General features: G+C 50.2%; 7 protein-coding genes and 1 long non-coding RNA gene across 12 annotated transcripts; 4 read left to right on the top strand and 4 right to left on the bottom strand.

The window, feature by feature from the left end:
* The first annotated feature begins 4,540 nt into the window (after positions 1-4,540).
* GJC1 (gap junction protein gamma 1) lies at positions 4,541-33,696 on the top strand. Of its 4 annotated transcripts, none has more exons than XM_071450694.1 (4): positions 4,541-4,621; positions 29,801-29,914; positions 31,869-31,938; positions 32,051-33,696. In XM_071450694.1, exon 4 carries the CDS (start codon positions 32,070-32,072, stop codon positions 33,249-33,251), a length of 1,182 nt encoding a protein of 393 aa, XP_071306795.1. In that variant the 5' UTR covers positions 4,541-4,621; positions 29,801-29,914; positions 31,869-31,938; positions 32,051-32,069; the 3' UTR covers positions 33,252-33,696. The 4 variants fall into 4 exon arrangements, with proteins under 4 accessions (XP_071306795.1, XP_071306796.1, XP_071306797.1 ...); XM_071450695.1 differs by having other exon boundaries at positions 31,866-31,938; XM_071450696.1 differs by lacking the exon at positions 4,541-4,621 and adding an exon at positions 6,660-6,796.
* Positions 33,697-52,194: 18,498 nt separating this feature from the next.
* On the bottom strand, positions 52,195-64,857 carry ADAM11 (ADAM metallopeptidase domain 11). The gene is made up of 26 exons (XM_071450691.1): positions 64,615-64,857; positions 63,180-63,379; positions 61,923-61,999; positions 61,522-61,588; positions 60,964-61,049; positions 60,821-60,887; positions 60,651-60,699; positions 60,496-60,563; positions 59,970-60,044; positions 59,809-59,880; positions 59,171-59,337; positions 59,011-59,095; positions 58,838-58,928; positions 58,689-58,740; positions 57,827-57,926; positions 57,491-57,562; positions 57,315-57,407; positions 57,129-57,209; positions 56,998-57,048; positions 55,972-56,035; positions 55,803-55,902; positions 54,993-55,112; positions 54,727-54,895; positions 53,426-53,540; positions 52,903-52,993; positions 52,195-52,512 (listed from the first exon to the last, which is right to left on the bottom strand). Exons 1-26 carry the CDS (start codon positions 64,670-64,672, stop codon positions 52,467-52,469), a joined length of 2,316 nt encoding a protein of 771 aa, XP_071306792.1. The 5' UTR covers positions 64,673-64,857; the 3' UTR covers positions 52,195-52,466.
* A 2,587-nt stretch (positions 64,858-67,444) lies between these two features.
* Positions 67,445-78,686, bottom strand: DBF4B (DBF4B-CDC7 kinase regulatory subunit). The gene is made up of 10 exons (XM_071450692.1): positions 77,651-78,686; positions 75,823-75,873; positions 75,171-75,240; positions 74,289-74,359; positions 73,562-73,598; positions 71,665-71,707; positions 70,686-70,802; positions 70,409-70,535; positions 69,673-69,782; positions 67,445-69,203 (listed from the first exon to the last, which is right to left on the bottom strand). Exons 2-10 carry the CDS (start codon positions 75,832-75,834, stop codon positions 67,913-67,915), a joined length of 1,878 nt encoding a protein of 625 aa, XP_071306793.1. The 5' UTR covers positions 75,835-75,873; positions 77,651-78,686; the 3' UTR covers positions 67,445-67,912.
* An 896-nt stretch (positions 78,687-79,582) lies between these two features.
* Positions 79,583-90,405, top strand: CCDC43 (coiled-coil domain containing 43). The gene is made up of 5 exons (XM_071450699.1): positions 79,583-79,998; positions 84,945-85,032; positions 87,133-87,268; positions 87,820-87,875; positions 89,105-90,405. The coding sequence occupies exons 1-5, from the start codon at positions 79,768-79,770 to the stop codon at positions 89,290-89,292; spliced, it is 699 nt and encodes a 232-aa protein (XP_071306800.1). The 5' UTR covers positions 79,583-79,767; the 3' UTR covers positions 89,293-90,405.
* A 2,521-nt stretch (positions 90,406-92,926) lies between these two features.
* On the bottom strand, positions 92,927-112,290 carry MEIOC (meiosis specific with coiled-coil domain). The gene is made up of 8 exons (XM_071450654.1): positions 112,162-112,290; positions 110,138-110,263; positions 105,552-105,709; positions 105,318-105,422; positions 102,102-103,941; positions 100,135-100,269; positions 97,470-97,650; positions 92,927-93,432 (listed from the first exon to the last, which is right to left on the bottom strand). The coding sequence occupies exons 1-8, from the start codon at positions 112,288-112,290 to the stop codon at positions 93,134-93,136; spliced, it is 2,973 nt and encodes a 990-aa protein (XP_071306755.1). The 3' UTR covers positions 92,927-93,133.
* A 5,756-nt stretch (positions 112,291-118,046) lies between these two features.
* NSF (N-ethylmaleimide sensitive factor, vesicle fusing ATPase) lies at positions 118,047-202,243 on the top strand. Of its 2 annotated transcripts, none has more exons than XM_071450689.1 (21): positions 118,047-118,172; positions 132,643-132,728; positions 140,702-140,801; positions 144,841-144,880; positions 149,898-150,064; positions 151,764-151,871; positions 153,043-153,118; positions 159,797-159,952; positions 173,916-174,115; positions 176,073-176,238; positions 176,704-176,778; positions 178,046-178,233; positions 181,546-181,641; positions 182,363-182,519; positions 184,152-184,285; positions 185,690-185,756; positions 185,946-186,025; positions 194,614-194,748; positions 195,576-195,689; positions 200,255-200,310; positions 200,872-202,243. In XM_071450689.1, the coding sequence occupies exons 1-21, from the start codon at positions 118,161-118,163 to the stop codon at positions 200,888-200,890; spliced, it is 2,232 nt and encodes a 743-aa protein (XP_071306790.1). In that variant the 5' UTR covers positions 118,047-118,160; the 3' UTR covers positions 200,891-202,243. The 2 variants fall into 2 exon arrangements, with proteins under 2 accessions (XP_071306790.1, XP_071306791.1); XM_071450690.1 differs by having other exon boundaries at positions 200,671-202,243.
* A 4,004-nt stretch (positions 202,244-206,247) lies between these two features.
* On the bottom strand, positions 206,248-240,303 carry WNT3 (Wnt family member 3). The gene is made up of 4 exons (XM_071450693.1): positions 239,970-240,303; positions 218,631-218,872; positions 207,550-207,815; positions 206,248-206,727 (listed from the first exon to the last, which is right to left on the bottom strand). Exons 1-4 carry the CDS (start codon positions 240,275-240,277, stop codon positions 206,248-206,250), a joined length of 1,296 nt encoding a protein of 431 aa, XP_071306794.1. The 5' UTR covers positions 240,278-240,303.
* A 152-nt stretch (positions 240,304-240,455) lies between these two features.
* LOC139601571 (uncharacterized) lies at positions 240,456-255,121 on the top strand. The gene is made up of 4 exons (XR_011682928.1): positions 240,456-240,584; positions 243,875-244,747; positions 250,767-250,835; positions 254,278-255,121. It is a non-coding gene; the product is annotated as an uncharacterized lncRNA (long non-coding RNA).
* Positions 255,122-255,323: the final 202 nt, after the last annotated feature.

Genomic DNA, 255,323 nt, shown 5'->3' with positions numbered 1-255,323 from the left:
ACTGGGAGGCACTGGGCTGCCATAAACACAGGATAGGAAACATCCATGGGACAGCACATCCAGCCATCCCAGCAGGTGCTGGCTCTCTGTGGAAACTGCATGTTGTGGGGGATAATTCAGGCCAGAGGAGCATCAAAAGCAGGGAGGGGAAGGATTTCCTGTCAGCCACATGGGCATCACCCCCCAGGCCGTGCTGCTGCCCCACCCCATGGCCAGCAGGAGGGCTCTGGCCTTATCAGCAGGCTCAGCCTTGCCAGGGATGCAATCCTGCTCCAGCCCTAGCACCAGGCTCAGCCTTTCCAGGGATGCAATCCTGCTTCTCCAGCCCTGGCACCAGGCTCAGCCTTTCCAGGGATGCAATCCTGCTTCTCCAGCCCTGGCACCAGGCTCAGCCTTTCCAGGGATGCAATCCTGCTTCTCCAGCCCTGGCACCAGGCTCAGCCTTTCCAGGGATGCAATCCTGCTTCTCCAGCCCTGGCACCAGGCTCAGCCTTTCCTGCTGGCAGTGCCCCTCACCTCCCACATCTGCCCTGGCACCGTGGCCTCACTGATGGCGTGTCCCCCCTCTGTCCTGGGGTAAAGTGAGGCTAAATTGTGGCTTGGTGCAAGCAGAATTCAACCCTGGCACCCCCATTCCTGTGACCGTGTTCACAGGGGTCTGAGGATGAGGGAAGAGATGAGGATCTGACTCCATGTTTCAGAAGGCTGATTTATTATTTTATGATATATATTATATTTAAAACTATACTAAAAGAATAGAAGAAAGGATTTCATCAGAAGGCTGGCTAAGAATAGAAGAAGAAGGAATGATAACAAAGGCTTGTGTCTCAGACAGAGTCTGAGCCAGCTGACTGTGATTGGCCATTAATTAGAAACAACCACATGAGCCCAATCCCAGATGCACCTGTTGCATTCCACAGCAGCAGATAACCATTGGTTACATTTTGTTCCTGAGGCCTCTCAGCTTCTCAGGAGACAAAAATTCCAAGGAAAGGATTTTTCATAAAATGTGTCTGTGACACATGGCCACGCTGGGGGTGCTTGTCACCTCCCAGTACAGCCCAGCACCAAACTGGGCCCCCAGAGATCAGACCAGGCATCTCCTGGAGCAAACCCTGGGATGCTGCAGCAGGATCAGCCTCCGGGGCTTGGTGGTGCTGCCCTGCCTGTCCCAGGGCTCGGGGCTGGCTCTGCCTCTGGAGCTCTGGTCCTGGGGTGTCGGAGCATTGGGGGTAGGATGGTCAGGATGGACAGAGATGAGAGATCTCTGCAGCCAGGGCTGGAACTTGGGGTTCATTGCAAAGGGCCTGGGGGCAGGGCCCTGCTGGGAGCTGCCAGGCACAGCTCAGAGCAGGACTGAGAGAAGAGAGGGGCAGAGAGGATGAGAGAGTAAAAGGGGTAAGTGAGCGAGGTTCCCGTTCCAATACAATAAATCTTCTTCTGTGTTGAATATTCTCATTCTCACTAACCAATCTAGTACAATACACAAATCCTATAGCATTTCCATACAGCCTATAAGAATCATTACATTTCCATACTGGGTTACATTTTAAACCCTAAAAACTCCTCTTTGGGCCCCTTCTGCCAAGCTGGCAGGGTCTGCTCTGCCCCTTGGGCCTGTCTGCAAGCAGAGGGTGTTGTTCCATCAAAAGGGGATCACCTTCAGCTGGCCACACCATTGTTTTCCAGTTGTTCAGTAACTGAGGGATCTCAAAGCTTGCCTTCATTTCAATCTCACTTACAGTTTCCATATTCTCAAAATCTTTTGCCAGACAATCATATTTCTAAGGCTTTCCTGTTTCATCTTCTCCAACACCGGGGCTCGGGGCTGGCTCTGCCTCCGGAGCCGGGTGCTGCTCAGGGTGGGTTTATAGGAAGAACACATCCCTCATCCCAGCCTCGGGCTCTCCAGGGCTGGATAAGGGACGGGACAGAGCCCTGGAGCCACCCGTGGATGGGCATCGGTGCCAGTCCCGCCTGCCCCGGGAGAGCAGAGCCCCGAGGCTGCGGTGCCCGTGGGTCCCCGCGGGTGCGGGCATCGCTGGGGGCGGCGGGACGCGGCCGTGGGAAGGAGCCGGTTCTCACGCAGGCTTTTCCCAGCAGCTGGAAAACGCTGACCCTGCGCCGGGGAGCTGGGGATTTTCCGCGGAAACTGCTCTGCCCTGACCCCAGCTCCTGCCGTGCGGCTGGAATTTCCCCACACAAAGGATCTGTGCGGGTGCAGGATGCCCCAGGGGATGTGCCTGGGATGTGCCTGCCCTGGCATGGTGCAGGGAAACTGAGGCACGTGGAATCATTCCCTTGGAAACCGGGGGCTCCATCTATGGCACGAGTTGAGCTCAGCTTTGGGACGTGCCCCCACCCTCAGCAGGGTCATCAACAATGAGTGACCCTGTGCTGACCCCCTCAGTTGTTCCTGTTCGTCCCCATCCCCAGGGATTTGGGAGGTCCCCACAGGATCTGGCACCTTGAGCATCCTTGTGGGATGAGCCCCCACCCTGTGCCGTGTCCCTGTCTCCATCCTGCTCCTGGAAACCCTGGCTGCAGTCCTGCTTCTACTCTCCTCATGCCTGTCTTGTCCCCAGTGCCTCCACCCTGGTCCTGGTGTCCCTGTCCACAGCCCCATTCCCACTGTCCACTGCTCCCTGTGTCCTTGTCCTGCTCCTGATTCCCAACTCTGCTTTGGTGTCCCTGTCTCCATCCCAGCCCAGTCCCTGTTCTGCTTCTCAGTGTCCCTGTCCCCACCCTGCTCCTGCTCTCTCCATTCCCATCTTGCTCCCATTGTCCCCACCACCCATTCTGCTTCCAGTGCTTCCATAATTTTCCTACTCCCCATGTCCCAGTGTCCTTGTCCTTTTCTTGATCCTATTGCCCCATCCTGCCCCTGTTGTTGATCCTGTTTACACTGTCCCCATTATTGTCCTGCTCCCTGTGTCCTTGACCTCATCCTCCTTGCAGTGCCTGTGGCCCTGTCCTGCTTCTGATTTCTCAATCCCACCCTCCTTCTGTCCCTTTACTGCTCCCAATGTCCTTGGTTTCCTCCCTGCTCCTGATGTCCCCATCCCCACCCTGCTCCTGGTGTGCCTGTCCTGTTCCCATCCTGCTCCCAGTGTCCTGGTCCCTGTCCCAGACCTCCACCCTGCTCTTGGTGTCCCTTGTCCCCATCCTGTCCCTTTTCTGGGCTCCATGTCCCTGTCCCCACCCTGTTCCTGATGCCCCCATCCCCACACCTGTCCCAGTGTCCCCATCCTGCTCCTGCTGTCCCCGTCCCCAGCCCTGCTCCCACTGTCCCCATTCTCATCCTGCTCTCCATGTCCCTGTCCCAATCCTGCTTCCTGTGTTCCCCTTCAGCTCCTGATGTCCCAGTCCCTGTCCTCATCCTGCTGCTCTCCCCATCCCCATCTTGCTCCCAGTGTCCCCATCACCCATTTTGCTGCCAGTGCCCCCATATTTGTCCCACTCTCTATGTCCCCATGTCCCTCCCAACATCTTTGTCCCCTTCTTGCTTCCACTGCCTCCATCCTGCTCCTGTCCCCATCACTGTCCTGCTCCCTGTGTCCTTGTCCCTGTTCTGCTCCCAATGATCCCATCCCACCCTGTTTTGGTCTCCACATCCCCTCCCTGCCCCTGTCCCTGTCCAGCTCCCTGTGTCCCTGTCCTCATCCTAGTCTTGCTTTCCCCATCCCCATCTTGCTCTCAGTGTCCCCATTCCACTCTGCTCCTGTCCCTATTCTGCTCCCAATGTCCCTGTCCCCACCTTGTTGATGGTGTCCTTCTCCACAGCCCTGATTCAGCGTTCTCCCTATTCCTGTCCTGCTCCCCATGTTCTGTCCTGCTCTGTGTCCTTGTCCCTGTCCCGTGTCCTTGTCCCTATACCCCCTGCTGACCCCAGTCCCATGTCCTTGTCCCTGTCCCCTGCCGCGTCCCCCTGGTGACCCAAGTCCTGTGTCCTTGTCCCTATCCCCCTGCTGTGTCCCCATCCTGACCCCACTCCGTGTCCTTGTCCCTATACCCCATCCTGACCCCAGTCCCATGTCATTGTCCCTGTTCCCTGCTGTGTCCCTGTCCCGTGTGTCCTTGTCTGTTTTCTGCTGTGTCTCTTTTCCCCACTGTGTCCCATGTCCCTGTCCCCTCTCCTGACCTCAGTCTCGTGTCCTTGTCCCTGAACCCTATCCTGGCCCCAGTGTCCTTGTCCCCAGTCCCCTGTCCCGTGTCCCTGTGCCCTGTGCCTGGTCCCTATCCCCCGTGGTTCCCAGTCCCGTGTCCCTGTCCCCAGTCCCGTGTCCCTGTCCCTATCCCTGTCCCTGTGTCCCTGTCCCTGTCCTATCCCTGTCCCTATCCCTATCCCTGTGTCCCTATCCCTATCCCTGTGTCCCTATCCCTATCCGTATCCCTATCCCTGTGTCCCTATCCCTGTGTCCCTATCCCTGTGTCCCTATCCCTGTCCCTGTGTCCCTGTCTCTTTCCCTATCCCTGTGTCCCTGTCCCCGTCCCTGTCCCGCTCCCCCCGTCCCCGCCCGCCCCGGCCCGCGCGCTCTGAGGGGGCTCCGCGCATGCGCCCCGCGCCCCCCGCCCGGGCTCGGCGGCCGAGGGGCCCCGGCGCCGCCACGGGCCGGACCCGGTGAGTGGGGGCTGAGGGCGGGCGGGACCGGGCCGGGCTGGCGGGGGCCTGAGGGCTCCAAGCGGCGCCCCCCGAGGGGCCGGAGCCACGGGGTGGGGCGGCGGGGGGCTCCGGGGACCGAGCGGCCGTTCCGGGGGCACCGGGAGGCGGGAGTGCAGCCGCGGGCCCCGAGGGGACGGAGCCGCGGCGGGCTGAGGGAGGCGGGAGCCCCGAGGGACCGAGCCGGGCGCTCCGGGGGAATCCCTGAGCATCCCGGGATGAGCCGGGCGCGCTCCGCCAACGGTGCCGCCGCGAGGGGCCGGTGTCACCCCCGGGTCCCCGCGTCCTCCCCGTTCCCCGCTGCCTTCCCCGCTCCGGACGGGCCTCCCGGGGTGTTTATCCCGAAGGGCTTTCCCGGGGTAGCGCCCGGTGCCCGCCCGCGGCTGCACGTGTCGGGCCCCTCCGTGATGAACGGAGCGCGGGAACCGGGAGACGCCGCCTGTGTCACCCCTGTGTCAACCCCCGTGTCCACCTCCCCTCCAGTGTCACCCCGTGCCCACCTCCATTGTCACCCTGTGCCCATTTCTCGTGTCACCCCGTGCCCACCTCCGGTGTCACCCCCGTGCCCACCTCCCATACGGTGTCACCCCGTGCCCACTTCCATTGTCACCCCGTGCCCACCTCCCCTTCGGTGTCACCCCGTGCCCACCGCTCCTCTGGTGTCACCCCTGTGCCCACCTCCCCTCTGGTGTCACCCTGTGCCCACCTCCATTGTCACCCCGTTCCCACCTCTCCTCCCTTGTCACCCCCGTGCCCACCTCCCCTCCAGTGTCACCCCGTGCCCACCTCTCCTCCTGTGTCACCCCATGTCCACCTCTCCTCCGGTGTCTCCCTGTCCCCCTCCCGGCTCCGGGCAGGACGGGGCTCCCAGTGGGTCCCCAGCGCGGTCCCTGAAGCAGCAGCAGCAGCTCCTGCTCTCCATGCCCTGCCCGGTTAAGCCTCCCCAGCGCCGCTGGCAGCCGGAGCCAGCCCTGCCTGGAGCTGAGGGGCCGCAGCCCTGCGGTTTGGCATTGCTTGAGGAAATTCTTCTGCAGCTCCAGGAGTGTTTGCACAAAGCTCTGAGACACGTGGGGGGACTGCTGGGGGTGTTCTGTGCAGGGCCATCAGTGTGGCTTGGTGTCCTTGTGTGTCCCTTCTCACCGAGGACATTCTGTGATTCTCTGAGCACCATCAGAGGAATCCTGCTCTTGTGTCAGATGGTTTGGCCTCCGTTGGGCCCAACTTTCACCCAGCGTCATAAAATTTCACAGGAGTGACATTTGTACAGCTATTTTTACTGGCCTTTTAAAGGCAATTCTCATTTCTGTTGGTAGGAATTAGTCCTGACACTTTCTGGTCAGTGTGACCTTGCTTCCCAGTGAATTGCTGATTTTGTTGCACCGTCAAATTAATTACAAATAGGAGATGGTTCATAGGGATTAATTAGGGCATGGATGTACCATATGGATTCTGGAGCAACAGTTGGTACCACCAGGTTCTGATTTTTCTTTGGGTGTTTGATTGGTATTTGGAAATGAGAGGGAGAACAAAACCCTTCTATCTGACAGACAGACCGTTGATTGCTGTTATTATTTCCATGTCTCCTGCCTGCTCTAAGTCAGGATAATTGGTTAAAAAAAGCCCCAAACTGTCCCTTCCTGTTAGAAATCTGTGTCCTGGGGATGTTCAATGAACCAGCTGTCAGTGCAGTTACCAAACCCTCCGTTCTTCAGGTCATTTAAGGGAAAATGTTGCTTTCTGTCAAGACTCGTGTCTAGGCAAACGCAAGGTGCCTTTCTCTGTATTTTTGATACTTTCCAATTCTGTTCCAAAGTTCTGCTTGTGCTTTCTTGAGGGAACAGATCAGCTCACTGGAAAGCAGGATGGGTAAGGAGTTTGAAAATGGAATTTGAGCCTTATTGTGCTGTTTGACTCGGAGGGCAAGTCCTGCATTTCCAGCAGGGACGGAGCTCTGTGGTCACTGGTGGCTCCTGGGGGTGGGCTGAGCTGTCACACTCTGTGCCTGGCGAATGCACAGAGAGCTCCAGCGAGGGGCTGGCCCTGGGTGACACGGAGGTGGCAGCAGTGGAGCGCTGGCTGTCCCCGTGGCGCCGGGGCTGGGGCTCTGGGCATGTCTGCGGGCACCGAGGCTGCCAGGTAAGAGCTGAGGGGCTGGGGCTGGGCTGGCCCGGGGGTCTCTGAGCCTTTCTCTGCTGAGGAGAGCCCTTTGCAGGGTGTTTCTCCAGAACCAGGAGCTTGTCTGACATTTCCAAATTGAAATTCAATTCAATTTCAATTGGCAGATGGAAATGCCAGCAGGAGCACGGTGACAGGTGCCTTCGGAGGTGTCACATCACATGGAACTTGTTTTACAGGAGGGGCTCTGGGTTTTGGACTGTGTTGGAAACACAGCTGCTCCTTGGAGTTTGTCACCCAGCACCTTTTGTCTTTTTTATCAAGGTTTAGATCAGTTGGAGTGATGAAAAGTTGTTTAAAATGTTTTTCTGACCCCTTACCAAAGGGTCTGCCTGCCTTTAGTGCTTTCAGACTAGAGTTTGTGAGTTTGTCCTTCCATTGATGGAGGAGACTATTGAGATATTGCTAATAGAAGCATTTCCATTTACAGATCTAAGTGTTTTCTTAATTTATAGAACAATATTACAGTTTTTTTGGGATTTTTAAAGCAACTTGTTTTACAGGAGGATCTCTGGTTTTTGGGCTGTGTTGGAAACACAGCTGCTCCTTGGAGTTTGTCACCCAGTGCCTTTTGTCTTTTTTATCAAGGTTTAGATCAGTTGGAGTGATGAAAAGTTATTTAAAATGTTTTGCTGTTAGGCTGTTCCCTTACCAAAGGGTCTGACTGCCTTTTGTGCTTTAGAGGAGACTATTGAGTATTGCTAATAGAAGCATTTCCATTTACAGATCTAAGTGTTTTCTTAATTTATAGAACAATATTACAATTTTTTGGGTTTTTTTTAAAACAATTCATAAGTCTGAATGCAGGATTCTAGACAAGGAATTGTCATAGAATATCTCTTTTCTAGGTTTCTACCATCCTCAGCCCTTCATTAAGGGATTCTTTTTGCCCCTCACTTCAAAGCAAACACCCAGCTCATGACAGATAATGTGCAAGTGATGCAAATACTGGTAAATAACTGGAAAATTTGGGTCAAGGACTGAGAGCACAGGGCTTGCTTTGAACAAGGCACGGAGGGTTGGGAATGTGAGGAATTCCTGGGGTCCCAGCTCTTGGTAGGGGGAAAGTTAAAACTCAGAGGTTGGGGAAATTGAGATCAACTTTAAGAATTTAGCAAATATTATGGTACACCCTGGAGAGTTTTAATTATAGGCACAGTTTTTCTAAAGAATTCTGTGGTTCTAAAGGTTGTTGGTGTGGAAATTATACTGCTTAGGTGAAACTTCATCTTAAAAACTCTTTTCTGGGCTTGGATAGTTCTAGAGTTTACAAGAACAAATTTCTTTAAAGCTCTGAAATTTAATCACTGATGGAGAGTTTGTGATGAATTTTAACACCTCCATTTGTTGATTTAGTAATTTGCTGACTGCCAGCAACTTCTGTGAGTCAAAAACAATCCCCAAACTTTCCTCATCCACCACTTTTGCCAAGGAAAGGATGAGATCCAGTGCCTGAGGTTGCACCTAGGGATAATCCAGAGGATCAACAGAGCAGTTCAGGAACACCCAGTGAGGAGCTGGATAATCCAGAAGGTTCCTTCTTTGGGATTGGGTCACTGAAAATCCAATGCTTTGGGGAGCTGGAGCATCCAGAGGTGTCGGGAACGGCGGAAGAATTGCAGCACACAATATGTGTGAACAACAAATCCCAAAGTTTATTGATAGCTCACACACATTTATATTGGTGTTAATGAAGCTTGTACATATTGCAAAGCTGAGCTCATTATTGGTTAAAACACACATGAATCAGCCACACCTACTTCTATGCTCTAATGATTATTTTGTTTCTGTGTTTACATTCTTGTGGCTATTCTACCTAGGCTATCTTCATTTTTCTGGCAAAAGATTTTCTCCTCCATCTTCCTGTTGCAGCAAAGGTCACCATGACCCTTGGCAGTGATTGGACACTGACTACTTAATCCCCAGTTTATTTCCCTTAACCTTATCCAACGGTATCACATCAAAGTGGCCTTTCTCAGCCAGCCAATTATCCACAAAGCTCTCCACACAGAGCCACAAGGGCTTGGTGGGGATGCTGATGCTTCATTCCTGACCCAGCTGTGATGCTGGAGAATGAGCTGTGGAATGGAGACTTTTCCATGGAGAGTGAGCAGTTCCTTATGGAATCTATGGAGCCCCACAGAGTGTGTGAGCCCAGGCAGCCCCTGCTCACACAGGAGTGAATTTTGGGGATTTGTGGTCATTGGCACCTGCAAGGGGCTGCTGGTTGAGTAAAGAAGTGATGGAATCAGGAGTTGGATGATTTCTGTGGCTCTTTTGCAGCTCAGGATATTCTGTGAGTCTCAGGAATCAGGCTGCAGCCTCACCATCAGAGGGGGCTGATCTTGGGGCTCTTTCCTTTCACCACTTCACATTTTCAGCCCCTTTTTTAAAGGTGGAAACCCCAGTGAACGTTGCCTTGTTCAATGCACCTCTCTTGTGCCTCTCCCTTCTTGCTGGGACAGGATTCCCTGAATCCCAGCAGGAACTGGGACAAGGGTGGTGATCGTTAAACACTTGGAGTGAAACCCTAGTGGATAATGGATAAACAACAACCCTTTGTTGTCCCTCCGGGAATGGGCACTGCTGCCTCATTAGGGGGAAGGTGATCCTTTGTTCCCATCCTGTTTCCACATTTGGTGTTCTGTGCTGCCACGGAGCTGACCTGTGCTCCACATTTAGGGATTTTTCATCTGCTTCATAGGAAGGAAATTATTGCTGTTGAAAAAGTTCCACTGCAATTCCCTGATTTTTATGGTGCCTCTGCTGTGTCCCTGCTGAGCTGGATTATCCAGCTCCTCACTGGGTGTTCCTGAACCGCTCTGTTGATCCTCTGGATTATCCCTAGGTGCAACCTCAGGCACTGGATCTCATCCTTTCCTTGGCAAAAGTGGTGGATGAGGAAAGTTTGGGGAGTTTGTTTTGACTCACAGAAGTTGCTGGCAGTCAGCAAATTACTAAATCAACAAATGGAGGTGTTAAAATTCATCACAAACTCTCCATCAGTGATTAAATTTCAGAGCTTTAAAGAAATTTGTTCTTGTAAACTCTAGAACTATCCAAACCCAGAAAAGAGTTTTTAAGATGAAGTTTCACCTAAGCAGTATAATTTCCACACCAACAACCTTTAGAACCACAGAATTCTTTAGAAAAACTGTGCCTATAATTAAAAATCTCCAGGGTGTACCATAATATTTGCTAAATTCTTAAAGTTGATCTCAATTTCCCCAACCTCTGAGTTTTAACTTTCCCCCTACCAAGAGCTGGGACCCCAGGAATTCCTCACGTTCCCAACCCTCTGTGCCTTGTTCAAAGCAAGCCCTGTGCTCTCAGTCCTTGACCCAAATTTCCATTATTGACCAGTATTTGCATCACTTGCACGTTATCTGTCAGAGGAAGCCCATCCCTGGCCAGCCAGCAGGGAGACTCCCTGAGTTGCAGATGGCTCCTGGGCGCTGCTGCCAGCCTCTCACGGGTGGCTGCACGGCCACCTCTGTGTCCCCTGCTCTGGAAGGGAGTGAAGGTTTGATTCTGCAGCATTTATCCGTGGTTGCAGCTGCTCTCGGGCACTTCCTGCGAGCAGCAGGAGTGCAATTCCACTGTCCCGTGCTTGTGCCATGCAATAACAGGCTGTGCTTTGAATTGACTGAAATTGTGGTTAATAAAGGTCAGAATTAGTAAATCACGTTTCGCTTGCTGTGTTCAGTGTTGCTCAGTACAAAATTCCGCTCTTGGAATAAACCCATGTTTTTAAAATGTCGATATCATCAAATTTCCCATTCACTGCCCATTCTTGGTCCTGGTTTTGGGAAGCTCGTTGCTTTCCATTAAAAGCTACAAAAAAAGAATTTATCTCCAAAATGCTTCTTGGAGGGGAAAGGGCAATGTTAGCATTTCCTTTTCTGACCTCCTCGTACCATAAATATGAATTGTTATTGCTGCTTGGTTAGTGACACACAGTTCTTCCCAAATTCAGGACTCTCTGGAAGATCTGGCTGGGATTTTTAAAAACTTGACCTTATTTTGGTGTAAAATGAAGATTTCAGGTGAAAGTTCCTGCATGTGATGTGGGATAATTGACATACTCAACGTGTGGCTGGGCAGTTGTGATCTTCCTGGTGATTCCTGGTGAAGGAAATACTGAGAATGGCAAAAAGAAATCCCTTTTCTTTCTGCAAACACAGAGAGCTTGGTTTCATAGCTCAGTACTGGCCACTAATTCCTCAGTGATTCTGTTTTAAGGAAGAATGTGATTCTATTTCAAAGCAGAACCCAGGCACAACCCAGGCACAACCCAAGCAATAACACAAGTTACAAGGTTTTCTAGCTATAAATAAAAAATCTATATTTGGAAAAAAACAAATAGCGTATTTATGGACAAAACTGTATTAAAGGAAATGTGATGGAAAAATTGAGTCAGATGAGCTGATGTATGAAGCATTTCCCTCTGGAGTCATTGGGCTGAAAAATGTTTTATATGCCTAAACTTGAACAGATGCTTCAGCACACACACACACACACACAGTCCTCCCCCGGTTCATATTAGCACTTCTGCTCATACCACTGTGATTAATTCCCAGACCAGCCTGGTTTAGGCTCTTTTCAGGGGGCTCCGGGGGATTTCCAGATCATCCAGGTACTTAAACCGTGCCTAGCTTTAAATAAGCACCCCAGATCATCCAGGTACTTAAGCCGTGCCTAGTTTTAAATAAGCACCCCAGATCATCCAGGTACTTAAGCCGTGCCTAGTTTTAAATAAGCACCCCAGATCATCCAGGTACTTAAGCCCTGCCTAGCTTTAAATAAGCACCCCAGATCATCCAGGCACTTAAACCGTGCCTAGCTGTAAATAAGCACCCCAGATCATCCAGGCACTTAAGCCGTGCCTAGCTGTAAATAAGCACTTAAGCCCTGCCTAGCTGTAAATAAGTGAGCATCCCGGATTATTAGCAGGATTTGTTTCAAGCTTTGCATTAGGCATGCGTTTAAATGACTCACTGAGCTGGGATTTACATTTTTACACGGGAATGAAGGATTTCTCTCTATTACCTTGCCTAGATGGAAATTGGTGGAGTCAGGCAGCTTTTTTTTGCCTAAACAAGTCCATGAAACCAGCTTTGGGCTCTTACAGTTATTAGTTCCAGCTTTTTAGTTACAAATTTGTCAGAACACAAGTCTCAGTGTGCGTGCCTGACCTCGATTGAGATACTCAGGAGGTCTGAGGAGGGAGGGAAGGAGGGAGGGAGGGAACATCCATATGGATGACCAGCAGATTGTGCCTCGTGTCCTTTCCAGTCCCAATGTCGAATTCACAGGCGGTGGCGCTTGAGGAGGCTGCAGCTGCATTGGATTATTCTCCTGCTCTGGTGTTCCTCTGAGCCATTCATTGCTGTCCTGGGGAGCAGGGTTTGCCTTGTGCACAGCATTTCCTTTACTCTGAACATCCCCAAAGTCTTCCTCAAAAGTGCCACATCTTAGGAATGCTGTCCCCTTTGCTTTTCTGGTGAAGGAAAAGTGCCACATCTTAGGAATGCTGTCCCCTTTGCTTTTCTGGTGAAGGAAAAGTGCCACATCTTAGGAATGCTGTCCCCTTTGCTTTTCTGGTGAAGGAAAAGTGCCACATCTTGGGAATGCTGTCCCCTTTGCTTTTCTGGTGAAGGAAAAGTGCCACATCTTAGGAATGCTGTCCACTTTGCTTTTCTGAGGAAGGAATGTAGAAAAATGAGTTGTGGGTCAGGCTGGGGAGTGCAGCTCCTGCAGGATGAGGGATGATGCTGGTGGCAGCAGGGTTTGCATTGTAGGTGGCTGTGCACAGCATTCCCTCTCCTCTGAACATCCCCAAAGTCTTTCCCAAAAGTGCCACATCTTGGGAATGCTTCTGTCCACTTTGCTTTTCTGATGAAGGAATGTAGAAAAATGACTTGTGGGTCTGAACGTGGGTCTGGCTGGGGAATGCAGCTCCTGCAGGATGAGGGATGATGCTGGTGGCAGCAGGATTTGCATTGGAGGTGGCTGTGCACAGCATTCCCTCTCCTCTGAACATCCCCAAAGTCTTCCCCAGAAGTGCCATATCTTAGGAATGCTGTCCACTGATGAAGGAATGTAGAAAAATGAGTTGTGGGTCTGAACATGGGTCTGGCTGTGGTGTGTCTGGGGAATGCAGCAGAATGAGGGATGATGCTGGTGGCAGCAGGGTTTGCCTTGTAGGTGGCTGTGCACAGCATTCCCTCTCCTCTGAACATCCCCAAAATCTTCCCCAAAAGTGCCACGTCTTAGGAATGCTGTCCCCTTTGTTTTGAAGGGGAAGGAATGTAGAAAAATGACTTGTGGGTCATGACTTCTGGTGTGCCTGGGTAATGCAGCTCTTGCAGGATGAGGGATGATGCTGGTGGCAGCAGGGTTTGCATTGGAGGTGGCTGTGCACAGCATTCTCTCTCCTCTGAACATCCCCAAAATCTTCCTGAAAAGTGCCACATCTTGGGAATGCTGTCCACTGATGAAGGAATGTAGAAAAATGAGTTGTGGGTCTGGCTGGGGAGTGCAGCTCCTGCAGGATGGGGCTGATGCTGGTGGCAGCAGGGGATGGAGCTCCTGCCTGCAGTGACATCCTGGCATGAGTGGTGCAGCCCTGCCAGACTCAGAACAAGCCATTGCCTGTGAAGTTCTGTATCTCTCTCTCATGCTTAAAATAGTCAAGAGCCTGGAAGGGTGATTGTATGTCTTGTGTGTGCCCATGTTCCCTTGAGGGGGAGTTTTGACTCCTTGTTAACTCCTGGAAGCCTGGCTCTGCTGTGGATGCAGGGACAGGGCTGACACCCAGCACTGTAATCCTGAGGTTAGAGATGTGTCTGTAGGCAGGCAAGGGGGTGGGTGGAGCCCACGTGGGGCTGCCCTTGGTGGCAGTACATTTTTTAATGGCATAAAATTAAAAATAGTTGAAGTTCCTAATGTGTCTTGCAGCTGTGCTGCCCTGCATGCAGCATGTCCTCCTAAAAATCTAAAAATCTCCTGATTCTCAGGGTAAACATTGAAGTAGTTGAGAAATGACTGAATTTTACTTGCAGCACATTCATTCGCAGGAGTTACTCAGCTTGTGCTCAGATATGGAGTTAAACTATTTTGAAATGAGAAGAATTTTCATGGTGGAAACTGTGATTCCTGAGATATTATAAAGCAAAATAAAATCGAAGTGTTTGGGAGGAAGCACATGGCGATCTTCCACAGAGCCATATGGAATTTATCTTTATTCCATGGTTCTTGTGAAGTCTTTGCTCCTTCTGGAGCTGACTTGGAGCCTCCTCCTCAGTGCTGTCCCCAGCTTGGTTTGTATTCCTCGCCTGCTCTTGCTCTCTTTGCAATCTGTGACCAAAGCCCATCGATCCGGGTGGAGTCTGATTCCCTGGAGGGCTGTGCTGGACAGAAATAAATCATGGCTGTCCTTCAGGTGTTCCCATTGCCCAGGCTTGTCTGGCACATGCAGAGTTCCAGGGGGCTGGAATTGAGCAGTGATTACCAGCCCCTGAGCCAGTTCTGTTCTCTCTGGTGTCTGCTGGTTCACGGAGGGGCTTTTCCCCAGCACCTGGAGCCACTCCCTCCTGGCTCCTTTGGAGCAGCCACGTGGATCAGATGGAATCTTGCCTGTTCCAGGCTCCTGTTCCTGACCTGCCCCACGTGGGGCTGCAGCAGAGCAGGAGAGAAGTTCTGGACTCTCAACATGCTCTGCTTTGTGCCTACAGACTTACCCTTGTCTCAGGTGCTGCTCTGGCTTTTTTTGAGGGGTTTTCCTTCTCCAGGCTGCTCCAGGTGTCACAGATCCCTGCCTGTTTCCCCCCTCAGCCTTCTGGCTTTTTTCCACTGTCCTTCCCCCACCAGCCACTTCATATCTCTTCTCCAAGCTCCTTCTGTTCTCCTCTGTTCCCATGATAGGAGCTGGCAGAGTGACCAGAGCCACACCATGGGTGAGCTGTGGGCACTCAGGGGGACATGGCAGTGACCAGAGCCACACCATGGGTGAGCCATGGGCACTCAGGGGATGTGACAGAGTGACCAGAGCCACACCATGGGTGAGCCATGGGCACTTGGGGACACAGCAGAGTGACCAGAGCCACACCATGGGTGAGCCATGGGCACTTGGGGACACAGCAGAGTGACCAGAGCCACACCATGGGTGAGCCATGGGCACTCAGTGGGGACACAGCAGAGTGACCAGAGCCACACCATGGGTGAGCCATGGGCACTCAGGGGGACATGGCAGTGACCAGAGCCACACACCATGGGTGAGCCATGGGCACTCAGGGGGATGTGACAGAGTGACCAGAGCCACACCATGGGTGAGCCATGGGCACTCAGTGGGGACATGGCAGTGACCAGAGCCACACTGTGGGTGAGCCATGGGCACTCAGTGGGGACATGGCAGTGACCAGAGCCACACCATGGGTGAGCCATGGCAGCTCAGGGGGATGTGACAGAGTGACCAGAGCCACACCATGGGTGAGCCATGGGCACTCAGGGACACAGCAGAGTGACTAGAGCCACACCATGGGTGAGCTGTGGGCACTCAGGGGGATGTGACAGAGTGACCACAGCCACACTGTGGGTGAGCCATGGACACTTGGGGACATGGCAGTGACCAGAGCCACACCATGGGTGAGCCATGGGCACTCAGGGGGATGTGACAGAGTGACCAGAGCCACGTGCCATGGGTGCATGTCACAGGCACATGGTGGCACAGCAGCGTGTGCTGGGTGTGTTGTCCTCTGACACTGGTGAAACACTGTTTTGGGGCTGTGCTGAGCAGTGCCAGAGCATTCACAGAGCAGCCTGACAGCCCCAAGACCTCCTGCTTGCTGAGGCCATCTCAGGGCACATCTATTTTTAGGTGAAATTGAGATTTATTCTTTTTATTCGATGTATGCATCACTTTATCCATGTGGAATTCCATCTGCCATTTTATTTCCAGGTTGCATAGACTCATATGGTCCCTGTGCTGCTCTTCATGGTTCTTTATCCACACCCCTTGAATATTTCCTTCAGGATGCTGGGTCACATCCAGACAGTGTCCTAGGGTGGCACAGCCAGCCCCTCCCTGTGACCCTTGCCCTGACTTCCCTCCCTTGCAGGAAATGATTCTTTACTCCTGCTCCCTTGCCTCCCACCCAGCCGTCTCCATACAGGGACAATCCCTTTTCCAGGGGCCTTTTGGGGTCCCTACAGGAAGCCTCAGATGAGGGAGACTCACAGAGGTTAAAACCCAGAAGATCTGGAGCCCTCGTGGGGCTGGAGGTGCCTTTCCAGAATCCATGCTGACTTTTCCCCTGGTTTATTGTATTTATACAGACAATCAATGCCCACTAATTCTGCTGTGTAATTAGTCCTGTGTGAATGTTGGGTTTGGACAGCTGCATTTTGCCAGGATTTTCTCCACAACCTCTGTCTCGCAGAGTTGACACAACATTTGCTTCCCTGTCCCAAGGTAATTTTAGGAATGGCTGTACTCCATGCTCCATTAACCCCTTGGTGGATCCATCCAGCCCTTCCTGCTGTGACTCCTCAGTTTGGCTCTTTGTAAGCTCCTCTCCAGTCCCTCCAGCAGTGGGAACCAGTTTCCCAGTGAATCCCAGGGGAAAGGGCTGACAGAGAGGCTGGAACTGCTCCTGGTGCTGTGAGTTGTGTGTAAAGGAGTCACATCATTTTCCCTGGATGGGTTTGTCATCTCTTTCAGTGACATTAAATCTGAGCGTGTTCTGATGGTGGCTTTCTGCAGGGAGACTCTGTCAAGGTGCAGGTGGGAGCCTGAAGTGGGGGTGGTCTGAGGGCTGGAACAGCTCTGGAGATGGGCTGGGAGAGCTGGGGGGTTCAGCTGGAGAACACTGTGGCCTTCCAGCTTACAAAGGGGCTTAGAATAAAAATGGGCACTTTCTGCTGTCTCCTGTAGTGACAGGACAAGGGACAACACTTTTAAACTGAGAGAGGACAGGGTTAGATGGGCCATTAAAATGAAATATTTACCATGAGGGTGGGCAGGCCTGGCACAGGGTGCCCAGAGCAGCTGGGGCTGCCCCTGGATCCCTGGCAGTGCCCAAGGCCAGGCTGGACAGGGCTTGGAGCCCCCTGGGACAGTGGGAGGTGTCCCTGCCATGGCAGGAGGAGGAGCAAGAGCTCTCAAGGCCCTTCCCAACCCAGTCTGTGCTTGTGTTTGGCAGAGTGGGTGCCATGGCCTTAATGAGACAATCCACCAAACAGGCAGCGGCTCCTTATCAGGAACGATCTTATCTGCAGCTGATTCCCCTTTGTGAGGGTGAACGAGCTGTGACACGGCAGATGCTCCATTACCCTTTGTTTTTCGGGTGTTTTTGCGAGCAGACCTGCTGGGCTGTGTGTTAGGAAGTCACCCGATAGAGGTGATCTGCTGGCTCCTGGTTGGAGCATGAAGTTCACTCCGTGATTAACAAGATGTCACCAGCCTCCTAAACTCTTGGAAATGAGCAGCCGGGGGAAGCTTGGCACTGCTGCCCTGACCGTAGCTGTGGCTGCAGTGTCTCGGTGGCTTTTTCCTCCTCCAGCAGCCCCACAGCTCAGTGCACAGCATCCCCTGGTCCCTCGGTGCTCCCCTGTCGAGTCTCACGGCTGACTCAAGCACAGGGAGGCTGATCTGCTGCTGATTGTCCCAAGCTGTGTCGATAATAAGTCAGATAAAATCCTTGGCCAAGGGAGAGCAGTCGGGTGGAAAAACTGACCCGTCTGCCACTGTGTGCTTGGTGCAGAGTGCCTGTCACTGGGAAAAGGGCTTCTGGCCTCCTCTGATAAAAGAGGAGTTATTTCCAGCTGTTCTCAGGGGGAAAAGCCCCAGTTGGTGTGTGTGTTTCCCAGCTGGAGTGATGGAGCACAGGGAGTTCATCAGTGCTTCAGGTCTCTTCCCAAGGGAGTCTCAAACTATTCAAGTCTTTCAGAAATGGACAGTTTTATGTTTCTTATTTCATTACAGGGATATTTTTTTTTTTCAACAAATAAGTCACTTAGTGAATCTATGCATATTTATATTCTAAATTTTATCTTTGGCAAAATAAAGCTGTTAAGACTCCTGTTGAACTCAAGCTGGAGTAACATTTTAATGCCAATATGGCAATCTGCTGCCTTACTCTGCTCCTTGTCTCAGAATAAACTGTGTGTAAAACCAACTTTATCGAAACAAAACTCTTCAGCTGTTTCTGTGCTTTAGCAGCAACTTGGGAGAAGTTGAAGCAGCTGTAAAATGAGTGAGGTGCTGGCTTGTTTTGGTTCTCTGGTAAGGTGCTGTCCTTGGCTGTCTGTCCCAAGACCATTGTTAGGGAAATTAATCCACAAACAGCAGAGGTTTCTGTCCAAAAAGGAGACAGAGGAGTCCTTTGACTTTATTGGAATAAATAAAGGGAGAGGCCATGGGGCATTCCCCTGGCATCTCTCAAATTTTTGGAGGGTGCAGCCTCCTTTTTATCCCAATTTCCCACATTTCCCTCTCTCTTTCCCCATTTCTGAGGTACTTGAGAGGTTCAGACTTCCCAGAGCACCTGATACCAAAGATTTCCCTCTAATGTACAACCCTCCTGTTAGGAAAATTAATCCACAAACACCAGAGGTTTCTGTCCAAAAAGGAGACAGAGGAGTCCTTTCTGGCTTTATTGGAATAAAGGGAGAGATCCCAGTGGAATGTGCCATGGCCTCTCCCTTTATTCCAATAAAGCCAGAAAGGACTCCTCTGTCTCCTTTTTGGACAGAAACCTCTGGTGTTTGTGGATTAATTTTCCTAACACTCCCTTTCAATTTTTAATTCTTATTGAATTTAGGGGTTTTTCTTCCCCATTGTTTCTTTCATATTTCAATGTCTAATTTCTTTTATCGGCAAACCTAAAGTTTATTTGTAAAAGCAAATCTCTTTTTCCATTCATCAATCAGTGGAATCCTTCCATTGTTTCTTTTGTCTCTCAGTGCTAGTTTTATCTACCAGCAGCCCCACAGCTTGTTTGTAAGGACAAATCCACCATTCCTCTCACCATCCTCATGGATTGTTGTTCTGGCTGCTGCTCTGCTCAGTTTAGTGCTCTCCACCTGGGGACATGCACAGTTTGGTGAAGTCCCAAGGGGCTGCAGGGCTCTCTGCTCCTCCCTGTCACAGAATGGGAGCAATCCAGGCCCAGTTTAGCAGAGCCTGGGTGCCCTGACAGGCCCAGCAGGGCAGGGAGGGTTTGCAGTGGTGATGTTTGGTTTGCAGTGTCCTCCTCTGCCTCTGAACATCCTTCCCTCTCTGCAGAGCTGCTCCTGTAGAAAATGTGATGTGGATTAGGTGGAGTTGCAGGCTGAGGCGGTGGCTCCCACTAGACCAGACAGAGCTGGGGAATAAAACTCTTTTTTTTTTGAATGTGGGTCACAGAGCAGCAGCTGCCATGGTGCAGGATGGGTGACTGGGGAGGTTGTGGAGGACTGTGTCGGGCTCTGTGGTATCTGTTTCATTTGCAAGCTGTTCATGGGAGGTTTTGAGGCTTATCTATGAAGCAAACACTGTCATGGTTTCTCTTGACTGCCATAAGATGGTGGTGGGAGCATTAGGTGTTCATCCCCATCCCGCTCAGCCAAGTGAGAGCCTTGGATTTTGATGTACAGGAGCCGACAGAATTGCTCTCTTTTGGCTTCTCTCTCCTTCCCTGAAATGGCCATGAGAGTGATATTTGGGTCAGCTGCCTCCAGTGTGTCATTTTCTTTTGACACTCATCCCTGTGAGCACAGAGGAGGAGCCCTGGGGAAACGCTGTGGAGCTGTTGGCTGCACTGGAATCGGGTGTAGTTACAGGGGTGTTGTGGTTATTGAGTCTCTGATCACATCCAGGGAGGGAGGTGTCCAGGATGCCTGACTGCAAGGGTCTGGCAGTGAGGATGGCCAGAGAGCTGCAGGGATCCAGGTAAGCACATGGATGTGCAGCCTGTCCAAAGGCTCCTGTCCCTCAGTGCTCCCCAGGGATGCAGCCCCCAGAGTTCTGTGTTCTGTGCCTCCTTCCCTTTGCCCCTTTGTGGGTCCTCCTGGGGAAGCAGATTGTTCCTCCTTGCCTCACTGCAGCCTCAGGGTTGTGCTGTGAGGCCTGGGGTGGGCCCAGGGGCTGCCATTCCCTGGGTGTCACAGGTGGGTGTGCATTGTCCAGGCTCTGCTCACCCCTGTGTGTCCCCAAGTGCAGCCCTGAGTGACAGAGCTGGTGCTGGGCCTGCCTACACAGGCAGAGTTTGCAGCAGGACCTTCCTTCCTTCCTTCCTTCCTTCCTTCCTTCCTTCCTTCCTTCCTTCCTTCCTTCCTTCCTTCCTTCCTTCCTTCCTTCCTTCCTTCCTTCCTTCCTTCCTTCCTTCCTTCCTTCCTTCCTTCCTTCCTTCCTTCCTTCCTTCCTTCCTTCCTTCCTTCCTTCCTTCCTTCCTTCTCCCCTCTCTGTTATGTTCATTCTTACAGGAAATTTTGCTAAATTGCTTTGTTGCTGTTCCCAGACTGTTCTCCATGGTGCCCAGGGAACTGATACACAGAAAATTCCACTTAAACATAAGAAAACCTTTTTTTTCCTGTGAGCATGGTCAGATGTAGGATCAAACTGCCCAATCTGACTTTTCAATTCTTCTGTCTTTGGAGGAGTTTAATAGGATCAGGCTGCCCAGAGAGCTTGTGTGGAGTTATTTAAACCCTGGCTGGACCTGAGCCTTCCAACCTGCTCTGGGATGTAAAATATGTTACCAGTTATCAGAACATTGCACATTTCTGAAAGGGAAGCATTTGGCACAAGGGAACTTTGGGGTTAAGCACCTTCAGAAGTGACTGAAATAAAGCTCTGTCACTGCAAGGGGCTGTCAGAGCCTCAGAGCAGTCAGTGTTGTGGTGTTTGGTCTCATGTTTTGTAGAGGTAGCACAATGTGTGTCTGAGCCAGGGTTTAGTGGCCCTGACTGAGGGGCACGTGGTGCCTCAGCAGATGTTTGCCTGGTCCAGGAGCTGCTCCTGGGAAGGAGAACTCTGGTGTTTGGGAGATGGTGCTGACTGGGTGTGATCATGGAAAAGCCTGCAGGATGCCTGTGCTGTGGGAGAATGGGAATTGCCAGCTCACACTCTGGAGTTCTGTGCACCTGAGGCCACTCTCACCCAGTCTGATGGTCACTTCAGCTGGTGGGAGCAGTGTTTCTCAAGGATGCCCTCTGGATCTTTGGATTGTAAGGGTATCAGTCCCCAGCCCTGTTGTTTGCTGCCATTTGGTTAAACACTGATTTCAGAACAGCAGTGTTGGGTGTTTTCCCTAGTGTGGCTTGAACTTCAGATTCAAATTCTTTAAAAAAAAATTAAAATTGTCTTTTACCTACCCTGTCATTCCTTGTTTTCAACATCCAGCTGAATTACATGGGAAAAGCTTCCCTGTGCTTTACTGAATTCCCAGAATTCACAGAATCACTGGGTTGGAAGAGACCTTCAAGATCATCGAGTCCAACCCAGCCCCAACACCTCAACCAAACCCTGGCACCCAGTGCCACATCCAGGCTTTGTTAAACACCCCCAGGGATGGGGACTCCACCACTTCCATTCCAGAACTTTCTCACCCTTTCTGTAAAAAACTTTTCCCTGCTATCCAATCTGTATTTTCCTTGGCACAGCTCCAGGCTGTGTGCTCTGGTTGTGTCAGTGCTGCTGGGGAAAGAGCCCAGCCCCAGCTGAGCACAGGCACCTTTCAGGAGCTGTGGGAGTGATGGGGGCAGCCCTGAGTCTCCTTTTCTCCAGGCTGCACCTGGCAGTTCCAGCCTGACCCAGGGCTGCAGGAGCCCAGTTCCTCCAGGAGCTGCTCAAACCCCCTGAGCTCAGTGGGGTCAAACTGTGGTGGGGAAGAGCTGTGAGATGTGTGAGGCTGGAGCAGCGCTGGGAAACACTGGGTTGGTTCTGAGCTCTTCCTTGGATTATTCCTCATTGCCAGCAGGTTGTGGAGGAGAGGGCTGGTTCCTGCTGCAGGCTGCAGTGGCAGCACTGTGCTGATGCCCAGGTTTGCTGTTGGAGTAGCCCAGGCTGCCTGTGGAGCCAGGTTTCAGTGCAGGCTGAAGCAGCACGCAGGTCTCTGATCACTTTGTTTCCTCCTCCATCACATTTCACATCACCACAGTGCTGCCATCACCTGGGGCTCCTTCTGCCTCCTGACCCCTGGCATCTGCAGGATGGGGTGAGGAGCAGCCTCAGGCTGGTGTTAGGCTCCAAGATGTGCCAAAACTGGGAGCTCATTCTCTCAGCCTCTGAGCTGGAACACCTCATTCCCATCCTTTGGAGGGATGCTGATTGCTGAGCCTGTGTGGAGGGATTCAGGCTGACACAGACCCCACCATGGGCCTCCAGAAATCTCATGAGGTGACAGAGACTGTGGAGCCCAGTGTCCATTTCCTGTGGTGTTGGGAAGGATGAAAGTTTGACAAGAAAGTCTCACAGATATGGATGCTTAGCAGAAAGATTTTGAATGTAGAATATGAAGAAGGAATAGAGATGGAGGCAAGTTTTGCTAGAGAAGAAAAGAATTGCTGAGCCAGTCTCACTGGATAACCAAGGAGGCAAAGGATCTGTAAGTTAGAAGGGGTTTTTATGGCATAGAGTAAAGGATAAACCCACCCCAAACAAGAAGATGTTTTTATCAGCACAAAGGCAAACAAGCAAGTAGAAAAAAGGTCTCAGAATTTTCCACTGCAAGAAAACTGAAAAACAACTTCTGGCTTAAACTGTGATGTACTGACTTTGAGTGATTGGAGAACAGTAACATGAATATGGGAATTACAGTAGTTATGATAGGCTATAGATAATAGTTAAGGTATAGATTGGTTCTACTGTATGAAGATGCTCAGCAAAGAAAAGTATAGAGTGCATTGTGACCAAAAGAAAAGTATAGAATGCATTGTAACCAAAAGAAAAGTATAGAATGCATTGTAACCAAAGCCAAAGGGTCTCCAGGCCTGCCTGCAGCTGGAGCTGACAGCTGTGGGCACAGCTCTGTCACCCACGACCCTGCACTGCTGTAACCTCTTGGATGGAATAAACTGCATTTTGTATACAATAAACTGCATTTTGAAGAGCCACCTGGAGTCCTGCATCCCTCATTCAGGCTCTTACACCCTGGGGCCTGTTGGCACTGCAGGCTCCTGCTCTCAGATGAACTCGAGTCAGGCTCAGCTCGTCCTGTCCTGGTGCTGCTGGGGTGGTCCTGCTGTCCCTGCCAGTCTCAGGGGTTTCTGTGGTCAGGATGACCCCAAAAGGTGTTGAAAAGTCTCTTTTCCCAGCCTGGCAGCTGCAGGAGGAGTCAGGATTCTTCTGTTCTCATTCTCAAAGTTGTTTATTATTTCTTATCTAGAACATTCTTCCTCTGACCTGCTGAGGTCTGTCTGGCAGGTTGGGTTGAGGCACATTGGTGTTGTCTTTTATACTAAAAACTACATGTACTTGATTTACAATAATTTCCCAATGCCTATCACCAATTTCACCTAGAACAGAAACACACTAGACAGTGAGTTTCTGCTCTAAACCAATCCCAAAGTGCCACCATCACCCAGAAGATGGAGGCCAAGAAGAAGAAGAAGAAGGAAGAAGGACAAGCATGCCCAAATCCCTCCATTTTGGCTTCTAAACCCCCATCCTAAAAACTCAAAATCCTACTTTTCTATCTTGGAACAAACTATCATTCTACTTAAACTTTTTAAATGGCTTGTGCATCTTCATACAAGGTTGGTAATTGTTTTTTCCAAGGGCACAGGTGTCTTTGACTCTGAGCCCCCTGTCAGGGTGTCGAGCCCTGCAGGGCAGCCAGAGGAATGTCCTGGGCTCTGAGATTTCCTGGGTTCTGCCCTGCCCTGCACACGCTGCCTCCTGCAGCAGCACTCTTCTTGCTGGAGGTGCACTAAGAGCTGGTTTGGGCCAGCACAAAACACGTCGTGATTTCATCTGAATTCTGTCACTGCGGGGGAGTGTTGCTAAAATTGTCACTTGGCTTCCCATGTTAGCAGTACCTAGAGGGCACGCCGGGGCGGCCGGAGCTTCGTGTCTTAGCTGCAAATTCCAGTTTATCTGCGAGCTGCATGCTGCACTGGGTATATGTTGATTTTCAAAGAGATACGTACTTGACATCTTTATTTTTTTGACAGCGCAAGAATCTTATTTATATCCCTACCTCTTCCCCATATTTTGCTGTTCTATTTATATCCCACATAGGAGCTGTGGTCTCATCATTCAGCGTGGGGTTTGTAGACTCGGGGGATTGGTCTGGGAATCAGCAGAGCCTTGTTAGCATGCCTGGGATTGGGAGGCACCATTCAGAAATGGTTTCCAAATTGACATTGACATTGTGGCTTTTTCCAAACCGTTCTCTGCTGTTGCCACGTGAGCCCTGCCAGATGACAGAGGATTTATTTGAAAGAGCACTGTGTGCTCTCCAAAAAGTCCCAGCCTTTTCCTTCCCAAGTATTTTTAAGATTAAAACTAAAATTCAGTGCACTCTTCTTATTCCTTTTCATCTTTACTGCTGAAAATAGGAGTAAAATTGGTGGTGATTGAACCATTTCCTTCACAGAGGATAGAAGGGTGGTGGCTGTGAGTTCTGTTATCCCAGGGATGTCCCCACATCCTTGCTCTTGTGTCACTCAGGACAATGGACACTGGAATTGCTGCTCAGGGAATGCAGGTGGCACCAGCACAGCACTCACCAGGATTCAGGATGTGTTGGCACCATTCCAGTGCCAGGTCTGGCCATGGCTCTCTGCTTCCTTGTAAAGTCTTACTCGTTTTGCAAGTTAAAAAAAAAAAAAAAGGAACCCCTCTGCTTCCTCAAAAGTACTTGTAAATCATGTAATTTCTTACTTTTCAATGTAAATGAGATCTGAATGAATAATGCTAATTATTCATTCATCCTAATTCAAATACTATTTTAATTAGCCTGTAGGCCCAATTTCACTTTCATGCAGCATGAAACCTCTTTTGATTAACAACAGAATTGCCATGCATTTCTTCTTATTTTCCCTGCTCAGCACATGTCTTTTTAAACTGCTTAAAAACAAAACAAAACAAAACAAATAAATCATTAATAAATTAATCAAATTTCATTAGCATGACCTGGGAAGACATAATTTAGGGAGGAAAAAAGTCTTCTGTAGATACATTCATTCTCCTTAACAACTGCCTGGAGGCTATGAAGCCTTCAGAGAAGCCTTGTCTGAGGAGCTGCTGGTGAAATATGAAAATTTAGGGACCCTCCACCACTGCCTGCCATCAAAGGGCAGGGACACCTTCCTCCAGTTTGTACTGGGCTGGCACCAAGGGGCTCCAGTTTGTACTGGGCTGGGGCTAAGGGGCTCCAGTTTGTACTGGGCTGGAGTCAAGGGGCTCCAGTTTGTACTGGGCTGGAGTCAAGGGGCTCCAGTTTGTGCTGGGCTGGAGTCAGGGAGCCCCAGTTTGTGCTGGGCTGGGGCTAAGGGGCTCCAGTTTGTGCTGGGCTGGGGCTAAGGGGCTCCAGTTTGTACTGGGCTGGGGCTAAGGGGCTCCAGTTTGTACTGGGCTGGAGTCAAGGGGCTCCAGTTTGTGCTGGGCTGGGGCTAAGGGGCTCCAGTTTGTGCTGGGCTGGAGTCAAGGGGCTCCAGTTTGTACTGGGCTGGGGCTAAGGGGCTCCAGTTTGTGCTGGGCTGGGGCTAAGGGGCTCCAGTTTGTACTGGGCTGGGACCAAGGGGCTCCAGTTTGTACTGGGCTGGAGTAAAGGGGCTCCAGTTTGTACTGGGCTGGAGTAAAGGGGCTCCAGTTTGCACTGGTCTGGGACCAAGGGGCTCCAGTTTGTGCTGGGCTGGGGCTAAGGGGCTCCAGTTTGTACTGGGCTGGGACCAAGGGGCTCCAGTTTGTACTGGGCTGGGGCTAAGGGGCTCCAGTTTGTACTGGGCTGGGACCAAGGGGCTCCAGTTTGTACTGGGCTGGAGTCAAGGGGCTCCAGTTTGTGCTGGGCTGGGGCTAAGGGGCTCCAGTTTGTGCTGGGCTGGGACCAAGGGGCTCCAGTTTGTGCTGGGCTGGAGTCAAGGGGCTCCAGTTTGTACTGGGCTGGAGTAAAGGGGCTCCAGTTTGCACTGGTCTGGGACCAAGGGGCTCCAGTTTGTGCTGGGCTGGGACCATGGGGCTCCAGTTTGTACTGGGCTGGGACCAAGGGGTTCCAGTTTGTACTGGGCTGGAGTCAGGGAGCCCCAGTTTGTGCTGGGCTGGGACCAAGGGGTTCCAGTTTGTGCTGGGCTGGGCCCAGTCTGTGCCAAGACAAGGTCAGATGGTTCTGAAGGTGTTGAGGCTGCCTTGGCACCCACCTGGTGCTGGCTGTCCTGCCCTCCAGGTGCCCTCCATCTCAGGGGAATGGGGGCACTGCTGGAGCAGCTTTAGTTTCCTCCTGCCCCACTGCTGTCCCTGCCACACCTGAGCTGTCCCATCCAAGGGCTGGATTTGGAGCATTTTACAATAACTGCTGCTCCACACTGCAGTTCTTCCCACCATGAGTGGCAGGAGGTCATCTCTGTTTGAGAAGAAAGCTGAAAGGAGGTGAAAATTTGAATGTTAAAATGTTTAAATTCATAGCCAGCCCCCCATGGGCTGGGTAGAGGAGGGGGCACACCTGAGGGGCCATTCCCTGGCTGTGTTAACTGCAGAAATTCTTCACCTGAAGCTGATTTCTTTTTTCCCATGTACCTGCTCCAAATTTTTCTTCATTCTCTCTGGATGTCAATGCCTGCAAAGCTTTAATTCAGGAGCCAGCCCACTGTCAGAGATAAGCCTCCTGATATTTCATCATGGATCTGCCTGCTCCAAGGACCCTCCTCAGCTGGAAGTGCTGAAATGAACCTATGACAAATACAAGAAATGAAAGTCTCTCTCAAATGCACTTTCTGGCATGACTTAAATTAGCTGAAATTGCTGACATTCTGCCTTTCTCAGATGCGTGTCAGTGTCCATAGACTTTCCTTTCAAACATTGGAAAATTATTGAGTTAAATGTTGCCAGAAACAGCAGCTGCAGGAGCGTGGGTGTACATTGGGTGAAGGTGACTGTGATGTGTCTGGGTGCTGCAGCACACAGGGGAGGAGAGGCACAATGTGCCCCTCAAACCTTGGCTGATCCCAAGGACAGGAGGATCAGAGGAGAGGCACAAGGTGCCCCTCTAACCTTGGCTGATCCCAGGACAGGAGGATCAGACAGGCACAATGTGCCCCTCTAACCTTGGCTGATCAGGACAGGAGGATCAGACAGGCACAATGTGCCCCTCTAACCTTGGCTGATCAGGACAGGAGGATCTGACAGGCACAATGTGCCCCTCTAACCTTGGCTGATCCCAAGGACAGGAGGATCAGACAGGCACAATGTGCCCCTCTAACCTTGGCTGATCCAAGGACAGGAGGATCAGACAGAGGAGAGGGACAGTGTGCCCCTCTAACCTTGGCTGATCCAAGGACAGGAGGATCAGACAGAGGAGAGGGACAGTGTGCCCCTCTAACCTTGGCTGATCCAAGGACAGGAGGATCTGACAGGCACAATGTGCCCCTCTAACCTTGGCTGATCCCAAGGACAGGAGGATCTGACAGGCACAATGTGCCCCTCTAACCTTGGCTGATCCAAGGACAGGAGGATCTGACAGGCACAGTGTGCCCCTCTAACCTTGGCTGATCAGGACAGGAGGATCAGAGGAGAGGCACAGTGTGCCCCTCTAACCTTGGCTGATCCAAGGACTGGAGGATCAGAGGAGAGGCATAATGTGCCCCTCTAACCTTGGCTGATCCATGGACAGGAGGATCAGACAGGCACAATGTGCCCCTCTAACCTTGGCTGATCCATGGACAGGAGGATCTGACAGGCACAATGTGCCCCTCTAACCTTGGCTGATCCATGGACAGGAGGATCAGACAGGCACAGTGTGCCCCTCTAACCTTGGCTGATCAGGACAGGAGGATCAGACAGGCACAATGTGCCCCTCTAACCTTGGCTGATCCCACAGGACAGGAGGATCAGAGGAGAGGCACAATGTGCCCCTCTAACCTTGGCTGATCCCACAGGACAGGAGGATCAGAGGAGAGGCACAGTGTGCCCCTCTAACCTTGGCTGATCCAAGGACAGGAGGATCAGACAGGCACAGTGTGCCCCTCTAACCTTGGCTGATCCCACAGGACAGGAGGATCTGACAGGCACAATGTGCCCCTCTAACCTTGTCTGATCAGGACAGGAGGATCTGACAGGCACAGTGTGCCCCTCTAACCTTGGCTGATCCAAGGACAGGAGGATCAGACAGAGGAGAGGCACAATGTGCCCCTCTAACCTTGTCTGATCAGGACAGGAGGATCTGACAGGCACAGTGTGCCCCTCAAACCTTGGCTGATCCAAGGACAGGAGGATCTGACAGGCACAGTGTGCCCCTCTAACCTTGGCTGATCCCACAGGACAGGAGGATCAGACAGAGGAGAGGCACAGTGTGCCCCTCTAACCTTGGCTGATCCCACAGGACGGAAGGACACCACCGGAATTCCACTTGGAAGTTCTTGGGTTTGTACTGCATTGAATTTGGATGGGCTGAGCCTTTCCAAGACTTAATGACTGTCATTTTGCTTGAACCAAAACATTTCCTTAAAGACCAGGAAGTTCTTTGCCTGCTCATGGGTCCTCCTGTGTTTGTCCCAGCAGCTCTGCTCAGGATTAGGACTAAATGGACACAGTGACACTTTCTTGGCAAAGACAATCAGCTCTTGGGCAGCCTCAGAGCTCCACTGCCAGGACCCACTAATTGGCAGCTGCTGGTTGTTAAGACACGTTGGGTAAATCCTCCTGCATCCCAGAGCTGTGGCAGCCCCAGCATATGTCTGCACATAGATCTGGCACCCTGTGCATTGATACAACTGCTGGAATTCAGGTTGGGAATCACAGGAATGATTCCTGTGGTGTTTTTGGTACCTGTCTGCAGGTAGAAAATGCACTGTGAAAAGCTGGCACGTACCTTGAAGAAATTTCTTAGATGGGAGGCAGCAGCTTGTCTAAAAGTAAAGATTCTCTTACTGAAATCTGCACTCATTTCAAACTTCCCTGTCCTTAACTCCTGAGGAATGTGACAATATATGAAAATTTAAAGGCTGGTTCCTGCTGTTACTCCAAATTTACATTGGCAACAGTGTTTAATTAATTTCAAATTTATTTAGTAGTTTACTTTCAGTGAAAAGTGTGGCCCTGACATTTTCAGAGAATAAGAATTAACCTCTAAAACTCCTTTGGGTTTTGTGTCTTTTTTGGTTGATGAATCAAGAGGTGCCAGTGCCTGTCCAGTCAGTGCCCAGGGTGATGAGATAGGGTGGGAGAGGGGTTTTGGGGTTCCTCCCCTCTGTTAACCTCCTGTTCCAGATGTGGGGTTCACCTGCCTTTGCTGGCCATTGCCCTTCTCAGACACGTGCAGGACCCCAATACTTACGTGCCCCTCATCTGGACCCCAAATCCGAGTGGGAAATGCTGACTGTGGGGTGTCTGAAGCACTGTCTCATCCCACTAACACAGAGCTCAGGTGCTCTTGGGTGCCTTTCTGAAATGGGGGTGCCAAGCCCTGGCTGCAGGAAGGGGCTGCAATGGGACTGGAACCTGGGGTCCCTTTGCCTGTTAAAAATGTGTAATTTCAGCCGGTGCTCTATGGAATGGTGGCAGCAGGGAGAGCTTGGATGGAAGCCTTGGGAGGATTGCATGCAGCTCTAATAGCTGTTATCTATGGAACACATCTGATTCTTCATGTCCTTCTTCAGGGCTGAGTGCAGGTGGCCTGAACACCTGAGGGAGGGCTGGGGATTTTTGTCCTAATTGGTAATTTTAATGACACATCATCATCCTGACTCGTTGCTGTTGGGATTCGCTTTCATCTTCCTCCTATGCTTCCCAACTAAACAAATTGATCTTTGTAAATCACTCACTTTTAGGCATCTTCCCTGTCCCTCAGCTGGTTTTGAGCCTCCTGTCCCCACTCTCTGATGCTGGAGCAAGTGCTGAAGGATGCAGCCGCAGGCGCCCGGGGCTGTCTCGCTAACAAGGAGGTAAGATCACCCCCCTGGCTGCTGATTGCAGGTGACACAGCCAGGGTCCATCCATCCCCTGCCCTCTATCAACAGCCCTCCCTGAGACCCTGATCCTTCAGGGGCCTCATTCCCTTCCCTGTTCACAGAACACCCACAGCAGCCTCTCCCCCTGTTACAAAACCCTGCTCTGCTGGTCCTGGGCTGCCCCGAGTGTGCTTCAGGCAGTGGGGCTGTTCCAGCCTCCCCAGAAATCTGTGTTTTCCTGTACTGGTAACTCTCATCTCCAGTTCTTAGCCTGCACACTCGTGTCCCATGAGCCCATTTCCCAGCTGAGCTTGGGAAGATCAGCCTGGCTGCCAGGGATTTTCAGAACTGCTGTAATTATGGAACTGATCTTGGACCTAATATGGGAATCATTTGTCAAGACTTGTGTTACTTCTGATCACTTAATATGGCCTTTTTTAATACTCTCCCGTGCTATTTTTTTTCTCCCACTGTCATGAAGTGATAAATCAAATGTCCTGCACAACCCATCCACACCATATCCCTGCTCTTGGCTTTTCAGTGGAACACTGAATTCCACCAGAGGGAGATCACATTGATATCCTTTACTTCTGCATTGCTTGCATCTCCTCACATTTCATTATTTTGCCTATAAACAACTCTGTAATTACATGGAAGAAGTTGAATAGTTCCAAGAATTAGTTTTCCTCCAGTCTCCTGGAAGTTCTTCAGGTTAAGAATTAGAATTCTTAATTTTTATTCTAAGAATAAGAATTTCTTCAGGTTAAGATCAGAGTGCTAGAGATTTGTCCAGTTCTGGGTTCAAGATCTGTCACCAAATGTTTTTCTGATGTAATAATTTCTTGTAATAATCTTTATGTCAAACTGATACTTGACATCATCCAAAGTCTGAAAGATGCCTCATTCCCTGTTGCTCTAACAGTGTCCAACAGTGTTTTATCAGTTTCACTCCTTGGAGCTCCAGGAGGGCCTATAGTGTTCCTGGGGTTGCCAGACTGGAGTTTCCAAGGATGGGATTTTACTGTTAGGATTGCAGATTTATCCTGGAGTCCTGGAATGATTGGGGTTGGAAGGGACCTTGCAGCCCATCCAGTGCCACCCCCTGCCATGGCAGGGACGCTTTCCACTGCCCCAGCTTGCTCCAAGCTCGCTCCAACCTTGAACACTTGAACACTTCCAGGGATCCAGGGGCAGCCACAGCTTCTCTGGGCAACCTGGGCTCTGCAGGCATTGGAATTTGGCAGGGCTGCCCCTGGCAGGCTGTGCCAGCCCCGCTCGGGAGCGTGGCCAGGCCCGGCAGTTCCGGCGCTCGCTCAGCTCCTGCCAGCGCCCTCCCTTCTCCCCTCGCCCCCCACCACTCACTGCTCTTCTAAAAGTTTTGACAGGTAACTCTTTCTAACCAGATTTTCACTACAAAGTCCACACTGAAACCTTTTCTGACCCTGGGAGGAAGGTGTTGAGCCTCCCAGAGGGGCTGGACCCAAATCCATCCACAGGATGGTTTGAGCATAGTGAGGAGCTCCTTGGCCCAGCCCTGTCCTTAGGCTGGCCCTGCAGGGTGGTGACACTGCTCAGGCCACCAGGTTGTCCTGCCTTTGCATCACAGGTGGGCTGAGCCATCCCTTCCTGAATTAGGACAGCTGGTACTGCCCTTGGACACTGCAGTGTGTCCCATGGGTTGTGGCTGAGACCGTGATCACCAGCCCAGGCTTTAACAAATTAATATAAATGCTCTTGTCAGTGGTGGAATGTAGCCAACAGTACCCAAAAATCTCATGGCCACTTGTCTTCCCATCCATTGTGCTTTGGAGTCTTCAGCTTCCACTTAAAATGTTTTTATCAACCTGTGACATACAGAGCAGCTTTGTCTCTCTCTTGGGCTGGGGAGTAGCTTTGGGAGCACTTTTTAGATGAAATGATACTGAACTGCTACTTTTTCTTCCAGCAGATTCCTCAAAAGCCTGCGGAGGAGACGTAGGATCTTCAAGCAAATTCTGGCAGCTGGATCCCGATAGCAGGTGGTGGTCACAAACGTGGAGGGGTGTTGGTGTAAAAGTCAAGTTGAGTTTGAACCATTGAGGCTTGAGCTGATAAACTCATAAATATGTGGGGGTTTTGTTTGTTTTTTAGATAAACTCATTTGACCACCATGAGTTGGAGTTTCCTGACCCGCCTGTTAGAGGAGATCCAGAACCACTCAACCTTTGTTGGCAAAATCTGGCTGACAGTGTTGATTGTGTTTCGGATCGTCCTGATTGCCGTGGGAGGAGAATCCATTTATTACGACGAACAGAGCAAGTTTGTGTGCAACACGGAGCAGCCCGGCTGCGAGAACGTCTGCTACGACTCCTTCGCGCCGCTCTCGCACGTCAGGTTCTGGGTGTTCCAGATCATCCTCGTGGCCACTCCCTCGGTGCTCTACTTAGGCTATGCCATCCATAAAATCGCCAGGATGGTGGAGCACAGCGAGGCCAGCAGGAGAGCCAGGAGGAGGAGCTTGCCCATCCGCTGGAAGCAGCACCGGGGCTTGGAGGAAGCCGAGGGTGACCACGAGGAAGATCCCATGATGTACCCGGAGATCGAGGTGGAGAGCATCAGGGAGAGCAAAGAGAAGCAGAGCCCGGCCAAAGCCAAGCACGACGGCCGGCGGCAGATCCGGGAGGACGGGCTCATGAGGATTTACGTCCTGCAGCTCCTGGCCAGGGCCCTGTTTGAGGTTGGCTTCCTGGTGGGGCAGTATTTCCTCTACGGCTTCCAGGTGAGCCCCGTGTTCGTGTGCAGCAGGAAGCCCTGCCCGCACAACGTCGATTGTTTCATTTCCAGGCCGACGGAAAAAACCATTTTCCTGCTGATAATGTACGGGGTGAGCTGCATGTGCCTGCTCCTGAACGTCTGGGAGATGCTGCACTTGGGCTTTGGCACCATCCGGGACACCTTGAATGCCAAGAAGAAGGAGCTGGTTGACTCTGGGACCTTTAACTACCCCTTCACCTGGAACACGCCCTCGGCTCCCCCGGGCTACAACATCGCGCTGAAGCCGGAGCAGATGCAGTGCACGGAGCTGTCCAACGCCAAGATGGCCTACAGGCAGAACAAAGCCAACATAGCTCAGGAACAGCAGTATGGCAGCAACGAGGGGAACATTCCCAGCGACCTGGAGATCCTGCAGAGGGAAATCAAAGTGGCTCAGGACCGCCTGGACCTTGCCATCCAGGCTTACAACAACCAAAACAACCCCAGCAGTTCCAGAGGGAAGAAATCCAAAGCGGGCTCCAACAAAAGCAGTGCCAGTAGCAAGTCAGGAGATGGGAAGAACTCGGTCTGGATTTAAAGTTGACTCAGTTGATAGGCTGTGGTTTTTTTCCCCCTAGTTTATCATAACCAGCAGTCCCATGAATAATGGCTTCCATTAAGGGAATATTTGACTCTGCTGATTTTCAGGGATACCGTTGGCTCGTGATTCAGCCCCAGAAAGGGTTTATACACTGACTCTAGGACTTTAGAACTTTATTCTTTTGTCTTCCAAGTCAGGAGACAAATAGCTATATTTAATTCATTCTCATTGAACGGTTTATGCTGTATGTACAGTATTATAGTACATTTATTATGCACAATTTTTTTTGTATTTGTACACTGGATCTGATGTTACACTTTTTATATCAACAAGGACAAAGCAATGGATAGCCATTAGCATTTTGTTAATTTTATTATTGTTGTCTGCAGTTATGTCATTGTTCTTCCTTGTTTTCCAAGTAAAACTTTTTATAAAACTTTTCTATGCTGCGTTTCCAAAGTGCCTTGAACGTGCAGAACTGGAGTCTCTGGGCAGCTCATGGATGGGGAAAGATTTGGGAAAACTCTGTCAGTGGTGCTTCTTTACTAAATTCACGTGCTGCTTGCAACCTGGAAGTGTCATCCCAGAAGCTCCTGTGTCCTACAGGCTCTTTCCTTTATGGAAAATAACTTAGAGGAAAAATGTGTGTGTGTGTGTTTGTGTGTGTAGGGAGCAGGAGTGCCAGTTGTGGGGCAGAGAGGGCTCGGGGTTCCTCACACACCTTGTGCAGCAGGAGGGAGGAGACACTTCAAATTCCTACAAAACATCCAGGAAAAAACTGAATAGAAATGACTGGATTCAGTAACTCAGCGTGTTTCTGTGAGAGTGATGGGAAGAGAAATTTGTGAGGCCTCCTGTTGTGTAACACCCTGTGCCCAAGGGCAGGCTGTGGTACCTTCTGGGGAGGTTTCCTGTGCTTTCCAAACTAATGGGGTCAGATGGAGCCCTGGTAGCTCTGTCTGGCTGGAATCCCCTCCCTCTCCTGCAGCAGCACACACGAGCTGGCTGGGGACTCTCAGCCCTCTCAGAATATCAATGATTCTGCCTTATTCCAGACCCCTCTTCCTTCCCTTCTGTCCAAGTTTTGTTCAGACAGAGCAATATGTATAATTTAGCTTTCTGCTTGACAGACCAGTCCGAGCTGGCATTCTGTGGGTTTGGCATTAAACTTGAATTTACAATTAGCAGAAGGGGAGTGAGGGACTGATGCCTTTGGCTCTGTCTTTCTGGCAGGGAGCCGGCTCTTCTGGGAGAGACACTGATAAATGTCTCTGCTTTCTGCTGCTATTTATAAGGGATTCAGGACCTTGCTCTGCTCCCTTTCTTTTTTTCAGGTTTCCATGCATTTAAATATCTTTTGGGGGCCTGTTTCAAGCAGGATTGTTCTCTTTCAAGGCTACCTCTGTCCCTCATCAGATCTGGGTCAGGAGCAGAATTGATCCCAGAAGGATTGGGGTGGGAAGGGACCTTAAAGAGCATCTTATTCCACCCCCTGCCATGGGCAAGGACCCCTTCCATTATCCCAGGGTGCTCCAAGAAATGTCCAGCCTGGCTTTGGACACTCCAGGGATGCAGGAGCAGCCACAGCTGCTCTGGGCAGCCTGGGAGCAGTGAGGGATGAGGACACAGAAAAATCCCTGCCCTCTTCCTGTCCCTCAGAACATCCAGGGGCAGTCCCCACATTAAATTCATTCCAAGGGGACATCAGCATGTCCTTGCTGTTCCCCTCTGCCTGAACACCTCCTGTAAATGGGTGTTGTGCTGAGTTGTTTTGCTCTGTTTTCCCTCTGGGACACCAGGCAGGCCAGGCATGGATCCAGACTGTCCCTGAGCAACCCTGCTGTGCCCAGAGCCAGCACAGCCCCCGTGGGAGCCCCTCTGGAGCTGGGGGGACTCTGGGAAGGGAATTGCCCCCCTGGCCTTTGGCACTGCCCCCTGGCTGCTCCGGGGGTGGAGGAGTGCCAGGGTGGTGGCTCCAAGGAAGTGTGAGTGGCCCAGGACGTGTGTGGCAAATGGATGTGGGCAGGGGTGGCCCGCTGAGCTGTGTGGTCCAGGGCAGCTCAGCTGTTGTGTTTTGTGCTCCTCTGATTGAACTGGCCTGAAGAAAGTCACAGTGATGGGCAGGGGCTCTGCCAGGGTGAGCTGAGCGTGGCTGGGGAGCTGGGTGGAAACCAGGTCTGAAAATATGAGGGGGAGACTTGGAGCCTGGAGAGAAGCAGGGCTGGGGCCACAGGGCACTCATCACCCCCAGCATTCCAGTTCCTCTGTTCAGTGTCCTGAACTCTGTTCAGGGTCCCAAAAAGGTGACATTTAACCCCATGTGGTGCTTTGGGAGCAGCCTTTCCCCAGTGAGAGCAGGGAAATCTCACTGCTCTCTTCCCAGTCTATAGCAAATTCCTGTTAAGGACTGAAAGGAGGCTCCCACCTGTTGCTCCCTAGTTTTGTGATATTTTGTGTGAAGCTGCTGCCTCAGGGCAATCCTGTGGGCTTCTGCCCACCCAGCAAATCCCTGTTAATGAGCAGAGTGTCCACAATATTCCAATCCCAGTGCTGGATTCATTCTGAAAATCCCAAGTAATGGAGTTGTTTCTGTTGCTGCTTTTTATTTTCACTTTGATTGTGTACAAAGTGCACATTTGGGTTGGAGCTGAGCGTGTGTTGCTGGTTGTGGGGTCTGTCCCAGCTGTGTTCTGGCTGTGGCTGGTTTTGGAATATCAGACTTTGCTTTTCCTTTTGAAGAAACAATAATTTGCTTTAAAATGCTCTTAAAATGCTCTTGGCTTAATTTAGACCATTTTGAAATAAACATCCAGGAGAGACTTTGGGACAAAAAATGCTGGATGGAATTTGGATTTGTGGTGACATTTTCTGGGTTTGAAAAAAAAAATTGTATTAAATCCAGTGGATTACTCCAGTCTGAGTGAGATGACTTCTTTTTTCCAGCAATAGAATATGGGGGGAGGGAGAGGGGTATTTAACAATTTGTCTTAAAGTCACAATTTGGAATTTTTATAGATGTGATCTTGTTTAGCTCAGAACGAGATGAGAATGGGATGAGAACAACCACATTAGAAAAGGGAAAAACCCACCAAGCTGGGAAGCCAGACCTTGGAAAGGGTGGCAGAGAGGGAAATGTGCATTTCTGCATATGGATGAGAGGCGGGCCGGGCAGGATTTGCTGCCCCGGTTGTGGCTGTCACAGGGTGGCTCCGCTCGGTGTCCCCGCTGTCCCCTCGCTGCCAGCCTGACCCGGGCTGCGGAAGGAGGCACGGGGTGTTTGTCCTGCCTGCAGCTGGCAGGGAGCTGGGAGGGAGCTGGGCTTTATTCCGGAGGTTGGAACAAGGGCTGTTTGTCCGGAGGGAGGAAAGGGCAGCGGGGCTGTCCCTGCCCTGCTCCCGGCCTGCTGGGCAGGAGGGGTGGCGGCCACCCGGGCCAGCTCCAGCAATGACAAATTCCCTTTTCTCCACTGCTGGGGCAGCCCACAGAGTGCACAGCCTGGGAGAGGGGCTACTGGGGCTCTACCCACATTTTCAGCTGTGGTTAAAATCATTTCAGAGCTTCTTACTGTGAGTTTGCTGTTCAACAGAGGCTTCTGACCCTAAAACCAAGAGGCTTCTGACCTTAAAACCAAGAGGTTTCTGACCCTAAAACAAGAGGCTTCTGTACCTAAAACCAAGAGGATTCTGTACCTAAAACCAAGAGGATTCTGTACCTAAAACAAAAAGGCTTCTGACCCTAAAACCAAGAGGATTCTGTACCTAAAACCAAGAGGATTCTGTACCTAAAACGAAAAGGCTTCTGACCCTGAAACCAAGAGGTTTCTGTACCTGAAACCAAGAGGTTTCTGTACCTGAAACCAAGAGGCTTCTGTACCTGAAACCAAGAGGATTCTGACCCTAAAACCAAGAGGGTCAGGGAATGCCTTTGCCAGCTCCATGCCTGGGAAGGGCAGCACCAACCTGAGCCATGGTTCCAGTGCAGGGATAACTGGGGCCAGGGCTGCTGCTGGAACAGTGCAGGGACCACCAGGATTTGGGCTCCTGACTCCCCTTTACACTCATGGTTATCCCTGGGTGAGTCCCTGCAGGCAGCCACAGCCCCCAGCTCAGCCTTGCCCTGGTGAGATTTACGTACAGAAGCCTCTTGGTTTTAGGGTCAGAAGCCTCTTGGTTTTAGGTACAGAAACCTCTTAGTTTTAGGTACAGAAGCCTCTTGGTTTTAGGGTCAGAAGCCTCTTGGTTTCAGGGTCAGAAGCCTCTTGGTTTTAGGTACAGAAGCCTCTTGGTTTTAGGGTCTCTTGGTTTTAGGTACAGAATCCTCTTGGTTTTAGGGTCAGAAGCCTCTGTGGAACAGCAAATTCACAGTGAGCAGGACTGAAATGATTTTAACCACAGCTGAAATGTGGGTACAGCCCCAGCCCCCTGCCCTGGTGAGACATTTGGGGGACAATGGTTGGGTAGGAGCCCATCCTGTGGTGGTTGTGTTTGATCCTGTGTCAGGAGGAGAAGCAGAGGTCAAAGCTGGGATCACACCCAGCACTGCAGATGTGGGCAGATGTGCAGAGCTGCTGGAGGTGCCCCTGGGTGTTTGTGTGGCCTCCAGCTGCAGCTCCAGGAGGGAGCAAAGCAGCTCCCAGGGGTCCCTGTCACATCTGCCAGCCCTGGGAGGATGCCTGGGGTGCCTGAGGAGCTCTCCCAGCACCACACGTCTAGACGTGGTCCCAGAGGAGCCTTTGTGGTGCCTGCTGACAGCTCCACGTGCTTTTCCTCTGCTGGGAAGTGAGGATGAGGGTATTGCCAGTACAAGATTCTCTCTGCAGAGTGATTTTCCCTTTGGAGGCATAGGTTGGGTGATAAATATTGCTAACATTAAATGTTCCTGCCTGTAGTTCAGCTACGCTTGTGTGGAAGTGTGTTACATTCTTGTAGCTTGATTTGTTAATAATTCAGGAATTCCTGCTCCCAGGAACACAATTTGCTGCTGTGAGGCTCCATCCAAAGGAGCTGTTCATTGAGATGTGCTCAGAGCCTGATCCCTGTGAATGGGACAGCGTGGAGCAGTTCCTGAAGGGCAGAGCCGTTTGCATGAGTTAAAGGATGCTCTGTTAATCCATAACTCGCTGTAATCCACCCTCCAAAGCAGCAGGGGAAGGAGCCTGAGGGCTTCTGCTCCCAGGGAAATTGTCATTCATTTTCTGTGTATCAGAGGAGGCTCCAAATACCAGCTCATCATTGCTGGGGAAATGACATTTTGTTTTCTGCAGCGTGACATTATCACTGTTGTGTAAATTCCATGTTGATAGCTGGGCAAAATGCCTTGGAAGGAGGATTTAAAGACATCTGATCAGTGCTTTTTGGGACTTGGGAGCCATTTCTGTGCAGGCCAGGATTTGCTGTCCTCCTCCCTGTTGTTTTTATTGCACAGGATTTTCTGGTGACTCTGGGGCAGAGGACCCAAGGAGTGGAGCTGTGGCATTTTCTGGGGTGCCCATTGTTGGAAGGAAATGATGAATCTGACTCCATGTTCTTAGAAGGCTGATTTATTATTGTATATATTATATTATATTATATTATATTATATTATATTATATTATATTAATAGAATACTATATAATATATAATTTATATATTATAGAATATATTAAATATTTTATATAAAATATATTAAATATATAATATATGTTCTATATTTTATATAGAATATATAAAATATATATTATATAGTATTCTATATATTCTATATATAGAATACTATATATTATATATATACACTATAGATATATAATATATAGTATTCTATAGTTATATATTTTATATATATACTATAAAACTATGCTAAAGAATAGAGAAAGGATACAGGCAGAAGGCTACAATGAATGATAATGAAAACTTGTGACTCTCTCCGGAGTCTGACACAGCTTGATTGGTCATTGAGTCAAAACAATTCACATGAAACCAATCAACAACCTCCTGTTGGTAAAGAATGTCCAAAGCACATTCCAGAGCAGCAAAACACAGGAGAAGCAATCAGATAATTATTTTTTTCATTTTTCTCTGAGGCTTCTCATCTTCCCAGGAGAAGAAATCCTGGCAAATGGATTTTTTAGAAAATGTGACAGAGACAGTGGAACGCCTGTGGCTGCTTCCACGTGGACCCTGGGAAGATGACACTGAGCCCTTCTGCTGCTGTGCCTGAGCTGTGACTGTGGCTGCCCCAGGCCTGGGTTCCCTCTGTGGGGTGAAGCATGGCTGAGCAGGAGCAGGAGCAGAACAGGGAGCCCACTTTTCTCCTGGAGCCCTCCTGGGTTTAGTGTTGAGATGACCCCTGAGGTGTTAAAGTCTCTTTTTTCCCAGCCCCACAACCAAAGAAGAAGTCGAGATTCATCAGTTCTGCTTTTCAAGGTTGTTTATTTTCTCTTATCTATTCCATTCTTTCTCTGACCTGCTGAGATCTGTCCAGCCACGTTGGGTTGTGGCACAGTCCCTGCCCTTGGGGTGGTGTTAACTTTTTATTCTTAGAACTACCAGTACTTTATTTACCATAATTTTCCAATACCCATCCCCTATGTTAGACAGTCTGTCTCTACTCTAAACCAATCCAGAAGTGTCACCATCACAGCAGAACATGGAGGACAAGAAGACGAAGATGAAGAAGAAGAAGATGAAGAAGAGGAAGAAGAAGAAGATGAAGAAGAAGAAGAAAAAGGAGGAGGGGGAGGAGGAGGAGGAGGAGGAGGAGACACTCCCAGATCCCTCCATCTTGCTTCTTAAACCCCCATTCTAAATTCCCAAAATTCTACATTTTCACCCTGTGATAAATTCTCTCTCATTCTACTCAAACTCTTGTGGCTTGTAACTCCTCACACAAAGCTGGTAATTGTTTCCATGGGTTAAAATCGAAGGCACAGGTGTCTGTGACTCCGTGCCAAGGTCTCTGAGCCCCCTGCCAGGGTCTTGAGTCCTCCAGGGCAGCCAGAGCAATGTCCTGGCTTCCCCTGGAGCCCCAGCAGAGGTGGGTGAGGTTGGGGTGAAGCCCTCCTGGGATCTGTTTCTATAAAACCATAGAAATCAGACTGGTTTCTGTTGAAAATCCTTTTTGAGGATCCAGTGCCACCCCTGCCATGGCAGGGACACCTTCCCCTGTCCCAGGCTGCTCCAAGCCCCAATGTCCAGCCTGGCCCTGGGCACTGCCAGGGATCCAGAGGCAGCCCCAGCTATTGTTAGGATAGTGACAAATCCCTTTGCCCAGGGTGTTTCTCCTGGGAAGCTTGGAGAAAAATGAAACCAATAATTATCTCATTTGCTTCTCCTGTGTTTTGCTGCTCTGGAATGTAGTTTGGACATTTTTCACCAACAGGAGGTTGTTTGATTGGTTTCATGTGAATTGTTTTGACTCAATCTAATAGTGGGGCTGCTGGTTAGACTGGTCTGGGTGTGCTCAGCCTGGAGGTTCCTCTGGGGGTTCCCATGGCACTGAGGGTCCCAGCCCTGCTGAGGAGTGGGATTCCTTCAGCCACCAAACAAACCCTGCTGTGCTTCAGGAGCGCCAGGGTGGCTCCTCAGCTCTTGTCTTGCTCTCATTTAAAGGTGTGTAATGACTGAAGGGAGTTATTTATTTTTTCTCCCCCCGAGTGTTTTTTATCCTAGAAAATTGATGTTCCCATTTATGAATGTTTGTCAGACTTTTCATAACATTTAAATTGAAATCACCTGAAAAAGTGTGATCAACAAACTTTTTAAAAAGCCTGTTCTGTACTGAAAACAGCTTTGGGAACACAGCAGGGCCCTTGTGAGTGGCAGGGCAAGGGGGAATGGCTTCCCACTGCCAGAAGGCAGGGATGGATGGGATATTGGGATGGAATTCTTCCCTGTGAGGGTGGCACAGGGTGCCCAGAGCAGCTGGGGCTGCCCCTGGATCCCTGGCAGTGCCCAAGGCCAGGATGGACAGGGCTTGGAGCAGCCTGGGACAGTGGAAAGTGTCCCTACCATGGGTGGGGTGGCACTGCGTGGGCTTTAAAAAGGCCTTTTCAACACAAACCAGTCTGATTTTGATGGTTTTATATATCTATATAATATACATCATATTATATATATATTGGTGGTTATATAATATTATATTGATCTATAATATAATATACATATATAATATACATGCTATATGTATATTGATGGGTTTATATTATCTATATATTATACATAATATAATAATCTCCAGCTCTCCTGCAGGGGCTGCTGCCTTCAAAGAGAGTTAATGGGAAGTTTGGGACCCTCCCAGTGCCAGGAAAAGTGGGGGTGACCAGAGCTGCTGCTGCAGACAGGTAAGAACAGAGTGAGGAAATTGGGAGTGGGGCTGGGCAGTGCTGAGAACAAACCCAGATGCATTCTCTGTATCTCAGAAAAAGTGATTTTATTGAGTGAAAGGCAGGGAGAAAGGTACAGAGAGGGGAGCAGAGGATGAGCCCATGTGGGGATGCTGAGCAGTGAACCCCACCTGGTGCTGCCAGGGGCTCATGGATGCTGCTGGGCAGGCTGGGAACAGGAATAAATCAACCACCTCACCCTAAAGGATGGAGATTTGTGGTGAGAGATATCCCCTGGCTCACCCAGAACCCGGGATTGCCCCAGAGTTCCCTTTGGCAGCGTCTCCAAGAGGCCTCACTGCCCCTGGGGCTTGTCCCTGTGCACAGAGGAGGGGGACAGCCCATGGCTCAGCAGGGTGGGATTAATGTCACTCAGGGCCACCCTGTGGGACTCTGGGTCCAAGGCTGATGCTCTCAGAGGTCTTTTCTAGCCTCAGTGATTCTGTGATTCTGTGAAATGAAATCCTGGTTTAATTGTTGCCTCTGAAATCTGCTTTCTTTTCCCCTCTTGCCTCCCCTTGCTGGATGGAGCAGCATAAGGAGCCTGCTGGCTTTTTAACAAAACAGTGCATTAGGATGCTCTGCAGTGCCCAAATTTAGCCATTTTGGGTTTTTGGCTATCCAGGGAAGGAAGGGGAGGATCCCTGTGAAGAAAGGAGAGTCAGAGCAGGGTGAGGAGAGAGTTACATAAAATTCTCTGACCTGGAGGCTGAGGCACCACCAACATCCCAGAGAGGAGAGCCAGGACCTCAGGAGACCTGATTGAACAAACTGCTCATTCTAAATCCCCAAAGACCAGGAAGAAAAGCCAGGAAATGGGGAAAACAAACCCTCCCTTTGGGTTAAAGCGAGCTGGGATAGCAGGGACTGGGAGCTGGGAAAGAGCTCCAAGGGATGCCTGGCTGTAAGAGCCTAAATGAGAGATGTGGAACTCCAGGTGGCTCTTCAAAATGCAGTTTATTGTATTCAAAATGCAGTTTATTACGTCCAAAATGCAACTTATTGTATCCAAAATACAGTTTATTGTGTACAAAATGCAGTTTATTCCATCCAAAATGCAGTTTATTGTATCCAAAATGCAGTTTATTCCGTCCAAGAGGTTACAGCAGACCAGGGTCGTGGGTGCAGAGCTGTGCCCACAGCTGTCAGCTCCAGAGACCCTTAGTTTAGGTTACACTGCATTATTTACTTTTCTTTTGGTCACAATGCATTCTATACTTTTCTTTGCTGAGCATCTCCATACAGGAGAACCAATCTATACCTTAACTATTATCTATAGCCTATCATAACTACTGTAATTACCATATTCCTGTTACTGTTCTCCAATCACTCAAAGTCAGTACATTACAGTTTAAGCCAGAAGTTGTTTTTCAGTTTTCTTGCAGTGGAAAATTCTGAGACCATTTTTCTACTTGCTTGTTTGCCTGTGCTTTCTGCTTGGTAAAAACATCTTCTTGTTTGGGGTGGGTTTATCCTTTGCTCTATGCCATAAAACCCCTTCTAACTTACAGATCCTTTGCCTCCTTGGTTATCCAGTGAGACTGGCTCAGCAATTCTTTTCTTCTCTATCAAAACTTGCTTCCATCTCTATTCCTTCTTCATATTCTTTATTCCAAAATCTTTCTGCTAAGCATCCATATCTGTGAGACTTTCGTGTCAAACTTTCATCCTTCCCAACACCCGGCAGCGCAGGGGTTAAAGCGAGCTGGGATGTCACGGGCTGTGAGCTGGAAAAGAGCTGGAAAAGAGCTCCAAGGGACGCCTGGCAGCAGGACAGCGCTCCTTAAAGGGCATTTGGGAGATGCTGCCGCTCGCTCCAGCCAGGGAATTGGGTTTCCCCCGTTTTCCCCGGGAATTCTGCGCCCTCCCTCCGGAGCTGGCGAAGTTAAAGGACACCAAAGCCTTCAGTGCTGTTTCCGGGCCATTGCCTGGTGAAAATCCTTCCCTTCCCCGATCGTCTGGGCTGGAACAGCGCTGGTGTGACTGAGCTTTGACCCCCGAGCTCCCTCCCCATTGTCCCGTGGGATCCCCGGTGCCCTGGGGCTGCTCCTCCTCCTCTGTCCCTGAGCTGGCCCCGGGGCTCTGCTCCTCTTTCCTGGTGGGGAAGAGGAAACAGGAGAGGCTTATAAATATGATTGTCTGGCAAAAGATTGTGAGAATATAGAAACTATAAGCGAGATTGGAATGAAAGCAAGCTTTGAGATCCCTCAGTTACTGAACAACTGGAAAACAATGGTGTGGCCAGCTGAAGGTGATCCCCTTTTGATGGAACAACACCCTCTGCTTGCAGACAGGCCCAAGGGGCAGAGCAGACCCTGCCAGCTTGGCAGAAGGGGCCCAAAGAGGAGTTTTTAGGGTTTAAAATGTAACACAGGATGGTAATGTAGTGATTCTTATAGGCTGTATGGAAATGCTATAGGATTTGTGTATTGTACTAGATTGGTGAGTGAGAATCAGAATATTCAACACAGAAGAAGATTTACTGTATTGGAACAAGAACTTAGCACTTACTTTTCTATGCTCTTACCCCTTTTACTCTCTTACCCTCTCATCCTCTCTCCCCCTCTCTTCTCTCAGCCCTGCTCTGAGCTGTGCCTGGCAGCTCCCAGCAGGGCCCTGCACCCAGGCCCTTTGCAATAAACCCCAAGTTCCAGCCCTGGCTGCAGAGATCTCTCATCTCTGTCCATCCCCACCGTGCACCCCCTTCAATCCTACACTTTCCTTTTCCCTTTCCCCCCACGTTCAGTGCTCTGGGAGGGGGATGCTCCATTCCCAGTGCTCCTGCCTGGTCCCTCCCCTGAGCTCCTCAAGCCTCTAAAAATCCTTCCAAGGGATTTGGGGCTGGACCTGGGTCTGTTTTGTGGGAAACCCGAATTTCTGCTCATGTCCTTATTCTCTGCTGTTGTGGGGTCCCCTCTGCTGATAGAAATCGAGTCAGGGGTCAGCAAAGGTTTCAGCTCAGGGATCTTTACCTAAAAGCTGAACAATCCCCCTGCACATTCCTTGAGCACTGGGGAACTCTGGGTTATCCCAGGATTTTCAGCATTTAAGGGGATAAGAGGATGGGGACCAACTCTTCAGTGGTGCCTGTTGTGACAGGATGAGGGGGGACGAGGAATATAAAAATCTTCTTTCTTAAATTTAATCTAAATCGATCCTCCTCCCTATATTGGAGGAGGATGGATTCGGATTAAATTTAAGAAAGAAGAATTTTATTACTATACTATTTATTATTATAATATTTTATTATATTTTATATATATTTGTGGATATTATATATAATAATAGATCTTATATATTATTATATATTATAATTGTAATATAATTATACTATTATAAGAAATATAATAATTATATTCATTATAATAATTATAATAAAATTATAATTTTATTTTATATAATTTACATTATCTATATAATAGAAATTATATATAATAAAATATATAATTGTATATATAATTATATATAATATATAATATATAATTATAATATATATAATATATAATTATAATATATATAATTATATATTATAATTACAATTTTTTTAATTATTATTATTATTATTATTATTATTATTATTATTATTATTACTACTACTACTACTACTACTACTACTACTACTACTACTACTACTACTATATTTTTATTACTGAGGCATAGCACAGCTTGTCCAGAGAAGCTGTGGCTGCCCCATCCCTGGAAGTGGATGGAGCTCTGAGCAGCCTGGAAGGTGCTCCTGCCCCTGGCAGGGGGCTGGAGTGAGATGGGTTTGATTTTAATCTCCTGTGATTCTCTGGTCAGCCCCAATGGCTCAGCAGGGAGAGCCTGGCAGGTCCCTGCAGCCACCAGGACCTGCTGGGTTTGCCCCTCCTAAAGCTCCTGTGACCCTTCCTCATTCCAGTCCAGCCTTCCTGGCTCCTCCTGGTGCACCCAGAGGTGGAGCCCCGGCCCCTGGGGATGTGCAGGGCCTTGGCAGTGGGTGCTGGCTCTGTCCTTGCCCCCGTGGCTGTTTGTTCTGCAGTGCTCTGGGCAGTGCCAGCTCTTTCTCCAAATGGCCTCTTCCCCATGCCTGGCTTTGTGTCTTGTTTCCATCTGGAGCCTAAAAAGCAAAATTCCCATCGTGGGCGAGGCAGAGCTGGGATCTGCTTCCACCTGAGGTGTGCAAACTCCTCCTGCTGAGCTTCTCCATGGTGACAAACCCATCCATTTCCCTGAATCTGCCATGTGTCAGAGAAAGGCCTCAACTGAGAGAGGCTCAGTGAAGATTCCCCATCACAGGGCACACTGTGCTGGGACTCTGGGAGAGATCAGAGTGTCCTGTCCTGTCCTGTCCTGACATCTCCTCTCCTGTTTTTCACCTGGAGCACAGCTGGCACAGCTGGATGAAGCCCTGCTGTGTTCCAGGATCCCTCCTGGAGCAGGGAGCTCTCATTACTCCAGGTGTGAGTGCTGTGGCAGCTCTGTGCCAGGCAGGTGCCAGCCCTGGGAGGGTTTCTCAGCTGCAATCAACCCCTTTGTCCTGCTCTGTGCTCAGAATTTCCTTTGATTTGCATGGCTGTGGAATCTTTTTGGGGTGCTCTTTCCCTCACCTGACAGGTAACCCCAAGGATCCGTGGATGTCCCCCATGGCTCACATTTCCCCATCACACTGCAGAGGTGCTTCCCAACCATCTGATGCTCCTGGGGTGCCCCAAATCTCCCAGCTCCGAGATGGGGGAGCAACCTGAGCCTCCCTCTGCTCATCTGAGCCCCCTCAGCACCCCCAGCCTGGCCCCCCACACCTTCCTGGGGACTCCTTGGGGCCTTTTGTCCTCGAGCTCACCCCAAAAGCAGCTCCTGCCTCCTGCCAGATGGTCAATCATGAGCTCCAAGCACCAGAGGAGCTGGGATATTTTAGGTTTGAGGGTTTCCCATTATGCAATGGCACAGACACAGCGTGGGGGAGGCGTTGGCTCCTTCTTGCTTGGGGTTTACTAATAATGAGGGATGTGCTTGGATTTTTGATTCTCAAGTTCAGGGTCTTGAGCAGGAGTCTGATGAGGAAAAGCTGAGGAGAAAAGGAGGTTCGGGGGGCCCTTGTGGCTCTGCACAGCTCCTGACAGGAGGGGACAGCTGGGAGGGTCAGGCTCTGCTCCCAGCAACAGGGACAGGGCAAGGGAAATGACCTCAAGTTGTGCCAGGGGAAGTTTAGGCTGGATCTTGGGAAAATTGCTGTGTGGAAAGGTGTCAGGCATTGTCACACCTTCCCAGGGCAGTGCTGGAGTCGCTGTGTTTAAAAGCCATGTGGATGTGGCACTTGGGGACAGGGGTGAGTGGTGGCCCTGGCAGTGCTGGGAATGGCTCAACTCAATGATCTTAGAGGGAATTTCCAGCTGCACAATTCCCTGATTTCAGCACAGGAACAGGAGACTGTGGCTTCCCCCATGGCTGCTGTGGTTGACCTTTGGCAGGTGCAGTGAGAGCAGAGGGTGAGGAGCGAGATCAGAGCTGAGCACGGGGACAATCCCTGACAGCAGCAGTGAGTGAGGAGGATGAAGGAGCTTGAGGACGGGCAGGAATGCTCTGTGCCTGGGGGGAGCTGGAAAGGAAAGTTTGTGATGCAGAGAAAGGGCAGCCTGGGGTGTTGGGTGTCTCTGGACACCAGACCTGCTGCCTCCTGCAGCCTCTGTGGCCCTGGGCAGTTGCCAAGGACCATCTCCCTTCTGCCAGGCACATCCAACACCTTGTGGTGTCCTTGTGTCCCAGCCCCTGGCAGAGGAGCCCTGCCCTGATCAAGAGCTGTGGGTGTTGTGTGACCCTGCAGGGCAGCAGCCTCAGCTGGGCCCACTTGAATTCCTTGATTTTTGCCCTCCTGACCCCGAAGATTTTGAGTAACTCAAGATTCAGAAGCAGCCAGTGCATCTGGAACGTTTCTGACTCACTCATCGCGCTGGTATCTCGACACCAGCCCAAAATAACTCAGTGCTGTGGCACAGCTCTGCTGTGGATGGAGCAAAACTGCACCAAACCCCTTCTGGGGTGCAGACCCACCCCTGCAGCCCCTCCAGGGGGGAATAGAGGGGACACAGGGGGACACAGGGGGACACAGAGGGACACAGGGGTCAGCAGGTCCTGGTGCAGACCCCCCTCACCCCCTGGTCACTGTCACCAGAGGGTGACACCTCACCCTGTCCTGCCACGGGGGCAGAGGAAGAGGCTGAGGGTGATGGCTTTAATAAGGTGGGCAGGAGCCAGAGAGAGGCCCCTGCCTGGGGCTGGGTGTCCTCTGGAGGGAGCAGCACCCAGAGATGCTCAGATACCCCCAGCACCCAGAGATGCTCAGACAGCCCCAGCATCACCCGAGGGGCTCAGGCACCCCCAGCATCACCCGAGGGGCTCAGGCACCCCCAGCAGCACCCAGAGATTCTCGGACACCCCCAGCCCCCGAGGGGCTCAGACCGCCAGCACCCCCAGCACCCAGAGATGCTCAGGCACGCCCAGAAGCACCACAAATGCTCGGGTACCCCCAGCATCCCGAGATGCTCGGGCACCCCCAGCAGCCCTGGAGCTCAGCTCATCCCCGCCAGGAGCTGGGCCCGGTGCGTTCTCCTGCCACCACCGGGGACACCGAGGGACCCGCAGGGAGAGGGGCACCGCCAGCCCCACTCTGGGGGCTCCGGGGGAGGTGGCACAGCAGGAATTGTCCTGAATGCTGCCCCTTGTGCCCGGCGGGCAGAGACGCTCCTGTGGTGCCCTCTGAGCAGCGCAGGACCCCGAGCAGGGATGTGCGGGGATGGCACCGCGGGGACACGCGTGTCCCTGCAGCGTCCTGGGGACCTGGAGCGGCTCCTGCGCGTCCCTGGGCCGTGCTGGGAGAGCCCTCTCCTGGTCGGAGTGCGAGGAGAGCGGAGTGACGGGGAGAGATCAGCCCGGTGTGCACGGAAATCAGCCCGGTACCGGGAGAGATCAGCCCGGTGTGAGGGGAGAGATCAGCCCGGTGTGCTCAGAGATCAGCCCGGTGTGAGGGGAGAGATCAGCCCGGTGTGCTCGGAGAGATCAGCCCGGTGTGAAGGGAGAGTTCAGCCCGGTGTGAGGGGAGAGATCAGCCCGGTACCGGGAGAGATCCGCCCGGTGTGCCCGGAGATCAGCCCGGTGTGAAGGGAGAGATCAGCCCGGTGTGCTCAGAGTTCAGCCCGGTGTGCCCGAGCCTGGCCGTGCCGGTGACCGCGCTGCCCCGGGCTGGTTCCGTGGTCCGTCCCCGTGGGTCCCTCTGGGGGCTGGGGACCTGTCCCCAATCCCCTCCTGCCAGGACCTGCAGGGTGCTCGCTCAGCTGACGGTGCTGTTCCTGGGATGGAGCCGTGTCCCCAAGCTGGGACAGGGATGGAGCGGCGTCCCCAAGCTGGGACAGGGATGGAGCAGTGTCCCCATAGTGGGACAGGGATGCAGAAGTGTCCCCATGCTCGGACAGGGATGGAGCTGTGTCCCCATGCTGGGACAGGAGTGGCAGCGTCCCCGTGCTCAGGCAGATGGAGAAATGTCCCCATGACAGGGGTGCAGCAGTGTCCCCACGCTGAGACAGGGATGGAGCCGTGTCCCCGTGCTGGGACAGGGGTGGAGCAGTGTCCCCATGGTGGGACAGGGATGGAGAAATGTCTCTGTGCTGGGACAGCAATGGAGAAATGTCCCCATGCTGGGACAGGGGTGGCAGTGTCCCTGTGCTTGGACAGGAGTGCAGCAGTGTCCCCATGCTGGGACAGCGATGGAGCAGTGTCCCTGTGTTGGGACAGGTGGACCTGTGTCTCCACGCTGGGACAGGGATGGAGCCGTGTCAGTGTCCCCGTGTTGGGACAGGGGTGGCAGTGTCCCCATGCTGGGACAAGGATGGAACTGTGTCCCTGTGCTGGGACAGGGGTTCAGCAGTGTCCCCATGCTGGGACAGATGGATCCGTGTCCTTGCACAGGTTCTGAGCATCCCTGTGCTGGGACGAGGAGCAGCCACGTGTCCCCACGGTGGGACAGGGTGCCCAGCCAGGCAGGAAGGAGGGAGCTGGGTGACACTCACCATGTGCCATCTTCTCCATGCCGGGAGGATACTTGGATAACCTGTGACCACTCTTTAGGCCATTATAAAGTTAATTTGGGTTCCTGTATGACCGTGGGGGCTGGCACAGGATTTACCAACCCCACATTTGCTATGGCTAAGTCGAGTTTACACGCTCCACGCTCCTGACTCAGCGTGGCAATGGTGGGGGACAGGCCAGGCTGGAATGTGGGACACTGGGGACATCACTGGGATGAGCTGGAGGGACCCAAGGGCCGCAGCATCCTCATGGATGAAATCCAGGCACCCTCCCGCCCCCCTGGCCGCGTCCCCCCCTCCCCACTCGGGTGAGCAGCACAGCCCCATCCTTTTCCAAATCTTTATTGTAAATAAATTCTGCGACATTGCAGGAGTTGGCCGAGGCCGGAGCCAGGGCCGAGCGGCTCCGGCGGCTCCGGTGGCGGCTCCCAGCGCGTGCAAAGCGGGGCTCGGGGCCGGGGACGGAGCGGGCGGTGCGGGGGTGGCGGCGGCGCCGGGGCCGGGCCGGGCCCGTGGCAGCAGCGGGGGCCGGGGGGGGCTTCGCTCTCTTGGCTCTGGAAGCACCGGGTGCCCCCCCTGCCCTTCCCCCGCCACCCTGAGAGCGTTAAAATCATTAAGAAAAATCCCAGTATTTATATTTTTATATATATATATATGTATATATATATATTTATGTCCCCAAACCCAGTGACAACGGTGGCTTCTTGCTCTGAACCGGGGGTGTCCCCTCGCCGCAGGGAGCGCCCCGGGGCTGTGGCTGTGGCAGCTGTGGGGACACTCTGGTGACAGTGATAGAGATGGGGGTTGATCCCAGACCCTGATGCCCACCGTGGTCCCAGGCCCCCAGGTGGCCCAGCCCAGACAAGATCCCAGCCAGGGGATGTCCAGCCCCCCCTGTCCTGCTGTCACCTGCCACCCTGTCCCCTGGGGTGCCACCACAGCCACAGCACCCGTGGGTGTCCAGTGGGTGTCACACCAGCCTGGGTGCCACCACACGGCCATGGCTGGGCTTGGGGACACCTTTGGTCACTCTCCATGGCAAAGGGACCTGGTGGTGGGCAGGGAGGGGACACAGAGGGGACACCCCACACTGCTGTGGACAGCGGGTATCATCCCCCATTGTCCCCGTGCTGGGTGTCCCCAGGAGCGTCCCCACACACACTGGGTTGTGTCACCAAGTGTCACCGGGGATGTCCCCTCCATGCTGAGTGTCACCAGTGGTTACAGGGACCAGTGTGGCCCCCAGTGCTCCATGGTGCTGTGCTTTGGGTGGCCCTGCAGAGCCACCCCATGCAGGGTGACAAGTGCCACGTGCCATGGGGGGTGTGATGCCTCCCCCCGACCTGCCACAGGGGTGGGGGACAGCCAGCCTGGGGTGCCACCAGCCTGTCCTGGGGCTGGGGTGACGAGTGCCACCCAGCAAGCTGCCCTGTGTCCCCAGGCCAGGGCTCACCTGTACCCTTCTGTCCCCCCCATCCCCAGTGCCACCAGTTTGGGTTTCACCTGCCTGAGCTGGGGAAGTGGGGGAAGCCTCGGGGGACACCCCTGGGTGCCTGTCCCACCATTGGGGACTTCAGAGTCCCATGGCTTGGGGGATGGGGGGACAATTTGAGGGGACAAACCCAACGTGGGGGTGCTGAACTGCTTTGGGGGGCGGGGAGGCACATTTGGGGTGCAGGACCCCATGGGACCCAGCCTGGGCACTGGGCAGGGGGGGCACAACTCCAGGCCTGAACTGGGGATGGGCACTGGCCTGGTCCTGGGGACATTGGCCCCATTCTGGGGATGCTGACGTTGTCCTGGGGACACTGGCCCCATCCTGGGGACACTGGCCCCATTCTGGGGATGCTGGCCCCATTCTGGGGATGCTGACATTGTCCTGGGGACACTGGCCTGGTCCTGGGGACACTGGCATTGTCCTGGGGACACTGGCCCCATCCTGGGGACACTGGCCTTGTCCTGGGGACACTGGCCTGGTCCTGGGGACACTGGCCCCATTCTGGGGATGCTGGCCCCATTCTGGGGACACTGGCCTGGTCCTGGGGACACTGGCCCCGATCTGGGGACACTGGCCTTGTCCTGGGGGCACTGGCCCCATTCTGGGGATGCTGACCTTGTCCTGGGGACACTGGCCTGGTCCTGGGGACACTGGCATTGTCCTGGGGACCCTGGCCCCATCCTGGGGACACTGGCCCCATCCTGGGGACACTGCCCTGCCTTTTGGGGTGCCAGGGCCCAGCTGGAAGATGCTGCTGGAGGGCAGGGGGATGTGGGGATGTGGCCGGGGGTCCCCTGGCCCCGCGGGTACATTCATGGCTCCCGTGCCGCCTGCCGGGGGGGCCGGGGGGTCCCCGTACATTCGTGGCCGTGCTGGGGGGGCCGGGGGGTGCTCCCGGGTGCCCCCCCCGCGCTCTCCTCCTCGGCCGGAGCCTCGGCAGCGCCGCCCCGTTTAATTGGTGTTAATGAGGCGCTGGGGGGGTGGGGCAGAGCGGCCCCGCTCAGGCCCCCCCGGACCTGCAACACAGAAGTGGGGAGCGTTTAGTGGGGGGCTGTGACACGGGAGGGACACACGGGGGGACACTGAGCTGAAATGAGCCAGCACCGGGGGGGGGGGGGGATGCTGTCAGGCCCCCTCCCCTGGGGGCTGCTCCCCTTCAGCCGAGGGGGCACAGAGATGGAGACAGCACGGCCGGACACACAGCACACGGACAGACAGGCTCCCACGCCGTCGGGCTGCCGGACGGTGACGGTGACGGTGACAGGGACGGTGACGGGACGATGGGGGGGACACGGTTACACTCCCTGCTGCGCCGGGTCGTACCTTCCTCGGCGGATGTTCCTTGGGGGGGTGGCAGGGGGAGAGGAGAGCAGCGTTAGTGCCACCACCCCCGTGTCCCCGCTGTGTCCCCACCCCGGTGTCCCCGGTCCCCCCACAGGCAGCAGCAGTGTCCCGGGGGGGCCCCGACCCAGCACCCCATGCTTGGGGACACAGCCACGGGCTCGGGGTGACAGTGGCACCCCGATGGCACATGCAGGCAGGGCAGGCAGGGCTGGGGGCAGGCAGGGGATGGGACAAGGGACCAGGCAGGGCCAGGGGACCAGGCAGGGCCAGGGGAGCCGAGGCCACACCGCGGGGGGACTGGCAGTGTCCCGGCAGTGACGCTGTGCGGAGGGGACGTGGCCGGTGACAGCAGCAGCAGAGGGGACGAGCCATGCGGTGGCTGCTTACTTAAATCCCCAGCCTGTCCCCCCTAGGACGATGGCAGCCACCAGCACGGCCCCCGCGATGGAGCCGATAATGATATTGGTGCCACTGGGACCTGTGACAGACGGGACAGGGAGGAGGGGACAGGGTCACACGTCAGTGGCAAGGGGACATGGGGACATAGGGACATGGGGATATGGGGACATAGCCCTGGGGAGTCGGGAAAGGGACAAACCCAGCCACAGGGAACAGATCAGTGGGGAGGGGACATGGGGACACCAGGACACAGCCCCAGCGCTGGGGGGAGCCGGGAGGGAGGCAAACCCAGCACAGGGACCCACCTCAGAGGGGACAGGATGCGGGGACACGGGGACACAGCCCCAGGCATGGCCCAGAGCTGTGGGCACCTGGGAGAGGGGACAAACGCAGCCCTGCCCGGCTGAGCTGCGGCACCAGGGCGGGTGGGGGACACTCTGGCTGGGGACAAAGCGGGACAGCCTGTGTGGCCTGGGACAGCAGGGAGCCCTGTCCCCGCGGGCACACGGACCCTTGTATCGCTCCGTCTCCCCCGTGGGCTTCGGCTCCGGGATGGGGTCATAGACGCTGCAGTCCTTGCCCGTCCACTCCGCCCGGCAGATGCACTTCCCCTCGTTGCTGCAAACCTGTGACAGGACAGTGCCACCCCCTGTCAGAGTCTGTCCGAATGTTCCCTCATCTGCCTCATTTGGGGATCACTGAAGAGAAAACCCCCTGTCTAAAATCTCTGGCTCTGAAGGACAAAGTCACATGCCAGCAAGGCCCAGAGACCTGAGAGCACAGTACTAAGTTACTGTTTTCACAGGTGTTGTTTGCTGTATGAGCCCAGAGAAGGGGGCACTGTGCCCTTTTTTCAACAACAGCCCTGGGAGCTCTCCCACCTCTCAGCCTGGCTGGACTTCTCCTGAGTTCTGGGTGGTCTCCCACAGAAGACCCTCACCTGTTTTACAACCACCGTGACAGACAGACTGAGATGTAAGGAGCCTCTCCATCAAGGACTGAGACATGAAACCCCCATGTGAAAAGGCTCCTCTGCTCCTCCCAAGGACTGGGACTGAACCCCCCAGCCCGGGGCAGGTGTGTGGGGGACCAAAGCTGACCACAGCGAGATGTTTGCCTGCAGGTTGTGACCACTGGACCAAGAAGACAATGGCTCTGGTTTACTGCTGAGAACATGGACTACCTGTTACACCTATTTCTTATTGTATCTGTTTCCCCTCCCTCAGAATTTGCAATAGACTTATCATAATAAAAACCTCTGAGTTAGCCAGAGATTTTGAGATCTCCCTGACATAACAGGTGGATCCTTGACTGGACTGGACCAAAGGTCTGTTCCTCTACATTTCTATCTACTGATGAGGATCTTACTCTTCTAGAATATTAATTACAATTGACTTCCAATCCTTAGAATCTGGTTTAAATTCAGAGAAGAATAATAAACATAACCTTATTCATACTAACCCTAAGTATCCTCCTGACTGCACTAAACTTTTCACTCGCCCAAATAAACCCCGACTCAGAAAAACTATCCCCACATGAGTGTGGGGATATTGCTACGTTTGGTAGCTATATCCCCCTCTCTCTCTCTCTTTTCTCTCTTCTTCTCTATCTTTTTCTCTCCCTTAATCCCTCTATTGCATTTTGCTCTGGTCATTCAATCAAGGTGCATTTGTTTTGATTATCACTGCAAACCCCCTTGTGCCGTGTTGGTTTTTTGCACCCTGACATGCTCCAGGAACCATCACGAATCCCGTTCGTAGGGACGGACTGTGCCACCCCCAGGGTGTCCCCTGTCCCCAGCGCGCCCCTCACCCCGTGATCGAAGCAGATCTTCCCGTCCCAGCTGCCGGGGCAGGAGCTGAAGTTAAAGGCGGTGGCTGGAAGGCATTTGCGGTCGAGACAGAGCATTCCGGGCCCGCAGGGCGTCCCGTCCTCCACGTAGCTCAGGTCCGAGCCATCCACCAGCTGCACGTGGCCGCCCCTGTGGGAGGACAGCCCCCGGGTGACACCGGGTGACACCGGGTGACACCGGCGCCCCGAGGGGCCGCGGGCGGTGCCGGTGCCAGCGCTGCCGGTACCTGCAGTCCACGTAGCGGTTCTGGTGGTAGAAGGTGGTGGTGGCGATCTCCCCGCTGAGCTCCCCCAGCCGCGGCGAGCCCGAGATGTTGGCACACAGGAGGAAGCCGCACAGGACATCCCTTCAAGGGGGACAGCGGTGGTGTCACCAGGTGTTGCAGTGTGATGTAATTGCCTGTTTCAGCTATCCCAGCTCTTCTCCCAGGTGTGCCAATACCCTCTCCCTTCCCCTCCCATTGCCTCCTGCTGAGAGCTGTCCATCAGTCTCGGTATGGCAGCAAGGGCAGTTGTGTGATTGGTGAAGTTCAAAAGATGCCTCTCAGCCCTGGGGACATTGGGCTATTCAGGTGTCATTTGTCCCTTGAGACTTCCCCTCCTTTACCTGGTTGGTGGTATCCCTACCCATTCCCTCCCCCTCTCCCTGGGGTTAAAAGACACAGCAACCACGCGGTTTGGCCGTTCTGTTGGAGCTGTTGCTGCATTCAGAGGCCTGTGTGCCAGGAATAAAGCTCTGGATCGAAATCCTCCAGCAGGACCCATCTCCCTTTTCCTTCCCCATGGCCTAAAGCCTTTCCTCCAGAGGTAAACCTGAGCTCCTGCAGGCCTGGACTTGTCCCAGGTGCCAGCTGCAGCATCCAGCCAGCCAAAGGTGTCTCTGAGGTGAAACCACCACAGCTGCCGCCCTTGGCCAAGCAGCAAGGGCCAGACAAGCCCAGGCACGTTCCATCCGGCAATATTGGGATTGTATTCCAATAACCAGGGCGGGCAGGTGGCAGCGGGAGGGGCGGTGTGAGGGGACAGGGGACACTCACTGCTTGTTGCACTGCAGCCAGCCCAGCCCCTCGCGGCCGCAGTTCCCCCGCTCCGTCCCCTCCACGTTCAGCTTCTCGTAGCAGAAGCGCTCGGCCGAGCCTGGCAGAGAGGAGCGAGTGTCACCCGCTCGTCACCCCCGCGTCCCCTCCCGGCCCCGCCCGCACTCACTGCGGCCCCAGAGCGCGTTGCACTGACGGTCCCGGGTCTTGCAGCGCCCGCCGTAGCATCGGCCCTGCGGGAGGAGACAGGGTCAGGGTGGGGGAGATTCGGGGCTGGAGAGGGGACAGGGTGGGGGAGACTCAGGGGACAGAAGAGCAGTCAGGGCTGGGGGAGGTTTAGGGGCTGGAGAGGGGTCAGGGGACTGGAGGAGGTTTAGGGGCTGGAGAGGGGTCAGGGCTGGGGGAAACTCAGAGGCTGGAGAGGGATCAGGGAACTGGAAGGGGCTCAGGGGCTGGAGAGGGGTCAGGGCTGGGGGAGACTCAGGGGACAGGAGAGGGGACAGGGGTCCTGAAGGGGACTCAGGGGCTGGAGAGGGGTCAAGACTGGGGGAAGTTCAGGGGCTGGAGAGGGCTCAGGGGTTGGAGAGCAGTCAGGGGTCCTGGAAGGGGCTCAGGGGACAGGACAGCAATCAGGGGTCCTGGAGGAGGATCAGGGGCTGGACAGGGCTCAGGGGACTGGGGAGAGGTGTCGAGGCTGCAGAGGGGCTCACCCATGTGCCCTGCAGGGACAATGAGCCCCCACACACATCCCCCCATGCCTGGTCCCAGGAGCACTGCCCCAGCTCGTGTGGTGTAGGGATCAAAAGCCAGATGTGTACACAGCCAGGGGACAGCAGGACCCCCAAACCCACACCCAGGGGCTCAGGACCCCCAAAACCCCCAAACCCACACCCAGGGGCTCAGGACCCCCAAAACCCCCAAACCCACACCCAGGGGCTCAGGACCCCCAAAACCCTCAAACCCACACCCAGGTGTGCGTGCATGGCTCAGCTGTGGCTGCGGTTGCTGACAAAAAGTCACAAACTGGTTTGGGTTGGAAGGGACCTTAAAGCCCATCCAGTTCCATCCCCTGCCATGGCAGGGACAGCTCCCACCAGGCCAGGCTGCTCCAAGCCTTGGACAGTCCCAAATGCACTTTTAACATGCACAAGGAGCCTGTGGGGATGTGCTCAGCCCAGCCCTGGGCTGAACTCACCTGCTCGTTCTCACAGAAGTACCCATCCAGCTTGTGGAGGTTGGGGGGACACTGTGGGGACATGGAGAAGAGGTTGGGTGATGCCACAAGGCCTCACAACGTGTCCCACGGTGTCCCCTGGCCCCACTGACCTGGCTGGAGTCCCCGGTGCAGGTCTCAGGGATGTCGCACTCGTTCACAGCCTCCCGGCAGGACACTCCACGTGGCTCGTACTGCCCGGGGCACAAACCCCGCTCAGCAGGAGGGGACGGGACCCCAGCGGATCCACATCCGGATCCTGCCCCCCCCGAGCCCCCCGGGTGCCCCCATGCCCTCACCTTGCAGCCCTTGCAGCAGAGCCCATCGCTGCACATGGCGTCGTGGGTCAGGGTGCATTTCTTGCAGCAGCTTCCACCGCTCCTCGCGCACTCCTGCCGGGACAGCGGCTGCAATCAGCCCCTGGGCAGCCCTGCAGCCCCCCCGGGCGGGGGGAGCAGCCCCTGGCCCCGCTCACCGCCAGCGAGCCGCAGTCGCACTCCTCGCCCGCCTCCACGAAGCCATTGCCGCACTCCGGGGGATCCAGGAGCTGCCGGCACCGAGGGGGGACAGGACAGGACACACACACACACACACGGGAGCTGCTGGGGACCCCGAGCCATCCCCTGCCGTGAGCCCCCCAAAGGGCATCACATCCCCGGGAATGGCAGCACCCCCAAACTGCTGCCAGGCACGAGGCTCCCCCGCTCCGCGAGTTCAGCCGGGGCTGGGGACACCTCGAGGGACCCTGGGAGGCGCCCCCAGAGCATCGGTCCCCGCTGTGACCCCAGAGGGGCCGGGAGGGCCGCTTTACCTTCAGGGGTTTGTTGAAGAGGCAGCTGCCGCCGCCGTCCTGCAGGAACTGGTTGTACTCATCGATGCTGCAGCGGGAGAACTTCCGCGGGAGGTAATACCTGAGGGGTGGGGTCATTGTCACTGTCATTGTCACTGTCACTGTCACTGTCACACCGCCACACCCTGCCCGGGGGCACTGCCGGACACAGCAACCCGGGCAGGAGCTCGGCAGCGGTGACACGAGGTGTGGCAGGGATGTGGCAGGGGTGTGGCACGGATGTGACAGGGATGTGGCAGAGATGTGGCAGGGATGTGGCAGATGTGGCAGGGATGTGGCAGGGATGTAGCAGAGGATGTGGCAGGGATGTGGCAGATGTGGCAGGGATGTGGCAGGGATGTGGCAGGGATGTGACAGGGATGTGACAGATGTGGCAGAGGATGTGGCAGGGATGTGGCACGGATGTGACAGGGATGTGGCAGGGATGTGGCTGGGCTGTGACAGATGTGGCTGGGATGTGGCAGGGGTGTGGCAGGGGTGTGGCAGGGATGTGACAGATGTGGCAGGGATGTGGCAGATGTGGCTGGGATGTGGGAGATGTGGCACGGATGTGACAGGGATGTGGCAGGGATGTGGCTGGGCTGTGACAGATGTGGCACGGATGTGGCAGATGTGGCTGGGATGTGGCAGAGGATGTGGCAGAGATGTGGCTGGGCTGTGACAGATGTGGCTGGGATGTGGCAGGGATGTGGCAGGGATATGGCAGAGGATGTGGCACGGATGTGACAGATGTGGCAGAGATGTGACAGATGTGGCAGGGATGTGGCAGGGATGTGGCAGATGTGGCAGGGATGTGGCAGCGCCACCCCGAGCGGGCACCCACCCTGTGTCCTCCATGATACAGCCCAGCCAGGGGTCCGGACAGCGACAGTCCCCTGCGAGGAGAGGAGAGGGCTGAGGCTGCACAATGTCCCGCTGCCAGCCCGGTGGCACCGTGGCGTGTCCCCATTGTCGCCACTGTCCCCGCGGTACCTGCGGCCGTGCGGTGCTTGTTCCACATCATGCCCACGTTCTGCCCCAGGGTCTGTGCCAGTGTCACCGCCATGGAAGCCACGTTCCCGTACTGCTCGGGAGGGACGCGGTGTCACCTCGGGGACCCCCGTCCCTGTCCCCAGCGCCCCTCGGGGGGGTCCCACCGCACCCACCTCGTTGACGCCGCAGGCGCGGGCAGCGGAGCAGATGCCCCCGACAAAGGCGGTGCCGCTGCGGCTGCTCTGAAACGTCCGACCCCTGCGAGGAAGAGGATGGTGGGGACGGGGGACGCTGTCCCCGGCCCCGGGGGGGACGCGTGGGCGCAGCGCTCACGAGAAGAGGTGGACGGCGTCGCTGTGCTCTGCCAGCCCCTCCCGCCGGTACTTCACAAACTCGTTCAGGGTCTCCAGGGAGTCTTTTCCCACGCGGATCCGGTCCTCGGCCGCCCACGTTTCCATGGCCACCAGCACGATGCGGGTGTTGAGCTGCTCCTTGTAGATCTGTGGGGACAAAGGGACGGTGCGGGGGACGCCACCCCTCCCAGGGACAAACCCGTGTGGACAACTCCAGGAGCTGGGCACACACATCGGTCACCAGGGACAATTCCCCAGGGACAAACCCAGCAAGTGCCAAAGGAAAAACAACAGCGGGACAAATTCCCTGGGGCCAAACTCTGAAGGGACCAACGCAGCAGGTGCTGAGGACCAAACCCCGGGATAAACCAGCAGGAATTAGGGAAAAACTCCCTGGGAACAGATCCACCAGCTGCTGGGAACAGTCCCCTCAGGGATAACCCCAGCAGGGACAAACCCACCAGGGTGGGGATAAAACCAGGAATTGCCCACTGGGGATAAATCCCTTGGGAATGAAGGGTAATGAAGCCCCCAAGGGACAAATCCTTCAGATGCCGGGGATTATCCTCCCAGGGACAACCCCCCCAGGGACAAATTCCTCCCTGAGTCCCCCCTCACCATGTCAGCCAGGTTGACCACGGACTTGGCGAAGTTGCTGGTGAGAACTACGGACCTGCGGAGCTGCAGGAACTGGGGGCACAGCAGGCCCAGGTGGGGTTGGGAGGGGGGCCAGGCCGACCCCTCACCGCCCCCGGCAGCCCCGGAACGCCCCCGCTCACCAGCTCATGGTCGTTCACCACGGCCAGCTCGATGTACTTGGTCTCGCTGTGCACCGTGTGCTGGGCTCGGCGGACCTGCAGGGGGAACCCGCGGCTGAGCCGGGATGGAGCTCCCGAGCCCTCCGGGGATGTTTGGGATGCAGGGAGCGGGCAGAGCCACGGGGAGGTTGGGATGCGGCCCCATCAGCGTTCCCGGCAGGAACAGCACTCTGCAAACACCCACGGAGGAGCGTGAGGAAGGCTACTGCAATTAACATTGGGAGGGCACAGGAGAGGGCTGTGATGAGGTTGGTTAAGAGAGGGTAGTTAGTCATGGGAGATGATTTGAGTTAAGCTAGGGAGAGGGTTTGAACTCTGAGTTAAAGGACTTAAGCCTTTTGCATTTTCCGAGCTCTGCCACGCTAGCTGGTCCTTTTCTTGGACGTGGTGGAGGCACCTGGCTGTACCCTCAGCCACCGAGCAGAGATCAGCCACGGTCCCCTGCCCGTGTCCTCTGTCCCCTGTGCACCCCGCTGTCCCCACTGACCTGCCGCCGCCGCCGCAGCTTTGGAATCCCAGCCGGGACACGCTGGCTCAGCGCAGGGAAGAGGCAGCCTGAAGGGAAGGGACAGAGCTGGTGGCACAGCAGGACACAGGGCCACCGAGGTGACCGCCAGGGGACAGCTTTGTGAGGACGCTCACCCAGTCGGGGGCAGCTGGGGATGCGCTGCACGATGTGCGGTCGAAGACCCTGCCGCGGGGAGAGGCGTGTCACGGCCATGCGTGCCACAGGAGGACTGCCACGTCCCCGTGTCCCCATGGCTGTCCCCAAGCGACAGGCAGAGCCACCTTGGGGCGGTGGCAGCGCTCACCTGCCCGCGCTCGGCGCCCGCCTGGGGCTCGATCAGGTACGTGGCTCGGCCGTCCGAGAAGACCCCGCTGCAAACAGAGGCGGCCGTGTCGGGGTGCAGAGGGGTGCAGCCCCGGCCCCCCCGCCGGCCCGGGGGATACTCACCGCAGGCCCTGGCAGCTGGAGAGGGCGGCGAAGGAGCGGGGCTGCCCCCGGATCCGGCCCTGGTAGTAGCAGTGCTCCCCTGCGCCCTGCGGAGCGGGGACGGCGCTGAGCCTCGGGGGTGCCGCCCTGCCCCACACCGGGCTCAGGGCTCTGGGGTTCAGGGCCAGGCACCCTCAGGATGCCCTGCTCCAGGAGCATCCCCCAGCACCGTGGCAGCACCCTGCCAGGCAGGGCTGGGCACCCAGGGGCACCCAGGGGTGGGTGGGGGGATAATGAGCCGCTGGGGACCATTCCTGGGCTTTTGTGGGATTTATGAATTGGCCACCACAACCCCTGCACTGGCACAGCACATTTTACACAGCATGGTGTAGTTTGGCACAGCACAGCACAGCGTGGTTTGGCACGGCGTGGTTTGGCACGGCACGGTTTGGCATGGCACGGTTTGGCACGGCACGGTTTGGCACGGCACGGTTTGGCACGGCGTGGTTTGGCACGGCGTGGTTTGGCACGGCACGGTTTGGCACGGCACGGTTTGGCACGGCGGGGCACACATCTTACCGTGCTGTGGCTGCCGTTGCTGCCCGCGCCGAGGTGCCGCTCCACGTAGTGGGAGGCGAGGAGGTGGCTGCCGGGAGAGGGTGGGGGGTAAGAGGCCGTGGGGTGGGGAGGAAGAGGAAGGAGAGGAGGAAGAGGGAGACGACAGCAGCGATCCACGTGCAGGGCACCATCCCGGTGTGGAAGACCACCCACCACCCACACACAAGGAACCACCCCAGCACGGGACCCCCCCGGTTTGGGGTCCCTGTCCCCTATGCTCCACCCGCACTGCTGGGATGGCTCAGCACAGCTCCCCCCTCCCCGGGCACCCCCAGCTCCTCCCCTCCGCCCGGGGGGCAGCAGCAGCCCCCTGGTTCCCTCGCTGGTGCCGGCTCCCCTGCCAGGAGCCCCGGGTCACTCACTGGTTCAGCCGGAGATCGAGGGTGAAGGCTGAGCCGAAGGCACGCACCATGAAGCTCACCTGTGCCAGGTGCAGCCCCTGCAGGGGGCAGAGCAGTCAACCCCAAAAACATTCATAACTCAAATAATCATTAAAACCCCAACCCAAATACGCAGCCTGTGAAGATGCATTTTTTTAACCGAAAAATTCAGCATAAATAAAACCTTTTTTTTTTTTTTTTTTTTTTTTTTGTTTGTTTAAAGCCATCACCCCTGGAGCCCTGGGATGGCACCTGCGTCCCGGTTGCCGTGTTGGGGGTGCCGGAGGGTCCCCCCTGCTCTGGGCCCAGCCCGGCCGCGGCAGCGGAGCCGCCGCTCCTCCCGCCCTGCGGCGCCGCCGCTCCTGACCTAATTCCCAATTCCTAATTCCCGATTCCTGCCGCCGGCAGCGGGAGCCGAGCGCTGCAGCGCGGCCTCACACCCGGCAAACTCGGCGCGCACCGGGGAAACGGCAGAAAAGCCAAACTCATCGCGGCGTGCCCCGTGCCCTTGCTGGGAAGCCGGCGCAGCTCGGGACGAGGAGCTGTCTGTCATCACAGGGAAGGGATGTCCCGGGCCCCGTTCGCATCCCAGCACTGCCGGAGAGGGCTCTGACACCGGAGCCAGCCCCGAGCTCCTCCCGCCGGGACACCCCGGGTTAACACGGCCCTGGCCCCTCGCCAGCGCGGCGGCTGCCGGCGCTTCCCGGCGGTTTCACTCCAGCCCGGTGTAAATCACCTCTGCGGCCGGAGCAGCTCCTCCTCTCGCCTTTCTCCGGCGCGCACGGGGATCGATAGGCGCCGGCCTCCGCGGCTGCCAGCGCCGCAACTCCCCCGGGCCGGATGGGGCGCGTGTGATGCTCCCCGAAACAAATCCCGAAACGCGGGGATGGGTGGGGGGCACTGCCCGAGCCTGGGCTGCGCTGGGGAGCGGCACCGGCTGGGATCTGGGAGCCTGAGCCCGTCCTTGCCGGACCCACGAGTCTGTTCCTGGCTTCGTCTCTCCCAACACCCGCGCGCCGCCCGTTCCCAGATTTAATGGGATTTTGCGGCACAAGTCCGTGTCCCCACGGGGAGCACGGCAGCGCGACGGTCCCTGGGGGGATCAGGGCTCTGGTTCGGGGTGCTGGTACACGCTGGGGTGTGGCTGGGCCAGCGACGGCGCTGCCTGGGGACCTGGAGGTGCCACCTCCTGCCAGGGACCCTGAAAAGGGAGCGGGTTGGGGGCTCTCATTCACTTACGGGTCCTCCTCCTCCTCCTCCTCCTCCTCCTCCTCCGGGCTCATGCCTGACCCTGGTGTCCAACTGATGCTTTGGGACTTCTCCTCCCGAGCTCTGCCCCACCAGCCGGCTGGGGTGGGTGATTTGGGAGAGCACCCGCCCTTCCTGCCATGCGGCCCGCGGGAGCCTCCGCGGCAGCGCTCCGGCCTGCGAGGCAGGACCTGCGGGACAGGGACAGGGACAGGGTCACGGCCCCCTGGGAGGGCTGGGGGACACGGACCTGGGGAGGAGGAGGGACAGAGACACAGGGGCCTGGGGACAAGGGGATGAGGAGGGACAGGGAGATGGGAACACGCAGGGGTGGGAGCATGAGGGGACAGAGTTGGTGAAGGTGCTCAGGAGGTGGCCCAAGAAGGGGACACTCGTGTCCTGGATGGGATGGCCAGGGAACATGGAGGATGGGTACAGGGATTGTCCCAGGATGCACAGCTGGGGAACATCCAGGTGTGCCCAGGAGGGGACAGCCAGGCAGCACGGGCTGGGAGGGGTGCCCAGGGCATGGGAGTGACCAGGAGGGGAACACAGCGGGGTGGGGAAGCTCAGGAGGTCTCAGATCCAGTGGCATGTCCTGAAGGGGACACACAGGGGACATGGGTGGCTGATAAAGTGATGCATCCCGGAAGGGGGCATGCAGGGGAGAGGGGGCTCAGAAATGCCAGCACACCTGGAGGAAAGGTTGGGGTGGGATCAGCATATCCTGGAGAGAGCATGCAGGGAAAAGAGGGGGCTGGAATGAGGACACATCTCAGAGGGGACACCCAGGGGACAGAGAGGGCCGGGATGGGCCCACCGAATGGGAGATGGAAGACTGGTATGGGGACATCCCCCTAGAGAGGACAAGGAGAGGACAGCAGGAATGGTGCAGGGACACCTTTGGAGGTGACAGCCAGGGGACACGGTGCGTGGCCGCTATGGGGACACATCCCAAGGGGACGTGGAGGGCTGCTCCGAGGACATCTATGGGGCATGCAGGGAACGGGGGATGCGAGATGGGGACGCATCCCGGAGGGGACACGGGGGGCTGCGATGCGGCCACCTCCGGAGAGGGAGCGCGGCGGGGCCGCTGCGGGGACAGCGCGGTGGAGGGCGCGGGGCCGGGGCCGGGGGGGGAACGCGGGGCTGCGGGGCCGCTGCGGGGCCGGGGCAGGTGCGGAGCTGGGGCTGCGGGGCCGGGGCCGGGCAGGTGCGGGGGGATCGCGGGCCCGGCCCCTCCCGGGGCTCTGCGGGGCGGCGCTGCGGAAAAATGTGTCGATGCAGCGAAAAAGCCGCAGCGGCGGCGGCGGGGCCGGGAGCGGAGCGGGGCGATGCGGGGCCGGGAGCGCGGCGGGAGCGATGCGCGGCCGGTACCGGAGCCGGTACCGGGGCAATGGCGGAGCGGGAGCGGGTCCGGACCTACCTGCCCGCGGGGCGAGCGAGAGCAGCGCGGCCAGCAGCCACCCCCGCAGCGGGCTCATGGCTCCCTCATGCTCCGCCAGCGGCCGCGCCGGGCCCGCCGCGCCGGGGACCGTCACCGTCCCGTCCGGCCCCCCCGCCCCGGGCCGGGCCGGCAGCGCCGCCCCCGCCCCGCCCGCACGCGGCCCCGGGCCCGCCGGACCGGACCGGCACCGGCACCGGCAGCGCCGGCAGCGGCACCGGCAGCGCCGCCCCGGGCCCGCCCCGCCCCGCCCGGCCCCGCCGCCCCCGGTACCGGCCCCTTCCACCCTCCCCGCCCCGGCTGCCGCAGCGCCGCTGGCACCCGCGGCACTGCAGCACCGGAGCCCCGCTGGCATCGCCCCCAAACCGGCAGCACCCCCGGCCGGTACCGGAGCTGCCGGTGCCATCACCCCCCGGAATGGTACCGGAGCCCCCGGGCCGGCGCTGGGCATCCCGCACCAGCAGCGACCGCCGGTGTCAGACCCCCCCCCAGCCAGACCAGACTGTGTCCCCCCACAGCCACCGGCACAGGGACACCAGGACGAGAGCTCCTCAGCCAATACTGGAACCTCAGGACAGAATCAAATCCCCCTCAGCCACTGCTGCCCCCCCAGCCAGTGCAGGATCCCCTCACCAGTACCAGCCCCTGCAGCCAGCCCCAAACCCTCCCAACACCAGTACCAGGCTCCCCAGCCAGCCCCAAACCCTCCCAACACCAGTACCAGGCTCCCCAGCCAGCCCCAAACCCTCCCAACACCAGTACCAGGCTCCCCAGCCAGTTCAGGGCCTCCAGTTGGGACTGGAAGCCCCCAGTCTGCACCGTGGCCCCCTCAGCTGGTACCGAGTCCCTGACTTGTCCCCAGCTGGTCCCCAGCCAGTCCCAGAGCCCCTGCAGATTGTCCTGGTGCTCCCAACCAGTACCAGGACCCACACCATTATTAGACCCCCCCAAATGGGACTGAAGCCCCCAACCAGCACCACCCTCCCAGCTGGAACTGAGCCCTGCCTGGTGCCAGGGCTGGTGCTGGCTGTGGCAGCCCCCTGTGCCAAGGGGATGGTGCTGGAGCCAGGGAGTGCTGGTGCCCACAGCAGTGGGCACACGGGGCTGAACTCCCAGTTCACATCCCTCACCCTCCTCCAGGGCAACTTTTTTGGATCTTTTTGGCCCATTTTGTGTTCTGGTTCCAAGCCCTTCTGAGCTCGGCCTGTTATCCCAGTGCTGGCAGAGCCATCAGGAACTGGAACCTGAGAGGCAGCTGCACAAGAGGGGCTCCAGCACCTTCCCAGCCACACTCAGGGGGTTTCTGGCTGGCAAATGGTCCTTTCCAGGCAGATCAGCATGGGGCAGGCAGGGCTCCCACAGTGGGACCTGCTGCCCTTGGACCTTCCTCTTCCCCCCATGCAGCAAGGAGAGGAGCTGCAGCATCAGGTGCAGCAGAGATGATCCAGCACCTGCTTGGCTCCTCAGGAGCTCTGAGGCTGCCAGCCCGAGGGGGACAGTCCCTCCCAGTGCCCCTCTGGTGCTCTTCAGCACCACAGGGACAATGAGGTGCTCAGCAGGGTGCACCTACACCTGGTAGCAGGGAACAGCTGTTCCAGTGGAAGGTGTCCCTGCCCCGGGCAGGGGGATGGATGTTCTTTAAGTCTCTTCCAAGATTCTCCATCTCCAGCCTGAACATCTCATCCAAGGCCTACAGGGTGCCCAAGGGGCCATGAAGCAGCTGCTTCAGTCCCTCAGAGCAGGGTGTAAGTCACTGGTCAGCACGAGGAGGGGGCAGATGCCACTTGGGGTCCCTCTCCCCTCCCTGGAAGGGTCAGGCTTGGTGAAACACAAGTGCTGATCTCCCAGGCCAGCTCACTGCCATGAGGTAACCAGTGTCCACAGGGTCACTTGGAGCTCTGGACACACAGACCAAGGGCCTGGAGGGACATTCCCCTGGCCCCAGGGCACCCTCTTTGCTGTCTGAGGGCACAGAGCTGGGCACTCCCTCCAGGAGGCTGAGCCCACCAGACCAGGGGCTGCTTGGTGCTCCAAGCCCCCCTCTCCCTCTCCCCAGGGATCACCATCCTGCTGGGCCAGCCTGTGGCTGCAGGGACAGCTCCATGGCAGAACCCTGAGCCCAGTGGGGTTTGATCAGCCCTTCATGACAGGGGCTGCAGCAGGTAAAGAACTGGAGTTTGGCTGTTGCACTGGAGAAGGATTCAGCTCAGAAGGAACCTCTGGAGCCCCATGTGCCCCAAGTCCCTGCTCCCACCACATGATCCCACTTCAAGCCTTCCCTTTGAGACTGGAGTGAAGGAGGGAGTGTTGTCCTTCACTCAAGGACTGAACATCCCCAAGGACAGACAGACCCCACTCCTCTGGGTGCCTGGCCTAGGGCTGTCCCACCCTCCTGGGCCCTGAGCCTTTCCTTTTCCCAGCACACACCTGGAAGCAGCTTGACACCACAGAAGGGCTGGCTCCATTCTGCTTGGAACTGCCCTTCAAGAAGGCACAGGCTGCTTTAAACACTCCAGAACATCCTCCAGCCCAACTCTGACCTCCATCCCTCAGCTCCATGCCCAGGAGAGGTGAACAGGCTCCTACCAGCTGCTCTCCAGGTTCTCCACACCCCTCCTTGCTGGGCATCAGCCCTGCACTGGGTACAACAGCACAGATGGGGTGATGTTCTGGGGCTGGACAAACTGCTGTGCCCCCTTCAGCGTGGTGCCCATTGCCCACAAAGCTCCTCCACCCAACCCTTACTGCTCTGCTCCTGCCCCCAGCCACATTCCCACAGTAAGGCAGAGCAGAATCTCATCCCTCCATTTTATTTCAAAGTTCAAAAGTTTGTAAAAAAAATCCCAAACAAGTTAAAATCACCTGAAAATAGGCAAAACCAACCCCCAGACCACAACAAGAGCACAAATCTCATGCCCATGACCCTCCTCTCAGTCTTTGCAGCTCTGGGAACCATGTGAGAGGAGGAACAGCTCTCCCTCTGGAAGGGTAAGGAGCACACAGCTCCAGAGGCACCACTGTGTCAGTGATGAGTCTTGTAAGGAATCAGAGGAATCTGCTGGCCCTAAACGTGGCCAGCAGAGAGGAGGGAAGATCACAGCCAAGGACAGGGAAGCCACTGCATCCCCATCAATTCCCACCAGGAGAGCTGCCCAGGCTGCCAGTGCTGTCAGTGCTGTCCTTGCTCTTGGATGTCCCTCCTGGTCCTGACACAGAGGGTGCCTTGGTGAATCCCATCCCAGCTCCCACTGAGGCTCCAGAGAGCAGCCTGGAGGTGGTTTTAGCTGCCAAACAATGTTCCAAGTATGGGGAAAGAAGCTCCTGGGGTCTCCGTGCAGCAGTTGCTGCAGCTCTTGTCCAGCTCCGCCTCCCTGAGCACGGAGCAGAGCTGAGACTCGTACCCGCTGTCCCTCACCCTGCCCTGGGGCTGCTGCAGCAAGTCCCGGTCCCCTGCTGGAATCCTGCAGCCCTGGACAGCCGGGAGGCTGGGGAGCAGCTGCACATCCCAGTCTGACTGCAGGGAGCTCCTGCTGAAGCCGGGAGCAGCCTCGGGGCTCTGGGGAGCAGGCAGGAGGAGGCCGGGAGCTCCAGGGGCTGCTGCCTCTGCTGCCCTGACACAGCAGCAACATCTGGCTGCAGCCACAGGCAGCGTGGGAGAGGGCAGGCAGCCAGCAGGGCAGCTGGTCCTGCTCCTTGTGCCCTCCAGAGCAGGCCAGTTCCCATCCCTGGGTGTGCTGTCACTGTCCCCTCCGTGCTGCTTCCCCTGGGATCTGTCCCTGCTCCGGCCACGCTCGCTGGCAGTGCTGGCTCCAGCTGCCTCCCCAGCATCCCAACCTGCAGCCACTGCTCCTGGGGATCCTGTCTGGGGCACAGAGTCCCCAGGGCTCTCACGCAGGCACAGATCCAAAGCAAGGGAGCTGTGAGGTCTGCTGGAGAGCTCTGTGCCCAGGGGCAGGCTGCCAGTGCCCCCCTCAGCAGGCAGGGCTGGCTCAGACACCTGCCCTGCACCCTGTGCCCCCATCCCACCACCCACCAGCTCCATCTGCTCACCCAGGGGGGACAGGCCAGAACCCAGCTCCAGCCTGGGCCTCTTTCCCACCTGGGAGCTGTGTGTGGAGCACAGCTGGCGCTTCCTGGAGGCAGGCTGGGCTTGGGGAGGGTGGCTGACAGGTTCACATGAAGAAGCCACTGCCTCTCTGACAGGAGTAGGTGCTGCACGAGGCCCCCAGCCCAGCTCAGGAGCCAAAGCTAAACCTGAAGCCCCCAGCTCAGCCTCCCCCATGGTACCATGGGCAGCACAGACCCCTCTGCTGAGCCCTGCTCCCCTTGGCAGCTGCAGGGAGCTGTGCTTTGACAAGTCCCCTCCTCCTCTGGGATCTGTGACCCTGCCCCTGAGCAGGCAGGGGTAATGTCCCTGGGTCTTCAGGCCATGATCCAGCTCTGTGTCTGTTATCAGTTCCACAGCATCCTGCTCAGGCTGCTCCCCTTCCTTTCCCAGCTCTGCTGGCAGCAGCTTCATTCCTCCAGTGCTGTGTGCTTGAGGCACTACACGTTCATCTGCCAGGCAGGACCTGGGAGGAACCATCAGTTAATGCTCACCCAGCCCCAGCAACACTCCCCCCAGGGAGACAAGGCCTCTCCCCTGCAGTGCAGGGTGTTTGCAGCCCTTGCTCAGGAGCAGGGAAGCAGCTTTAGCCTGGTGAGGCTCAGAATGACTCTGCTGCTGGCAGAGATGGGCAGCACAAGGGATCTCAGCCCCCTCAGCCCAGTGCTCAGGCACAGGGGGGGCTACAGAGCAGCAGGGACAGAAGAGGCAGGCTCAGCTGCCCTTTCTAGTTTAGGAGGCACCAGGAGTCCATGGGGAGTTCCCTCAAGGAGAAACCCCATGGAAATGCAGGAAAATCTGCCATGGTTTGTTTAAGCTTTGCCAAGCAGGTGCTTCAGCCTCTGATCCCCAGGCACAGGGACCCCATTCCATGGATGTGCCATGTGCACCCTGCTGCCTTTGGGCTCCAGGAGTTCCCAGATCTCCAGACTTACTTGGCTGAGGCCTCCACGAAGCTGTTGGTGAGCTGGGAGATGACTCGATCCACAGGGATGTACTGGGAGCTGTCCTGGGCAAACCTCTGGTGCTGGGGGCTCTGGAGATGCTGGAAGGTGGCAGAGGCCCTTTAACAACACTCAAAGCTTTGCCAGGAGGGGAATTTGCAGTAACAGGCACTGCCCACAGCCTAACAGACCAGAGGGCAAAGGGACAGAGCCAGTGTCTGCCAGGTTTGGGAACACACAGAGTGTCCTGTTCCCTGCTCCTGCTGATGAGGAGGCTGTGTCTGGATCCAAGAGCAGCCCACAGCCTCCCCAGCAGCAGGAAATAGACTCCACCACCATTGTCTGGCAGTAACAGCTGGGCTCTGAAAGCCCCCTTGCTTGGCACCTTCCAGGAGATAAAAAACCTCCTCCCACCTTTTCAATCTGCCCGTGCCCCATGGCTGCCATGGAACAGCCTCTTCACCTTATGGATCATGTAATAGGATGGTCCTTAAAGCTCTTGCACCCCAAGAGAGGAGCATGTTGTGCTCCAGCCTTCCAACCAACCCCCTGTGCTCTGACCTGCTGCTCTGGGCACACCACGTTCCCACCTCAGAGGCAGATCCTGCTGGATGCAGCAATTCCTCCTGAAGGAGCTGATAGTGCTAACGAGCATGACACAATTAACAAAGCCTCTGAGTGCTCCCCACAACTCTTACAAGGAGCCAGCTCCCAGGGGAACCTTTACCTTCTGCAGCTCTTCAAAGGGCTCTTGGCAGCACTCACAAAACCCCCTCCTTTTCCTGGGCACGGTGACGTGTGTGGAGCAGGGGCTCTTCCCCCCAGCGCTGTGCAGGGCACAGCCCTCAGCAGCCCTGCAAGGGACAGCACAGGGTCACCCTGCCTGGCAGGGACAGCACAGGGCTCCCTGTGCCCACACCCAAAGCCTGGTGGCTCCCAGAGCCCAGGAACCAGCAGTGAGCAGGAGCAGGATGAACACTTGCACAGAAGGAGCTGCAGCCTACCTGGCTTGGCAGGAATTGGAGAGGCTTTTCGGAGGCTCAAATGGGCTGGAGCTTTTGGGTGCCAGGAAGTTGAGGGTAGGAAAGCTTTGGAATTGGTGGTGGAAGGGCCTGAATTGCCTGGAAGCAGCAGATCAGGACATCAGACTCATGGCAGTGCTGGCAAGGCTTCAGAGCTGTCCCTCCTGTAGCCTGGAGGGGCCCATGGTGCCACCTCATTCATGGTGAGATGCTGCCCAGTGCTCTCCTGTGGCTGTGCCAGAGCTCCCATTTCTGACTTCACATGAGAATGAAACTCTCATTTCATTTAACATATTTAAAGTGTTAAAACCAGTTCCCAGTAACAGCCCCAATGGGGTATGTGTTGGACAGAAGGCAAATTTGCCTGCTCAGCCCAAATTCCATTTTTTGCCCCAGCTCAGAGCAGTGCAAAATTTCCAGCTACCCCACTGCACAGGAGGGTTTTGATCCCCACATCTCTCCCCTCACACTTCATTGCATGCAGCATGTAAACCCCAATAGCTGACTCTTAATTGAGATGCCTTAAATGTTGCCTTTGGAATAATTAATTGGCCCTGTGGATGCTGGTAGAGTTACAAACTCCACAGAAACACCCCAGGGATCAGGTCCCCTGTGCCCAAGGCTGTCCTCAAGTTACAGGCCCTGACCTCCTGTGCTTCAATCTTACTCCTCTCTGCTGAGGGCTTGGGTGGATTAAGTGACCTGCTGAGGATCACACGGGGAATCTGAGCAAGGAAGGAAACTGCTGTCAAGTCTCGTTTAACACCTTTTCTCTCCCTGACACACAAGACACCTGGATTGTTCCTCTAAACTCCATCTGCCTCCCTCTAGGAGAGAATCAACTTCCCAGTGTGGAACAGGGTCTGCACAGAAGCCAGGGCAGCCTCATGGGCAGGAATGAAACCAGGGAAGGAGAGACCCTGAGGTTTTAGGTTAGGATATTTAGAAAGGTCTCATTTACCTGCTCTGGTCTTCAACTTTCAGAAAAGGGGGCTTCAATTTTCCTGCCAGAGAGAAACCTGGTTAGTTTTTCTGGTCAAATTCTCTACTTAGTCACTCATTCCCCAACAGAACTGGGCTCCAGAGCTGAGTGCATCAGAACTTCTGGCACTGGTGAATGCCAAGTGGTGGCCAAGCACAGACAAAACAGCTCTAGGTGACCCCCAGCAGCCCTGGCCCAAGTGTGCAGTGGGGTGACCAAACCCCAGGCAGCCCAACCATGGGACATTTCCACCTTTGGAAGAGGATTCAGCCATCCCCTCACATCTTTAATGCCTCCTCAGTCCTACAGCCACTGGCCTAACCCTGAGCCTTCTGACTCCAACCCCAAGAATTGTCACACAAACCCCCCCACAATGTGCCACTGAGTATGAGGAGGGAACTCAGCAACTGCAGCAGCTGCTGCACTGGCTCAGAGCTCTGCAACAACTCCCAGCATCTTTTCCTCCATTCACCCTGCCTCAAGTGCAGAGCCTGGCTCAGGCCAGGATGGGGATGTCAAAGCAGCAAGAGATGCTGGAGACAAACCAAGGTGCTGCCAGCCAAGCCTGGCACCAGGACACTGCTCGAGAGCAGGATCTGGCCTCTGCTCAGTTCCCAAGGAGGACAAACAGCAGCTTTGCTTCCTTTGGAGAGCAAGAACAGAGCAAAAGAGCCTCAGCAGTGCATTGAGGGAAAATGTTTTCAGAGCCAAGCTGGGAGGGGAGGTTCCAAGGTCCCTCCTGTCCTGCAGGTAGTTCCACTCACATTACGCTCACCTTGGAAACCTGAGTCCTGATCTGGCTAAGAAACAAAAAACACCAAGGTGTTCCCACAAGGCATCTGCCTGACCCTGAAACCAAGCCTCTCCTGCCTCCCTCATGGCCTCTGAAGGGCGAGGAGTTTTGTTTTCTTGCGATCCTGGCACTCAGTGCTATTTTTTCCAAAGATATTTCACCCTCCTTCCCCAGAAAGGCTGAGCCCACCTGTCCTCACCAGCCTCACCCTCTGCTTGCCTCAAATGTGCTGCTACGTCACTGGAGCTGCTATTTCAGTACAGGATCAAGTTTTTTCCATGCAAACACTGCCAAATGCTCAGCACTTCTGAGAGAGAGGCCACGTGCAGGCCCCAGATCCAGCTCAGATGGGTGAGTGATCCCAGCAGTGAAAATGGCTCCAAGGCCACTGCGAGACCTCAGAGCGTGCCCAGCACAGGTCTCAGAGCTTTCAGGCACAATCTGCCACATCCAACAGCTTCTTGAGCCTTTCTTCAGCACCTTCCCCTCACCCCAAACTGGGAAACAACTCCCAAGTGTGTCTCACACACCACCCAAGCTGGAGTCTGCTCCAAACTGACACAAGTCGCAGACCAGCTGACGTCAGCAGTGCCAATTTCAGCCCCACAATTGGCTCTTGTCTAATTGCAGATGAGATGAAAACCTGGCTGTTCCCCCTCCCTCCTCCCTGCCAGAGCCATCCCCAGCTCGGTGTCTCAGCAGCACATCTCAGCCCAACAGAAGTGAGTGGGCTGGGAGGAACACGCTCTCCTCTGCAGGATGCATTATTCCTCAAAACCTCCCTGGAGCTGCTGGATTCAATGAGCAGCAGCACTGTTCTCAGGTGCCTTGGGATTCTGGGAGCTGGCAGCAAAGGGTTTTTAGGATTTTTAAGCACACTGTGACATCAAAGGTCCTCAGCTGTCCTGGGAGGCTGCAGCCAGACTCCAACAAGGAGTGACAGAGCCCAATCAAGGGGAACTGCCTAAAGAGTTGGCATATTTTGGGATTGCCAAAGGTTTTGATGTATTTCAAATTCTAAATGAGGCTTCTCCAAGCAGCTCCACATCTGAGCATAAACAGCAGCACAACATCCAGGCCTACCTTTGTGAATTTTGGATCTGGAGGCAGGGCATTTCACCTAGAGAAAAAAGGGACACATTCAGCATGGGAGCAGCACGAGCAGAGCTGCAGTTACTGATCCCAGAGCAGCAGCAGCAGCCTCACCCCACTTCAGAGCTCCTGTACCACCTAGAGCACCTCCCCTCATTCTGCCTCCCAAGTTACCCAGGGTGAGTTGAAATACAACACAAAGGCTGCCATGCCCTGTCCTTACATCCCACCTTCCCTCTGACCTCCCCAATGCATTAACCAATCCTTTGGTGAGCCAGTGTACCAGCCACATCATCATCATCATCATCATCTTTGATTTGCTTGTGTGTGTGGTTTTTGCTTTCCCTACTAAATCACCTTTATCTCAATCCATGAGCTTTCTCAGTTTTTCTATCCCAGTCCTCTCCCCATCCCAGGGGGATCCCAGAGGGTGGCTGTCTAGGGTTTAACCCATCTAGGGTTAAACCATCACCCTTAGGGTCAAAGTCAGCTTCAGCTGTGCTATGAATGCTGATACTTAGCAACAGCTGCCTCATTCTCAGCTGGATTTACCCCCAACTTTACAAAACTAAAAATTCTTTGATTCTTTTCATCTTCACCACTAACACAAGCACCAGATTGGATCCAGCACCCCCCAGACTGGTCCACTGGCACTGAAGCTGCTACAAGGACTGTTCAAACCCTGAACTGCTGAAATTGGCTGCAGGTAAGATGGTACCTCTGTCTTCTGGCACTGCTTCCTTGCTCCTGAGATGGCTCGCAGCAGCTGCTGGGCATAGGACAACATTTCTGTGCAGGTGGGATGTCAAAGAGCCAAAGCTGAGCCAGGGAAGGGAGCTGTTCCCCTCAGAGTGCAGCCCACCCCCCATGGCACTGGGAAAAGCTGGAGCCTGCAGCCCCTGGCAGAGCAGGAATGGTCCAAGATGAAGCCAAGAGAACATTTTGAGGGACAGCCCCTCTGTTTGCTCTCTAGCAGAGCTGGAGGCTGCTGGGGCTCTGCAGGAAGGAGACAGTGGCAGGAGCTGTGCAGCACACAGAGCAGAGCCCAGGGACATGAACCAGACAGGCTCAGCCACAGCTGTATGTCACTGTCAGCAGACACTCAGGAACCTTTTACTCCACACCTATTTTTAGTATCAGAGTTCCACCATCTGCCTTTCCCATCACCCCCTCCCCATCCATCATGGGGACAGGAGGTGCCTTCCAGAACAGGTCCTCAAACACCAGCACTTCCTAATTAAACCCAACCAAATCCTGCCCTTTTCATGATTGTACTTCCAGGTTAATTAGTAAAACCAGTCTTTTTGGAACAAATTGATGTACTGACCAAGATATTGACATTTCCTAATGTTCCACCTTCAGTAGATGACAATGTACCCTGTGTCTGCTGTTGCAAATGTGACAGTGGCACATTCTGTACACACAAATCTGGTGTTTGAGGGCAGGATGGCATCACTCAGCCAGGCCAGGATGGCATCACTCCAGGAGATTTGCTTGCAATTTCTTCCTTCTGTTCTACTTTTCTTACATCCCTTCTGCTCCACCTGTCTCCAAAATCCCTCACTCCCAGCAGCCTCTTGCACCCCACAGTGAAGGATACCATCCACATGCAGGATCTGGACTCCCCACAGGCGAGCGTTGGCGAGGATGCTGCTGCCACTGCAGGTGTCCTGCACAGAGAGGTTTGGCAAAGCCCAGCTCAAAGCACAGCTCTAAACTGAGCTCAGAGTCCTTCCTGCTGCCCAACTGACAGAGTGTGGCTGGTACTGAAATCAGGGCACAGCAGTAAAGGATGGAGCTCACGCTTTATCCATCCCAAATTAACAGCAGCATCTTGGGCAGATGTTTAATCCCTGCTACAGCATGAGCCTCTAAGTAGGCACTGAGATTTATCTGGGGAAAGGACTGCAGGGGAGCCTTTGCCCCAGCTACATTGCTTTAGTTCTTTTTAGGCTAAAAATTCATCTAATAACAGGCCTTGTGTTAATAATTCTCCTGTGTTGAGCACCCAGATGGCTGGGACAGGCCTCAGAGGTACAACACTGGATGACATGGCTCCAGAAATAGCAGTGACCAGGAGCACTACACAACTTTCTGCAGGCCACAAGCAACTGCTTTGTGCCTTTCCCAGCCCCAGGATCTGCTCTGTCAGCAGGGCAGGGGCTCTGCAGGAAGGCTGGCACTGGTTCTGCTCTGCTCAGCAGAGCTCTGAGCACACCCAGCCCCAGCAGAGCCCATCCAAGGCTGCTCACCTGGTTCTTCATGGCCTTGTTCAGCAGCTCCTTCCCCCTGCTCAGCAGTGCCTGTGGAGAGAGGAGACATGAACAGGTCATGCAAAGAGCTGGAGAGCAACAACCCCTGGAGATCCCCAAAGAGCTGGAGAGCAACAATCCCCAAAGAGCTGGAGAGCAACAACCCCTGGGGATCCCCAAAGAGCTGGAGAGCAACAATCCCTGAGAATCCCCAAAGAGCTGGAGAGCAACAATCCCAGAGAATCCCCAAAGAGCTGGAGAGCAACAATCCCTGAGAATCCCCAAAGAGTTGGAGAGCAACAACCCCTGGGGATCCCCAAAGAGCTGGAGAGCAACAATCCCCAAAGAGCTGGAGAGCAACAACCCCTGGGGATGCCCAAAGAGCTGGAGAGCAACAACCCCTGGGGATGCCCAGACTCTGCTGGGCTCATTCTCTGCCAGGGCAGAGAGCCTTTCAGAGAATGCAAACTGCAGAGAGAACCACTCAACTGCACCAGCAGCAGCAGCCAAGGCTTGGAATTATTGACCAGCAGGGAAATGAAAGCTCCAGAGTGAGCCAGGAGGGAGCAGCAATTTAGCTTGGAAAGTGCCTGCTGCATCATGGAATTGTTCAGGCTGGAAAAGCCCTGTAAGGTCATCAAGTCCAACTCCTCTCCAGCAGAGCCAAGGTCACCACTGACCCATGTCCCCAGGTGCCACATCCACAGAGTTTTTAAATCCCTGCAGGGATGGGGACTCCACCACTGCCCTGGGCAGCTGTGCCATGAAGCACAACCCCTTCCATGAAGGAGTTTTCCCTAAAATGCAATCTAAACCTGCCCAGCACAGCTTGAGGCTGTTTCCTCTTGTCCTGTCACTTGTTACCCAGGAGAAGTGACCAAGCCCCACCTGGCTACAACCTCCTGTCAGGGAGCTGTAGACAGATCAGGTCCCCCTGAGCCCCCTGTTCTGCAGGCATCTGAACATGCTGGCCAGGGTTAGGAACATCCTGGGAACTGAGCCAACAGTCTCAGCAGATTGGTTCAGCTCTGTAAGACAAGGGACAGTGCTGGGAGCCAGGACAGGGGACAAATCTGGGAGAAACCTCTGCAGCTCAGCTTTCCCACTGCAGGTGGGTCAGCTCCAGCTGGCAGAGATTCCCCAGGCCTGGACTGGGGCAGCTGCCTTTCCCCAGTCACAGCTTCCAGCAGACACCACATTCCAGGTGGGATGTTGGAGCTTGGCCACAAGCATTTGTGAGCAGAAAGCCCAGCTCCAAGAAGCAAATGGGACCAGGAGAAAAATGGGACCAGGAGAAAAATGGGACCAGGAGAAGCCCCTTCATGCAGGAGGCCCTCATGGATCTCCTCCCAGGGTACAGGGGCCTTGCCCTGTGACTGTGAGTACCCAGAGTCTGCAATGCTTTTCCCTGTCTATATTTCTCTGGCTTTTCTCACCACACCTTTGTCTGTTCCCTCAGGAAGCCAGCCAAGGTCTCCACATCCCCTGCCATTCCAGATTTCCTTCATTACAGCCCAAAGCTGTGACATGCACAATGATGGCAGACACAAAGAACCAGAGTATGAATAAGGACAGCCAGGGAAACAGGAGCAGAGCAGGGAAAAAACCACACAGAAAATTTGCTCAGAGCAGAAACAACTCCACCTTCCAAAACTGGCCCCAGATTCTGCCCTCCAGCCCCCTTGGACAAAACCTTTGTACCTCTTACAGTGTATGGTAGCTTTGGGCAAAACCTTTGTAGCTCTTACAGTGTATGGTGGCTTTGGACAAAACCTTTGTAGCTCTTACAGTGTATGGTGGCTTTGGACAAAACCTTTGTAGCTCTTACAGTGTATGGTGGCTTCTGTTGAGCTCTGGTTTGGGTTCCTTTGGGGACAGCAGGCACTGAGCTCGTGGATTTTGTGCTTTCTGCAGTTGGGCTGTTCTGCTTCTCCTCCCGAGCCCTGGGCTGGCTCCTCTTGGCCTCTCTGTTGCTGGACACCACACAGGTGACTTCTTTGCTGAGGAAGCTTTCTGTCACCTGCAGAGAGACAGAACAGAGCAGCTCTGCAAGGGCCTGCCCCTGAGCTGACACAGCCCTGCTGAACAAAGCTGGGCTCAACCCCCACACAGCAGGGGCTGCCTGCAGCAATCACATTCCTTCTTTCATTCCACACCGACCAGGAGATCCTGTGATGCCCTAGAGAATCACTGCAAATAAACCCCAGAAATTCAGATTCAGATTTCCAGGACTCTGTCACCACCATCTACTTCTCACACAGTGCTTTCAAAAAAAAAACAAAAACAAAAAAAACAAAAAACAAAAAACAAAAACAAAAAACAAAAAAAAAAAAAAAAAAAAAAACAAACAAAAAAAAAAAAACAAAAAACAACCAAACAACACCAATATCTGAGGAAAAGAGCCTGGACATCATGGATCAGCCTGGAGGAGCTCTGTCCTCAGGAGAGCATAACCAGTTTTAGAAAAATAAAGGAGAAAGGGAACAACTGGGCAAGCAGCTCCACAGACAACAGGGCAGGAGGGAAGCAGAGAGATGAAACACATACACACAGCAGCACAGCAGTCTTTCCAGCACTGGTTGGATCTGGAACACCTGGAATGTTAGGAGGAAAAGGCCAGAAGACCTGGAACATTGGGATGGAAGGAGGCTCTGTCCCCAGGAGAAAATAACCAGTTTTAGAAAAATAAAGGAGAAAGGGAACAACAGGGCAAGCAGCTCCAGAGAGGAAGGAGGGAAGCAGAGATGAAACACATACACACACACACACACACCAGTCCTTCCAGCACTGGTTGGACCTGGAACATCTGGAATGTTAGGAGGAAAAGGCCAGAACAGCTGAAATGTTGGGAGGAAAGGGCCAGAACAGCTGAAATGTTGGGAGGAAAGGGCCAGAACAGCTGAAATGTTGGGAGGAAAGGGCCAGAACACCTAGAACATTGGGAGGGAAAGGCCAGAAGACCTGGAACGCTGGGAGGGAAGGAGGCTCTGTCCCCAGGAGAAAATAACCAGTTTTAGAAAAATAAAGGAGAAAGGGAACAACTGGGCAAGCAGCTCCACAGACAATAGGGCAGGAGGGAAGGAGAAACACATACACACAGCAGTCCTTCCAGCACTGGTTGGACCTGGAACACCTGGAATATTGGGAGGAAAGGGCCAGAACACCCGGAATGTTGGGAGGGAAAGGCCAGAACACCCGGAACGTCGGGAGAGAAAGGCCAGAACACCCGGAACGTCGGGAGAGAAAGGCCGATCCCGAGCCCAGGGACCCCTCAAGGGCCGGAGCGCGGGGACAGGGGCGACCTCCACCAGCCCCGCTGCGGGGGGAGCCGTGAAGGGAACCGGCCCAGCGGAAAAACAAGAAAATCAGGAAACATTAAAAAAATGAGCAGAGTCAGAAAAGGGGCGAGGCCACCCCAAGACACCCCCCTAGAGCCCCCCGCAGTCCCGGGTCACCCCCAGCCCCTCACGGCCCTCACAGCCCCGGCCCGCGCTCACCCCACCGAGCCGCCCGATGGCCTCTGCCAGGTCCCGGGCGCTGCGGCCGCTGGGCAGGTCCAGGTAGAAGGACTGTCCGCGGAGGGGCCGAGGGGAGGCCGTGCTGGCCATGGCCCTACCCGGAGCCCGCCGCTTGTCCGTGTTTAAATTCCGCCGCCCGCCCCGCCCCGCACGGCGGCCGCGCAGGGACGCGCCGCTCCCCGCGAAGCCGCTCTGCAGGGACGAGCCACTCTGCGACGCTCCCCGCGAAGCCGTGCCAGGGGTGCAGGTGGCGCGGGGCGCACACGGGGCACACCGAGCACACCGGAGCACACCGGGCTGCCCGCCCAGCCCCGCCGCTCCGGTCCAGGCACGGCCGCAGTGACCCCGACCGCACTCCCTCCGCTCCCGCCGGCGCCACAACTTTGTCCCTCCGCGGCCGCCGTCCCCTCCCCTCTGCAGGCCCAAGATGGCGGCGCCCGGCGGGGCAGGCGCGGCGCCGATGGCGATGGCGATGCCGATCCCGGCTCCCATCCTGCTCCCGGAGCCGCCGCCCTTCCCGGCGTGGCTCGCAGCGCGGCTGGACGCGCTGGGGCTGGACCGCGCTGTCTACGGCGCCTACATCGAAGGGCTGCTGCGGGAGGAGGAGAGCGATGAAGAGCGGCTGGAGGCGCTGCGGGCCGTGCTGGCCGCCTGCCTGGTAAGGGCGGGGGTCCCTCCGCCGCCCCGGGCCAGCGGGGTCTCGCCGTCTGTCCTGTGCTGATGAACGCGCCGTGCTCCTGCCGGGGCTCCCCTGCAGCCCACAGAGGGGCTGCGGCCTCCACAGGGCGGAGGACGGGCGGGGCAGCTCCCCACAGCCCTGGATCATCACCCCCTTCCCGGAGCGGGTCACCCCCTTAGGGGGAGGACACCCACATCAGGGGCTTTTTAACCCCCACCCGAGAGCCTTGCGGGGTTTGCGGTGCTTGTTTGGGGGTTTGTGCCGGGCTCGGGCTGGTGGGAGCTCTGTGGAAGGGGCTGTTCGTGGGGATCCCCCTGGTTTGGGGGCAGCGCTCAGCGTTCACCGCGGGCTGGGCGGTCTGGCAGTGCCAGGTGGGCATCGAGAGGTGAATTTTGATGGTAAAATCCTCTGGAGAAGGGTGTGGGGCGGTGCTGTGGTGCCTCACACCCGCCTTGTCTGTCAGGAATCGGATCCCGCTGGAGCTGGGACGGACAGGAACAGCCGTGGGTGAGCAGCGCTTGCCTCTGCTCCTGCCGGATTCCCGGGACCCTTCCCGGAGCCGGTCACCCCCTTACTGGGAGGGCACCCACATCAGGGGCTTTTTAACCCCCACCCGAGAGCCTCGTGGGGTTTTCGGTGCTTGTTTGGGGGTTTGTGCCAGGCTCGGGCTGGGGGGAGCTCTGTTCGTGGGGATCCCCCTGGTTTGGGGGCAGCGCTCAGGGTTCACCGCGGGCTGGGCGGTCTGGCAGTGCCAGGTGGGCATCGAGAGGTGAATTTAATGGTAAATCCTCTGGAGAAGGGTGTGGGGCGGTGCTGCCGTGGCTCACACCCGCCTTGTCTGTCAGGAACGGGATCCCTCTGGGGCTGGGACAGGCAGGAACAGCCCTGGGTGGGCAGGGATTGCCTCTGCTCCTGCCGGATTCCTGGAGCCAGGAGGGTGCAGGGAGGGATTTCTCTTCCATAATTCTCCCTGTATGATTTTACAGTGTCTGTGTCTCGGGGTTTTTCATAAATGGATGTTTCATAGTTGTGAAAAATTCATGTATTTTATGATTGGCTTTTTGCAAATATTAAAAGGAATATTATATGTGTTGTGTTAGAAAGTGATGCTGTATTAATTCTCTTAAGTACTGTGTTAAATCTAATTTTAGATTATAAAAAAATTGTTAAAATAGAAACTATGCTACGTAGGATACTTTTTTTAAAGAAAGGACTCACAGTGAGATAACAGCCACAGGACTTAAATCGTTCAGAGAAAAAGAATTTATTGCCCTCTTATCAGAAGAAATGAACTTCTTCCTGCCTCGAAGGCGCTGTCAGGATTTGGAGGAGGAAGCTGACGATGACCAGACAGAATCCTGTGTTTGAATGGAATTTATGCATCATGTATGAAGTGTATGAATATGTAACAGGCTGTTGTTTTTAAGGGTTAATCCTTTGTTAACAGGGGTCCTTTTTCGGGCTCGTGCTGCCCAGAAAAGGTACCCAGACTTTGTTTCTATTGTCTCACATTGTCCTACTTCAATTTGTCCAAATTATTATTACTCTAATTGTATTATTATTTTTTATTACCATTTTATTACTATTAAACTTAAAATTTTAAAAACAAATGATTGGCATTTTTCACAATAGTGTAAAACGTTAAATCATGAGTAGTGCTGGTGCTGGGAACTGTCTGCTCAGTTTTCCTCCCAAACATCAGTGTGGGAGCACAAAACCCACAGGGACTGTGTGGTGGTGTTCACAGGGGTCCCAGGACGAGGGAAGAGATGAGAATCTTGACTCCATGTTTCAGAAGGCTGATTTATTATTTTATTATATATATTATATTAAAATGATATATTAAAACTATACTAAAAGACTAGAAGAAAGGATTTCATCAGAAAGCTTGAAAGGAAAGGAAGGAATGGAATGATAATAAAATCTTGTGGCTGACCAGAGAGTCTGAGCCAGCTGACTGTGATTGGCCATTAATTAGAAACAACCACATGAGCCCAATCCCAGCTCCACCTGTTGCATCCCACAGCAGCAGATAACCATTGGTTACATTTTGTTCCTGAGGCCTCTCAGCTTCTCAGGAGGAAAAATCCTTGCAAAGAGATTTTTCAGAAAATACCATGGCTACAGGGCTGGGAGGGTGCAATCAGCTGTTTGTTATCACAGCTGTGACACCATTCCTTCTGTACCCTGACTGTGCCATCTCACTTTTAGGCTTTCCTAAAAGCCAGAGCCCCCTCCCCTGCTGTCCCTGTCCCCTCCCCACCCTGGGGCACAGCAGGGAGGGTGCTTTGGCTTTTTTCCTTCAGCTGTGGCAGCACAGCTTGGAGCCTGAAAGAGCCTGAGAAGCAAACGGTGCATGCTGAGGGATGCAGCCAGATGTCTTTGCAAAGTGCTGCTCTGCAGTAGTGGTGGTTAATTAACCTCCCTGTAATTACCAGACTTCATTCCATCCCTGTTGCTGTGCCTGGCTCTCTGCAGGCCTGGGAAGTGTGTCCTGGCTGGAATATTCCTCTTTCCTGATATTTCAGTTTTCTGCTCTTTCCCTTTTCTGCTCAGTGCTCAGTTCCCTTCTGTGCTGCTGCTGCCAGGACTGAGCAGCTGTGGGGTTCCCATGGCCCTCCCGTCCAGAGCCTCATTTGCACTTTCTGGCTCACTTTGATTCTTCTGCTATTCCTGTAAAACATTTTTGCCTCTTGAACCCTTAGACTTTGTAATTATTCTTTGTAGTCTGTTCTTTTTTTAATGTCTTTTTTGTTTATTTTTAGACTATGTGCTTATTTCTGTGCTGACTGTTCAAACAGTATTTTATTTGGTGAATTTGGGGGTTTTCTTGCCAACTCTCTTCTCCTAGTTCCACACACAAATTACAGGGGATTTTTTTTTTGTTCACTTGTTTGTATTTCACAAACACTGTTAAAATAAGGTGACATCTCAAGTGATGTCACAGACATATTTTATGAGAAATCCTTTCCTTAGGATCTTTTCTCCTGAGAAGCTGAGAGGCCTCAGGAACAAAATGTAACCAATGGTTATCTGCTGCTGTGGAATGCAACAGGTGCATCTGGGATTGGGCTCATGTGTTGTTTCTAATTAATGGCCAATCACAAGATTTTATTATCATTCCATTCCTTTCTATTCCTTGCAAGCCTTCTGATGAAACCCTTTCTTCTATTCTTTTAGTATAGTTTTACTATATCATTTTCTTTTAATATAATATATATAATAAAATAAAAAATATAATATATAAAATAATATATAATATACATTATATATATTATAGATAATATATAATATTATCTATAAAATAATAAAAATAATAATAAAATAACAATAAAATAATATTATAAATAAGATAATAAAATAATATAATAATAACATAATAAATGGAGTCAAGATTCTCATCTCTTCCCTCGTCTTGGGACCCCTGTGACACCAGCACAAAGTGACATCTGCTCTCATGCCCATGGTTCCTCAGTCCTGCTCATGTCTTGCACCAGGGATTTTCTACCATTTCTAATCAAGAAACTTAAAATCAAGTTCTATTTCTGTCCAGTTTTTGTCTTTAAACCAGACAGAATCCACCTCACCTGTATTTTCCATGGTTGATTTTTTTTCCTGTATTTACTGAATCCCAAAGTAAATAATTTCTTGTTTGTTTGGAAATATTTGGTGGTGGCCCCTGAGCTTTGTGACCCCTATCAGTGGTGTTTGCCTCTCCTGTGTTCCATGGAGAAAATGCCAATGGGCTCCAAGACATTCAGCACCTTTAGGGAACAAATTTAAGCAGGGGAAAAAGAGAAATTCTGAGGAGGAGCACAGCTGGAGAGAGAGGAGTGAGAAACTGTGAGAGCTCTGAAGGGTCAGGAGCTGCTCCAGGCACCACAGCTGGGATTGCCCTGAGATTCTGTGGTGGGACCATGGTGAGGCAGCAGTGCAGCCCCTGGAGATCCACCTGGGAGCAGGGATTCTCCTATAGATCCACCTGGGAGCAGAGATTCTCCTGTAGATCCACCTGGGAGCAGAGATTCTCCTGTAGATCCATGTTGGAGGAGAGATTCTCCTGTAGCCCTGGAGATCCATGTTGGAGCAGAGATTCTCCTGCAGATCCATGTTGGAGCAGAGATTCTCCTGCAGCCCTGGAGATCACCTGGGAGCAGAGATTCTCCTGCAGCCCCTGGAGATCACCTGGGAGCAGAGATTCTCCTGTAGATCCACATGGGAGCAGAGATTCTCCTGCAGATCCACACTGGTGCAGAGATTCTCCTGTAGATCCACACTGGAGCAGAGATTCTCCTGCAGATCCACACTGGAGCAGAGATTCTCCTGTAGATCCATATTGGAGCAGAGATTCTCCTGCAGATCCACACTGGTGCAGAGATTCTCCTGTAGATCCATGTTGGAGCAGAGATTCTCCTGCAGCCCTGGAGATCACCTGGGAGCAGAGATTCCCCTGCAGTCCTGGAGATCACCTGGGAGCAGAGATTCTCCTGGAGATCCATGTTGGAGCAGAGATTCTCCTGGAGATCCATGTTGGAGCAGAGATTCTCCTGGAGATCCACACTGGAGCAGAGATTCTCCTGCAGCCCTGGAGATCCACACTGGAGCAGAGATTCTCCTGTAGAACCATATTGGAGCAGAGATTCTCCTGGAGATCCACACTGGAGCAGATTCTCCTGCAGCCCCTGCAGATCCATATTGGAGCAGAGATTCTCCTGCACTGTGTGTCAGTGTCCATATGCACCAGACACCCCAGGCATTCCAGAGTCCTGTGTGTGTTTAACGTGCAGATTTAGGGTGAAAAGCTGTTCCTGAGCTGACTGCTGGGCCTGCAGATCCTTTGTAGCTGCTGCTTTTCTTGTCTGACTGGTGCTGTTTGAAGCAGCCAACTCTGTTCCAAGTCTGAGGAGTCTCTTTTCCCTTTCTAGGAAGAAGATCTCTTGAATGATGTGTGCAGGGAGGTTGTGGAGAGGTGGTCTGACTCCCAGGTCGTTGATTCCAAAGAGGAGAAAGAAGGTAGGGTGCTGTGCCTTGGGGTGCTGTGCCCTGCTCCTCAGAGTGGGGTCACCTCAAAGGGAATTTTGTGTTTGTCCTGGTAGGAGTTAAACCAATGCCTCTCACTCCATTGCTGCTCAGTTACTCTTTCACTGGCATGGGGATGAGCAGCTTCACTTTGGGCTGCCCCAGTGTTTGCTGCTCTTTGGGTTCATCATCCTGCAGGGGAAAAGTGGTTTTTGGGGTTTTTTTGTTTTGGTTTGGGTTTTTTGTTGTTGTTGGTTTTTTGTTTTGTTGGGGTTTCTTGTTTGTTTGTTTGTGGTGGTTGTTTGGTTATTTTTTGATTGTTTGTTTTGTTTTGGGTTTTTTTGTTGGTTTTTGTTTTCTTTGGGGTTTTTTTTTGGTGTGTGTGTGGTTTTGGTGGTTTTTTTTGTTGGGTTTTTTTTGTGTGGTTTTTTTTTCCCTACAGGATTTTTTTCCTGATGAGATGGTCATTAAGGTCCAGCCTGAACCATTCTGTGGTTTTTTCAGAAACCTTTCCCAGCACGTCCAGAGCTGTCTCTGCTCAGTGCTGGCACTGCAGCTATTATGGAATAGAAACCTGTGCTGCTCCTGTTGCTGGCACTCTGGAAAGCAGCTGCTTTGTCCAACTGCAGTGCCCCTGTGAGAGCTGGGCTGTCCCTGCTGCTGCTCACCCCACTCCCATGTCTGTATTTCCTCTGCCAATGTTTTCCCTTACAACTCTCCTATTTTTGCCATAAATGCTTGTTGGAGGAAGCTCTGTGAGGCTGCTGATGAACTGTCACTGCTCCTTCCTGTGCCTGTGTCCATCTCCTGTCCTCAGCTGGGAGCCAAGGCTGGCCCTGTCCTGTGTGGGGAGGTTTGTCCTGGTCCCTGTGCAGTGGGAGATTTGTGCTTCAAGCATGGATCAGAGACATTGCAGTGGCACAGACCTGACAGGAGATCGTGACAATGGAATGGCCCTTTGGTCTAAACTCTGCTTTTTGTTGCTTTTGCACTTTCTTGTTGCCTCTGGTTGCAAACAGCTCATTGTCAGTCCCTGGTCACTGCATCAGCCCCAGCATCCCCCTCTGCTCCACCAGCTCAGTGGCTTTCCCCAGAAATCCTGGAGTTCTGCTCTTGGCCTCACCTTGCCTTTGGCTGGGGACAGGGAGAAGTTAATGCTGTTCTATGCATGAAATAAAATAAATTCTTCTTGAGGACAAGTGACTGGGATTGCTGGAGCTGCTGCTGGGCTCCTCCTGCTCCTGACAGTGCTCACCCACAGGGATTTTTCTTGTTATAAAAAGGCAGCACAGTGTGTCTGGATTCATGGAATTCCAGGGTGAAATTATATCACTGGGGTTCCATAAAGGGATAAATCCCCACTGAAGTGTGTATCCACTCAGAATAACAGAGTCCTGAGGATAAGTGATTAACAGACTAAAAAAAAATTGGTGTCAAAACCCAGATGCCATTTTAGGAAATGGGCAGTGGAATTTCAGTGTTAAAAGGTAAATCAGCTGTTGGTCTCTCTTGGTTGGAAAGAAAGGGAGAGCATGGAACTGATCCCTCACTTCAGGTTTTCAGAATTTCTCTTTGATGGTGGTTAAGTACATATTAAATAAACTTATTAAGCTGCTTTGAAGCAGAAGAGAATGTGATTTGGAGTCAAATGGATTTTCATTAGCCAGAGACTGACTGATTCCATTTCACTGGGAAACTTCCCTTACTCCAGCAATAAATAACAGTGCCTGCACCATGAATAACAGTGTCTGGTGGTGGCTGGGTGCAGCCCAGGGAATCCCCCTCAAAGAGAGAGGCACACAGTGCCATCACCTGTCACCTCAGGGTGTCAGCCCCACCCTGGCCCTACCCAGCCCTGTGGTGGCTCCTCAGCAGCTCCATCTCTCCCTGATCCCAGCTGGAATTGCCCAGAGCAGCAGCACTGATGCCCTTGGGAAAAGCTCAGGGGTGTTTTTGGGTGAGACATCTCCCTCTGGGTGGGTGCATTTCCCCTGCAGGACATGGGCTGGCTGGAGCTGCAGAGGAAGCAGGCAGTGAGTGACACCAGGGGCTTGTCTGTGGCCTGGGCTGACACTGTCACTCTTCTGCTGCCAGATGAGGTGCAGGCCATCACCAGCATGATGGAGAAGCAGGCCAGGATAGTGGTGAAGCCCAAGGAGGTGTCCCAGGAGGAGAAGCAGAGGAAGGCCGCGCTCCTGGCCCAGTATGCCAACGTGACTGACGAGGAGGAATATCCTTTTCCTGCACTGCTGGGGGCTCTGAGGGACATCAGCTGCTCTAAACCCCCTCAAACAACGCTCTCCCAGCTCTGCAGGGTCTGCTGGGGAAGCTTTGCAGACTTTCTTCATGGTAATTGCCATGGACAAAGCATGGGAGCTCCTGGGAGGGTTTGTCCCCAGCACGTGGCTGTAACACTGCCCAGCCCAGGTGGGGCAGGAGAGCAGTGACTGCCCCTAGCCCTCAGCAGCTGGTGCTGATCTCTCTTGCTTTCCCAGAAATTTGCTAAATAATCCTTTACAGAGAGAGTGTGTGGAGTGGGAGGGTTAGAAGTTAACTCTTTGTGGTGCTGGAGAATGAGCTCTTCCCTGCCCAGCAGAGTGAACTGTAGGCAACTGCATCTGGCCCTGGAGCAGCCAGAGCTGAGGGTGGGAGCTGTGCACACCTGGTCTGTGAGAGTCCAGCTGCTTCTTCCTGGCTTTATAAAGCTGTTATTTGAGTGAAGTGTGGCTGTAAGGAGGCACAAGATCATTACTGATGTCTGTGTTTCCTTAATTCTCTCACTGGTGGGGATGAACAGGATGGAATGACAACAGCTGTAAATATTGGATCAGAAAAATGTATCCTTTGAATTCCTGGTGACTCAGGCTGCTTGTCAGGCAGGCAGCCTCCATGGTGAGTTTCCCTTTCTGGTCTCCCTGTTTCTGTAGGGCCACCTTTTAAGCTTGAGGATTGGTTTTTCTGTGTCCCCTGACCTTGCTCACAGTGACAGTGACAGTCTGTGTGCTCAGTGTGCAGTGCTCACACCAACCCTGCCATTCATTTCCTTCTCCTCCCCTCTTCCACCTTTTTGCAGCATAGATCATGCTAATTGATGAGGACAAGGCTCCCAGAACATCAGGTTAATGTTGTCTGGTGTTCAGAGAGGGAAATTGTGTCAGGAATGAAGTTTGGCAGCAGCTGAACACCCAGGGTGGGCAGGACCAAGGGCCCCATGTCTGTCTCAGAATTGGGACCATCCTTGAGCTCCCAGCTGGCACATTTAAGATGGAAGGAGGTTTTATGACATAATTAAATATGAAACCTAAATTATTCTTGTCCCTACATGGGGGCCATGTATGTACCTGTCTGTCTGCACATACACACATGTATGTACACCTATGTATGTGTTCAGACATGTCACACACAGCTGAACCCACTCGAGGCTGTGCCCTGGGTGTGTGCTTCCTTTCAGGTTTGTAGAGGTTTCACCTGTATTTTTACACATAAATCTTAAGAACCACTAGGCAACCTCATTTTTCTAGGAAAAGAACCAGAATCACTAAGGTTGGAAAAGCCCTCTGGGACTGAGTCCAACCATTCCCCCATCACTGCCAAGGCCAGCACTAACCCCTGTCCCCAAGTGCCAGTGCCTGAGCACCCTTTCCATGAAGTAGTTTTTCCAATATCCAACCTAAACCTCTCCTGGCATAACTTGAGGCTGTTTCCTCTTGCCCTGTCCCTATTCCCTGGGAGCAGAGCCTGACCCCCACCTGGCTGTCCCCTCCTCTCAGGAGTTGTGGAGAGTCACAAGGTCCTCCCTGAGCCTCCTTTTCTCCAGGCTGTTCCCCTTTCCAGCTCCCTCTGCCACTCCTCATCCAACTTGTGCTCCAGAACATTCCTTCTCTAGGAGTGGGTGTTTGTTCTGGTTGGAAAAGCAACCAGAGATTCCTTTTCCTTTGTGCTTTCCTCATTCCCCAGTTCCATAGCTGCCTGGTGAGGAAGCAGGGAGTCAGAAGGTGAGGGGGGAGACAGAAAAAGCTCCCATGTGCCCTCAGGCAGAGCATTGTCAGCCCTTAGCCCTCCCCAGCGCTGTTCAGAAACACCAACGTGGAGGATGTGCTGAATGCCAGGAAGCTGGAGCGGGAGCTGCTGCGGGATGAGTTCCAGAAGAAGAAAGAGCAGGATAAACTGCAGAGGGAGAAGGACAAGCTGGCCAAGCAGGAGAGGAAGGAGAAGGAGAAGAAACGAACACAGAAAGGCGAGCGGAAGCGGTAGCTGGCGCTTTCCAGTTGGACTCTCAAAGGATAAAATTAATTCTGAATACGGTGTGTGTTTAAAAAGCAGCAAGAATTCCAGGCACGTGGCTGGGAGCAGTTCTTGGAAAGTGGTGCCTTTTTTTTTCCCTTTTTTTGTTTTGTTTTGTTACATAGCAGAACAGAATCTCTGAGCAGCTCCTGGACTCAGCGTGCCCTGTGCTTGTGGTATCAGTGTCCCAGTAAGTGCTCGTGGCCAGTGTCTGTACCAAAGAAGGGTGAAGTGATTATGTCTGTATTGTTAAATTGATCCATTTTTACTTCTGACCACCTGGGAGCAGAGCAAGGTGTAGGAGCAGCCCCTGCATTGGATGTGGTTTGTGGTGAGCAGGACATGCTGCCCCAGGGCACACATGAATTCATTGACACAAGCCTTGAAAAATGTCTTTGCAAATCCCTGTTTGCACTGCTGAGGCCAACACTGCAGCCCTGCTCAGGCTGGGCTGGGGGAGCAGGACTGGAGCAGAGATGTGTGAAACAGAGCTGAGCTGCAGTGATGTGACTGCATCACCTGTGGCCTGTGAGTGAGGGAAGCACCACCCAAGCAGGAGCATTGGCCTCAGCAGCAGCAAACCCCACTCCTAATGCAGTTTTAGGACTCCAGAGTGCAAAATGTTGTTCCCTGATGTTCTGTGGGATGAACATGGACTGTTACTTCCCCAGCTGTTGCCAGGGTGAAGCTCTGAAGCTGGTTTGGCACAAGCAGGGTGAGCCAGGGATGGCCTGTTGGGCACAGCTGCCATCAGGAACTGCAGTGCTCCTCCTGAATGCTCCTCCTCCCCCCAAGGGCTCATCCCTGCTGCTCCAGCCTTTTTGTGACGGTGTTGGCTGCTGCAGAAGGAGAACACTAATCCTGGGAACTGAGGGGAAGGAGGGGCTGTGGGAGGAGTGGGTGGGTGTGCCTGGGCTCTGTGCTGCAGCAGGCTCCAGGTGTTTGCTGTGAGGTGAGACCTGTGCTGAGCTCCTGACTCCAGGGCCAGGCCTGCCCCTCCAGCTGCTGTGTGTGTGTGTGTGTGTGTGAGTCTCCAGCTGCTTTATCTTTGGACTTGAATAATAAAGCTTGATTGGCAAAGCAGTGGGGTCCTCTGAGTGATGTTGCCATTCGTGTGTCCTTGCTGGCCCCTTGCCCAGCAGCAGCTTTTCTCCAGGCTTGCCTTGGTGCAGATGCAGCTTCATTCATGCCTTGTTTCTCAGGGCTGTGGTGCCCTCCTTCCTGGGAGCTGCCCCAGCTGTGCTGCTCCCCAGCCTGGCCTGGTGCACTGTGCTGGTCCCTGGCTGGTATTTCAGGGTGTGGAACAGGGCAGGGGGCAGCTCTTGAGGGAGGGGGTGTCACTCAGCCCCAGCTCCACGGGCCAGCTCTGGCATCCTGGTGCCCTGGAGCCCCCTGCACCACCCTGGGCTGAGGCTGGGCGAGGCACTGGCTCTGCCTGAGGCGGCCCTGGCCACCTGCAGGGGGATCTCACCTCCTGCTGACACCCCATTTGCTCTGCCCATCCTTGTCAGCCTAAGTGGCTTTTCCCAGAGCTCTGTGACCTGGCACTGAAGTGCCCAGCCCTTGGCTTCCAAGGAAAATGCAAGCTGAGGGCTGGAGCTGCCTACCTACATAGGCACCTGAGGCTGTCATGGCCTCCTGAGCCCTTTGGTTGTGAGGGCTGAGGGAAGGGCAGTGTTCACCTCGTCAGGGGAGGAGGCCCTGAGCCTGTTCTGCCACTGCTGTGCTCCAGAGCCTGTCCAGGAACAAGAGGCTACATCCACCACTGTGTGTGTGCACATCCATGGGAGGCTGCAGGGATGCAGGAAGGGCCCAGTCACACACACAGAGGGTGGAACTGGCTCCCACAGCCCTGCAGATCCCTCTGCAGGCACCACTGGCCCCTCCACCCCAGCCAGACTAAACCAAGGCCCTGTCAGGGACGGGGATCAGGAGCAAGGGCAAGTCCAGCCCTTTGCTTTCCAGCAGCTGCCCTGGGGCAGAGTGGAACCATGGCCAGGAGCAGCACCAGTGGTGTTAGAAACCCTCAGTGGTGTTGGAAACCCAAAGTGAGCTGATGCTTCCCAGCCCACGAGGCTGCAGGGCTGCCCCCTCTGCCCATCCCATGGACTGTGGGCCCACCCCTTCCCATGCCAGCAGTTTGTGCCATGGATCAGTGCCCAGCAGGCAGCAACTCAGCTCCTGGAGCTGCAGCCACTGCTGCTGCATTCAGGACAGTCAGCAGTGCACAGCTGGCACTGACAGCACAGAGTTATTTATAGAGCAGGAATACTCTGGACTCACCCCTAAGATTCCCAGTGCAGATGACAGAATTGCTGCATCAGCCTTCCCTGGCAGTGCAGAGCTTGGAGCTGAGACTTTTGCAGGGGAGAAACACTCCCTGCTCTGGCTCCCTTGGCATGTCTGATGTTATGGTCAGAGCTGTCCCCTCTGCTTTTTCCTGAACTCAGTTCCATAACAGACTGAATGCTTCCCCCTGGTACTGGTTCAGGCTCAAGGAGCCTGGCCTGGAAACACACTTACAGAACAGAAGCTCTTCAACAAAAATGAATTTATTTCTTATAGACAACTCCAGTCAGCACAGTCAGTTTTGCTTTAACATCAACACAGCCTGGGTCAAACTGAACAAGCCCCAGTGCAGTGGCTGTTAGGGAGCTGTGCCTGTTCTGCCCCTCTCCCCGGCAGCACTCCTGGCGTTGCCGTGATCACACCCCACCTTTTGCTGAGCCTTTCTCAGTCGTTTTGCACATCATCTAATGCCAATTTATCTAATGCCATCACCCCTTCTGCACATCAGCATTCCCAGCAGCAGGAAGGACAGAGCCATGTGGGTACCAGGGTGTGCAGGCATGGTCAGCTCAGTAACTTTAACCCACTGTTAAAGGGAGTTTTTCCCAGGGCCGCTCTGTCCCGAGCACCAGCATTGGGTGCTGGTGAATCCATCACTCCTGCTCCTAAAGACTCAGAGCTGCAAGCAAACACCAGTGCTGGGAGCTGCCCAAATGCAGAAGGGAACTAAGAAGTCTAGAAGTTGACAATCAAATTTCAAACCAAACTAGTAACTTTAAGAAAATCCAAATTTCAGAACTTGGCACGACCTTTCCTGAAGTTAAATTAAAAACAACGCTCATTATTGAAGCTCCTTCACAGCTCTGCAGGACAATCCTGTCTGCCTGTCGTAGTTTGATTATGCTTAAATACTTTACAACAGTAGTTCATTTGTTCCCAAGAGCATTCCAAATACCTGAACACATTCACTAAATTCATGGTTTCACACAGCAATTATGCTCTACTGGTAATTTAGTGGCACCTGGTGCATATTGCCTTTCCCAACATAGACTTTAAAATCTCAAATTCATAAATATTTGTATTTTAAATATCTAGTTTTACATGAATATTGGGTATTTCTAGCCTTTTTCCTTTCTGTTTCCAGGTTTTAGTTCAATGAGGAAACCATTTTACATCACAATCTGATCTGACACCAACCTCACACCCCGTCACACCACAGTCTTTAAGAATCATTATTTAAAAACCTATTTCCTAAAGCAAAACTAAAAGGAGTTATGGGGAGAGTTGGACACCAGGCTTCACCCATAGGAGTTAAATAATATCTTGGCTGTTAATGAATTAGTCTGATTATTTTTTTAAGTTAACATTCACCAGTTTGGCTTTACAACATTCTGACCCTGCCCATCACGTTAACAGCTTAACCTGAGAGCCCTTAAGGCAAATCTCACTTCTCATCAAGATATAGCTTTAAATATGAACTTTAGCAGTTGAAACTTTGAAGTAACTAAAAAAGAACGAAAAATTATGAGGAATTCACATCTCCTCTCTCATACACACTGCGGAGCAGGTCCGTGCACGGCCCCGGGGCTGCCTCTGATCCCCCTTCCCTGGGCCCTCGCGGGGCCGGGGCCGCGGCCGCAGCCGGGGGGGTCTCGGCTCGTTTCTCTTCGGGCGCCGCCCCCTCCTGAGGAAGCCTCTCCCGAGCCCGTTTGCCAGCGGAGGGTTTGGGCAGGGTCATCTGGAAGGCGCACCAGAGCACGGTGCGGACCTTGCGCGTGGCCAGGCACAGGGCCCGGAGCGCCGCGGCCAGAGCCAGCACCACTGCAGGGGGAGGAAAAGAGCGCTGCCTTTAGTCCCGAGCGCTGCTGGGGCTGCCCTCACCCCACACTCCTCTGCCCCTTTACACGTTTATCAAAGCTGGGTCTCAGTTTCTCTGCCCTCACACAGCAAGGCAATGTGTGGTTTGTAGGTTCTGAGTTTGTTACAGAACCTTCCTGCTGCAGCTGCACCCCTGCACACACACACTACTGGCACCTGGGCCCTTTAATCCTGAGCACTGCTGGGGCTGCCCTCACCACACACCTCATCTGTCCCTTTACAGGTTTATAAAAGCTGCATCTGAATTTCTCTGCCCTCACACAGCAAGGCAATGTGTGGTTTGTAGGTTCTGAGTTTGTTTGAAGGTTCTGAACCTTCCTGCTGCAGCTGCACCCCAGGGTTGGGGTGCTCCAGGTACACACACACCCTAATGGCACCTGGGCCCTTTAGTCCTGAGCACTGCTGGGGCTGCCCTCACCCCACACCCTGTCTGTCCCTTTATAGGTTTATAAAAGCTGGGTCTGAATTTCTCTGCCCTCACACAGCAAGGTGTGTGGTTTTTAGGTTCTGAGTTTGTTTGAAGGTTCTGAACCTTCCTGCTGCAGCCTCACCCCGGGGTTGGGGTGCTCCATGTACACACACACACCCTAATGGCACCTGGGTCCTCCCCTTCTGGTCACAGCAGGGTCCCTCACCTGTCCTGCCAAGAAATGCTGACCATGGGTGAAGGGCTGAAGGGCCAGCTGGTTTGGGGCACTGGACTGAAGCACCCAGCTCACATTCTGTGAATGGGTGCTGAACCATGGAGCTCTAAAGGGTCACCTGGGCTGTGGTCCAGGCTGCCCAGAGCAGCTGGGGATGCCCACTCCTGGAAGTGTCCAAGGCTGGACAGGGCTTGGAGCACCCTGGGATAGTGGAAGGTGTTCCTGCCCATGGCAGAGGTGGAGCTGGATGAGCTTTAGGGACCCTTCCCACCCAAGCCATCCTGTGATTCTGTAATAAATGCTCAATATTGGATCAGATGGAATAGAAAGATGCTGTGGAAACAGGGCTGGGCAAGACCTGCTCCCAAACAAACCAGAACAGCTTCAGGCCTTTCCCTCAAGAGCAAATACAGTTACTGCATGCTATAATTTACTGTTCAAAACAATCCTCCCCAGCTGCTGCTCCAGGTTAACACCCAGGACAGCCATGGGAGGCAGAGGAGCAAGCACCACCCCTCAGGTCAGTGATCACATCCCACTGTGCAGAGCCTCCTCTCCTCTCCCAGCAGCAGCACAAGAACCTGCATCTCCAGAGCTGACAACTCCTTCCCAAACTACTCTGTTCCAAAGACAATTATTTTCATGGGCTTCAACACCCAAAAAAAAAAATCCCCTTCACCTTAACAAGTCCCATAATCTTCAGTCAAGGAAAAGAGAAACAAGAATGATGGGGAACAGGTGAAAGGAAAGAATGCTGCAGTGTATCTTCTGGGGGAAACTTGAGAATTATAGAACTGCATGAGGGACACCCCAAAGAAGTAAAATGATCCCTGTAATTCAGATGGAGGAAGAACAGCAGAAGGGATCAGAAGATTCAGAAACAGCTTCTGACACAAGGTAGGAGGTCAGAGTGTTGCAGGGAGCAGGAATTCATCCATCCATCTCAGAGACAAGGGAACCTGCCACTCTGCCTGTGCCCTGGTGAAAGATTAAACTGAGTGTTTGCCTTATTTGGGACACCATTAAGAATGAAAACATTTAGCCCATTGTATTTTTATGCATCCATCCAAAATATGATTTGTAATTATGCCAGTCTAAGACAGAAGATGCTTGAAGAGGAAATCCACTTGTAACCTAAGGCCATCTTGGTCACTTTGGGCAGATTCAGCATGGAGATACCAAGGAAGTTCTAGACAAAGAGCTGGAGGGTTCATAGGAAGAGGAATATGAGGGACAGGGAGAAGCTGTCACAGACACATTTTATGAAAAATCCTTTCCTTAGGATTTTTTCTCCTGAGAAGCTGAGAGGCCTCAGGAACAAAATGTAACCAATGGTTATCTGCTGCTGTGGAATGCAACAGGTGCAGCTGGGATTGGGCTCATGTGCTTGTTTCTAATTAATGGCCAATCACAGTCAGCTGGCTCAGACTCTGTCTCAGACACAAGCTTTTGTTATCATTCCCTCCTTTTCTATTCTTAGCCAGCCTTCTGATGAAATCCTGTCTTCTATTCTTTTAGTGTAATTTTAATATATATCATAAAATAATAAATCAGCCTTCTGAAACATGGAGTCAGATCCTCATCTCTCCCCTCATCCTCAGACCCCTGTGAACACGGTCACAAGAAGCAAGAGGCAGTAGCTTAGTAACACCTGCAGTCCCTGAACGTGTTATCAAAATAACCCACTAATTTTTATTCCTTGCTAATTTATTAATTACCACCTCCAAATTGATTTAACCTATTTATCTCTAAAACCCAGTTTTAGTGTCTCCTCAAACCTTCACCACCAAACCCCATCCAGCCTGCCTTTGACAAAGCTCTAACACTGAAAAGGAAGTTAAAATTGGAATTACAACCCCTCGTAAATTAAAATCGGAATTACAACCCCTCGTAAGTTAAAATTTGAATTACAGCCCCTCAGAAGTTAAAATTGGAATTACAACCGCTCGTAAGTAAGTTAAAATTGGAATTATAACCCCTCGTAAGTTAAAATTGGTATTACAACCCCTCGTAAGTTAAAATCTGAATTACAACCCCTCGTAAGTTAAAATCGGAATTACAACCCCTCGTAAGTTAAAATCGGAATTACAACCCCTCGTGAGTTAAAATCGGAATTACAACCCCTCGTGAGTTAAAATCTGAATTACAACCCCTCGTAAGTTAAAATCGGAATTACAACCCCTCGTAAGTTAAAATCGGAATTACAACCCCTCGTAAGTTAAAATCGGAATTACAACCCCTCAGAAGTTAAAATCTGAATTACAACCCCTCGTAAGTTAAAATCTGAATTACAACCCCTCGTAAGTTAAAATCGGAATTACAACCCCTCAGAAGTTAAAATCGGAATTACAACCCCTCAGAAGTTAAAATCTGAATTACAACCCCTCGTGAGTTAAAATCTGAATTACAACCCCTCGTAAGTTAAAATCTGAATTACAACCCCTCGTGAGTTAAAATCGGAATTACAACCCCTCGTGAGTTAAAATCGGAATTACAACCCCTCAGAAGTTAAAATCTGAATTACAACCCCTCGTGAGTTAAAATTTGAATTACAGCCCCTCGTAAGTTAAAATTTGAATTACAGCCCCTCAGAAGTTAAAATTGGAATTACAACCCCTCGTAAGTAAGTTAAAATTGGAATTACAACCGCTCGTAAGTAAGTTAAAATTGGAATTATAACCCCCTCGTAAGTTAAAATCGGAATGACAACCCCTCGTAAGTTAAAATCTGAATTACAACACCTCGTAAGTTAAAATCTGAATTACAACACCTCGTAAGTTAAAATCTGAATTACAACCCCTCGTGAGTTAAAATCTGAATTACAACCCCTCGTGAGTTAAAATCGGAATTACAACACCTCGTAAGTTAAAATCGGAATTACAACCCCTCGTAAGTTAAAATCTGAATTACAACCCCTCGTAAGTTAAAATCTGAATTACAAGCCCTCGTGAGTTAAAATCGGAATTACAACCCCTCGTGAGTTAAAATCGGAATTACAACCCCTCGTGAGTTAAAATCTGAATTACAAGCCCTCGTGAGTTAAAATCTGAATTACAAGCCCTCGTGAGTTAAAATCTGAATTACAAGCCCTCGTAAGTTAAAATTGGAATTACAACCCCTCGTAAGTAAGTTAAAATTGGAATTACAACCCCTCGTAAGTTAAAATCTGAATTACAACCCCTCGTAAGTTAAAATTGGAATTACAACCCCTCGTAAGTAAGTTAAAATTGGAATTACAACCCCTTGTAAGTTAAAATTGGAATGACAAGCCCTCTCACTTGTTTTGCAAGACGTTCAACACCCCAGCTGTCATAGGCTACACAAGCCCCGCTGTACCTCTCTCATCCTGGCACCTGGGAGGGCCGTGCCGCTGGCGGCTGGAGGCGCTGACGATCTCATCCTTCCTGCGAGCCTGCACCACGTGGATGGACTCCAGGTGCTTGTCCAGGGCCGTGGAGATGTTGGCGTGGAGCGGGGAACTGCGCAGGCGCTCCATCTTCCCCAGCAGAGTCACCACCTGGAGAGCAGGGCACATCGTGCAGGGAATCACTAACCAGGGAGAACACATTCATTGGCATCATTCCTTCTTTTGGGAGCAGCTCATGAAGTTACAGGTGAAGCAGGTTTAAGTTCTTAGCCAGGATTTGTTAGCTCCAAACCCAAAGCTGTGGTACAGCTGGGTGGGCAAAGGACAACAGCAAAGCTACAACACCCCAGTGAGGACCCCCAGGTTACTGGTTAATACCTGATTGTGCAGCTTTGAGACATCTCTGAACAACCAGGACCCCCAGGTTACTGGTTAATACCTGATCTGTGCAGCTTTGAGACATCTCTGAACAACCAGTAACTCCAGATCACTGGTTAATACCTGATCTGTGCAGCTTTGAGACATCCCTGAACAGCCACTAACTCCAGGTTACTGGTTAATACCTGATCTCTGAACAACCAGGAACCCCAGGTTACTGGTTAATACCTAATCTGTGCAGCTTTAAGTCATCTCTGAACAACCAGTAACCCCAGGTTACTGGTTAATTCCACACCTGTACAGCTTTGAGACATCTCTGAACAGCCAGTAACCTCAGATTACTGGTTAATACCTGATCTGTGCAGCTTTAAGTCATCTCTGAACAGCCAGGAACCCCAGATTACTGGTTAATTCCAGATCTGTGCAGCTTTAAGTCATCTCTGAACAACCAGTAACTCCAGGTTACTGGTTAATTCCACACCTGTACAGCTTTGACACATCCCTGAACAAAAGGTGTTTTCAGAACAATTTCTTTGTTCTGATTTTTTTTTTGTTTGCATTTTCCTGAATTCAGAGCACTGGGGTCCTCCCTTCTCACAGCACTGCTGCAATTTCTGGGTGAAAACTCAGATGGGGACCTTGGCAGCTTGGGCCAGCAGCAGTCACAGCTGCACTGGGAAAGGGAAAGCTGCTGTGGAACCATGGCTGACTTTGGGATGAACACTCAACACTAAGGGAGCTGAGAAGAAACATTCAGAAATAATTCAGGTTTGTTTAGTCCACTGAAAATGTGCATCTTTGGTGTCTTATCTTACACCAGTCACATCACTTGTGGGCTTCCCAGTGCTGAGTGACTCCTCAGCCCTGGTCACATAATGCTGAGAACTTGGTTACTGGTCTGCAGAAAAAGAGAAACTAAAAATCCCCACATTGGGATGTTCCTCAGACCATGGCTACACTTAATGTCTTAAGGAATGCATGTGACTGTCAAGAAGATTTAATTGGATGCTCCAGCTATGAGGAGTTAATCCCAGATTCAACCAACTCAGCTTCCAGTCAAACCTTTGGGTTCCTCTCTGGCCATCACCAAGATTTCTGATGTTAGAATCCAGGTTTAACAGCCCCACTCTGCTGCTGAGCATCCTTCAAAATACCTAACAAGGGTTTGAGGTGCTGTACCCTGAAGTTGGGTTCCTCAAATGGCTGGAGAGGTTTAAGCAGTGCTTTGGAGGCAGTTTTGAATTACCAGGACAAGGGCAGGCAAGCCTTCTAAACATGGAAATAATGCTGTTCTTTTGGGATTCACAGAGCAGGAGTTTTAATACCCTCAACCCATCCATGTCTTGCAGCCCCTCCCTCAGTGGATGGGCAGCACCAGGCAGGTCCTGCAGGAGGGAGCAGACACAGCTCCAGGGATTCTTTGTGCTGTGTGTGTGAGGCAGGACAGGCTGCTGCTCCCCCCTGCTGCCCAGGGGCTGGCCCAGCACTGCTGCAGCTTCAAACCCAGAATTTCCCTGAACTCTTCCCCCCACAGCCCCTGGCAGGGGCACAGGTTGGGTTTCTCTTCTCCTTGCCTGCAGCACCATGGCTCTGGTCTCTGGGCCTCAGGAGGGCCACAGCAGCCCCTGACCATTCTGATGGCAGAGTTTGTGCTGCCTCCTGCCCCAGCTGTCCCCTCCCCAAGGACCCTGGGGCTGTTTGCCCACAGAGCTCAGCAGATGCCAGGCTCCCTTGCCCTCCTGGGGTAAAGAGCAAACTGGTAACAGAAACTCAGGCTGAAGGTGCATCAAATAATCATTCTGCATTAAAATATACCAGACTCTCAAGCAAATATAGATATGTCAGTATCTTCCAAACATTAACTAAACCTGGTTTTTCCCACAAAGCCCTCCTCCATCACAGAGTTTGCAAATCCACAGTGAACATTTCCCTGCCAAGCTGCTCTGAATGCAGCACCCCTGAGAGCTGTGCACAGGCTCCAGGACTGCATGCTGCACACTCCTGCACCAGGAACAACATCCTCCAGACACATGGGGATGTAACTGTGAGCCTCAGCCCCTCTGTGGTTCCCTGGAAACAGCACCCTGGAGCTGCAGAAGCTCTAACAGGGACTGCTGAAATGCCATTCCCTGCACAGCAATGAAGAACAAAGCTATTTTGGGAAAAGCTGCTCTGATCATCTTACCTATCTCACACTGTACTCTAAGTTCTGGGGGATAAGTTCAATAGATTTTTTTTTTTAGTCCTACAACTCACTCTGGCTTGTTCCCGTAGCTGATCCACAATTAAGCGATCAACCCTTGATGGATTTGATGTCAGCCTTGGAATTGGAATGTTGTTAGTACTGGAAACCTTCTTCCCTTGGAAATTCTTAGCAAGAGCTGATTCAGTCTGCAGGAAAACAAAAGAACAACTCCCTCAGAATGTACATGCAGAGTGTGCTTCATTACAGAAACAAGAAAAAATATCAGGTTCAATTTCTTCCCATCAGGGTTTTGGAGATTTTTAAAGGAGACAATGAGGATTCAGGCATTTGGGATTTAACCCTCTGGTGAGACAATCACCTGCTTTAAGTGAACAACTGCTTTACTCAAAGCAGTTCAACTAAAGCAATCGTGCCAACACACCGTGTTCCAGCAGTGCTATGTCTGCTCACTCTGACTACAGCCTGTACTGGTTTTGCCTGGAAATAAAATGGAGGCAAGTCAGAATTACAGGGAAAAAAAATGACCAAACAGATGTGGATCTCACACATAAAATTAAAATAAAACTGTTTCAGTCAGCAATTAACCTAGTTTTTGTACAGATTAAACTACAGATTAAATTTTTGTACAGAAAGGTTTTTTCCTAAGCACCCTGGTCCAGTGGAAGGTGTTCCTGCCCCTGGCAGGTGGGTGGAGCTGGATGGTCTTTAGGGTCCCTTCCAAACCAAACCATACCAGGATTCTATATTGTATTTAGCTATCAGAAAACTATTTTGAAAACTGCTTGCAATATTCCAAGTTTCCATCTCTTTCATCCCCTTGTTATGTCACTCTAAAACAGCCATCATGACATAGAATTAGCTAAAACTGATTTAAAACTGCAGTTCTTGGATGGTTTCATAAGTGGTCCACTATCAACAAGAACCTGGAGTGCCAAGAGGCCCTGGCACAAGTTTTCCAGAGCAGCCCTGGCTGCCCCACCCCTGGAAGTGTCCAAGGCCAGGCTGGATGGAGTTTGGAGCAGCCTGGGACAGTGGAAGGGGTCCCTGCCCATGGGGTGGGACTGAGGGAGCTTTAAGGGCCCTCCCAACCCAAACCATTCTGGGATTCTGTGCTAAAGCTGAATTTCTCCCACCATGGCTCCTGGCCATGCACATGTCAGCTTTTTCTCTCTTGCACTTTCCAGACACCATCTCCTCAACCCCTCTATACACAGCAACTCCTGGCTTTTGTCAGGAAGCACCACCAAAAAAATCCCCACATTAAATCTTCTTGGAATTGGTTTCTTTGCAGGGGCTGGCACAGGAGAACTCCCCAAGGCCCCACTATTGCCAGGTGACATTAGCCCAGCTTCCCCCACAGACAACCACAGGTATTGAAATTCAAACCCCACCTCAGCTGGTGAAATGAAGACAGGTTTTCCTACAGACCAAAAAAGGCAACTGCTTTTAGCAGGGCTCCACACAGCACTACCTGAGCCTTTTACTGCAAGGGTTTTAATTAAATGACCTTTCCCTCAGCCTCTGTTTCTGGGGAAAAAACAAAGAACCCCTTCAAATATACCTTAGGTTTAAACCTTCAGGGAAACAGGAGATAGGAATTCATTATAGCTTCTAAAAAAATGGAATTGAAAGAATTAAAGTTTAGTTTCAATTCAAAACATATTTATGGGATTTTCTATCAAAGTTCCAGAGGCACTGTATTTATTGTATTAATAAAAAGGGTATAGCACATCTTTGTTCCTCATGAACACACCTTGCCCAGCCCTGGGACTGGAAAAGCCCCTGAATTCTTGCTTTTAGTGCAACATTCCATAAAACATTAGCTAGGCTTCCAGCCAGGCTACAAATCTCCACACCTTTCACTTTCTGTCCCAAACCAGAGAAACAAACGTGTAACTTTGAAGTCCCATCAAGCATTTCAACTTCTCCCAGCAGAACTACCCATAAGCTGTGACTGCACTGAGCAGGATGAGATCTACATCAAATCTGTGGTATTTTTCTAGCTTGGTTTTCTTACCTTCTTCCTTTCTTTCTCCAAAGCTCTCCACTGCTCATAACACTCTTCCAGTCTCACATGCAGCTCACTGGCAGGCCCACTGCGACTTTTAACTTGCTTTTGAAATCCAAATGCTGACACAAACCCAGAAAGGGCATTGTCACCATACATCTTCTCTGGGAAGCAGGGGTAGAGGCGTTTGAGATCATCCTGGGAGAACAAGGAGTGAGGCTCCACCAGAGGCACCACGGAGCGGCCCAAGAGGTGAGCGGATCTCACGGGGAAGGAGCTGGGGCCCAGCTGCCGGTTCCTCCTGAAGTCACCCACCACGCAGTTGGGAATGCCTGGAGCCTGCAGGCAGCTGCCAGCACCGATGGCACTGGTGTCCCCATTCCCTGCCCCGAGATGCAGCTGTCCCTGAGACTCCAGTAACTCCTGGTACATGTCCTGGAACACCCCATCCACCTGGTTCTGCCCTTCCAGATCGCAGTGCTCGCTCTGCGGCTTCAGCTGGAAACGCTGTTTGTTCAGATTGTCAATGATCCCCAGCTGCTGAGCCAAGTAACTGTCACAGAATCCATTGGGCTGCTTCAGCTTCTTCTCACTGAGGTACTCGAGGAGGTTCTCTTCCCCACCCCTAACCAGGGCTTCCATGCACGCAGCTGCCCGAGCTCGCTCTGCAGTGCTGTAGCCGAAGTCAAGGCTGGAGAGGAATGGGTTGTCTTGACAGTACTTGTGAAGTAAATTACTATTTAAAGGCAAATTTGAAGATGGCAACTGAAAAACATCATTAGAATGACGAGAGCTTTTTGGAAATGCAGGTGACTGATTATTCAGTTTCAACAAAGGACTTGGATTCTGGAAAGGGCCAGAGGTTGTGGGTTTGGTTTGGATGTTCATCCACCCTGGCCTGGCACTAGAGCCTGCTGAAGGGACTGCTGCACTGGGCAACAGTGGGAGTGATTTATAGAATTCAGGATTCTGAAGATCGGCCTTGGAAAACTGCTGCTTTTCCACACCATTATTCCCTGGACAAGCTGCAAAAGATTTTAGTCCATATTCAAATTTTTGCCCAAAATCAGTGCTGAAGGAGGATTCGCTTGCAAATTGTTTTTCTGATACAAGTCCTACAGACTTGGGAAATGTAAAGTCGTGCTGATCTGAAATTGTATCTTCAAATTTTTTCTGAGTTCCTGATTTAACTTGAAATAATTTAGCGTAGGGCTCTGCATCCAGAGATGGTGCCTCAGGGGTTCCATTTACCAGCTTTCTATTTTCTTGGAGGCTACAACTGGTGCCCTTGTTGGGCTTTGCTTTACCAGCATGAGAATATTCAGTGTATCTGGTAAAATCCGTGTTCTCATTGTATCTGTGACACTGTGGAAGGAACGTTTCTGCCCGCTTTGGGTGCACCTGTGCCTCTGCTCCTTTGGGACACACCTTCTCCCTTCCATAAGAATAAGCATCGGCTCCCAAGTCTTTGATTGCTTCTGAGTACCCAGCCTGGGCTGCAAAGGTGTTTTTCAGGTAGGGGTAGTTCTGATAGACAGGTGTTGTCTTCACACTCTCATTAGCCTGCAAGTTGCAGCCGTTGGCACGATCACTCCTGGCAGGGTACAAGCTCTGCTCCTCCAGGTCCACGCCGGCAAAGCCGCGGTAACAATCGTCTGCTTTCTGCTGTGCCACCAGGGTGGGGCTCTGCAGGAACTGCTTGTCAGCACCAGGGAGGGACTCACTGCCATAGAAACCTTGCTGGGACACTGCTCCAACAACTGCCCTCCTGCCTTCTGGAAACAGCTCGTGGTGCTCCATCCTGCTCGTGTTCACTGGCCACACCGACTTCAGGGTGGGAGGGCAACTCCTTGAGAAACAAGAAACACCTGTTAGACACTGAGCTGTGCTGCTGCTCTTCGTTCCACACACAAAACAAGGTTTAAGAAACCAATTGTTCCCAAATAATGTCTCTCAAATGATTCCAAGATGTCTGACTTCAACTTCTACCCAGTCCTGTCATCCTCAGTTTCCCATATCTAGCTGAGAAAACAGATTTTGCCTTGTCTGAACACACCACCACACCTCAGGAGCTATGGACAGGCCTTCAAGCTGTACACATCAAACCCTGGTTTGTCAGTCCTGTCCATCATCACCAAAATACTCCTGGTTCAGCACCAACTTCAGGCACCCAGACTGCCCTCAGTGTTCCAAAGCCATGTCCCAGCACTCCAGAGAAAATGCTCCTCCCTCACCTCCCTTGTGCACTGCTTCCTGCAGGTAAAGCCAGAGGCAGCATCCCAGCACCTCATTTCTTTCCACTAACCAGCATGAATGAACACAGGGCCATCAGTCCCTGAGTACCAAGGAGAGCTGTAAAAGGACTAAGTAAAGGGGAAATGTTCCTGGAAGCCATTGCAGGCCAGACCTGGGAGCACTGAACCAGCCCTGCCTGTCCATAGCAAAGGAATTCATGAGGTTTTTTGTGATATCAAGATTGACTCTGAAGTTTTCCCTGATTTCAGCCACATAACTCAGCACACACAGAGAAATCACTGGAATTGTTTGGGATAGAAAGGAAAAGCAGTGTCTGGCTTGGGAACCTGAGAACTGGGCTCCCTGTCTTGTCCCTTAGACCTGGAAAAGACAGAGAGCTCTGCAAGTATCATGGGGATGCTGGACCTGCCCCCTTCAGGTCATGTTGTTATGACTATGGAATTGTCTCTTCCTGTGCAGGAATAGAGGCAAAATAAACCTGACATTTAGAAACACAAATATTGCTTAGGTAGCACTAACAGCAAGAAACATTAATTTTGCATGGAATTTTCTCCTGTCAGTTCAGACAAATGTGAAGGAGTCTGTGCTCTGTGTATTTTTTCTGTGAATTGACATTAATTAAGAAAGAAACCTAAAGTCTGAATTCAGTCTTGATTAAAATAAAAAAAAAACAGACCAAGACATACATCCAGGGGATTCATCTGAATACAGCATGTCCACAACACTTGCTAAGATCTTATTAAAAAAATGCCAATTAACAAGTTCTGTAAATATCAGAGAGCCAGAAGCTGCCATGCAATCTAAATGCCTTGGGAAAAGCTTCCAAGTATCCCAAGGAAAATGCTGGAAGATGAGGGCAAGGGAGAGAAGGGAAGGGAGAGAAGGGGGCCTGAGCAGCAGCAGATGGAGCTGATTTAGGAGCACAGGGAGATCAGAGAGGGGAGTTTCTGTCACCTGCACCTCACTCACCCCTCAGCAAAGCACGGCTGTGGTTTGTCTTGTTCCTCCAGGATGTTTGACACGAGTCCATACAAATCAGTTTCACTGCCATAATCGTTCCTTTCGGGCTGAATCCTGAAAACCAACTGCGCATTAATAAAAAGAATTCCTTCATTCCAAGTACTTCCTATGTTAAATTAAACAGAAAAATAGAATCCATCTACTCCAACACAGCCACACTCACTCCCTGCCAAGGAGGACTACCTGGACTTCAGGTTAATCTGAGGAGCAGCAGGCTGCTTGCTGTCATCTGTACACGTAGACCAAGGGGGGTACAACAGGGAAGGGTCCATGGGTGCAGAGTACTCTGATGTTGAAAGGGAAGAACTGTAGGCCTGAGGTAACTCCACATTTTCTTCATTCTGCATTTAATGTATAATAAAAGCATTTATTTAACATGAAACACATCAAACTGTCATTTTGTCATTGTACATGGCTGTAACTGAGCTCACTCTGGGAGGAACCAGCATATGAGAAGTAAGCAAACCACACACTGGAATACAACTTATTTCAGGCCATGTTAAATACAACTTATTTCAGGCCATGTTAAATACAACTTATTTCAGGCCATGTTCATGTCTTTAAGCAGAATTCTTAAGCAGAACTCTCTGCCTCTTCCCTTGCCCTCTGCTGCAGATGGAAGCTGATGGTGTCATTGTCACCTTTCACCCCTCTTTTGAGCACAAACAGATGCTCTCAGGTGTGCTAAACTAGTGTTTCTTAAGGCTTATGGAAACTTTCATATTTTACATTCTGCCTGGCAATTGTTTAAGAAGAAGGTGCTGGAGCTGCACATCACAACTTCTGTGTTCTGCGTGTCCTGAGCTGAGCTTTGCTGGAAACTGAGTAGGGGACACCTCCCCAGCCACCCAGAGACCCCCTCAAAAAGGCCCAGGCAGGCACAGTGACAAGTATTGGTACTGCATTTGTAAGATGCTTTCTTCTATCCCACCAGACACCAAAGTCAGGAGCTGGTTGCATTTGAATGGGAGAATGCACAAATGGGGCCAAAGACTCAATTATGCTGGAAGCACAGGGATTTAAGAACAGCCCAAGGTTTTTGGAAAACAAACTGTGTACCCTTGGGACTGCAATGGGAGGCATCACAAAAAGCACAGTGAAGAAATGTGAACCTCAGTGTGCATCCACAGATCCAGCATCAGCCTCCCCCAGGACAAGCCAGAAAAGGAACACTCCAGGAAATGACTGACTTCTCTCATTGCCATGGCAGAATGGGTGTCAGTATTTATTGTAATAGTTGATACATTTCCCAGGGGCCTGAAGCCTTTCCCTGCCAAACCAACCAGGCTGAGGAGTTAGGGGAGGTGCTGCTGGAAGAGATCATTCCTAGGCACACAATACCTACAGGTGTGTCAGCAAACTGTCCTGCTTCTGGCCAGGACAGGGTTAATTTTTGCAGTAGCTGGGAAGGGGAGCCAGAAGTTATTCTGTACCACCCAATCTCATTGCCAGGGGTGGGGGAAAGGGGCTCTTTCCCAGGGAGAAGGGGGATCCTTCCAGTTGAGAAAACCTGCTGGGAGGAGCCATCCAGAATAACTGGGAACTTTTCCATGTGACTCCTTCCCTGTCCCCTCTCCATCAGTGCTGCTGCTGTTACCTTTTCCTTTACCCTTTTCCTCTCTCAGCACTGCTCCCAGTAAATTGTTCTTAGCTCAGCCTGTCATCTCTGCCTTGTGTGCCTCCAATTCTCCTCTCCATGTGCCACAGCAAGGAGGGGAAGGGGAGAGCTGTGTGTGCTTTGGAGAGCCTCAGTGGGAGAGCCCAGCTGGGAGGGGCCATTCCCAAACCAGGCACCCAACAAATCTGACACACAAGGGGTTGGGTTAACAAATCTGCCAGAGCAGGCTGGAAACAAATCTGATCCAAGCATTTGTGGTAGTGGGTATGGAGAACAGGCTCTGGGGAAGTTGAACAGTACAGTGGAGTGTTAAAAACCACACTGGAAACAGTGGGGGTGGGACCTTCAAACACTGGGATCTACATTTAGTGAAGGCCACCTGGTCAGTGAACACATAAGGCTACACCAATCCAGCTGGGCCTGCCACCAAAACCTCCCTGTATCACAGAAAGAATAAAGGACAAAACAAAGAGGCCTGGGATGCTGCCACCAGCAATACTAAGGGTCAGATAACTCCTCAATCCAGAGATAAACTCAGTCCTTTTGAAATCTGTACAGGAGACCTTACCAGGCAGCCTCCTCCAAACCACATCCTGTGAATATCTGGGTCAGGAACACTTGTGTAATTATGTTCTCTCCCCAAGGAGAGGTTTGTCCTCTATCAACAAGTACTTTAAGTACTTTCACTGCAGAAATTGGTCTGGACCTTCCTGTTCATGACATCCAGGTGGGAGATTGGGTCTAAGACCACGGAACAATGGAGCACCAAAGGAACACGGGAAAGGAGCACCCCAGGCTCATTTCACAACACACACAGCTGGGAAATTCCAAGGACTGGAGCTGTGGTAGCACCGTTCAGGACTGAACTACAGGACCAGGTAAGTGAGAAATCACCTCCTCTGGAGACCCTTGGGACTAAGAAAGTTAAAAAGTAACTTCATGAGCTGTGCCTGGGAAGAAGACCTGTCTTGCACAGAACTTGAATGCCCTCAAGGGGTAGCAGCAATTCCAACTGCAGTAATTATTTTAGACAAACACAATTGCACAGACCAGGACTGCAAAGCCAGTGCCAGATGCCAAACTTGCTATAATGTTGGTATAATTTTACACTGGTTAGGATTCTTTCTGTGACATGTTTCCCTGAATTGTGTTAACCTTTTTGAATATTAAACTTACATATGAATCCTTTTGTTTTCTCTTTTCCAGTCAAAGACAGTAACAGGAAACCAATTGTACAATTGTTTAAGGAGAATGAAAGAGAATTTAAATTATTAAGTAATGATACAACTAGATGGGAATCTGACAATACACACTCTCTAAAATCCTTTGATGCATGAGGAGGATGGAGGTAAATACCATTGCTGAGGTACAGGAGATAAAGTACCAGCAGAAGGCCACAGGATACAAGTAAAGGTAAAAGGAAACCCCTGACCATTAACACCTCCCAAAGCACCTCAAATCTGGGAAATCAGCCTGCATGTAATTAAGGAAGCAGGGAAACAACATTGACTACTTAACATTGACTGTACTTAAAACTATAGCATATAATATTCATGCCATTATTGCTCTAGACCTGATCAATAATGGAACCACAAAGCATCCACCAAGTCACAGAGCATGGACCCATTAAGAAAGAAACCACAGGTGTCAGCACCTGTGCAGCACATGGACAACAGCTGAAGGAAATACTATTGAAATTCAAGATTTCTGCCTAGATATGGAACAGAACATCTGTAATTCTGAAATTCCACCAGTGATTAATCTTAAAATGATTCTCAGATACATGAGTAAAAGGTGGGTATGTTTTAGTACTTGTTGTGAAGATATAGAAATAGATAATGAATTAAATCACACTCTAATTTTTGTGTTTGTAAATTTACCCAGCTCAGACATTCTAACTAACCCAAGAGCTTCCTTTAAACTACTAAGAAAACCCCTACATCTTAATTTCAACTGTACAACCCAGCCCTATGGGCATGAGCTTTATGCTAGTATAGAAATTGCTACAATGTAAAAATTTACAAAGGCACTTAAAAGCAGCTAAAAACAATAGCAGAAACGCTTTCTTACTATCCATCATGGCACTAAAGAACTCCAGCAGGTCATGGAATGAGCAAAAAAGATGGAGATCACCACAGGTGGGGTGTTTGATTTAAGGCTGCACAAGCTCAGTGGCTGCATCAGGCAGGAAGTGTGGATTGGACAGGCAGGTTTATGTAACTTTAGGGTCTAAATTCTCTCACTTTTCACTCTTTGGTGTGCTTGGTTTGTGGGAAACGTTCTCAACCTGACCCTTCCTCTACACTTAGAGAGTTCTTAAAACCAGCAACAATGTTAGCCTAAAACATCTGCTCCAGTTTCTGCTGGTTGGCCCCTGGCAGGAGTTAGGAGCTAGAGCCCCTTTCTCCCCACCATTACTGAAAAGAACTTACAGCCAATGGATTTCTTGAGGAAAGGCATTACATCCTGAGTAAGTGAAAAAGGACATCTTTACCTTTACCTTAGCTGGTTGGTTTAGACACTCAGTAAGTGAAACAATAAATGGTGTTTTTGCAGGGTTACATGTTAAAGAATCACAATACACTCCTTTGTGGAGCTGAGTAGTCTGACAAAATCACAAGTCCTGGATGGAAGAAGTAACAAGTCTGGTCTTGAAGGTACTGGGAATGAATTTTCATTTGAGTCTTTTACCTCAGTGAAAGTTTATGGCTATGAAAGGCAAAAATTCTAAGAGAGAGCTGACACATTTAACTGTCCTGGCACTTCCTGCTGATCAGACTAAGAACTGGTTCATACAAACTCTTGGACTACAGGAATATCTGAGGCAACAGCCAAGGTTCTCCTTCTTACCCACTTGCCAGTTTTCCTAACAGAGTTGTTTGCTCTTCACTCTGCCTACAGAAGAACAATTACAATGAACATTTCACCAGAGCAATGGTGAAATACCATTTTAACAAACAACCCCACAGCTTCATCAGTGACTGCATTAGAAAAGCCATTGTCCCCCCTGATGGAAGTTACAACAATGATGATTTACTCCAGTTACATCAAACACTGTGATTTATGTGCAACCACTTTAGAAACATTTCCTGACCATTTTGTTGACCCAAACTCTTACAGAGCTATAAAAATAATCAATAAACAAGCAAACCTGTGATTTGTAGCAGCCATAGAGCGAGGCAGAGCCCGGCAGGGCGGTGCCGAACACGTCCGTGGGCCTCCCGCCCCCTTCCGCACTGCCCCAGCAGCGGCCGCCGCCTCGGAACGCCACGTTGGGCTGTGGGGACAGGGACATCAGAACACACGGAATGGCACATGGGGCTGTGGGGACAGGGACATCAGAACACACGGAATGGCAGGAGGGGGGACAGGGACATCAGAACACACGGAATGGCACATGGGGGGACAGGGACATCAGAACACACAGAATGGTACATGGGGCTGTGGGGACAGGGACATCAGAACACACGGAATGGCAGGAGGGGGGACAGGGACATCAATACACACAGAATGCAATGAGGGGATGTGGGGACAGGGAGAGGGACATCAGAATACGCAGAATGGCATGAGGGACTGCAGGGACAGAAGGACAGGGACATCAGTACATGGAGAACAGCACGAGGGGCTGCAGGGACAGGGAAAGGACAGGGACATCAGAACACACAGAATGGCACATGGGACTGTGGGGACAGGAGAAGGACAGGGATATCAGAACACACAGAACGGCATGAGGGGCTACAGGGACATCAGGGATGGCACATGGGGCTGTGGGGACAGGGACAAGACAGGGACATCAGAACACACAGAATGCATGAGGGGCTGCAGGGACAGGGACATCAGAACACACAGAATGGCATGAGGGGGGACAGGGACATCAGAACACACAGTCCTAATTACACACACACACCCCATTATAAACATAGCTGACAGTTATGGATTTTATACCAATGTTAAGTTCTTTAACGCCTCTAATTTACTGCTGGATTCTGTTCCATCTGAGTTTTCAAGGATGTGGAACACTTTGCTATTGACTCTAAAGGAAAAACTGCACCTGCCAAAGCCGAGAAACACCAAAGGTGTTCAGAGACAGAGGAGGTGCAGACCAAGAGGAAATCTGCACTCTCACTGTTTGCACCAGCTGAGCTTCCCAACATCAGAGCCACCACAGGGGAACATCAAACACAGAAGAATGCTCACAGAATCATGGCATGGTTTGGAAGAGACCTTAAAGCTCATTCAGTTCCAGCCATGGGCAGGAAACCCTTCCTCCCACAGCAGCAGAGGAGTTATCCAGCCTTCAGACATTCCTGGACACCTCTGGCCCTTCCACCACTGCTCCCAAACACCGTTTAAGTTACAGGATGGCATGGAAGTACATTTCCAGTTGTCAGGAGCTGGAAATTTCCTACAACAGACGCTCTGAGAGCTGTGGTAGGAATCTGCTCCACCCTGTAACTATGGGAGAAACAACTCCAACCAGAGGGACACCCCTCCAAGTGCCAGAAACCACAGGATAGCAGGAGCAAGGAATGAGAACAAACAACAGCTGTGTACTCTTCTCCTCTTCTCCCAAGGGTGAGGCACACGAGGAAAAGCTAAACTGGCTAGCTAAAACCCCCTTTTAGCCAACAAATAAAAGAGTGAAGTTATTGGCATTTTACCACAGCAGCTCATTTGGGATGATGAATAAATTCAGAAGAGTCAACGTTTCCCAGGATCAGGGTTCAGAAAAAGCTCTGCTCTCTAGAAACCCATCATTCTGCAGCTCCCAAGTGATCTTCATTGGAGCTCACACCACTTTTATATCCTGGTATTATTCGGTGTTTTTCTGGCACATTTTCCAAATAAGTGAACACACTGAATTATTGTAGAGCTCGGTTCTATGTCCTGAGCTTACTGTGCCATGTTTTCTCCTCAGAGATTGCCATTCACAGGGACACCTGACACTGTGACCCCACAGAACAAGGGCAAACTTGTAGTGCCAGAAACAACCCAAAGACACCCCCATACCCACACTTCTGCCTTTTTCCACAAACAGGTGTTTTTCAGGATGCTGAGGGGTATTTTCCCCACAGGCCTGAGCTCCGTGTCTCACACCTACTCCCACACGGGAGGGCGCCACATCGCGGAGGGGGCAGCGGGGCTCGGACACCCACCGGGGTCGGGCCTCGGTACCTCCTCAGCGCCCAAGGGGTCAAGCCCAAAATAGACACAGCGACCCGCCGGGTGTGTGACGGGTGAAGGCGCACAGCGAACCCCGGTGCCCGTGTCGGTCCCTGTCCCGCTCCCGTCCCTCACCTCCATGGCTCCGGGCCGGTCTCGGCGCGGGCCCGCGCGGGGCGGCCTGAGGCGAGTTCCGGCCGTTGTCCTCGCGCCGGCCCAACGGCCGCCCCACCCCGCGCGCCCCCGCCCATTGGCCAGCGCCCGAGGCGCTCGGCCAATCAGCGGCCGCACGGCCGCCTCGCACCTCCCCGCGCAACGTGAGCGGCTCTGTTGGCCATGCGGTGACAGCCGCCCGGCGAGCACGGCGCCGCGCCGCGATTGGCCCCGCCCGCCGGCGCGCAGCCAATGGGAAAACAGCTCGCTCGTGCCTCCCGCCAATGAGCGGCCGCGGAGGCGCCGCTCGCCCGGAGACAGCGCCCCGAGCGCCCCCTCGGACCCTGTCACATCCCCGGGCCCTGTCACCGTCCCGATCCTGTCACCGAACCCTGTCACCTCCCCGACCCTGCCACCGTCCCGACCCTGTCACCGAACCCTGTCACCTCCCCGACCCTGTCACCGGACCCTGTCAGCCCCGAGCTCTGTCACCTCTGGACCCTGCCACCCACCTGATCCTGTGACCCCTGGACGCTATTACCTCCCCACCCCTGTCAGCCCCGGACCCTGTAACCCCCCCGGGCCCTGTCACCGTCCTGACCCTGTAGCCCCCCTGGGCCCTGTCACCGTCCTGACCCTGTCACCGTCCCGACCCTGTCACCCCCGAGCCCTACCCCCCTCCTCAACCCTGTCACTCCTGGGCCCTGTCACCCCTCTGCACTTTGTCACCCCCTCAGACCCCATTACTGCTCTGGGCTCAGTCACCCCTCCAGACCCTGTCACCCCCCTGACCATGTCACCCCTGGGCCCTGTCACCCCCCAACCCTGTCCCTCAGCCACCCTCAGCTGCTGGGCCTGGGGACCTGTGGCCCGTCCAGGGGACTGCCACCCAGGACACAGCAGGAGCTGGTGACCCCAGACTCTGCACACACCTGTAAAGGTACACAAGCCAAGGAGTTCCTCAGGTTGAGCTGTTATTTTGCTATTTAATTATTGCACCAAGATTAGATAACTTGGATTGAGATGGCTTGGACTCTGCTGTGAGGGCTGTATCTGCAAAGGGGCTTTGGTGCCAGCTCAGGAGGTGACAATGACTCCCAGAGTGGCTCCTGGATGGTTGGGCAGCCCTTCCATGGCAGCCCTGACTGGGTTTCCTCTCCTCAGTCCTGCTCATCTCTCACAGCAGCAAGAGGACCCTTCTGTCACTCATGGGTGACACTGCTGTCCCCAGGTGAGGTGTCCCAGAGCCCCAGGGCAGCTTGGCTGGAAGAGAAGCCACAGGGGAGCTGGGACAAGCAGGGGGTCACAGCCTGTGTTTGTTTATACTTTTCATTGTTGCTGCTGGTTTAGATACTCTGCCAGTGCACGACTGTCACTGTTCTCACAGAAAATGACTAAGAAAAGCTCTGGAGCCACACCCAGCTTGTTTTCACTTCTAAAGATACTTTGTTTTGCTCTCCTCCAGCTGTTTTTAAGGAACCTGGAGACAGCATTTTGTGACGGTGTTCACAGGGATTTTCGGATTGGGGAAGAGACGAGGATCTGACTCCACGTTTCAGAAGGCTTGATTTGTTATTTTATGATATATATTACATTAAAACTATACTAAAAGAAGAGAAGAAAAGGTTTCATCAGAAGGCTGGCTAAGAATAGAAGAACAAAGAATGATAACAAAGGCTTGTGGTTCAGGCTCTATGTCCAAGCCAGCTGACTGTGATTGGCCATTAATTAGAAACAACCACATGAGGCCAATCCCAGATGCACCTGTTGCATTCCACAGCAGCAGATAACCATTGGTTACATTTTGTTCCTGAGGCCTCTCAGCTCCTCAGGGGGAAAAATCCTAAGGAAAGGATTTTTCATAAAAGATGTCTGTGACAGCATTTTTGCTGCCACCCCTCTCTGGGCCACTCAGGGCAGTAAGTGCCCACAGAGGCAAATGCTATTTTGTGAATCTTGTTTTTTTTATGCTGCCTTACATCTCCCACTTCCTCAGTGTGTGCTGCCAGCCTGCAGGATCATGGGGAGGGCAGCCAGCTCTGCCCAGCCCTTCCTAAATCCACCCAGGGACTGCAGACACAGATGTGTCAGCTGGAAACCAGAGGATTCACTCCAGGAGATGAAGGGGTCATCAATGAAGGTCTTGGTTCCAGGGTGTGAAAAATGCATATTTTATGATTGGCTTTTGGCAAATATTAAAATGAATATTGTATGTGTTATGTTGGAAAGTGATGCTGTATTAATTTTCTTAAGTAGTGTGTTAAATGCAGTTTTAGGTTATAAAAAATGTTAAAATATAAACGATGCTATGTAAGATACTTTTTTTCTAAAGAAAGGACTCACAGTGAGATAGCAGCCACAGGACATGTAAATCTTTCAGAGAAAGAGAATTTATTGCTCCATTATCAGAAGAAATGAACTTCTTCCTGCCTTTCAGCCCTGAAGACACCTTAGGATTCAGAGTAAGAAGCTGACACTGCCCATATAGAATCCTGTATTTGAATGGAATTTATGCATCATGTATGAGGTGTATGAATATGCAACAGGCTGTTGCTTTTAAGGGTTAATCCTCTGTTAATGTGGGTCCTTTTTTGGGTTTATTTTGCCCACAAAAGGTACCCAGACTGTCCATAACTCTTTGTTTTTATTGTTTCATATTGTCCTAATCCAAATTATCCAAATTATGATGACTCTAATTACACTACTCTTTTTATAACCATTTTATTACCATTAAACATTTAAAATTTTAAAATCAAGTGATTCACAGGGTTTTTCACACAGTGTGCGCCCCAAACCCACAGAGCTGTGGGACAGGGATTTGGGGCTGGCTCAGGTGTGGGCTGTGGTCCCCCTAAGTCCCAGATCTGCAGAGGAGTCAGTGTGATCTTTGTGTTTGGTTTGAGGGAGCTTTGCTTTGTTTTTCTCCCTCTTTTGAGATGGTGAGAAGTGGGGAAGCATGGCCACAGCTATTCCCTACAAATTAATAGATTGCATTTCCTGCATTTCTTGCTGCAAGGGACTCCCTTAAGGCCACAGAGCAGAGATCTGGGAAGCTGAGAGCAGTGAGAATTCCCCAAAACTCATCCTTGAGCCAGAGCCACTGCTGAGCTGAGCCTCTCAGGCTGTGCAGGACAAAGGTGCCAGCATTGTCACCTGCTGGGGTCTGGCCACTGCCATCCTGAAGCTTGTTTGCAATATTTAACAACCACTTTCTGTGCTTTCTGTGGAGGGACAGTGCAAGTGCTCAGCTGCAGGCAGGGGCAGCAGGGTCTCAGTGCAGGAAAATGAATCCTTGCACTGCTGGCATCAGCCCACAGCAGATTTAGGCACTGACCCCATTTCTTCTTCCCTTCACTGACCACTTTGGCCACTGTGGTGAATTCTCCTTGGTGCCAGTTTTCCATGGTCCTGGCAATCCCTCTGGGTCCCAGCTGATTCAAATTATACAGCTATTTTTATTACCATTGTGTTACTATTAAACATTTAACATTTTAAAACCCACCCTGGTACCTGTTGAAGGCAGTAAGCAGCAGTTACAATCAGTATGAATATTTTATGATGCTGTCAAAGCCCACCCAGGAAGCTGCTGGGACAGGCTGCTAATGTGTTAAAGCTCCCAGGATGTTTGGGTTGGCTTTGCAGACACCACTGAGCTTTGGGGTCAGTGTTTGCCATCGCCTCCCTGAGAACACCAACCTCAGAGCACAGCTGGGATTTCATGATTTCATCTCTCTGAACATCACCCAGGGGTTTGAGCTCTGTGAAGAAGCCATTGTCACCTCTCAGCACCTCTCCTGCAGTGTGATCTGCTTCTCCAGAGCAAAGCACAATTTCCAGGGAATCCCATGGGGATCCCCATCCCAAAGCCTGGCTGGAAACTCCTGGTGCTCAGACAGGACCAGAGGAGCAGAGCTGCAGTGCTGAGCACTGGGCTGGGAATTATTGAATTTGCAGAGGGGGAGAGAGAAATGATGCATCTGACTGCATGGATATCAGCAGGCTAATTAATTACTTTATTATCCTTTATTATTCTATACTATATTACATTACATCTAAACTGAACTTGCCAAGCACTCACTCTGCACACCCTGCACAGAATCTCGGGGCTGCCAGTGACAGTCCTGACACACACACACACACCTGGCCCTGACAGGCCAAGGAAACAAACCCCCATCATTTTGGGTAAACAATCTCCACATTGGGTTCTGTCACAGACACATTTTTCAAAAAATACTTTTGCTAAGATTTTTCTCCTGAGAAGCTGAGAGACTTCAGAAATGAAATGTAACCAATGGTTATCTGCTGCTGTGGAATGCAACAGGTGGAGCTGGGATTGGTCTCATGTGGTTGTTTCTCATTAATGGCCAATCACAGTCCGGCTGTCTCAGGCTCTCTGGTCAGTCACAAGATTTTATTATCATTGCTTTCCTTTGCAAGCCTTCTGATGAAATCCTTTCTTCTCTTCTCTTAGTATAGTTTTAGTATATAATTTTTTAAAATATAATATATATCATAAAATAATAAATCAGCCTTCTGAAACATAGAATCAAGATTCTCATCTCTTCCCTCGTCCTGGGACCCCTGTGACCACCACCACACATTCTACTTTGGCACAAACACAGGCACAGCAAATGAGATAAGAATATTCTTGGGAAGAATTGTGCCTTGCTTTTCTTTGTGAAGAGAAATGTGGGGGTACAGGGGATGGGGTGGAGGAGCCCTGACCCCCGTGGGGATGAGCCAGGGCCGGCTGTGACACCTGCCAGGGGTTGGGTGGCACCTCTGAGCTCCCATTGCTGCCTCTCAGGCTCACCCACCTGGCATTGTTAGCAAATATAAACAACCTTCAGTGTCAGCCAGCTGCTGCTGAATGGGAAGTCCCATCAGGGAGAGTGAAACCATCAGATGAAGGAGACCAGCATGCCTGGTTTACAACAGCTGCTGTGCAGCCTCTTTGGAGCAGGAACAGAAAAAAAGCCAGATGAAAAACGAAATGAAAGAAATAAAAAATGAAACAGAATAAAAATTTTAAAAGTTATGTAAAAATAAAAAAAATTAAATCAGTATTATGTTTTATTGTATATATAAATATAGCATCCTATATTGTGTTCTAACTTACAATTAGATGTTAATAATATAATATGCTAATAATATAATGTAATGTAATATATTGTAATGTAATATAATATAAAATTGTATAACAAATTGTATGTTTTTATATTATATTATGTTATACATAATAATATATAATATACATATTATATACAATATACATATATGATATATATTATATTATATATTACATTATAATGTAATGTAATAAAATATAATATAGTACGTTCTAACATATATAATATAATATAATATAATAATATGTGTTACAACATACAATATGGTATACAATATGTAATGTAAATAATATCAATAATACCACAAAATTATGAATAATTATTACAAACAATATTAATAAATCAAAACCACATTAGAATAGAATGAAATAATTTAAATCATTAAAGCAGGGGTTGCTTGGCACTCGGCCTATTCCTCTTCATCCCGGGACCGGGACCGGCCGGAACCCTTAGCCCCGCCCACCCCGCTGCACCGACCAATCGCCACAACTCTTCCGATGACTGACAGCAGAACGTCCTGCCCCTCACCGCCGGGCCGATGGGCGGGGCGTTGCGTGACGCATCCATCATTGCCTTGAGCGGCGGACAGAGCGACCAATGAGAAGGTGGAATCGCGCAGGGGGCGTGGCCTTCCCGCCCTCTCGGCCCCGCCCCGGCGCGCCGCGGCGCCTGCGCTGCGCCGCCCCCTGGCGGCCGCGGGCAGGGCCTGTCGGTCAGCGCTGCGGCAACATGGCGGGGCGGGTAAGTGGGGGGGACACGGACCGGCCGCTATCGCCCACCCCCTGCCCCCTCCTCCGCTCCTGCTCCTCCCTGCGCCACCGCGGCTTTGCGAGCCTCCCGCAGCCCCGCTGCCAGGAGGGCGTTCGGCCCTTGGGGGGTCTCCTGGCAGCGCTGTGAGGCTGTGGGGACCCCCTCGCCCCCAGCGGTGTGAGGGGTCCTGACGGTGCTGTGAGGGTGTGGAGACCCCGGTGGTTTGGGGGGCTGGGGTGGGTCACCCCTCTCCCGGTGTTCCCCGGGGCTCTCGGGAGGCTGAGGTGGCCTCTTGGTGATGTGGCATGTGGGACAGGACTGGGGTTCCTTTGGAGCCGGGGCAAGGGTGACCTGTTCCCTGTGGGGCAGGATTTTAGGGTCCCCCAGGTTCCGGGTGGCCCCTTGGCAGTGTGGGGTGTGGGGCAGGGCTGGGGGTTCCCTCAGGAGCAGGGTGACCCCTCTCCATGTGGCTGTGAGGCAGCATTTAGGGTTCCCTGAGTCTGCCTGAGGTTGCAGTGGCCTTGTGGGGTGCAGAGCTGGATTTTGGGGTTTTCTGGGGGTGCTCAGAGGCTGTGATGACCCCCTGGTGCTGTGGGATGAGTGTGTAGGGCTCCCTCGGGAGTTGGGGTGCAGGATTGTAGGGTCCCCTGAGGGTGCAGTGAAGCTCGGGGGTGTCTCAGTGCTGCTGTCAGGATTTAGGGTCCCCTGAATGTGCTGTGAGGCTCTGGTGACCCTTTTTCCTGTGAGCAAGGACCTTTAGGGATGCTGTGACAGGGGGTGTGAGGACATGGTGCTCTGGGATGTGGGGCAGGATTTTAGGGTCCCCCAGGGGTGCTGTGTGGGACCCAGGGGGTCCCTTGGCAATGTGGGGTGTGGGACAGGACTGGGGGTTCCCTCAGGAGCAGGGTGACCGCTCTCCTTGTGGCTGTGAGGCAGCATTTAGGGTTCCCTGAGGGTGTTGTGAGGTTGCAGTGGCCTTGTGGGGTGCAGAGCTGGATTTTGGGGTTTCCTGGGGTGCTCAGAGGCTGTGGTGACCCCTTGGTGCTGTGGGATGATCCTAGGGCTCCCTCAGGAGTTGGGGTGCAGTGAATTCCAGGGGTGTCTCAGTGCTGCTGTCAGGATTTAGGGTCCCCTAAATGTGCTGTGAGGCTCTGGTGACCCCTCTCCCTGTGAGCAAGGACCTTTAGGGATGCTGTGACAGGGGGTGTGAGCCCTTGCTGCTCTGGGATGTGGGGCAGAATTTTGGGATTACCTGAGGAGCCTCTGGGGTGCCCCTGTCTCCGTGGGGTGTGCAGCAAGGTTTTAGGGTCCCCTAAATGTGCAGTGAGGCTCTGGTGACCCCTTGGTGCTGTGGGATCTGGGGAGATTTTCTCACATTATAAAACACCAGGTGCTGTTTTATAACGTGGGTCCTCCTTTTGTTGTGTGGAAACACCTCAAGGGTTGTGCAGTGGTTTTATTCTGTATTCATTTAAAAAATAAAATAATCCCTTTTTAGTGATAGATCACATCAGCAAGTGGCCAGAAAGGCTTTAAAATGTGAAGGAACAGCTTTGACTGTGAAATCCCTTCTTGTGGTGCCTGCACATCCCCTTTTTTCAGGTGTCCAGGTGCTGCAGGATGTGTTTGGATTGCTCTGCTCTGTGCCAGGAGCTCAGTCATGCTTTGCTGGGTGTCAGCCTGGGAAAGTCACATTTTTCATTCTTGGCCAAGTCATTCAGGGGAATTGGTTTTCCAAGTGCTTTTTGGACTGTGCTGGGCTGGTGGATGGAGGGACGCTGGTGCAGTGCTGTGGTGCAGAGCAGGGTGAGGAATCTGCTGTGCAGCACAGGTGCTCCACTGCCACCCCTGAAATGTGCTGAGTAATTGAGAAAAACCCCACATTTTGTGGTCTGTCTCTCATTGACAGCTTTTCCTCTGCTCCACATTCCTGGTCTCACCTTCCTCCTTGCACCTTCTTTTCTCATCTCACCCTTTGCACAGGGAAACCTGGGAGCCTTGCCTGGTGTTTTTTCAGCATTCTGTTGTCCAGAACAGGAGCTCAGTGCTCTGGTCAGTGCTGAGATCATTTTACCCACACTGGATGTGGTTCTGAGGCTCCCTGGGCCCTCCCAGCTGTGTCCTCAGGGAACACCCTGGTGCATGCTGAGTGCTGGAATTGGGACTGGGGATGTGGGGAGGAAGGAGAAAAATCAACCTCAACTTTATTCTTCTGCTTGGAGCTTTTCTGCTACTAAAAAATGGGAGAAAAATTTGACCAGCTTGGGAGCCTGGTGAAGGAAAGGGGGATTGATGTGAATTTAAAGGAAAGATTGATGTTTAGCTGCCTCCTAATCTGGCACTTGGATGAGTGATGCTCTCCTTGGGTTATCAGGAAGCTCCTCAGTATTCAGTGTTTTCATGATTTGCCTACAGATGCAGTTGTTGCAGAATCACCAGGTTGTTTAATGCTGCAGAGAGAATCCTTGAGCTGAGTGTTCCATCTCCCTCTCCAAGCTGGGTCTGATCCTTCAAATGCTTCCCAAGGAGCTGCAGTGCTGGGGAGGCTGGGAGCAGGGGGAGCAGGCAGCAGCACCCTGGGCTGGGACCCAGAGCTGTGGCTGGGTAAACACAGAACACTTGGTGGGAGGGTGGGGGTGTGTGAGAGCTCCAGGCACAGCAGGTGAGCTGTGCTGGAACACAGGTGCTGTTCTGTTGCCAGCCTTTTTAACAGGTGCTTCAACCTGCAAGGTGGGAAGAGGAGCTTCAGTGACTCCTCCTGCCCTGCAAATCTGTTCTGCAATGCCATTTAGAGCTGAATCTCTTGTGCTGGACTGGTGTGATTTGATTTGTGCAGTATATTCTCACAGGGAGAAGTGAATGGTTGTCCTGATGTACCAGAGAGACAAAATATTGAAACATTTTGAATAATTCAGGTGAATGATAAGCCAAATCTGATTAATTGTGTGCTGCTGTTTCAGGTGTGCTCCCCTAATTGCACTGGGGCTCTCCATGGCAAGGAAGAGATGGTGATTAGAGTGATTGAAGTTTACAGGAAAAACAGTTTATGGTGATTAGAAATAATGGCTGTTTCTGTAATAATTTATTCTGTATCTCTGCATGGGGATCATTAGGCACACAGAGAGAGCACTGAGGCATCTGCAGGAGAGGGAATGGTGGAATCTGCTCTCTGTAGCTGGTTATGGACTCTTGGACCAAGTAAACCCCTGGAAGTTCTCTGGGGCTGTCTGTACCTAATTGATTTGAACTAGATCAGGGATTAGTTCCCAAAGGGATCTGGAAAGGCCAGGTGGTTTCTGTGCCTTGTCCCAGTGAGTGGATCCAGCACAGCCTGGAGAGCCCCACGGGCCTGGGCTGGGGCAGTGCTGCTGCTCACACCCCCTGGGTGTGCAGGGTGCTCTTGTGCATCCCTCAGCAGACACTGGTGTGCTTTTCTCTAAGGAATATGAGATCTGGAATAGCTGAACTCATGTAACAGTTCATGGTTAGAAATAATGGTGTTGTAGGGGGTGTCCCTGGTGTAAAACTCCCATTCTTGTTCCTCTGATGTTTGGGGCTGCCTTCCCACCCAGTGCCACTCCTGCCATGGCAGGGACACCTTCCACTGTCCCAGGCTGCTCCAACCTGGCCTTGGACACTCCCAGGGATCCAGAGGCAGCCACAGCTGCTCTGGGAACCCTGCCCACCCTCACAGGGAACAATTCCTAACATTTAATGTAGTATATATAGATATATCTACACTATATTTATATAATATATTTATTACAATGTATAATAATCTACCATATTTATATAATTTATATAATTAAATTATATCAATATTTATATATTTTAATTATTATATAATTTATATAATTAATGCAATTAATTATATAATAATTTATGATATTATTATAATATTATATATTTATAAATAAATATTTATTTATACTTATTATATAATATATCTAAACTATATATTATGTATTATATATAAAATATATATTATGTATATAATATATATTATATAGCATGTTTAATGTATTATATATAATATTATATTAATATATTATATTATATATAATATATAATAATATATAATATATAATATATTATATATTATATATAATATAATAGATGTAATATATAATATAATATATATAAAATATAAAATATAATATATTATATATTATATATATAATGCTGAAACAGACTAGACAATTAATAACATTTGGCTTATTATTTGCTTGTATTATTTAAAAATACTTAAAATGCAGACAGTGTGGTTTTAGGTGGGCTGGTTTGGGGTAGGGACTTTGGAATAATGGGGGCTGGGCTTTGTGTTGATGGGTTAGAGCTGGAAGGTGATTTCTGATAACATATGGAAGCAGCCTTCAGAGATGCAGGGGTTGTCAGGCAACTCAAGGAAGGTTTATGAATCAACTTAGCTCCTTCTTGCAGCCTGCTTCTGTTCCTGCTATCGTCACTTGGTGTTTTTTTAGTCTTTCCTAGCATGTAATATGAAGAAATTGGGTTTTTAGCAGTGTTTCAGGGAAATGGGAGAAGACTCTTTGTGAATCTTTGTTTCAGTAATCACTTCTGCATCCTCGTAAGCGTCTTGTGAAATCACCACAAATCAGCTTGTGGCCTCCTTTCAGGACTTCTGCCTTGCTGAATTGTTTCAAATAAAACCACATCATTTGTTAAAAACTCTAAAATGATTTAGAATACAATTCTGAAGACCATGTGAATGTTTGTGGGCATATCTGGCCCTGTCATCTTTGATTCCTTTGTTGTTGGCTCAGGGTTGCAGCAGCAGTGTGTCCTAAGCTTGTGCTTAAAAAGTCACTGCCAGAGGGAGAAGGCAGTGCTGCCTCTCCATCTCCAGTTTTTGGGGTGCTGCTGTGTCCCACCTATTATGTGGACCTGCCAGAATAAATAAACTTAGCTAATAATTTTGTAGTAGGAAAAAGTCTTTTTAAAAAGTCAGAGAAGCTTTTTGAGGATCATTTCAAGTGTGGACTTTGTAAGTATTGCTTTTAATTTTATTTTCCACCAGAGCACAGCAAGACCTTCTGTTTTCCTCTCCTGTTCTGGGTCCTGTGCCTCAGACCACAGAGCTCATTCAGGCTCAGGATAAACCCTGACTGAATTTGGAAGAAGTTCTGCCATCAAAGCAGATCTGCTTGAGTCCACAGAAAAGCACTTGCTAGAAAGTAGTGGCACTGAATTACCCACCAGGCAGGACAAAGTTTCAGTACAATGAAATTACCATTTATTCATTTTTTTAACAACTAAAATGTTGGTCCTTGGGTCATGGAGTGATCTTTTTTTTTTTTACATGAAAACAACTGAAATGTTGGTCCTCATGTCATGGAGTGATCTTTTTTTTTTACATGAAAACAACTGAAATGTTGGTCATGGAGTGATCTTTTTCTTTACATGAAAACAACTGAAATGTCAGTCCCCATGTCATGGAGGGATCTTTTTTTTTACATGAAAACAACTGAAATGTTGGTCATGGAGTGATCTTTTCTTTTACATGAAAACAACTGAAATGTTGGTCCTTGTGTCATGGAGTGATCTTTTTTTTTTTACATGAAAACAACTGAAATGTTGGTCATGGAGTGATCTTTTTTTTTACATGAAAACAATTAAAATGTTGGTCATGGAGGGATCTTTTTCTTTACATGAAAACAACTGAAATGTTGGTCCCCATGTCATGGAGTGATCTTTTTTTTACATGAAAACAACTGAAATGTTGGTCCTCATGTCATGGAGTGATCTTTTCTTTTACATGAAAACAACTGAAATGTTGGTCATGGAGTGATTTTTTTTTTTTACATGAAAACAATTAAAATGTTGGTCATGGAGTGATCTTTTTTTTTACATGAAAACAATTAAAATGTTGGTCATGGAGTGATCTTTTTCTTTACATGAAAACAACTGAAATGTTGGTCCCCATGTCATGGAGGGATCTTTTTTTCTTTACATGAAAACAACTGAAATGTCAGTCCCCATGCCATGGAGTGATCTTTTCTTTTACATGAAAACAACTGAAATGTCAGTCCCCATGTCATGGAGGGATCTTTCTTTTTTTGATCCAGGCTGGTGGAAGTGTTCAGGTGCCCTCCCAAGTGCAGGAGGGGCTGAGGGCTGGTGCAGTGACAGCCCTGGGCAGTGGCACAGGGATCCTGGGGGCTGCAGTGCAGTGCTGAGGTTCAGCCTGGGGGCTCTGCACGATGTGTTCAGGATGCTGTCTCACATCAGGGAGGTTTTCTCTGGCAGAGACCAGAGCTTTGTGATGAAACTCCCATGTTGACCATCTCCAGAAGGTTTTCAGACCCCCAGGAATTGGAGAGCTGTATTGGAGAAGGTTCTGTGAACAGAAAAAAGCAAACAAGAAGCCCAGTTGCTAAAATTAATGGAAGAGCTTCAGTTGCAGTGCCCTGGAGCTGTGTCTGAGCCAGCTGATTGTGCTGCTCTGCTCAGAAACCAAGGCTGGGCGTGCAGCTCCCCAGGCCCTGCTGCTCTGCTCCTCCTTGTGCAGGCACATCCTGCCCTCAGGGAGGCCCAAGGTTTGAAGGATGAAAAGACAGAACACCTTTCTCTGCTCTCCTGGGGTGCAAGAAAGCAATGAGCTTCTGTCAAAAAATCGGGAGTAATTGGTGCCCTGGAGTTGTGTCATGTGCTTTTTTCTGGAAAAAATAGAGCAAGACTTGCAAGCTGCTGCATCTGAAGCTGCTGGTGGCTGGGTGGTGTTTGGGACCTCAGTGCTGGAGAGTTCAGTGCCAGGGACAGCAGCATCCTGGGTTTCACAGGGCAAATTTCAAGGGGGATATTTTTAATATTAACAGATTCTCACATTTTCACTGTTGTCATTGGGTAACTGTGACCATGTTCACAGGGGTCTGAGGATGAGGGAAGAGATGAGGATCTGACTCCATGTTTCACAAGGCTGATTTATTATTTTATTATATATATTACATTAAAACTATACTAAAAGAATAGAAGAAAGGATTTCATCCGAAGGTTGGCTAAGAATAGAATAGCAAAGAATGATAACAAAGGTTTGTGGCTTGGCTCTCTGTCCGAGCCAGCTGGGCTGTGATTGGTCATTAATTAGAAACATTCAACATGGCTTAATCAAAGATCTACTTGTTACATTCCACAGCAGCAGAAAATCAATGTTTGCATTTTGTTCCTGAGGCCTCTCAGCTTCTCAGGAGGAAAAATCCTAAAGTAAGGATTTTGCATAAAAGTTGTCTGTGACAGGTAACTTGTCTAAATTTAAATGGGATGAAATTTGCACCCATGAGGTGTCCTCACTGTTCATGTGGCAAAACCCTGTGACCTGCATCCCAGCACCTCAGCTTACTCTGGTGGGGTGCAGGTTCATTCCCTTGGCATTTTTTAAAGATGTTTAGATGCAACACAACAAGCAACAATTCCCTGTAATTAAATTGTTGATCATCCTGGCTTGAGGAAGGAATGTGAAGCAACAACCACTCAAAAAATGGATGTGTTAATTAAAATGCACATATCCTGGGTCACTATTGCTTAATAGGAAGGTGGAGCTGCTGTTCCTGCTGAGCTGGCAGAGAGCAGCTCCCTGTGCTGTGGCACAGCAGCTGAGGTGCAGGTGCATTTCCTAAAATCACTGATCATACTGTGAAAAACTGATCTGGAGAAGGGCATCTCTGGGCAGAGCAATCTGTAATTCTGTAGATGATCTGCTTGGAGAAGCTCTCCTGTAGCACTCTTATTTCTCCTGCTCTTTTGTATCAGGCAAGCTCTTGGAACTCTGTTCTTGGGACTGTCAATTGTCTTTCTTGTGATGTTGGCAAATACTGGCAACAGCAGAGCTGGGTTCTCAAAGCTGTGAGCACCTGGTAACAACTGCAGGTAAACAACACTGGAGTGACAGAGCTGCCCTGCAGACCTGAGTTCAACTCTGCAAACAAAGGGAAGCAGCAGTAAAACCCAGGATCCTTTAATTGTGGGAGAGGCCCTTCTGCCCTGATCAAGTGGCTCTGGAGTGCCAGGACAGGCAGGAATTTCCCCTTGAGACCCAGAGAGTGCAGGGCTGCTCGCAGAGACAGGAACTGGGCATTGTGCTGGGTGTGGGACAGAGAGGGCCCAGGGTCTGGCTGTGCCTTGAGAGGCCCCTGCAGCACAGGCTGGGCTGTGTCCAAGGAATAAAGTAGGGATTTATTAGAAGTAGGGGTTATTATATCAAAGTGTATATATATCAAATGATATATATCCATTATATCAAAGGATACCTTGGGCAGTGCAAGAGCCACCCAAGATGGGCTCAGAGTTAGGAGTTTTCATCCTTTTATAAGTTTTGGTCCATTTCCATATTGGGGTTAATTGTCCAGTTACAGCTTCAGGTTATTCAGACCCATTCTCCCAGTTTGCTCTCCTCAATTCACTGTTGTTTGGACTTTTTGGGCCTTCTTGGGCTAGAAAAAGATTGTTTTGTCCAAGTAAACTGTGAACTTGCTAACACTTTATATGAAGTTCAGAGTTGTATACTAATGCAGAATTTGGAAAATATGAAAGCTGAAACTTTCCTGTGTCTGCTGCTGTCTGTGCTGGGGGAGAGCTCTGAGCAGGCAGGGATGTTCCCACTGCCAGGGGCAGGCAATGCAGGGGAACATCCCTGGGTTGTATTTTCTGAGACCCCTGAGGAAGGGAGGAATGAATGATGAATCTGACTCCATGTTCTCAGAAGGCTCATTTATTATTTTATATTACTATACTATATTAAAGAATGCTATACTAAAACTATACTAAAGAACAGAGAAAGGATACAGACAGAAGGCCAAAAGATAATAATGAAAAACTCGTGATTCTCTCCCAGAGTCTGACTCAGCTTGGCCCCTGATTGGCCAATGAGTAAAAACAATTCACATGAAACCAGTGAAACAATTCACCTGTTGGATAAACAATCTCCAAAGCAGCAAAACCCAGCAGAAAAAATGAGATAATATTGTTTTCCTTTTCTCTGAGGCTTCTCAGCTCCCTAGGAGAGAAATCCTGGGCAAGGGGGTTTTTCAGAAGATGTGACAGTGACCCCCTGTTTCATTTCCAGCCCTGGCTGATGCAGGAGGTGCTGAGGGAGCTCTTCCCTCTCTGCTCCTCGGAGCTGTTTGGGTTTCTGTGCTGCAGCACGATCGCAGGCGGTGATTCAGAGCGTGGGAGTGGCTCCGGGGGTGTGGGAAGGAGGGATCCATCTCACCCAGGCGGCTCTGGATGCTGGGCTGAGGCTGCCTTGGTGGCAGCTCACTCAGTGTTCCCTGCCTTTGTCAAAAATGGGAATATTACTTCTGAGATTTGAGCTTCCCAATGCAGTCCTCTTTAGTAGGAGAAGAAAATTGGTATTTCTGAGTTTGTTGTCGAGAGAGAATGAATGCAGCTCCTTCCTGAGGAGAATAAAAGCTTCCAGCAAACAAATAGAGGTCATGGGGAGCAGGTGGAATGGCCAGGCCTGAGCAGGGCTGTGTGTTCCAGGGACAGCAGCTTATCCTGGCACAGCCAGGACGTCTGGAAGGGCCTGTCTGGCCAGGCCTGCTGCTCCAGAAGGTTCCTTGTAGGTTGATTTCCTCTTGTGGCTGCAGAAAAATGGAAGCTTTGTTCAGTGTCTTTTTGACATGTCCAGAAAAACCCTCTTCAAGCTACTAAACTTCTTTAGTTAATTTTTAAAATTATTTAGAACCACAGTGTGACAGTGATTGCAGGGGTCTGAGGATGAGGGAAGAGATGAGGATCTGACTCCATGTTTCAGAAGGCTGATTTATTATTTTATGATAAATATTACATTAAAACTATACTAAAAGAATAGAAGAAAGGATTTCATCAGAAGGCTGGCTAGGAATAGAAAAAGAAGGAATGATAACAAAGGCTTCTGTCTGGGACAGAGAGTCCGAGCCAGCTGGGCTGTGATTGGCCATTAATTAGAAACAACCACATGAGCCCAATCCCAGCTGCACCTGTTGCATTCCACAGCAGCAGATAACCATTGGTTACATTTTGTTCCTGAGGCCTCTCAGCTTCTCAGGAGGAAAAATCCTAAGGAAAGGATTTTTGATAAAATGTGTGTGTGACACCACAGCATTTAGGACAGCTTGTGTCCCAGATGGTGACAGCACATTGTCATTCCTTTTATGAATGTTACAGAATTGTTCTTTAGAGGAGTCTGGGTTTTTCCTTCACTCTTTCTCCCTGTCACAGAGCTTCCCCTGCAGGTCAGGCCCCCACTCTCACCTGGCAGCCCAGAGCTCTGCTGCTGCTGCTGCTGTTGCTGTTTTATGGCCATTTGGTGTGTCCTGCAGTGCTGAGCTGTTGTGCTGTGTTGTGTCCTTGGCTTCCCTGTGCTGAGCCAGCTCTGCAGCTCCTCCTCCTCCTGCTGGACCTGCTGCTGTCCCCTGTGTCCCCAGGGGTAATGTCCACCTCTGGTGTCTGGAGATGCAGGCAGAGCTTTGTGTTTGCTGTCAGGAGCGTACTCCTGGAGAATGTGGAGGAGCTGTGATTCATCATGTCAGTTCCCTGTTTGTCTTCAGTGCTCCTTTGACATCCTAATTCTCCCTGTCAGTATTCAAACTTCATTCTATTGGCAGACCCGTGGTGGTGACTTTGGTTTGGAGTCAGCCGTGGTTCCACCCACAGAGGAACCTCTGCTGGGGCTCTGGGGAGTGTGGACTGCATTGCCCACCAGGAATTGCACCTCTGCAGGTGCATTGCCCCTCTCTGCCCTCTTTGGGTGATGAGGCTTTGGCCTCAGAGAGATTTTGGTGCCCACCAGCTGTTACAGGAAAGCTTGGGTGCTTTTTGGAGTAGGGATCCCCATCTCAATGCAGCTCTGCTGGGGAAATGGAAATGTCTGGTACCCAGAGTTGTCACGTTTCTAACACTGCTCTGCCAGCACCCGAGTGCCAGAAATTCAGGAATTCCATCTCTGTGCACCTGCATGTACATGGGATGTGTATCTGTGTCTGTTTTACACAAAGAAGATTTTTGAACATGCAGTTCTTGAACAATATTTGTCTTGTACAAACCATGTGAGAACAGGGCACAGAACCAAACCTGCCCAGCTTTAGAGGCTGTTTCATAATCTCTTGCTCAGCATTAGGAAATGAAATGAGTTCAGTTGTCTTGGATGAGGAGCATCTTTGCCTTAGCACTTAATGTTTCAGCTCTTCTCAGTACCAGATGTCAGCAGTGCTCTTCAGTCATTGCCACCACTTTATCTCTGTGGGGAGAAACAAGTTTTTCCTTGGCTTGCTCTGCCATCAGCCTCCATGATTCACAAGAGGTGAATTGACAGAACATGAGAGGTGTGGTTTATGTATATGTGAAAATATCCCAATTGCAGCACCACTTTCTGGGCTTTAGCAGGGGTTTGGACTGGATGATCCCCAGAGGGCCCTTCCAACCCCAGCTATTCTGTGATTTTGTGAACATGTGAGTTTTGTATTTTCTGTGGAGGAAAATGAGTCCTTGCAGCTTTGGAAAAAAAAAATCTCTGAAAGATCAGATGTTGTGGTGATTGTTTCTATTATGTAGCTGTTTGTTCTTCAGGGCAATTTTTCTTTGTAAAAATAAAATATGCCAGTGTCATTAAGCCTCCTGGGTTTTGAGGCAACATTCCTGCTTTCTCACAAACCCAGAGGTGAGGTTCTGCATGTTTGTCTCTCAGAGTGAGATTTATCAGTGCATCATGTGGTCTTGTTTTCCTCTTGGCAATCAGAAGGGATGCTGGAACAGGCCTGGGTCTAACAGCAGGTGCTGCCTGGCTGATGCTGGATGCTGGGAATGCTTTGGCAGGTGCAGTCACCTCCTCAGGACTGTGCTGTCCTTGGGGTCCCCTCTTGGCATAAACCAGAACAATACCTGGAGCAGAGGAGGCTCAGGGGTGCCCTCATTGCTCTCCACACCTTCCTGAAGGGAACCTGCAGCCAGCTGGGGTTGGTCTCTGACAGAACCAGAGCACACAGCCTCCAGCTACAGCAGGGAAGGGACAGGTTGGATATTAGGAAGAAATTTTTCACTGGAAGAATAATAAAGTACTGGAATGCTCTTCCTAGGGAGGTGGTGGAATCAGCATCTCTGGATGTGTTTAAAAAAAGCCTGGACATGGCACTGGGTGCTAAAGTCTGGGTGAGGTGTGAGGGCATGGGTTGGACTTGATGATCTTAGAGGTCTCTTCCAACCTCATTATTCTGTGACTCTGGGATTCTGGGATTCTGTGATTCTGGCATTCTGTCATTCTGTGTTTCTGTGATTTTGGGATTCTGTGTTTCTGTGATTTTGGGATTCTGTGTTTCTGTGATTTTGGGATTCTGTGATTCTGTGTTTCTGTGATTCTGGGATTCTGTGATTCTGGCGTTCTGTGATTCAGTGGTTCTGTGATTCTGGCATTCTGTGATTTTGGGATTCTGTGATTCAGTGGTTCTGGGATTCTGGCATTCTGTGATTTTGGGATTCTGTGATTCAGTGGTTCTGGGATTCTGTAATTCTGTGTTTCTGTGACTCTGTGATTCTGTGACTCTGTTCCCAGTGCAGACAGGAGCAGCAGCTTGGCTGGGTGCAGTTTGTCACTGAGGATTAAAAATGCACTCGAGGACTCATGCTGTAAAAAGATTTAATCCAGGAGCTCCGTGTCCACTTTTCTCCAGAAATATCCCCTGTAATGCCTTTTATCAGGGCATGTCCTTCACAAAACTGTGCCCTGCAGATGGGAGCAGAGGTGATAAAATGGTGAATGTTTGCTGTGAAGAGCCCCAAGCCAAGAGGCCTCAGCACACAGGCTGTGTATCTCATAAATCCACTGATGTCATATATTTTATTACAAGAACATTTGAGTCTTTTATTACACTCAGCATTCAGATAGATAAATCTGCTTCAGGCCTGAAAATGGAATCTTTTCTGGCTGTCACATATGTCAAGGGCAATTGAGCATTATTTAGTAAAAGTAATGAGTTGGTCCTTTTCTAAATAGCAAGTACTTGAGACAAATCACATTGAGGGATGAGAGTTGATCTGAACTTTAGAGCAGGCTGGGGGGGAATTTCTCTGATTCTTGTCCCAGGGGAGCTGGGGGAGGAAGGCAGAGCAGGGCAGTAACTCCTGGAAATGATTTAGATGTGTGTGCTGGGATCAGTGCATTTCCTGTGCTTGCTGCTGGGATTTAAGGGAGGTTTAAGAGAAAATCCCTCCTGAATTACTTTTAGCAATAGGTTGAGGCTGTCAGATGGTTTCTGTTGCACTGCCTGCAAATTTGTATCTGACAGAGGTACAAGGGACACCTTGGGGAGCAAGTTCAGCTTTTCCCCAAATGAAATGTCTTCAGTCCATAGCTAAGGACAGAAATCCTGCCTTTTCCATCCTGTTTTCCCCTTCTGGAGGCATTTTGATCACCATTTTCATCGTTCAGCCCTTGTTTTGTGATACAATTCTGCAGGAGCAGGGAGGGTGAGGGTGTAGGATGGGGCTGAGGTCCCTCTCTGTGCTCCCCCCATGCTCCATCCTGCCCCGTGATGGGGATGGGCAGCTTGGGCAGGCAAAATTAAAAATGGCAAATTAAAAACTTATTTCAGTTTTTAATTGCTGATTGATGATTAACAGTGGAAAGAACAAAAATGAGCAGATACTCCTGAAAAAGGATTGGTCCTCTGACATTAGAGAATAAAAAGAAGGGGAGGACTCCCCCACGAAGTTTGTTGCAGTAATTTTTTCATAGTGATAGGTTGGCTTTAACTATTTTACCTAATTTTCTCCAATGTGTTACAGATCTGGGATGTTTCCTGTAGAGTGGAAAATATTCACATGTGATATTTCCTTTGAGAAGTGATGCAAAAGGATTGTGGGGTTGGATAGCAGCTGGCTGAGGTCAAACCTTCCTGTGGACTCTCACTGCACAGGGTGAAGGGGTTTATGCAGAATGAACATGCTGAAATCCCAGTTTCTGAGTTATGCTCAGGGAAAAGTCCCATCTTTATCCCTCCCTTCCTCCCCACATGGGCTCTGTGACCCAGCCCAGCCCCACAGGGTTGTAGGGAGCTGCTCTGGCTCCAGGCTGCTTTTCCTTAGCAGCTTCCAGAAAATCCCAGTGCCCTGTGCAAGAAACACCTTCCACACTGCAGTGCCAGGGTTCACCTGCAAGTTAACAGGGTTTGCCTTGCAGGCTTTCTCCCAGCTAATTTTAAAGTATTTGTGTAGCTAGGGTTTAAAATACCAAGTACATAATAGTCCCAAAATGCAGAGCTTTGGGATACAAACACCTGTGACATGTGGAAATGTTTGGAGCAACCTGGGAGAGGAGCTTGTTGATACCAGTGGGCTCTGAGAGTGTGCCAGGACTCAGGAGATCTGTTTTGTGCTTTTGCAGAAGTCTTGAGGCTTGGCAAAGGAAAAATAGAATTTGATTTGCTATTTTCTCCAATTAATTTTATTGATATTTACTCCTCTCTTGCAGCCTATGCAAGCAGCGAGATGTCCCACTGATGAGCTGTCCTTAACCAACTGTGCTGTGGTGAATGAGAAGGACTTCCAGTCTGGGCAGTAAGTGTGCACTGCTGCTCTTTCAGCTCTTAACCAAAAAGGAATTGTTTTCACAATTTGTGTGGAGGGGGAATGACATTTCAGGTTTGGAAAGGTGAACACAGCAGTTTGATTAACAAAACTTGAGTGTCTTTAGAGACACACAGAACTTTCAGTGTGGCTCTTTCTGGAAATGGCAGATACTGGAAAAGGGTGACTGTTTCTCTAAAGTATTTCCTTCTTGGGAACTGCATCTGCTTAACTAATAGAATAATTATTTTAATGAAGTACTTCTTGTGATAATTTTTGCTTGTTTTCGTTTTGCTGTTGTTCCTGTTACATAGTGAGAATCTTGGAACTATTTCAAATATGTTTTTATCATTTTATTGTGTTACTTGGGGCATCTTCTCACTTTCACATCACATGGGAGTGCTGAGCAGAGCCAGGAGAACTCTTGTTCTTGGGGTTTTCATGCACAAGAACAGAAAGGAGAAGCAGCCAGAGTGTGGGCACCACAAGCTGGATTCTTTAATTGCAGTTTTGGGGTGGTGATGGAGCCAAACTCTGGGGTTTACTTCTGGTAGGTGGAAAACACCTGCATTGTTCAGCTCTGCCCACACAGAAGGGTTTTGGATTCCAAGAAGCCAATTCACATACTCAGAGCTCTGACAGATTTTAGTAGGTAGGTTGTAGACAGCAGCCATTCATTTCAGCTAAAAGGGAATATCACGTGCAGCACAAGGGCTTGGGCTTGAAAAATGGGAAAAATGTTCAAGGAGATACTGAATGATATGATAAAGGAGATAGAATGATATGATAAAGGAGATATGGAATGATATGATAAAGGAGATATTGAATGATAAAGGAGATACTGAATGACATGATAAAGGAGATATTGAATGATATGATAAAGGAGATATTGAATGATATGATAAAGGAGATACTGAATGATATGATAAAGGAGATACTGAATGATATGATAAAGGAGATACTGAATGATATGATAAAGGAGATATTGAATGATATGATAAAGGAGATATTGAATGATATGATAAAGGAAATACTGAATGACATGATAAAGGAGATATTGAATGATATGATAAAGGAGATACTGAATGATATGATAAAGGAGATACTGAATGATATGATAAAGGAGATATTGAATGATATGATAAAGGAGATACTGAATGATATGATAAAGCAGATATTGAATGGTATGATAAAGGAGATACTGAATGATATGATAAAGGAGATATTGAATGATATGATAAAGGAGATACTGAATGATATGATAAAGGAGATACTGAATGATATGATAAAGGAGATATTGAATGATATGATAAAGGAGATACTGAATGATTTGTCCACCTTTATATAAAATACCTGCTAAGGGTGGAGAACTCAGCAGTGCTGAGCTGCAGTGCAGGGCTGTGTTCAGGACCTGCCTGTCTGTGCTGGCAGCCAGCTCTGCTGCCCTGGCACCTCTCATGGCTCTGGAGGGATGAACTGAGCTGTGATTTCATGAGCCCAGCTGTAGGACAAAATGCCAAAAACCAAACAAAAGCACCCCCTAAACCAGCAGAACTTTTTGAGTCAGAAGCAGGCAAAAGTGTCTGCTTGGGCAGAAAAGTCTCCTGGTCTTTTCAAAGTATGGTTTCCCCCAGGTTGATCTTTTTTTCAACTTAATTGAGTTACAAAAATACCTGAACTGAGCATTGATTGTCCCTCATGCATTATAAAAACTTTAATTTCCTCCAGAATGGCTGTCCTGCAGGGCCCCAGCTGCCAGCCCTGCAGCCAGCTGTGCTCCTTTTGCTTCCAGAACCTTCTCTGCTGGCATTTGTGGCAGCATGCAGGGAGCAGTGCCCTGGGCTGTGCTGCCTCAGCAGGCTGGATGTGATTCAGGCTGTTCCTGTGCCCCTGGGAGCTGTTTATTTCCTGCAGTGGTGCTCACACACCAGCAGTGGGTTTGGTCAGGAGCAGGTGCTGCAGATGGCTGTGCAGTGTCAGAGGGAGCACAGGCAGCTCCTGGTGCTGGCACTGCTGGAGCTGGTGCTGCATTGCAGCTCCTGGGGCCATCCCTGCTGCAGCTCCCTGGGGCCATCCCTGCTGCAGATCCTTGGCTGTAGATCCCTGGAGCCATCCCTGGCTGCAGATCCTTGGCTGTAGATCCCTGGAGCCATCCATGCTGCAGATCCCTGGGGCCATCTCTGGGGCCATCCCTGGCTGCAGATCCCTGGCTGTAGATCCCTGGGGCCATCCATGCTGCAGATCCCTGGGGCCATCCCTGGCTGTAGATCCCTGGATCCAGCCCTGCTGCAGATCCCTGGGTCCATCCCTGCTGCAGATCCCTGGGTCCATCCCTGGCTGCAGGTCCCTGGATCCAGCCCTGCTGCAGATCCCTGGATCCAGCCCTGCTGCAGATCCCTGGAGCCATCCCTGGCTGCAGATCCCTGGAGCCATCCCTGGCTGTAGATCCCTGGCTGCAGATCCCCTGGAACCAGCCCTGCTGCAGATCCCTGGGTCCATCATTGCTGCAGATCCCTGGGTCCATTCCTGCTGCAGATCCCTGGGGCCATCCATGCTGCAGCTCCCTGGGGCCATCCATGCTGCAGATCCCTGGCTGCAGATCTCCTGGATCCAGCCCTGCTGCAGATCTCCTGGAGCCAGCCCTGCTCTGCTGGCAGTGCCCCTGGCTCAGGTCCCTCACCATGTTGCCTTCCCAGGAGGGTTTTTGGTGGTACCTCCACAAGGGTTCTGCTCTGTTTGCAGCTGGGGGTGCAGAGCTGGAGTTTGCCCTTGGATCAAGGAGATGCTTTAACCCCAGGCTGCTGCTGATCATCTTCTCATGCTTCAGTTCCTGCACCCCTGAGCTGGGCTGGGATGAGTCAGGGATGAGTTCACACCAGGCCATGCACACACAGTGTGTGCTGTGTAATGGCTGGGGAGAGGCAGCATCTTCAGCTCTGTGTCCTGCTTCTGCCTTGAGAGCAGTTTGGAGAGAAAACCAGTTCTTGGTGCAGTTTGGAGAGAAAACCAGTTCTGAGCACAGCCAGGCTGAGGGGACAGCAATCAGGGCAGGTTTTTGTTCCTGTTAAGAACTTTTTGTTCCCTTTCACATGGGAAGCCCATCCTGAGGAGCCCTTGCTGAATGTTTGCTGTGGGTTTCCAAACATGCCCTGCATGGGATGAGATCCCTGCTGGCACCTCCTCATGGATACCTGAGTCATCCCCTCCCTCACAGGAGCCCTGCTCGTGCTTTACACCAGAAAATCTGATGCACTCACAGGTTAATTCATGTCTGCTGCGCTTTCTCTTGGTTTGCTCAGCTTGGCCAGCAAACTTCCCAGCATTTTCCTGGGCCCAGTTTCCTGGAGCTCTTCCTAAGAGCTGGCAGCACATGGCTTGGATCTGACAGGATTTACACACAGAACAGAGCAGCAGTTCCTCCTGGGAGAGCTCTGGGAGCTGCCTGGCCCTGGTGATTTGTTGTTCCTTTTGTTTGTGTACAACCAGAAGCTCTTAATGAGTTTGAGATTTCCCCTCTGTGTCTCCATGAGCTCTCTGAGCTCCTTCCTGGTGAACACCACTGGAGGAAAATGCATTTAGTTTTTCTGCTGTTGCCTTATTTTGAGCATTTGTGGTACTTAGGTTGCTTACAGCTTGTTGGAAGCTCCCAGTTTGGGCTGCCATGTCTCCCAGTTTGGGCTGCCATAGCTCCCAGTTTGGGCTGCCATGTCTCCCAGTTTGTGCTGCTATAGCTCCCAGTTTGGGTTGCCATAGCTCCCAGTTTGAGCTGCCATAGCTCCCAGTTTGGGCTGCCATGGCTCCCAGTTTGGGCTGCCATGTCTCCCAGTTTGTGCTGCCATAGCTCCCAGTTTGGGCTGCCATGGCTCCCAGTTTGGGCTGCCATAGCTCCCAGTTTGGGCTGCCATAGCTCCCAGTTTGTGCTGCTATGGCTCCCAGTTTGTGCTGCTATAGCTCCCAGTTTGGGTTGCCATAGCTCCCAGTTTGTGCTGCCATGGCTCCCAGTTTGGGTTGCCATGGCTCCCAGTTTGTGCTGCCATAGCTCCCAGTTTGTGCTGCTATAGCTCCCAGTTTGTGCTGCCATGTCTCCCAGTTTGTGCTGCCATGGCTCCCAGTTTGGGCTGCCATAGCTCCCAGTTTGTGCTGTCATGTCTCCCAGTTTGTGCTGCCATAGCTCCCAGTTTGGGTTGCCATGGCTCCCAGTTTGGGTTGCCATAGCTCCCAGTTTGAGCTGCCATAGCTCCCAGTTTGTGCTGCCATAGCTCCCAGTTTGTGCTGCCATAGCTCCCAGTTTGGGCTGCCATGGCTCCCAGTTTGTGCTGCCATGGCTCCTGGTTTTTGCTGCCATAGCTCCCAGTTTGTGCTGCCATAGCTCCCAGTTTGGGCTGCCATAGCTCCCAGTTTGGGCTGCCATAGCTCCCAGTTTGGGCTGCCATGGCTCCCAGTTTGTGCTGCCATGGCTCCCAGTTTAAACTGCCATAGCTCCCAGTTTGAGTTAGATTTCCTCTTGTCCCCAAGGGCCATATGCTCCTTCCTGTGGTGAGGCTGGAGCTGTTGTGCACACAGGATGCAGGCAGTGCAGATCCTCACCTGGCTGCTGCTGGATTGGCTGGGCATGTGCAAATGCAAGCACAGGGAGCACGTGTGCATGGAAACCAGGGGCTGCAGGGAGGGAGGAGGCCAGGAGTGAGCACCTTGGCTGCCAGCTCAGCCCATCCTGCCCTTCCTCCCATGAAACCCCATGGAGATGGTGCCTTGTGTAGCCCAAGGGTGCTCACAGTGCCAGCAGCTCTGGGAGGAAGATGAGGTGAGCCCTGATTCCAGCATCTCCCTGCTGCCAGAGCACACCAATCCCAGCCTCCTTTGGTGTTGCTTTCCCATGCCAGCCAGCTGTCTGCCTATCACATGATAAGAGCTAGCAGGCATAGTCTGAGGAAGCTCTAAGCAGCTTTTGAGTATCTTTGTTGCTGACAGCTTCAATTCTGAGTGTGACAGACAGACACATGCCATGGCTGCTGCTGTGTCTGCTCCTGACTGCTCTGCTTCTATAACTGTTGTGTGATGGAATCACAGAATCATTGAGGAGAAGACCACTGAGTCCCACCTTGTCCTCAGCCCAGGGCACTGAGTGTTCCTTGGACACCTGCAAACCTCCCTGAACAGCCCCTGCCATGAGCATTTGTGGTACTTAGGTTGCTTACAGCTTGTTGGAAGCTCCCAGTTTGGGCTGCCATAGCTCCCAGTTCGTGCTGCCATAGCTCCCAGTTTAAACTGCCATAGCTCCCAGTTTAAACTGCCATAGCTCCCAGTTTGGGCTGCTATGGCTCCCAGTTTGTGCTGCCAGTTTGGGCTGCTATGGCTCCCAGTTTGGGCTGCTATGGCTCCCAGTTTGTGCTGCCATGGCTCCCAGTTTAAACTGCCATGGCTCCCAGTTTGGGCTGCCATAGCTCCCAGTTTGGGCTGCCATGGCTCCCAGTTTGTGCTGCCATGGCTCCCAGTTTGTGCTGCCATGTCTCCCAGTTTGTGCTGCCATGGCTCCCAGTTTGTGCTGCCATAGCTCCCAGTTTGTGCTGCCATGGCTCCCAGTTTGTGCTGCCATGGCTCCCAGTTTGGGCTGCCATGGCTCCCAGTTTGGGCTGCCATGGCTCCCAGTTTGGGCTGCCATGGCTCCCAGTTTGTGCTGCCATAGCTCCCAGTTTGTGCTGCCATAGCTCCCAGTTTGGGCTGCCATGGCTCCCAGTTTGGGCTGCCATAGCTCCCAGTTTGTGCTGCCATAGCTCCCAGTTTGGGCTGCCATAGCTCCCAGTTCTTCCTGATGTTCAATCCAAGCCTCCCCTGGCACATCTTGAGGCCATTTCCTCTCATCCTGTCCCTGTTCTCTGGGAGCAGAGGCCAATCCCCCTCCCATCCTGGCTGTCCCCTCCTGTCAGGGAGTTGTGGACAGTGAGAAGGTCCAGGCTGAGCCCCCCCAGCTCCCTCAGCCACTCCTGGTGCTCCAGACCCTTCCCCATCTCCATTCCTTGGACAGTTCCAGCCCCTCAAGGCCTTCCTGGCACTGAGGAGCCAGAACTGAGTCCTCGAGGTGTGGCCTTACCAGTGTTGCAGTAAGGTAAAAAAATTACAAAAAAAGGCCTCATAAAATCCAGCCTGCTCTCCTAAAATCAGTGGCTGGCCCTGTCAAGGTAGCACTTTGCAAATTCCCATGTGAAAGGAATCCTGGTGTGAGCAGTTCATTAGCATAACAATCTGCTCCTGGGTGAAAACCAGCTAGCACCTGTACAAACTGTTTATATGCTGTTAGATAGAAAAATTCAAACTATCTCTTATTAAACAACTTTTCCTGCACGTACACCCCAGGGATTGGAGTGACCAATCCATACAGAATGACAGCTTGTTACTAAGCAATAAAGTCATTAGCAAGGGAGCTCCTGACCAACTGGAGTCACCTATGAGGTGTGTCAAACTGGATAAAAATTGGATAAAATCCAATTATGTGAGTATTTAAAAAAGAGGGAGCTTTTCCCCCATGAGGAAAATGGAGTCTGATTTATTCTGACACTCCAGTGCCTGGCACAGGGGACAGACCTGGCCACTCTGTTTCTGGTACAGGCCAGGTGCCCTTGGCCTTTTTGCCCACCTGGGCACACATCACTGTTCACCTGCTGTCCATCAGCACCCACAGGGCACCTTTCCAGCACTGCTGCTGTTTTTCCAGGCACACAGATGAGTTCAAGATCAGCTGGTCACTTGTGCCAGCAGGAGCAGCCCCAGGGCCTGTGTGATTTTACTTTTTGTACAGAAATTCCTCCCATTTTTTTCTACGATCAAATTTTTAAACAACACACTCAGATCCCTGTATGGGCTTTGCATCTGCTTCTTGTTGGCATCAGTGCTGGGGATGGTGCTTGTAGGGGGGTAAAATATTGGTGCTCTGGTGTTAATGCTTGAGATGTGAAACCTGTGATGATTTTTAACTGTGGTGGTTGTGGTTTGGTTCTCTCTAATTTGTGCAGTGCAGTCCTGAAGTAAAGGGCTACTGGGGGGATGTGGTGGTGTTTGTGAGGTCCCCAGGATGAGGTGAGAGATGAGGATTTGACTCCATGTTCTCAGGAGGCTGATCTATATTATATTATATTATATTATATTATATTATATTATATTATATTATGTTATGTTATGTTATGTTATGTTATGTTATGTTATGTTATATTATATTATATTATGTTATATTATATTATATTATGTCATATTATATTATGTCATACTATGTCATACTATGTCATGTCATATTATATTATATTATATTGATATATTTAATATTATTTTATATTACATCTGATAGTATATATTATTTTATATATTCTATATTCTATTCTATTCTATTCTATTCTATTCTATTCTATTCTATTCTATTCTAAAACTACACTAAAGAAAGAGAAGGATAAAGCCAGAAGGCTTAACAAGAATGAACAATAAAAACTCATGACTGACTCCTCAGAGTCTGACACAGCTGCTGGTGATTGGTCATTGAGTCTAAACAATTCACATAAACCAATCAAAGATGCACCTGTTGGTAAACAATGTCCAGACCACATTCCAGAGCAGCCAAACACAGGAGAAGTGAATCAGATAATTAATATTTACATTTTTCTCTGAGGATTCTCAGCTTCCCAGGAGAAGATCCTGGGCAAGGGGGTTTTTCCAGAAAATCTCACAGTGTCAGGATGTAAATATTGAGTTTTGGTGCCAAGTCTTGCAGCTGGGCTTTGAGATCCCAGTGTACCAGTGAGGGTGGTGGGCTCTGTCACCCTGCTGTGTGCCTGAGTCAGGCTGTGCCTCCAGTGCTTTTGGTTTTTGTGTGTAGCCCTAGAGATAAGCTGGGTGTTCCTTTTGAGCTCCCACAGCCCTGTGAGCAATGCAGAACCCTTGTGGCACATACCAAAATAAAATCCTGATCTCTTTTCCAGGCATGTTGTGGTGAAGACCTCTCCCAACCACAAGTACATCTTCACTCTGAGAACCCACCCCTCTGTTGTCCCTGGCAGCATTGCCTTCAGCTTGCCCCAGGTATGGCATGGTTGGATTTATTGCTCTGCTACACAATAAGCAAAATCTCTTTTTTGGGATCAGGATTGATGATACGTTCTCTAATTGGAATAAATGTGTGTTGCAAATTTGATTTCTGCCAGCAAAAGTTCAAGGATACTCATACTGCAAGTGAAGTGACTGTGCTTATATTGCTTTGAGATATTTTTAGTGCATGGTGGGATAAAGATACTGGAAAATGTGTAATTTAACCTTTTAAAAATCCACCAGAAAGAAAGTATTTGAAAAAGAAAAGCCTAAGCAATATCTTCCCTTCCTTGTGAATCTTTATTGTTCCCCATTTTCCCTTGACTTTAAAGGGTTTCTTTGCTGTGTTTTTCATTTTTAAGACCTGCTGGAAGTTTTATTGACCACATTCAGTCATTGTTAGTATTTTTAGATGAAAACTGCACTGAAATGCATTAAAAAACCACAAACCCCTTTGTCTCCTCTTTCTTAATTAAGTCATCATCAGATGTTAAAATGATGGTTAGAATAAATAATGAATATAATTAACTTCTAAATTGAAAGATGAAGCCACTCAGCTCACACTGAGTGTCATCCATGAACCTGCAGCAGCTGTGGTCTCTGATTCAGTATTTTCATCACTCTCTGCTCTGTGCTGCAAACACAGCAGATTTTTTTTCCTCAGCACATCTTGGCACAAGCCCCCAGATGACATTTTGCCTTTGGATGTGCTCCTAGAAGTGGGTCTGTCCCAGTGAGTGGGTGGGGATTTTCTGTTCACCAGTGTCTGGCTGTGGTGTGTGATGCCCCAAGTGCCCAGCAGGAGATGTTGGTGCTCAGTGCCCTCAGGGCTGGGGTTGGTTTTTCAATGTTGTGGTGGTTGTGGAGCCAAGGGGTGAGGCCTGGTGCTCCCCTTGGAGAAGGGGCTGTGCAGGGGCTGCTGCAGCCTCTGGGAGGTGAATGCTTGGTGTTTGGGGTTATAGAGCTCTGGGGCTGGAAGGGGCCCTTAAAGGATGTCTGAACAGGGACATTTCCCACCAGGCCACTTTGTCTGCAGCCCTTGTCCAATATCACCCTGAATGTTCCCTGGAGCCTCTCTGGGCAAGGTTTTACCATTTTCACCCTGTCTCAATTCACCCTCTTTTAGTTTAAAGCCACTTCCCCTTTTTCTTTTGCTACAGTCCCTACTAAAATGTCAGTTCCCTTAAAAAGATTCAAACCCACTTCAAGTATTGAAAGGCCACAATGAGATCCCCCAGAGGCTCCTCCAGGCTGAACAACCCCCATTCCCTCAGCCTGATTCCACAGCAGAGCTGTTTCAGCCCTCTGAGCCCTGGGGCATTCCTGATACTGGGTTTGAATTTTAAAATTCCCAGTATTTCCCAGAGCCCTGGCTAGTTGCAGTCAGTCTGACACCCTCTGTGTGTTTACTGCTCCTCCAGAACATCTTTGTTGTACACTCACTGTTCACATGGAGTTCTTGACCACCTTTATTCTGTGAAAATCTTGATTTTTGACTCCTAACACTGAAAACTGTGACAAATTTTGTATCCTGAGAGCCTAAAACATGAATTGCTGTGCAGTGATGACAAACCTTTAGCAGAAACCAGCTGGGTGAGCATGGTGGGAGTTGAAGAAGAACAAAATCCACAGAGAAGATCCTGAAAAGTCTTTGCCCAGAGGGTGCTGGCACTGCCCAGGCTCTCCAGGGAATGGTCCCAGCCCTGAAGCTGCCAGAGCTGCAGGAGGGTTTGGACAGAGCTGCCAGGGATGCCCAGGGTGGGATTGTTGGGGTGTCTGGGCAGGGCAGGAGCTGCACTGGATGATCCTTGGGGGTCCCTTCCCACTCAGGAGATTCTGTGGATATTGGAGAGGCTGTAAAAGGGCAAATGTTCACTTTGTAAGCCAAGTTATTGTGTTCCTTCTCCCAGACAAAAAGGCAAATACAAATGACCACAAACTGCAGCTTTTCAAATGTGATCTCCCCAGAGCTGTTTGTAACGACACCTCCACGTGCCTGGTGCCTGTGTTTGGTACCTGAGGGGTTGTGAACATGGCACAGCCCTGCTGAGGGCTGGGGACACACTGCAGCCAGTCTGTAACACAGCAGCACTGGGAAAACCACAGCTTTGCAGGCATCAAGCCAGAACTGCTGGAATTGGAAAGGTTTAGATGTTTTTGTGTCACATAATTCATGAACCATTTCCCACTTCTGCAGTTCCATGCAGCACAAGGCTCTCTAAAGGAATTTCCAAGGCCCCTAAGGATTTGAGCAGTTTCATTTTTATTGGTTCTGGTAACATTGTACCTTGGAGCACATTAGAACAGGCTTTTCAAATGCTCATGGGGTGTGTAACAGCCATTCTGGTACCTGTGGATGCTCAGAACTTGGGCTTTGGTAGGAAATGAGCAGAAGGACAAAAAGCCCCATCCAGCACCACAACTTCTGCCTCCAGGATGGTGGGGAGACCAGCAACCTGAAAGGAGGTTGGACAGAACAACCTTCTGAGGTCACAAGAATTATTTGGAGAGATTATTGAATGTTTTTGATTTATTTCCTGTTAATTTGGGGGTCTTTGGGATATTCCATTCTGCTCCTTTTTTCTGCTGCTGAAGGTTCTCTGGGGGATCCTGCTCCTCTGGGTGAGGAGGCTGCCTTTGAGAGGGCAGGTGTTTGTTTGTTCTGAGGGCCAGGTGTCCTGCAGGACAGGTGTTTGTTTGTTTGCTCTGCAGGACAGGTGTTTGTTTGTTCTGAGGGCAGGTGTTTGTTTGTCCTGCAGGACAGGTGTTTGTTTGTTCTGCAGGACAGGTGTTTGTTTGTTCTGCAGTCCAGGTGTTTGTTTGTTTGCTCTGCAGGCCAGGTGTTTGTTTGTCCTGAGGGTCAGGTGTTTGTTCTGCAGGACAGGTGTTTGTTTGTCCTGCAGCACAGGTGTTTGTTTGTTCTGCAGGCCAGGTGTTTGTTTGTTCTGCAGGACAGGTGTTTGTTTGCTCTGCAGGACAGGTGTTTGTTTGTTCTGCAGGACAGGTGTTTGTGTGTTTGTTCTGCAGGACAGGTGTTTGTTTGTTCTGCAGGCCAGGTGTTTGTTTGTTCTGAGGGACAGGTGTTTGTTTGTCCTGCAGGACAGGTGTTTGTTTGTTCTGAGGGACAGGTGTTTGTCCTGCAGGCCAGGTGTTTGTTTGTTCTGCAGGCCAGGTGTTTGTTTGTTTGTTCTGCAGGACAGGTGTTTGTTTGTTCTGAGGGCCAGGTGTTTGTTTGTTCTGAGGGTCAGGTGTTTGTTCTGAGGGCCAGGTGTTTGTTTGTCCTGCAGGCCAGGTGTTTGTTTGTTCTGAGGGTCAGGTGTTTGTCCTGCAGGACAGGTGTTTGTTTGTCCTGCAGGTCAGGTGTTTGTTTGTTCTGCAGCACAGGTGTTTGTTTGTTCTGAGGGCCAGGTGTTTGTTTGTTCTGAGGGTCAGGTGTTTGTTTGTTCTGAGGGTCAGGTGTTTGTTCTGCAGCACAGGTGTTTGTTCTGCAGCACAGGTGTTTGTTTGTTCTGAGGGCCAGGTGTTTGTTTGTTCTGAGGGTCAGGTGTTTGTTCTGCAGCACAGGTGTTTGTTCTGCAGCACAGGTGTTTGTTTGTTCTGAGGGTCAGGTGTTTGTTTGTTCTGCAGGACAGGTGTTTGTTCTGCAGCACAGGTGTTTGTTTGTTCTGCAGGATGGTGTTTGTTTCTTCTGCAGCACAGGTGTTTGTTTGTTCTGAGGGACAGGTGTTTGTTTGTTCTGCAGGACAGGTGTTTGTTTGTTCTGAGGGACAGGTGTTTGTTTGTTCTGCAGGCCAGGTGTTTGTTTGTTCTGAGGGTCAGGTGTTTGTTTGTTCTGAGGGTCAGGTGTTTGTCCTGCAGCACAGGTGTTTGTTTGTTCTGCAGGACAGGTGTTTGTTTGTCCTGCAGGACAGGTGTTTGTCCTGCAGCACAGGTGTTTGTTTTTTCTGCAGCACAGGTGTTTGTTTGTTTGTCCTGCAGGACAGGTGTTTGTCCTGCAGCACAGGTGTTCTGACCTTCTTCTCTTGTTTTTCAGAGAAAATGGGCCGGCCTTTCCATCGGGCAGGAGATTGATGGTGAGTCAGTCACAGTGACTGGGATGTGTTCATAAAGCTGAATTCTTGTTTCCATCCTGAACTGGGAACTCACAGAGCTCCAGTCCTTCTCCAGGTGATGTGAGGACCTCCTTAGTGAAGGAGTTGCTCCTCCTCTCTGCAGCTTTTCTGCTTTTAATGTTCTCCAGACCTGGGCAGGCTGTTTTGGCAGTTTCTCCAGATACCTGCTGCTATCTCTTGCTGGCTCTGTGTGGAATGTCAGTGTCCACATGCAGATATGAACATTGAACATGTCCTGGATAGCCTGTTCTGGTCTCTGGAGAGCACTCCCACTAACAGAGGACAGCTCTTGTCCTTGGGGAATTTCTTGGCACCAGCACTGGAATGGATGGGGATATTTTAGTTCCAGGAGCAGCAGTGTGCCCTGCAGTGCTGAGCTTTGGGAGCAGCACTGGTGTTTGCACCAGTAACTGACCAGAATATTCTGCAGCAAGGTGAGGGCTGAGGTGAATCTCTATTCCTATTTCAAGTCTTTACTGAGCCTTGCAAGCCTTGGTGAATGTTTGGAGGAGATTCCCTCTGCTTGGATCACTGTCAGCTGCAGGTACAGCTGTTGACCCTGTCTGTAGCTGCTGGAATGCTGAGCAGACTCCTGGCAGAGTTGTTACAGGAGGATCTCTGTGTTCTTTGGTCCACATTTGTTCTTTGGACCATCAGGAGTCACCTCTGTGCTTGTGGACAGGGCAGCTCCTCCTGTGCCTTGCTGGGATCCTGCTCTCTGCACACTGTCCAAGGGGCTTTGCCTCTGGAGTAGCTACAGGGGGTCAGGGAATTCCCTCCTTTGGGACTGTGGGCAGAGCTGGTGGCTGCATCTTCTGTGAGGATGAGGAGGGCTGGGCCTGAGGAGTGCTGTGGCTCTGTGGCCTGGTTTGAAAAGCCAGGTGTGTGCTGAGGAAGGCAGGAGCCTCCCTTGAAATGGAAAATGCAAACCCCTCTCTCTGAATTATTATAATTTTGAAATTAAGGGGCTCTCAGGCAAAGATATGGGAATAGGAATAACAGTTCTTTACTAGGAAAATTAAAAATACAAATACAAACCAAACCAGTGCCAGAGTGAGAGCAGTCCCTGTCCCCTGTGTGTCAGGGGGTGGCACAGCCCCATCCCATGGGGGCTCAGCCCTCCTGCAGTACCAGCTGTGGCTCTGCTGGAGCAGGGATCCTGCACAAGGGGGGAGTTTTCCTCTGCAGCTCCAGGGCTGCTGCAGATGGGCCTGGGCTCCCTCTGGCCATGCAGGGCAGCAGAAGCTGCTCCTCTGGGAATGCACTGGGCAAAGGCTGCTGGGGTGTCCCAAAGCTCACATTGGATCCAGGTAGGAATGCTTGGCTCCTCCCCTGGGCACAGCATCTCCCCATGGGACGATGGAATTGGATCAGCCCTGCAGGGACACTCAGTGGCCATGGACAGAAGATAATTAATAATTAATGGCCCATGAACAAAGAGATCTCCTGGAGGGAGGATTGGCTGTGGAAGAGACAAAGAAAACTGCCCAATGAGCAGCAGATACCTGCCCCAGCTGTGACAGATGTGATAGAATTCACATCCTCATTTCAGCCTCAGACACTGTGGGTGTGAGGTGCTCCTGGGGCAGCTCCCTCTTGGCTGTTTGTTTTCCCAGCTCCTGTGGTCTCAGCAGCTCCATGAGCATGGATCAGTGCTCAGATGTGAAGTCTGATGTGTTTGTAGGGACAGCTGGAGGGTCCCTCTGCCTCTCTGGATGTCCCACAGAGCAGGATTTGGACCTGGGGGAGACCTTCCTGCTCCATACAGTGACCTGCAAGGAGCTTGGTCTCTTCTCCCAGGAGAAAAGGGACAGGATGGAAGGAAACAGTCTCAGGTTGTGCCAGAGGAGGTGTAGGTTGGATATTAGGGAGGATTTCTTAGGGAGAATGGGTTGTAAAGGCTTGGAGCAGGCTGCCCAGGGCAGTGGTGGGGTCACCATCCCTGGGAATGTTTGAAGAACTGTGGATGTGGCACTTGAGGACATTACTTAATGGTGACCATGGTGCTGGTGCTGGGTTGATAGTTGATCCTGGAGGCCTTTTCCAACCTTGATGATTCTGTTAATCTGTGATTTTTTTTGCCTTCTGCTCTTGTTTTAACTGAAGAAGAACCTATAACAGGGGAAAATTAATTCATAAATGAATTTGTCATAAATTCATTTATTTCTCACCCTTGTTTGGCTGATCATGTGCCAACTCACTTACAATGCTTTTCAGTCCTCAGGTCTTTTGGGGAAAGAAGCACTGCTATTCTGTGTGATCAGCTCTCAGAGCAGTTTGTGGCTGTCCTTGTCCTGGGCTTTGCTGTAAACCTCCCAGCTACGTGGGAGCCTGTGTTAACAAAAATAATGCAGTGATTCTGTGCACAGTGACTAAATGTCATCTGACTCCGTGCTGGGTGGAAGGGATTTGTAAAAACATTTTGCAGGTAGGGAGAATGTTCACAAAGCCAGTGATTTCCCAGGGCTCCTGCTTTGTCCTGCTCCCCTGATAATGTGGAAGCTGTGCTTTAAATGTCAGTGTAAATGCAGCCCACAGCTCTGTGGAGCAGTGATGAGTCCTGCTGAGCCCCTGATGATGCAGTCAGGGTTTTCCAGGTGAGTGATTTTCCTGGTGGGAAGGCACAGTGCCCTGATGGATGTGTCTGTCCTGCCTTCTGTGCACTCCAGCTGCACCAGCTCCTGTGTTTGCAGCAGAGATGCTCAGCTGGAGCCAAGGCAGGCTGTGCCTTCCCACCTCAGGGAGGTTCCTGGGGCCTTCCCAGAGCCAGGAGCTTCCTGCTGCATTCTCTGCTGCCTTCCCAGCCTCTCTCTGGGACATTCCAGGCTCTTGGAGCTGGTGCTGTGCTCTGCTGGGTTTGCTGCATCCCCTCAGCACTCAGTCCTGGCTGTAAGGGCTGCTGACACCTCAAGCCTGTGATGTGACCAAATCCAGGGACTGATATTCCAGAAACTTTTATTTGACAAAGCCAGGAGGTTCAGCAAGGAAAAGGAAACTGCTCAGAGGTGATCTGTAAGGTGAGAGGAGCTCCTGGTGTTTGCTTGCAGGACCAAAGGGATCACCCTGCTGCTTTTGGAAGAACTCAGTGCAGTAGATCAGCTGTGGTGTTTCCATCTTTATCCCTGTTTGCTGAAGGTCTGTCTGTGGCAGCTCCTTCCAGGGAGGATGTTTAGGGTGTGTGCTGTGTGTTCTGGTCACACCTTCAGCAGAGTCAGGCTCTCCTTGTTCCCTTTATGTGAACAATCCTGGGGCTTGTGTTGCCATCAGCCTCAGCATCTGCAGGTTTGTTCTGGAGCCATTCTGCTGCCAGGGCTGGACAGGAAATCCCAGATGGAGTGAAGAGCCTTTCCCACATTCCCCTCCTCCTACTTCATCCTTGCTGCTCTTTGCTCTCCAGATTCAAAGCAAACCTTTAATGTTCCTCACTCTTCTGGAGAATCTTTCTGCATTGCTGGGCCTGCCTGTCTGTTTGTCCTGCCCTTGGGGCACCATGCTGGGCAGTCCCTGGAGCTGTGGGTTGTGCTGCTCTTTCCTTTCCATCCTCTTCATCCTCATCATCCTCTTTCCACCCTGAGAGGTCTCTTGTTTCCCACGTTCTGTGCCTGTGGGATCAGGGTGGCAGTGGCATTGCAGTGCCTTCCCTGCCCCTTGGCTTTCTGTTCAGGGGGTTCTGCATCACTGAAAGGAACCTGGAAATGCCAGCATGGGCCCAAGGGCACCTCTGGGGTAGTGTCGGCTCTGTCTGTCTGTCTGTCTGTCTGTCTGTCTGTCAGTCTGTCTGTCTGTCTGTCTGTCTGTCTCTGCCCCAACACGGGTAGGGTGGTTCTTGGGTGGACGCGTTTCAAAGGACGAGTCTGGACTCTTCAGCTTTTCCATCTTCAGATTGTTCATTGTTTCTTATCTACAAAATTTTCTGTCTGCCCAGCAGAGGTCTGATCTGCAAGGCAGCCAAGGGCACTCTGACCACTCACAGGGCGGTCATGTCTTTTTATACTAAAATCTACGTACATGATATTTACCTTTATTTTCCAATACTTTTCACCCATGTTGGCAAGTGCACCTTCACCATGAACCAATCCCCAAGTGCCAACATCACCACAGGAGATGGAGGACAAGAAGAAGAAAGAAGAAGGACGAGACACGCCCTGATCCCTCCATCTTGTCTCCATAACCCCCCTATACCAAAAACCTTAAAGTTTATATTTCACCCTATAAATGTGTCCCTTTTACACCCTTCACTCTAAAGTGATTCTCATGTCCTCAAACTGCTGTCACTTCTGTGGATGGATCAAAATCAAGCCACCAAACACTCCTGGCAACATTCCAGGATTTCCGAGCCCCCCAAGGGTTCTCCTGGCATCTCTGGACATCGGGAGTGATGTGCTGAGTTCCCACAGGGTAGGGGCTGTTTCCTCAGTGTCAGCTGTGGGCTTTGTTTTGGGCTGACAGATTGCATTGCTGCATTTAAATGTGCAGTAATTCACTTTCTGCTGCCTCATCTGGAGAACAGCTCAGCAATCTTGTACAGAAACCCAGTGATGGCCTCTTGTCACTGCTTTTGGGCAAGGCAACCCTTAAGGCTGCTTTTGGGCTTCCTGGAGATGTGTCCAAACCCTTGGGTGGAGATGCAGCCATGTGGGACCATAGCACATCTGGATTTGCTTTCATTGTCCTCATCCCCCAAAGTCCATGTGGTGTTTGAGCTGTTTTAAAAGTTTATTAAGAGTTTTTAGAGCAATGCAGGCATTTTCAGTGAAAAATGGGACTTTTCAGTGAAAATTTTACTGTATTTTTGACCTGTTAGTTCAACATGGGTTAAGAGAAATAAGGGTCTTTAGCAGAAATAATATATTCAGTTTTAAAAAGTGAAATTCTCAAGGGAAGGGTGTGTATTGCCAAACTTATTGCCATATTTAAGGTCCCCCCAGTTTAATACACTGGGGGGACCTTACATATGCTGTTTCTTGGGTTTTTTCAGTTTCCTTATACACTTTTGACAAGACCAAGCAGTGCATTGGCACCATGACCATCGAGATTGACTTCCTGCAGAAGAAGAACATTGACTCCAACCCCTATGACACAGACAAGATGGCTGCAGAGTTCATCCAGCAGTTCAACAGCCAGGCCTTCTCTGTGGGCCAGCAGGTGAGCTGTGCTCTGGGGCTTTGAGGGGCCAGCTGAGGGTGCCAAGAGCTCTGCAAAGGCTGGGTGAGGGGCAGGATTTGTTTTTTGTGTGAAGTGATGCCTCAGGTTTTAGATTTTTGTATTTTTCAGGTTCTGTGCTGCTTTAGTGGGTGGGTCTGGGCTTCACATGAGGGGATGCTGAGCTCTGTGCACAGAGCAGGGAGACAAAACAATTCCTGCTCCAGCTGGGGACCAAGGACAAATGATCCAAATCTCAGGCCCAAGAGCACAAACAACGTGGGCTGGAGAGAGAAAAACAAGAAGGATGAGGCTTGATGATTTAAATCTGTCTGGACAATTAACTGCAATATGAAAATGGACCAAAACTTATAAAAGTGAGAGACCCCATGACCAGTGGGGCATTTTGTGACCGTTTTTGGTTTTGGGGTGCAGCCCTGGCTGGGCCCTTGTGCTGCCCAAGGTGGATCCATTGAGGCCTCCTAATAAATCCCTGCTTTATTCTTCAGCTCTGTCCAGTCTCTGGTTTAGTTCAGCCTTCCCAAGGCAGCCAAAGGATGTCTTTATGAACAGTAAAACCATTGTGGCTTTCACTGAGAGCAGGGGCAGAGGGGTTTAGAATCTGCCCTATCCTAAATCTGTGAGGAAAATCCCAGGGCTTGGGAGAGTTTGGGTCTCTCTGTGTTGTGGCCTGGTTGGATGTGAGCATGGCAACTCCTGGAATATTTTGGGAAGTCACTTTTGCCTCCTTCTGTATAAGATCAAGACAAACACCAGGTTTAATTCATTCTCAGGGGCACCTCCCAAGTGCAGTGTATTTTATTGTTCTGGAAGTGTCCCAGGCCAGGCTGGACAGGGCTTGGAGCAGCCTGGGACAGTGGAAGGGGTCCCTGCCATGGCAGGGGTGGCACTGGATGAGCTTTAGGATCCTTTCCAGCCTGAACTATTTTGGGATTCCATGATTTATTGCTGCTCTAGGGACTTCAGCAGCAAAACAGAGATGAAATATTTTCCTTGGGGAGCTTGGGAAGCTGATGTCCCTGTAATTGAGCCTGCAGGGGTCTGCAGCAGATGAACTTCAGCCCTGTGTGACTGCCTCTGCTTTGCCTTGCTCTCAAAACAGGTCAGGGTTGGTCTCTCACAGCATTTACACCTTGCAGGCTCTGAATCTTAAGGCAGTTGGAAATAGAAACTCAAGGAAAGGGAGGCAAGGCTGCAGACCCAGCCTGGTTTTCTGTAGGATGGACCCTACTTCTCATCACATTCATTCTGTCTCTCATTAGCACTGTTCCTGGAGTGTCCTTGTCAAGCTGAAATGCCAAAGATCTGAGAGTTTTGAGCTAAATTGTTCTCCATGACTAGCACCAATTATTGAAGTGAGGGGGAAATGTCATCAGATGATACAGAACACTGAGCTGGGGAGGAGGGGAGGAGGGAATAGATGATTTTCTTGGAAGGAGGATTTTTCTTTGAGTTTCTCTAGCTGACTTTGTGTTCTGCAACTTTAGTTCTGTTACTCTGACATTGGGGCAGGGAAAGCACATGGTCAGCACTCCAGACTGAGAGTTTTACAGGGATTCCTTCCAGGGGAGCTGCTGGGTGCTTAACTCAGTCTTCAGGCCTCTCTCCCTTCAAATCTTACTAGGCTTGTCAAAATCCTTTTCAACTTTTTTTTAATGAGATTTGTTTTCCCTTTCCACAGCTGGTGTTCAGCTTTAATGACAAGCTGTTTGGGCTCTTGGTGAAGGACATGGAAGCCATGGACCCCAGCATTCTCAAAGGGGAGTCTGGAACAAGCAAAAAGCAGAAGGTGGGCACCCAGGAACTCCTGTGCATTCCTTGGGGACTGCAGAGCTGCAAGTCCTACCAGATAATGCCACCAAGGGCAGTTTGGGTGACCTGCCTTTGGAGAAGTCACAAATCTGCCTCATCTGTGTGTCAGGGGACAAGGAGCCTTGTTTGAAGTTCAGTGCAGTATTAAATCTTAGACCCCGAATGTTTCGGGTGTGCCCTGCCTGGCTCCGTCTGGCCTCACTGCTGGACCAGAGGCTGCAGCTGTGGCGTTTTCACCCCAGAGATGCCTTTGGCTGGCTGGGTGCTGCAGCTGGGCACTCAGAACAAGTCCAGGCAAAACAGGAACTCAGTTTACCTTTGGTGGAAAAGGTTCAGACAGCAGTGAAGAGAAAAGGAGCGGGTTCTGCCGTGGAGCTTAGATCCAGAGTTTATTGTAGCATGGTAGATTTCTGAATGTGGTAACAGCTCCAGACAGACAGACAGACAGACAGAACCCTGACCCCATGGTCTCGTGTCCTTTTAAAGCCCCGGGGACAGGGGGAGGGGAGGGACAGGTGAGGGCCAACCAGGTGTGAGCAGGGGAAGGCTCAGGGGATGTGGACGCCAGGACAAACCAATGAGCCCAGGCCTGGGGGGCATCTGCCAATCACACCACGCCTTGCTGGAAGGTGAAGAATAATGCACAGCTGCCAGGCAGGAGGGCACAGGGGAGGGGGAAAGGTTGGCATCCTTGAGGGGGATGGGAAAGGTGAGACAGGAATGGTGACACACTGCAACAGTGCAGCCTCCACTAAACTGCAGAGCTAGGGAGGATACAGGAATTTTGGTCTTTAAGTACTAATTCATGGAAACTCTCTTGAGTTTTTTTGTCTTCCAGATATGTCCAGTTTTGATTTTTCCTTCTCTAGAAAGGACAGGATTTTATTTTCTCCTTTCCTTGCTGAAATAAAATAGTTGGGTTTGAACTAAACCAGGAACTTTTAAAAGCCAGGTGGTTGTACCTGGTGAGCTTCCCCATTCAGTGGTGTTTGTTTTAGAGGTGGGGTTGGTATTTTTCATTCTTCCCAGGCACTGGAGCTTTTGCTGCTTTTTCCTGCCTTCTGAGATGTTCTTGGAGATACCTGGAGCAATCTGAAGCTGAGTTCAATGGTAATTAATATAATTATTTCTTTCCCTTCCTTTTGCAGATTGAAGTTGGCTTGGTTCTTGGAAACAGCCAAGTTGCCTTTGAGAAAGCTGAGAACTCCTCTCTCAATCTGATTGGTGAGTTCCTGCACCCACAGAGAAATAATGCTTGAGATCTGCTGCTGTTCAGGCCCAGGAGACTTCATTGCCTCCAGGCTGTTGTTTGTCTTCACTCCTAGGCTGAGATTAGCAAGGCCAAATGGATTAGTAGATCCTGAGACAGCAGCTGTTTGAAATATTTTATTTTATTTTAATATTTTAATTAAGATTTTAATATTTATTTCATCAGAGAATGATGTTTTCAGTGACAGTAACAAGCCAACAGCTCTCCCATTAAATTTAATTAAAGGAGAAGGGATTGGGAAATAAAGAGCTTTTTAAATGTGTGGTCAAAATTTGACAGTCCTGCTCTTTGGAAGGAGCTGCAGGACAGCACTGAGGGTTGTGTGGAACTGCTTCCAGGAGTTTGTTTAAATCAGTTCCCAGGTGTGTGAGCAGTTTCTAAACCTCAACCAAACAAATCCCTGTGTACAATATCACACTTGGCCATCAGAGAAATTGGGGAATAATTGCTGTGTCCTCCCCACATTCCTTTAGAAAGAAACTGCTGCAGGGGTTGGGCTGCTGCTCTGCCTTTGGCTGTCCAGTGGTATGAGGTGGGTGACTCTTTCCAGGCTTCAGCTGCAGATCCCTCCCTGCCTGTGATTCAAGGCCAAACACTTCTATTCTTATTCTAGTTTAATTTTTTCTTGTTTTTCTTCCCTGTTTTGTTCCTTCCTCCCAGAATCCACAAGCTAGAGCCACTCCTCCTTCTGCTGCTGCTGTTGCACAGATCAGGAGTGGCGGGTGCAGGCAGCTGGGAGGGGGCTCAGGGAGCCATGAGGTTTATTTTTGCTGCAGAGCACAGCTCTGCTTAGCTGGGAGTACAGGAATAAACCCTCTGAGGGGAGCAGCCACTGAGGAAAGGAGCATTCAGCTCCTCCAGCACTGCAGGAGCTTGTGGCAGGTTTGATGCTGCCCTAAAGGGCCACATTTGGGGCCAGGACTTTGTGTCCTGCAGCTGCTTTCTGTGCCACAGTTGGTGCAGGCAGTGGAGGGTGTGAGGCTGTTGTGTAACCACACCTTGCACCTCAACAGAGTTTTGGTCTGAGCACTCAGCCTGTGCTGAAACCCTAAATTTTTGTATTTGTGGGACCCTCATGGCAGGAAGGGATGATGAATGTGACTCCATGTTCTCAGAAGGCTCATTTATTATTTTGTGATACTATATTATATTAAAGAATACTAAACTAAACTATACTATACTTAAGAATACAGAAAGGATACAGACAGAAGGCTAAAAAGATAATAATGAAAATTTGTGACTCTTTCCAGAGTCCTGACACAGCTTGGCCAATGAGTCAAAACAACTCACAGCAGAATCCAATTTAAAAATCACCTGTGGGTAAAGAATCTCCAAACACATTCCAGATGAGCACAACACAGGAGAAGCAAATGAGATAATTATTGTTTTCATTTTTTCTCTGAGGCTTCTCAGCTTCCCAGGAGAAACTTCCTGGGCAAAGGGATTTTCCAGAAGATGTGAATGTGACACTAACACAGCTCTGTAGGCTGATGGCTGTAATTAAGCATCCTAACAAGGGTACAGCTGTTAGGAGCACCAAATGGAACTTGCAGGGGCAGGGCAGTGAGTTCCCACCTGTGACTGTGGGATCCCAGCCTTTCAGGTTTCACCCTGTTCACTGAGGGTTATTTCAGCAGGGGATTGTACCTGGTTAATATTCAGAGCCATAAAATGCCCTGGCATCTCCCCCTTGGCACGTGTGGGAGAGCTGCTGCATTGGGAATAGGGACCCTTCCCCAGGATTCTGTTTCATTGTCTTCAGACAAGACAAAAGAGCTTCTTGTGCCTCAATTTACTTCTGTCAAATTGGTACTTCATTTAATCTCCTCATTGATCTGAGGCAGAGCTGCTTAATGTGCTCTGTTGGTCTCTGGGGAATTGTAAAGTTCTGAATAATTAAATTGTGAGAGAGGAGATGAAAGTGAAGTGAGTGTCACTGAGCTCTGTAAAGGGCCTGCACTATTTCAATAGAGAAGAATTGTAGTAATTTTTTAAAAAGGCAATTCTGTTTGTTCTGTTTAGCATAAAATCGTGTTATGAAACCACTGGAAGAGCTTTCAATCCAATCTGCAAGAATTTTACTGTGCTGAGGTGCAGCCAGAAGGGGGGAGTGTAGGCCAAGCTCTGTGGGAGCAGGAACAGCCCTGGCTGAGGGCTCTGACCTAAAAGCTGGAGTGCAGCACTGGGATAATAAACACAGGGGAATTGTGGCTCTCCCTGCAGGGCTGTAGGTGCTCTGTGTCCCAAGTGCTGTCCCTGGCATCTGACCCACAGGCACGTTCCTGTTGGTTTGTTTTGCTGCCCTTGGAATTGAAATATTGATTCCAGATGTGTTGAGACCAGGATTAAAGAGTCTGGGCTGAGCTCACACAGAGCTGCTGTTTGCTCTACTTCCTGGACTCTTGCTGCTCATTCATTATCTGGCTGAACTTGAAATAGCTCTTAAAGAGCTTGTGGAACAGAGCAGCAAAATGCACACTGGTTGTTTGCTAGGATTGGATATGGGGAATTGGGAATTGTCCCCTGGGAGGGTGGGCAGGCCCTGGCACAGGGTGCCCAGAGCAGCTGGGGGTGTCCCTGCATCCCTGGCAGTGCCAAAGGCCAGGCTGGATGGGGCTTGGAGCCACCTGGGACAGTGGAAAATGTCCCTGCCCATGGCAGGGGTGGCACTGGATGGGTTTAAAGTCCCTTCCAACCCAAAGCCACCTGTGACTCTGTGATCTCTGTGATTCTGTGATGTTCTAGGGTGGGAATGGCCCCCATTGGGAAAACCATTAAGAGCCAACCCTTAAACCCTGTGCAAGTCTGAGGAAACATCCCTTAATTTCTGCAGTAATTAAGGATAATTGGCAGTTCTTTGCTTTTTCTCTGGGTTGTCAGATCTCTGTGTGTTTCCCTGGTAGCTGAGGGTGCTGAAAGCCATGTGCAAGGTTGATCTGACTGATAAAAATGTCAGTGCCTCAATAAACCTAAGGTCAGACTACACAGGCTTTGCCAGCATCCTTCCAGGAGCATCTGGGCCTGTTTTCTGCTCCCTGAACACTCTGGATACTCCCCAGCTCCTGTGCAGGGAGGTGAGGAGCTCTGTGGTGCCTGTGACTGAGCAGCAGCAGGGAAAGGAGGTGGTTAAAGGGCTGCAGGCAGACTCAGGGTCTGCAGTGCCTCTGGAGGAGGTTGTGGAGCAGACAATGAGCTGGGAGGGTCTGCCAGGACTGGCCTTGGTTCTTCTGAGGTGTAAGGGAATTGTTCTGTGTGACTCTGCTGGAAATTGCTCCAGGGTCTGGGGACTGAGTGGTGAGTGTGCTGCTCCTTCCCAAGGGATTCTGGAGAAGGTTTGGAGAGTGCAGATCTTAGAACCTGAGACGTGTACAGAAAAAATCAACAGTAATAAAGCATTAAATGAGAGGAAAAGGGTGATACACTGGGAAGGGCAGTAGTTAAGGATAATTGGCAGTTCTTTGCTTTTTCTCTGGGTTGTCAGATCTCTGTGTGTTTCCCTGGTAGCTGAGAGTGCTGAAAGCCATGTGCAAGGTTGATCTGACTGATATAAATGTCAGTGCTTGTTTATAGGCTTGATTAAACCTAAGGTGGGACTACATGGGTGTGCCAGCATCCTTCCAGGAGCATCTGGGCCTGTTTTCTGCTCCCTGAACACTCTGGGTACTCCCCAGCTCCTGTGCAGAGGGGTGGGGAGCTCTGTGGTGCCTGTGGCTGAGCAGCAGCAGGGAAAGGAGGTGGTTAAAGGGCTGCAGGCCTGTGCTCATGGTCTGCAGTGCCTCTGGAAGAGGTTGTGGAGCAGACAATGAGCTGGGAGGGTCTGCCAGGACTGGCCTTGGTTCTTCTGAGGTGTAAGGGAATTGTTCTGTGTGACTCTGCTGGAAATTGCTCCAGGGTCTGGGGACTGAGTGGTGAGTGTGCTGCTCCTTCCCAAGGGATTCTGGAGAAGGTTTGGAGAGGTGCAGATTTAGAACCTGAGATGTGTACAGAAAAAATCAACAGAAACTCTAATATAGCATTAAATGAGAGGAAAAGGGTGATACACTGGGAAGGGCAGTAGTTAAGGATAATTGGCAGTTCTTTGCTTTTTCTCTGGGTTGTCAGATCTCTGTGTGTTTCCCTGGTAGCTGAGAGTGCTGAAAGCCATGTGCAAGGTTGATCTGACTGATAAAAATGTCAGTGCTTGTTTATAGGCTTGATTAAACCTAAGGTGGGACTACATGGGTGTGCCAGCATCCTTCCAGGAGCATCTGGGCCTGTTTTCTGCTCCCTGAACACTCTGGGTACTGCCCAGCTCCTGTGCAGAGGGGTGGGGAGCTCTGTGGTGCCTGTGGCTGAGCAGCAGCAGGGAAAGGAGGTGGTTAAAGGGCTGCAGGCAGACTCAGGGTCTGCAGTGCCTCTGGAGGAGGTTGTGGAGCAGACAATGAGCTGGGAGGGTCTGCCAGGACTGGCCTTGGTTCTTCTGAGGTGTAAGGGAATTGTTCTGTGTGACTCTGCTGGAAATTGCTCCAGGGTCTGGGGACTGAGTGGTGAGTGTGCTGCTCCTTCCCAAGGGATTCTGGAGAAGGTTTGGAGAGGTGCAGATCTTAGAACCTGAGATGTGTACAGAAAAAAATCAACAGAAACTGTAATAAAGCACTAAATGAGAGGAAAAGGGTGATACACTGGGAAGGGCCAGCCTGTCTGGTCTAAGGGCAGTCCTGCCTCATGATCCTACAGCAGTCAGAGAGCTCTGGCAGCAGGGCTGACATGGGCTGGTTGTCAAAGCTCCTCCAGCAAAGTTCTTTGTCAAAGTTCCTTAAGAAAGAATCGAAACAGAGATCTGTGAGAGAGAAGGTCCTTGCATGAGTCAGTGAGGGATGAAAGGGAAGGAGGAAATAGCTGATGTCAGTGGAGTTCAGTGGGAATCTCTTTGCTGCTCATTGTAATTATTGAATAAGCTGGAAAAGGCTGGAGCAGTGAGGTGCCCAGGCTGGCTCTGAGCTCAGGGACTGAGGCAGGAAATGGCAGGGGAGATTGAGGACAGAGAACTGTAAATGATGTGTGGGAGGAGGAGCTCTCCTGACCTGGGTAAAACTGGTGGCTGTAGAGGGCCCAGATCCCAGGCAGCATTATTGTAATTGCAGGGAGGAATGATGAATGTGACTCCATGTTCTCAGAAGGCTCATTTATCACTTTATGATACTATATTATATCAAAGAATGCTATACTAAACTATACTAAAGAATATAGAAAGGATACTGACAGAATGCTAAAAAATAATAATGAAAACTTGTGACTCTCTCCAGGGTCCCAACACAGCTTGGCCCTGATTGGCCATTGAATCAAAACAATGATTCAGTCATTAACAATGAAACAATCATTACTTTATGATACTATATTATATCAAAGAATCCTAAACTATACTACACTAAAGAATACAGAAAGGATACTTACAGAATGCTAAATAAATAATAATGAAAACTTGTGACTCTTTCCAGAGTCCTGACACAGCTTGGCCCCAATTGGCCAAAGAGTCAAAACAATTCACACCAGAAACCAATGAAACAATCACCTGTGGGTAAAGAATCTCTAAACACATTCCACATGAGCAAAACACAGGAGAAGCAAATGAGTTAAGAATTGTTTTCATTTTTAAACACATTCCACATGAGCAAAACACAGGAGAAGCAAATGAGTTAAGAATTGTTTTCATTTTTAAACACATTCCACATGAGCAAAACACAGGAGAAGCAAATGAGTTAAGAATTGTTTTCATTTTTAAACACATTCCACATGAGGAAAACACAGGAGAAGCAAATGAGATAAGAGTTGTTTTCATTTTTAAACACATTCCACATGTGAGCACAACACAGGAGAAGCAAATGAGATAAGAATTGCTTTCATTTTTCTCTGAGGCTTCTCAGCTTCCCAGGAGCAAAATCCTGGGTGAAAGGATTTTTCCAGAGAATTTGAATGTGACAGCAGGATCAAGGGAATGAATGCTGCACCCATCTTGCAGTGTGTTCCTGTTATTAGGAGCTGTTAAATGTGGCTGCTAACAATGATCACATATTGTTCTGGAGGGATAGGAACAAAGCAGAGCATCCATCATTCTGTCCCTGCACTGAAGGTACAACCAAACTGCAGCACCTGCAGGTCCATTTGCCTGTCAGAGGCTGTGGGAGGATGAGAGAAGAGGAACAAGGGTTCCAGTGTGGAGCTGCTGCTGCCCAGGGAAGAACAGCTGGGACTGGGAAAGGCAGGACTGAGGAGGATGCAGGACACACCTGCCCCATCCCAGGTGGCCTGGAACAGGGTCACACTGCTTCTGGCAGCAGCCACATGGGCTGGGTGCTGAGGTTATGTGGGTCCAGGGTGAGTCTGTGGCAGAGAAATCTCCTGTGGATTCTTCAATACATAGGAACAACACCTGGCTGGAGAAAGCCCTGGTCTGAGCAGTGGGAAGGCTGGGGATCATTTACCAAGCTGGTCTCTGGTGTCCTGTCCTTGTGTCCTTGTCACAGTGTGTCCTCCTGGCCAATGTTTGGAACTGAGCAGAGTTTGTGGGATGGGTCTGACCTGCAGAGCTGTTCTGGTGTCTGCTCCTGTGTGTGCTGGGCTGTGTGTTTGAAACCATTTCTTGGCTTTTGCAGGTAAATCAAAGACCAAGGAGAACAGGCAGTCAATCATCAACCCTGACTGGAATTTTGAGAAAATGGGCATTGGAGGCCTGGATAAAGAATTCTCAGATATTTTCCGAAGAGCTTTTGCTTCTCGAGTTTTCCCACCTGAGATTGTGGAGCAAATGGGTGAGTACAACCTGGAAAAGGTTATATTGAGGATAACCTGGAAAAGAGTTTATTGAGGATAACCTGGAAAAGGGTTTATTGAGTATAACCTGGAAAAGGTTACATTGAGGATAACCTGGAAAAGGTTACATTGAGGATAACCTGGAAAAGGGTTTATTGAGGATAACCTGGAAAAGATTACACTGAGTATAACCTGGAAAAGGGTTTATTGAGGATAACCTGGAAAAGGTTACATTGAGGATAACCTGGTAAAGGTTACATTGAGGATAACCTGGAAAAGGTTACACTGAGTATAACCTGGAAAAGGGTTTATTGAGGATAACCTGGTAAAGGTTACATTGAGGATAACCTGGTAAAGGTTATATTGAGGATAACCTGGTAAAGGGTTTATTGAGGATAACCTGGAAAAGGTTACATTGAGGATAACCTGGAAAAGGGTTTATTGAGGATAACCTGGAAAAGGTTACACTGAGTATAACCTGGAAAAGGGTTTATTGAGGATAACCTGGTAAAGGTTATATTGAGGATAACCTGGTAAAGGGTTTATTGAGGATAACCTGGAAAAGGTTACATTGAGGATAACCTGGTAAAGGTTACATTGAGGATAACCTGGAAAAGATTACACTGAGGATAACCTGGTAAAGTGTGGCTGGGGCATAGGCTGCAGGCCTGTCCCTGGTGTGTGAGGGCTGGACACAGCTGACACCCCTGTGCTGCTGTAGCACAGCAGTTTCTGAGGGATCCAGCAGAGCCTCTTCTTCCCCTGGTGCTCCCAAATGTATTTTGGACTCTTGTTGCTTGGCTGGGGAAGGGAGACAAACCCACCACCAACACTCAGCCCTGTGCATGGAATGTCTGAAGGAATGAGACACGTGGTTTAACTGGATTCTGTTCTGCTGGAACTGAAACTGGGGCTCTGAGCAGCCTGGTCTGGTGGAAGGTGTCCCTGCCCATGGCAGGGGGTTGGAATGAGATGGGCTTTAAGGTCTCTTCCAACCCAAACCATCCCATGGTTCTGTGAGACTCTCCCTTGAATGCTTCATTTATCCATAGCAGTGACACTGCTCCTGTTCCTGACTGCCTGGCCATGTCTGTCCATGCAGCTCAGAGGAAATTTTGTTTTAATGCTCCTGCCATAATCTCTTTCACCTCCCAGTTCCCCTGGCAGCTGCACCATGAGCCCAGTAATCCCAGCATGGGCTGTGAGCTCTGCTGGTCTGGTTTGAAGTTTGAAGCTCAGCCCTGCACATGGAATGTCTGAAGGAATGAGACACATGGTTTAACTGGATTCTGTTCTGCTGGAACTGAAACTGGGGCTCTGAGCAGCCTGGTCTGGTGGAAGGTGTCCCTGCCCATGGCAGGGGGTTGGAATGAGATGGATTTTTAGGTCTCTTCCAAACCAAACCATCCCATGGTTTTGTGAAACCCTCCCTCCTTGAATGCTTCATTCATTTATCCATAGCAGTGATTCTATTCCTGACTGCCTGGCCATGATCTGTCCATACAGCTCAGAGGAAATTTTGTTTTAATGCTCCTGCCATAATCTCTTTCACCTCCCAGTTCCCCTGGCAGCTGCACCATGAGCCCAGTAATCCCAGCATGGGCTGTGAGCTCTGCTGGTCTGGTTTGAAGTGCTGACAGGCCATGGCACCTCCTGGAGTCTGTGAAATAAAAGCACAGATTCTAAATATAACTTCTCTTTTTGGGTCAAAGGAAGGAAAGGCAGTCCCAGTACTTGGTAAACATCTGCTGGCAGGCAGATAAATGGTGCAGGGTTTAATTTTTAGTAAGCAGTGTGCAGCTGCAGGTGTCTGGTTGTGTCCCAGAACGTGGCTGGGGATGTTCTGGCTGCTCCTTGTTCTGGGAATATAATCTGTGTGGGCTCCTATTTGAACTTGGAATCCATAGCTGTATCATTGCTGTGTATGTTTATGTTTCTGATCCACCTTCCCTCTCCCCACAAATGAAGCAATCACGATTTTGATTACAAACCAGATTTCCATCAGGAGCTACATCCTGTTTGTGTGGGGGTGTGTGGAGCTTCCAGTGCCTGTGGAACTGATGCAAAATAAACTTCCCTGGGATGTGCCTTCAGTCTTGTCTTGGGGGTTTGGGCATGTATGGAGGAGCTGTGGAGAAACCCCTGGGCTGATTCTCTCTCTCTCTCTTGCCTTTGAATTCCTGTTGATGGGAGAGCTGAGGCCTTTGGGGGATGCTCTTGGGTCTCCTGGGTTTTGTGGCTGTGGGCAAGATAAAACTTTCTCTGCTTCTGCTTGAGAACATAAAATGCTTAGATTTGTTAAATATTTAACTGCTCTGCAGAGAGAGGAGAGAAGAGAAATGGTGCTGGCTGTGGAAAGAGCAGCTTTTACCCAGAGGCACTGGTGGCCAGCTCAGCCTCCTGTACTTGAAATATTTTTACCTTTTGAAGCAGCTGTTGTGTGTATTCATGAAGTCTTTCCATGGAGCCAGGCTGGGAGAGCTGGGGCTGTTCAGCCTGGAGAAGAGAAGACTCCAGGAATATCTTAGAGCCTCTTCCAGTGCCTAAAGGGGGCTTATAAACCAGAGGAGAGGGATTTTTGACATGGACAAGAATGGGAGTGGTTTTAAACTAACAGAGGGGAGATTTGGGTTAGATACTGGGGTGGAATTGTTCCCTGGCAGGGTGGGCAGGCCCTGGCACAGGGTGCCCAGAGCAGCTGGGGCTGCCCCTGGATCCCTGGCAGTGCCCAAGGCCAGGCTGGGCAGGGCTTGGAGCAGCCTGGGACAGGGGAAGGTGTCCCTGCCATGGCAGGGGTGGCACTGGGTGACCTTTAAGGTCCCTTCCAGCCCAAACCATTCTGGGATTCTCTGATTCTGTGGCTGCAGTACAGAGCCCTTGGCTGGGACCACATGTGAAGGTAAAAGGTAAAAGATAATTGGTCTTGTTTAATAAAGGAAAACAAATATTCTGTGGAGGACCACTGGTATTTGGATTACCCTGGGCAATGAATTAAAGGTGTGCCCCATTAAATTACATTTAGTACAAATACTCTTGCTGTGTATGTTTACACCCAGGCTGCACAAAGAGACTTTTTTCAGGGAAGAAGTTGGAGTGGGAGCAGAGCTCCTGAGCTCTGATTAACCCCAGGGCTAAAGAGCTTATCTGAAATTTGAAAAAAAACCAAAAACTTTCTGACATTCATTTTCTTTGCCTTAGTTATAACTTGCTCTTAACTATATTTCAGATGTGAAATGTCAGTGTGACAGCTGTTCACCTTTGTGAATAATTTATTGGGAAAGGAAAAGATGGAATTTGCTTGCTGCCTGGTGCTGCAGTGCTCACCCAGTTGTGTTCTTTGCCCAGTGCTCCCAGACTGCAGCTTCCATGCCAAATGCAATAAATATTTCTGTCCAGAACTACACAGAGGCTCTATAGACCCTTCCAGCATTACTTGCAATTTGTGTGTGGTTTATCTAACTTCCATGGAATGTTCTGGGTTGGGAGCACATAAATCAATGTTAGTTAACCATAGCATCAAGGGGGGAATCACTGCTCTGCTGGCACAGGCCTTGGTTTATCCAAGAGCAGGAGTGTTAGACCAGCCCCAGCTGGGCACTAACCCTGGCCTGGAAGGGGCAGTTTCCTTTTGCCATCTCTGGATGTCCCAGCCCTGCTCTGGTGGCTTTGGGCTTGCATGGTTCTGTAGGGAGCTAACACAGCTGGCAGCAAAAATTACTGTTAATAAAGACAGATTGTAGAGTCAGTGTTCAGCTAGATCAGCTCCCTGGCTGTGTGATGTGACAGAATCCCACAATGGTTTGGGTGGAAAGGGACCTTAAACCCACCCAGTGCCACCCCTGCCATGGCAGGGACACCTCCCACTGTCCCAGGCTGCTCCAAGCCCCAGTGTCCATCCTGGCCTTGGGCACTGCCAGGGATGCAGGGGCAGCCCCAGCTGCTCTGGGCACCCTGTGCCAGGGCCTGCCCACCCTGCCAGGGAAGATTGACTGGTGCTTGACTCCTGATAATGCTGTGCCTGCCAAATGGAATTCAATCCTTACCTGGATGAAGTTTGAGGAAGATATCTGGAAACATTTTGGTTCCTCCTTTGTAGGAATGACACTTCTGAGGAAGGAACTTCACCCCTTGGGGCACTGGTGGAGGGAGATACCAGGCAGCTCTCCCTGAGGGACAGCCCTTCCCAGCCCTGTTGCCAGGGAATCCTCCTCCCTTCCAAGCCCTTCCAGGATTCTGTGCCAGCTCAGGGTGAGGCTGTGTCACTCTGTGCTGAGGGGAATCAGCCTTGGGCTGCTCTCTGCTGCATCCTCTTGCTCCAGCTGAAGCTCCTCTGTTTATTTGACAAATGTGTTTTTTTCCCCTCCATGGTAGGTGCTGGTTTTCTGCTGAGGCTTTAAACCCAGCTCATTCCACTGTTCTCTCTTCTTGTTGTTTTTTCTTTCCCCCTGACTCCCACAGATATTTATTCACTTGGAACAACATTTTTGATATTTGCTGCCTGGAGCTGTAACTTGGAACAAACCTCTAAAGTCCCTTCTCAGCCTTGAAAACAAAACACTTGTGCTGACCCCTTTTTCCTTATTTAAGAACACTCTGGTGTCCCCAGGCTTTGAAACAGAGTCTTGACTTGCAGCAGGGAAGGGATTTCTCTGACTCCTGTGGCACTTTAATTGTTGTAGAGGCCTCAAAGAGCAAATTCTGCATGGACATGTTGTTTAATAACAGGTAGAGAAATGTTTGCTGTTACATGTTCCTTCTAAGAGACTGAAATGGAACCCAAATTCCCCATCCTCTCCTGCTACCATAAATAAATGAAATCAGATTTTTGGAAGGTGGTTTCTGTTTCCTGGGAACCTTCTTAACCTGTGCTCTTGACCTGCCCTCTTGGGATCAGAGCTCTGTAATTTTGAAGTCCAGCTCATGATGGAGAAGTGAGGGATCAAGAACACAAGGGGAACATTGAAATGAGCAGACTCTCAGATTATTTTCTTCCTCAGATTCTGTCTGAAGTGGAGGCCTGTCTGTTAAGCTGCCTTAAAAATTAATGCATTAATGTTCTCAAAGTACTCAGCTACCGTAAGAGAAGAATAATGATGGAAAGGTTCTCACCCAGCTATTCTGAAAATAGGGTCATTTTAATGAAAAATCAGTGTCAGGCATGTTTAACCTCAACTGGGGTGCTGGGAATGCCAGGCCCTGCTGCTCTCAGCCTTTGCATCCAGCCTGGTTCTGTCTCTCCAGCATTCTGCATGGCAGCTCTGGGATTCTGAGCCATTCCTATAACCTTTACATCACCCATTAGCCATTTCTATAAATTTACATTTCTATAATTTACATCACCTTTACATCACCCATCATTATTTCTGCTCCCTTCCCTGCTCAGGACTGTGGTGCCCAACCCAAACCATGGATCCATTCTGGATCAGCAGGTTCTGGCTGTGCTTTGCTCTCTGAGCCTGGGCAAAATCCTCACTGGGATGATTTTTTGTGTTTTGCATCCTGTAATTCATTATTCCTCCCCAATTAGACACTCATGCATCAGGTTACATGGATTTCAGATGAATTTAATCCTGCCTGTCTGTGTGTTTGTAGCTCTTGGCTTTGCAGCCTGCAGATTTAATTGGAGCATTCTGTTCTGTTCCATCTCCCAGGCACCACATGCCACTAAATTCAGGAGGGATCATTTCTCACTGTGCTTTAAAGTTTGTGGGGTTTAATCTACTTTTCACCCACCTCCAACTTCATTCAGCCTGTGCTTTCCCTGCATGTCTAGGAGGGTGTCTATTTATTTATAGTATTTATATCTTTATTTAGTATTTACAGTATTTATAGTATTTATATCTAAGTCTAAATGTCCCTCTCTTTGTTTCTCTGTTTCCTCAAACCCCCTGTGTGGGGAGCCCCATGTTTTCCTGGAGGGAAGTTGTCTCAGACTGGCCTAATAAAGTTGTTCTGGCTTGTTCTTGTAGTCTTCTTCTCTTCTACCCACTTAAAAAGATATTATCTCAGAATTTTCCAGCCACCAGGTGAGTGCTAGGTCTGTACAACACAGTCAGAAAACAGCTGAGGTTCAAAGGGACCTCTCAATGTAGTCCAACCCCAGAGTTCTCTCCCTTTTCCCTTTCCAACACCAGGGATGACATTCACCATCTCCCCCCTGCTTTCTCACCCACCCTGTTCAGGTTCTCACTGACTTTGAGATGATTTCACCCACTCTGAGTGTCCTTGGGTGAAGTTCATGTCCAAGTGATCTGCCCATATCCAACACTTGTGGGCTCTTGTGTCCCTTGTTCTTTTTCTGCTTCTGTTGCCTGTTCCTACCCATTTGTCACTTTTATTAATATCAGCTGTCACAGAAAATGTCAACTCTTCATTGATGTAAATCAGTATTTAACAGCTTGACCTCAGCATTTGCTGTTGTTAACTCTTCCTCCTTGCTGAGGATGGCCCCAGTGCTTTCCTGCTCTTCTCCTCCTAAAGGGATTTCACCTGGAGTGCTCTGCTCACCCTGAGGCACCTGGATCCAGGGCACTGAATTCCTTTAGGGAGAGCAGTGAGGAAGTCCCTGACCTCTGTCACTTGCCTCTCCTTCTAAAAAGCAGAGATTGACTTTGGTGTCCCCCAGGGGTGGGGAGGAAAGTGAAGGAGCTGAATTAATCAGAATTACTGATAGAATTTGTTTGTGTGCTGGGATGCTGGATGCAATACAACTGGAAAACTTTGGAGAATGGACCAGTGCATTCCTGTCCTTCTCCTCCTAATGGGATTTAACCTGAAGTTCTCCTCCTAAGGGGATTTAACCTGAAGTTCTCCTCCTAATGGGATTTAACCTGAAGTTCTCCTCCTAAGGGGATTTAACCTGAAGTTCTCCTCCTAATGGAATTCAACCTGTCTGCTCACCTTGAGGCACTTGGATCCAGGGATTGACTTTGGTATCCCCCAGGGATGGGGAAGAAAGTGAAGGAGCTGAGTTAATCAGAATTACTGATGGAATTTGGATGAGTACAACTGGAAAACTTTGGAGGAGGGAACAGGGTAGGTGGCAGGGAAGCTTCTGGACACAGAGTGAGCTGACTTGAAGGTCCTCAATCCTGGCAGGGGTATGAGAGATGGGGCTTCCAAATTCTGCACAGTCCCCAAAGGAAATGATTCCCTTCTAACACAGGAATGTGGAAATGGGGCTGTGGCAGGGGCTTTACACCAACCCTGCAGCAGGGAATTTCTGTATGAGCCATCAGTGGGTTCTGGGAGGGCTTTGCTCCTGCTCCAGGTGGCTGCAGTGGTGTTGGTTGGTGGCATCACCATGGTCTGGCAGCCCCAGTTTGTCCCCAGCTGGGTGTCCCCGTGCCCTGGGCTGTCTGATGTGTTCACAAGGCAAGAACTGCTCAGCAGCATTCCCAAACTCCAGTGTTGCTGTCTGAGCAAGTGGGAATGACCCAGCTCTCCCAGCAATCAGGGAATGCTGGTGGGATCTGTGCTGCTGTCATCCAGGTGGGATGGAGCTCTGAACATCCTGGCTCTGCTCAGCTTCCCACTGAACCTGCCTCTGGAATTTGGGATCTTTCTGCAGCTCTCTTTAGAGACATTTACTCTTTGCTACTGTGCTGATTTCCCTTAGTGCTTGGCTTTTCTTGTTTATACTCTTACCAAAATCCCTTTTCCTCAGTGTCCTGATGCTGGTTTTGTAGCCAGAGGCATTCTGTTGGAAGTGGCTCTCTGAGATGCTGATTTATTTTCATTTCTAGCACATCCCCTCTGAAATGGATAAATGCTCTTGTCATAAATCTCATTATTGCCTCCTGATAAATGTGTGCACTGAGCTCCTCAGAGCCACTGGGATGTGCTGAGGAATCCCTTTCCAAAGCTCCATGGAGAGCTTCACTTTGTCCTCTTTTTCCAGTGGCAAAGGATTTGATAAATCAAAACTCTGACCATTGAGAAAATAAAATTTCTGGTTCAGGTGTGGCCCGTTCCCTGCCCTGCTTTGAATTTAAATCAGACACTCTGGGCTTACAGCATGAGAGGAGAGGGAAATTCCACCCTGCTCTACCTGAAGGGATATTTTGCCTGTGTGGCAGGTGAAGGCACTGGGATGTGCTGAGGAATCCCTTTCCAGAGATCCATGGGAGCTTCACTTTGTCTTCTTTTTCCAGTGGCAAAGGATTTGATAAATCAAAACTCTGACCACTGGGAAAATAAAAATTCTGGTTCAGGTGTGGCCCTTTCCCTGCCCCAGCTATCAGACACTCTGGGCTTACAGCATGAGAGGGAAATTCCACCCTGCTCTACCTGAAGGGATATTTTGCCTGTGTGGCAGGTGAAGGCACTGGGATGTGCTGAGGAATCCCTTTCCAAAGCTCCATGGAGAGCTTCACTTTGTCTTCTTTTTCCAGTGGCAAAGGATTTGATAAATCAAAACTCTGACCATTGAGAAAATAAAAGTTCTGGTTCAGGTGTGGCCCTTTACCTTCCCTGCTTTGAATTTAAATCAGACACTCTGGGCTTACAGCATGAGAGGAGAGGGAAATTCCACCCAGCTCTGCTTGTAGGGAAGTTTTGCCTGTGTGGCAGGTGAAGCCTGGGAACCCTGAACTTCCTGTAACCTGCCCCAAGATGAATGTGCAGAGATAAAAATCTCCCTGCTGTGCTGGGGCCTTGCCATCCATGCAGGTTCCTGGTGGTGCATCTGAGTGATCCAATCCCACCAGAATGCTTTGATTTTAATTAAAAGGGGAATTACACTCCCAAGTAGAAAATCCCTCTTATACGAAATCAGTTCTTCTGATCTCTCCAATAAATTGAAGAGGGAGAATTGAACAAATAAACTTTATCTTGTCTTTGGGCAGGTGATGTTCTGGGTCAAAACAGAGTTTGACTTCCATTGGTAGCACCAGTAACTCTCCCATTCTTAGCAGTTTCTATGAATTTTCCCTCATATTTTGTTTCCCATATTTGAGTTCCTGTTAATGTCCCTATTCAGCCTCTAACTGTCATTGAATGGCAGAATTTAAGGCTCAGGTTACAGCAATGACCTTTTTTTGGAGCTCATCAAATGATGAACTGGTTGGAGATGTCTGCACAGCTGTAATTTGTGTTTAGAAGGATTCTCATAATAGTATTGACATTTGGGCCACGTTGGTGAAATCAGCAGAGGGGGAGATAAACTTAATCAGAATTCCTGTGTGGTGCAGAGGATCCCACTGTGATTTGAGAGGTAACATTTGTGATTTGTCATCACCTGTCTATTTTAATAAAGTCCTGCTTGTCCTTAAAACTTTGATTTTAGCCAGGTGAATGTGGCTGTAAAGGGAAATGTCTGCTGGAGCTGCTTGTGGCAGTTTTATTTGCAGAGGAACTAATTGCTTTGGGCTCTGGAATGTTCTGTCACCTGACTTCAATTTTATTGAATTAAAAATTCAATAAAGTTGAATTTTTAACCATTTCCACCCTCATTTGGGTTTTTCCAGAGGATTGGGGGTATTTGGGATGATTTTGCTGTGGAGTCACAGATTTTTTACCTTTGGAAGAGGAAAACCCAAAGCCCAACCCACAGGGGGAGGGTGATGATCTGGATTTTATGTTCCTTTTATTGAATTAATCTTGACTTGCTGGGCACTGCCCAGGCTCCCCAGGGAATGGTCCCAGCCCCAAGGCTCCCAGAGCTCCAGGAGCCTTTGGACACCACTCCAGGGGTGCACAGGCTGGGATTTTGGGGTATCTGGGCAGGGCTGGGACTGGATGATCCTTGGGGGTCCCTTCCCACTCAGAGAACTCCAGGATTCCTTTCCTTTTCCCTTGAACAGGCAGAAGGTGAACATTCAGAGCATTCTGGGAGGTTTCTAAGCAGATTAGTCCAAGCTAGTTTGTGTTTTGTGTTCAGGCTCCCCGTGGGAGATGAGATTTTAGGTGTGGGGTGTTCACCTGAGCCCTGTGCTGAGGCCAAGGCAGCTCATGCACAGAGGGAATTGTTTGTACTTTTCAGGAAATTCACATTTTTTGGGCTGTGGCACAGAAGTGTTGCAGTGTGTCCCATTTCCTGGCTCACCTTTCCCATCCCCCTCAGGTGTGCCAACCTTTCCCCTCCCCTGTGCCCTCCTGCCTGGCAGCTGTGCATTATTCCTCACCTTCCAGCAAGGCGTGGTGTGATTGGCAGCTGCCCCCCAGGCCTGGGCTCATTGGTTTGTCCTGGCGTCCACATCCCCTGAGCCTTCTCCTGCTCACACCTGGTTGGGCCTCACCTGTCCCTCCCCTCTCCCTGTCCCCAGGGCTTAAAAGGACACGAGACCATGGGGTCAGGGTTCTGTCTGTCTGTCTGTCTGTCTGGAGCTGATACCACATTCAGAAATCTACCATGCTACAATAAACTCTGGATCTAAGCTCCACGGCAGAACCCGCTCCTTTTCTCTTCACTGTCCCCTGAACCTTTTCCACCAAAGGTAAACTGAGTTCCTGTTTTGCCTGGACTTGTTCTGAGTGCCCAGCTGCAGCACCCAGCCAGCCAAAGGCATCTCTGGGGTGAAAACACCACAGCTGCAGCCTTTGGTCCAGACGGAGCCAGGCAGGACACACCCGAAACATTCGGGGTTTAAGATTTAATACAGAAGCTTCTGGGGGATAACTCAGTTGGACTTCTTCTAAGAGAGAGATTGGGAGCTGCAGGAATCCCAGAATCATTCAAATTGGAAAAGACTTCCAAGACCATGGAGTGGTGTTGGAAGATTCTGTGCCTGATCCCTTCTTTGTCACCACCCCAGAGCACAGAGTGCCACATTCCTTGGACAAGGCATTCCTGGGACACCTCCAGGGATGGGCATTCCAACCCTCCCTGGGCAGCCCCTTCCAAGGCCTGAGCCCCCTTTCCATGGAGAAATTCCTCTTGATGTCCCAGCTGAGCCTGCCCTGGCACAGCTTCAGGCCATTCCTCCTCATTGTGTCCCTGTTCCCTGGAGCACAGCCCGATCCCCCTGGCTGTGCCCTCCTGGCAGGAGCTGTGCAGAGCCACAAGGGCCCCCTGAGCCTCCTTTGCTCCAGGCTGAGCCCCCCCAGCTGCCTCAGGCACTTCTCACAGGACTTAGAAGAAAACCAGAAGAACCAGCCAGGCCCAGGCTGTTGGTGTTGGTGTTGTGGGCACCCTGGCACTCCCTGCAGTGCCATGGACCTGCCTGGCTGGGCTGGGAGCAGAGCCCTGACCTGCCACAGCCTGCCACAGCCCTTTGGTGGCCTCTGGAACCCTTTGGTGGCTTCTGTAACCCTTTGGTGGCCTCTGTAGCTCTTTAGTGGCCTCTGTAGCCCTTTGATGGCCTCTGTAGCCCTGTGGTGGCCTCTGTAACCCTTTAGTGGCCTCTGTAACCCTTTGGTGGCCTCTGTAGCCCTTTGATGGCCTCTGTAGCTCTTTAGTGGCCTCTGTAGCTCTTTGGTGGCCTCTGTAACCCTTTGGTGGCCTCTGTAGCCCTTTGGTGGCCTCTGTAGCTCTTTAGTGGCCTCTATAACCCTTTGGTGGCCTCTGTAACCCTTTGGTGGCCTCTGTAGCTCTTTAGTGGCCTCTATAACCCTTTGATGGCCTCTGTAACCCTTTGGTGGCCTCTGTAGCCCTTTAGTGGCCTCTGTAACCCTTTGATGGCCTCTGTAGCCCTTTGGTGGCCTCTGTAGCTCTTTAGTGGCCTCTGTAGCTCTTTGATGGCCTCTGTAGCTCTTTAGTGGCCTCTATAACCCTTTGGTGGCCTCTGTAACCCTTTGGTGGCCTCTGTATCTCTTTAGTGGCCTCTGTAACCCTTTGGTGGCCTCTGTAGCCCTTTGGTGGCCTCTGTAGCCCTTTGGTGGCCTCGTGCTGGATCCCAGGAGCTGCTGGAGCATTGCTGTGCTGGGCTTTCCCTGCAGAGATCACTTTGTCAGCACCAGCCTGGCTGGTGCAGTTTGGTTACAGAGGAGATCCTGTTCCCCCATGGTAACAATGCCCTCATGACAGGGATTTGAGCTTTTAATTTATCTGTGCCTTCCTCCCTCCCCTGTGAGATTTGTCTTCACTCCAGTTTATGTTGTTTATGCTTTTGACTCACAGATGTCTCAGTGCTGACTCATCAGTTCTTAGGCACAGCTCTGGATTTCTGTAGTAAATTTTTTATCTGCAGAGAAGCCCAGCAGGATTTCTTTTCCCTCTCAGCTTTATTGCTGGGCTTAGCCAGTGCAGCACTGCTGCTCTCTGGGGTTTGGGAGGATCAGCTGCTCCTCATGGCAGTGTCCTGGAGCTTCACTGCAGTGAATGAACCTGACAGAGAGAGAAGAGAGCCTGTGGGGTCACAGGAATTAAATAAAATTGAGCACTTGTTCAGACTGAAATCAATTCTTTATTGCCATAACCTCAGGAGCAAGTGAAACCACAGCAGAGTGTTGAGAAGGTGATAAGGGGTGGAATTTGCAGACAACCCCAACATGGGAAGAGATGAGAATCTTGACTCCATGTTTCAGAGGCTGATTTATTATTTTATGATAGATATTATATTAAAAGAAAATGATACATTAAAACTATACTAAAGAACAGAAGAGAGGATTTCATCAGAAGGCTTGAAAGGAAAGGAAAGATAATAAAATCTTGTGACTGCTCACAGCCTCGACACAAGTGGCTGTCATTGCCCATCAAGTAAAAACAATTCACATGCTGGGTAAACAATTCTCCAAATCACATTCCAAAGCAGCAAAACATGGAGAAGCTGAAGCTTCTCAGGAAAAAAGATCCTGACAAAAGGATTTTTCATCAAATATGTCCATGACAATAAGGGGTAAGTGTTTGTCCTTTACAGGCAGAATTGCCCTGAGGTGTGAGCAGCCCTGAGGGCTCTGTGGGATGGGGTGGAGCTGAGACAAACCAGGAGGGAAATCATCCTATGGGGTGCAGACAGTTCCATGTGCTCAGGCTCCTTCAGCCTGGCAGGAACTGAGCTCAGCTCCCCTCAGTCTGAGCTTGGGGCCATCACTTGGCTGCCTTTTGTTGATTTTGATTTTAATGTGCATCCTGAGCACTGCAGGGCTCTTGTTGTGTGAGTCACATTCTTAAAGAAGTCAATCCACAAAAATGGAGTAAAATCAGATTTTCATGTAGTCATTAAAAAATGGAAAAAACCCTTTGAGCTCCACCATTGCCCAAGCACTCCTGAGGCCTCCAGGTGGCTCTCCAAAATGCAGTTTATTGTATCCAAAATGCAGTTTATTCCATCCAAGATGTTCCAGCAATCCAGGGTGGTGGGTGACAGAGCTGTGCCCACAGCTGTCAGCTCCAGCTGCAGGCAGGCCTGGAGACCCTTTGGCTTTGGTTACAATGCATTCTATACTTTTCTTTTGGTCACAATGCATTATTTACTTTTCTTTTGGTTACAATGCATTCTATACTTTTCTTTTGGTCACAATGCATTCTATATTTTTCTTTTTGGTTACAATGCATCATTTACTTTTCTTTGCTGGGCATCTCCATACAGTAGAACCAATCTATACCTTAACTATTATCTATAGCCCATCATAACTACTGTAATTACCATATTCATGTTACTGTTCTCCAATCACTCAAAGTCAGTACATCACAGTTTAAGCCAGAAGTTGTTTTTCAGTTTTCTTGCAGTGGAAGATTCTGAGACCTTTTTTCTACTTGCTTGTTTGCCTGTGCTCTCCTTCTGCTTGGTAAAAACATCTTCTTGTTTGGGGTGGGTTTATCCTTTGCTTTAAGCCATAAAACCCCTTCTAACTAACTCTTAGCTGGTTATCCAGTGAGACTGGCTCAGCAATTCTTTTCTTCTATATCAAAACTTGCTTCCATCTCTGTTCCTTCTTCATATTCTACATTCAACAATCTTTCTGCCAAGCATCTGTGAGACTTTCTTGTTAAACTTTCCTCCTTCCCACCACCCTACTTTCTTCTTTAGCTCCTCTAGTCTCTGTTCTAGCTCAGCCTTCTCCATCCTCCCTTCCCTGCAGGCTGCAAGCACGTGAAGGGGATCCTGCTCTACGGCCCCCCGGGCTGCGGGAAGACGCTGATGGCGCGGCAGATCGGGAAGATGCTCAATGCCAGGGAGCCCAAGGTGGTCAACGGGCCCGAGATCCTCAACAAATACGTGGGGGAGTCCGAGGCCAACATCAGGAAGCTGTTTGCTGATGCAGAGGAGGAGCAGAGGAGGGTAAGGACACACAGCCATGGGGGTGGTGGAATGAGACCAGCGTGGCCTTTGTGAGGGTCCCCAGGAGGAGGGAAGAGATGAATCTGACTCCATGTTCTCAGAAGGCTGATTTATTATGAAATGATATATGATATTTGATATATGATATGTGATATGTGATATTTGATATGTGCTATACGATATGTGATATACGATATGTGATATACGATATCATACTATACTATATTATATCATATATTATATTACATAATATCATATCATATCGTTCTACATCATACCATATATTATACCAAATCATATTATGATACTATATTATACTCTACTATATCATACTATATATTATATTACATAATATAATATAATATAATGTAATATTACATAATATAATATAATATAATATCATATCATATCATATAATATAATATTACATAACATAATATAATACTATATTATATCATATCATACTATGTCATATTATATCATATCATATTATATATTATACCATATCATATTATGATACTATATTATACTATACTATATTATATTACATATTATATTACATATTATATTATATTACATATTATATTATATTATATTATATTATATTATATTATATTATATTATATTATATTATATTATATTATATTATATTATATTTTTATGGCTTTAGAAGTCATTAGCCAATGATCCCTTAATTTTATTCAGCTCACAAGACTCAGACTTTGGTGGTGACTTGAAATAATTCATTTCTTCAGCAAAAGGTTTATTAGTCAGTCAATCAGCTCTGTGTGGTAACACAGACCCACGTGAGCAATCTCCTGGTGGCTGCAGCATCTCTGGGAGCTGCTTTCCCTTGGCAATAACACACCTGTTAAAATCCACTCAATATTGGCTGCAGGGGCTGGGCCTGATGACAGCTGGGAGATTAAAAAGGTCTCCAAAAGGTTGGCATTGTGCTGCCTGTGTCTGGGGCAGATTGCCAGGGCCAGCACATACACCCAGTGATAACATGGTCTGCCCTGGCCACAAAAGATGTTTTAGAGGTGGAATTTGAAGGGAAAAAGCTTCATAATGCAGTCACAAAAAGTATCCTGTTCTCTTAGCAGCTGCAACTGCCTCACCCCTGAGTGAACCTGGAAATGGCAGTGCTGGGGCTGACTGGGCTCCTTAAAAACATAATCAACAAAGCTGCTCTGGCAAGCTGGCTATTTCCCAAGTTCAGTCCAGCCTGGGGTGTTCCCCCTGGTGCATCCCTCCCTCCACAGACAGGCCTTGTTCCCTGGCCCTGGTACCTGTCCCTTCCCCAGGTGCTGAGTGCTGGGGCCCTTTGAGCTTTGGCCTTTGCTTGGCTTGCTCAGGCTTGTGCTCTTCCTTAACACCTGTGCAGCTGCAAGGTCCTGAGTTTGGGCAGAGCCCCCTGAGTTCCCTGATTTGAGATGGGCAGGATGTTCCCCTGGAGAGGGGTGAGATACACACACACAGGTGAGATACTGAGCACACAGGGACTCTCAGTGTCACATTCACATTTTCTGGAAAATCCCTTTGCCCTGGATGTTTCTCCTGGGAAACTGAGAAGCCTCAGAGAAAAATGAAAACAATAATTATCTCATTTGCTTCTCCTGTGTTGTGCTCATATGGAATGTGTTTGGAGATTGTGTCATTGCATTCTGCTGGGAGTTGTTTTCACTCTTTGGCCAATTGAGGCCAAGCTGTGTCAGGGCTCTGGACAGAGTCACAAGTTTTCATTATTATTTATTTAGCATTCTGTAAGTATCCTTTCTGTATTCTTTAATATAATATAGTATCATAAAATAATAAATTAGCTTGCTGAGAACATGGAGTCACATTCATCATTCCTCCCTGCCATGAGGGTCCCACAAACACAGCACAGTGTCTGTGTGGCTGAGCTTGGTGTTGATTTTGGAATCTGGTGACACTGCTGTCCTCTCTCCCACAGCTTGGAGCCAACAGTGGGGTGCACATCATCATTTTTGATGAGATTGATGCCATCTGCAAGCAGAGGGGCAGCATGGCTGGCAGCACCGGTGTGCACGACACCGTGGTGAACCAGCTGCTCTCCAAAATCGATGGTGTGGAGCAGCTCAACAACATCCTGGTCATTGGTAGGTGGGGCTGCTTTGCTCTGTCCTGGGGGCTGGGGTTTTGGCCAGCTCAGGTGCCATGGCTGCTGTTGGAGCAGGTTTAAAGGGAGGTGCTGCTGTGGTTGGCAGATATTGCTGCTGTCAGCAATTTCCTTATTTGGTTTTTGATAAGGAGGGTTTCATAGTTTGGGGAACCTGCAAGGGCTGATAGAATGGATGTATCAGCCTGTGGGGGAGTGGGGCTGCTCCTGCTGTGCTTGTCCTGCTGCAGGACCCAAGGACAGGCAGATGGAGCCACAGGAACAGGTTTGGTCCCTGTTGCCCTGACTCTCCCTGAGCATTTCCCAGCATTTCAGAAGATGAATGCTTGCTGTTTGTTTTCTTGGGACTCTGTGTGTGTCTCCCTAGCTCTATGGGCTGTACCAGGGGCTGCAAACCCACTCAGGCAGCTCAGATAAGAGTGTTTTGTTTTAACTTTAACTCCAGGGATGACCAACAGACCTGACCTGATTGATGAGGCCCTGCTGAGGCCGGGGAGGCTGGAGGTGAAGATGGAGATTGGTAAGCACACTGCAGAGCCCAGTTCCTCAGCTCCATGGACCTACAGCAGCAAAGCAAATTCAGATCCTAATGTGAGCAATCCCCAGCATGGCTCAGGTGCTGGAATTCCTGCAGCTCCCTCCAGAACATCAATTAAATCAGACCAATAAGCACCACTTTGGACATCCCTACTGATAAACCTGATCTGAGTGTCTGCCCAGCAGAGTGGGCAGGCAGGACCCTGAATATTTGTGTGAGGGAAAGGAGGTAAACAATGGTACAGATCATTCCTGGGTGGAAATTGCAGGAAGGACAGGCAAGAGCACTGGGTGAGCTAAAAGTGGGCCAAGAGCTTGGTTTGCCATTTCATCTGGCAACTGGAAAAGCAATTGGAAAAGCAGCTGTCAGTAACTAGAAAGGGACCTTTGTAACTGTGCACACCTAGTGCAGGGTAAATGAGGGAATATCTGATCATGGAGGCTTTATTAAGAAAATAAGCCCAGATCATCTTAGATTCATGAGAACAAATCACTGACTTTGCATTTGAGATCAGAATTTGGTCAGTGAAGGTTGTGAGTGAAGCTGCTCCTGGTGAGAAAGGGCCTTGGAGGGAGGGGACACTGTGTGGGACTTTCAGGGTCCCCAGATGAGGGAAGGAAATGATGAATCTGACTCCATGTTCTTAGAAGGCTAATTTATTCTTTTATGATATTATATTATATTAAAGAATGCTGTACTAAACTATACTAAAGAACAGAGAGAGGATACTTAGAGAAGGCTTAACAAGATAATAATGAAAAACTCATGACTCTCTCCAGAGCTTTGACACAGCTGGCTGTGATTGGTCATTAAATTAAGACAATTCACATGAAAACAATTCACATGTAACCAACAATTGTTTTCAGTTGAAAACAATTCACATGCAACCAACTGTGCACTGGGTGTGCATAGTCACAAAGGTCCCTTTCTAGTTACTGACAGACAGCTGCTTTTCCAGTTGCCAGAGGAAATGGCAAACCAAGCTCTTGGCCCACTTTTAGTATCATTCAATGAAACAATGATCAGTTGGTAAACAATATCCAAACCACATTCCAAAGCAGCAAAACACAGGAGAAGCAAATCACATAATGATTGTTTTCATTTTTCCCTGAGGCTTCTCAGCTTCCCAGGAGAAGAAATCCTGGCAAAGGGATTTTTCAGAAAATGTGATGGTGACAACACTGAGGGGAGGGCCAGGGGTTTGCAGTGCTGTGCTCAGAGGTTGGGTGTGTTTTCTCCCCCATCCCAGGCCTGCCAGATGAGAAGGGCCGATTCCAGATCCTGCACATCCACACAGTGAGGATGAGGGAGCACCAGCTGCTGGCTGAGGATGTGGACATTGCAGAGCTGGCAGTGGAGACCAAAAACTTCAGTGGTGCTGAGCTGGAAGGTTTGGTTCGAGCTGCTCAGTCCACTGCCATGAACAGACACATTAAGGTCAGTCTTCTGCTGGGGCAAAAAAGGGAAAATAATTCTGTTTGGAATATTGGATGTTTACCTCTAAATGGAATGGTGCCTATCAGTGTGCCTTAGGGAATGAAATTCACCTTTTCCCTGTGCTTTTCTTTCATTCTGAATTCCCTCTTCCCTCTCCTGCCCTCCAGTTGCCTCTTGCACAGCTTGCAGGGGTGGAAGGGATGGGTTTTGAGGATGTTTTGCCAAAAACTGAAAGTCTTGGGTACAGTTTGTGCATTGGGCCCAGGAAATGAGGTGGGAATTAGAACAGCCTAGGGAGGCTGTGCTGGAGCCTGAGCAGCTCAATGTGATGATAAATGTTCTGTAAGGAGGGGGAGGTTACAACCTCAGAGCTGGTTTGGGGGCTTAAAGACAAAGGTGGAGGTGTGCAGGGGGCATTTGGAAGGATGTCAGTGAATTTTGGGTGTCCTCTGGGAGAGAGAATTCAGACAGGTGAAGGGATGGGGACTGACCTGACCATCAGCTGGGGTGAAGTTCTTGGAGCTGGAATGGTCTGGAAATCCCAGCTCAGTCCTTGTCAGTGAAAATAGCAAAACAGCAAGGTTAGAATTTACCAGGAGAGGTAAAGAGCAAAAGTGGGGCTGTGATTTCATCATGGATCCAATCCCTGGTGTGCTTGGATTGTGCTGGAACCAGGGTGTGGAATGGCAGCAGGAGGTCAGAGGTGCAGGAGGGTTTTCTTTGGAAAAATGGTTAAACTGGGATTCCTGAGCATGAAAAAGCATGGGAGGGGTCCTGGAGAGTGTGCTGGGATCAGGGAATGGGGATGGCTCCTCACTGTTTCCTCCTGCAAGAACCAGAAGGGCAGAGGAGAAGTGCTTTGTGTGGAGAAGTGTTGCAGCCATGGAAGGAACCCTCTGCTCCACATCCACATTCTGAGGGCTTTGTCCAAAGCCTTCCCCTGCAGATGAGTGCTGGGCTGGTGATCACCCCACATCCTCTGGTTCATGCAGCCTTCCCCATCCCTCAGTTCTCAGGGAACACCTCCCTGCCCTCCCAGTCCCTCTGGCTGCAGGAGGGAGCTCAGGGCCATGAAATGTCAGGGCTGGGAAGGCAGAAGCAAAGCTCAGTACTCAGTGGTGCTGAAATATGAGATGATGAGGTGGTGAGGAAGGAGCCTGAGGCACAGCCCCTGCTCCCCTGGCAGGACTGGGGACAGCTCCTGCAGGGAGAAGCCCTGGACATCAATCCCACAGCACAGGGACTGTAAAAATCTGCTCAGCCTCAAATGTGAGGAGAGCAAATCACACTTTCATTTAAGTGAGAAATCATTTGCTGCTTAGACATTTGTGTCTCCTGGGAGTGCTCTATCTAAAGGAAAAATTACTGTTCCTGCTAATTAGTCTTGTATAACCATAATACTTGACAAGTTACTGTTTCATATAGCAGAAAACCACAAACATCATCACTTTCTCATTTTCTTGTGCTCTGTCTCAAAAAAACCCCAAAAACCAACAAACCAGCACTTCTGGATTCTTCCCTTTGCAGGCAAAAGATTTTCCTTAAATAATTAATTTTGCTTATAGTTGATGTTTTCTCAGTGCTGGAGTTTTGGGTGAGTTTGGGGAGTGCTGGTGTTTTGATCTATTCCCTGTTGTGCCCAGAAATCATGTGGGAAAAGGGGAGATGGCAATGTGCAAATGTGAAAGAGCAGTCCCCTCCTCTGGGGTGCTTTGTGATCCACATCTCAGTAATGTATGCAAGTGGCCACGTGTTGTTTTGCTTTTCAGACACTTTGACATAGTAATTTTGGGTAATGTTCTTTATTCTGAAATTGCTTTTGGCTAAATGGAGCAGTTAAATACTTAATTCTTTCCTGCAAGTACTGAAAACTTAAAATATACATCACAGGCCTGACCTAGTTTTCAGAAGCACCTGTGAGAAGCAAGAGCACAACTGAAGGAAAATGAAGGGGCATTGTCTTCTGAATCATTTCAACTCTTGTGATTCTCTCTCAAAGTGTGTGTGTGAAAAATTAAAACATGAGCTCATTAAAGGCTGGGGAGGTAAGAGCCCCCCTGGTTTTAGGTGCACACACAACTTCAGGAGTTTATTGAGTGTTTCAGGTCCCTTCATCTCCCTCTGCAAAGTAGAAAAGTGATCACCTGTACTAAAGATCCCCTCAGCTGTTTATTTGGCATGTGTGTTTGTGCTTGGTGGGTGTTTTTGGGAGGAGGGATTCTCATTTCAGCCATGCTCTGGCTGCAGGTGTGTCTGGCACAGCAGGATTGCCCAGGCTGGGCTCCTGTGCTTGCTGTTTAGGGGCTGCATTTGCTGCTCCTCTAGACAAGCCCCATGTCAGTATTTTTATTGTTATTTTTCCTTCCCATGCTCTGGTGCACCCTGTTCTTACAGGTCCCTGCTGGATGGGAATGTCTGAGACACATCTCTGAGGGTTAAATGTAATTTATTTGTCTTAGTTCCCAGCTCCAAGGGGTACCTGTGTAATCCCAGTGAGTTCTAGAAGTTTGAACAGCCTCACTGGCTCCTGCTCTGCAGCACAGCAAGGGTGGGCCAGAGCTCCAGCCCTGTTTGAGCTGGGGTGGCTTCTCTGAAATGGGGGTCACAGAGCTCCTCTGCACTTCAGCATCACCCAGTGGTGTTTGTGAGGGTCCCCAGGATGAGAGGAGAGATGAGAATTGACTCCCAAGTTCTCAGAAGGCTGATTTATTATTCTATTCTATTCTATTCTATTCTATTCTATTCTATTCTATTCTATTCTATGTGAAATTATATTATATTATGTATTATATCATATTATATGAAATTATACAAAATTATATTATATGAAATTATATGAAATTATATATTATATGATATTATATGAAAATGCTATACTAAAACTATACTAAAGAAAGAGAAAGGAGACATCAGAAGGCTAGACAAGAATGAATTATAATAAAATCTTGTGACTGACCAGAGTCTGACACAGCTGGACTGGGATTGGCCATTAATTAAAAACAATTCACATCAGACCAATCAAAGATGCACCTGTTGGTCAGCAACCTCCAAACCACATTCCAAGCAGTCAGATAATTATTGTTTGCATTTCTTTTCTGAGGCTTCTCATCATCTCAGGAGAAAAATCCAGGCAAAGGGATTTTTCAGAAAATACCATGGTGACCCAGTGGGGTGGGACAGCTGCCCTGTGGGGCAAATACCCCCACAGAAGGATTTTTATTATTGACCCCACAGTGCTGGGGCTGTGGGGAGAGGCTGAGGGGAGCTGGGTGGTGCTGCTGGACCTCAGTGTGGCCTTTATTGCCTCTCTAGGCCAGCAACAAAGTGGAGGTGGACATGGAGAAGGCAGAGAGCCTGCGAGTGACCAGAGGAGACTTCTTTGCATCCTTGGAGAACGACATCAAACCAGTGAGTGGGGACTGTGGGGCTGCAGGAACAGCCACCAGAGCAGTCAGATGGGAGGGACACTTCCTTTGGGGTCACACAGTGGTCACCCATGGGCTGGCATGGCCTGTGTTGTGGAGGTGAGGAGCTCTGAGCTCTCTGTTGCTGCCCAGAACAGATAAAGAACAGCTGGGCTTTCTTCTCCTTGTCACAGCTTTCCCTTTTAGGCCACTTCAGTTCCTGGGGGCATAAAGACAGAGGTCACCAGTGGAGATCTGCAGGGGGCATTTGGAAGGATGTCAGTGCACAGGATGCCAGGGAATTTTGGGTGTCTTCTGGGAGAGAGAATTCACACAGGTGAAGGCAGGGATGGGGACTGACCTGACCATCAGCTGGGGTGAAGTTCTTGGAGCTGGAATGGCAGCTTTACCCTGGGCTGTAGGAGGAGGTTTAAGCCTCATTTCTGAGAATTGTCTCCACACAGTGTGGAGTGAGATCCCACTGGCAACTTGCACTGACTAGACCTGCTTGTGAGGGCTTATGAAAAGATGATTCTGAACATGCCTGGTCTCCACCTGTGTTCAGCCCTCTGAGCTGGAATGCTGTGAGTCACCAGGGGCTGTGACTGTCTCACTTCAGCATCTCCCAGAGCCTTGCTCCTGCTCATTTTTGTTTAATTATTTCGTGCTTTCTCTGATGGGATGAAAAATTCTTTGGTAAAAGAAGTGTTCCCTCTCTTCTACAGGCATTTGGAACCAACCAGGAGGACTATGCCAGCTACATCATGAATGGCATCATCAAGTGGGGGGACCCAGTGACCAGGGTGTTGGATGATGGGGAGCTGCTGGTGCAGCAGACCAAGAACAGCGACCGCACTCCCCTGGTCAGCGTGCTGCTGGAAGGTACAGCTGGGGCAGGAACACCTGGCCCTGCCTCTGGAGACTGCTCCTGCTCACCTCTGACATCCTGCACCTGCAGGAAACACCCTGGGGGAGAAATGGGACTGGGCTCTTTGAGTTTGAGTTTGGGTGAAATTGCTTTGGGTGTTAGAACTGCTCAGCCAAAGGGAGCCTGTGCTTGGAACAAGGGAGAAGGGAATGTACCCAGTGAATAACCCAAATGTGCCCACTAAATAACCCAAATGTACCCAGGGAAGAACCAAAATGTACCCACTAAATAACCAAAATGTGCCCTGTGAATAACCCAATTGTGCCCAGTGATGAACAAAAATGTACCCAGTAAATAACCCAAATGTGCCCAGTGAATAACCCAAATGTGCCCAGTGAATAACCCAAATGTGCCCAGTGAATAACGCAAATGTCCCACTAAATAACCCAAATGTACCCACTAAATAACCCAAATGTACCCAGTGAATAACCCAAATGTACCCACTAAATAACCCAAATGTACCCAGGGAAGAACCAAAATGTACCCAGTAAAAAATCAAAATGTACCCAGTGAATAACCCAAATGTGCCCAGTGAAGAACAGAAATGTACCCAGTGAATAACCCAAATGTCCCACTGAATAACCCAAATGTACCCAGTGAATAACCCAAATGTCCCACTGAATAACCCAAATGTACCCAGTGAAGAACCAAAATGTGCCCAGTGAATAACCCAAATGTACCCAGTAAATAATCAAAATGTGCCCAGTGAATAACCCAAATGTACCCAGTGAGTAACCTGAATTTGGCTGTTTTACAGTGGAGATGTCTCTAGCTGAGTCAGTTCTCTAAATTCTCTTTGGAGTCACTGGAGAGCTCATCAGTGCAATTAGCTGAGTTCAAAGAGCCACATTTGGGTGTTTCTGTCAGTTAAAGGTGGATTCCCTCTATGCAGACTGTGTATCCACTATCCAGTTACTGCCTAAGGAGAGTATTCAGGTATTGCAAACTGGTTCCAGTATCTGTGTTACAGGTTTTGGAGGAGAATTTGTTATATTGGAATAGAATTTGTAATTTATCTCTTCCCTTTTTCTTTTCCTAAAGTCCAAAAAGATGCATTACTTCTGTAGCTTTGGAGTTAACCCTGAGTAATTCCTTGTGTTAGTGCCTAGCAATTTCTTCTGTCCCTCCCAACTGATTCATGTTGGCTGCATGGATTCAGGTGTGTCTTTGGTCTCTGAATTATCCTGGTGTGAATTCAGGCAAATAACAAATTGTCTTTGCCAGTGTTTCCCTGGTGTGCCTGCTGCTGGCTTGTTTGCCAGAGTGCCAGCAGAGATCATACTGAGGGTATAAGCTCAAGAAATTTATCCTAAACACATTTTGGTGCCATGGCTGCTCCTACAGAAAGTGTAATGCCCTATTTTGTGTCGTGGTAAATCATTCTGCATAAGCCATTAATTGCCTTCATGTGGAGGATTGGGTTGCAGCAGGAGTTAATGTGTTCCTTCTGCAAGCAGGAAAAACATTCATTTCACACTGCAGATGCCTCTGGATGGAATTCTAAACATACCCTTGGTATCATTCACACTGAGCATTGTCAGAGCTGCTTTCTCCCTTGTTTATTCCTTGTTTGTCCTTTGCTTCAGGCCCTCCCCACAGTGGGAAGACTGCTTTAGCAGCAAAAATAGCAGAGGAATCCAACTTCCCCTTTATCAAGATCTGCTCTCCTGATAAGATGATTGGGTTTTCTGAAACAGCCAAGTGCCAGGCCATGAAGAAGGTATGTGTGTGTCACCCCCTGGGCCTGAGCTGGGTGACAGCCCAGTTCTGGGTTCTCTCCTGCAGTGAAAGGTGAATTACCTTTGGCATGGTGTTTTCTGCTCTCTCTAGGGCTGGAAATCCTGCATAGATTTATTTATAAAATTGAATGTATCACAGAATTGTAGAATGGATTGGGTTGGGTGGGACCTAAAGCCCATCCAGTTTCACCCCTGCCATGGCAGGGACACCTTCCCCTGTCCCAGGCTGCTCCAAGCCCTGTCCAGCCTGGCCTTGGGCACTGCCAGGGATGCAGGGGCAGCCCCAGCTGCTCTGGGCACCCTGTGCCAGGGCCTGCACACCCTGCCAGGGAAGGATTCCATCCCAATATCCCACCTAACCCTGCCCTCTGGCAGTTTGAAGCCATTCCCTGTGTCCTGTCACACCAGACTCCTGTCACAATGTTTTTGTGGCACTGAGTGTCTCAGGGAAGGTTTCAATTCTCAGTTCTGCTGTGAGATCCTGGCAAACTGCAGCAGAACAGATCTGGGGTGAGCAGGGCTGGAGCTCTGCCTCTGCAGGGGGAGCCAGGAAGGGCTTAGGGCTACACCTGGGGAGGGCAGATCCTGCCTGAGTGGGACTGGGACCTGTTCTGATGTGGGATTTTTATTTAAACATGAGGTTTAACAACCTGGGCACCCAGGGAATGTGAATGGCTTGAACATTTTCATGCCCTGGAAATGGTACTGAATGTGAACTGAACTCTGATCACATTGGTGCAGGCTTGTAGAGTTTGTAAGGGAAGGAAAGTTCTTAGGAGAAGCAGTGAAGATCCAGTTTGGGACTTGGATTCCAAAAGGAGCCTTTGGGTTCACTGGAATCAGGGTTTGCTGGAGGCAGGGCTGCAGCAGCACTGCTGCCCTCAGTGCTGCCTCCTGCTCCCACCCAGAGCTGTGCAGGGCCCTGTGCTGCTCCAGGAAGGGTGAGTGGGGTGAGATCCAGCCCTGAGGCAGTCCCTGCTCCCTGCAGGGCTGTTCTAACAGTGCCCAATGGCCTGAGGAGAAAAGCTCCACAGCTGTGCTACAGCTGGGCAGGTTCTCTGTGGGTGTGTATGTGACATTATCAGTGCTGCCCCAGCTCCTAAAACACAGCAATGGTGCTGCTTTCTCCCTGGCTTCTAGTGAGCCTCAGGGCAGCTGCTTGTTGCCAAGAGTGGGGAGTAAATGAATAAATAAACCAGATTTGTGGAGATGGCAGTGTTTTATTGCCTGCAGGGAGCCTGATCTCTCATTACCCACCTGTTTCATTCTCAGATTATTCCTCTCAGTGCTGCTGTGTTCAGCTGAACCCACATCAGCAGGCCCAGCTGTGGCTGTCCCAGTCCTGTGGCTGAGGTTTAGCCCTGAGATATTTCACTGTTTTTCAGATCTTTGATGATGCCTACAAGTCCCAGCTCAGCTGTGTTGTTGTGGACGACATTGAGCGACTTTTAGGTGAGTCAGGGGGAGGGAGAGCTGTGCTGGCTGCTGCAGAAATATTGATGCATCTGCAATATTGAAACATTGCAAACTGGAAATTATCTGGAACCATTTACTTCAGGGGCATTGGACTGGTTTTGTTACAGTGAAGTGGATTAAATGTGCACCTGCTCCATGGATATGAAAATGAGTTTTTCCTTTCAGATTATGTCCCAATTGGACCTCGATTTTCCAACCTGGTTTTGCAAGCCCTGCTGGTGCTGCTGAAGAAAGCCCCTCCTCAGGTAAGGCAGGGATGGGCAGTGGGAGCTGTCCCTGTCCCTGTTCCTGCAGGGATGGACATTGGGAGCTGTCCCTGTCCCTGTCCCTGTCCCTGCAGGAATGGACACTGGGAGCTGTCCCTGTCCCTGTTCCTGCAGGAATGGACACTGGGAGCTGTCCCTGTTCCTGTCCCTGTCCCTGCAGGAATGGGCAGTGGGAGCTGTCCCTGTTCCTGTCCCTGTCCCTGCAGGAATGGGACACTGGGAGCTCTGTGGCTGCCTCAGAGCTGCCAGTGCTGTTAATGCTTTGTCTGAGTCAGCCACCTTAATCTCAGCCTGCTGCTCCTCATTCACTTGGACATTTCTAGGATAACCACAAGGGATTCAGTTTGAAATATCTAATTACTGGGGGCTGTATCTTCTGCAGTTAGTCCTAAAAACACTGACTAAGGAAAGCAGTTTAACCTTCACCATGTAAAGCTGAGTTGTGCCAGCTGTGCCCTCTGAGGAGCTGAGTTCAGGCCAGACCCAGCCCTGGCTCAGCCACGTGCTCCCTCCCTATTTATAGATCAATTTCTGTGTAATCTGTGATTGTGCTTGTCAGGGGTTTAATTTGTTCTTAACTTGAAATGATCAGGTGTTAATTACAGTGATTGAGGGAAGCTTAAGATCTTGTCTCTCGTGCTGATCCTGTCTGTTTGCACTTTGTGGCTCCATGAGATTTAAGAGCATCACAAGTGCTGAGGGCTCTGCAGCTCGTGCTGGGTGAGACAGGCAGGCTGAGCCTCCTTTCTTGTTTGCTATTTTCCTGTCCTTCACTGCCTTTCTGCTCTGTGTGTGAGAGATCTGCATGAATAAATAAATAACATCCTAACAGGAACACCTTGAAAGTTGGTGTCAGGAAAAAACAGAGAAGCTCAGTCTGGGTGAAGTCAGTTTTTTGTCATGTTTAATATACTGGCACAGGAGTGTGTGAGTGTTGTTTTCATTAGAGAGTTTGGTGAAAAGACCTTTCAAATCCAGGACTTTGAACTAAATTGTAATGCCACAGGCCTGTGTGAGTGTCAGCCTGGGAGAACAAAGATTTTCCCAGCGAGCTTTCTAGGCCATGTGAAGCCTATAACACAACAGCATCCAAATTTTATCACATGCTTGGAGCAGAGCAGCTGCCTGTGTGCAGCAGCACAGCCATTCCTGGTCCCCTCATCTCCTGTAATCGGTGCCAGGACATGGCTGTTCCCAAAAATCAGTAGGGAAAACAGAACTTGATTTCAAAGGAACTTAAAGTATTGAATTGTCCATTTGCCCATTGCATCCTGGATGTGTGCAGCTGCTGGGCTGCAGGAGGACATCCTTCAGTCAGGTAAAACCCTGCAGCAGAGGGCTCAGCTCTGGGCTCATCCCTCTTCTAGGAGGCAGAAGGGCAGGACACACACCTCTGTTCTGTCCCCCTGGCAGCACAGAGGGATCCTGGGCTCCAAATTGGGGCATTTTACCTAAAAACGGACAGGATGAGTGCAGGTCTAAGGCTGTGCCTGTGTGTGATCTCTGGTGATGGAAGAACTGGGCTGGAAGTGCTGTGGTTGTGAATCTGACCCCAAATGATCTCAAGCTGTTCCTCCTCCTTCCTTGGTAATTGACTGCCATGTTCTGCCTGATTTTTGGGAGTTTGGCTTGAATCCTGATTTTCTGTGGGCTGAACACGTGGCACATTGCCTTCACCATGGCTGCTGTAGAAATGAAGGATGGAAAAAGTGAATTTTCCTGAAAATGGGACTGCATCATCAGTACATGAACCTTGTGCTGTGTGCTCTGGGATGACCCTGCAGCCTGAGCCATCCTGGGATCCTGCAACAGGAACAAATCCCAGCAAAGCAGTGCACAGGAGCTGGGTGAGGGCAGCTTTTTCAGCTTTTCCTGCCCTTTGGGTACCACCTGGGGCTCCCAAGAGCAGGACACAGGCTGCAGCTCACAGATATTTGCCAAGTTTGCACTTGTTGCAGAGATTTGTGCTCAGCAGGGTTTGAAATGCCCTGGGGGCTGGGAGACTCTGCCTTGACAGCCAATATTATGGTGACTTAAGCCATAAATTGTTGGAGGGTAGGGAGTGAGTTTGCTGAGGAAATGTCACTGGTTGATTGATCATGTGGGGTTCTTTTTTCTTTTTTAAGTGTCCAGTGTTGGCTTTTTGGGAATCAGGACTTTGGGCTGTCCTGCTCTGGCAGTTCTGGCTCTTCCTGCTGTGTTTGTAGTGAATTCTTTGGGATAGCCATGGCATGTGGGGATCTTGGGCATTTAAAAACCCAAAGCTGTGTGTAAGAAATAGAGTTGGGCAGAAAAGGCCTTTTCTGCTGTGACACTTTACTGTTAAAAAGGTTGGATTTGGGCCCAGAGACTCTTTGGGGCTTTTGAACTCAAGTAAGGAACCCATGATGGAAATAATCCTGAGGGTTAATCAACACCTTCCAAGTCCATTTGAGATTACAGGATGCCTTGAGGAGCAGCTTTTTTGGAGGGAATGGCTGATCCCAGGGGTTGCTGGAATTTGAGGTGCAGATACAGGCAGCATCAGTGGCACTGACCTGCATGGGCTCAAAGCCCCTTGGATTTCTGTGGGACTGGGATCATGGTTTAGCATCATTCCTTGTAAAAGTGATGTGCTGAGAGGAATCCTTGGCAGGATGCTGGGCAGACAATACCTGTTACCCTTGGCTTCACTCACAGGGGGCACCCGAAATACTGAGCTGATTTCAAAGAACCTTTGGGTTGGGAGGGCCCTTAGAGCCCATCTCATTCCACCCCCTGCCCTTCCAGGGATCCAGGGCTTCTCTGGGAGTTCCATTCCAGAGAATGGAAGAATTTCCTTCCAATATCTGGAGCTGTTCCCCCTTGTCCTGTCACCACTGCTGTGGCCCAGATTATGAATTCACTGGGGTGTCAACGTCACTTGCAGGGATATTCTTGATGTGCAAGCAGCTCCCTGCAGTCACTGCAGGCTCTGTGTGGAAGAGAAGCATTTCTGGGATGAAATGTTATTAATTATGCATCGAGGTGCGTGTCTCTGTTGAATTGAAGCTGCCTCCCAGGCTCCACTCTTCCTCCCAGGCTGGATTATTGGAACGTGGTGTGGGAAGGGCAAACACTTGAAGGTTCTGGTTTTCTTTTGAGGGTAAACACTTTAGACTTTAAATAAACTAGAAACCACTCTGAGCTTGCTTTAAATTGCCAGTCACAGCTCCTGCTTGTGGTTCCACTCAGCAGTGTTAAATAGTGCTATCTGTTACTGCTGCATCAAGAGGGCTGAAAACCATTGCATTTTGTTCAGCATCTTTTTTTAAACCAATTAAAAATCTTTTCTGAAATGCCTTGAAGAGAAGAAAATAAACCACGTTCTCCTGGGTCTTTAATTCAATCAAGTTTGCCTGTGTTGTGCAGGAGCAGGGACTGGGGGATGGAAAGGCTGAAAAGGGCTGTCTCAGCAGGGAGCCAAGCAGCAGAAAAAGCCTTCCCTGAGAACTGAGCAGCAGCAGCTCCCAAAGCCCCGGCTGCTTCATCTACATGCAGAGTCACACGGGGCCTGGAGGCCGGGCCCAGCCCCGGCGAGGTTTCACATGTGCCTCCCTGCTGCTTCCCAACAATCGCCTGCCAGGAGGGAGGGAGGGAGGGACCTCGGCATCCCCAGCGAGCCCCAGCGGGCTGGGCAGGCTCAGGGAATGTCTGCCTGGGCAAGGAGCCCTCCAGGGGACACCCAGTCCTGGGGCTGCCCTTGGGCCCCTTCCCTCCAGGGGACACCCCCTGTGCTTGGGGCTGCCCCTTGGGCCCCTGTCCCCTTCATTCCAGGGGACACCCCTGCCCCTGGGGCTGCCCCTTGGGCCCCTTCCTTCCAGGGGACACCCAGTCCTGGGGCTGCCCTTGGGCCCCTTCCTTCCAGGGGACACCCCCTGCCACTGGGGCTGCCCTTGGGCCCCTGTCCCCTTCCTTCCAGGGGACACCCAGTCCTGGGGCTGCCCTTGGGCCCCTTCCTTCCAGGGGACACCCAGTCCTGGGGCTGCCCTTGGGCCCCTTCCCTCCAGGGGACACCCCTGCCCCTGGGGCTGCCCCTTGGGCCCCTTCCCTCCAGGGGACACCTCCTGCCCTTGGGGCTGCCCCTTGGGCCCCTGTCCCCTTCCTTCCAGGGGACACCCAGTACTGGGGCTGCCCTTGGGCCTCTGTCCCCTTCCTTCCAGGGGACACCCCTGCCCTTGGGCTGCCCCTTGAGCCCCTGTCCCCTTCCCTCCAGGGGACACCCCCTGCCCTCGGGGCTGCCCTTGGGCCCCTGTCCCCTTCCTTCCAGGGGACACCCACTGTGCTTGGGGCTGCCCCTGGGCCCCTTCCTTCCAGGGGACACCCAGTCCTGGGGCTGCCCTTCCATCACTCCCAGAGCCCCCAGCTCTACTTTCAAAGTCAGATTCACGCCTGGGGATGTCCTTCCATCACTCCCAGAGCCCCCAATCCTTCTTCTTGAAGGGAGACCCTCTCCTGGAGCTGCCCTTTCTATTGCCCCCTGAGCCCCCAGCCCCTTCCCTCCAGGGGACACCCAGTCCTGGGTCCAGGGCCCCCAGAGCCCCCAGCCCCACTTTCAAAGTCAGATTCATGCCTGGGGCTGTCCTTCCATCACTCCCAGAGCCCCCAACCCTTCTTGAAGGGAGACCCTCTCCTGGGGCTGCCCTTCCACTGCTCCCCAGCCCCTTTTCTCACTGGGATACTGGAGGCTTTGAAGGTTACAGGGAAATAATTTCCTTGTTTGATGCAATCCCAGATGCATTCCTGATCCCACATCAGTCTGACTGAACTGGAAGCAATTCCAGTAACCAGTGATGTTACTTTTATGTGCACTAACCTGGGGAATTGTGTTTCCCCCTTTGCATGTGAGGAGTTCCCAAGACCCCAAACACAAGGATAAAGCTGTCCAAGGGTCCTGAGCAGCTGGTGGGTGACAGAGGCACCTCAGTGTCACCAGGGCCTGGTTCCAGCAGAGCTCAGGCTCCCCTGGCCTGGGGCTGGCTGGATTTACTGAAATTCTGTATTTGGGGGCTGCACTGAGTGTGGAGGCTGCTCACAGGAGGGTCTGTAACTGTGTCATGGTCTGGTTCCCCCTGGGCAGGGGTGTGCTGCTGCTGGCAATGGCTGCTAGGAATGCTGGAGATACCTGTCCTGGAAAATTTAGTTGGTTCCAGAGGCTTCTTCAAGGCCCACAGTTGTGTGCATGAGAACATCCTTCAGTCAGGTAAAACCCCTGCAGCAGAGGGCTCATCTTCTTCTAGAAGCACAGAGGGACCTTGGGCTCCAAATTGGGGCATTTTGCCTAAAAATGGGCAGGATGAGTGCAGGTCTAAGGCTGTGCCTGTGTGTGATCTCTGGTGATGGAAGAACTGGGCTGGAGCTGCTGTGGTTGTGAATCTGACCCCAAATGATCTCAAGCTGTTCCTCCTCCTTCCTTGGTAATTGACTGCCATGTTCTGCCTGATTTTTGGGAGTTTGGCTTGAATCCTGATTTTCTGTGGGCTGAACACGTGGCACATTGCCTTCACCATGGCTGCTGTAGAAATGAAGGATGGAAAAAGTGAATTTTTCTGAAAATGGGACTGCATCATCAGTACATGAACCCTGTGCTGTGTGCTCTGGGATGACCCTGCAGCCTGAGCCATCCTGGGATCCTGCAACAGCAACAAATCCCAGGAAATCAGTGCACAGGAGCTGGGTGAGGGCAGCTTTTTCACTCTGCTGGCTTTTCCTGCTGCCTCCATAATTCCTGGGGCAGGCAGTGCTGCCCTGGAGGCTCTCACTTGTTTGTTGGGCTGTCTGAAAGCTGGAGGAGCTCGAGGGACTGCTGCCCTGTCAGGTCACTGTGGCTGCTTTCCAGGGGTCAGGTTGAAAGCAGGGAGTTGAAGGCATGGCTTCTTTTGAGGAAAAACAGGGAAAAATCAGGATCTTTTGGGTGAAGCTGTTAAAAATTTGAGGCACTTTTGAGGAGTAGCCATCTGTTCTGAGGAGCTCCCATCCACGTCAGTGGTTCAGGGACCTGGGAATAGATTTTAACAGAGCTATCTAAAAATTGCTGATGGATCTGCCCTCTGGAATCTCATCCTGGTGCTTTTCAACCTTGTTAAGCCTTTCCATTCTTAGCACTGTGCGTGCTTGAGTCCAGCTGAGCTGTTGGTGGGAGCAAACACCCTTGGGTTCAGTTTATTTGATGGTTGAGATTCCTTCCTGTGCTCCCTGGTTTCTGTAATGATGAGCAGCAGCCTCTCCCTCATCCCCTCTACACCAGCTATGAATTTATAAACCTCTCTGTTTTTACCAAGGATCTATTTTGGGAAGTTATTCCCTATTTCTGACCTTTCTCTGATTTCTCCAACTAAACAGAATCACAGAAACATGGAATGGTTTGGGTTGGAAGGGACCTTAAAGCCCATCCAGTGCCACCCCCAGGGACACCTTCCACTGTCCCAGGCTGCTCCAACCCTGCCCAGCCTGGCCTTGGACACTGCCAGGGATGCAGGGGCAGCCCCAGCTGCACCTGTGCCAGGGCCTGCCCACCCTCCTAGGGAACAATTGATCCCAATATCCCACCCATCCCTGCCCTCTGGCAGTGGGAGCTGTTCCCCCTTGTCCCCAGTCCCTCCCCAGCTCTCCTGGAGCCCCTTCAGGCACTGGAAGGGGCTCTGAGGTGTCCCCAGGCCCTTCCCTTCCCAGGAAATGATGGATTTGAAGTTGTATTTGGAACAGGAAGGAGCTCCTGGATCCACATGGCAGAATGATGATCCTGTTTTGCTCTTTTCTTGTTCTAAATCCGTCCCAGGGGTCACACACAGAGTGAGACTGAGCTGCTGTTCCCACAGAATTCCCACAGGGAGCAATGCCAGTGCTTCCCTCAGTGTCACAGGGCTTTGGAGCCCTTTCTGTGTGTGCAGCCACCTCCCCCTGCCCTGCTGCCTTTGGGTCCAGCTGGCTCAGGGTGCCACTGCCCAGGTTGGCACTGAACTGATCCTTTAGGGAATTTTTTTTGGGTGAGTCCAGAGGGTGGGCAGCTGTCCTGGGAGGAGGAATGTGTCATTGGGCAAGGAAAGGCTGACAGTGACATCAGTCATGGACACCTGAAGTGCCAGCAGGTAAAACTCCCCTCACTGTGGCATTCCTGTGCTGCCTGTGTCCTTTCCTGGTGAAACTCCAAGCTAAATTCCATTTTTATTGTAGTCAGGCACAGATTTCATTAATGTATGAGGGCAGCATCCCTCAGGCAGCCTCTCTGAGGTAGTTATCCCTTGATTGATGCCTGATCAGTGTGCCAGGCTCTGTACACATGCTGGGAGCTATATTTGGGGAACAGACACTGCCTGGGTGCAGCTGAGCAGTTTTTTCCCCTCTTAAATGCTCATCTTTCATGGGAAACTGTTATTAACACAGCCTCTTGCCCAAGCTGTTCAGGATTTTGAGAGTTTCATTCAGTAATGAACAAGTTTTTAGGAGAAGCAGATGGGTCTGGGTGTTCCAGCACTTGCAGGAGGGGTTGTTCTGTGTTTTGGAGGTCTCAGTCCTGGTCAGGAGTCTGTCCTTGGCTTCCTCTGTGCCCTGGTACCTCAGCTGTGTGGCAGTGAAGCTGTTTGGGGAGCCTGGGCAGTGCCCAGGGCAGCACCCTTGAGGCGGGCACTGGACATTCCCTTCGCTCCTGGAGCTTCAGCCAAACTTTGAACAGCAAAAGAGGGGGGTCCTTGGTCACTTCTAGGTGGGCACTGGACATTTCCTTCACTCCTGGAGCCTCACCAAACTTTTTGAGGGGGGTCCTTGTCCAGCCAGGCCCTCCCAGCCCATGGGGTCCCTGTGCACTGGGACAGAACAGGGCTGATAATCCTGCCTGACAATCCCAGCAGCTCCTGCTATCAGCCAGTATTGATCAGTGTCCAAACCCTGCCCAGGGGAATTCAAATAGCAGTGGGAAGGGCTCTGCAAGGTGAACAAACAGCAGTGGATTTGCATTTGCAGCTGATGTTTTCCACAATTTGCTCTGTTATTCATAAACCCTGTTAGTGCCTGGGCTGACTCTGTGCACTCTGCATTGGGAATTGGAGCCTGCAGGACAGTGGGACTGGCCTGGACAGCTGCAGGGGGAACTCAGGGACTCCCAGCAGCCTCTGCTCAACAGCCTGAGCTGGAAACCCACTGGAACTGCCTGTGCAGGAGCAGGGAATTCACTGTACCCACAGATCCCTAAAGACTGGCTGTTCCCCTGAGAAGTCATTTGTAATTCAGCTTTTGGGAGTGGGAGTTTGCTCAGGCTTTTAAATTTAATGAGGATCCAGCTATTTATAATGCTGGTTTCAGAAGGAGCTGTGAGTGTGGTGGGGCTTTGTGCACCACAATTCTTGGACCCTCTTGGTGGCATTGCTCCGAGAGCTGATCCCGTCTCCTGTGGCTGCTCTTGGCCCCTTCAATTACTGACACATTTAATCCCATTAATTTTGTTTGAAGTGGGTTTTTAAATGGCCATTTATCATTTGTGGTTAGCTGAACCTTCCCCAGGCTGGTTCTCTGCAGGTTTTCCTTTGCTGACTGTGGCTCCTTTGCCTGGCCAGGGTCGCAAGCTCCTCATCATCGGCACCACGAGCCGCAAGGACGTCCTGCAGGAGATGGAGATGCTGAATGCCTTCAGCACCACCATCCACGTGCCCAACATTGCCACAGGGGAGCAGCTCATGGAGGCTTTAGAGGTGAGCAAAAGTTCAAGGATGACAAAAGACTCCAAACCTGAGGGATTTTGCAGTAGCTGTGTCTGGTAACGCCATCCCGCTTGTCATCGTGTCATAACAGAGCAGCTCTGAGGCTTTAAATTTGCTTTTTAATGAATGAAATGAAGGTAAAATTAGGGAACAGTAAGTCTGGGGAAGGGTTTGTGGTCTGGATTGAAGCATTCTAAGGGCAGGGAAGTGGGTAATGAGTATAATTGGGGCACTTAAACTGAATGTGCCCAGAGGCTGCTCTGGTGGATTGGAACAGCATCAACTGAAGGTGTTTGGTGCTGGGGAATTACAAGTTCTTTATAAATTCCTGCCTTCACTGCCCCCTTATTCTGTGTCCTAGTGGGAGTTGTAGTGAGTACTGAAGGCTGTTAAAATAAACTGAACAGGCAAATCTTTGGTGCCACTGGCAAACTTGTCCCAGTGGTGGTGTCACCAAAGCCTGAGAGACACAGAGACACTGAGACACTCCTGAGGCACAGAGACACTCCTGCAGCAGGTGTGGAAACTCCCTGTGGCTTGAACCATTGTTTCCTTCTAGACCCTGGTCTGGAGAAGACCTGGAGTGCAGCATAAAGGCACAGCACTAACTGTTGGATAAGGGATATTATGGAAAAAACCATGGGGGAATTAAAGAATTTTTTTTCTGTGTTTTGCCTTGACTAAGATACATTGCAACAAATTTCCCCTCTCAGCTAGTAAATGCTTCCAGCTTCCCATTGCCTTTGTCCCAAGGTAGGTACCATTATTGCTACTCTCAGCCTCCTGTTGTTGATTTTTTAAACTGATTTTCCCCCCAGCTCCTGGGTAACTTCAAAGACAAGGAGCGCAGCACGATTGCCCAGAACGTCAAAGGGAAGCCAGTGTGGATTGGGATCAAGAAGCTGCTGATGCTGATAGAAATGTCCTTACAGGTAGGAATGGCTCTAGGCTCCTAGAGCACTCCTGCCCTGGTGTTGGTGGCAGCCTTTGCATTGGTTTCATTGGGAAAAGAGTTGCAGTGAGGGGAAATGTTCAGAACAAAGAAATCACCACAGCTCGGTCCACAGAGATCTTGAAATCCCCCCCTCGTGCCCATGGGCTGTTCAGAGCTGCACTTACAGAGCATCTGGCTATGGGAGGGGTTGGATTAACTCACCTTTCATGGAATTTCTTTTCTCCACCCAGCATGTTAAGATTGCAGATAGCAATCACCTCAGGTTTTTGGTTGGTTTTTTTTTTAAAGAAGAAGGTGCCTGTACAGGTGTATGTGCTCTTTCCCTGAAGAAGATAAATCTGTCAGGCTCTTCAGCTGCTCTTCTCTTTATTTACCACTTTCAGCACTTTAAAGAAAATAATTGCAGAGGGTAGAACTATGCAGCTCGGAGCCCTCCCCCGCAGCAGCACCCATGCCTGGAGCCAGCCAGCAAGCTCCTGCTCATGCTGACACGGGCTGAGGGTGCAGCCCTAATCCTCCCCTGACATCCCAGTGCTCCCCCAGCCCCCCCTCTGCTCCCATCAAATGGATTTAGTGCAGCTGAGTGAGCTGTTCTCAGATCTCCCTCTCAGAGGCAGGGCAGAAGTGAAGAGACTTGTAGCTGAGAGCTCGGAGTCGTGTACCCCTCTGTTCACTCCTCACAATTCTGTTAAAACTTGCTCAGCTCTGAGGATATGCTCTGACTGCATGTCACCTCAGGGAATAAAGTCATTTATCTAGATTACTTTTTCCTCTTCTTCCTTGGCTTTTAATTCCATACCTGGAGGCAAGTCAGTAAGTCATTGCTCACATGTATGAAATGGATTTAAGGGGTGCTGCCCTTCAGGGGCTGCTGGGCTCTGCCCTGCTCCCTGAGCCCTGACAATGGCTCCCTTCTTCTGCCTCAGGATGTGCTCTTGTGCTGCTTCCTCCTGAAGTGCTGGCTCTTTTCAAAGCTGCAGGTTTGGAGGTTCTGTAAATCATGGCAGTTGTGAGGTGGCAGTGCTGAGCCAGCCCTGTCCCCAGCCTGGCCCCTGTGCCTGTTCTGTTCCTGGGGGGCAGTTCTGGGTTCTGAGGTGGCAGCGCTGACCCAGCCCTGTGCCCATTCCTGGGGGACACTTCTGGGCACCACAATGTCATAGGGATAGAAAGGAATTAGGGACTGTCCAAAGGAGGGAGCTGAGGGTGGGGAAGGGTCTGGCAGGGCGACAGGAGGAGCAGCTGAGGTCACTTGTTCAGCTGGAGCAGAGTGAGGGCAGAGCTCAGTGGGGCTGCAGCTCCCATCTCTGCTCTGGGACAGGGACAGGAGCCAGGGAATGACTGGAGCTGGGCATGGGGGATTTAGGTTGAATATCAGGGAAAGGTTCTTCCCCCAGAGGGTGCTGGGCAGGGAATGGTCCCATCCCTGAGGCTGCCAGAGCTCCAGGAGAGCTTGGACAGGGATGGGATTTTGGAGTGTCTGTGCAGTTCCAGGGGCTGGGCTGGACGATCCCTGTGGGTCCCTTCCCACTGAGAATGTTCCATGCTGCTGTGACCCAGAGTCCTCACTCTGCTGAGGCTGTGCAGCCAAGCTCCTCTTGGGTGTGAATCCAGCAGACCATGGCTGTGTAGGTGAGTGCAGGAGCAGCCAGGCTGGGAGGAGACAGCTGGGACTGTGCCTGTCACTCTGATATTTTATCAAAAATCCTTTCACCAGGATTCCTCCTTCTCCTGGGAAGCTGGGAAGCCTCAGCTTCTCCATGTTTTGCTCCTCTGGAATGTGATTTGGAGAATTGTTTACCCAGCATGTGAATTGTTTTTAATTAATGGCCAATCACAGCCAGCTGGGTCGGACTCTCTGAGTCTGTCACAGGTTTTTATTCTCATTCTTTTCTAGCCTTCTGATGTCTCCTTTCTCCTTTCTTTAGTATCGTTTTAAAATATAATACAATATAATATAGCATATTATGTATGCTATACATAATATGCTGTATTATATTGTATTATAATATAATAATATCATAATACAATATAATATTATTATATTATATTGTATTATAATATTATTATATTATAATAATATAATATATTATATTAATAATATATAATATAATATAATCATATATTATATGATTATATAATTGTTATATAATGATATGATTAATATAATATAATGTGATGTAATATAATGTGATATAATATAATGTAATGTGATAAAATGTGATAATATAATATAATATAATATAATATAATATAATATAATATAATATAATATAATATAATATAATATAATATAATATAATATAATAATATCAGCCTTCTGAGAACTTGGAGTCAATTCTCATCTCTCACCTCATCCTGGGGACCTCACAACACCACAATATGTGCCCTTTCTAACACACTGAGCATCACACATGAAGTGCTGCTGCCACTGTCCCCAGGGCCACTGAAGGTGTCCCTTTGCTGCCCATGCAGGGCTGGCAGCAGGGTGGGTCCTGCTCTGGCACTGGCTTCAGGTGGTTGTGTAACAGCAGAGGTAGCAGCATATGGCAGCTAAATATGAAGCAGTTCTATTCCAAAAGGTCTGAGGTGTTTCCATGACTCCATCTGCTGAACTGCTATAAATACAGGAGAGCAGGGCAGGCTCTCAGGGAGCAGAGCTGGGATGTGAGCACTGAACCCACAGAGAGCTGGGATCTGCCAGGCCCTGTCAGGAAAGCACAGTTGCACTGGGTAGGAAATGCAGCACTGCATCTTGTTTTCACTGAGCTGTACCACAGCTTTTCAGAAGGAGATTTCAATCTGAAATCACTTAAGAATTCCAAGGGATGGATGAAATTTCTCAGAATTCAGCTGATCAGATGCCAGGTGACTGAATTCTTTGTAAAAAATGTGCAAGTTTTGTCTTCCTCTGAATCTAGTGGTGGGTTTTGCTTTGTTAAAGCAGTGACCCCACCCTCAGCTCCCTGCAGGGATTCCTGAGCTGGTCACATCACTGCCAGTGTGTTTCACACTAAGTCCCAGAGAACCAGACCCTCAATATCAAAATCCTTTCTTGGGATACCTGAACTGCTCTGGTGCCCTGGGTGAGTTGTCACCTTGTTTATGAGATGTGTAACCCCACAATTTCTGGCAGCCTAATTTCCCCCAAACTCTGTTATTGCAGTTCTTTGCTTTCTTCAGTGTCCAGCTCCTTGTGTTTTGTGTCACATCCTTTGTGTACACTGAGTATCCTGGAATGGTTCTGTTCTTGTTCAAACAAAGCCTTTGGTCTCTGGGTCCACTCAGGGTTTGCCATGTGAATCCCCAGGTGTTTGCAGTGCCCTTGGCTGCAGGACAGGGCCACCTCCAGTGCTCTTGGGTGCCACCTTGGCTTCACCCTGCCCTGGCTGCTGCTGGGTGTTCTCTCCATGGTTCCTCCTGCTTCCTCTCCCTGTGTTGTTGCTCTTGGACCTTGCTGGCAGCACTCCCAAAGCCAAGGTCTCCTCCTGAGCCTGGATGAGTCAGGAAATGTTCCCAAAAGCCCCTTCTGGCACCTCCAGGCATTCCTGATTTGGTAACTTCTGTTTAGCATAAATAAAACTTAATCAGTATAAATAAAACTTAATCTAAGCTGCTTGTCTTTAATGTATCTTAACTTTCGTAACTGGCAACTTTGAAAGATCACCAGAGAATATTGCTTGCTTTATTTTAAACCAAACACTGCACCTGGATGTGCTGAGGGTTTGGGGTTCATGGCAGGTTTTCAGGGGGGCTCATTGGTGGAGGATCTTCTTCTCTGGACTGGAGATTACAACCTCCCTTCAGTTCCTTTGTATCTGGAGGGTCCTGGATGTCCTGGGGATGCTGCACCATCCATGTTCTTGTCACCTCTCTGAGCTCTGTTCCAGAGAATCTCCCCCCAAGTTTGGCAGCAGCATTTCTGTTTCCCAGAGCACCAGAGGCTGTGTCCAGGAGTCCTGACCCTGCTGCTCCTTCCTGAGCAGATCAGCCTCTGGGGTTTGTGCCTGCATTTTTAATAAGCAATTTGATCAAGTTTGAGTTTTCAAGTTTTCAAATTGCAATTGTTTTCAGCTGCCAGCTGTATTCTTTTGGACAGGCAGCTGTGTGTGCAGGTAAATGTTGTGTCTCCCCAGGAGCCAGTGCAGGTTATGGACTCAGTTATGGACTCAGAGGGGTGGGAGGCAGCATCTTCCCTTTGGGAACAGAACACTGGCCTTGGCCAGTTTGAATTCCAGCTGCTGGCTTTAGAGCAGATTTTCCAAGGATGACAAGAGATTTGTCTCACTGTGTCAGGTCACACTGGGTTTTTAGCAGAACTCTCTGGCTGGACCTTTGTTATTTCCTGCTTGTGATGACTTTCCTAAGGTTTCCCCTCACTGGTCTGTGGAGCTCTCAGGGATGCCCTGGGGGGATTTTTGGGGTGTCTGTGCAGGGCCAGGGGTTGGACTGGATGATCCTTGTGGGTCCTGTCCAGCTCAGGACATTCCTGATTCTGTGCTTTCCTTTTTGGCACACACTAATGGGGATCTGTTTGGTGTTTAGATGGATCCTGAGTATCGGGTGAAGAAGTTCTTGGCTCTTCTGAGAGAAGAAGGAACGTAAGTACTTTTATTTTAAAGCAGTGCTTGAATTCTCCTTTTCTGCTCAGAAATGAGCCTGCAGTGGGGTGGATCTGCTCTCCTTGTTGGCCCCTCTGTATTGTCAGAGCTGTATCTGATCAGTTCTTAGAGCAATTTGGGAGGGGGGAGCTCCTGAAAGTTTGGGAACCTGCATGCCTGAATCCTCTGCTTTTCTGAATTTACCCTTAACTTTTAAAGTATCCATGAGATATTGGGCCAAATTTTACCTTTCTTTAATTTAAGTAAATCAAAAGAGATTCTGCTTGAGTTAAAAAATCTGGAATTTTGGTTTCTTGTGTCTGCTGTCTGAGAGAAGGATGTCCTACTCTTTCCCCATAGGTGCCACAGGGAGTAGTTGAGCCCAGTGGGACAGTGGCATCTCCTAGAGAATGACTTTCTAATCATGTAGGGCAGTACCTGTGCTGGGGAAACTCACACCAAACTATCTATCCTGGCTCCATGTGAGTGGGTTCCAGTGTGTGCTTGATGCTTTATACATGTGCATGATGCTTTCCTGATGGATTTGGCTTCTTTTGCAAGAGTCCCTACCCTAGACTGAAGGTGGACCAAGTGCAAGATCAACAGCTGGAAAAGTGACCAACCTGGAGAACAAACACTGGGATCTTTACTCTTCTGGACAAAGTGAAATGCTCCCCTGATCCCCAGAGCCCCATGTGGAACCTGCATGTGTAGTGCAATATTTTATTCTTTATTCCTTGTCTTTCATACCCTGATGTCATGTGGAAGTGTCTCCTGGAGCCCTGTGCTTCTGTCTCTGTATTTTGGGGTGAGCAGGGGGAATGTCCTGGGAGCTTTGGGGCTGACCCTCACTTGTGTCCAGCATTCCTGCAGTAGGAAAGAGATCCTGGCTTCTAATAAACCTGCCAGTCTGGTGGAGGGATGCTGAAGCACTGCTCTGTGTGATCCTGGTCAGGTGAAGGCTTTTTGTGGTGCCACCCCAGCCCTCAGTGAGCTCTGAGCCCACAGACAGAGCTCCAGCAGTGCCTGGATGCTGCACCCTCTTCATTTATATCCTGATGGGATTGGGCACTGCAAGAGGGCAGGGAAGTGTTGATCAGAGCAGAAGAAAATTTCCAAATCCAGTATTTAAGGCATCAAACCTTGTTGATAATCCAACAACACTTTTAGCAATGCTGGTTCCAGCCTCCAGCTCTTCCTGAGTTCTGTAGTTGGCAGCTTTGGTATCCTCCAGCCTCATTTTATCCCTTTTTCCTGCCATGTTACCAAAGGTTGAAATTCCTCCTTAGAGACAGAGAGGAAGCCAAGCTCTGCAGGTGCAGGAGATGTGTGTTGCCATGTTTTTGCACTGAAATAAAGGAATGTATCAAACCTTTGCTCCACGCTCCTTCCCCTGCTCCTGTGGCCTCGGGGAGATGCTGAGGCTGCTCCCCTGGGCTCCACTCCTTCCAGAAGGTTCCTGGAACATACCTCAGTGTGGTGGGGCATGAAATCAAAGCCATTTAGCAGATGTTAGTCAGTGTAGCTTCCTAACCTCGAGCAGACCCACTGTAAGGGCTAGCAGGGTATGCAGGGGGTGTTCCCAGGGAAGGAGGGTCCCCATGTCCTTCCAGGTCCTGTTGTCCTCAGCGTGCTCACAGCAGTTGGAGTGTTCCAGGCACTCCACTCTGCTCCTCTGGCAGTGCTGGTGTGTTGTGATGCTCTTGTGAGTCCCAGTGGTGGCTCCCTCTCATTTTTGTGTAGGATCTTGTGAATTTATTTGTTCCTCCCTTCCCTCTGCCAGTCCAGGTGACAGCAGCACACAGTAACTTATATTTCAGAGTAAATGATGTAAACATTATTGTGTCTGTGTCCAGAACTATATTGATGAATAAATATCTGGTTTAATTGCACATTCAATGGATTCAATAAAAAGCACAACTCCTTGTGATGATCTGTGTCTGCTGCTGGTGTTTGTGAGGAGCAGAGCTGCTGCAGCCAGGGGGTGCACAGGGTGGGGATGGATTGAATTTAGCCCAGCCTGAGCAGCTCTTACCTCTTACTCTGACAGAAATTAAATGAGAGGATTCTACTCCAGCCCATTCTGGAGCTGTGTGGGCTCTGCAGGGCTGAGGAGGCTCTGTGTGTGTGGGGTGGGGGTATCCATGGAAATTATTCATTTCCATTATTCATGGAAAGTATCCCACCCCTGGGGAAGGCTGGAAAACCAGGCTGGGCTGCTGGGTGTGACTCCTGAGCCACTCCAAGCTCTGTTCCAAGATCTGAGATGTTCCCTGCAGGTGGCACAAGGGAAGGGCAGCAACTTTCCACCACCTGTGTGGCTCCTGCTGGCAGGGAGGCTTTAAATCTATAATAAATACACAATATTGCTTTCAATGCAAGGGTTGGACTCTTCACCCCCTTCCTTACCCTGTTTCATCTTGAACTTTCCAGAAATGTGTCCCTGAAGTGGAGTTGTTGACCAGAGGCAGATTGGAAGGTGCTGGGATGGGTTTTGGGGGCAGGCTGTGGGGTGCAGGGAGGTTTGGGGCAGGTGGGCACATGGGAGAGCTGCACCCCAGAGCTGTGGAGTCCAGAACCCTCCATGGGCCAGGTTCTCTGGTGAGGTAGGACATGCCAGGGGTGGTGGCATCTGCAGAGACACCCTGGCCATGCAGGTGGATCCATGGGATGGCCTTGTGAGTAATTGTGTGAATAATCTGTGGATCAGGGCAAGAATGTGAGTGATTCTGTGTTTATTTTGCCCTTCAGACAGGTACATTGGAGGCCAGTGCAGTGGAGAATTGTGTGCACTTAAAGCATTGCTGATGTGAGGGAGATGCAGCAGAAACAGCCACAGAACTATTCATGGACAGGAGAACAGGTTTTTATATGAGAAAATGTGGACCTTGGTCTGCCCAAAGTGTTGGAAGGGGATTCAGAGACAGCCTGTGACATGTGGGGAGTGTGCAGAGTCTGGAGCCTGCTTGGATCCATTGCTGCATTTGATCTTGATCCATTGATTCATTTGATCTTGATCTATTCCTTAATTTGATCTTGATCTATTGATTAATTTGATCTTGATCCATTGCTTAATTTGATCTTGATCCATTCATTAATTTGATCTTGATCCATTGATTAATTTGATCTATTGATCCATTCCTTAATTTGATCTTATCTTGATCCATTCCTTAATTTGATCTTGATCTATTCCTTAATTTGATCTTGATCTATTGATTAATTTGATCTTGATCCATTGATTAATTTGATCTTGATCTATTCCTTAATTTGATCTTGATCTATTGATTAATTTGATCTTGATCCATTGCTTAATTTGATCTTGATCCATTCATTAATTTGATCTTGATCCATTCCTTAATTTGATCTTATCTTGATCCATTCCTTAATTTGATCTTGATCTATTGATTAATTTGATCTTGATCCATTCATTAATTTGATCTTGGTCCATTGCTTAGTTTGATCTTGATCTATTCCTTAATTTGATCTTGATCCATTGCTTAATTTGATCTTGATCCATTGCTTAATTTGATCTTGATCTATTGATTAATTTGACCTTGATCCATTGCTTAATTTGACCTTGATCCATTGCTTAATTTGATCTTGATCTATTAATTTGATCTTGATCCATTGATTAATTTGACCTTGATCCATTGCTTAATTTGATCTTGATCCATTGATTAAGTTGATCCATTCATTAATTTGATCTTGATCCATTCATTAATTTGATCTTAATCCACTGATTAGGTCTCTAACAACCCAAACCACCCTGGGATTCCATGATTCCATGGCTGACCCTCAGAGCCAAACCACACAAGCTGGCAAGTGCATATTTTTGAATTTTTACCTTTTCTTTAATGATGTACCACAAAAAAAAATGGAAGTTGAAATATATTTTTCTCCAAATATATATATTTATATAATATATAATCTTAGTTAACTCAAGTATATACATTGTATAATAAATAATGCTTATAAAAAGAGAAATTTTCTGAATATAAAATAAAAAAAAATCGACCTCTACAACTTTATACAAAACTTTGGATACAGCAGATTGATGGAAAAAGATCTTCCATTCAGTGCTAGAATACCTGGCTACAGTAAAATAATTACAAGGCAATAAATGTTCTATTTAATATTAAATACCTTTTCTTGATTAAAAAACAAACAAAGAAGGGATTTTGTTTAAAGTCGGGTCCTGGGAGTCTTTCCTTGGGATTTAATATATACTTTAAATAGATGCATATCAGAGGATGGCGTGGCTCTGGCTGGGGGAGGCTTTTGGAGCTCTCTGGGATTTGAATTTTTGGGAGCAAAGGCTCCTCTGAAGGGGGCCTGGAGCTCTCTGGGATTTGAATTTTTGGGAGCAAAGGCTCCTCTGAAGGGGGCCTGGAGCTCTGCATGGGAGGGACCTGGGGTTCTGCTCTGCCAGAGCCAAAGGCTCTGTCTCTCCCCTTTATTGCTCTGTGCAGCTCCAGGGGCTGCTCATTCCCAGGAAAAGAGAGATTGGAGCAGCAGCCCCAGCCCCAGGGGCCACCATTCCCTGGAGTTCCCTGCCTGGGGTGGGTTTGAGCCTGGCTCTTGGTCCTGGAGCCCCCCAGGACAGAGGGAATATTTATTTTTTTAATTTCACAGGTCAGTCCTCCTGGAGAAGGTGAACCCAGGGAGAGGGGATGGCCTGGGGAGCAAGAGGGGACAAACACTGGTTCTGCTCCATGGGATGAGGGAGGAGCCCAAATCCCTGCTCATGGAACTTTCTGGATGATTGCTGACAGCTCAGTAAATCCCCTGGCTTTGTGCTGAGGGACCAGGGAAGGCTGGCAAGGAGGCTGGGACAGAGATTTCCTCTCTCCCTGGAGTCCCTCATGTTCACCTGGCAGGGAACCTGTCCCCAGAGAGATCCCTGAGCTCCCCTGGGATGTAAAGTTCTTCTGGGGAGTGCTCAGTCAGTGGGTGCTGCCCTGATCCTTAAAATCCTCTCCTGGGCAGCTGCACGGTGAGGAGGTGGCTGGGACATTGCTGTCCCCTGCGGGAGGTGGCAGCAGTGCCTGTGCCCTGCTCCTGTCCTGGGCCAGGTGCCAGAGGCTCAGCTCTGGGCTCTGCCTTCCTGAAGTGCTCCATGGGAGATGTGGGGCAGGGGGAACAGAGAGGGCACAGGGGAGGGGCAAGGGGGGACCCCTGGGCCCTGTTGGTGTGCTCAGACAGGTTTGGTTCTCCAGCACCACTTCAGAGCAGGGAGGAGGGAGCTGGGCTGGGCTGGGGGCTCCTTCCTGTCCCCTCTGCATCTGCTGAGACCAGGACAGCAGCAGCTGGGGGAGCTTTCCCAACCCAACCCAACCCAACCCAACCCAACCCAACCCAATCCATTTCCACCTGAGCCCCTGGGCTGGTGCCTGCAGGGGCTGGGCCTGTGGAGCAGGACAGAGCTGGGAGCTCAGGGGCTGATGTGGCAGCAGCTCAGCCTCGTGGGGCTGTGCCTCACTGGGACCCAGCTGTCCCTGCTCTCTGCTGCCTGTCCTGTCCTGTCCTGTCCCTGCCCTCCTTGTCCTGTCCCTGCTGTCCCTGTTTTGTCCCTGTTCTTGTCCACTCCCTGCCTTCCCTGTCCCATCCCTGCTCTTGTCCTGTCCCTGCTCTCCCTGTCCTGTCCCTGCTCTCCCTGTCCTATCCCTGCCCTCCTTGTCCTGTCCCTGCTCTCCAGGGCATCTTGTCCTGTCCCTGCTCTCCCTGTCCCATCCCTGCCCTCCCCAGGCAGCCTGTCCTGCCCAAGGCACCAGCAGTCCCACCTCACCCGGGTGAGGTGCCCAGAGCCTTCTCAGTGCCCTGGCTGGGGCCACCAGGAGTTTTGTGCCATCCTCCAGCAGTGTGAGGCCATGTGTGGGTCTGAGGGACCCCTGGGCCCTGCTCTGGAGCCACCTCCACCAGTGGAGCCCCACCTGTGCTTTACTTGCAGGTGTGGACGTCGTAGACCCGCGTGCACTCCTGGCAGCTGACGTAGCAGCACCAGTGGAAGATGCAGTGACATTTCTCCTTGCGCTTCTCAGTCCGCGTGTTGTGGCCGCGCCCGCAGCACAGCAGGTCGCAGCCGTCGATGCCGTGCGAGGTGACGTTGCACGTCCTGTCCCTCGTCCCAAAGGAGCCCGTCTCGGGGTTGGGCTCACAGAAATTGGGGGAGTTCTCGTAGTAGACCAGGTCCCGCTCTGTTGGTGGCTTGAACAGCGCGTACTTGGCCCTGAGGGTTTCCACCCAGCCCCGCGACTCGCGGTGCTTCTCCACCACCATCTCCGAGGCGCTGTCGTATTTGTCCTTCAGGTAGTCCCCGATGGCTCGGAAATCGGGCTGGGCCCACCAGCAGGTCTTGACCTCGCAGCTCCCCGAGAGCCCGTGGCACTTGCACTTGAGGTGCATGTGGTCCAGGATGGTCTGTGTGGGGCAGAGCAGAGTCAGCAGCAGAAACACCCGCAGGATGGAACACGGGGTTTTGTCACAGACATCTTTTATGAAAAACCCTTTCCTTAGGATTCTTCATAAAACATCCTTTCCTTAGGATTTTTCCTCCTGAGAAGCTGAGAGGCCTCAGGAACAAAATGTAACCAATGGTTATCTGCTGCTGTGGAATGCAACAGGTGCATCTGGGATTGGGCTCATGTGGTTGTTTCTAATTAATGGCCAATCACAGTCAGCTGGCTCAGACTCTCTGTCTGAGCCACAAACCTTTGTTATCATTCTTTCTTTTTCTATTCTTAGCCAGCCTTCTGATGAAATCCTTTCTTCTATTCTTTTAGTATAGTTTTAATATAATATATATCATAAAATAATAAATCAAGCCTTCTGAACCATGGAGTCAGATCCTCATCTCTTCCCTCATCCTCAGACCCCTGTGAATACGGTCACAGGGTTTGCTCTCCATCACCCACCTGTGCCACCTGGGCTTAAATGTCTGCTCTAAGCTTGGTCTGGGAAGCCTCACCTTGACTTTTGGGGGCAGTTTTTGGCCCCACAACATTAAAAAGGCATTAAGGCACTGGAGAGCGTCCAAAGGAGGCCACAAGGATGGAGAAGGGTCTGGAGGATATCCTAGAAAATCTCTGCCTGGGAATTCCTGTGGTCCCACTGCATCAGGAGGAGCTGCACTGGGCTGTCCATGCAGGACTGGCCACTCAGCCTGTCCCAGTGGTCACTCAGCCTGTCCCCCCATTCAGCCTGTCCCCAGTGGTCACCCAGCCTGTCCCAGTGGTCACTCACCGTCCGGCCAGCCTCGTTGTTGTGCCGGTTCATGGCAGAGCGCGCGTCCGGCCGGTTCTCCCGCGCGTCCGCGAACTCCCGGGACACCAGCACCCCGAAGTCTGCATCCTCGCTGCACCCACCCCACTTCCAGCCGTCCCCCGGGGGTCCCTTGTGGTGGGAGTCACAGCCACAGATGGTGGAGGTGCCCTCGGCGCAGGAGCGGGTGACGGCGAAGGCCACCCCGGCCGAGGCGATGGCGTGCACGAAGGCGGATTCGCGCGTGGCTGCAAGACACAGAGCACTGCTGGTCTGCCACTGGCAGATTTCTGGCAAAAATCCCCCTTGCCCAAGATTTTCTGCTAGGAAGCTGAAAAACCTTGGCTTCCCCTGTGTTTTGCTGGTTTGGAGATTGTTTATCCAACATGTGAATTGTTCTAACCTAATGACCGATCGCCATCAGCTGTGTCGGGACTTGTAGCTATGGTATTTTTTGAAAAATCCTTTCCTTAGGATTTTTCCTCCTGAGAAGCTGAGAGGCCTCAGGAACAAAATGTAACCAATGGTTATCTGCTGCTGTGGAATGCAACAGGTGCATCTGGGATTGGGCTCATGTGCTTGTTTCTAATTAATGGCCAATCACAGTCAGCTGGCTTGGACTCTGTCTGAGACACAAGCCTTTGTTATCATTCCTTCTTTTTTCTATTCTTAGCCAGCCTTCTGATGAAATCCTTTCTTCTATTCTTTTAGTGTAGTTTTAATAGAATATATATCAAAAAAATAATAAATCAGCCTTCTGAACCATGGAGTCAGATCCTCATCTCTTCCCTCATCCTCAGACCCCTGTGAACACGGTCACAGGGACTCTAGAAGCAGCCACAAGTTTTTCATTATCATTCTTGTTAAACTTTCTGTCTGTATCCTTTCTCTATTCTTTAGTATAGTTTTAGTATAGCATAATATAATATTATATATATAATATAATATAATATAATATAATATAATATAATATAATATAATATAATATAAGCCTTCTAAGAACATGAAGTCAAATTCATCATTCTCCCCCTACGTCCTGGGGACCCTGCAAATTCAACAGTGCTCTCCTTCCCAGCCTCCCCCAGCAGTGCCTAAACCTCGCTGAAAAGGTTTATTTTGTTAATTTGAAAAGGAGTTACTTTGTTAATTTGTTAGTGAAGGTTTCCTGGAGCAGGAGGTGCCAGCGTGGCCCCTGGGCAGCAGGAGGTGGGGCAGGGTGTGCCTCCAGCTCTGGGGTCACACCTGCAGCATTTCCCAAATACAGGGTCCAGGATTTGATCCACCATGGCTGCTCAGGGGTGAACAAGGCATCAGCAGCAGCTTGAGAGGCCTCAGGAGAGAGTTACTGGAGCAATTCCTGCCCTGGGAACCCAGAGAAGGGATCCATGCCTGGGTTAGAGATGGAGGCACTCGTTGACCTGGGGAAAGGTTTTGGATGATGCAGGACACACTGTGGGAGAGCAGAGGTTTGACCTTGGCCTCAGTGGCTGCACTGACCCAGGCCCTCCCAAGCACTGCTGGCATCTCAGAGCCAGCTTTCCCCTGGGAGCTCTGCAGAGGTGCAGCTCCCTGGGCAGTGACACCAGGCTGCTTCAGCCTATCTATAGATGGAGACTTCTCATGTAGAGACTTCTCTAAATCCAGAGCAGGTGTTGGGGTCAATCCAACCTTGTGCCAGGCTGCAGGAGGGGCTGGAGGCTGGAGCTCAGGGCTGTGGAGCCTGGGCTGGAGGGCTCTGACTGCCTTGTGGGTGTGGTGTCATCAACAAATGTGGGATGAATCAGATATTTCTGCTGAGAAAATCACCTTGGAGCCAGTGCCCTCCTTCCAGAGCAGGAGCCATGAAGGATCCATCTCTCAGCTGTGCCCTGCATCCCTGCCCTCGTGCCTGGGGACAGCAGGCCCCCATGCCCAGCCTCTCTGCAGAGCTGGGTCTGGCTCCCAAAGCCAGCTTTGCCAAGCTGGGCTGATGCCAGGCTCTCAGGGGAGGTGGCTGTGGGTGGCTGCCAGCTGTGGGAATCCCAAATGGAGACCCAAGCAGGGCTGCCCAGTCCTGGCTGTGCTGGCACCACCCTGCTGAGGCTTTCATCTCCTTTCTGCTCCAACTCTTCCCTCCTTTGATGTGCCAGCAGGGATCCAGGCTGGAATCCCAGCCAGGCTTTCCTGGGGGATCTCTCACCAGCACCGCTGGAAGGTCCCTGCTGGCAGTGAGGTGCTCCAGCCTGACCAAGGCTCTTTGGGTGGCCCAGAGCAGAGCAGAGCAGATCAGATCAGATCAGATCAGAGGAGCCAGCCCAGGACAGCCTGGGGACAGGGGGAGGACACGGGAGCGATGTGGCTCTGCTGTCCCTGGGAGCTGTGGATGGGCACGGGCAGCAGGGGCACTGCTGGGCTGGGCTGGGCTGGGCTGGAACCGAGCGGGGACAGAGCCGGGCTGGGCTGGGCTGGGCTGGGCTGGAACCGAGCGGGGACAGAGCCGGGCTGGGCTGGGCTGGGCTGGGCTAAGCTGGGCCGGGCTGGGCTGGGCTGGGCTGGGACCGAGCTGGGACAGAGCCGGGCTGGGCTGGGCTGGGCTGGAACCGAGCGGGGACAGAGCCGGGCTGGGCTGGGCTGGGCTGGGCCGGGCTGGGCTGGGCTGGCAGCGCCCGCCGGGCAGAGCCGCGATGGACACGGCTTCTGCAGCTGCCCTGTGTCCTCCGTGTCCCCTGTGCCCCCCATGTCCCCTGTACCCCCTGTACCCCCCGTGTCCCCTGTGTCCCCCATACCCCCGGTGTCTCACGTGTACCCCGTACCCCTCGTACCCCTGTGTCCCCCATGTCCCCTGTGCCCACGGTGTCCCCCTTGTCCCCTATGCCCCTCGTGTCCCCCATGATCCCCGTTCCCCCTTTGCCCACCGTGTCCCCCATGTCCTCGTGTCCCCTGTGCCCACGGTGTCCCCTGTGTCCCCCTTGTCCCCTGTACCCCTCATGTTCCCGTGTCCCCATTCCCCCTGTGTCCCCAGTGTCCCCCGTGGCCTCCAAGTCCCCTGTGCCCCTCATGTCCCCTGTGCCCCCTATACTCCCGGTGTCCCCCGTGTCCCCCGTGTCCCCCATACCCCCTGTGTCCCTCATGTCCCCTGTACTCCCCCATACCCCCTGTACCCCCATGTCCCCCGTGTCCCCCATGCCCCTCATGTCCCCATGTCCCCGTGTCCCCCGCTCGGTGCCAGCGCGGGGGGGACCGAGCTGCCACCCCCAAACCGCTCGCCCTGAAACTCTCGCCCGGCTCTGGGCGAGGAGCCGGGAGAATTTCCCAGAGACGAAATGCGGGAGCAGCGTTCCCAGAACCAGGGGAGGGGCTGGCGAGGGAGGATTAGAGCCGCCTTGACAGTGCACCACTGCGACTGTCTCCCAGCCAGCCCCGTTACCTGCTGGGACACTCAATTTGCCATTGTTCCCTCGGTGTCACACTGTATTACCCGCATAATGCGGAATGTTTCCGCCGGCCAGCGTACCCACGGCACAGAGCACTGGCATTCCCCAGGAGCACCTCGTAGCAACGGGGCAATGTTCCCCTGTCCTGCCGTCACCCTCCAATCCCGCCAGCCCGGCTGGGAAATCCCTTTTGAAGGCGCTCCCCAGCCCCCCAGAATGGCTAAAGGGCGTGTGAATGCGGCAGCGATTTGAAACGACTGCGGCGCTGCGATGGTATCGCTCGCCCTGCCTCACAGTAGGGGAGGAAGCTTAGCTCTTTCTCATCGCTATAAGCTTATTTTTCTCTCTCTCCCTTCTCTGCTTTCCCTCCCCCCTCCCTTTAAGCTGCTGAGTTTATATCGAGCCGGCCCCCTGATCCCACACACCCCTGTTTAGATGCAAATGACTGCGGGTGTCATGGCTGAGAAAAGCCCTGGGTTATCGTGGTGCGGGTCTTTTGCCTTTTCACAGCTCGTGGCAGGGGCTTAGCCGAGCTCACCGGGACCCCCGAGGGCAGCCCGGGCCCAGCTGCCTCCCCTGCACCTGCCCTGGCCCTGAGCATCTCCCGGGGCAGAGGGGACAGGAGCTCGGGGAGTGGGGAGCACCATCCCTGGGGTCCTGCATGGGCTGCAGGAACGTCCTTCTGCACCTTCCTCCATCCTTCTTCATCCTTCTTCATCCTCCTCCATCCTTCTGCACCTTCCTCCATCCTTCTGCACCTTCCTCCATCCTTCTGCACCTTCCTCCATCCTTCTGCACCTTCCTCCGTCCTTCTTCATCCTTCTTCATCCTTCTGCACCTTCCTCCATCCTTCTGCACCTTCCTCCATCCTTCTTCATCCTTCTGCACCTTCCTCCATCCTTCTGCTCCTTCCTCCATCCTTCTGCACCTTCCTCCATCCTTCTGCTCCTTCCTCCATCCTTCTGCACCTTCCTCCATCCTTCTGCACCTTCCTCCATCCTTCTGCTCCTTCCTCCATCCTTCTTCATCCTCCTCCTTCCTTCTGCACCTTCCTCCATCCTTCTGCACCTTCTTCATCCTTCTGCACCTTCCTCCATCCTTCTGCACCTTCCTCCATCCTTCTGCACCTTCCTCCATCCTTCTGCACCTTCCTCCGTCCTTCTTCATCCTTCTTCATCCTTCTGCACCTTCCTCCATCCTTCTGCACCTTCCTCCATCCTTCTTCATCCTTCTGCACCTTCCTCCATCCTTCTGCTCCTTCCTCCATCCTTCTGCTCCTTCCTCCATCCTTCTGCACCTTCCTCCATCCTTCTGCTCCTTCCTCCATCCTTCTGCACCTTCCTCCATCCTTCTTCATCCTCCTCCATCCTTCTGCACCTTCCTCCATCCTTCTGCATCCTTCTTCATCCTCCTCCATCCTTCTTCATCCTCCTCCATCCTTCTGCACCTTCCTCCATCCTTCGTCATCCTCCTCCATCCTTCTTCATCCTCCTCCATCCTTCTTCACCTTTCTCCATCCTTCTTAATCATCCTTCTATGGTCTGCACCACAGGCTGCAGAGGAATCTCAGATCTGCTGCCTGGAGCATCTCCTCTTCCTCTTCCTCTTCCTCTTCCTCTTCCTCTTCCTCTTCCTCTTCCCCTTCCCCTTCCTCTTCCTCTTCCTCTTCCTCCACTGCCCTTGGTGTCTGCAGAGCTTCTCCTCTCTCATGTTCTCAACCTGCTCTTCTCAGGCCACACTTACTTAACCAGATTTTTAACCAGATTTTTTGGCCAGATTTAACCAAAATCCTGGATTTCATACCCAGAAAATGGTGATTGCTGCCCCCCAGAGCAAAGTGTGGCTGCTGGCTCAGGCCTGGTTTGGGCAGGGCTTGGCTGGAGGAGCCATTGGCTTTAGATGAGAGCTGACCTCATTTTCCAAAGAAAAGGGAAAGGAGGGAAGGGCAAAGCAGGTTTTTCTTCCCTCCTCATCCCAGACTGCACACCTGCAGTATAAATCATCCTGGGGAATCTGCTTGTAAAAACATGACCTTACCCCACATTCTGGGGTTGTTTTTTTGGGTTTGGTTTTTTTTTTTTTTTTTTAATGGCCTGGGTTAGAAAATAAGACATGGAAAACAGAAAATGTAGAATCACAGAACTACAGAACAGTTTGGGCTGGGAGGGACCTTGAAGCCCACCCAGTGCCACCCCCTGCCATGGCAGGGACACCTTCCACTGTCCCAGGCTGCTCCAAACCCCAGTGTCCAGCCTGGCCTTGGGCACTGCCAGGGATCCAGGGGCAGCCCCAGCTGCTCTGGGCACCTGTGCCAGGGCCTGCCCACCCTGCCAGGGAACAATTCCCAATTCCCAATTCCCAAGATCCCATCCATCCCTGCCCTCTGGCACTGGGAGCCATTCCCTGGGTCCTGTCCCTCCATCCCTTGTCCCCAGTCCCTCTCCAGCTCTCCTGGAGCCCCTTTAGGCCCTGCCAGGGGCTCTGAGCTCTCCCTGGAGCTTCTCCTCTCCAGGTGAGCACCCCCAGCTCTGCCAGCCTGTCCTTCCCTGCAGGAGAATCATCAGGAAACCAAAGTCTGGGCAGCTACAGCACCCAAAACCTTGTGGTGGGGTGGGAAATGTGGAAAAATCCAGGTGGGTGAGGGCAGAGCCTCACCAGAGGTGTTGTTCAGCAGCTCCCAGATGGATTCAGCCCCTGGGGTATCCCTGAGCTGCTTTTGGTGTTCTTTGCCCTGCAGGAGGAGGGGTTGGAGCTGTGGGTGACACTGGGAGGGATGGGAGGGGAGGCTCTGGAGGCAGGAATCCCTTGGGGATTCAGGGAATTCAGGGAGGGCAGCAGAGCTCACAGCCTGGAGGATGCCCCAGGGAGGAGCAGGCCAGGAAGGTTTGGACACACATTTGGACATGTGGGGCTGCTCACTGAGCCCTCCTTCACTGGAAGTCACCGTGGTTAACAAGTTTGCAGCTCCTTTAAAATGAAATTATTCTCAGTTTCTTTTCAGGCTCTACTAGAAATGATTTTTGATGCTGCTGTAGTGAGAGCTGCACCTTTGAAGCTTTTCCAAAATAGCCTCAATCCACCTGAGGGAGCAGGAGATGATCCAAGCTGGAGCTGACAGGGGATTTCCCCCAGGTGTTTGTGAGGTGAAACCACAACCCTGTGTTGGCCAAATGCAGAGTGTGAGCTGGGACAGGGACTGTCCAGGTTTGGGTTTGGGTTTTGGATTGGTTTGGGTGTGCTGGAGGTCAGGAAAAGGGAATGTGGCAGTGGTGGCCACAGGATCCAGAATAATATAATATAATATAATATAATATAATATAATATAATATAATATAATATAATATAATATAATATAATATAATATAATATAATATAATATAATATAATATAATATAATATAATCCATAATTATTGATTATTATCCAGATTATGGGCCCAAAACTCTTGGGTTGAGGATCACCTAAAGGGGCTCCAGGAGAGCTGGAGAGGGACTGGGGATGGAGGGACAGGACCCAGGGAATGGCTCCCAGTGCCAGAGGGCAGGGCTGGATGGGATATTGGGCAGGAATTGTGGAATCCACCCCTGGAATGGATTTCCCAGAGCAGCTGGGGCTGCCCCTGGATCCCTGGCAGTGCCCAAGGCCAGGCTGGACAGGGTTTGGAGCCCCCAGGGACAGTGGGAGGTGTCCCTGCCATGGCAGGGGTGGCACTGGGTGGGCTTTGTCCAACCCAACCCTGTAGCTATGGTATTTTCTGAAAAATCCTTTCCTTAGGATTTTTCCTCCTGAGAAGCTGAGAGGCCTCAGGAACAAAATGTAACCAATGGTTATCTGCTGCTGTGGAATGCAACAGGTGCAGCTGGGATTGGGCTCATGTGGTTGTTTCTAATTAATGGCCAATCACAGCCCAGCTGGCTCAGACTGTCCCAGTCACAAGCCTTTGTTATCATTCCTTTTCTATTCTTAGCCAGCCTTCTGATGAAACCCTTTTTTCTATTCTTTTAGTATAGTTTTAATGTAATATTTATAATAAAATAATAAATCAGCCTTCTGAAACATGGAGTCAACATTCTCATCTCTTCCCTCATCCTGGGACCCCACACAACCCAGCCCCGTCTGTGACTCCTGTTCCATCCAAGGGAGAAGCTGAGTGGCACCAGCTGCTCTTTCAAAGGTCCCTTCCAGCTCAGGCTGATCCTCTGAAGGCCCAGGAGCGTCCCCAGAGCTGCTCCCGCCCTCTCACAGCTGCCAGCCCCTCTCAGCTCTGCCACCAACCTTTGAGCCCAACCACATCCCCTTCTCTCCTCCCTCAAAACCTCCAAAGGTTCCGTTTTCTCTGCTGTGCTCTGGGAATCTCAAAGGCTCCCTGTGTTCCTCAGAGCCACACAGTGACCCCAATCCCAGCCTCAACCTGCTCATTAATTTTGAAGGCAGCAGGGAAAAGACACGAGCACAGTTCAAAAAAATGTGAATAATCCCCAGCATCAGATGGGCTGGGCTTTGACGTGTCCTCCTTTGCAGATGATGCTGTTTATTTTTAACTGCTCCACTTACAGGTGAGCGAGACACCAGCATAAATCCACCCTGGGAGCCTGGCAGGGCTGTCTGGAGTGGGAAAAGAAGGATATTTCCAACGTGCTCACTCATTTTTCTCCGTCTGTCAGAAGATTTTCAGAGCTCTGGGTGATATTTTACCTTGTCAGCTCGGGGTGTGTGGAGATGCTGAGGCAAGTCCACACTTGAGGCTTTGCTCGAGTCCCTGCAGCCACAAAGAATCTTAAAATATTCTCCATAAATTCAAAGTTCACTTTGCTCATTACAGGGAGGATGGCTCAAATCTGATCTTTAAGTGCTCTCCTGCTGACAGAAATGGTGCTGAGAGATTTTCAGTGTCTCAATGCTCGAGCAGCTCTTTCATAACTTGTTTAGAATTTTTATGACAGTTTTTTAGTGACCGTTCTTTCAAGAAAATTAAAACTTTCTGATTTTTTAAGTGCTGAAATTTAGGACAGGCTTTAATTAGGCAGCAAATCAGAGAGTGTTGAGCCCTGCTGACAAGTTATTTGGTAGTAAATACAACAGTTACCCCAAAATACCCCCTGGCACAACAGAGGGGAAATGAATCTCATGGTGCCTATTAGTGCTCTAATAAGGTTTGACAATCCTGGCTCCTGCAAAGAATCCCACATTAACACAAAGGAATGATTTTCACTGAAATTCTCAGCTGACATTTCTGGGATCTGAAACGATACCTACCCTTACTGGGAGGCTGAAACTCGAAAAAAAAAAAGGATTTAATGAACTGTTTCTTTGCAGAATTTTGGGGCTTTGAAGGAAAGATTCACCAGAACTCCTGAATTCTGCAGGGGAATGATGGGAAGGAGTTCAAAGTCCTGCTCTCACCTCAATTTCTCCAGTTCCTTGAAGTCTGTACCATAAAATTCCCACTTCCAAAGCACCACTGCAAACAATAATTTCTGTGCACTAAAGAGATTTTGGGCTGCAGGAACCCAAAGGTGTCAACACCCAGGAAGAGAGGGGGGAAATGGTTTTGGTTTTGTTTACAAAGCTGTGAAACCAAGATATCACCTGTGGATGTCCCTTGTGCTGAATGTGGCATAGAATGAACAGAATCCATGGGAGAAAATGGAGATTTTTATCCACTGGGAGCTTTTAATTCCCCTCTTGGCTCCGTTTTGTGGGAATGCCTTTTTCATCTGGGCTCTGGGACATCTGAGATCATCATGGAGCTGTGCTGGGGAGGGTCAGGATGGACATCAGGGAGAAGTTCTGCCCTCCCAGAGGTGCCTGCACTGCCCAGGGAATTCCAGAGCTGCAGGAGGGTTTGGACAGCACTGCCAGGGATGCCCAGGGTGGGATTGTTGGGGTGTCTGGGCAGGGCAGGAGCTGCACAGGATGGTCCCTTCAAACTCAGGGAATTTTGGGATTCTGTGATTTGTCCCTCCAGCCTCTCCTCCCAGGCTGTTTTGGGGCCCTTTCTCACTTTTTCCAGTGTAATGCTCCATGATCTCACTGGGAATGGCCCATGATGTCATTGGGAATGCCAAATTTATGGTGCCTCATCAGTGCCCCATGATCTCATTGGGAACCCCAATTTTATGGTGCCTTATCAATGCCCCATGATCTTACTGGGAATGGCCATGATCTGACTGGGAATCCTAATTTTCTGATACCTTATCAATGCCCTATGATCTCACTGGGAATGGCCATGATCTGACTGGGAATCCCAATTTTCTAGTATCTCATCAATGCCCCATGATGTCACTTGGAATCCCAATTTTATGATGCCTCATCAATGCCCCATGATCTCACTGAGAACCCCAAATTTCTGGTGCCTCATCAATGCCCCATGATCTCACTGGGAATCCCAAATATCTGGTGCCTCATCAATGCCCCATGATTTATTGGGAACCCCAATTTTCTGGTGCCTCATCAATGCCCCAGGATGTCACTGGGAATCCCAATTTTCTGGTGCCTCATCAATGCTCCAGTGTGCCTGATCCATGCCAGCTTAGAAAGGTGGAATTTCAGGAGCAGGGGATGAAGAGGAGTTTGGAGAGAGGAGAGGGAAAATGAATTTATAACCTCTCCTTGTTTCCTGCTTTTTGGGCTCATTTGGGAAAATATTCATTGAAATCCCATTGAAAAAAAAAAATTATTGAACTAAGGCTGATCAGGACCATGGATTTCAACCATGGAGGGGAAACCTGAGCCCAGGGATCACTGGGGTGGGCAGTTTGTGCTTCAGAGGCTCTGCCTTGATTCCAAAGAGCTCAACCACAGCCCCTCTCCTTTCCCACAGGTCTGCTGGACCCAGTTTAGAAATGGACAGGGAGTGGAGCCCCTGACCCCAGAACATGTGAGAGTGCTTGGGGCTAAACCTTCCCTTCCTTTTTATCCTCCCTGAGCCTTCTGAGCTCCTGGGATGGGAACCTTTCCCTCCTTGTGATGGGAACACAGCAAAAATTTGGAAGAGAAAGAAACTGGAGAAATCAGGGTTGAAAACTGACACATCAGTGTGGTAATGAACAGAGGGACACAGCTCTGTCCCAGGGTTTTCCTGGGGAGCTGAGAGAAAGCTCACAGAGAAAAGAATAAAAACCAGTTCTTATCTCCACTTGCCACACCTTTGTTGTGCACATGTAGAATGTGAAAATTGTTATGAAAATTGTTTACCAAAGGATAGTTTCTTAATTGGACACTTAATGGTGTTTGAAGAGATTGACCAATTAAGTCAAAGCTGTGTCAGACTGTCTGTAAGAGTTACAAGCTTCTTAACAATACAGTAAAATAAAACAATTAATCAACCTTCTGCAATCATAGAGTTAATACTAATTATTACCCAACTGCAAGGACACATCAGACCCTCTCCCTGTCCAGCAGGACAATCCTGGAGCATCCCAAAGCCCAGGGGAGCTGTGGGGAGCTCAGTGCACAATCCTGGAGCATCCCAAAGCCCAGGGGATCTCAATGCACAATCCTGGTGCACCCCAAAGCCCAGAGGAGCTCAGTGCACAATCCTGGTGTATCCCAAAGCCCAGGGGAGCTCAATCCACAATCCTGGTGCACCCCAAAGCCCAGGGCAGCTGTGCCAGCTCTGCCCCCAGCCCAGCTGCCCCCCCAGGGTTACCTTTGTCCAGGACAGGCCCGAAGATGGCCAGGCTGTCGTCGATGGTGGTGCAGTTCCAGCGGCGGCCCCGGAACTGGTGCTGGCACTCCTGGATGCCCAACTTCACCCCCTCGGCCACGCTGGGCATGATCTCGATGTAGTTGCGGCAGAAGCGGAGCTGCTTGGGCACCAGGCCGGGGATGGAGCCACAGAGGATGGGCTGGGAGCCCAGGGAGCTGTACTGCTGGCCCAGGGCCAGGGACCTGCAGGGACAGGGACAGCAGCTCTCGTCACTGAGAGCAGCAGGCACCAGGTCCTAAGGGTTTCTCTTAGGGGAAAGCAGTGAGAGGTGTTGTGTGTTGAGGAAGATGAAACAGGAAAGCCTTATAAATATGATTGTCTGGCAAAAGATTTTGAGAATATGGAAACTATAAGTGAGATTGCAATGAAAGCAAGCTTTGAGATCCCTCAGTTACTGAACAACTGGAAAACAATGGTGTGGCCAGCTGAAGGTGATCCCCTTTTGATGGAGCAACACCCTCTGCTTGCAGACAGGCCCAAGGGGCAGAGCAGACCCTGCCAGCTCGGCAGAAGGGGCCCAAAGAGGAGCTTTTAGGGTTTAAAATGTAACCCAGTGTGGTAATGTAATGATTCTTATAGGCTGTATGGAAATGTTATAGGATTTGTATATTGTACTAGATTGGTTAGTGAGAATTAGAATATTCAACACAGAAGAAGATTTATGGTGTTTTAATGGGAAACTCACTGTCTTGCGCTTTTACTCTCTCACCCTCTCACCCTCTCTCCCCCTCTCTTCTCTCAGTCCTGCTCTGAGCTGTGGCTGCAGCTCCCAGCAGGGCCCTGCACCCAGGCCCTTTGCAATAAACCCCAAGTTCCAGCCCTGGCTGCAGAGATCTCTCATCTCTGTCCATCCCCACTGTCCTACCCCCCAACGCTCCCACACAGGGACAGCTCTTGTCACTGAGAGCAGCAGGCACAAGGTCCTAAGGGTTTCTCTTAGTGGAAAGCAGTGAGAAGTGTTGGGAAGAATGAAAGTTTGACAAGAAAGTCTCACAGATGCTTGGCAGAAAGATTTTTGAATGTAGAATCTGAAGAAGGAATAGAAATGAAAGCAAGTTTTGATATAGAAGAAAAGAATTGCTGAGCCCTGTGACCGTGTTCACAGGGGTCTGAGGATGAGGGAAGAGATGAGAATCTGACTCCATGTTTCAGAAGGCTTGATTTATTATTTTATGATATAGATTCTATTAAAACTATACTAAAAGAATAGAAGAAAGGATTTCATCAGAAGGCTGGCTAAGAATAGAAAAAGAAGGAATGATAACAAAGGCTTGTGTCTCCGACAGAGTCCAAGCCAGCTGACTGTGATTGGCCATTAATTAGAAACAACCACATGAGGCCAATCCCAGCTGCACCTGTTGCATCCCACAGCAGCAGATAACCATTGGTTACATTTTGTTCCTGAGGCCTCTCAGCTTCTCAGGAGAAAGCATCCTAAGGAAAGGATTTTTCATAAAAGATGTCTGTGACAGAGCCTTAACCAAGGAGGCAAAGGGTATTCAGAGGAATGGTGGATTTGTCTTTACTAACAAGCTGTGGGGCTGCTGGTAGATAAAACTAGCACTGGGAGATAAAAGAAACAATGGAAGGATTCCACTGATTGATGAATGGAAAAAGAGATTTGCTTTTACAAATAAACTTTAGTTTGGTGATAAATGAAATTAGACATTGAAAGATGAAGGAAACAATAGGGAAGAAAAACACCTAGATTCCATAAGAATTAAAAATTAAAAATTAAAAGGGAGGGTTACAGAATAGAGGGAAATCTTTGGTATCAGGCATATCAGGGAATTTTACCTCTCAAGTACCTCAGCCAATGGGGAAAGAGAGAGGAGAATGTGGGAAATTAGGATAAAAAGGAGGCTTCGTCCTCCAAAAATTTGAGAGATGCCAGGGCAATGCCCCATGGCCTCTCCCTTTATTGGAATAAAGTCAAAGGACTCCTCTCTCTCCTTTTTGGATAGAAACCTCTGGTGTTTGTAGATGAATTTTCCTAACAGTGTGTTAGTTAGAAGGGGTTTTATGGCTTAGAGCAAAGGATAAACCCACCTCAAACAAGAAGATATTTTTACCAAGCACAAAGAGAGCACAGGCAAACAAGCAAGTAGAAAAAGGGTCTCAGAATTTTCCTTTGCAAGAAAACTGAAAAACAACTTCTGGCTTAAACTGTGATGTACTGACTGTGAGTGATTGGAGAACAGTAACATGAATATGGTAATTACAGTAGTTATGATGGGCTATAGATAATAGTTAAGGTATAGATTGGTTCTACTGTATGGAGATGCTCAGCAAAGAAAAGTAAATAATGCATTGTGACCAAAAGTAAATAATGCATTGTGACCAAAAGAAAAGTAAATAATGCATTGTGACCAAAAGAAAAGTATAGAATGCAGGGTAACCAAAGCCAAAGGGTCTCCAGGCCTGCCTGCAGCTGGAGCTGACAGCTGTGGGCACAGCTCTGTCACCCACGACCCTGCACTGCTGTAACCTCTTGGATGGGATAAACTGCATTTTGGATACAATAAACTGCATTTTGGATACAACAAACTGCATTTTGGATACAATAAACTGCATTTTGGAGAGCTGCCTGGAGTCCTGCATCTCTCATTTCAGCTCTTATAGAGAAGCTCACAGAAGAAGAGGAAGCAATTCTTATCTCTATTCACTGCTCCTGTTGTGGCACATGTGGAATGTGTTATGGAGATTGTTTACCCAAAGTGATTTGTTAATTGGACACCAGTGAAAGTTGTTTTGATTCCTTGGTTAACTGAGTCAAAAAATCTGTGTCCTGACTGTCTCAGACAGTCATGGGTTTTTCTTTAGTATTCTTTAGTATAGTATCTCTTTAGCATGTGATTTAGTATAGTATTACTGTAATATAGTATACTTAATATATATATGTATTATATACTTATATATTATACTATATAATACTATTATATATATATATATACTATATATTATATATATTATACTATATTATACTATATAATATTATACTATAATATTTATATGTATTATATACTTATATATTATATACTTATACATATTATATATTATATATACTATATATGTAATATAGTATGCTTAATAAAGCAGTTGTTCAGCCTTCTAAATCATGGAGTCAGAGCACATTATTCCCTACATTAGGGTCACCCTACATCAACAGGGGACAGTGTCAGGGCTGGGGAACCCCCCCATGCCTGGCCATGCCCGGTCCTGGTGCTGCTAATCACCCCAACCCTGCCCCAACCATCCCCAGAGCTGTGGGAAATGGATTTGTAGGGAATTCTCCAAGCCTGGCAGAAGGCTCACCCAGTGTGCATCTGTGTGCAAACCTGGAGATAAGAAATGGTAACTTGGAAATGCCATGGAACAGGACAGACATTGCTGAGAGAGAAATCTCACCTCGTCCTGGGGACCCCAGCAAACCCAACACCACACCTGCTGTAATGTTCACCTATTTTAATTCTGGTGCTGGGCTGACTGCAGCCCTTTGTGGGCAGGGGAACACACAATTTCTTGGGATTGTCTGAAGATCAACAGCAGCAGCAGGGAAAGTTTTGCAAGTCAAAGCATGCAATGGGTGTTCACACCTGAGAGGGGAAATGTCAGGTCTTGACTGAATGTGGAGAACAGACCAAACCTGACAGAATTCCAGTGAGGAGAGGGACTGGATAGCAGCTTTTCACTCAGGAATTCCCCTCTGAGTGTGTCTGGAGGTTGGAGATTTTACAGAGGGGGGGCACTTGTGTCACCACAGACTCCCCACCCAGCTCTGCAGTCCTTGGGGGTCACCAAAACAGACTAAAAATTCATTTTAAAAAGGAGATTCAGCTCCTGAGCATTAGAGGGTGATGGCCCAGCCAGGGGGAGGGCAGGAATGGGATGTGGCATTTGAATGTTTAACTCAGTTTTCTTTATCTCTTCCACAGCCAATCCTCCCTCCAGGAGATCTCTTCTGTTCATGGACCATTAATTATTAATTATCTTCTGTCCATGGCCACTGAGTGTCCCTGCATGGCTGATCCAATTCCATCATCCCATGGGGAGATGCTCCGCCCAGGGGAGGAGCCAAGCATTCCTACCTGGGTACAATCTGAGGTTTGGGACAGCCCAGCAGCCTTTGCCCAGGGCATTGCCAGAGGAGCAGCTTCTGCTGCCCTGCATGGCCAGAGGGAGCCCAGGCCCATCTGCAGCAGCCCTGGAGCTGCAGAGGAAAACTCCCCCCTTGTGCAGGATCCCTGCTCCAGCAGAGCCACAGCTGGCACTGCAGGAGGGCTGAGCCCCCATGGGATGGGGCTGTGCCACCCCCTGACACACAGGGGACAGGGACTGCTCTCACTCTGTCAGTGTCCTTTATTTTTTTTCTTTTTTTGGACAATTGCATTTTTATTTCAAATTTTCCTAATACAGAACTGTTATTCCTACTCCCATACCTTTACCTGAGAGCCCCTTAATTTCAAAATTATAACAATTCAGAGAGAGGAGTTTACATTTTCCATTTCAAGGGAGGCTCCTGCCTTCCTCAGCACACACCTGGATTTCAACACAAGACACTTGTTGCAGATTCTCTTACACTGAGTGTCCTCAAAGGGAGCAGAGATGGAGCTGCAGGTCTGAGCCCTTCTGAGAGGGGGAATTGTTACCCTGACCTTGCTGCATCAAAGCCCTTTGGGTGGAAACCAGCTGAGTTTGGCTGAAGAGATGTCAAACCAACCCTCAGAGGACACCTGAGCTGCAGAGTCCAACTCTTGGAACTGGAATTGTGTTTGGGACATGGGGAGTCAGAAACTCCTGTTGAAAGGACAAGAGGAATGGGGGATGCCCGAGGATCAGGAATGCTCTCCTGGTGGTCTGGGGGGAGCAGGGACCTCTCTTCTCCCCCAGCACCAGGCAGGATGAGCTGAGGGAGGAGTGACCAGCTCTAAGTTGAGCTGCCAGCCAGAAAAAGCCATTGTGACCCCCTGGCACGGAGCAAAGCCCAGGAGGTGCTGGCAGAGGAGCCTGGTGAGGTGTTCTGGGGGTGTGAGCCACAGCCTGGGCACAAATGTTACCTCAGAGAGCAGGCAGGACATGCCACATCCCTGGAGCTGCTGCAGGCTGAGCCCCAGTGGCACCTCCAGGGGAGAGCAGCCACCCCCTCACCCTCAGCAGAGACATCCAGGGCAGGAGGACACGGTGGTGCTGATGGAATTGGATTCCTCAGCTGTGGATTTGCCTACAGCTTCCCTCCCAGATGTGTCCAGGGTGGTTCTGTCCTTCTGTTTGCTCTGTGGAGCTGTGGCTGGGGCTGTGCTGTCTCACCCAGGCTCTGCTGGAGGATCAGGGGTGGTTTAAGCTCTCACCCAGGCTCTGCTATAGGAACTGGGGTGGTTTAAGCTCTAAGCCAGGCACTGCTGCAGGGCTGGGGTGGTTTAAGCTCTCAGCCAGGCTCTGCTATAGGAGCTGGGGTGGTTTAAGCTCTCAGCCAGGCTCTGCTATAGGAGCTGGGGTGGTTTAAGCTCTCAGCCAGGCTCTGCTGCAGGGCTGGGGTGGTTTAAGCTCTCAGCCAGGCTCTGCTATAGGAGCTGGGGTGGTTTAAGCCTCCTCCCTGTTGTAAATGGGATGTTAAACATGGGCAGGGGACAAAGGAGCAACAGCAGCGAGCTGAGGCAGTGGCTTATGCTGACAGTTTGATCAGTCTATTGGAAAGACTTCTGAGAGATTGTTTAGTTACAGTGGGAAGAAGGGGAAGATTAAGACTTTGTGTCCAGCAGGAGAGGGCAGGACAATGGCTGCTGAGTGGGAATTCAGACCAGGGGAGTGCAAAGGCACAAATCTCAAAGCAAAAAACCAATGCCCAACACTTGTTGCAGATTCTCTTACACTGAGAGTCCCCAAATCCAACCTGTGCCTGTCTGAACAGAGCTGCTGGTGCCAGGAAAAGGGAACTGCTCACCCTCAGGGGTCACACTGCCCTGCCTGGCTTTGCAAGGGGGATTTTCCCTGCCCCCTGTGCCCAAGAGGAGAGAGAGCCCACTCAGAGGGTGTTGTGCTAGCAGAGGAGGATGGCACAGGAGCTGTTGTGCAGGGGGTATCAGTATTATCAACGTTCCTGAATATATCAATATTCTCTGACTAAAGTCCTCCAGCACCATTTGGTAAAACACCTGAGCTCTGCAGGGCATGGCCAGAGCACAGGAGCTGTGCACACCATGAGTCCAGGCAACTCAAATTTCAAATAATAATTGTGGTAATAACTGCAAGGCACACAGGGATCTCAGGCTCCCTCGTGGTGGAGGAACAACAGAGGTTCCCTATTGTATTTAGGGAGGTTTTGATGTAGGGAATGATTGGTATTTGATTTTATTGATCTAAAAAGTTGAATAATTTTTAAATTAAAGCTATATTATGTTATAATTATAATTATATTTATATTTATATTTATATTTATATTTATATTTATATTTATATTTATAATAATTATGTTAGAGATATTGTATTATAATTATATTAGAGATATAATATATTATAATTATATTAAAGAGATATATAATATAATATAATATAATATAATATAATATCATATCATGTCATATCATATATCACATAATATCACATCATATTACATCATATTATATATTAAAGAAAATTTGTGATTGTTTGAGATAGGATATAACCTTGATTTAATTGGTTAAGGAAATAAAATAACTTTTACTGCTGTTCAATTAACTAAATTATTTTAGGTAAATAATTTTCTTAACACATTTTACATGTGTAAAAATAACAGGAGTAGCACGTAGAGATAAGAATTGCTTTCTCTTCATTTTCTGCTTCTCTAGGAAAAAACTTGTTATGTCTCCATGCAACCTTCTTTTCACCAGGCTAAACAGCCCGAATTCTCCCAGCCTGTGGGTTTTGCTCTAGCCCTGACTGATGCTTTGTTAAGCCTGGCCTAGAACAGAGACTGGACAGAGCTAAAGAATAGAGCAGGGATTTATCAGGAGGCCTCAATGGATCCACCTTGGGCAGCACAAGAGCCCAGCCAGGGCTGCACCCAAGATGAACCAAAATGGTCCCAAAATGCCCCACTGATCACAGGGTCTCTCACTTTTATAAGCTCTGCTCCATTTGCATGTTGGAGTTCATTGTCCAATTCCAGCTCCAGCCCATGCAGTCCCATCCTTCTTTTCTCTCTCCAGCCCACGGTGTTTGTGCTCTTGGGCCTGAGATTTGGATCATTTGTCCTTGGTCCCCAGCTGGAGCAGGAATTGTTTTGTCTCCCTGCTCTGTGCACAGAGCTCACCATCCCCTGATGTGAAGCTCAGACCCACCCACTAAAGCAGCACAGAACCTGAAAAATAGAAAAGCCAAAACCTGAGGCATCACCCACTCTGGACATTTCTCTCCCAGTGTTTACATTCAAATATACAGAACTATATAAACTTCCTATCAAATTTTAAAAATTCTTTGTAAATTTATTTTCCACACTGGGGCAGCTCCTCCTCCCCACCTCTCCTTTCTCCCCTTTCCGTCCTGTGTCCTCCTTAGTGAATACTGAGGTAGGAATGATCCCAAATCTCAAACTTCCCAACCTCCTGCTTTCTTAACACCTGGCCCCAAAAGCCTCTCATTTCCAGTTTGGGTTCTAACATCCAGCATCACTTGTGAAAAATCCCACCCTAAAAGCCATTAACTTTCTGATGGGAGGAGATCTCATCCCCAAAATGTCACCTATTTGCTCAGCCACAATTTTTTTTTCTCCATAAACTGGAGAAAATGGCAGTGGCAGCAGGGACAGAGCAGGGACAGAGCAGGGACAGAGCAGGGACAGCAGCAGGGACAGCAGCAGCCCCTGTGAGCGGGGCAGTGCCTCACCCCTCTGCACTGGCTGTGGATTTGGGCTGCTGCAGCAACTGCACTTTAGTGAGATGAGCCCGTTCTGGGGGAGCTGCTGCTCTTGGGGTGACTCAGGGCTCTGTCATGGGTTTGGGGGTGATTTTGGCAGCTGCTGCCAGAGCTTTGTCTGGGCATTGCTCATGGGGCTGGCAGCGGTGTGCCAGGAGAAGGGAGGTGGGGATGGGATGGAGATAAGGATGATAGTTTCTGAAAAATGCCTTTGCTAGGATTTTTCCTCCTGAGAAGCTGAGGCCTCAGGAACAAAATGTAACCAATGGTTATCTGCTGCTGTGGAATGCAACAGGTGGAGCTGGGATTGGGCTCATGTGGTTGTTTCTAATTAATGGCCAATCACAGCCCAGCTGTCTGGACTGTCTCAGTCAGTCACAGGATTTTGTTATCATGCCATTCTTCTTCTTGCTTGCTAGCCTTCTGATGAAATCCTTTCTTCTATTCTTTTAGTATAGTTTTAATATAATATATTTCATAAAATAATCAATCAAGCCTTCTGAAACATGGAGTCAGATCCTCATCTCTTCCCTCACCCTGGGACCCCTGCGAACACGGTCACAGGTGGGTATGGGATGGGATGGGGATGGGGATTGGGATGGGGAATGGGGAATGGGGATAGGGATGGGGAAAGGATGGAGATGGGACTGGGGAAGGGGATGGGAATGTGATGGAGGTGGGGATGGAGATGGGATGGGGATGGGAAATGGGGGTAGGGATGGGAATGGGATGGAGGTGGGGATGAGGATGGATGGGGATGGGGAAGGGATGGAGATGGGACGGGGGGATGGGATGGGATGGGATGGGGATGGGATGGGGATGGGGATGGGGATGGATGGAGATGGGGATGAGGATGGATGGGGATGGGGATGGATGGGGCTGGAGCTGGTGCCACTTTTCCTCCTCAGGAACCTGAATGAAGTTGCTGCCAAGGGACTGGGTGTGCCCAGGAGTGGGTCCTGCATTGTTCCCCCCACCAGAGAGAAATGCTCTGTTCAGCAATGCCTGCTCAAAGCAGTGCCACTCTCGCCTGGAAAACACAATCCACTGATTTGCCATGGCAGAGGATCTATTCTGCAGGGACTGTGATAATATTATTCGACCCGGAATTTACATAAATGCATATGATTTGCATATGCAAATGCAGGCTTCCAGGCTGTGACTGCAATAAACACAGTGAGATATTCAGGGCTGTAAAACCTTTCCTCCAAAGAGAGGCCAGGGGTTTGTTTGGGTCCTGGCAGGGCTGGGAGCGAGGCCAAGCCACCTCCCAGGGCTGCTGTCCCCTCGCTGCCACTGCCAGCCATTCCCAGCACTGCTCACCTTCCTCTCCTGCCTCCTTCCCAAAGCTGGCACTGGGGAGCGAAATGTGTCCTGCCAGGGACAGGGGACAGGACACTGGCACCAGAACAAGCATCAGAAACCCAGGGAAGGAAGGAACAGCTCTCCACTGAGGCCAGTGAGGCTGCTGGTCATCTCCCACTGGTCAGCCAAGCCCTCCAGCCATGCCTCCAGTTTGGGGAGTCCCTCTGGGGAGGCAAACTCCAGTTTGGGGAGTCCCCTTTGGGGAGGCAAACTCCAGTTTGGGAAGTCCCTTGGTGGTGGTGGGTGGCCTCAAGAAGTGTTTGGTGCCAACTGTGCTGAAATCACTCAGGGTGAGTCACAGTTTGGCACTGGGAAGCGGCTTCCCAACATCCAAACATGATGGAAAACACCCCGTGGGTGGGAATTGCCACATCCACTCAGCTGTGCCACAGCCTGGGGTGGGATCCAAGGGGGATCCCTGGGCTGCCTCTCTTTGGGGAGTCCTTCCCTGAGCCCTGAGACCAGGACTGGAGTGCCCAGGCTGGTTCTGCTCCCATGAACAGCCTGGGGTTACCCAGGAAGGGGGAACCTGGCAGGGAGGGGACAGAGGGGACAGAGGGGACAATGGTCAGTGGCAGCAGTGGTCAGCTGGGCTGCCCATCCTGGGCACTGTGGTACCAGTTCTGTCTCAGCTGGAGAAAGTGGATCCTAAAGTGTCTTGTGTCAGATCCAGAATGGAAAAAACAAATTGAATCTTGTGGAAGCCAGATCTAGAGTTAATCCTGGATTAGGTGGTTTCTTGTGGGGAAAAACCAAATTGAATCTTGTAGAAAACGGATTTAGAGCCAGTCCTGGTGGTTTCTTGTGGTGAAAAATGAGGCTGCTTTACTACTGTGTTATTCTCCTTCCATGGAAAGCAAAGCACTTGGAGTGGAAGGCTCTGGGAAGGTGTGAGACACAAACTGCCATGGATATTGTAGGAAAGACTGAACCATGTGTCACACTGGCTCTGCTCCACAGCTCACTGTGGGTGCTGCTGCCTCCTTCCCAGGAGCCTCAAGGCAAGGGTAAAATTTGGTTCAGCTCAGTTCAGGTCCCAGCAGCGATGGGATGTGAAATTGATGCCTCAGGTTTTGGCTTTTCTATTTTTCAGGTTCTGTGCTGCTTTAGTGGGTGGGTCTGAGCTTCTATTATGGGACGGTGAGCTCTGTGCACAGAGCAGGGAGACAAAACAATTCCTGCTCCAGCTGGGGACCAAGGACAAATGATCCAAAGCTCAGCCCAAGAACACAAACACCGTGGGCTGAAGAGAGAAAAGAAGGATGGGACTGGATGGGCTAAAGCTGGAATTGGACAATGAACTGCAACATGCAAATGGAGCAGAGCTTCTAAAGTGAGAGACCCTCAGTGACCAATGGGGCATTTTGTGACCATTTTGGGTTAACCTGGGGTTCATTTTGTGACCATTTGGGTTCATCTTGGGTGCAGCCCTGGCTGGGCCCTTGTGCTGCCCAAAGTGGATCCATTGAGGCCTCCTAATGAATCCCTGCTTTATTCTTTAGCTCTGTCCAGTCTCTGTTCCAGGTCAGCCTTCTCAGGGCTTCAGGGTGGCTCTGGATTGTTGTGCTCAAGGACTGTGAGGGAAGGGGACCCTCTCTTGGGTGAAATTTTGTGTAAGGCCAGGGAACTGGGGAGTTACTGGAGCCTGATCTGCCTCAAGAACCTGAAAGCCCAACCTCAAGGCAAATGTTCTTTGAGCATCTCTTCCCACAGAACACTTCCCTAATGTAATTCATCCCAGCACTCAGGGGAGATTTTACCCCCAGCTCTTCATTTCCCCAGCAAGCCTTGAATTCACAGCCTGCAGAACCCCACCAAAACTCTGATTTTCCACTTTGTGTGTGGTTTCCAGCCAAGCAGAGAAGCCAAGGCACACCTTGAGCCGAGGTCTCAAGGCTTGAGGTGGAACCCAAATGTTTCCTGCTCCAAACCCTGTCCCTGGAGCAGCCTCAGGAGCTCTAGGAGGAACCACAACTAAAGCTCAGCCTGGATTTACACCACAGATCAAGACTCCTGTCCTACAAGTGTGGCATTCACATTTTCTGGAAAAATCCCTTTGCCCTGGGTTTTTCTCCTGGGAAGCTGAGAAACCTCAGAGAAAAATGAAAACAATTCTTATCTCATTTGCTTCTCCTGTGTTGTGCTCATGTGGAACGTGTTTGGAGATTGTTTACCCACAGGTGATTGTTCCATTGGATTCTGGTGTGTGTTGTTTTCACTCTTTGGCCAATCAGGGCCAAGCTGTGTTAAGGCTCTGGAAAAAGTCACAAATTTTCATTATTATCTTTTTAGATATTCTCTAGTAAAGTTAAGTATAGCATCCTTTAACATAATAGTATCATAAAATAATAAATTATCCTTCTGAGGACATGGAGTCACATTCATCATTCCTTCCTTCATCAGGGCACCCCACAAATCCAACACACAAGGACCATGGACAGTGTTAGGACAGAAATTAATTGGATTTTCTTGAGCCAGGATCACTGGACAGAGGCAGCTCCTGCAGAGAAACACCTGCACTCCATGGGCTTACAGCACTTCTGAGCAGCTCAGCTGTGTCCTCTGGGCACCAAAGGCTGATTTTGGCAACTCCAGAGCCTCTGGGAGTGTCCATGGTGGTGCCGTCCCCCTCTTGTCTGGCTCTTCCCAACCCTCCTGGCATTGGGGTAAGGGATGTCACAAAGGTGTCACTGCTCCCAAAAGGATGTGAAAATCACAGCCCCAGCCCCAGCACACGAGGGAAGGCTCTAAGGGTCTCCTTTTGGGTTTTCCTTCTCCAAAACTGTGCTCCTGTGCATTGCACCACTGTTGGAGGCAAAGAGTCTCTTTCATATCCACTCTTTTTACATCCTCACTTCACCAACACCAGCAGCCTGTGCCCCATCAAACCCACAAACAAGGACTTGGTGTCTGCAGATCTTATTTTTAGGTTTGTAGGGGTAAAAATGAGCAAATTGAAAGGAAAAGTGAAAATATAGAGACAGCCACGGCTCTGTGTTCTGAATAAACTTCCTGTCAGACAGACAACAGGTGAATTTCATTAAAAACTTATTAAAGTTTTAAAGTTTAATTTTTAGTTTAATTTTAAAGTTGTTTTTTTAAAGTTTGTTAAAGGGGAGTTGGTTGTTACCAAACCTAATCAGGCCCGAGCAATAATCAGAATTTAAAACCACAATTGAAATATTTTGCAACAATAAAAAAAAAAAACCAACCTAAAAACCCAACAAGAAACCCTCCCTAAAATCTAAGAGACCTCTGGAGGTAAAACCTGCCTTGCAAATGTGCCCCTGGCTGCAAGAAACTCCTTTGACATTATTCAAGGACCACTGCAAATTTCTTAATTATAAACCTCCACAATTTCTAGAAAGTAACTGCAGGAAACTTGAGTGAGTCTGTGACACAGAAATGGGATGAGAAAAAAAACCCTGAAGGTTTTTTATCACCTTTTGAAAAGGATGCAGAAGATCTGGAGCCTGAGCCAGGGTGGGGCTGGAGAGCATCAGGGAATGTTTCTCATTTAAAATTGTGAGCACTGGGAAAGGTGCCAGTTAGACTTGATTAGATTTGTAAGATTAATTAAAAGCAGACAGGTTCAGTGAATTGTGAACAAGACAAATTAGCAAATTAGCAAATCAGGAAACCCATCTTCAGAAAAGGAATTAGAGATTTTGGTTCCTTTATCAGGGTAAATTTGCTTTTCAGAGCGTGGTTCTTTCATGTTCCAGGGGTGGCATTTTACTATTCTACAATAAAATAATATATGAAATATATTTTTAATAATAATTCTTAACATATATATTTCACAGAATCAAAAAATAAAATATAATAATTTCACATTAAAAATATTTTTTTAAAAATTACAAAACTGCTACTAAAAAATGAAACATGCCTCTATAAAAAACACATGTTAAAACCCCAAAAAATCCCAAAAACTTACTTTTTTACTTCCAACCTAAAAACAAATAACACAGCACTTCCAGCCCTGGTGATGAACAGGCATTTCCAGGCCTGGAATCCCTTCCAGCCAAGGCTCCCAGTCCCTGCTGGGGATGTTTTGTTGCCTCAGCAGCAGCTCTGGTGTCTGGATGTGGGACTGGAGGGAGGTTTTGGGGTTAATTTGGGATTTCTGAGGAGTCCTGGGTATGGTCCCAGAAAGAGAAGGTTCATGGAGTGAGAGAGCTGGGGGCTCTCAAAATCCCTCTGTCCCAAGGGAAAGCTTATCCCAGGAAAAGCTGGAATTAATATTAAAAAAAGCTGGAATAATATTAATTCCCAGGAATGAATATTAAATATTAATATTTCTAAAAGAATATTTTTTAAAAGCTGGAATACCATTAATTCCTGGGAATTACTATAAAATATTAATATTTAAAAATAATATTTTAAAAGCCTGAAAAATAATATTTCCCAGGAATTAATATTAAATGTTAATATTTAAAAATAATATGTTTAAAATCTGGAATACTATTAATTTTCAGTAATTAATAGTAAATATTAGCATTTAAAAATTAATATTAAAAAAGCTGGAATACTATTAATTCCCAGGGATTATATTATATTATATTATATTATATTATATTATATTATATTATATTATATTATATTATATTATATTATATTATATTATATTATATTATATTATATTATATATTGAACTGAGAAAGGATCTTACAGAAGGCCTAACAAAATAATAATTAAAAACTGGTGACTGACTCCTCAGAGTCTAACCCAGCTGGCTGTGATTGGTCATTAAGTAAAAACAATTCACATGCTGGATAAACAATCTCCAACCATTCCAAAGCAGCAAAACACAGGAGAAGCAAATGAGATAATTATTGTTTTCCTTTTTCTCTGAGGCTTCTCAGCTTCCCAGGAGAAGAAATCCTGGCAAAGGGATTTTTCAGAAAATATGAGAGTGACCCAGGAAAAATCAAACACCCCCTGAGTGTCAGCTAGAGGGTGAAATTCAAAAATCAGGAATGTGGAGGTGACAGTCTGGTCAGAGAGAGAGAAAGCCAGATAAGCTTTGCCATGAATTGGTCTGGGAACTTTTAGGGAGGCAGAGAGAAAGAATTGTGAACTATCTGCAGGTGCTGTTTATAACAAGTTTTCCTCAAGTGGTGTCATCTTAATTAACCAAACATGAGAAATGAGTTGATTAAATGACCAGTCAGGTCCACCTGTATCAGACCAGGGTATAAAAGAAGGGGTTCCAATAAATTGGCTGCTTTTAACCTCCTGATTTAGAGCCTGTGACATCCCTGGTGACACAGGAGGGACCTCCAGGTTTGTCACTGGAGCCTTGGGCTGCACATGAGTTGGAGCTGCTGGGGGTCCTGGGGAAGGCACAACCCCCATTAAATGTGCCCTGGGAATGGAGCTGATAGTAAAAGATTCTAAAATCACAAAATCCGGAGAGCTAGAAAGAAAGTTAGGCTTAGTAGGCCCTGGGAAATGTATTTGTGTTTTTGTAAAAAATACATGTTAAAATGTAAATGTATTTTTCTCATGATCTTGTATTTGCTAGATCATGTGAAACTGCACCTGTGTAGTCAGTATATGATAAATGATATAATTGTTAGATGTGATTAGATATAATTTTTGTTCAAAGAATCATGAGAAACTATGTTAGAGGTTTGAGGGGGATCATGAGAAATCTGTGCTCGGATGGAATCAATGTACACAATAGAACAATGTAACTTTAATAATTAATATGTAAGTTATATAATGATAGAATATAAAACACCTTCATCCCAAACCCATGGTGGAGCCAGATTTGGGTCTGTGCCCCTGACACCCAGAGCTCTCAATAAAAGCCCATAATAATTCTGTGATTATGTGTTCCTGAATGCTAACAGAGTGACCTGGGGCTGTCAGGAGGAAGCTCAAACACCACCCAAGCTGGCCCTGGCCTCAGCAAAGGGAGCCACAGGAGAGGAACCTGGGGGATCCCTGGAGCTCAGAGTGGGACCAGCCAGGGCAGTGCAGCCTGACCCTACAAATGCCCCAGGACAGCCCCTCCTCCCCTCCCTGCAGCAAGGAGTGAACCTTTATCTGGCAATTGTCCTGTGGATGTGACAGCCTGCTCAGAGAGAGAGAGAAAGCCAGGGAAGTTATCCCAGAGTGGGCCTGGGCAGCTTTAGGGAGCTGGGGAGAAACAATGACAGCCAAAATATCAACAAAACAACCTGCAGGGGGTGTTTTTCTAACAGTCTGTTTTGTTGGTTTTTCTCATAAGATTGTTTGTAAATGGGTGTCTTGTTAATTAGAAAAATGTGTTGATTAAATGACCAAACTGTTACACCTGTAGTGAGCTAAGCTATAAAAGAAGAGAGGATGAAATAAATGAGGCCTTTGCTATTTTGCCTTTTGTGTCATCTCTGGCTCAGGTGATGCCCTTTGTCAATTGTTCAGTGCTGGAGAGGAGAGATCAGCCCTGTGCTGTTTGTGAGGGCCCTCCAAGCTGCCCTGAGCAGCTCTCACCTCCCCTGCTCACCTGCACCAGCCCAGGCCCTTCCTTGCCACCTTTCCAGCCCCATTCCAGCTCCTCTGCATCCTCCTGAGCTGGGCAGGAGCCCCAGGTGCCCCTCAGCTCTCTGTGTTGGAGGTGAGCCCAGCTGTGAGTTCTGTTCCTTCATGTCCCCATCCCCTTGATGCCTCAGGTTTTAGTTTTTATATTTTTTAGATTCTGTGCTGCTTAATGTGTGGGTTTGAGCTTCATATCATGGGATGGTGAGTTCTGTGCACAGAACAGGGAGACAAAACAATTCCTGCTCCAGCTGGGGACCAAGGACAAATGATCCAAATCTGGGGCACAAGAGCACAAACATCATGGGCTGGAGAAAAACAAAGATGGGACTGCATGGGCTGGAGCTGGAATTGGGCAATTAACTCCAATATGCAAATGGAGCAGAGCTTATAAAAGTGAGAGACCCCATGACCCATTTTGTGGGCATTTTGGGTTCACTTGGGGTTCATTTTGTGACCATTTTGGGTTCACCCGGGGTGCAGCCCTGGTTGGGCTCTTGTGCTGCCCAAGGTGGATCCATTGAGGTCTCCTGATAAATCCCTGCTTTATTCTTTAGCTCTGTCCTTTATCCTTTATCTTTTTGGCTCAGCCTTCTCAGGGCATCCCCTGCCTCTATCCCAGGGTGTGAGCTCAGGCTGATGGGGCAGTGCAGGACATGGGAAATCGCTGCTTTGTGGCCTCCTCTACCCCAGCACCTCCAGCTGAGAGGGTGGGGTGGCCAAAAATCCCCCCTGAATTCCCAGTGCTCCTCCTTGGGTGCCTTTACAGGTGCTTCACTTTGGCAAACGCTGCTTTTAGTGAAGGAGTCAAACAAGGAACTGGTTGCAATTAAGCAGCTTCTTCAGAGCTCTTTTGTGGCCACTTTAAATTTACTTCTGACTCCAGTTACAGGACAGAGATTTGTGTTTTAAGGGCAGGAAGGCTCTTGAGTGAAGCAGAGCCCTTCTCCCTGGGCTCTGGTGGCTCCAGGCTTGCCCTGGCCCTGTCCTGGAGACACAAGGGGTTAATTTCTGAGGGAATGAGACCTCCTGAAGGCCAGCAGTGTGACAGTGCTTATTGCTCTGTGCTGCCATGCTCTGGGAGCGTTTTGAAGCTGTTGCTGAGCTCAGGACTCCACTGGACGGAGTGAAACAGAAACGAGCTCCAGGGCTGCTTCCAACCCAAACCACGCTGGGATTCTGCACTGGGCAGGACAAAACCAGCAGGAGATGTCACCTGGAGCCCTGGGCCAGGTCCTGAGGCTGTGCATCCTTGGAGATCTGCTCTGGCAGTGCTTGGGGCTGTCCTGCTGCTCAGGATCCACTTCAATCCCAGCTCAATCCATGGCATGGATTGCCCATCCCACCCTGCAGGGATTCCCTCCAGCTAAACCTGGCTGGCAAAAACGCTGAAAAAAACCTTGAGGCTCACAAAACCCGTTAGAATCACAAGCTCCTGAGCACTTTGTGGCCAGCCAGGTACTCAGGGCTGTTTTTTTTCACTGATCTGCTCTGGCAGTGCTTGGGGCTGTCCTGCTGCTCAGGATCCACCTCAATCCCAGCTCCAAAATTCTGCTTTCCATGGCATGGATTGCCCATCCCACCCTGCAGGGATTCCCTCCAGCTACACCTGGCTGGGAAAAACGCTGAAAAAAACCTTGAGGCCCACAAAACCCTTTAGAGCCCCAAGCTCCTGAGCACTTTGTGGCCAGCCAGGTACTCAGGGCTGGTTTTTTTCACTGATCTGCTCTGGCAGTGCTTGGGGCTGTCCTGCTGCTCAGGATCCACCTCAATCCCAGCTCCAAAACTCTGCTTTCCATGGCATGGATTGCCCGTCCCACCCAGCAGGGATTCCCTCCAGCTACACCTGGCTGGCAAAAATGCTGAAAAAAACCTTGAGGCTCACAAAACCCTTTAGAGCCCCAAGCTCCTGAGCTGGTCAGGATTTGGGATCCACCTCAATCCAAGCTCCAAAACTCTGCTTTCCATGGCATGGATTCCCCATCCCACCCTGCAGGGATTCCCTCCAGCTACACCTGGCTGGGAAAAACACTGAAAAACCCTTGAAGCCCACAAAACCCTTTAGAGCCCCAAGCTCCTGAGCACTTTGTGGCCAGCCAGGTGCTCAGGGCTGTTTTCATGGGCAGCCCCAGGTCTGAGCCCAGCTTTGCCCCTCACTGCCCACAGCAGGAGGAGCTGCAGCCTGCTCTGCATGGCCCCACCACAGCTCCACATCTCCTCCTTCTCTTTCAGCAGCACTAAGCAGACAGCCCAAGGGTTGGACACGTCTCTGAGGGAGCTTTGTTGGCCTCAGCTCCTCCTGTCAGCACTCACAGGCAGCATTTCAGTGACCTTTTCCCATCTGTGCCCCGTTTGTTCCCCTCTCAGGGCTCTGGTGGGATGGCAGCATGTGAAGAAGGGTTGGAGCTGTGTCAAAATACCTCACTGGAGGTTACATCCACAGCCTGAGCCACCCCTGGAGCTCACTCAGAGCTGCCTGGACGGGGACAGGGCAATGTCAGGGCGTTTCCAGCATCCCAGCTGGGCTGAAAGCCCCTCTTGGCTTCTCCATCCTGCTGCCACCAGTGGGTCTGGAGCCCAGGCTCTGGGTTTGCAGCACAGGGAGCTGGGGCAGGACCTCCCTGCAGAGCTCCAGGGCTGCACTTGGGCTCTCCTTTCTCTGGACAATGTCAAGGACCACGTCCTTCCCTGGCCCTTCAATAAAACACATCCCACAAACCCTGAGCAGCTCCGTCCCTTTGCCTTTATCCCCTGCACTGTCACTGCTGCCAGCTCCTGGCATTGTCTGGAGCAGCAGGAATATTCCAGCCACCCCCAAACCCTTTACAAGGTGATCAGACCCCATTCTCATCACTCTCCTTCTCCTAGGGCACACACAGACACTTCCTCCCCACCACAGGAATAAATAAACCCTTTTCTCCTTTCTGTCCCACAGCAGAAAGGATCTGTTTGGATGCTGCTGCCAAAATATTCCCAATCCAGCAGGAAAACCCCCAGGAAGGTGGTGCCAGCAGGACAGGGCACTGCCTGTCAGCATCCCTGGGGCTCTGCCACATGAAATGTCCCCCTGAAAGTCTCGAGTTTAGCACAGATGGGTTCAGCTGGGGGTGAGGGAGCCCAGGGCAGCCCCAGTGCAGCCTGCAGGACACAGCACAGGGCACCAGGCTGATGCTGAGCCCCACCTTTGCTCTCCTTGCCCTGTTTTGGGGTGTGCTGAACCCTGCAAGTGGGGCTCATCCCCCAAAGCCTCCTCTGTGCCTGCCTCAGGAGCAGAGGGTCAGGAAGAAAATTGGAAAATTATGGTTTTTTAAGAGCAGAGATATCACCGTGCTAGAGTCCAGTACATCAACCTCATTTCCACAGAGCAGATATTGAAAGCCTTCCATGGGACCAAAGGAAACCTTGAATTTGTGTGCTCTGGGAGCATTGTCTGTGCCTGAGCACCAGGGAACCCTGGCCCAGGTATTTCTGCCCTTCTGCTCCCTCAGCCTTCAAGAAGCCCCTAAAACCCCACAGCATTTGCAACCTCAGCCCTACACGGGGCACCTCCTCACATCCCTCCAGAGCAACAGAGACTCTCTGGCACTTTGGTCTTGCCAGAATCTATAAAAATACATAAAAATACACAAAAATCCACCTGGATCTGTGGATGAAATTCTGTGCAGAGTGTGCTTGACTCCCTCCTCTCCAGGGATGCTGCTTGCCATGCCCCTGCTGTCCATGCCCTACATCCTCTGTATTGTTCCTTTGGGGTGAGCCCAGAGGGCTTTGGGAGGAGGGGATGATGGGGCAGACACCTGTCTGCAGCATTTGCCCCTGCAAACAGGCACAGGAGACATTTTGCTCACGGGGGACATTTTTGCTTCACGGGGGAAAACGAGACCTTTTCATGGAGAAAAGAAAAGAGACTTGAAACGCTCTGAGACTTGAAACCCTCCTTGATTTGGGCATTAAATCCTGATTTATATCAAAGCCTGAGGCAGCTCAGGGGCTGGTGGGATGAGCTGATGCCATGGTGAGATGTCCCTGCCCCAGGCAGCTCAGCCCCAGCCCTGGCATCCTGACCTGTTCTCCGCATGCCCTGTGCCCAGGTGGGGCAGAAAAGGCATGGAAGGAATCAAAGTCCTGCTCTCTGTATTTCAGGAGCCTCCCCTGCCCAGGGCTGAGGGCCTGAAGTTGGGCAGCCACACTCAGGGCGAGGAAATCATTTAATTCTCCAGGAAAACCTGCTGTGATTTAGCCATTTCATGAACCTGCGGAGCTTTGAAACGCTTCCTGAGCGGGGACTTCTCATTGTGCTCTCAGGCTTTCTCCTCTGGAAAGGCAAATTCTCATCCCAAAGTCCACGTTCATAAATGGATTATTTAAAAAAAAAATTTAAACAATTCGTATTTTCCGTCCTGAATTCTAAATATTCCCAGACATGGCAGTCCATTCCCAAGTTCACTCCCACCTACTTCTTGCCATCTCCATGTTGGCACTGAAAGGATCTAATTCAGTAATAAAGAAGAGAGACTTTTCTGGAAAGGCGAAAATAACCCAAGAATCTCAGTAGCACCAAATTCCACCATCTCCCTCTTTTCCCTATGGATCATCAGGCTCACAGCCCCTACCTGGCACATACAGAAACTTAACAAGAGATATTCCAGCAAGAAATCCTACATAAAGACAGAAATAAACTGAAATATTCTGTTATGCAACTAGCTGGCTGCTGGATTTTAAATGACCTGGAATATTTAATTCTATATTTCTTGTTCTAAAGGGCTTCCAGTTACATTTTGTTACTGTATTCATTTATAGAGAGTTCGATTTATTTTTAAAATAAGTAACTCAGGTTACTTATCAGCCTCATTACAAGATACAACCAATTCTTTTAAAATCTATTTTTCTCGTTGGTGCAAGGAAATTAGCGACATTTCCATAATTAAAATGAACAAAATCCACCTTTGAGCAATTTTAATAATGAATGTTTTCTCAGGTGCCATTTGCGTTATTTGCTGGACTAAATTCACATGACAGAATACAACAAAAGAAGGGAAAGAAGTCCAAAAAAACGCAGCAACCAAACAGAAAATGGAATTAAAATTTTTTTTAAAGGATTAATTGCAGTTTCATGGAAAGGAAGAAAATCCCTGGGGCAGAGTGATGGGAGAGACAAAATTCCCATTGCACAAGGAAATAAAACCGCATCCTTTCACATCTGAACCAAGAGCCCATCGCCACAGTGCCGAAAATGGAGAAATTAAAGACTGGTAGGGAAGCCTCCATTTGTGCAAAGGGAAACCCAGGCATGGCCCTTTCAAAATAACCCCCAAACTTTTCGCAGATTTCATTAATTACAGGTCAAATCTGAAGAAATTACGCTTCAACTCCAGCATGCAGCTCCGCAGGGCGAGGGGTGAAAAGGAAGGAACACACAGCTCCCATGGCTAATAATTAATGAATTCATTAATCAATCATAGGGAGAGGAAGGGCGAGGGGAGGAAGGAATCTTACCACCAAATTGGGTAACCGGCTAAGACCTTTGTGCCATTGAAGAGAAAAGACAGAATTAGTCCAAGCAGGTGGTAATCCATCAGTCCAGGCTGGTGCAAGGGGGAAAAAATCGCCGCGAAGTTTTCAGAAAAACATGAAGTGCCAAAATGAAGAATCCCCCTCCTCCCAGGAAAAAAAAAAAAAAAAAAAAAAAAAAAAAAGGGGGGGGGGGGGGGTAAAAAGAGTGAAGCCAAGTCCCTCGTGGCTCGGGTGACTTTTTCTGGCTTGTCAGAAACACACCTCTCCAAGCCTTTCCCCCCGTAGATCATCCAAAAGCGTCTATTAAAAAGTGCAGGGCTCGGGGATGTCAGCAGGCGGCCAATCAGACCGCATGGCCCAAGGTGAGGGATGAGGCTCAGCCCAGGGCTGTCAATCACCCTCTCCTCCCCCTCCACCCCACAACTTTGTTCCGAGCCTGGCTGCCACGGACAAACCCTCTGTGCACCTCACTCCACTGGGGCACTGCGATTTGGGGTGAGGATTTTCAATTTTTAAATTTTTTTTTCAATTTTTTTTTTTTAATTTTTTCACTTGGAGCCCAGGATGTGCTGCCCCTGAATTCCAGGACTCGGCAAGGTAAGGATGAAGGGTGGCTGTGGTGAGGGGTGGCTTAATCTCACAGAGGGAGTGAGACAGAACTTGTTCTTCAGATGGACAGGGATGGGGGCACAGAGGGGCAGAAAACCCCTCTGCTTGTGGTAATGTGGGCAAAACTGGTGAGAAAGTTGAAATAAAACCTGCAGTGCCCAGGTTTTCAGTGTGTGGGGGTGATGGATGTAGGGGGGAGCAGGGGCAGCCTGGATTTCTATTGAGAAAAAAAATGCCATGTCATGGTGAGAGGGGAGCAGGCAGAAGGGGACGTGTCCCACGGATGGATTGCTTGTGAAGTGCATCTCTGGATGCAGGAAGATGAAAATATTATCAAAACCCCACACATGTAACAAAAAAAAAATCTAATCAGCTTCATGATTTGCAAATAGACCCAACAAAGATTTTACTTAAAAATCTTTGTTATTGGGTAGGGAGCCTGTTTGAACAGGAGCTATTGTGCAGCCAGAGGAGATGACTCGACAGAATGGGACAAAGAAATGGGAGAAGCCAAACAAGTTGCTCTTTCTCCTAAAGCATCTCAGCAACCACAGCTCTGTTGCTGCCCTGGTTTGAACCAGCTTGAGATCAGGTGCTTTAGGAGCAGCCAACAAATCAGTTTATTTCAGAGCCATGGCAGTAATGGAGATTCAAGGTCCTGTCTTGGGCACCTCAAGGCATCTCATGGTTTTGAGAGCTCTAGACCTCCTCTGGATCTTAAGGCTCTGGGCACAAACGAATTCCTCGTTGTGTTTAATCACACACTGGCACAGGGAAGCTGGGGCTGCCCCTGGATCCCTGGCAGTGCCCAAGGCCAGGTTGGGGCACCCTGGGATAGTGGAAGGTGTCCCTGCCATGGCAGGGGTGGAATGAGATGATCTTGAAGGTTCCTTCCAACCAAAACCATTCCAGGATCCTGTGATGCACCTGCCTCTTGCTCCTGCCATTCTGGGTTGCCAGTTCTGCCTGATTTTGGTGTTTGGGTGCTGACTTGGGGCAGTGCTGTTCTCAGGAGGGGTGGGTGCTGTCCTGGCCATGGCACACACAAGGGAGGACACAGCAGCTGCTCACATTTTCCCTCTCCATCACTCCCTGCACCTGCTGCAGGGACTGGGAGCCCAGATTTCCCCAGGCTTGCTCCAATGGCCTTTCCAGCTGACTGTGACCCACCATAGATATGAAATATTCTTGTTCTTTTGGGGGGGTTTTAATCCCAAATATTCTTATTCTTTTGGGAGAGCCTGCCCTGGCAAATCTTCCTGGAACCCAGATGGGTTTTATTGAACTGGGTCCAAGAAAGCAGCAATTGTCCAATGACATTTGGGACACGTGGATTTCAGCTGTAAATTTAACACCAGCTGGAAATCTTCCCCACATCTTGACATTTACTGCCCATGTTTTTAACCATGAAGATGGAGCTGGTGTGGAGCTGGCCCAGCCAATGTACCCAGCCCTAAAGAGATTTTAGTCACATTTTGGGGTTAGTGTGGGACAGGAAATATTCCAAATAGACCTTTAAGGTATCACCCACCTGTTCTGGAGCTTAAGGGAGTTTTTTTGGCTGGATGAAGGTGTCCCTGTCTGCCTCATCCCAGGGCCAGGGAATGGTCCCAGGCACTCTTCCCTTACTGCCTAAACAAAGCCCTGGGCTGTGTGAAATGCACTGGAGTGTCTGTGAGCTGCTCTGGCAAAAGCAGAACTGGAAATGCTGCCCAGGTTTGTGCTGGTGGATGCTTTGGAGCTGCACAATCAGAATAACGATTAAAAGTACCAAGGGACAGAATTTTTGTCATTGAAGTGTCACTGCTAGAGAGGCAGCAAGTGAGAGACTGGAGTGAGATGTCTCAGGTGATACTGCAGGTGGCTGAGCCCATGGGAGAGGAGAAGAACCTCAGAAACTGGTTTATTTTTTTTTGTAGAAATCCAGTTGGGGAAATCAGAATTGAGTTGTTTCTGGTTGAGGACCATGGTCAAGGTCTGGGTGGACCTGGCAGTGCTGGGTTGATGGTTGAACTTGATGATTTTTAAGGTTTTTTCCAACATCAGTGATTCTGTGGTGGCTGAGATGTTCCTGTCCATCAAACATTGGGGAAAACAAAATGCTCCTTATCCATTTCTGGGTGCTGCTATTTATAAACCAAATAATGAGCTACCAAGTGCTTCCTCTGCAGGAACCAGGAGGGAAAGTGACCCCAGCCCCAGATTCAGAGGTTTATTTGCTGCTGTGGTGGGACAGGGGTCTCAGTGTGCTCCAGCAAGAGCAGAGACACAAAGCTCCCACACAGTGATGTGGCCATGGGCAGGTCCCCAAAGATGCACAGTGAAGAGCTGATCCCAAGCACGCTGAATTCATGGGAATGGCTCTGAGGAGGGCTCTGGAGATGCTCATCCCCCCCAATCCTTCCACTTCTCCATTCCACTGCTCTCGGAACATCTGTCCCAGCACCATAAGGAGTTTGTGTTGCCCCACCTTTGGGGATGAGATTGTGTTTGGGGTGTGTTTTAATTGCTTTGGGTTGGAGATCCTGGGGGTAGAAGGTCCTGCCTGTCCCTGATCTAACTCCAGGAGACTCTTGGCTCCCAGTTTCTCCCGGTTTCTCCCGGTTTCTCCCAGTGAAACAAGCTGAAAAATAATGCCAGCTCTCAGCTGTGTCAGCCTTGATTCCCCAAGCCTTGAGGCAGCAGGCAGGGCTCCCCAGGGAGGAGGAGGAGGACCTGTCTCCCAGGGATGAAGACTCCATTGGCAGTGAAGGGAACAGACTCACTTTGAGTCTCCTCTGATGTGAAATGAAAATCTGATGCGTACATGCTAAAATTATCCTGGGCATATTTCATGCTAGCCTGAACAAATATTTATAAGTTCTACAGCAAACATTAATTTTAAATGTAATTTCTAAGAGCAAATGACAGTTCCCCAAAAGAGTACAATTTCAAAATTTCCCTCATAGATACCTCCTTGTGCTGCTGAGTGACAGTTTTATTAACTGAGGGTCTTTTCAATCACATCACTCTGTCTAGTTTGGCAATATTGACTCTCAGAGCCCAGTTTCAATATGCCCAGAAATGAAAGGAATTGAGGAAGTCAGAGGTTTGGCTGCTCAAGAAAAGTCCTGCTGCCTTCACAATGTCAGCACAGAGGTCCTTGTGTGTCGTGGGGACATTGTGGCACTGCTGGAGGGGATCTTTGGTTTATTCCAGCAAAGGAGCATTGTGATCCCATTGGAAACGTGCCTCTCCTTCCCCTTGGGCTCTAACTGTGCAACTTTGCCTTCTTTTAGCTCTTCCTCCTTTCTCCATCTGAACCTACCAGCAGGAAGACACCAGGTGCCTGGGGAAGGTGCTGGGACCATGGAGACTCCTGGATTTGTGCTCAGCGTGGATTTCAACCTGAGGAAGCCCTGAGGAGCTGCAGGAGCTCAGAGCCCTCCTGGTGGAGGGTCAGGGTGATGTGGAGAGAACAACCCAGACCTGACAGGGATGGATGAGCTCTCAGAGGGGCTTTAGAGCCCTGGCTCAGAGTTTTGGGGATGGCAGGGGATGTAAAAGCCTGTGGTGCAGTGAGAGGGGTCAGAGGGCTGGACCTGCATGTCCACCCCAGGTGACAATGAAGAGTGGCACAGGTGGGTGCTGAGGTTGAATTTCAGGTGTGGGCAAGGCCAGGAGCAGAGCTGGAGGTGGATCTCTTGGGCAATGGTCTTTTAAGGGTTAGCAAGTCCTAAAACAAGCTGGGTTTGCTGGTTTGAAGACCTAAATTTTGTTGTTAGAGTCTGAAGTGGAGGTGAAATAGGACATTAGTATTCTGATGGCTCATCAGGCCTAAAGTTAATAATTATAGAAAAGGTGAGGAAATCCTTCCTCAAAGCCTGATGAACTGTCTGGCTCCTTCTGGATCTCTTGGGCAATGGCCTTTTAAGGGTTAGCAGGTCCTAAAACAAGCTGGGTTTGATGGTTTGAAGACCAATTTTGTTGTTAAAGTGGAGGTGAAATAGGACATTAGTACTCTGATGGCTCATCAGGCCTGAAGTAAATAATTATAGAAAATCTGTGAAGAGCTGAGGAAATCCTTCCTCAAAGCCTGATGAACTGTCTGGCTCCTTCCATCTTCACCTCCTGAAATCCTGAGGGCTCTGTTTGCTGCTAACCTGTGACAGGTAACAAGAACATTCCCTTTGAACTTCCCTGTTCTCATTTTTCTTGGGAAATATCCTCCCTGCAAATATCCTTTACCTCACTCCATTTATTCACAATCTATTCTAAATAGAATTCCTCCACTTGGGATAATTTTTGTCTACTAGTGATGGTAGAAACTCTTTTCAGACAATTTCCTCTAATAGCCCAGTCTTGTGGCCAAAGCCCTGGGATTTCTGGTTTTTTTTGTTTTTTTTTTTTTTTTTTTGGTTTGGTTTTTTTTTTTGGGTTTTTCTGGTTTTTTTTGGTTGGTTGGTTGGTTGGTTTTGTTTCTTTTTTGTTTGTTTGTTTTTTTGGGGGGGTTGGGTTTTTTATTTATTTTTATTTTTTTATTTTGGGTGGTTTTTTTATTCTTTTTATTTTTTTTGTTTTGTTGCAGGTTTTTTTTTGCTTTTTTGTGTCTTTTTAATCTTGTTTTGTTTTTTTTTATTCCCCTTTAAAAAAGAAAAACAAAAGATATATTTTTGTTAAAATTTGGATTTTTTTTAAAAAAACAATATATATATATATTTTTATTACAAAGGAGAGGTTGCATTTTAAAACATCAGCAGTGTAACCTGCTGTCGAACCTGTTCTCAGATTCAAATCAAGAAACTCATGTTGTGTTCTCAGCTTTCCCAAAGAGCTCCTCACATGATTTTGCTGGCCCAGGTTCTTCATCCACCCCTGGATTTCTTGTAAACCTGGGGAAAAATCACATTTTCTGTGTGGATCCCATTCGTTGCTCCAGGAAGGAGCTGCCTCCCCCTCTGTGCAGCCTCAACTGGAACACCCAGGAACCTCAGGCTGGATAAATTCTGAGCAGAGGAGTAGAACTGGAAGCCCAGATTTCATTTCTTTTGGGCAGAAAAAGAAGAAATGGAGCTGCCCAGGGTTCAGTTGTTCTTTCTAGTCACAAATATCCCCTGTGGATCACAGGAAATGAGGGAAGTGCAAGTGCTGAGTGCTCTGAGGACACTTCAGCAGCTACAGACTGTCAATAAAAACACCTTTTTTTCATGTCATCCACTTCAATTCCTTCAAACTCCATTACATTTCAGATCTTTGCTCTATTTTGCTAAGGAGATATTCAAAAAAACAAAAACAAAAAAACCCAAAAAACCCAGCCCTAATGAAGGCCTAACACTTGGGTTTTAGTGGCTATGGCAACGTGGAGCACAGAGAGTGAGCAATGAAACCATCTCAAACTTCAGGAAACACAAGGACTTTATTATGTTTGACTGGAATAGTGTTGGCATCATGTGGGGTCACTGCTCTGGGCTGACAGAGCTTGGGTTGCAGCTTTAAAATGTTCTCTGTTCACCTCCTGCTTTTCTGCCCCTGCTCCAAATCATCCCCACTCTCTCCTGGAGTAAAGGGAAATCAGGTCTGGTCCTCCAGGACACTTTTCCCATCAGCTTTTAGTGGGAAAATGATTTCCAGATGCCATTTAAGGCTCTGTTCAGTCTTCGCCTGAGCCACTTAGGACAGTCCAGGGAAAGGTCTCAGAAGGAAAAAGTCTCAGAAGGAAAAGGTCTCAGAAAGGTTTTTTTTGCACAATAATTTGATTTTTGCACCAGTTTGAAGCAGTAGCTGGGGATCCAGGGGAGAAATGAGTGGGATGAGCAGAGCCCCAGCTGCCAAGGTGTGTGTGAGGGGTTTGGGGTGAGCAGGGCTGGGTGAGGATGTGCCAGAGGTGTGACAGCTCTGGGGTCTCCTGGAGCAGCTCCACTGCACAAAAAGCTCCATAAGGGTCACTTTGTGGTGTCCCTCTGAAGCTGGAAGTGAAGGGAAATTTTCACCTGGTGTTTGGGGCAGCCTGGATCCACGGGAGAGGCTGAGCTGCCTCTCAGGGCTGCAGTAAATCTGATTAATTGGACGAGCTGAGCAGATGAAGGAACTATGCCCCAGGTCCTGGGCTTGTTGGAGGCAGCTCTGTCTACCTTGACATCTGCAGGAATGCATCCCAGGGAAGGGGGAGGGATGGGGAGCACAGCAGCAGAGTCATTCCTGCCCTTCCTTCTCTCCTTGCCCAGCACTCCAGCCCAGCAGTACCCTGGAATTTGGGAAAAGAATGAGAGCAGCTGTTTTTTGCTGCAGGCTGTGATTTTTTTTTTTTTTTCCACGATGTTGTAGCTGGAAATTGTGGAGCCCTTGTGATGTGGGTGAGTGGAGGAAAAGGAGATTCATGGATTTCCTTGTGTGCTGTGGCTGGCTGGGAGTGCCCTGGAGCACTGTGAGGGTTGCAGAGCTCCTCCTCGCTGAGCTGCTGTGCCCACAGGAAATATTCCCACCTGGAATGAGACTCAAAGAATGTCCTGAGCTGGAAGGGACCCCCAAGGATCATCCAGGGCAGCTCCTTGACTCTGTTACTGTAGGACACAAAACAACACGAGTGCACACACTGCTGCTCTCGAGGCGAAAAAATGGAAGTTTAATTTCTGACTCCAACATTTATAGATTTCCAAAAGTGGCAGTGGATTGGAGGGTGAAAGTGCCACCCCTCCAATGACACTGGACAAACCAACAGTCCATCAAATTTCTCTTCTTCTATAAAAGAATGCAAAACAGTAAGTTATTTACAGAAAGTGTGTGAGAAAGTTTGTTACAAGAATGTAAATATCAGAAGGTTTAGAAAATCTTAAAAAATCAGGGCAACAAGACACCCCAGCAATCTCACCCTGGGCATCCCTGGCAGTGCTGTCCAAACCCTCCTGGAGCTCTGGGACCATTCCCTGGGCAGTGCCAGCACCTCTGGGGCCAGAACCTTTCCCTGAGCTCCATCCTAAACCCCCTGGCACAGCTCCAGCCATTCCCTGGCTCCTGTCCCTGTCCCAGGGAGCAGAGGTGGAGCCTCACTCCCCAGAGCCCAGATCTGCCCCCACCCAGCCCTGGCCGTGCCCCTGGGGAGGTGGCACAGCCCAGCATGGGCAGCACAGCACAGGAGGAGCTCTGATCCATGGGGTTTGCTTTTCCCTGGCTCCAAACCCCTGCACTCCTGTGCCAGGGAGGGATGGGTGGCACAGGGCCCATGTGGGCTGTGCCCTGCTCTCACAGGGTGCAGTGGGTGCTGGGTCTGCACTGCTGTGCCAGGGCAGGGGCTCTGCAGGTGCCCAAGAGCCCCTTCAGCCCCTGGTGCAGGAGGGGCTCTGCAGAACGGGGAACCAGGGCTGGGCTGGCCCAAAATTGAAGTGCCAGGGCTGGGCTGGCCCACAATGGAGATGCCAGGGCTGAATGGAGGTGCCAGGGCTGGGTTGGCCCAGAATGGGGGTACCAGGACTGGGCTGCTTCAGAATGGAGGTACCAGAGCAGGGCTGCCCTAGAATTGAAGTGCCAGGGCCGGGTTGGCCCAGAATGGGGTGCCAGGGCTGAATGGAGGTGCCAGGACTGGGCTGCTCCAGAACAGAGGTGCCAGGGCTGGGCTGGCCCAGAATGGGGGTGCCAGGGCTGGGCTGGCCCAGAATGGGGGTGCCAGGGCTGAATGGAGGTGCCAGGGCTGGGTTGGCCCAGAACAGAGGTGCCAGGGCTGGGCTGGCCCAGAATTGAAGTGCCAGGGCTGGGCTCCCCCACAATGGAGATGCCAAGGCTGAATGGAGGTACCAGGGCAGGGCTGCCCTAGAATTGAATTGCCAGAGCTGGATTGGCCCAGAATTGAAGTGCCAGGGCTGGGCTGCCCCACAATGGAGGTTCCAGGGCTGAATGGAGGTGCCAGGGCCGGGTTGGCCCAGAATGGGGGTGCCAGGGCTGAATGGAGGTGCCAGGGCTGGGCTGCCCCCCGCCCCTCCCAGAGGCCCAGCCTGGAGGGAGCAGAGTCCCCATTTCTGTCTGAGCACTCTGGGGATGGGCTCAGCTGCAAGGAGCCAAAATACCGGGCAGGAAGGAAATGGGACAGGGAAAATATCCTGGTGTGAAGCTGGGCTGGGCTTTGCTGGGCTGGGGCTGAGTTTGGACTGGGCTTTGCAGGGCTTGGGCAGAGTTTGGGCTCAGCTTTGCCAGGCTGGGGCTTTACTGAGTTGAGGCTGAGTTCAGACTGGGGTTTGCTGGGTTGGGGTTGAATTTGGGCTGGGCTTTGCTGGGCTGGGGCTGAGTTTGGACTGGGCTTTGCTGGGCTGGGCATTACTGAGCTGAGGCTGAGTTTGGGCTGGGCTTTACTGAGCTAGGCCTGAGCTTGGACTGGGCTTTACTGAGCTGGGGCTGATTTTGGGCTGGGGCTGAGTTTGGGCTGGGCTTTGCTGGGCTGGGCTGAGCTTTGCTGGTGCAGGGCAGCTGTCTGGGGGCTGCAGGAGCTCTGGACGCTGCCCAGCCTGGTGGGGATTCAATCCAGGAAGTTTTAATGACACAACAACAACAACAACAAAAGAGGAAAGAGGGGAAAGGAAGAAAAGGCTCCTGCAGGGCTGGTTGCCACGGAGACCCCAAGGAAGTTTGAACCAGTCCTGCTCTTTTCACAGCCTCCTTTGAGCCAAGGAGGGAATTATGGCTGGCCATAAAAGGGGACATGTGGCCCTTTGCTCACAGGGACCGGCCTCTGCAGTTACGAGCCTTCAGCTCATTTTCTCTCTTGTAATTGTAAAAAAAAAAGCCCTCCTGCAATTATACATTCAGATCTTAGAAAATAAAAAAAAAAAAAAAAAAAGGGAGGGGGAATCTAGGACAAGTTGTGCATCCTTTGCCTTGGGGGGCAGATCTCTGCCTCTTGCAGCCCATTATTCCCCCAGCACAGCCCTCCTCCCCTGCCTGCTCTGCTCCTGGGCAATGTTTCTGTGCTCAGGGCTGGCCAGCAGCTCACACTGTCTGTCCTCACACCAGCCCCAGCTCCCCAACAGCCAAAACCTGACTTGGTTTGGAAAGCCAGGTGTCTGCTAAGGAAGGCTGGAGCCTCCCTTGAAATGGAAAATGTAAAACCCTTCCCTCCAAATTATAATTATTAAATTAAGGGGCTCTCAGGCAAAGATATAGGAATAAGAATAGCAGTTCTTTACTAGGAAAATTTAAAATGAAAATGCAATTGTACCAAAAAAAAGAAAAAATACACTGCCAGAGTGAGAGCAGTCCCTGTCCCCTGTGTGTCAGGGGGTGGCACAGCCCCATCCCATGGGGGCTCAGCCCTCCTGCAGTGCCAGCTGTGGCTCTGCTGGAGCAGGGATCCTGCACAAGGGGGGAGTTTTCCTCTGCAGCTCCAGGGCTGCTGGAGATGGGCCTGGGCTCCCTCTGGCAATGCAGGGCAGCAGAAGCTGCTCCTCTGGGAATGCACTGGGCAAAGGCTGCTGGGCTGTCCCAACCCTCAGATTGGATCCAGGTAGGAATGTTCCAAACATCAGATTGTATCCAGGTAGGAATGCTTGAAATCTCAGATTGTACCCAGGTAGGAATGCTTGGCTCCTCCCCTGGGCACAGCATCTCCCCATGGGATGATGGAATTGGATCAGCCCTGCAGGGACACTCAGTGGCCATGGACAGAAGATAATTAATAATTAATGGCCCATGAACAAAGAGATCTCCTGGAGGGAGGATTGGCTGTGGGAGAGATAAATAAAACTGCCCAATGAACAGAACTGCCCCAGCTGTGACAGATGGCAACAGAACACACACCCAGCTAAATCTTTCAACCTTAGACCCCATCAGCCACCCCACCCCAGTGGAGAACCTCCCTGCTCAGGAAGAACTGACCTTTAATGAAGGCAGGTTAATATCTTTAATGAAGAGCAGCTGCATCAATTGGCACTCAGCTGGACAGATGTTTGCAGGCAGGTTTGTGCTGCCTTTGGCAGATTGGCAGCTGGATCTCCTCTCCCACTGTGCTCCCTGGACACAGCACCCTGCATCCCACCCTGCTCCCAGCCCCTTCCTCCCCAGCTCCTGCCGGGCTCCTGCTTTGCAGAGCAGCTGACAATGTTCAGGCTCTGTGCTTGGCACTTCTGCAGGGCTTTTCCTGCTCTCTTCAGACAAAAATAAAAGGAACTTGCACCCCTCAGTGTCTCAGCATCATCCTTTCCATCCCAGGGCTTGACAAGTGTGCCACCCCTGGAGGACTTGCTGCAGGAGGAGCTGGAATTTCATGGAGCTGAAAAGGTACCAGAGCTTCGCTTTTGATGCCTGTAAATCCATTCTGCTCCATAACAGGGCAAAAAAGCCAAATGGAGCATCCCCCATCAGTGTGGTCCTCTCTGTGCCCATCCCACAGTGTTCCCAATGCAGAGAGAGTGGTGGGAGCTCCTCAGGTGAGAGCTCCTCAGGTGAGGGTTCCTGTGGTGAGGGTTCCTCAGGTGAGGGTTCCTCAGGTGAGGGCTCCTCAGGTGAGGGCTCCTCAGGCTCTCCTTGGTCACTGCTCTGGCTTTTCTGTCCCTGTGTCACCACAGCCACATGTTCCCCCCGGGGTTACCCCCTCAGCTACCCTGGTGTCCTGTTTGTGGAACTAAGTGGTGAATCCCAGCTGTAAAAATAACCTTTATTAGGGGGAAAATCTCTATTTACCTCAGTACCACCTTTATTCTACTGCCCCTTTTTTTTTATTATCACATTTTTGGTGGAAAATGTGTTCAGGAGGGAGAGTTTCTGTGTGTTGGAGCAGCATCCCTCTGTCTGTGATCACAGTGTGAGTTTGGGATTCAGAAATGGCACATCTTATGTCCTGCTCACCCTTTTGCAACCATTGCTGGCCCTCAATCACTTGAGTTTCTCCAAGATCTTAATTTGGCAGGAAGACTCTCTAAAATGCAGTGAGGGTGGTGCAGTTCCTCCTGCTGAGCTGCAGAGCAGATTTGTCCCACCTGAGCTCCCTGTCCTGGGGAAAGAGCTTGGCTGGATGGGGACATTTCCAGGAGAGCTGGGGACAGTGGGACACAAGTGCCACCCAGTGGGCTGTGACACCACAGAGTCACAGAGCTTTGGGTGGGAAGGGACCCTGCAGAGCATCCCATGCCATGGGACACCTGCCATGATCCCAGGTGGCCCTGTCCAACCTGGCCTTGGACATTCCAGGGATCCAGGAGCAGCCAGAGCTGCTCTGTGTCCATTTGTGGTGTGGCTTGGAGCCCTGGGTCACTGATTGTCCCCTGGCCCCAGCACAGACAAGGCTGGGCTGTCCAGCAGAGCACAGGCACAGGGGCTGTCCCCAAAAACCCCTTCCCCAAGGTTGGGGGCTCCTGGGGAACTGGGGTGTCCCAGCTCTGAGGATGCAGGAGGACAATCAGTCTGGAAGAGCCACAGCTGAAGGACAAGCCTGTGGATGGTCTGCAGGCCAAAGGACTGAGTTACCTCAAGAAGGTAACCAGAAGAAAAAATTGATAAAATATGAAAATTGAGTTACCAGAAGAAAAAATTGATAAAATATGAATTTATCCATAGCAAGGAAGAAAGCAAGGCTGTTAGCATGGAAACAAAATAGACACATAAGGGATATTTGCAGTTAGAAGATACTTGCCCTAGTGAGCAGCATACATGTAAACTCATGCCAATTAATTCTTGACATTAATTGCTTTGTACCAATAAAATACAATAAGCCATTGCTTTATCCAATGAATACCACCAGCTGTTCTGATGTAACTAATGGCTTATGATCACGCTTTGTTAGGGCTATAAAATTTAAAAACCACCTTGTAATAAGGAAGAAGCCATTGTTGTCACTGCACAGGTGTGGTGGTGTTCGAGGGTCCCCAGGACGAGGGAGGAGATGAGAATCTTGACTCCATGTTTCAGAAGGCTGATTGATTATTTTATGATATATATTATATTAAAAGAAAACACTATACTAAAACTATACTAAAGAAAGAGAAGGGAGACATCAGAAAGCTAGCAAGGAAAAATGATAATAAAATCTTGTGACTGCTCCCAGCCTTGACACAGTAATAATAATAATATAGTGTAATATAGTATAATATAGTGTAATATAATAATAATATAATGTAATATAGTGTAATATAGTATAAAATATTGTAATATAGTATAATATAGTATAATATAGCATAATATAGTGTAATATAGTATAATATGGTGTAATTTAGTATAATATAGTGTAATATAGTAATAATATAGTGTAATATAGTATACAGTAATAATATAGTGTAATATAGTAATAGTGTAATATAGTATAGTAATATAGTATAGAATAATATAGTATAATAAAGCAATTAATTAGCCTCTGATAAGATGGAGTCAGATGCATCATTCCATCCCCTAGTTGGGGGGAGAGAATATAGTGTAACATAGTAATAATATATTGTAATATAGTATAATATAGTGTAATATACTGTAATATAGTATAATATAGTGTAATTTAGTATAATATAGTGTAATATAGTAATAATATAGTGTAATATAGTGTAATTTAGTATAATATAGTGTAATATAGTAGTAGTGGAATATAGTGTAATATAGTAAATATAGTGTAATTTAGTAATGATATAGTGTAATATAGTTATGGTGTTGTATAGTATAGTAATATATTATAGAATAATATAGTATAATAAAGTAATTAATTTGACTTCTGATAAGATGGAGTCAGATGCAACATTCCTCTCTCCTTGTTGGGTGGAGGGAATACAATGTGATATAGTATAATATAGTAATAATATAGTGGAATATAGTATAATACAGTAATAATATAGTGTAATATAGTGTAATATAGTATAATATAGTGTAATATAGTATAATAAAGTAATTAATTTGACTTCTGATAAGGTGGAGTCAGATGTATCATTCCCTCCCCTCGCTGGCGGGAGAATATAGTGTAATACAGTAATAATATAGTGTAATACAGTGTAATATAGTATAATATAGTATTAAAATAGAGTAATATAGTGTAATATATATATAATATAGTGTAATATAGTAATAGTGTAATATGGTATAGTAATACAGTATAGAATAATATAGTATAATAAAGTAATTAATTAGCCCTCTGATAAGATGGAGTCAGATGCATCATTCCCTCCCCTCGTCGGGGGTTCCCTGCTAATACAATAACCGAACCCAGCACTCGGGGGCTCGGAAAGGGGCGGTGGGGTGAGTCGGGAGGGCCGGGAAGGGCAGCGAACACCTTTGGCCAGCTCTGGAGCATCCCGGCGGAGCAGCGGCCATCCTCGGGGCCGCAGTACCATCTGCTGGCAGCGCCGGGGATGGGAGAGGGCCAGCAAGCTCGGCTTTACCCTCACTCAAATCAGGACTCACCTTTTCTGTCAGTTCGGTCCAGTTTAACACGTTTAGGTTGCAAATTTAGAGTTCAAATTCGACGCATCCCTGCGAGGGGGAGGTTTCGGAGTGGTAAATTTGGGCTGTGATGTTTTTCCATCTGCAGAAGGAAGGAAAGAAAATCCCCAGACAGAGCCCACTTTGCCTGATTCGTGAGGAAGGTTCATAATAATTTCTTTCCTCGGTTTCTTACTAATCTGTAGCTTAAATATTAATTTATTCAGCCCTTAACCTCTTCTTTTCTGGGTGTGCATTACATCAGCACGCCCTGCCTTCCCTCCCAGCCCCAATTTATTCCTGTTCTGTCCTTTTCTATTCCTCCCAGCGCCGTGCTTCGCCTCTGAGCCTACCCCAGCTCCATTTATTTGCTGAAGCAATAGCAGATGATCGATCTGAGGCTGTTTGTAGTTCATTCCTGCTCTCAGAACCCTCCAGTCTGGCATCCACATCCACTTTGTTTCCTCTTAATCACTTCCCTGCTCCTGTTTGTGCCCTCCGTGGCTGTTCCACAGAGCAGTGGCTGGAAGGAAGGAAGCCCAGAGCACGTAGCCACTGGCCCACACGCTGTGGCCAGGAAACTGTGGTTGGCAGCAAACCCAGAGGACTCAAAACACAGCTCCCAAAAGCATTTGTTAAGTGACATGAGTTAAAAAATGATGCAGGACTTGGTCCCGTTCTTGGAACTGGTTGAGGATGGATAAAGGGCAAGGCAGGCCCTGCTTGGCTGCACTCCCTGGATTTTTGCTCTCCTCAGCCTGACTCATCCACCAAAATGCACCTGATGGATGAGGAGTGTGCTCAGTGCTTTGGGAATTACAATTTGTTCTTCCCTGCAAAGCCACCAGCTCGTCCCAGGGCAGCACCTGGAGCTGCAGGCCTGGCTGGGCTCATGGGGGAAAGGACCCAGCTGGAGCTGATAGTAAAAGATTTTAAAATCACAGAAAATTCGAGGTGTTAGAAAGAAAGTTAGGCTTCGTAGGCCATGGGAAATGTATCTGTATTTTTGTAAAAAAATACATGTAAAAATGTAAATGTATTTTTCACATGATCCTGTATTTGCTAGGTCATGTGAAATTGCACCTGTGTAGTCAGTATATGATAAATGATATAATTGTTAGATGTGATTAGATATAATTATTGTTGAAAGAATCATGAGAAACTATGTTAGGGGTTTGAGGAGGATCATGAGAAATCTGTGCTTGGATGAAATCAATGTATAGAACAATGTAATAGAACATTGTATTGTGATATTGTAATATCAATAGAACAATGTAAGTTTCATAATTTATAAATATTAATACAATATTAATTAAATATTGATAATTAAGATGTAGTTATATAATGATAGAATATAAAACACGTTCATCCCAA

The sequence above is a fragment of the Agelaius tricolor genome, unplaced genomic scaffold, assembly GCF_023055355.1.
Source record: "Agelaius tricolor isolate 1412-34295 unplaced genomic scaffold, bAgeTri1.0.p SCAF_31, whole genome shotgun sequence".
Classification (NCBI taxonomy): domain Eukaryota; kingdom Metazoa; phylum Chordata; class Aves; order Passeriformes; family Icteridae; genus Agelaius; species Agelaius tricolor.
This window is presented reverse-complemented; position numbering and strand designations above follow the sequence as displayed.

What these genes read in the sequence shown, in the direction of transcription:
- GJC1 (XM_071450694.1), top strand. Translation starts at nt 32,070, where the DNA reads ATGAGTTGGAGTTTCCTGACCCGCCTGTTAGAGGAGATCCAGAACCAC.
- ADAM11 (XM_071450691.1), bottom strand. Translation starts at nt 64,672, where the DNA reads ATGAGCCCGCTGCGGGGGTGGCTGCTGGCCGCGCTGCTCTCGCTCGCC. An exon ending in CTCGATCTCCGGCTGAACCA is followed by an intron (nt 61,589 to 61,922) that starts GTGAGTGACCCG and finishes CTCTCCCGGCAG; the next exon opens with CCACCTCCTCGCCTCCCACT. An exon ending in TGGCTGCAGTGCAACAAGCA is followed by an intron (nt 55,113 to 55,802) that starts GTGAGTGTCCCC and finishes TCCCCCTTGAAG; the next exon opens with GGATGTCCTGTGCGGCTTCC.
- DBF4B (XM_071450692.1), bottom strand. An exon ending in AGCAGTGCCAGAAGACAGAG is followed by an intron (nt 73,599 to 74,288) that starts GTACCATCTTAC and finishes TTTTTTCTCTAG; the next exon opens with GTGAAATGCCCTGCCTCCAG. An exon ending in TCCAATTCCTGCCAAGCCAG is followed by an intron (nt 70,536 to 70,685) that starts GTAGGCTGCAGC and finishes TGTCCCTTGCAG; the next exon opens with GGCTGCTGAGGGCTGTGCCC.
- CCDC43 (XM_071450699.1), top strand. Translation starts at nt 79,768, where the DNA reads ATGGCGGCGCCCGGCGGGGCAGGCGCGGCGCCGATGGCGATGGCGATG. An exon ending in TTCCAAAGAGGAGAAAGAAG is followed by an intron (nt 85,033 to 87,132) that starts GTAGGGTGCTGT and finishes TTCTGCTGCCAG; the next exon opens with ATGAGGTGCAGGCCATCACC. An exon ending in AAATATTGGATCAGAAAAAT is followed by an intron (nt 87,876 to 89,104) that starts GTATCCTTTGAA and finishes AGCCCTCCCCAG; the next exon opens with CGCTGTTCAGAAACACCAAC.
- MEIOC (XM_071450654.1), bottom strand. Translation starts at nt 112,290, where the DNA reads ATGGAGGTGAGGGACGGGAGCGGGACAGGGACCGACACGGGCACCGGG. An exon ending in CAGCCGTGCTTTGCTGAGGG is followed by an intron (nt 103,942 to 105,317) that starts GTGAGTGAGGTG and finishes TTGTTTCTCAAG; the next exon opens with GAGTTGCCCTCCCACCCTGA. An exon ending in AGCTACGGGAACAAGCCAGA is followed by an intron (nt 97,651 to 100,134) that starts GTGAGTTGTAGG and finishes CCTGCTCTCCAG; the next exon opens with GTGGTGACTCTGCTGGGGAA.
- NSF (XM_071450689.1), top strand. An exon ending in CCTTCTCTGTGGGCCAGCAG is followed by an intron (nt 150,065 to 151,763) that starts GTGAGCTGTGCT and finishes CCCTTTCCACAG; the next exon opens with CTGGTGTTCAGCTTTAATGA. An exon ending in TGGAGAACGACATCAAACCA is followed by an intron (nt 181,642 to 182,362) that starts GTGAGTGGGGAC and finishes TCTCTTCTACAG; the next exon opens with GCATTTGGAACCAACCAGGA.
- WNT3 (XM_071450693.1), bottom strand. Translation starts at nt 240,277, where the DNA reads ATGATCTACGGGGGGAAAGGCTTGGAGAGGTGTGTTTCTGACAAGCCA. An exon ending in GCCGGTTACCCAATTTGGTG is followed by an intron (nt 218,873 to 239,969) that starts GTAAGATTCCTT and finishes CTGTCCCTGCAG; the next exon opens with GTCCCTGGCCCTGGGCCAGC. An exon ending in CGGGCCTGTCCTGGACAAAG is followed by an intron (nt 207,816 to 218,630) that starts GTAACCCTGGGG and finishes TGTGTCTTGCAG; the next exon opens with CCACGCGCGAATCCGCCTTC.